The sequence below is a fragment of the Takifugu flavidus genome, chromosome 18 (genome assembly GCF_003711565.1).
Source record: "Takifugu flavidus isolate HTHZ2018 chromosome 18, ASM371156v2, whole genome shotgun sequence".
Taxonomy (NCBI): Eukaryota; Metazoa; Chordata; class Actinopteri; order Tetraodontiformes; family Tetraodontidae; genus Takifugu; species Takifugu flavidus.
The window spans coordinates 1,082,501-1,315,780 of record NC_079537.1 but is presented as its reverse complement, the minus strand read 5'-3'; the positions used below and the strand labels follow the sequence as shown (position 1 = coordinate 1,315,780).

The following is a 233,280-nucleotide window of genomic DNA, read 5'->3' as shown; positions in this document are numbered from 1 at the left end:
ACACACACACACATCTTCTTTTCAGATGTCAAAAAGTGTTTGCGGCTCCCACTGTTGTCTTTTCCGTGGAAACCGGGTCGAAATGGCTCTTTGCGTGTTAAAGGTTGCCGACCCCTGAGCTCGATCTATCATATCTCAGTATATCTTCAAGTCATTCATTCATCATTTAAGGCTCATCAGGTTTACCTAGTTGAAAAACGGCGGAAAACATCTACAAAAAAATAGATCCTTACAAGGACAATTTAAGATGCAAGTGTTTTTGGTTTTTTTTAAATCCTACTCTGTTTGGCCACGCCCAGTGCCTCTGAGATCAAAGAATTTTATACATCCTTTCATGCTTTGATGTATGCAAGTATCAAACCATTGATCTTGGTGAGGGGCAGTTCCTGTATATGTGAAACCCTGCAATTCAACAAACGACCACCCTTTGAACAAGGTAAGAGTTGCTGCAATAGGACTAAAATAATCCAATGTGGATTAAATGAATGATTACAGTTTAGCAGTTTCTTTTAATACACCAGATTGCTTATTTACTATGTTTACTGTGTTGCAAAATCAAAAACATCAGCTTGAAACTTTAAGGGCAGTGTGTGATATTTTAAAGCAGGAAAAGGACGATTCTTAGCCCTCTGCTTAAAGTTACTGTAATCTGCTCAAAGTTAGCAAAAGAGTGCAGCATTACTAGATTTGCAAGAGTTGGCATATGTGCACTCCATATAAAGTAGGCTGATCCTTCATTTGCTCGCTTTGATCTCAGATTGTTGAAGCAATGTACCCCCGCCCCCCCCCCCCCCCCCCCCCCCACATCTGCACCACCACTGATTATGACCTATATAAATTAAAACAAGATGCATCTATTTAAATTGACTCATTCCATCTTCTATTATTCTGAGAATCATCTTTGTATCAAGATATCTTTTTTATTCCTTTAATGAATAATAATTAAAATTATAATTTTACTTATTTTATTTATTTATATACTTACTGTAATTACCCCGCAGCGTTGCACACGTTCACTGTGCTTTTCATTGTTTGGGGTTTTGTCCACATATGTCTTGTACTTTGGGTCACTTTTTTGGTTTTTGCAAAGTGTTATATAAATAAACTTTGACTGATTCATCTTCCTTTGATTTACTTTCTTCACGTCACTTTAGACAGGATGAATTATCAGTACACTTCAGCAAGGAGTCATCCTCGGGGGGGCCTCATGAATGACTCCAGGAGAAGGAAACGTGTCCACAATTATGAGGAAGATGAGCACATGAAAAAACTACGCAGAGAGAGACTGTACTGGGAGGAAAATGAGTGGAGAGCCCCTCAGCAGAGTTTTGTAGTGGACCGGAGAAGGTTTGAGGGCCCTCGCGGCCACATGCACTACCCACCAGTGAGTGGTGGAATGGGCTGGCTCCACACTCCACCTGACCCTCCAAACTATTTCCACATGGCTCCTCAGATGTCCCGCAGACAGCCACCAAATGTGCACCAACTGCATTCATACGAGTATGCACCGTGCCACCTTAACCACCCCCTGTTCCCCAAGATCACCCCGAGACAGCCGGTGAGCAGCTTGTTAAGCATTGATATGCTCGTCAGTCATCCCAAACTAACTGGAATTTCTCCATCAGGTGGACACGAGGAGACCCAAGGCGCCAGTCCAGCATCCCACCTGGAACGTGCCTGCCGGACACCAGCGTACGTTCCTCTGCCTTCATGAATACTGTCATAGCAAATTAGCATTTGTAATTGACTTGTGCTTGCGTCTCTGCAGCCCCGCGGTTGGATGTTGATGACCTCTTGTCCAAACTTTTGAACAGCGGCGTCATCAAACTCCCAGAGGTCCCCGCTCCGGAGAAAAGGCTCAGCCAGAAGAGCATTGATGACCTGCTGGCATATCTTTTGTCTGCCGGTGTCATCAAAGCCCCACACAGCAACAGCACCTGGACCCCAAGTGCAGGTCAGTTGTACAAACAATATCCACCTTAACATCAACCTTTATGTTCTCAATGTTTCATTAAATTAACCCAAACTTGTGAAACTTTCTCAGACCCATTGATTTCCAATATTTATTTATTATTTATTATCTAGCAGTCCAGTCAGAGGAGGAGGCCCCTGACCTCCGGGACTTTTCAAAGACAAAGATGAAGCGGTGAGTTAAATGTTGACACTTAAGTTTGAAAGTCACATTTTTGATGATCCCAGTGTTTAATGGTATCATTTCCCACCCCCAGGCGTTATGAGAACGTTATACAAGAGCTTTACATGGAGACTCAGTGCAGTCAGTGTGCTGTGAGGTTCAAACAATCGGACCAGTACAAGGAACATCTGGAATCCCACAAGAATTCACCCCCCAGCAAAACCAGATCCTGGTACGCCAGTGTCAACGTGAGTACAAATACTCCTCAGATTAAGCCAACTCGAACACAGGGAAATTTAACAGAAGAATTAATTTCCAAGAACCAGCCTTTAATAACACTGGGGAACACCATTTTTGTTGAGTTATGCCTGACAACTGTTTTTAACTAATTTTGGGTGAAGAATTTATCTCAGTTTTTCTTTATCACATGAGGTTTTTGACCTATAGGATCCCCTATAGGTAGTTCAAAGCATCCCCTATAGGACTTTGACAGTACTGACCTATTGGGAGCTGCACACCTCTCACCACACTCTGAGTCCAGTTGTAATCACCTGGCAAGTCTTACTAAAGCTAACCAGTGGCTTATCTGGAGGGGAAGCTGTGGAGAAAAAACTTGATGTGCTAGAGAAAAAAAATTGACTGCAATTTTGGAATCAGCATGCCAATTTTAGTTTAATTCAGCATAAAAATCTAACCCAGAATGTTTTTTTCAAATTCTTCCCCAGTGTAATCAAAAGCTGTCTTGACAAAAGCATTCTATTCTGAACTTAATCTTGCCAACATTTTTTTTTCAAATATAAGATTTAAAATAAATAAATGGCCATTCTTTAGATAACGCAATGAATGATGTCTTAAATGAAGGCCCTAGGAGGATCCTGAAAGATTTGCAGCAGCAGCTTTCTTCTTTAATGAAGACCTTGCTCTTCTGTCAATACTATAGTTGTGTTTGCATGTCTCTGGCAGGAATGGATCAACCACAACCCCAAGGAGGCAGGTGAAGAAATGACACCTATTGGAGATCCAGAAGAACCAGACTCCATCCGAAACTGTCCTCTGAGATGATCCAGTCTGTCCTCCAACAGCCCTCATTATTCTGAAAATGAGCCAGCATCATGGACCCCCATTCATGCTGCATCAGCTGCAGCTGAGAATGAAAATATGTAAAACATGTATATGTACAAATATTTTAATGCTCCTACACATTTTTATACCAATTTAATTAGTATATCACTGCATTCTTATTTTGGTACTGTGATGATCCCATTGAATTTGATGTAATAGCTGAGCAGTTTAAAGAGAAAGATAAACAAACTTTCAATGTGAAGGCTGTTTGTCATTAATAAGAATCACCTCTGGGCACTTTCCCAAAATGCACGTGTAGGCCTCTCATTTACGGCTCCAAACAAATGAGGTCAAATGTCTGGAGCGTCAAAGGTGAACGACCAATAAAGGTGATCAAAGGCGTTGTAGGCAGGTAGACAGACGGACAAAATATAAACCAACAATGAAAAAAACATTCCACCGCTGTGATTATAGCAACTGAAATTTATTAAAAGGTTGCAGGAGTGATAAACATGATCCTGTAGACATTTTAAAAGATGTTGCTAGTAAAACAGTGTTCAATACAACTTCAGATGGCCCATTTTTACTGTTTTGGAAAAAGTGGCTCAGTGTCATACATATACAACAGATCACAATTATAACATTGTGGAGGTCATTTTATTTTATTTTGTCTCTCTCGCTATTTAGCATCACCGTTACCGCATATTCCATCAACAGCAAAAACAAAGCCTTTTAAAAATCAAACAAGAATAATCACAAATTGGAAGATTCAACAAAAACCTGTTGCTGAATCAACCTTTAAGACAATCTGCAGTTTGTAAAGGAAATAGCAAGGTGGATCCCTGCCACAGGTGTGATGGATGTGCATGAACAGCAATTTATGGCTCTGAAATGTGCCTTTGAACATTGTGGGGAAAAAGGAATAAAAACAGAATTGAGTCAAAATTCCACTAATCTCATAAACATGTGGCACACATTTACTAAAACAGTGAATCTAAACATACTGATTATATTCTGCCTTTGGACACACTGCATTCTGTTTTATATTATACAGTGCATCCCAACCTATTTATGCTTCGGCTGCTTTGATATAGACTGACAATTCTTGCAACTATAGACTTTTTCTTATTCTACTCAAGTCTCTCAAATACGAATGCAACTACAATGTCAGGAATGAAAAAGGCTCTGGGTTGTGACAACATATTTGAGATGTAAAACACACGTTAGTAAACTGTCATACAGCGGAGACCCTACGATCAGTGAAAAAAGATATACCTATTGCATTCGACATATGAACAACTCACGAGGGGCTGGTAAGCTGATAAAGACCCTCACTGTCACAATAAATGGAGATTTTTAATTTAATCTTTTAGTGCAACTGAATGCAATCAGACAACCACAAGAGATGTTTAGCCAGCACATCTAACTACATGTGCTGTGAATTCCATGCTATAAGCTGCTAATTTTCCAATGCCTTGGCCCCTGCGGCTTAAGGATTTTTATGAATTCTTCAATTGCCCCACTGTTTTCTGTATTTGAATATTTACGGCCGAGCAGCCACCAGAGGGCGCTCGAGCAGCGCGTCAGCAAGACACACAGGTTGAAGAGATACAGTAAAGTGCCGATAAAGATGCTATTTTAATTGTGTTTTGAACAGTCTTTTTGCACTTCATGTACACACCCTCGCCATAGACAACACACAAATAAATGCTTATGATGCAGCTTTTAAGATAAAGACTATTGATCAACAGCCGGTAGGCTCGTTATTTTTTTAACCGACGTGTTACTGTGTAATTAAATAATGTAATTTTACACTTGTGTCACTGCAATGTTTAGTAATTAAAAATTTTAAATGATCTTTCTGTGTACCATAAAGATTTCCTGTTTCAAAGTGGCCACCTGCAGCTTATAGCCAGGTGCGGCTTATATGTGGAATTCTTCTGAAATTTTATTAAATTTGGGGGTGTGGCTTATAGTCAGGGGCACTCTATAGTGTGGAATTTACGGTATCTTCTATTGACAGATCTAACCAACATGGCCCCTTGCTGGATTCTAATGTCGGCATATAGATAATCACACACCACTGTGTGAGTGTGCATGATCCGGGGGCATGTTTATATTTCATTCTATATGCTAAGTAGGATCACGCATCTCTGCTGGACATGCAAATAAAACACTTCTGAGCATCAGCCAGAGTGTTAGTACAAATCTAGTAGCACCTATATCCTCAATTCTCTTTAAAAACATCTGAAAAGAATTAAGATGGGTCATGCCATAGTCGTGTTAAACTTTCACAGGGGCATATTATTGTAGCCCAAATTAAAATAACGTTCCAAATTCTGGGCTAACTTTCAGCAAAATGCCAAGAAATTCCATAGATGTTTAGGATATTCATTTAAAACAATCAAGTCTAAACTTTACTCTGTCCCACATAATTTGCTCACATATGCATTCTGTCCTGGGCCTGTTAAAATGCTTTTATATAGAAGGGGTTGCATGGTTTGCTTACTGTGGACTACAGGGCACAGCCAAAATTCAATATGATAGGAGCTTTTCCTGCAGCCCACCGCCTGGCAGCTCAAACACTCAAGTTGCACTCAGCTTTACTGGGCACAGATATAAGCTCTTGCCATGCAACACTTTAAAAAAATACCTGGATCTGATGGAACGGTGGAGTTTTAACACACTATGTCAAAGGAGCCTTAGAACAGGCAGATCAGGGGTGATGCAAGATGGTTTTTAACTCTCTTTAGGAAAAGTAACTGTCATCTGATTTTATAGTACAGCTAAAAGAAGAGGGGATGAACTATTTTCATCAATGGACAGCATACAACAGACTATATTTAAAGAAGTGTATATATTAACTTAGTATATATAATATACAAACAGTATACAGTCTCTGTAACAGTGATAAGACAGAATGAAACAAAATACACGAGTAAAACTTCAATCTACCGGTACTGTGTTGTCAGTGTGTCTGCAGTCGGTGTGGTGAACAGAGACAAGGTCTGTTGGCAACACTGACATTCAGTGTTATCTAAAGTAACTATGAAACCGATTTCTTTTTCTGGATCTGGAATAGTGCACAAACTAGATAATTTGACAAATACCCCCGGTTTTATCTCTGTCCAAAATGGCAACATGTGAGGTCCAGAACTGCAGAAGCAGACCTGAATCTTGAGTCAGACCTGAAGTGAATCTGGAACATTGTTCAAATGCCTGAAGGCTCAACCAGCAGCTGGATTCCCCGAGACTGAGCTGGGTGAAACAAGGACTGTCGCTCTACATGTCAGCGTGTACGAGGGAAGACATTCCTCCTGTTGGAAAAATGCAAACACAGCAATAAATAACACTGAAGGATTAAAAGAAATAATAAATGCTGGCGTTGTGGCAGCTCTCACCCCCCTATGAGTCGCATCACATTGTTCGGCTGTACTGTATGCCCGTCTTAGACGCAATGTTGGACCAGGGCAGCAGAGAGCGCAGCAGGGACTGGGCTTGACGGTACAACCTCTGAGGGAGGGAGCAGGGGCTCAGGCTGGCTATAGTGGAACCAATGTGCTGGATATAATCAGTGCAACAAAAAGTTAAGGCAAAGGGGATAATGCTGGAAAATTGTTTTTTAACACGATGAAGCAAGGATCGAGTGTTTTTGATGGCAGCCATAAAGTATTAATTATTGACTATCTACCGTAGTTCTCAGTTATAGTTTGTAATTAAAACATAGTGTGCTGCAAAACAAAACTGTATGAAACTCTTACTAAACACTCTTACCTTTTGGGCTGCATTTTGGATTTGAGCTATTAGGATTAAAATCTTGGTTCAAGCTAATTAATTTAAACAATAAATGGGATCAAATGTATGTAAAACATAAATCCACCTGCACAATTTTACTCAGTGGTAAGGGTCAACAAACACAACTTGATCAAGATGAATCACTAAGCAATGTATTGGTACTCTTGAAGGGATGCCTCATACTATCATTAGCATCAATATCCATGTACTGTGTCTGCCATCTTGAATCCTAAAACAAACAATTGATATAAAAGGATATAATATTGTCCAGGGTGGATGACCCCCGTTGATGTAGAGCACATATGTGAATCCGTCTTTAAGAACACCGCGTATGGAGTAGTAGTATGGAAGGTAGTGGTGCTGCCTAAAGTCTCTGCTTTCGTAGAAGTGGATGGCAGTATTGTTGGTGGTGAGGACATGTAGGTAGATGGCCTTACAATGGTCCTGAGCTGTTGTTGATATGTGCTCCTTCAAACTGTCCAGCAGTAGGGAGCCTGAAGGTGGGACACCACACAGTGATTCCATACCTGATTCACATTATGAAGCTTTGTAATTTACCAGAGACACCTAGAGATCTGACTGTGTACGAAAGCCCCACCGGCTGAAGCCCTGTGACACTGCGATTCCCTCCCACGGGAGAAGCTATAAGTTCATCATCTCTGTAAGCCGTAATGCTGAAGCTTCCTACCCGATCTCAGCTTGGAATAAAATACACAAAACCCAGTGAGACTCGTCCACACCTTCCTTCAGAAGCGCCTTGATTCTCTGACCAGAATGATAGTCCATAACCTGCCGCCTCACCCAGCAATCCCTCGAGTCCCACTCTCAAATAGACTGTATTAAAAAGATGATTTACTCTGCAATGATTCTGGCAGTCATCATTAAGAGCAAGTTTTTTTTAGCACAATAATAGCCTGTTTATAAGAATAAGAAGAGATGAATCTATTGTTCTAAAGAGCAAATCTGTGTTTACATAACTGATTCAATATATAATCTGGAAGGAGTCAAACTGATGCGCGTGTGTGCTGCTGGCAGCAGTACCTATGCCATGTTTCCTGAACTCTTTGACTACTCCCAGGCTGAGGATATAGGCTACCTGCGTGTCCACAGGAAAACTGGAGGCGAGAATGTCTCCATCCTAAACAAGAAATAAGACAGAAATCATAATTTCTATACTTTTGACCACTTTTCTGTTACTTTCAACTTCTGAGATATGAGGCATTCTGTTGAAAAAACTTTTTGTCCCACTAAAATAAAGATTTCACCAAATGAGACCGATAAAAAAATATTAACTTGTAGAAGTAGTTAAAAAATAAATTACTGAATGTATTTAAATAGATGAAAACGTCATTTTTTTGTGAATAGAAAATACAGATGCTTTATTAAATAATCTATGGTCAAGAAAAAAAAATTGCAAAATTACTGGAAAATATTTCTGCTATATACCTGATATAGCACATGTGAATACTATAAATCACTAATAATAAGTAATTAAATCACTGCTAAATTCAGCTGTGTACCATCAGCGATTTAGAGCAGATCCTTTCAACAGCGATTTATTTTATGTCATGTAAATCAGCATCACATTCTTCCCTTTGCTGTATAACACAAAGCTTTAAACTTTTGACGTAAGCAGACTGAGCTTTATACCTCTTTATGTACTTTGGTCCGGCCTTTGATTTCGGCCACAATCATTCCCACTATCTTGCCTCTGAACGTGGCAGCAAGGGAGAAGAATTTCTTGTTGGAGGTGATGTCCTGATACCATGAGTCCGGATACCTGCAGTAAACCAGAACAGATCAGGCAGATTAGGCTCTTAACATTGACATGGTTATGATGTTATTTAAGATATAGACATTTCTGTTTTAGTTTTGACACCTTGACCATTTAATTGTTTGAGAATTATTGATAGTTTCACATGGTTACTACTTTAGTACTTTATATAACTACCCTATGAACTGACCATTTATCACTCTCACACACACACACACACACTCACACCCACACACACCCACGTGCACATGACTTTAAAGTGGACTCATTAAACAATCTGGATAAGAGATGACAGTAGCTGCCAAACTATGACACTTTAAAGGCAACAAAACTAAAGAAGCCAACTTTTTCTATTATAATACAATATGCAACAGGGTACTTACTCGATGGGGAACCAGTCACTGCAGAGTAACTTCACATTCTCTATGTCATTATGGCAGAGGAAGCGGAGCTGGACTTCACTGAGAGCCGTGGGAGGCACCACGTCACTCATTCACACCTTAAGAGGACAGCATAAAATAAAGCGGCTTTGCATATGCATCCTAATAAATGGATTTGAATCACAAGTTTTGATATTAAAATATTATACAACATCTAGTCAATTCTAATATGACATAATGGTGTTTGTTCAACACAGTGGGAAGAGAGTAGAGCTCCTGACTTCATCAATCATGAAACTTCAGACAGATAATGTGAATAGCCATCACAATACCACTAAAGGGTTGTATGTGTACCTATTGATACCTGATAAAAAGGACTTGTGCCACTTTGTATTATCCCAACTTGAATTCAACTAGAGATACTAATGTCAAACGTATTTTGGACTCATGTTCTCCAATAATGAATAATCTTAAACTTGGATGGTATAAATTGGTTCTTCTTATATACAATCTGTTTTATTATTTAAAGTATGATTAAGCATGCCACAATAAGTCAACCAGAAATACCAGGGTGTTCTGCATATAGAGGTTGTGTTTGACCCACATCACAGCCCACCGCCGAAGAAACGTTGTATAAATCTGCTTGGAGACGTCTGAAGTAGTTGTCCTAAATTGAATTTAAATGTTAACCTGGGTATTCAATAATGAAACGAAATGTGAATGTAGTAAATTTATAAAACATTTATATGCAACTGCATTTCTTTGATTCATGGGGTTGAACTTTAACACTTGACCAGTACTGATGAGGCTCACAACAGTGTCAGTCACTCGACACGGTCAAGCCTGCATAGAATTTAATACCATCAACACGCGGATTTATACATTTCTATTGTCTATGTTGTCTGTGTAAATTCTCAGTCATCCAGGTCATTGTATCCAAGGTAGTTTTCTCTGTCAACTGGACTGGGTTTCTTCTCTTGAAGACGTTTCGCCTTCTATCCAGAAGGCTTCTTCAGTTCAGAACTGAAACCCAGTCCAGTTGACAGAGAAAACTACCTTGGATATTGTCTATGTTGTGAAACGCAGAAAACGACCAAACTCAACAACAAACCATTGCATCGTCAAAAGCGTGTGCGTTAGCAGAAATGCGGTGCTTCTTAAATCCAGGTATCAGTCAACAAAATAAAGTTTCACCCAGAAAGCCAAAGCACAACACTTAAAAAGCATCCCTATTATCAAAAAAATTATGACAGAACATATTGTTAAATAGTAAGCAACTACTTAGAAGTAAAACATTTCCACGATAACCACGGCTATGCTAGGGTAATGGCTATGATCAGGTACCTTGTTTCTAAAGCCAGAACGAAGGAAATGTGAAAAAGAATGACGTCCAGTGGTATGATTTGTTATTCCTACTACACTGGACACAGCATCATGAAGAAACAGTCTTCTGTAATTCACAAGACCGTTTCATTACTGTGACAAAATCTGCACAGGATGCTACCTTAGCCGGAGATTCCCTTACTTCGCTAATTCACGGCTGGATGTTTACTTCCTGTTTGTATGACCCTACCGTAACCTGATGAACCGGTGTCGTAAAAAGAAGGTGTTACGACACTTCCGTGCGCTTATTGCAAATTATTATTGTAGCGTTGGTGGTTGGCAAATAGTTTTTTTCTTCTTGAAAGTGGAAACTAATCATCTGCAAAATATCAAGGCATGTCATCCTCAACAGTAAACCCTTTTCAGCAAGGCACTTTCCCACCATTTGATGAGAAAAACAATGTAATACTGAAAAATAAAGCAAAATATGGAAAACAATAATGCACACATTAAGCACTCTTTTAGATTATTTTGAATATTTTCAGTTTTCAAACCTCTTCTTCTTTACACTTCCTCCCATAGATTTCCTGTTTGTTTTACAGAATTTAACCATTTTAGCCTTTAGATAATAAAGACATTCTGTCATGAAAAAAACATTTGTAACTTTAATCACTTCTTGAATTGCACAAATGGGTTTTACTGCTCTAACGTTTTTTTGTTTGTTGTTTCAATCAATAGTACTTTACCCAAAGTCTGTCTAATATTACTGGGTTATTTGGCTTTTTTCCCCTCATTCTTGAGACTGTCTCACGATGCTTATGTGAATGAATGATTCTCTCTCCTCTCTCTCTCTCTCTCTCTCTCTCACACACACACACACACACACACACACACACACACACCACACACACACACACACACACACACACAAGCACAAACATACAGCATAAAACTTAATGTTATTCATTGAATACATGGCTGATCTATGTTCAGGTTTAGGACTGTATTTGAAAAGCCTCTCGTGTGACCTGAATAACAACATTTAAGCCTCAAGAGCAGGGAAGATAGGAGCATCTGTTTGGTTCTCAATAACTTGTGCAACAGGTTTCAGTAGCTTTTAAGGTGGAATTGGTGAAGGCTTGTCATGGCACTGTTAATGTATTTCCTAAACTATTCTGGTGTATTTGTGGCACTATGCTGTTGGCACTGAACTATGTCCCCACTTACTTTTTGCCAGTGTGATGCCTGACAGAAGTTCTCATGTTGCACATTAACAGATTATTGGCTAGTAGATGCATGGAACTGGTCACATCTGGCATTCCTGTGTGACTCCATGCCAGGGCCTGCTGTTCTGTTTCCTAGGAATACCAAAGCCAATTAGATAAATCATTTATTACAGAATCAGCTGGGGGGGAGGGGGACAACAACTTTCAAGCAGATACAATGTTAATTCAACTCTTTATCATCTTGTAATTCCATCTGTTGCCTTCTCATTGCCACAGCAAATGTTGTGCGTAAATATAAGCTTCATCTATGGTCTAGACACACATGGACGATAGTACAAGCAGCAGTGAATCAAGATCACACAATAAAATGGAAAATAATCAAAAAATCTAATTTGCCAATAAAATAGTTAAATGTTGTTTTTTTAACCCTTCCCTCCTCTTTAACTCCTCCCTACGTGCATCCCATCACATGCATTTTCAGGTAAATAGTAACCTGAAGAGACACGTCAGTGAGTCTGCTCAGATGCCTCTGGCTCCCGAGGGGCATTCACACAAACCAGCCTCTGTGCTGCGCTCTTAACGGAACTCCTCTCCTTCCTCTTCAGCCCTGGTATTCATTCTGCCCCATGAGCAGGTAGACATGCACCTTTGACTTTGTAAAATAAAAATAAAATGTAAAGTGTAAGTTTGGTCTGTACATGTAAAAACTGTTAAAAGTCTAGGTAAAGAAAGTTCTATTAATGTAAATTAGCATTGACATTAATCCTGCATCTAAAACCATAGCAGGACAACAGAGGGTTTCGCATTTAGCCAGATAAAAGTAGGGAACAGGTGACAGCAGTCACGCGTCCAGATGACACAGGTGTTGCATTTGTTTTGCAAACCCACAATGAGACTAAAAGAGGATCCCAAGGTTTCGTGACATGCATAAGTTCCCTAATCGGTCTGTATTTTTTTAGAAAGCAAAAATACACCGACACTTTAACTTATTCTGAAATCTGTCTTCTCTGATTCAGGATGCGTGTAGCATGTGTCTTGGGTCAGTTTGTGGCCCTGCTGCAGATTTCACACTCTTTGCTGCTGGGCGCCTTCAACATCAGGACATTTGGAGACACAAAAGCCTCCAACGTGACTCTCATGAATATCATCAGCATGGTCTGTAAATGCGTCTTTTTCCAATATAGTCTGTAACTGCACGGATAGACTATACTCTAACAATAGTTCGGCTTAGTGTAATGGCTAAAGCATCAAATATTCATGCAACCATTAAAATTCTGTGAGCTACTTTTTACTTTTACTTTTTACCTCATCAGCAGTGCGTATTAGATTTGGCCACTACGCTGCAAACGTATGGATGCAATGTTTGGAATGAGTTGGAATGGGAACTGACTTGGATCCAAAACAACACTCCGGTTTTGATGTTTCTATTGCAGATTGTCCACCGCTATGACATCATTCTGATCCAAGAGGTCAGAGACAGTGATCTGTCAGCAACTAAAAAACTCATGGAGCACGTCAACAAGTAAGCCTACCGACACACAGCAGTGCACATGCAGTTTAAACACACATGTCATTGCATCCAAAATGTTTTGACATGAGTCAATCAATCAATCAATCTTTATTTATATAGCGTCTTATACAATCAAAATTGTTTCAAGGCGCTTTCCAGAATCCCAGGGCCTGACCCCAGACAAGCAACAGTGGCAAGGAAAAACTCCCCTTTAACAGGAAGAAACCTTGAGCAGGACCAGGCTCATGTAGGGGGACCCTCCTGCTGATGGCCGGCTGGGTAAAGAGAGAGGAGAAGGGGGAGGACAGGTAGAGGATAGGATAGGTAGGAGAGGAGAGGGGTAGAGGAGAGGAGAAGTAGAGTGGAGGGGAGGTAGAGGGGAGGAGAGGAGAAGGAGGAGGAGGGGAAAGAGGAGAGGAAAGAAGAGGAGAGGAGAGGAGAGGAAAAGGAGAAGGAGGGGGAGGGGAAAGGAGAGGAGAGGAGAGGAGAGGAGAGGAGAGGAGAGGAGAGGAGAGGAGAGAGAGGAGAGGAGAGGAGAGGAGAGGAGAGGAGAGGCACAGAGCACAGAAACACACACAAAAAATATGATGCACAATCACTTCAGCGGGGCCGGAGGTCATTATGCAGCTCTGAGGGCGGCGATACCTGTAAATAAATAGAGGGGGGGGGGGGAGAAGCAGAAAAACTACACAAGAATCAGCATAACTAGTCTGCTTGATGAGGAGAGGAAAGGGGAGGAAAGGAGAGGAAACCATGACCCAGTGGAGTGACAGAGGCCTGTCAGGTGATCATGTTTCCGGACCCCGGCAGCCTTGGCCTATAACAGCATAACTAAGATGTGACCTAACGATTAGACGACCCCTAAGTATGATAATTTGTCTGTCTATGATAGAAACTGGAACTACTGAATTAGTAACAATAAGCTTTTTCAAAGAGGTAGGTTTTGAGTCTGATCTTAAAAGTAGCGATGGAGTCAGCCTCCCGTACCTGGACAGGGAGATGGTTCCATAGCAGGGGGGCCTGGTAGCTAAATGCTCGGCCCCCCATTCTACTCCTGGACACTCTGGGAACCACAAGTAGACCAGCATTCTGAGAGCGGAGCGGTCTATTGGGCTGGTAAGGTATCACTAGCTCCTCCAGGTAGGATGGAGCTAGGCCTCTGAGGACCTTGTAGGTCAAAAGAAGGGTTTTAAAAATTATTCTAAATTTAACGGGCAGCCAATGAAGCGACGCCAGTACAGGAGTAATGTGATCTCTTTTGTCAATACCTGTCAGAACTCTGGCTGCAGCATTTTGGATCAACTGGAGGCTTCTTAAAGAGTTGTTTGGACACCCTGATAATAAGGAGTTACAGTAGTCCAGCCTGGAAGTAACAAATGCATGGACTAACTTTTCAGCATCATGCCGCGTCAGCAGTTTCCTGATCTTTGTGATGTTCCTCAAGTGAAAAAAGGCACTTCTAGAGACTAATTTAATGTGTGAGTTGAAGGAGAGATTTTGATCAAAAGTTACTCCTAGATTCCTCACAGAGAGACTAGATGTTAATGAGATACCATCTAGAGTGATCATGTGATCTAATCTATCCCTGAGAGGTTCAGGACCAAACACCATGACCTCAGTTTTTCCTGGGTTAAGGAGGAGGAAATTTGAAGACATCCAGGACTTTATGTCTTTAAGACAGGTCTGGAGCTTCACTAACTTCTCTGTCTCCTCGGGTTTCATGGATAAATAGAGCTGAGTGTCATCAGCATAACAATGAAAATTATCCCATGCTGCCGAATAATGTTCCCTAAGGGAAGCATGTACAATGTGAAGAGGATTGGTCCGAGTACAGAACCTTGAGGAACTCCATGGCTAACCCTACTGTATGAGGAGGGAACACCATGGACATGGGCAAACTGGTATCTATCAGATATGTATGATCTAAACCAGTCTAGTGCTGTCCCTTTAATCCCAATCACATGTTCCAGTCTCTGTAACAGGATGCTGTGATCAACTGTATCAAAAGCAGCACTGAGGTCCAGCAGAACCAGCATAGAGACCAGTCCATGATCGGAAGCTATGAGAAGATCATTAGTGTTTCTGTGCTGTGGTGAGCTCTAAAGCTGTGCTGTGGTGAGCTCTAAAGCCTGACTGAAACATCTCAAACAGGCTGTTCCTCTGCAGGTGCTCCAGTAACTGAGTCACCACCACCTTCTCTAGAACTTTAGAGATAAAAGGAAGGTTGGATATTGGCCTATAATTTGCTAAGACATCGGGATCCAGTGATGGTTTTTTAAGCAACGGCTTAATCACTGCCACCTTGTAGGACCGGGGTACATAACCTGACACTAAAGAACCATTGATCTGGTCCAGGATAGAACTGCCTATCAATGGTAAAACATCCTTCAACAGGTGTGTTGGGATGGGATCTAAAAGACACGTGGTGGTCTTGGATTTCTGAATTAGCGATGACGCCTCAGAAAAATATATAGGGCTGAAGGAGCTTAAGGGCTCGATGGAGACCCTGTATGTTCCCACAGTCGGCACATCTGGTGATGGTCCAGTTGTTGGGATGGCCTGGTTAGCTTTCTCTCTGATAGCTAGAACTTTATCAGTGAAGAAGCTCATGAAGTCTTCACCACTAAGGGAAGAAGGGATACGTGGATCTAAAACACTGTGACTCTTGGTTAATTTGGCCACAGTGCTGAAAAGAAACCTGGGGTGGTTCTTATTTTCCTCAATCAAAGAAGAAAAATAAGCTGTTCTAGCCTTGCGAAGGGCCTTTTTGTAAACTAATAGACAGTCTTTCCAGGCTACATGGTAGCTGTCTATTTTACAAGAATGCCACTTCCTTTCCAGTCTTCGCACTTTCTGCTTGAGGGTCCTGATATGTGAATTATACCAGGGGGCACACCTCCTCTGATTTACTATTTTCTTTTTCAGGGGGGCAACAGAATCAAGCGTGATTCTCAGTGAGGTTGCTGCACCTTCAGCAATAGAGTCAACCTCAGCAGGGCTAAGATTATAATGATTGATCCCTGGGGAAACACACGGTGGTCCTGGGATCAGCACAGGGATCACTTCCTTAAACTTAGCTACAGCATTATCTGAAAGACATCTGCTATAGTAAGACTGAGCTCTGAGCATAGAAGAATCCTTAATCATAAATGTAAAAGTGATCAAGGAATGGTCTGACAGGACTGGGTTTTGAGGGAACACTGACACATGTTCTACCTCAACACCATAAGTCAGAACTAGATCTAGGGTGTGGTTAAAGCTGTGAGTTGGTTGGTTTATCTGCTGGAGGAAACCAACTGACTCAAGTAATGAAATGAAGCCATTTCTAAAGCTGTCATTTATAACGTCCATATGGATATTAAAGTCTCCAATGATAATGACTTTTTCCGTTCTAAGGACCAAGTCAGATAAGAAATCAGAGAACTCAGACAGGAACTCTGAATGTGGCCCAGCAGGGGGCCGATATACAACTACAAACAGAAGTGGCTTTTCTGTCCTCCAGTTCAGATGAGTGATGCCAAGAGTCAGGCTTTCAAATGAACTGAAGCTATGTTTTGGTCTGGGATTAATTAATAACTTGGAGTGATAGATTGCTGCCACTCCCCCTCCTCGACCAGTAACACGTGGAATATGATAATTAAGATGGGTAGAAGGAGTAGATTCATTTAAGCTAACATACTCCTCCTCCTGAAGCCAGGTCTCAGTAAGACAAAATAAATCAATGTGATGATCCGCTATCAGGTCGTGCACTAACAGGGATTTACACAAAAGAGATCTAATATTTAACAGTCCACACTTAATTGTGATATTAGTTTCTGCAACTTGTGCTTCAGTATTAATTTTAATAAGATTTTGGTGATTGACCGCTCCCCCACTCTGTGCTTGGTGAACTTTTAACCGTGGAACAGAGACTACCTCTATAGTGTTAAATATGTTATTGTTGGTGGATGAGGGTTCTAAGGAAGCAGCAGAGAGGTGTGTAAGACTACAACTCTGCATCCTGGTCTGGACCCTGGATTGTCAGGTCACTTTGGGTCTAATAAAATTAGCCAGATTACTAGAAATGAGAGAAGCACCATCTCGCGTGGGATGGACACCGTCTCTCCTAATCAGACCAGGTTTTCCCCAAAAGGTGCTCCAATTGAAAAAGGCCACCTGGTTATCGGGGCACCACCGTGACAGCCAGCGACGAAGCGATGACATGCGGCTAAACATCTCATCGCTGGCCAGATTGGGGAGGGGACCAGAGAATGCTACGGAGTCCGACATCGTTTTTGCGTAGTTACACACCGACTTCAAGTTAATTTTAGTGACATCCGACTGACGAAGCCGGGTGTCATTGGCTCCGACGTGAATAATAACTTTACCAAATTTACGATTACGTCTCGCCAGCAGCCATAAATTTGCTTCTATGTCGCCCGCTCTGGCCCCCGGAATGCACTTAACTATGGTCGCTGGAGTCGGCTTCACGTGGCGCAAAACAGAGTCGCCAATTACCAGGGTCGGTTTCTCAGCGGGTGTGTCGCCGAGTGGGGAAAAGCGGTTAGCCACGGGAAGCGGTTGGTGGTGCACCGCGGGCCTTTGTTTTGGGCTACGCTTCCTACGAACCGTCACCCAGCCGCCCTGGCTAGCCGGCTGCTCGGCTGCTGCCGGGGGACCGCTAGCTGAAGCTACGCTAGGCGATGAGTGATATGCTGAGTAACTCATAATGCTGCACACCATATATGCATATTTTAATGATGCTTCCATCCATTTGTGTGCTTCCTGCAGAGGTTCTCCTCCGTTCAGATACAGTTTCATCGTCAGTGAACCTCTGGGTCGCAGCAGCTACAAGGAGAGATATCTTTTCCTCTACAGGTATACACAATCAAATTCATTTTAATTACAAATTATTGTTAGTAAAAATCATTTTTGGATGCTGAACACTTTGTCTCTATGAATGTAGAAAATAACAGAAAAAAATAATCTTACCCTCCACTCTGGATACTGTAAGCGAGGGGGAAAAAGTTTGTTTTTTCCCTTATTCATTCGAATGCTTATGTATTGAATGGCTGGTGTTTGTGATCAAACCACATTTATTTAACAAGCAAAGCTGGAAATGCAAAATAAAAAATGCATGAATCACTTTTCTTAATGTCTTGCCCCTCAAGATATTAAAACTGTATGATGCAAGGGTGTCAACAAGTCTGAATTGGAAGATCTCATATGAGAAAATGAAAACATTTCATATCATAAAGGAAAGTTGTGCTTAATCCTTCAAACCAGCATTTCTTGGCACTAAGGATTTTGAGTCTTGAAGATCTGTCTTATTATCTAATGTAATATACAGTATATGCTTGAAATAAATTCTAAACTCATAGAAAATATCGAGTATATATTCAGGGGTGCCTTCTCTCTCCAGGGAAGACACAGTGTCTGTGGCTAAAAACTACACCTATGATGATGGCTGCGAGCCCTGTGGGACGGACACCTTCAACAGAGAGCCCTTCGTGGTCATGTTCTCCTCCAAACACACAGGTACACTCTACATCCCGTGGTCTCCTATTTAGTGAAAGATTATTGAACTAAACAGACTGTTTGCTGTATCATGCATAGTCATGTCAACATGTCATGACAATGCCCACAATTTGGTTTTTGGGTTGTTTTTTTTTTCATGGGTTACAACACTGCTATTACAAAAAATCAAACTCATGTATCCTTTGCTGAGGACCTGTTCAGTTATCATGGGAGATAGTCAGGCAAGGAATTAACATATAGCTTTGTGTCCTGGAAGAAGGAAAACTGGAAAAGCTTAGGGTCTAATAGGGCAGTGGTGATCAACCCACATTCCAGCCAGGTTTCAAGTCCAACTAGGCAAACAACCACTTTCACAAAGGACGGAGGGATTCTACATGAAAGCTGGGATGACCTGGGATGACAGAAAACCTTGCCGGAATGTGGGTCTTGTTGGACTGGGTTGACGACCCCTGTGATAGGGGGCAGGCACTACAACCAAAAAGTCATTTATTTACATTTGAACAGGGTGGTGAGGAAGGATTTATTGTAAAATTGTGACCCCTAACACAGACAATAATAGATACTGATGATGTCAGTCCAGAATCAGCAGGGTACTGAATCTGATCTAACTGGGTATTCAGTCAGGGTGTCACGGTAAGGTCAGCTTTTGGTTCCTTCAGCTCTCCGCTGGGGTCCCCCATGGATTGGTGCTGGGGCTGCTGTCCTTTGCCATAAACCGACCTTGCTGGGGCCAATCATCCGCTTACATGGTTTTTCATATTACTGCTAAGCAGATGACACTCAGATGTGCCTGTTGTTTCACCCTCATGGACCCTTAGTTTCATATCTGCATCGATGCAGGATCTCCAACTGAACCTTCCATAGATCTCGGTTTTCTCAGCCACCCAATCTGTTCATCGCTACATTGAGCAGTTGTCTCTTTGCTTCTACCAAGTGTGTTTGAAATGTTGGAGTAATGATTAATGATCAACTGACTTTTTTTGATCATGTAGCCTCAGTCCGCTTCACCTTATTCAAGATCAGAAAAATCCCTCCATTCCTAACCAGCATGCCACCCAGCTGCTACTACGAGCTATGCTGATCTTCCACATTGACTACTGTAATGCCCTTCTAAAGGACGTCCCAATGTGTGTAGTGAATCTGCCTAAGATGGTCTGGACTAATGCGGCGCATCTGGTTTTCGACCAACCAAAGTAGGCCCACATGACCCCACTGCTGATAGAGCACCACTGGTTACATGTAGCAGCCCACATTAGGCACGGATGGTTTTCATACCTTGTTCCTCAATGGGGGGACGACCTCCCAAGCTCTGTCAGAGCAGGGGCAATCCTCCCTTTCTTCAAAAAGCTCTCGAAGACAAAGCTCTTCCGAGAGCACCTACTCTCCTAACAGCACTTACTGGTATCTTTCTCCTCCTATCTCTCTTCACCTTATCTTTCCTTCGCCCTGTTTATGTCCCTCATCACTCCCTTTCCATAGCTCTGTACTGTTAGTTGGTAGGTGCGTTTGTACAAGGTAGTATAGGACAAGTATAGGATAAGTTAATATTTTATTTCCAATGGTCTCAATTTCATGATGGCTTGATTGTGCCTCAGTTGCTTCTGAAAATGCATCTGCTAAATAACTAAAATGTAAATGTAATATAAATGTTTTGAGAAATGTTTATCTGATCAAAAATCATATACTTTTTGGCTTCCAAATCTCACCTGACAGTTGAGATAACTGAGTAGAAGGGCCAAATGGATAGTTTGCCCTAAATATTTAAACATTTTGATGCAGTCTATTTTATATAAATTCAATTGCTCCATTTATTTCATCCTCCATAACTTGTTTTCTAGCTGTGGAGAACTTTGTCTTGATTCCCCAGCACACCTCTCCAAACAGCGCTGTGAAGGAAATAGATGCTCTCTATGATGTGGTAGTTGATGTCCGCCACCGCTGGAAGACCAATGTGAACTTCTTTTTTTACATGCCACCCAAAATAAATCACAATTCATGGAACTCAGACAACATGTCCTGGGAATGGGACAAACTCAACCATTGCACTCGTCCAACAGGACATCCTGCTGCTGGGTGACTTCAACGCGGGCTGTAACTATGTGACGCGTTCTGAGTGGCAGCAGATCCGCCTCTTCACCGACAAGAGTTTCCACTGGCTGATAACTGATGATGAAGACACTACGGTGACACACACGATTTGTCCATATGACAGGTGCGCACATTAAGAATCACTCGCGCTCATCCACAGTAACAGAGGCTTCAAACCACGACTCCTTTCTGCAGGATCGTGGTCACCGCTGACATGATGGGTGGAGTGGTACCTCACAGCGCTGCAGTCTACGACTACATGGTGGACTTGAACCTCATCCACAGTTTGGTAAACACAACAAATCAAAACACCATCTTTAATTACACATTGCCCATTATTTGAGGTCACAACAATCCTTAAAGGGCCCGTTTGCACCCATATTCACATTAATGTACATGGTTTGTTTTTCGTTTTGATTTAAAGAATGATATATTTTGGCAAATAATTGGCAAATATGTGTCAAAATGTACACCTAGAATTCTAGCAGGAGCTTAGTAATAGCCTAAAGGTTCTCCTTATGGCACAAACAGTAGCAATAGGTCCAAGTAATAAATGCATATACTACAAAGGTAGTAGCGTCACTATCACTGGATACAAAAATTGCAGTTGTCCAGCTGCTGGGATTCTACTGTTAATTCCAATAATATGTAATATAGCAAACATGCACAGCAAGACGGAACTGTGTTTGAACCTATGGTGCTACAGGCTTTTCTGTGTGGAATTTGCATGTTCTCCCAGTATCTGCATGGGAACTCCATCAATAATTCCTCCCACAGTCCAAAAACATGCATTTGGGTGATAGTGGAATTGTCAACTCTAAACTGATATTTGGTGTGAATGTGAGTGTGTCTGGTTGTTCTTTTCTGTATGGTAGACATGCTATGAGGTGATGACTTGTCCTGGGTGCACACCGCTTCTTTCTGATTATGTTGTAATGTTTATATTAGACCAATTTTGATGTTTCCCACTGTTGCCTCTCCCAGGCCTTGGCTGTCAGCGACCATTTTCCTGTGGAGGTGAACCTGATTGGCAGGAGCTTCCTGTCTGAATAATAACACCGAGGATGATGCAGTTTTTACTCTGTGATGGGGAGCAGTCTCCAGCTGACAGTGTTAAAACAAGCACCAGCACATTCTAAGAAGGATGCATTATTACTCACTCATTCATGAAAACAAGATGTGAAAGTGCATTAGAGGTGAAACAAATAAAGAAAGCCTTGTGCAAATATTGACTATGATATATATATATATATATATATATATATATATATATATATATATAGAGTTCAGTCATGCTATAAAATACCAAATTAAAAATGTAATTAATTAAAGTAATCAAAGTACAATTCAGTGTCCCCATTAAAAAAAATCCTAATCCTTTAAAATCCTCAGGATTTTAAAAGCTCCTCAGGAACACCTACATCGCTAAACAACAGTTACACACCGTTAATATTCCTTTACTGTTAAAGAGGTCAATTTCAGCAGCATTTCAGCCACATGTAGGGACCACAAACCTATGACCTCATGGTACTGGTCACAGTATTTTTGTTTATCTAATTACTTCAAAAGATTACCAGAAGGTTATTGAAGTGACTGTATAGTTCTTAACACTATTTGAGTTCTTTTGCTTGAGGTAAACCACCAATATTTACATTAATTTTTCTTGACTTCTGCCTAAAACATCATTACAAAACACTGCTTCATCGTACAGATGCACAAGACCAGGACTACCCCGTTAAGACAGTAACCCTTAATGTTTATATGAATTCTGCACCACTGACTTGTGCCACAAGAGCAAATATGAAAATGAGTGAAGGCAGTGCAACCTGAGTGCATTTAGATGTTTATTAATCAATGTGTATTATTCATTCTCACCATTAAGAACTTTAACACAGCTTATCAATTAACACAATACACAGAAGGCAGTAGTGGTTTAACTCTTCATTAGCTCTTTCTCTTCTTAAGCATTGCCAGGTACAGGCCCAACGACTTCTGGATGGGGTCTTTGGTGATGAAACTGACAAAGTTCTGGATGTCTGGCTCTCTTTTGGACATTAACTTGTCGATGGTCGGCTTCCTCATCATGGACTTGGTTATTTGTCTGGCGTGGTCTGTGCAATGAGTAAAGAATTAGGTCAAAGATTTGGAAAGTAGCAATACAAAAAGTCTCACTACAGCTCCAGAGTTTTATCAGAATAAACTGAATTTTACCAAATTTGCACAACGCTCACAATCACCTTATGTTTTAAGTACTATGCAGCATACCTGGAACAGCCAACCACTTGGTCATCGTCTGTGTGGCTGTAGCGATGATCTGGTCTTCAGGTACCAACTTGTCCACCAGTCCAATGTCTAGAGCCTCTGTGGGGCTGTAGAGCTGTCCTAGCTGCAGAGCTATTTCTGTAGTTCTGTGACCCACTGTGTTCACCATGGTTTCTTTAAACCTGCAACCAGAAATCAGTCAATTCATATGGAATAATTCCTCCTGAATATGACTACAGTTTCCATATTTATGGTTTCTTACCAAAATGGTGCTACGATGCCTAGCTGTGTCTCGTTAAGGCCAATGCTGTAACGAGGGTTGTCCGCCATTATCCTGTAGTCACAGGTCATAGACATCAGACACCCGCCTGCGGGACTGGAACCCTGTGGAAAAGAGGGGGGCAAAGTATGATCAAGTATCTTTTAATGTGTAATCATTTAATCAGCTTTTAACTTATACCTACATTAATTGCTGCAATGATAACCATGTTGGAACTGTAAAGCTTCAGCCACATCTCCTGAACAGCTCTCCAGAATTCCCCACAGCGTTCTGGACTTTTCCCATACATCTCCATGATATCCAGCCCAGCCGAGAACACCTTGGGCTGACCCTGGATTCAGTAACCACACAGGTGCATGGGAAACTGTGCACTTCTACCTGATAATGATGATAAAAGCAACAATGTTGGATTTTACTGAGGTGAGGATGACGCCTCTGCAGCTCTTGTCCATCTCCAGCTTTTCCAAAGCACTGCAGAATTCTGTGAGGAAGTCTAAACTTAAGCTGTTGACTGGTGGATTTTGCAAGGTCATTATAGACACACCTACAGACGGACAGAGGAGGTAATCGTCAGTCTTGTGAGAAACAATTTACCACTTCCCAATTTCTTTTTTGTTTGCATATTTATCAAACTGCACTCTTTCAAGCCATTAAATTTATTGCTATTTATAAGCTATTTTTTAGACTACAAACATAAAAAAATAATGCTATTATGCAGTATTTTGCATCATAAGAGAAAATGCTATCCAAACCTAAAAGCCCTATTTGAAAAAAGCACCCCCCCCCCCACTAAGATGACTTGATGAAACATGTCTGTTGAATGAAGCTGTCACTGCCTGACAAATTGAAGTAGGCTAAAAGATCAAAAAGCTGTCCACAATGTTCCAAAACTTCACAATTTAAGTCTAAAGGGGAACACAACAGATTACACTATATCTTGGCACCTGCAGTCTGGTCAAAATCCACTTTAATCTTAGGTGCGGTGGAGTTGTTCCTCCGATGGGTGGAGAGGAAAGGAGAAACGCACCCTCTGACATAATTACCATGGGGAAGTCTTTGGGAAAGTAAACCTACAGACAGATATAAACACATACATTAGAGAAGTGAAAAAGTTGCCTTAAATTTCCCAGGTGAACACACAACTCGTGACATATGTTTAAAGGAAAAGAGTTCTTGTTCTTGTAACATACTCTTTAAATCTTCTTTTGAATATGAGACATTCACTATTGCAAAGTAAATATAAAATTTCTATCATAATATTAAAAAAGGTATACAATTTAATTTTGTAATTTAATTTTTTTTCTAGTCATTAGTACAGAAAAGCAAGAAAGTCCAAAAAAGCATAACACAATAAATCATAGATGAATGGAAAAGTCACAAAAGTTCTAATTTAAGTTTAACAGAACAAGCAATGACAAGAAGACAACTAAAATACAATTTTTATTTTAATGCAATTTAAATAAGATGGTAACCTTTGCTGTAAAAGGAACAAAACTCAACAGCAGCATCTAGTGGACTAAAAAAGCAATGACGCTATTATTCTTCTTCAGTCAAATTCAAATTTGTAATTTGCTTGATAAAAGATCGATACTTTACGTAAATACAGCAGATCAACATTGCCATAGATTATGGTGAAACTTTCCCCCCTACAAACATGCCAGCGGATTTAATTTATTGATTTGCTATTTGAATATCAGTTTCAGTACCTGGAAATCTATATTGGTCTGTATTCCTTAACTATCCGTACATAATTAAACAGTTAATGGCGGTGTTCGTTAACAATTAAATGGCCAATGAATGGTAAACGTGTAAAAGTTAGGGTTAGACAGCATTGACCTTTGCTCTAGTTTCTGCAAACCAGAAAACAGTCCAGCAATCAAGCAAATGCACAAATAATCCTCCAAGTAATAAAGTCATTAATAGGTTAAACAGTTAATAGTTTCACATGGAGATGAAGACATACTTAATAAACCGCATCTGGTCCTAAATGCCCCTCGAAGTGCCATCTCGTCTGTCTCAGAACAGGAATCAGGACTTCTTTTGTTAACCAGCAATAGAGCAGCGCTCTAGCGCCCCCTATCACACTGGAGTGTTATAACAAGTGGGATTCTCGCGTAAAGACAACAGACCTCCTTCAAAGAGTTTATATACTGTATATTTAATGCTGTAACTGTGCATGGAATCATATTAGCTAAATACCCTTGTGAAAAGTATAAAAGGTCACATAAAAAACCATAGTTCATTGACATTTATATAATGAATGGGAGATGGTAATATCAAGAATACGGAGTAAAGGTACCTATAAGAGTATCACTTTTAAATGCAGTTTACTTTTTTGCTACTGTATCTATTAGCTTTACCATTATCATCACTTCATCTACATTACTGAGGCTTTAAAAAAAAGTAACTAAAAAAAGTAACTAAAACACTTGAACATTATATTCAAAACATACCATAGGATGCTGTTTTCCCTTGGAATTCTCTCAAACTCTTCCAATAAAATGAATCCCCTGACCTGAAACTTGTCTTGCACCCAGAAATCACAAGTATATCTAAATGTCTGTTTATGGCCACCTGGACATCACACTTTGAAATTACAAATCTGTCAAAACATGCATAACATTTTTTACATTGGAATATTGATGTGACGACCCTGGCTGTGTCTGGTTTGTTGTTTTGTACTATCCATCAATAAATTCCCTTTGTTCTAAAATCCATCCTGTGTGTTCTCCCTACTTTGTCTGAGCCCGGAGCTGGTTCATGACAATTGATTAGAATGTAAAAAACGGTGAGCTGTGAGAGGGTGAGGCAGAGGATGATGTGGGGGGAGCGAGAGACAGATGTGATGTGTAAGTGTAAGTCACTGACTCACCAGCAAACAACCTGAGAGCGGAACCAAGATAAAAACGGAGCTCCTCTCAGTCAGTGGGTACAATAACATAGAGTTCTTTCTAGCGATAAAGAATGGCGAGCTAGGTAAAAATGACTATACTGTATGTACAATTTTAAAGGTTATTCTATTCCAGGTTTATAGATTTTCTGTAATTTCTGTCACAGCGATCATGTTTGTTAACTATTCTTGTCGTTTGTTGTCTCCCTGCTGTGATCAAGCTTCACAGATAATCTATAGGTGGGCACCAGCTCTGTGTCCTCTAACTTGGAGGACACACTCCACTCCACTTCTCTGTATGGTCCACATTGAGCAACATCACAGATTTTTTGGAGATGGACGAAAGCGGCAGTGGGTGTGAAGACGAAAACTGTAGTCTGGCGTCAGGCTTTCTACAGAAGTGTTTGAATCAAGAATGCCAGTGGGAGGAACCAGTGTTTGGACTGACAGAGTTAGGTGGGTAGAAACTGAGCTATACCTTGTAGACTTTTTTGTACATGTTTTTTGTTTATCAAGGTATTGAAAATACTATAAATATAACTCTATCATGCAACTATCAACCAAGCTATAACAGCCCTATATTGATTCTTGTTTGATTTTTTCTAGAGTCACTACAGTTCACATAAATTAATCACTTCTCCATATTCCAGTGTGTGTAACCATCATTTATATCCCACTGATGCTCTTTGGACTTCTGGGAAATATACTAACAATTCTGGTGGTTTGGCTTCGACCCTACATGAGAAGCTCTACCTACCTCTCCTTGAGCAGCTTGGCTGTTAGTGACATCTTGATACTGCTGCTGCTGCCAGTGGACCTGTATAAGGTACATGCATTGAGTCTATATGAGTGCAGGATGCATATATGACTATACATCCTAATGTGGCCTGATGATGTATTGCAAATGCTTGTCTATTTGATGTGCTGTGATCTCACTGTGTGGTTAAAATAGGTCCACTTTCCCTTAGCCTGAGGAGATTCCCTGCTGCCAAATTAGGTTTTCTTGTATTACACGCCAAAGTGAAATAGGGCAGCTAGAGTTATGGATCATTCTTCTATCATTTTTACCATCAGGTGTTCACCGGTGAAAAGCTTTATGGCAGCAGTGTGTGCGTGCGGGCGCTTTGAGGGAAGAAACAAGCTGTGTTTAAAAAAAAAAGAAGCAAAAATAATGACAGCCTGTCCTGTTGAATGCACACTTTGAGTAAAACTGATTTAAACTGAACTGAGTTTGTAGATGGAGACTGACGTTAATTGAGAGATGAAACTCAAGTGAGAAACAAATGCCTTACATTCAAAGATGTATGATATCTGGACACCAAAAATGAGAAGTCCAAAAAGACTCCAAGAAGAATTCTTATCAAGTTGGCCCATCAACAAATGATAAAGATTTAAAAACAAAACAAAAAAAAACACAAAATGCAACAAAAGCAAAACAGGTTCCACATTTAATGTATATACTGATTTCTGAGAAAATGGAGTTATATATGCTTGGTTTCTACCGGCAACATTTAGAGAAGAGAAAAACAATATATCTCAAAGTTATTGTGCATTATTTTAATTCAAATCACTGTTATTGTCGCAAAATTAATTACTTGAAAGCTGAATTACAGCTTGCCAATATCAACCTGCCATTCCTTATTCTCCATGCTTTAAGATTCAGTGCCATTGCACCCCTCCTCCCCCAATTGCCCTTTGGGGACAAATAAAGTTGAAGTTGAAGTTGAAGAAGTAACATGTAACCTATAAGGGAATGTTACTGTCCCTCATCCACCATGCTTTATTGTCAAGTGTTTATAGTACCGCACAGGTCAGGAATAAGGGAATCACATTTATGTAAAGCTCATGCAAATACAGGCTAATCTGGAGTTTACATTAAACAACGGCTAATTTGCATGGAGAAGCCAGCAAATAACTGTGAATCAGCAGCAGAATCACAGCACAGTCAAAAATAGTTCACATAGTTGCCCTGGAAAGAGTTCAGGTCTCATCCAGGGGTGCCTCTGTATCAACTGTAGGCCACTGGGATAGGCTCCAGCCCCCTACCTGAGACCCTGAAAGGGAAAATTAGTGGTTCAGAAAAATATATATAAATATAACAGGTGACTTCACTTTATTTAGGCATCCATTTCATGTGCACAGTTATTTCAAAATTTCGAAAATGGCGTATCAACTGTGGAAAGTCACTCTGAGAATTAGGGTCTGGACTTCCTGCAGCAGCTAAATTGAAATGTCAATAAATGTGCTCGTGTCACATGTTGATCAGAATGCTAATGTGAGCAGGGCAGCATTATTGGCTCATCTTCTCTTGTTTTTCCATCGCTTCCAGCTCTGGAGGCCCAGACCATGGCCTTTTGGAGAACTGTCCTGCAAGCTGACAATGTTCTTCTCTGAATGCTGCACGTTTTGCAGCATCCTGCATATTACTTTCATCTCCCTGGAGAGATACTTGGCGGTCTGCTGGCCATTTACAGCCAAGACTCTGGTCACACGCCGCAGGACCAGGACTATTATTGGCTGCATCTGGCTGGGTGCAGCCATCAGCGCAGCACCGGTGTTGGTCATGGTTGGTGTGGAGGAAGTCGGCAGTGAGGACCAAGGACTCACTGGATGGAGGGAGAATGGAGCATGGACTGGCAAGGAAGGAGAGAAAGGATTTATAATAGGTGCAAGGGAAAGAGAAATTACAGATTTGGTTTTGAAGGATGAAGAACTTGATGTAATTAATTTGAAAGACAAAGAGATAAATGAATGCAGTAAAAGCGATGCAGTGACAAAGGGGTTCAACAGAGGAGACGAAACTCTGGAAGTTGGAGAAAGGAATAAGAAGGAAGAAGAGCATGAAGACGGAGCTGTAGAAGAAGAAGGACCAGTCAAAGGTGAGGGAAAGAGGACACAGAATAAAATGAAAGAAGATGAGGGAGGTGGAAGAGAAGACATGGACGGAGGTGACAGAATGCAGATGGACGTGCGAGAGTGCCGCTGTACGGACTACGCCGTCTCCTCCGGACTGTTGTCAGCCATGTTGGTTCTGTCTAACATGTACTTCCTGGTCCCTGTGTGCATCCTGGGTCTGGTGTACAGCCTGATTGGACGCACCCTTTGGCTCCGCTCGCACAACAGCCGCAGAGATCTGAACAATCGGCACACTGTCAAAATGCTGGGTGAGAAACCGTCACCACCACTTACCTTGCAAACACCTGTTGCTTGAATATGAGCGCAATTGTGGGGTGGTGGGGGCTCAGTCTTCCCCTTCCCCGTTCAAAGGGGACTGAGCTGAGAAGCAGAGGGTTATCGGTTCAATTCCTGGCACGGGCTTGAAGGGTACCTTGCTCAGGGTGTCCTGGCCCTTCCCCCCATTTCAAGGTACCAAACCCCCAAATGCTCACCTAGGACCCTGCAATGAGCTGGCGACTCATTCAGGGGTGTCTCCTGCCTTGGCCCATGTGGAGCTGAGATATATTTTACGAATCTAAAGGGGATATAGTGGTCAAGAAAATCAGATAACCTTCAAGCAATTATTGGCTATCAATGTCTGAGATTATTATTTTCCAGCTGTTCATTTTTTAAATGAGCAACACTTATTTTGTGTGGATTTGTCCTTTTCGCCATCTGCAGGAGTCATCGTCCTGGTGTTTGTCCTGTGCTGGCTGCCGTTCCATGTGGGTCGGACCATTTTCTTTTTTACTTTGGGCTCAGACAGACACACGGGCAACACTTCACATGTGCTTGGCGACAGCGGTCCAGACGGATTTGTCAACTTCGACTATGCTTTGTCAGATCACCCATCTGAGACTGGAAGTTCGGTAGTACAGGCCCTTGGGGAGGATGACGAGACCACCCGTGATGTAGTCGCAGAAGCCCAACTTAACACACACGCTGATGGAGACACCAGCTTCTCCATCCCTGAAAATGAAACACATACTGATCCAGCTGAACAATGTGATGAGGCTGGAAACGCAAACACGCAACCCGTGACACCAGTGAACCTGGCCACCACAGAGAATGACACAACCTTCAATAATACGCACAGCGACTCGCAGTATTTTCTGTACTACCTGTCTCAGTACTTCAACCTGGTGTCCTCTGTGCTCTTCTACCTCAGCGCTGCAATCAACCCCCTGCTGTACAATCTGATGTCAGAGCGATATAGGCACGCTGTACACAGCCTCATGCGCAAACACACCCGCACACCGACGTATCGCTTGCAGACCCTCGATGTGCCGCATTCCACGACCACTGTTTAAGGCCGCGTGCACTGAAAACATGGCAAAAAAGCTAAAAACAAAAAAAGGATGAGAGCGTGAGTGTACTTTGCTGATGTTGTTAAGCTAAAACCTGCTCAAATTTACATATCTGCTCAAGTAATCCAGTTGGAGGACCTTTATTCTGTAACATCATGAGGAGAACATAATGATGTTACATGATTATGTTGAAATTTAATGTTCTGAGTGACTGATCAATGAATCTGGCTCAGCTATACAGTATATGTTGCTCGGTACACCGTATATGATACGGCTTCTTTTTTTTTGTAAATCCTAAAATAACATTTTTATAGACAGGTCAGGTAGAAATCGATCTATGTTGAACAAAATAGCAGCATAGATCATTTTCCCAACCAGTATTTTGAAGTTCGATGTGGTTGGTGGTGTCCTAACAGTCAACCTCAATGGTGCCTTTTTAGTGATCAAAACATGAACAAGTGCTCTCTAAGGTGCCCTTCAAGGTCAAAGTATAGATTATTGTCTCCTGTAGAGGGCCTATTTAGTGGACAAACTCTGATAAAGCACCCTGACCTGGGTTCGAACTGCAGTGCTTATTGGAATTGTGGCATATGATGCCACTGCCTGGACTTACCTGTGGTCCTTTCGGTGCTCCGAGAGGACTGAATTTAAACATGTATGAGTTCAACTCATTTCTTACACTATAGGAGGTGGAGCTCGGCTTCTCGACCAGTGGAGATCTAAAGAGATTATTGCAGCCACCAATCTCTCAATACAAATTGAGAACATCAGTCTTGTTCTGTTAATGGAAGAACATTAAGAATCCAGTCAAACGTTAGAGGGCAGGCGTCGCCATTCTTCATCATCCAAATTTATTTTCAAACTGCTTGATGTGTAATTAAAATGTGTAGTTTTGAACAGCATTTTATATCTAAATGTGTTTTGTCATCATAAAACTAGTCTTCTCACATGCATGGATGCACTCACATGCACACAATAGTACCACCATTTGGATTTATGTACTTTCATATGGGTTCAATCGGCCTGATGTAATATCTATCACATTACACATCCTGATTTTGTCAGATACTGATATAAATGCCTTCATTCACGTCACAGATGAGGTTTTATAACCTCTGTAGAGGAGATAATGTTTTTGTTCCGTCTTGTCTGTCAGCAGGAAATGTTTCCTGCTGTCTGCCGGCACAAGGACAATTGATTAAATTGAATGAGTGACACAAGCTGTTTCTTCTTAACACCTTTCTTTCTCGCCTTATCAGAAACGACAGTCTATGAGAATTAGAGTTTATACTTCACATGGGGATCAAAGATTTGTTTTTATCAAAATACAACCACAGAATTTTAAAAAATGTTGTTAGATATGTTGAATATAGTATGTTCACAGCCCAGATGGACTTTTTATTATGAGACTTTCCTGAATTAAAATGTTGCAAAGTGGTGAAAATAATTTGACCGGTGCACTTATTTCAGTTCAAATGGATGATTTTAGATTCTCAATAAGAACAAAAAATAAGAATAACAACAAGTGGAAGAAATTTGTCTTTGCTTTCCCACCTGAATTATGCAATTTTTTTGGGACCCTAAATGTTTGACCATGCTTTTATGGTGAAAAGATTTGAGCTGTATTTTTTCTGGGAAAGATCAGGATAAACTGGACCATTCTTGTTGGGACTGATTTAAATTCAAGATTTGGTCTTAATGCTGGTCTTGTAATGCTGGAAGAAATTCTCAGCCATTAACCATCAATGTAATTAAAACATGTGTGATGAGTTTATTTAAGGTTAGTTTAATGGAATTAAAGTGTTTCTTGTGGAGTTAGAGTCCACACAAGACAAACAGCAATTTACAGAGGGAAATGTCCCTGTAACTAAGCTGGCTGGCATGTAAGTAAATTCCAAAGCTGACAAAAACAGAATGACAATTTTCTGAGGTCCTGTCACTGTGAATATATTATTAGAAGGAATTTTTATTTTTATCTATTTTTTTGTACCTTTATACCGATTGCCTGTTTTTTTGTTTATGGTACAGTAAGTAGATGTAAATGGTCATCTCTACCAGCAGATGGCGCAATAGTACAAAGAAATAAACCAACATTATGACGTATTAATAAAAAAAATTTGAATAGCGTTACCTCTAAAGATGAAACAGTTTTTCTCTGGTGTCAGCCTTTAAAGCTGAGTTTACATTTGTAAAACAACTAAACAAAATGCTTTCACCACAGGCAGTTCAGAGACGTTTTACAAAGCATATTGACCACTCTCTTTTAGTTTTGTGCTGGTTTTCCACAATGCATAATGAAAGATTTCTTTGCCAGCCACAAGAAAGAGTTGATTTAAATTAAATAGATTGCTTATTAATTTGTTAGTTTGTTTTCTTTGGGGTAACATTTGTGTGTGTGTGTGTGTGTGTGTGTGTGTGTGTGTGTGTGGTGTTGTGTGTGTGTGTGTGTGTGTGTGTGTGTGTGTGTGTGTGTGTGTGTCGCCATCCATCTGTCCCTATTTGTATTTATATTACATCATAAATTCATTAAAAAAAAATCCCCCTTGCATCATGGAGGTATTAATATGGGTCCCCTGTCAGAGGCCAGGGTGTCCATTCTTGTTCCTTTGGTATTTTGGCCCTCTCCCTGAAATTGTTAAAGTTTTACATTTTTCTTTTAACTGGACTCAAAAACAGGAGGCAGAAGAGCCGCTTAATTGAGTTTATTGTGAGGAGAGTTGAAGCAGACAAATTTGGGCAGGGGCGAGGTGGTCTGGCAGTTGCAGGATTGAATATGGGCAGAAGTTGCTTTAAAGGCTTGAGTCTGAGCAATCTCAACTAGAGGAACAGTACTGAACCCCAAAACAGGAGATCATTTTAGCTTTCTTGGATCATGAAAATTAGAGGCCTGAACAAAACCACCATAAGCCTGGGTCTTCATGCTACCTTCCTACCACTTTGAAAAAGCTTATTGTCACTAATTCAGTAGTTCCAGTTACTATCATAGACAGACAAATTATCATACTTAGGGGGTCGTCTAATCGTTAGGTCACATCTTAGTTATGCTGTTATAGGCCAAGGCTGCCGGGGTCCGGAAACATGATCACCTGACAGGCCTCTGTCACTCCACTGGGTCATGGTTTCCTCTCCTCTCCTCTCCTTTCCTCTCCTCATCAAGCAGACTAGTTATGCTGATTCTTGTGTAGTTTTTCTGCTTCTCCCCCCTCTCTATTTATTTACAGGTATCGCCGCCCTCGGAGCTGCATAATGACCTCCGGCCCCGCTGAAGTGATTGTACATCATATTTTTTGTGTGTGTTTCTGTGCCTCTCCTCTCCCTCTCCTCTCCTCCTCCTCCTTTTCCTCTCCCTCTCCTCCACCTCCCCTCTACTCTACTCTACTCGAACTCCTCTAGACTCTTCCTCTACCCCTCTCCTCTCCTCTACCCCTCTCCTCTCCTCTCCTCTCCTCTCCTCTCCTCTCCTCTCCTCTCCTACCTATCCTATCCTCTACCTGTCCTCCCCCTTCTCCTCTCTCTTTACCCAGCCGGCCATCAGCAGGAGGGTCCCCCTACATGAGCCTGGTCCTGCTCAAGGTTTCTTCCTGTTAAAGGGGAGTTTTTCCTTGCCACTGTTGCTTGTTTGGGGTCAGGCCCTGGGATTCTGGAAAGCGCCTTGAAACAATTTTGATTGTATAAGACGCTATATAAATAAAGATTGATTGATTGATTGATTGATGCTCTGGTTTGATTGGAGGCCACGAAACACAGGAACCAAGGCAACACCTCTGCCCATGCAGCACACAAGAGACAGAAAGGGGCAAGAAGAAGGCAGGAAGCATCTATCATTCAGGTTTCTTGAATCGATGGAATGACTTTTCCGGACATGTTTGACCAGTTTCACCAACACCCTAATTTCTCATGAGCCTGTTGGGGACTCGGCTGAGAAGTGGAGGGTTCTTTGTTCGAGCCCCCATGTTCTGGTAGTAGGGGAAGGTGCCAGAACACCTTCAGAGCACTGCCAAGGTACCCGTGAGCAAGGTACCAAACTCACAAATACTCATATATGGCCTGGCAATGAACTGGGGACTGGTCCAGGGGTGGACCCTGCCTTCACCCATTGTGGACCCTTAAAGGGACAGAGCGGTTAAGAAGATGAGACGAGCTACCAGCAGTTTCAGTCTGAATCTGAAGGTCTCCCAGGCTCACTTCTTTCCTTCTCTACCAACTTTAGAAGAGTCTTACTTTTAAATCCATCAATATTTGACATGACCCTTGCACACACTTCTCATTCCACCTGTTAGCAGCATTTGATACCCAGTTGAGTCCAGTCTAGTAGAATGGTGCAACAGCAACAACTTCTCCCTGAACAAGATGAAGGGGATGGTCCTGGAGGTGGAGCATGCCGTCAGCTTCAAGTTCCTGAATGTTCCTGTGTCGACCTCACCTGGATCCTTACCTCAACATAATGGTGTGGCACAAGAACAGCTACTGCGGATCTGATCTCCCTCATCAGAGGCCCCTACCACCCCCAACACACACCTGCTGGTCTTGATAGGAAGTACAGGAGTATGAGGAGCAGGACCTCAAAGAGGAAGGACCGTATTTATCGACAAGCCATAAGGCTATAGACAGATCCACTCTCACCCCCACCCTACCACAAATTCCCCATGACACCAACCTCTCTTGGGTGACCTCTCCAAATATATTCAATTTATTCTACAGTGAAGCCTAAGGGATTTTTAACCATGCACGTGGTGATTAAAGGTTTGAGTCTTGAATCTGTGCATTTTTATCCACGAATCTCTGGTTTTGAAAAAAATAAAATAAAAAAAGCTTCAACACCCTGATTGGATAGGCCACCCCTGTTCAAATGGGAGAGAGGGAGAAACAGGTTAAAAGTGGTGACAGAAATTGACATAATAAAATCTACATTGAACCCAATGTCAGCGTTTGTCACCCAAAAAAAATAACTTCAACAATATTCAACAATAATAATAAATACAATATTTTTGTTGAAGTTTCTCACTCTCTTCCACTACATCGCAACCATTGGTTACGATCACAAGTTAAAACAGGAAGGATTTGATTGCAACAGACGCTGTATAAAAAGAGATTAATTGAATTGAATTTGCAAAGTAGATCATTTCCTGCATTTGTACAGGTCAGAATTAGACCAATTAAGTCAATCAATCAATCTTTATTTATATAGTGTCTGTTACAATCAAAATTGTTTCAAGGTGCTTTCCAGAATCCCAGGGCCTGACCCCAAACAAGCAACAGTGGCAAGGAAAAACTCCCCTTTAACAGGAAGAAACCTTGAGCGGGACCAGGCTCATGTAGGGGGACCCTCCTGCTGATGGGGGAGCTGGTTAGAGAGGGAGGAGAAGGGGGAGGACAGGTAGAGGATAGAATAGGTAGGAGAGGAGAGGAGCGGAGACGTAGAGCATAAAAATACATACAGAAATACATTATATTAAGTAAAATAAACTGCTGGTAGAATTAAGTGATTTATGATCATGATCATGGTCAGCTCTGCTCGAGTGTCAAGCTTTTTGCATCACGAAGGTATTTCCCAAATTATTTCCCTCATGTTTCACAGCAGGGAGATTAAGGAGTAAATTCCCTGCTGTAAAAGAAAAGAAAGATGCATTTAATTACATGTTATAAAGCGCAATTAGCAAAAACAAGGCATCGCTGGATGGGATGCACTTACACATGTCTTTCTGACAAGAAAAAAGCCAACTCTGGTGGAATGGAATCATTTTTATTTTTTCAAAAACATAAAACTAAGCACCAGCTGTAAGTCTTTCCAGGATAAATTATGTAGGTAAAAGTATTCGAGGTGACAGTAAAAACACACATGGAGATATCTCTCTAAGTCACAGCAGGGCACAAGCTCGTGCAACACATGATTGAATGATCTCATTATGAAGTGGGTGGAAAGAATCCAGTTGTGTTTACATGGTCCACAACAGGCGGGCTGTAATGTATGGACCAATTAATTCACAGCGCTTCTGGGTTGAAAAGAATCTGGGTAGAAAGTACGAAAAAAAAACATACTATGAAGTTTCATAGTCTCTTAAAGGCGGAATCTTTGTTTTGTAGCTGCCATTTTTATAGCCAGAGAGGTAGTTTTATGGTTTTAATTCAATGTAAATGCCTCCATGCATAGGCAGTCTGTTCAGAGTGAGTAACATTGAACAAGATACTGAATATCAAAATTAACCTCATGATAGCACAGCGATGATTATAAATACACCAGCAGCTGATTTCACAGAGGGTTTTAACCGGTTACTTCCCGTAAAGCAGAAAGAAACACGCCGTAAATTTCCCCATCGCTCTCAGTTGGCTCAATTTTAATTGTGTTACCTCATCGATGCGAAGAGATTACATCCTGAATACTGAGCAGTTTTTTTTGCTATTCATGGAATGTTTCATTTCCTCACTGACTCTTCCTGCAAACCATCATGGCTGAATCTACAAATGAGTTCCATGAAGATATGCACAACAGCACAGGTAATACAGTTTGTTTAGAGTCTGGTTGGGTTTCTGTCCTTGCTGGATAAAGATGAAAAACATTGTTCGACCTTTAAGGGCCTGAATGGGGTATTCATGGGTATCTGCAGCAAACATGCTATAGGTTAATGCAGTTTTGGGATCCTGATAAATGCTGAAGAAAAGAAATAACAGGGAATTAGCATCTCTGCTTTCATATTTGCATAATTAGCGAGTGCAGTTAGGAGCCAGAAGGAGACCCCGAGGTACTGTAGACATGGAGAATATGAAGAGATTAGCTCTCACATGTGAAAAAAACAATAGTTAATAATAGTTAAGCATGAGAATTTTGATAACACAGATTCTGTAATATGTAGCCATGAAGTAGTCTTAAATTGACTAGAGAAATCTTGTAGTTGAAGCACTTCTTGTCAGGGGTGTTGTGTTTTCCTTTCCCAGGAGAACAGATGGACAGCTTGAGGAAATGCCTCCTATTTTGTGTGATAGGAATTGCTCCCTTGGTGGTTAACTGTATCCAAACTATGGCTGCATCCATGTCCCCGGGTTACTCGTAAGCCTTGTGGTGAAGTGTAAAAGCAAGAGACCAGCTGAAGAACACAGTAGATAAGATCGTTCTGAGAATTTCTGTATCGACACCAAACAAATATTAAAAGCCATTGACTCACACTGAGATCTTCTAATTTTCTAATTTACACTGCATTAAATATGTAATGGTTTTTCCAAGCCTGCTGCAGAATATACATTTACCAATGGAGCACGGCTCAAATGAGCTCAGATATGAAGCCAGGAACTGTAAGAGGCTCGATCTCTCTTTACCTTTTCTCCTGAGGTCTTTGTAGACACGGAGCTGCTCAATGTGGATGGAAGTTCAAACGAGGAAAAGACAGTTAGATCTATATTATCATGTATCAGTGATTAGACTTTTATTGTTTTTTTAGACTGATCTTTTGAAAGGGAATTCAAAAACAAACATTCAATGCTTCATCAGCATCAGCCGGAGAAGAAAGGTTTCAAAAGTATTTAAAGAAATCCGTTAAAGCAAATTTATGTGAAGCAGAAGTGGCTGTCTGTAGGTGACTGGGCTGGTTCCAAGTTGTGGACTATGAGCAAGGCACCAAAGCCCCAGGGCCTTTTCAGGGGTGCATTCACACTGCAAGCCCTATTTCCCTGTCTTAGGTGACCAGATCAGATCATCGTTCCCACCAGTGTGATCAGCAAGCAACACATCAAATCTGATCTTTTCCGAAAAGATTTTGAGGCATTTTACATATGGCTTAAAATGAGATAGAGATGAAATATTCGAACCTCAGTCTGACACACTGACACCTATCCCCCATATGAGCGTATAATAATGTGTGGACTAATGCGGTGTAAAAACAGCAATTTCTCCTGTGGGAATTCAAAAAGGATTTCTCTTTAAAGAAAAAAATCCTGAAGAAATTCAAGCCAAATGACTAAATAAGAGAGAACACATTCAACCATACTCAGGGCTCTTAGCTTTTAACAGGGCCAGAAAAGAAATGGAATGTTTTTATTTAAAATGTTCTTGTTTTTAACCTTCTGTTCTTCATCCACTTTCGCTGCTCAATTGAGGTCTTTAATCTTTTTGTAGATAAAAGGAAGTTCCACAGAAGGCCCGGAAGGTTTCCATTCTAGATAATTCACCATCAAAATGAAACATATATATCCCTTACCTATATTCTCTTACATACAGCATCATTTGAAATGTTTCATCGGAAAGCAATAGGGCGCAACATCTCCAGAGTTTAAGTTCTAACATTAACTTTGTGTCAAAAATTGCACAATGTGAGAGCCATAATGCCAAAAACACAGCAAATTTAAGGAGTCCATGTCTCTTCTTTCCCATAAACAGGTAAAAGCAGATCATCTTATATAACCATTATAATGAGAGAGTCACTTGGTTTCTGATGCTATTTTACAGTTAAAAATCTTTCAAATTGGATATTAGAAACTACTTAGTTACCCTATGCATTCATGCATTCAGTATATTTATGTGTCATATTCAAATCATTATATTTTGTTGCTGGTTTGCTGCTGGGGGGGTGGGGGTGGAACTAGATATCAATTCAATTCAAATCAAATCATCTTTATGTATATAGCACCTGTTAGAATTAAAATAGTTTCTAGGCGATTTACAGGATCCTAGGGCCTGAACCCCAAAAAGCAACAGTTGCAAGGAAAAACTCCCATTTAACAGGAGGAAACCTTGAGCAGGACCAGGCTCATGTAGGGGGACCCTCCTGCTGATGGCCGGCTGGGTAGAGAGAGAGAAGGGGAAGGACAGGTAGCGGAAAGAGGAGGCACACTGTAAATCATGCAAATACGTATCTGTCAGCAGTGTGTTGATCAAAGCTGATGTTCACATAAAAAGAGTAAAGAACAATTCTGATCCAGTTCAGGATGATTTAATGAATCGTTGATTCTTATAATTTAAAATGGACTTTTGGTCAGTGAATCTGTTACTAGAACATAGCCCTGAGGCATTCCAACCTGGGTTCACACCTGGACAGACATCTGACACAAAGTTTCCTCATTGGTTCCAAGCCTTGTTCAGCCGGTGGCCCTCCACTGTTCAACTGGCTGTTGGCATCTACTCAAATGCATCCAGTCATTCACACAACACTCATTCAGACCCTTTTTGTCTTTGTTCAGTGAGAACCTCTGACGGCATGACCAACACATTCACTTCCGTCCCCACATTTTCAGTGAATCGCTTCAATTATCATGACAGAACGCTTGAAGACAAAAGGGGCAACGACTTGGCAAGATTGTCTGGAGAACCGCGGAGCAGGTGGCCTGATCCTGCACGTTTGGCAGTTACAGCTTCAATTTCACCTTTATTTCTTTCTTGTGTCTTCTCAGACAAAATAGAAGAGCTAATTAACGATGCTGATGTCCCTCACTTACTTAGAGCTTACTCTAACAGCCACCGAGCAGGGGATGTGAGCAGAGCACGGATGGATCACCAGTTACTCACAAAACGCACACAACCCTTTCACCTAGGGGCAGTTTAGAGTCTCTGATCAATGGGACGTGCAAGTTTTTGGACTCTGGCACGAAACAGGAAACCCACTCAAGCACTGAGGGAACATTCCAACTCTGCGTAGCGAGAATTTAAAGTTTCCGATTGGAATTACTTCCCACTTCAAACTGGATGTTTGTCGCCGACCAATCAAACATTTTCAGATCCGCATAATCGTCGAGGGGTGGGGTGGGGGGCTTCATCCCGTTTCACATTAAATAGGCTCATCTACAAAACATTTTCCAGGCCAAAGAGCTTTTCCGAAGCATTTTTGAGCCTGCCGGAGGGTGAGTCTCTATATGATGTCAGCATGGAAAAGCTTTAATATGGCATTTCATTTTTCAGTCAGTTGTGAATTGCACAATCGAATGATGATAGCTCTTGGACTCTCAATAGCTTCTGATTGCTAAAGGGGTTAGATTGCAGCCTGTATTTTAAGCAGCTACTATCAAAACATTGAGTGGTATAGACTCAACTCTGTCATTACAAAAGGCACATAAAGGTCTAATCAGTGGTCAGTTGTGGATTTTTCATGGATGTCTTTGTCTGATGGCCCAGATTAAGCAAGTTAAGCTGCTGACAAATAGTTCAGAGACTCTTGAGGCTTCTGCTGTTTGTCTGAGATGAGGAGAACCTGCTCCTCCCTACTTCACTGCTCTGTCTTGAAGGTTTATGTTCCCCTGATGTGGGAGCATTCAGATGTTCCAGGTGTGTTGCTACATGCTACATTGGTAGAAACTTTGTGTGCAGTATGACACTCATTTGAATAAAGATATCATTACTGTCAACTTTGGCAGAATACATGGAGACTGAAATCCATAATGACCAAACAGACTAATCACAGCTGCTGCAGCCAGAACACAGTCGCACTTCGACTTTGACGTGTTTGACGCAACAGTGCTCAGCTAGTGTGGTAGATGGCCTACAGGAGGAGTCTCATTGGCAAGAGTTGGTTATTCATTTGTCACGTCTGCATCAGAGCTGCGTTCTGTGAGATATTTTATGATCTTAGCATCAAGCCCATTCTTAGGCATGAAATACGTTATAAACATAGAAACACTGTCAGAGCATTTCTTTCTTAATGGTTAATGGGAATATATTGTATTGTATCTGAATTTGAGGAAAAAAACAACTTGAATGGGAGTTAGTGCGCCTCAGGGTTTTACCTTCACCACAGAGCACAATAACAGTCAGTAAAATGGGATTTCGGGGCATAAACGTTGACCAGCTGATGAGCAGCTCACTGCAGATGGAGATGATTGGGAACATTCGGTTTCCATACTTGCAATGTTTCATTATCTGCATGGAACACCTTTCCCCTGTATTCAATTTGCCTGCCTTTGTGTCCTATAGTTTCGACACATTAAAGAATTTTCTTGGAAAAATGTCACCCATACTAATAATTTTTTGTGTATTTTCATCAGAGTAAGAGTGCAGTTTTACTTCAAGTCTGTGTTGTATTCTTCCAGCTCTATTTCTGGGTGTCTCTGACCTAAAAATATTTTCAATCTTTTGAAAATACACCAGAAGGTGGACAGATATTAAATAACATCTATATCTCCTTTCCATCTTTAACTTGTAGACTGTTGAGTTGTGTTCATTCTGTTAGGAGCCAAATGTTACAGAGCCCACCAACAATTTCTTCAAAAATTAAAATTTGCAGCGTATTTAACAACAGTGGGCAATGAAACATTATGTTAGTTTAAATTGACATAGTAGATCGAAAAGAGAGAGATAAGACTAAAATCAAAAACAGAATAATCAAATTAGAGCTTAAGGTAGTGAAAGAAATTACACATTTATGTTTTCCAAGGTAGAGCCCAAATAGAGCAGCAAGAGGATTCAGTATTGTTGTCCGACCTACAATTCTTTCTAAAAAAAAAAGATACGATTGTTCTTGCCTTCTGGGTTCGGACAAGACCGGCATCTGCTTCGATACAACTTGATATTGCACTGTCAATGACTTTATTGTCAATGACTGGGCAGAGGTTAATGCCAACTTTTATTTTGATAAGTTGCCAAATGTGACTTGAAATATATCAAAGTCTATCTGTACGAGACTGTCAGAAAAATATCACTGACCAAATTAATGAACACAGTCACTAAAGAGGACCAGAACAAAGTTGGGGTTTTTGTTGTTGTTGTTGTTGTTGTTTCTTTAGTATCACACAAACAATATAAACGAGGAATAAAAACACTCGGAGAGTGCTGACTTCTGCCAAGCAGGTTCTTCCCCCCATTTCGTGACTTACACACATAGGCAGTAGAAATACAAGGTTACATGACAGTAGGCTGCTTTGCAGACAAAGTGGAGCAGAGCCACGGGTACGGTGGCATCAGAGGCCACTGGACTTCAAGGGACCTTACAGTCTTTCACAATGGCCCATTTCTTGAAACCTTCCACCCTTTTCCTCAAAACTGCAAACACAAAACCCTATTTTCGCACTTTATCCACACAAACTCTGGCACTTTGCCTCAGAACCATTTTATCTGTTCTCCAAATATAACAATGTTTTTAGGTCATCACGCAAGCCGGTCAATATGTAAGCACAAGAGCATTCACTAAACACTACCACAGAACACACTGTTCAGTCCATGAAAATTTTTCGAAACACAATTTAGATAGTGGTACTAATGGTACGCACCTAAGGACAAAATCTAAATGTTAACAAAAAGCACATTACAATAAAAATGTAATCATGGAGTCTTTTTATATATCTTATCTATACATTAAAATATATATAGCTACAGAAGCACAAACATGTGCTTTAGAGTATATGCACTCCTATACATCCATAATATTTAGGTAATGCAGCAAGGCAGTATTATGTAGAGTAATATTTCACTGTAAACAATCAGCACTGAATGTGTCTGTGTGAATGTACACTTACTTGGCCCTTTTTTGAGTTGTGCCCAAAGGGTATTTCTGTCACAGCCCCATTCCCCCAGTTCCCTCCTGTCCCTCTGCCCCAGTAATTTTCCACTCTCCCTGCCTCTGCTCCACTCTACCTGCAAGCACAGCTGCAGCTTATTCCCAACCAGCCCTGCTTATAAGCCTCCCCTGCACTCTCACTCCTTGCCAGATTGTTCTTCAGCATTTCCATGCAAGACTCTCCAGCACTTCTTACCTGCCTGACCTCCTGTTGCTGAACCTGTTTGCCTCTGACCTGCCTGCACCGCCTGTCTCCCGGTAAACACACCAGCCTTCTGTCCCTGACCACGACTTCTGCTTCAGCGTTTCTGGTTCCTGTCTGCTCACCTGGTCCTGACTTCTCCGCCTGGTCCTGACTTCGCTGCTGCTCATCCCCAGTCTCCTGTAAGCCCCTCTCTGTCACCCCTGCCTGCTGTACACGGAACAGTACGGTTCCAAGGGTTCTTGTCCTCCCCCTCGGCTCTGCATTCTGGCTCAGCTCAACCCAATCCCCGAGCTTGAAACCCATAGACTTTGTGTGGGCCCCAAGCCTGAAGAACAGACAGTTTCCTTGTCTGCCTGAGTTCCTGCTTGCCCTTGTGCTAATAAAGGTCCTTACCAACCAGCTTTCCAGAGTGCTGCTTTTGGGTCCCAATTACACCCATCACAATTTCAGCTTCGTATACGTGTTTCATGTGCATCTGTTGCGTTGGAGGACACGGTCAATGGTGGAAAGGCTGACACAGTTGATTCCTTTAAAATATGTTGTCTTTAACAACTGGTTGACGTATCTCACGCAGTATAATGGACCTTCAGAGGACCATATGAGAGCCTCTTGCTGTTCCCTCACGTGGCAACTCTACAAAACAGGAATATGCAGTTCCAAAAACATGAACCAGCTAACATCTGTTCTCTTCTCTATAATCCCCTGATTATGGTGGAAAGAGAGATGCTGAGTTTGGGTGGTACTCTTTGTCCTTCTTCCCTTATTGCAGTTCCATGAACAAGGACGTAGTCTGTCACAGTGGGAAGGATTTCATCTGAAATCACTCTTCTCGGTCTTGCTTTTCCTTGCCTGCTTCCTCCTCCTCATCTTCCACCACCTCTTGCTCGCGCTCTCCTGCCTCAGCCCCTCAGTTAGTTCCTCATCATCAGCGAGGAGCATGAGCAGTTTTGAGTGGTTGTGTGTGTAAGCTATGATGCCTGTGCTGTAGTTGTGTTGAACTCCTGCCACCAGTGGCTGCCATTATGTATCATAAGCGAGTCACAGTGGTTTAGTGAGGGACGTGTTTAAAGTTTTGCAAAAAGGGTAAATGAGATGTTCAAATTGTGTCTAACTTGGTGAAGCGTGATTGATTCTATAAATGCATTTAGGGCACTGAGCATTTGGTTCACAGAATTGGGTTTAGTTTTTACCAATTCAGAAAAACTGTAATATATTAAACACACTATGAATTTACACCAAAGTGTTTGTTAAACCTCATATTTATTCAGAAATTAAGTGTTGGGTTTTTTGTGATCATCCAAGTAGAAAGACCAGAAGGGGAAAAAATGAAACAAATCTACCAGCAAAATATCTCTAAAATCTAAAGCACAATGAAAACCATGGTTGTAATAAGAAAATAAGAAACAAATAAAATTAGAAACATAAATTTAAAAAAAGGCAAACAGAAGAGAGGAGCACAAGAGAGTCAGTGAGGTGCAGGTAATATCTGCTCTGGCTGTTCAGTGAAGCTGCAGCAGCCTGTAAGCATGCATTCATCACAGCTGCATCCACCTGCAGAATCACACACACACACACACACACGCACACACAAAAGTGACAGCTGAGGGAAAAATAAAATAATAGTGACAAAAATGACCACTGAATCATTCTGCCCCAAAATAGCCAGATAACCCTCAAATAATGCAGCAAAAAATAAAGTAAAATCAATAAAGAAAAGAAAGGAAACAATACGTTTCTGTATATTCTGTAAGCTAAAAACAATCATGAGTCCAAACAACAGTTCACATTCTATACACGCACGACTCCACACGTCACCTCTGAGTCAGGTAAGTGTAGGAAAAAAGGTTGCCTATATGTATAGCCTATCCACGTTAATATAAGGTGGGGGGGAGGAGCGAGCACAAGGACTTTATAAGAGAAGTGCACGGGGTACCGAAGCGCGCAGAAAAAATAAAAACTCTTGGAAGGCTGTTTTGTGTTTCCACGTTAGATGGAGGCTGTTAAATTTGTAGTCCTGCTGTTGGTGGTGGCGGCCGTGCAGGTGTTCGGCGCGTTGGGCTTCTCCAGCGACGAAGAAGACGGAGAGGTATGGATGGTGCAGAATTGGAAGGTAAAAAAATAAAAAGATTTTTTAAAAAGTTGAATTTGCGATTTTGGGTTTGTAATAACTTTATTTATTTTATTTATTTTGTGTTGCAGTTTAGAGTAAATACTAATTAATTTTTATTCGATGGTGAAATGCCCTTTAATTTCCCGATGCAGTGTGAAATCGATAGATTTTTTTATCCTGCAAAAATGTCTTTTCTTGAAAGTTGTTCTTATTTCACAAGAAAAGTTTTAAAACCACCTGATATTAGATGTGTAAGTATTTTTATGTAAAGACATAAGATTGTTACATTAACAATAAAGGTATTTTTAAATGCATAAACCACTCACATAGTTATATCATTTACAAGGCAGCAGAGATTTCATTGCTAATATAATATATATTATTTTGAACTGTGAGAATGTATATTTGAAATTAATAATTGTAATATTCTATTTGCTGTTGAGATGGCAGGAAAGCAGGGTTCAGTTTATACGGAAGCTGTTGCAGCTTCAGCACTGAAATAGTCTGTGTGACTCTGATGAGAATGAGAAAATGAACAATGTGTGTGTGTGTGTGTGTGTATGTGTTCAGGATTACCCACTCCAGAAAAGAATCGCCAACCAGCTGGTGGACCTGATCAAGCGATCTAAAGCTCAGCAGTTCCATGGCCTGATGGGAAGAAGCCCAGGTAGAGAAAACTAAGGAAAAATCATTTGTGCTCTTGTGTTATCATTGTATATTATTGTTGTCCCATTTCGTTCTGTCTTTCTTTCCCACAAATCCACTGATACACTGTTTCAAAGTCTCATTCTCTGTAACTTTTAATTCCAGGTGCATCGCGTTCTTTCAGACTTGGCAGGGAAAGTGAGTATGGCAGCAGAAGAAACTGTTCCTCTTTCTTTACACCTTCAAGTGTATTGCTCCTTTTAAATCTCACTCTCTGCATTACAACATCAGGAAATAAAGGGGAGATGTTTGTCGGGCTGATGGGGAAAAGGACTTTAGGTGGAGGTGAGGCAACTCCTTTCTCCTTTCTTCTTTCTCCTTTCTCCTATCTCCTGTCCTTGAACCCACTCTCCTGTCGATCTCGGGATAAACGTGTGTGTGTGTGTGTGTGTGTGTGTGTGTGTGTGTGTGTGTGTGTGAATGCGTGCCTGTGGAGGGCAAAGACTCTGAGATGTTGACAATGGACCAAGTAAGACACGAGTACAGTAATGTTCCAAATTCTGAACGGACTTTTTGACAGTGGACTTCAAAACATCAAAGCCAAAAATCTTTGCTCATAAAGCAAAGCAGCCTATTATGTTATGTAATCTCATATTTCTAACCTACGTGTACCAGTCACAGTTTGTGGGGGAATGACCTGCTTGGTGGATGCCTGCACTCCCCCAGTCCTTCCAGTATTTATCTTGTTCTGGTCATACTTAAAAAACAACTTTGTTCTTGTCCAGTTTGTATTGGACAATGTGCTTGATCCACCTGTTAAAGACACACACACACTTCTATATTTGAATGGTATATTGAGACACATGTGACAAAACTTAATGGTCAATTTTTAATTTGCCCAGGTCACCAGATGAGCCAAGAGTAGGATCGACGCAGCAAAAACAAACAAAAAACATATTATTATATTTGATTCCAAGAAAATAACTACTGTGAGCTCCCAAAAGAGGTTTGCAGAGGTAGAAATGTGGTCCTGAGCCCAGCTGTGCATTGCAATGATAACAATGAAGCCATGGCGTGCACAGATAAAATCTAGGTGGTGCTATAGCACTTGACCTTTGGGGATGAACACTTTTTGATACACATCATGCGTGTAAAGTCCAATATCATCCAATATCATCTATTGTAAGTATACCAATAGTGTAATATTTCCCTTGAGAGCACCATATCCATCCTTTTCTTCTCTATTATCCTGTACAGTGCATAACTGTATAGTACACAATATGCAATATAGTACTTTGCTTTTAGTATAGCTAATATCTAAATACATGCATCGCCAATTATGTGCCTAGATAATTGGATACCTTGAACGTTATTAGTTTCTGGATCAGCAGGGAAAATATTATAATGAGCTGTATAAAAGTTACCCCAAAAATGTTTTTTGACACTGATGTTTGTGATTGTTGTTTTTCAGATTTGGTGGAGTATTTGGATTCTGATGACTACTAGAAGAATAAAGAATCTCTGTAAATACAAAGTGCTTTAAACCCAGGTCGAACAGGTGATGATGACGATGATGATGATGATGAGGATGCAGCGAGTCGCGTGGTCTCACTGTGACAGGTGGTCTGCGTGTGCCGCAAACGCCCAGTGCCACAGTTCACCGTCTGCACCATAACCCTAATGTCACTTTGTGAAGTTGCATCATTCACCCAAATTCCCCCCACATCTATTATGTTCATGTTTGTTTTTATGTCACTAATTTAAAGAATCAAGCTGCTGAACTGTCCACAAAAAAAGAAATACCCCGCTGTGTTTGAACATGTACTGATGGCATCATGTTGCAAATGAATGAATAAAACCATATTTTCTCCACAGGAGTGTCTGCATATATCTGCATACATATTTATGAACTATCAATGTTGACCACTGGGGTATTTAGCAGAGGTTTTACTGTATGCTGCACAATAGAACCTCTAATCTGAACAAGGCAAAGTAAAGTTATTTGTATAGCATAACTCATGGCAATTCAAAGTGCCTTGCACAGGCAGACAAATATACCCAGATAAAAATAAATTTAAGACATTCAAATCACATTAAAAAAACATTCTCAGCATAAAAACAAACTAAAAGAGCATTTAGAAGACAGAAAACAGAGGTTGCCTGACTTAAAAGCGGTGACATTTGTTTCACAGGCGAGGAGCCTAAGAGCGAAATGCTGCAACACTACATTTAGTTCTTTCTGATTCTGGGAACTCAAAAGACAGATTCAGGGAACCCAGCAGATGATCTGAGGGGATGCTTTGTAGGATCTTAGGGTCAAACCTAGGATGAAATTTGGTCCCAGACCATTCAGTGCTTTGAAAACCAGCAGGTTTTGAAATCTATCATTGACTCACAGGAAGTCAGTGGAGTGATTTTAATGGTGTAATATGGTCCAGTTTCCTGGTGTTAGCGAGGATGCTGACAGCGGCGGCTGCCCAATTGAGTTCTAATGTGACCTACTGAAGATAAATGAATGCAATTTTCACTGCATTTTCTCCACATATAATACCTGGATTCTAGCCATGTTCTAGAAGGTAATAGGGAGACTTCATGACTGATTTAAAGTGATTGTTATATTTCAGGTCTGAATCAATAATTCCACAAAGGTTTCTGTCTCTGATGTATGACCTTCAGTGACTTAGTTAAGGTTAAGGTGAGCAGTGATCTTTGACCTTTTCGTTATGGGGGCCAAATACAACTGCTTCCACCCTGAATTCAATTCCTGAGGGCAAGTAAGGGGCTGTATGCATGTGATGACATTGAAATATAAAACTGTCATCTGCATAAGTATGGTGAGAGACATCATATTCTATTCTCGTGGTCTTTGTTTGCTCAGGCTAGCTTCCAGTTGAACCAAAGTTGTCTTTAGATCACAATTCACATTCATACATGGTACAATGACCTATTCACAGGATGCCACCAGCTAATTACACAGATAACACATTACACAGCAAAGATGCCGTGTAAAAACTGGGGGACCACAGTACCACCTGAACTACAACTGGGGGACCCCAGTACCACCTGAACTACAACTGGGGGACCACAGTATCACCTGAACTACAACTGGGGGACCACAGTACCACCTGAACTACAACTGGGGGACCACAGTACCACCTGAACTACAACTGGGGGACCACAGTATCACCTGAACTACAACTGGTGGACCACAGTACCACCTGAACTACAACTGGGGGACCACAGTACCACCTGAACTTCAACTGGTGGACCACAGTACCACCTGAACTACAACTGGGGGACCACAGTACCACCTGAACTACAACTGGTGGACCACAGTACCACCTGAACTACAACTGGGGGACCACAGTACCACCTGAACTACAACTGGTGGAACACAGTGCTGCCTGAACTATAACTGGTGGACCACAGTACCACCTGAACTATAACTGGTGGACCACAGTACCACCACCTGAAGTGTGGTGTATCTGTGTCTACATGTTGGTGTTAAAGGCAACTGAATTTCTATTAGGTTCTTTAAAAAAGTCTAGTTGATCCAAGGAAAACATTTGAAACCAAACTGATTTCTATAATAAAGAAAAAGAGTATAGCAATAGAGATAACTATAAAACTACTATATGTATCTGTTTAAATAATCATGAACCATTGATAAAGTCCTGTTTTAAGCCACTTTGATATTTCCTTTAAACTTTAGGATTTTTTCTATACAGTATGTGCTATGTTCCAATTATTTACTTATTGCTTTTAAAATTGTCTCACAGAATATAATATAAACACTATATATATACAGTATATATATATATATATATATACAGTATATATATATACAGTATATATATATACTGTACTGTATATATATATACAGTATATATATACTGTATATATATATACTGTATATATATATACTGTATATATATATATATATATATATATATATATATATATATATATAGAGAGAGAGAGAGAGAGAGAGAGAGAGAGAGAGAGAGAGAGAGAGAGAGAGAGAGAGAGAGAGAGAGAGAGACTCATACTAAAAAGGATGCTGGTTGAATTCTGGCCCATGTCCTTCAGTGTTCTCCGGTCTGTTTGAAATAATTTCACTTCTGTTTAACATGAATGACTGGTTTGACTTTGATGGATGATTTTCCCACAAGGCTGTTAACTGAAGGCAGAAAAGGTTCTGGGTCACAAGTCACAAGTCAAAGCAGCACAGGAGACCAGACCTCAACTGGTGTTTCAGCATCTGTGTTTATTAAGCTGGAAGGAAAGCGAGTACAAAAGCACAACCCAAGCTACATGTTGATGCAGCGCTACTTCTGTCTCTGCTGTCAGTTTAAATAGGAAGCAGCCGGCAGAACTACAACAGCTCACTGTGGCCTGTGAAAGGTGTGTTCACCTGATGTGAAGTCTGTGACATGTTGGTCTTTTATAGCTGCCACTGGCACATTAGAATCTGCAACTTTGACTCCTAAACTTCAAATACGCCCACATGATCACAGCAATGAAGGTCCTTTTGCTGACATTATGTTGCGCTGAAAGGCAAGACGAGTCCTGTGAGAACAGAATCAAATCTAAAAACCCTGCACTCTGGTCCAACACACGTAGCTTCAATGGGCAAAACAAGAACCATCGAAAAAAGGAAATGGCAGTCAAGCCATTTTTGAATTTAATTGTTGAATTAATTGTTGACAGGTGTAAGGGCACTTCCCTGTAAGGGCACTTCCCTGTAAAAACACGAATTAGCGTGAATAATTTTCATCCATTACATTTCTGAGAATTTATTGAGGATGTGTTGAGACCAGAACTGCTTCAAAGATGAAAAACTATAATGAAGATCCAGCAGAACCAAACATGAGAAGAAAAATAAATGAGAAATCATACATGTTCTGTATCTCACATCTGACAGAAGATACAAAGAAAACAACACTAGAAACAAGAAAACTACTGTGACACTGAAGTTCAACACAACTGTTCTGAATAGAGAAAAGCAAACACACCTTGAGGCTATGAAGACCAAAAAACACTTGATTTTTAACGGACTCAGGGACAACGTCAACGACCACCTTTTGTCTAAACGCCTCCGATTTCACAGCTAACTGCTGTCTGAACTCTTTTGTAGTGTTTTTAGGAAGAGTTTGACATTTATGGTCTGCATTTTAGTAAGCCTTCAGCTAGCTTTAGTCAGGGTGAAATGGGAAAAGACAAACAAAATCAGTTATATGTTTTATGTCATAATGTGACATATGTCATTTTATAGCCAGGATGTGGGGTGGAGCTTCAATCCCATGTTGTGAACCTTTGATGCTGGAATTCGAAGTAAGAACTAACCTCAAACTGGCCAAATTTCAAGAGCACACATCTAATCCTTCACACCTTAAGGGCAGATTCCTACATTTCATTTTTATTATTTTACAATTTTTATCCCATGTTTTCCTTTTTAAGGCCGAAAAATGGTGCCTGGCGATTGTTCTTAAGCTATTTGAGAGTAAACATGTCAAAAATACCAACTTTTAAAAATCTTAATGCTGCTTAGAACAGTGCCTCTTGTAAGAAGTCTCTTTTTAAAAGAGTGAAGAAATGGCAGATGATAAAAAGTGAAATGTAACCGTCTTATTTGGGAAAATAAGACAATATTAGAACCCAAGACTCATCTTGTTCCTTTAAATATCTTCCCAACAATATTCAAATTTACATAAAAATGTACATTCACAAGGTAGCCGTTCCTATAGTAGGACTTTGTATCTATGTTCAATGCAGTTGACCTATATTTTAACATAAATATATTTTAATAACAAAATCTAGTATAAAAACAGTCTAAGGCTGGACAGATCACAGTAAAACATACAAAGTACATGCCCCGCCCCAATGAACATACAGTGATAAACTTTAGAGGTAGAAACAGTATAAAATATTATTAAGAACTTACCAAAATAAACAGAAATGACAGAAAAATAACACACTTAAGCTCCACATCCGTCATTACGAAAAAAAAGGTAAAAAAACAAAGAGAAGACAGGTGGTCACAACACATATCCATGTAAATGTCATCCTAGTAACAGTCCAAACACGGCCACTGGCAGCTATAGAAAGGAGGGGATGGCTAACATAAGTAGATGAGGTGATGAGTTCTTTCTGTAGAATGTTTGTCAGCTCTGGGTTTAGACACACACTGGCACTGACAGGAAAATTACTTTTTGAAAACCGAATACCGACACGTTCAATTCAATCTCAGGCGTGCGCATATTTACTCATAATACTATCTGCTAAGTCACCGTCAGGCCAGGAGGTCTTTTGTCAGCTTAATGCGAGTCAACATCCTTCTGACCTTACGCGGACCGTCTCGAGAACAGAGTTCAATGCAGTGCAGGTTCAATAATGGCTGTCCAAGATTAGATTAGTGTATCCAGCTGCTGCCTCGTTGCTCATGAACTACATACATTACTTTTTGCATTATCTGTGATCATAGAGGGTGATTGAGGGAACTGAACGCACAGTAAAGTATTTTACAAATTTGACAATGCCATATTTTGTTTAGATCAAAGTGTATATTAATAAGAAAGGGCCCAAAAACATGACTTTTTAAAGTTAAAAAAGGGAATTGGCCTTTTTGTCTGTTTTGTCAGAGGCTGCTGACACGAATAGACATTAAACTATAAGGAATGTTAAAAATGGTGCAATTGGTTCATTTTTCATGTAAAATTGTAACATATTAATGTTTATAATTTACACACACATTCATAAGTGCCACGCCTTCATAAATTTAAAAGTGCAGAACTGTGAAAAGTCTGTCTTTTTTTTTCTTATTATTTTCCCAATTTATAAATTAACAAACAAAACAAATTAATAATGGTGCTATGTTATGGTCTTCAACAGACCACCTGTCGAGACTCCATCTCCATTCTTTAGATTACTATTGTTTCCTGAACATCTAAACCATAACTCTTATTTTAGAATTAGCTTAGCAATGTCTTTGAGAACATTTAAACTGACAGGTTTGCTCCACAGACTACTGTATATAGTTTGAATATATTTAATTTAATGCAGGCTGGTATGAAAATGCAGTCTCCCTAAAAATCCCTTTTTAATCTGATTATCCCTTCTCACATTTTCCTTGTTCTAATGTCATTTTATCTGATATATCCTATGATGTCAGTTGTGTGTTTGCTGGACTGAACGCAGTTTCCTGAGTCATAACAGTGACTGCTGAACCCAGAGTAACGGCTGACTGGAAATGAGTGACTGCGTCTGCTGCAAATGTTTTATACAGGAGTGTGTGTTAGTGTCTGTGAGCATGCTGTTGTGCAGTGGAAGATCAGTGTGTGCGTGGTGGATCTGGAGAGAAAAGATCCTCTACGTCCCTTTAGGTGGTGTCCATTTTAAGGCTGTAGGATCGATGGTCTTGCCATGACCCCGCTTGGTCTCCTTGGCCTTCCAGTCATCAATAAGGTCCTACACAAACAAAAGGGAACTTGCTTGCTCAAACAAATGCAAATCAGAACATTAGCACTGTAAATAATAACTAAAATTATTTATGTGATTATTTATTTGACATTAACGACACACACCAAAGGTAAACTCTTTCAGCCAAAATTGGCAAATCTTCCTCTTCTGTGACCCTGTAGCCCTGAAGGGCTCCCTCAAGGGTCCATTTTGAGCCCCCTGTTGTTCTCCCTGTACTTGCTATCCTTGGATCAATTTTAGGAAATATAACAGCTCTTTCTGTTCTTTTGCTGTTGATAACCAAAGAAAAATGTAAAAGGTCACTGCAGCCTTTATTAAACTGTTCTTTTTCTTACTGAAAATAAGAGAGGTTGTTGTGTTACAACACCCTCTCAATAAGAATCTGTGTGTATATTTGACAGGCATTTTTCAAAATGTAGCTTCTATCAACTAAGCCTGGCTACAATAATGCCTTAGCTGCCACGTCATGATTTTGAATATAAGTTATTCAGGTGTAACTTATACGTGGGCTCAGATCAAAGGCCTCTTCATCAGTCCAGAGTATAGTAACTCACCTGCAGGCAACCATGAACATATCACCCATCACCCATCATAGTTTTATCCCCAAATTTTTCACTTACGGCCAATTTTACAAAACATTCTTTAAGATTCATTTGTTGTTTTGCATGACCTGGGACTTTCATCTTCTGTTGTCTTAGGATGGTATTTTATTTGGTATTTCGAAGCCTATTAAGTCATTTTGTCAACAACAGTTGTTATAATTTTGCTATATTGCATACAACTATGAGTTCAAGTAGCATTTTTTAAATGGCCAAAACCCCAAAATAACTACATATCTAACTAGAAATGAAATTCTCTATCAAATGAACAAAACTGCATAACATTTGTTTAGATTTTAGGAATTTAGCGGTATCATTTCCAACCTGTCTCTTTAAAATCAGGTGTTTTCCCTTCCAGTACTTGAGCATCTGCAGCGACTGCAGGGTGCTGACGATATCCACTGGATTAACTGCCGTCTCCTGGCTGATCTCTGTGAACACACGCAGAATTAGGTGAGAATAAGAGACTACTGTTGAGTAACAAAGACAAACATCTGAGCTGAATGCTAAAGACAGCAAGCTGTTTTTTTGGTTTAGCCAATTAGAATGCAGCCATCAAGCAGATGTTTTGTGTTTTATGAAAATATACGAGCGAGGCTGACAAATTGGGAATAAAAAGGAAAATCAATGATTAAATTTACATTTTTTATTTTATGCAGGGTAGTGTACAGTATGGATAAATCAACGCACGACTTTATATTCATGTCAAATAAAGTTTGGTTTTTAGTTTTTTCCAAATTGCTGACACACTAAAACAACACGCATAAAAACTTTTTCTCAAGTCTCCAAAACTTCAAACATATTTTATGCTTTACACACATTATGCAATTTAAAAACTCACATTTTTAAATGCACTGACCGTATGACAGGTTCTCCGCATAAGACAGAACAATCTGACCAAAAGTTACACATTTACCGCGTCCAAACGTTGGCATTCAAAGTGAGCCACATTAGCTAATTGGATAATATATGAGCTACCTGGCCAAACAGTTCAGTGGTGAGTTGTTATCAGCTCAGACAGGCAGTAAGCAGAAACACCACAGGTGAGCACTCATGCACAGCAGTGTTCTGGTAAAATGAAAGAACTGTGTGCCATTTGGTGCAAAAGTTTGATTTTAATAATGTAGTTTTGGTTGCAGCGCTTCATTTTGAGGGATATATGAGGCATTTTACAGTTTGAGTGTGTGGTTTTGTGAGTTGTGTTAATTATTTTGATACAATCAGCATACTTGCAAAATTGCATTTAAGCAGTTAGGGAGGGAAAAAATGATCAATTTATAAATCTCTCAAAAAATGAGCAGTAAAGGCAGAGCACAGCCTGAAGAGAACTGGAGACAGGGAGGATTGACAAGTGTTCTATCTTTGTGAGCTGAAAACACCTAAGAAAATTCAAAATAACAGAAAGATACACTGGAAAAATAGCTCAAAAGAAAACTGGGGGGGGGGGGGGGGTGACAGAACATGGTGTTATTACTGAAGTACTACATCGAGTGTGAAGAGAGTTTTCTTTTGCTAACTGTGAGTTAGTTATTTGTGAAAAGTAATAGAAAACGAAAATAGAAAACGACACATTAATGCAGTTGAATGTTTCCATTACATTGCAATTACATAGCAATGCACTGCATTACAGTTGGGTAATGGAAAGGGCAACAATGAAAAAGAAAATTACAAAAGTCCCCTTTAAAGAAAAAGAGTTAGAACACAGAAATGCATGTGGCAAAACAGTTCTGACCTGGCATAGACTGAAGTGACTTGATGGCTTAACTTGATCCTCCCGTTTTTGAACTTTATTGCTGCTACTCTTTAACTGTACATTTGCCTGCATTACCGATAGCACCATCTCCCCGTGAACCTCTTTTCTTTTTTCCACCCGCTCAGGTCTTTGTGACATGTAGTCTTAGTTCTTACCTTTGATTGAAATGTCTTTCCCCTGAAAGTTACACAGGTAGCGCAACAGCACCTCCTTCCAATAACTCCGGTAGCTGATTAAGCCCAGATCAGACAGCGGGCGCTCGGGTGAGCCCACTTTCTCTTCCACCTTGGACAGCAGGTAACCTGAAAAGATAGAGATGTTGGTAAGCTGTACTTTATCTTATTCATCACCATAGTGTCTCCTTATGCTGCTTCAGCATATTGCCTGAATAACACTGAATATTCAGGAGAAATCAAAACTGATGATGTGATGTAGAAGCTATAATTGAAGAAAAGGAACCTTGCTTACCCTTTTCTCAGGGTGCACTCTTTCGAGGCAGCTGTACTGTGCCCAAGCACGTTTGGATTATTTGGCTAGTGTAAATGCAACTGTACCAGGTACACTTGTTATACGCAGTGCATGAAACATGGTCATGAAGTATGAACCATCTGCTTCATGCAGTCAATCATAGACGTTTACAAGGGTGAATTATTTTGAAAAATATAAAGCCATGTGTTCATGCTGTAGCAGTCATTTAATGGCAGCATTATGCCTTCCATATATCAATGTTTCAGGGGCAACTGGTCAGGGAGACCAGGGAAGAAAGCATAGTACAGAATGGCTGGCCCTAGCAAAAGTGTCCCCTTACAGCATTTAAGCCACATCCTCCAACTCATTTATGATATCTCCGGTTGTAAAGAATATATACATTATATTGTTGATTTGATGTCTTCTGTATATGTGACCTATACTGCATTTCTCTTTCTTCCAGGCTGTACTTCAGCGTTACTCATTTATGTTGAAAGGTTCTTTTAAGTCTATCCTTAACTGGTTCGAATGTGCAGCTTGTAAAGCCACCCAAGGAAAACAATGTTTGTGATTTTGGGTTTTAAATAAATTTGATTTCCTTTCATTTAAAACAACATCAACTTCAACGTACTGCATCTACTGACACGCTAGTTAGATCATAAGGTCTGCTCTCATAAATAGGAAAAAAAGGGCTGTTTTTTTCTAAAGTGGCAGACTGCAGCAAAAAGCATTTCTCTTCAATAAAAATATACAAAAAAGTAATCAGTTGCTCTGCTGTGCAGCATCTCTTGGCTACTCTTAAGGTAATGATGAAGTTCACAGGGTGGTAATAACAGGGTGTACTTCTGTTGTCTGTACTCACTAAAGTCGATTAGCATTTTCCCATAGCCTTGCCTCATGTACTGGGGCATGGTGAGGATGCAGGACACGTTGTAGTTTAGGAAGGAATTCTTCTCCTGCAGGGAAGGACAGCACAGTTCTAAAACTTGTTTAATGGCAAAAGCAGATCTCCGATTATCTTAACGTATTTAGCTTTGTTTGTCATATGTTCAAACAAGGATTCAACAGGATAGTATAAACTCCACCTCTGCACACACAGAATTAAACATTTAATCAAATCTTGGGGCAAAATGCAATAATGTAAGAGAAGTAAGCATCGTGTGTGCAGCATTTTTAGGTGCTTTTTTGCTTAACTGGTCTATGTGTAAATCTGTGTTCTGATAATATAGTTTCAATATTTCCTCCTCCTACCTAGTATCCATGAAATAATAATATAAAATGAGGATTTTACAGCAGCTACAGAGCATTTTGGATGATGTTTTTATATTTAGGACAGCTTTAATGGCTTGTTTATAGTGTTGGTATTGCAGCCAAACAAATGGTCCCCATAAAAATGTTGTTCATCTGGCTTTTTAATGTAGAAAAAGTAATAAACTGCAATTCACTTTAATTACTTCTTTCTTATTTCTTTCCTATGGGTCTTAGTCCTGAGCTGCGTATAATGCAAATTTACTGTATAGGAGGTGCATAATGTTCATTAGTTAAGCTATAAAATACTGGACCTGACATTAAATTTAGTTCAATACAATCATCATGCGTTCCAATGAGGAGCATCTCTAAAAATAATACTTAGTTTGCTATAAGGTTGAAAAATTATTGAAATATTTGAAATCTACTTGAATTAATGGAAGCTTAAAATAGGAAGAAAAGTCTTCCCAAGGCTTTAGTGTGTGTTCAGTCATATAATGCAAGGAAATCCAGCACATAATGAACGGATTCCCCTTAGCTCTTCAGGACATAATTTACCATGCAGCAACGGATTGGTGAAGCTATAGAAGCCTCGCATTTCTACCTTGGAGAAATATCCAACTAGATGACACCCTGTGTTGTCGGCTTCAGTCATGACATAGAAGAGAAAAGGCTCAACATCGTAATACAGAGTCTTGTGATCCAGGAAGAGTTTGGCCAGCAGACACAAGTTCTGACAGTAAATCTGCAAAAAGAACATCATTATACATAATACTTTTACCAATAGGCTCATCTCACATGCATTGATCATCCTTCCAACACAACTTTCCATTTTAGGGAAAGTTATTTCAATGTTTAGCATGTAATTCAGAGCAATGTTCCGCTTGGATGCAGAGGATGAGTGCTGATGTGATCTAACTTGCCTGCAATGATGCATTAAGAAAAATAAAAATGTCCAACGTGCTTGTGCTGTTCTTTTGCACTCTGCTTTTTAAAATAAGCATGTGCCAAGCTCAGGAAACCACATGGGATGGAAATAGGGATGCACTTAGCAAAAAAGAAATAGCATTTCCTTTTTAGCTTGACTGTTGATTTAATTGATTTAAGTTTGCGTTCACCATGACACATAAAATAAAGGTATACAAAACCTTCTCTGTGTCCTAAAGGTCTAAGATAACAAGTATTTCCATTTATCCATATTACCTTCAATAACAGGCATAATACAAAAGAAACACCACTATCCAACCTTGCATAGTGAAAATATGAGTGCTTGAATAACGGAACTTTTTAGTCTACATTCTTACAAATGTTGAAGAGAAATCAGAGCTTCTTCTCCTCAAGATCTCTTCTTTGATTGAGTCTAGTAGATTTCTGACTTCTATCCTCCACAGTTAAGGCCTACTTCTGATTAATTAATGTAATAAAGAGAAAAACCCCGGTTCAGAAGTTCTTTTTGTTGTTGAGTCTATATTCAACCATTGCTGCAAGACTAGTGCCTTACCTTGTTCTTTTTTCCATCCACCTCAAAGACAGAGATGTTCCCTTTCCTGTAGATCTCATCACCTGGAGGGTGCTTCCACACACACTTTGCCTAAATATGGCATATGGAAAAAGGAGGCAATGGGGCTAAGTTCACATGCATAAAACCAACCAACTACATAAACAAGAACAAGAAGAATCACAGGTTAATAATAAAGTCACTTGTGAGTGTTATTACTCACATTAAAACCTCTGACCTGATAAATCATTACACACCAGTAATGTTTGACCCCAAATTTGCCGTATCACTTCTCAAACTGCATCACAGATACAAAATATACAGCTTATATCCCAATAGTTTGGTCCAAGAATGCAATTATTACCTGGTTTTCATCAAAACAGTGTGAATAGTGTTTGAAGTGGCCTGCACTCATTTTGTGCCTGCTTTAATTTTACACTTTCATTTGGACAAAAATGAAATAAATTCTCAGCGATTCTCTACCTGAGGTGGACGGAGGTGAGTGTTATTGTTTCAGATTAGACTGCTAGAATGTTTGCTTTTGTCCAAGGTTTAACTTGGCAGACAGAATCATAGCGTTATCTTGTATTGCGCGTCACAATCATCTATTTAGTGAGAAAATTGTCTACCATAAAGCTATAACTCGGACTGTTTCCAGTATAAAAAAAAACAACTAACAAACCGTGTGTCTTCGCAGGATAGTTTGGCTCTTCATGTACTTTAGACAGAACTCGCACATGTAAAGCCTCCCTAGGCGGGCATACTCCTCTGGGTAGGGCGAGTGGTACCAGGTATCCAACTCGTATCGCCCAAACACAATGGTTTTAATCATGTTGCTGCCTTCTGACACCTGACCAGCCAGCCGAAGCTTTTCCTGTATGTGCCAAGACAGTAGGGAGGATTAGGAAGATCAGGGAGATGTGAAAAGGTAAAGACACAACAAGAAGAAATCGAAGCGGAAAATGAAGAATGTCTCTAATTACACTGTGGAGAGGATCCAATCTACTCCATTCCAAAGTGCTGCGCAGTGATTTACATATTGGATAAAAGATTAAGAAAATGTGATGAGTTAAGAATAAAAAAGACCTTTTAAACCTTTTAAAAAAGAACATTTGCATTAAAAGCCAAAGACTAAAATGCAGTTTGAAGATGAGATTTAAACGTAGGTAAGGTGGGGGACATTTTTCTGTCTAATGGCAGCTCATTCCAGGGTTTAGGAGCCACCACAGAAAAAGATCAACCACCTGGTCTTTGTGGTCTACTTTCGGGGATGACAAGAAAGAACTGATCTGCTGATATCAGAAATCGTGAAGGAGTCTGGAAGACTGTTCAGCAGATGTGTATCTATCATCCTCTCGATATTTGGGTATCATCTACATATAGGTGGTACAATATTTTATGTCTTTTAAACATTTGCCAAAGTGGGAGTAAGTAGAGGGGGAACATAATTGGTCTCAGAATGGATCCTTGAGGAACTCCCCAAGGTAGTGGGTACACATGACATAGTCTCCAATATTTTTTTCCTCACTCAAAAATTATCACATTTAGTGGAAACAACACGATCTGGGAGGAAAAAAAAACTATTTAAAATTCTCAAAAAGCCCGACACCCTGAACTGCCTAAAGAGACTAAATGGAAGGGGCTGATAAACATGCTAACTGGCTGGAAACAAAATATGAGTAATGTCACAGAAAAACACAGAAGGGAGGGAAAAGAGCAAAAGAGGGAGATGATGATGAGATTGCTTCCTTACAAGGTCATCCGAGGCACGTGCCTGCGCTTTCCGGAACAGTTCTAGGTCGTAATCACTGGTGATGTTCTCCAACAGCGGCTCCCTGCTAACGCCATGGTTTTGGAGATGATCCTGTAAGTGAGGAAGGATTTTTTTTTTAAATATTCAGTTTCTGAAGTAGGTCAAAAGGTGGTTATCACATTACCATGCACTTATCCTTCTGTTCCTTGTTGAGGTTAGAGTTCCTCTTCCTCCTTATCTCTGTCACCTTCTCCTTGTAGCGCAGCTGACGATCTGAAGGAGCCTAAGACAAAAGAGGCATGCATTGCAAAGAAAAGGAGTTCTGCACTGCATAAATTCTGCAAGGATCTATAATCAAACCACCAACAAATTAAAATGATTTGTCTTCTGGGTCCCAAGAAGCAATTATCTACTGTATACACTTGTGTACAGACAGCAACACAAATAAATGATTGTTTTCCTACTATAATTGGTTCATTGTTTCTACCACTATATCCCATTGACAGATATGTGATTGGAAGCCAGTGATTATTATTAAGAACACTTAATAACACAACAAGAACACAACATGTAGATGGCAAGAGGATTTGACCATTAACCTTCATGTAATTAGAGCAACAAATCAGTCACCTGTGCTACAACCACTCAAATTTGAACTTGTTAGCAATATTTTATGATTAAAAATTAGTGTCGGCCCATAATTAACATATGGATACAGCCAACTGTTCGAAAATAAAACATATGCTGTCAGTCCTTCCGGGTTAGCCAAATTATGAAATGAGGTAAAGATAATAATATTACAGAGACTATAATTAAATGAAGTGTAAATCTGATTAAAATTCTGTTTTACTATTATGGGCATGTGATATAGCAGCTGCATGTCTTCTCTTGCGATACATAAGTCGTGTGCATGACACACTTTCACACCCACAGTATCTCAAACAGGCCTTACTCACCATACCTTTGTTTATTCTGAAGAATCTCATTTTGTCCTCTAAGGCAACGCGGCTAAAAAGGTGAGCCTAGAATATATATTGACCTCCAGGTTCACAAATACACTCCTATACTCCTTCATGGTGAAGTAGACAGGTGGACTCGAGAAACGGTCCTAGGCTTAAAGTGGTGCCTTTGTCTATGTTGACAATGTTCCTGTAGTATATGAGAACATGCCATGAGCAGGTAGCTTGTAAAACTCATTGTACCTGGCTCCTTGTGGAGTGTCTGTTCTCATCCTGGCGGTGTGTCAGTGTTCTTTCCTCAGCCGGTTTGTCACGTGTTGTGTTTTTGCCCTGCAAAAATCACCAACACTGTGTCCCCTCATACATCGTATAGCAAAATCATCACAGTAGCTAGCTCTATGTTCATTTAGGCTTCACAAATTCAGTTTGGGCTGCTATCTTTATGCCCCGTAGACTCCATCACAGTGAAGCTGCTTCAGTTTTAAACTTGGTTTAAAATGAGAATCACTGTTGCTATAAATTGTGCTGTGCTACGTACCTTGCATTCGTCAACAGAAAGATTGTGGTAAAGAGGACACCCAGATATGGAGAAATGCCTCTCATGTCTCCCAGTTAGATGTCCTAGAATAAACAGAAAGGGGGATGAGTGTAGAAAACGAGAGAAAAGCACACAACAGTGGTTGTGTCCTCACCCAGGGAGTTGCATCCAGGTGTGGGACACTTCATGTTGAAGTTGTAACTCTCGTGGAAGCGTCGTCGTTTCGGCCGGTGGGAAAGGTCATGAGCCGCGGCCTCTTTCAGTGACAGCTCTTTGGCCAATCTTTCATCCTCCTCTTGTGAAACTATGGGATTGTTGCTAGATGACACGACTTCGTTGCTAGGGCTGCAAACCTCCATGTCTGACTCCGATGAAAGAGTGTTGCCAGTTGGAGTGCGAGGAGGAGTATCATCTTGGTCTGGTCTTTGTTTTGCGTCTTCATAAACATAGAAGGGAATAAAATGTGTTTCATATAAGTCTATGCTATAATTATTATTTTCTCTTTCAAATTAATTGACTAATAATACAATTTAAAAAGAAAATGTGTTGTCTCATGTACACATCTGTATGTTAGCAACCTTTGCAGCTCAACTCGACTTAAAGATGTAACAAAGATGCTTTTCGTATCATTTTTTGTTGGAATTTGTCATCAATTTTTCATATTTCAAAAGATAATAACATATGCTGATAGCTAAATGCTGAGAACAGTCTGCTTTAAAGTCTTTTGCCTTTGATTTTCTGTTGTCAACACATATTTTCAAGAATTGAATTAACCTGCATCACATTTCAACAAAGATTCATTGTGAGGGTACTAAGTAATAAAAATGAATATGCTTCATCTGTGGATATGCCATTTATTGTGCCTGAAACTATGCTGCAGATGCCTTCAATGGTATTTATTTATCCCACGTATAAAACACACTTGGTGTCTTCTTTATCATCAGGAACAGAGCGTTATCAGAGAGGCCTCGTAACATTAGCAGCAAAGCACTTCAATATGTGAATGAAACACACAGATTCTTCCAAATATTCTTCTGTTCTCGCATGAACTTTTTAAAGTCTAAAAATGTGGAAATCATTCCACAGCTAAGTCATGTTCTGATTTAGGAAATCCTTCTCACCATTAGCCTCTGTGTCGGAGCCTGAAGACCTGCTCTGGCGCAGTGAGTATTTTTTGGCTTTGTTGTTTGCTGCCCACTGCTGGCTGCGTGTCACCATGCGCTCCGATGAGAAGCTGGACTCAGCAACTGCTGTTGATGCCTCTGCCACGGTGTCGTGGGCCTCTTCAGCCCCCACAGCTGCTGGAGAACTGCTCCTTACTGGGTTGCAACTATCTGGAGAGAAACAAAGGGGGAAGAATTTTCTTTCATTCTATGGCACATGCAACTACATTTTTCAATTTCTTTTGGGGTTGAGAAACTTTTGTATTAAATCAACTGAAAAGATGAAATTTGAGATTCTGAAGGGTTGTTAATGTTTACCATCCCAATATATAACTCGATCCAAATATCGAATAAAAGATGCAGCTACATGTTGGAAGCCTCTATGGTTTGAATAATCTTGCACTAAAAGAGAAGTCCTTGCAAGTGAAGCAGTGTCTTTTTAAAAAAGAAAACCTATTCAGTCCTCAGCTGGTTTCAGCACATGTTGACTTTTCCAGAGTTTAACCAAATGCCACACACAGACGCATACAAACATACAAAATTACATTTGATAAAATTATACAATCTTTTTGGGAAGCAGCATGCAAGGTTAAATTGCATTTAAACCTTGTGAGTCATAAACAAACATGTGGATGAGGCTATTGTACACTGCCAGCGTAGCCAGATATACAAACCCCTGGCCTCTGAATTTGAACCCGTGACCTTATTCTTGTAAGGCAACAACGCTAACCACTGCACAACTGTGGCTCGTACTGTAATTATTTTCCTTTTAAAAAGAGTTTAGAAATTGAGGATATAACACGACAGAAAAAAACCCATAAACAATATCAAATAAAAATAGAACAATGCACAATAAACTTTGGCATCAAGAAAAATATGCACATACAAACATAAAAATGGCAGCAATTATATATGGGGGGGTTATGCTGTATATTATTTTGCATTTTAGTTTAGTAAAGAAATTATTTTAAACATTTACCTTGAGAATTCTGGCTGAGACGAAGAGATGCTCGAGTTAGGCGTGAACTGCTGCGCGTGCGCGAACCCTTGGGTGCCTCAGTGTGCTCAAGATCGGTTGAGAAGTCCGAGTCCTCCGTCCCATCTGAGCTGCTGCCAGCGGTCCTCTGGAAAAACCACAAAAACAACAAAGTAATCAACTCAGTGTGTTGTCAGTAAATAAAATGAGTGTGTGGGTTTTATTTTTTGTTTTGTTTTTTACCAGTGGATAATACAGAAAAGATCCCATGGTGGGCAAAAAACATCGCTCCATTTTGTCGATAAACAGTCAAACCAAATTCAGCAATTTACCATGGATGTGGGACGAAATAATACCTGCCGCCAATTGGAAAAAAACAACATTAACAGTAAGTTTAAACACATCCATCCTTCTCCATTAGAGAACACTGCTGAGTGGGGTCGTGGTACCAGAGCTCAAGTAGCTACTGACTAGTAAATTTTTGTTTTTATTTTAATTACTATTTCCCCAAAATAAAGGTATCTGGAGTTTTCCAAGTCCACTAAAAATGGACAAGGCTGATATACACAATGTTCTGTATTTCACCTGTCTCCAGTTTAAGATCAAATGCAATATTACTACTTTTAAGTAAGCACTATAGTACTGCCAACAACCAAAACACCAACTATTTTAACAATAATAAGAAGAATTAGAGAGAAACGCGTAAGACTGCCGCTAATAGAACAGGCGAATACTATTTACGACCAATCACAGTCGAGAGGAGGCGGAGTTGGAGCGAGACGTTCTGATGACGTCACGCTCATTTTCACTCCCGACCAATCACAGCGTTGTTTTGGGGCGGACGCTTCGCTCCATCCTCACACTCAAAAGAATAGTCTGCTCCATCGTAATAAGTGCTGCTTACCGATATTAACGGTTTGAAACGGTATCTCAAATTTCCCATTAACTTTTAGAACAACAGCAAGATTCAGCACAGCTATGGAAAAAAACAGAAGAGACAGCGCCATTCTCACAACTTAGCAATAATCATTAGATAGCCTAAACATTAGCACAACACATCTCAAACTACAACTTAGTAACACAAAAAAAACACCAGCATTTGATCATACTCTAACTGTGCAATTAATTACTAGCATGTTGCGCGCAACAGTTAATTCTAGAGAGGTTACAGGCTATTTTCACAAAACGTTTTTGTACCCTGAATAACATTAGCTATGACGTTATTATGTTTGCAGTCTGCCATAGTCTACATCAAATATCTGCATTACCTTTCTCCGGGGCATTTTCATAAGAAATATTTATAAAGATGGCTCTTGTCAGGCAAGTTATTACTCCACACCACGAACGGATCTGCCCTTGATTCCAGTTTGTATATGTAATAACAACAAATCAGCTTCAGATATGAGCCAACTCAGCTCAAAATGCCCATCAATCGCCCTTTACTTCCTGGTTGTCCTACAGCGCATGCTCGAGCTGCCTTTTTCCTTTGAGGTCCGTTGGCAAAATACCTCCGTCGGGGAAAAAAAAAAAACAAGCTCGCATGATTAATGTCACTGCCAATTACAGCAGTAAGAAAGAAAATTCTCGTTGATCGAAACCTTACCGCGGTCAAAATGATAACTTATCATATTCGCAGCAATAACTGGTTATGCTGATTTTAATTGGAAGAAAATGCTATGTAACACTGAGTGCAGCAACATCTAAAGTCTGCAGTTTTAATTTAAAAATCAATCTGGTATTTTAATACATTTTTATCATATTGTTTACAAACTATAAAAGAAGTTCTTTTTTTTTTTTCTAATCTAATTTTTTATTTCTTTGCTCTTGCTTGAAGACCTCAATACCGGAAGTTAACTTGAGTGAAGTCTCTCGGTCCCTCCTATGTTGCTCTTTGATACGGCGGACGCCTTTGAGCGGTTTGCGGAAAAGGTACCACGTTGCTTTTGACGTGGAGTGGGACCCCCCTTCTTGTATCCACAGTTACTGACCTCCAGGTTTGAGCTCACCCAACTTTACAATAGCGGGAAAAGTCACCAGGATCTGAGTAGGTTGCCCTAGGGAGATTTATTGCCTCTGAGTTGTAAATATTATGGCTACTGGCAACATCAAGACAGTGTACGATATTTTTCAAAGTATGGAATCCGGGCCAACAGCAACTCCTACCTACCCTATTGCACAGGTAAATTTATTAATCAGTTTGGCAATAAGCGCATGATTTAAATGTCCCAAAGTTATGCTGTGATGCATGTTGGGGATGTTTGGTCACTTTTCTCGTTAGATCTACTTTAATCCAGTTGGACCACTCAACCATGCGAAGTTCATTAACAGTTTGACGGCTGTGGCTCACAAGACAAACATGTGACAGACTGTACATGTAGTAGATGTGTCTGTGTCTTTTTCTTTTACGTTTTCAGTCTGATTTAAGAGCTCCCCGATTGATCTTTAAGGCCTGCATTGAGTCACTTGTGTTAAAATGATTGCACAATGCCAGAATATCATTTTATAGTAGCTTTAATTTCTCCTATTTTGCAAGTTGTGGATAAACTCCGTGAGAAGTAAACTCTGAACTTTGATCCAATGTCTGTAAATCACTGACATGTTCTGCTTGGGCTTTTCACTGTTCTTTATCCAGCACACGTACGTGTGGAGCTGATTTTGACTGCACAATGACTGGGGACTGTTCATTTCTGCAAAAATACCAATGACAGCATCTGAAAGTATGATTGCTGGACTGGAGTATTCAGTAATTACTTAGAAGTCTCTTGGCCTAAATTGTCATGACTTCAGACTGTTTAAAAGTGTAAAATCTTTTTTTATGTTATGGTGAGCTGCTCTATGATTGGAAATGTTTGAATATCTTATGTTCTCATTTTCCAGTGATGGAATGTTGGGCGTCAGATGGTTGTGTTGTCATCTGAAATCCAGGGCTTTATATATGATGAGGTTTAGAAAGAAACATTCATCAATTAGCAGTCAGTGTCCAGCCTTTACAGCCTTCACCTATGGCAACATTTGATCTGATCACAGATCAAGTGTGGGGGGAAACTCTGAACCTCTTTTTAGGATGTGTCCTATCAGAAACTCAGGGATCAGGCCATGTATCCCACCAAAGCTGGGAATGCTTCTGATGCCAAGGGATTTCACCACAGATTGCAACATTTAATGCCAAACTTGAAAGAAATGTGTTCTCCATCAGGCCTGGCTGGATCACCGCTCCCGTTCTCTGGGTTTGTTCATAAATGGCAAATTTGTCCTTCCAGCAGACCGACAGAGCTGCTCCCTGACTGATTCTTCAGGTGAGTGGGTCTTGAACTCTCAGCAGTGGTTGAGCTCTTAAATATCACTCATGTTGGAAGGATCGTTAGCGCTAGAAGTGCGTATGAGGGCGCCCTGAGCATGCAGGCGCTTCTGTAACTTCTTTCACAGATACCACCTACTGGATTTGCTGGTGTTTTCACCTGGATCCAGCAGTTATGGAACCTCTGACATCCTCCTCTCTACACTCTCAGCCAGTCTCACTCAGCTGCTGCATGCAACCATGAAAATCAACTTTTTACTTATGATTCCTGTAGATAAAATTCTCATAAGCTCCCCGTTAACAAGCGTTGTGTAGCTCAAACTTTTGCTTTGATTAAATTATATTGTGTTATCATGAATACTATTTTTATGTGGACTTCATTTTGTGAAAATATTCAGCAAAGAATCTTTTGTGGCTCAAGCTCATCTTTTTTTTTTTAATTACTTGGATTTTACTTTGATAAAAACAATGGAGCCTATTTAATGATTGGTTAATTAACTTTTTCATTAATCATTTGGGATGTACCAGGTGTATTTTGATATTCATGTAATACAAATGCAAATATCTAGTTGTATGAAATAGGACATGATTAATGGCACCAATTTACTGTATTTAAACACAACTTTATTGATATAGCTTTCAGTACTCATGACAATGAAATAGTAAATAGCTAAAGAACAGAATAGTCAAGAGATAATAAACATGTCATATAAGATTGGCCCCTTCTTATATTATAAATTGTTTTTGCAAGTCCATTAAAATAACCCACATATGTCTGATAACAGAGTTAAAACTTGTCTACATTATTAAAAGATCATTAAAAAGTTGCTCTTTTCCGTTTTGTTTAGGCAGCGTTATTTGCAGCACAGTTTGTGCCGAGGATGAGGATATTTCCCAGTGTGCCTCCTCTGCTGCTGAGGGCTATCAGGTGTGGAGTGACCTGACCTGTCGCCAGAGGGCCAATGTCCTGCTGAGGTAACCAGAAACGTGCTTTCCCACACCTCGGCAGCGCTGGTCATCTTCCATCTAACATGGAGCTGTCTGTACACGTTCCCTTTGATCCGCAATCAAGGCTGGTGAGCGTCATCGGCCAGCACGGGCAGTGCTTCTCTGAGCTGTGCGGGCTGTGTGGGGTGTCTGGCTCGCCGTCCACCGTTGTCAGAATGCTGCAGTACTACAGCAGCTGGGCCCAGCTCAGAGACACTCTGATCAGCAGCTGGAACCCACTGGGTGAGATTATAGGAGTAGCATTGCGTTAATCTTCATCAGCCTTCATCATCTTCACATCAAGCTTATTTGATTGTCCTGTTTCAGGTGTGGTGGTAGTAGTTGTCTCTGACGACTGCGCTTTTAATTCTCTTCTCCTTAAAGTCATACCAGCACTGGCCATGGGTAACACAAACGCACAAATAATTACGTACAGTGGGACCTCTACTTACGAAATTAATTGGTTCCGGAAGTTGTTTCGTAACCTGAAAATTATGTAATTAGAGACGCGTTTTCCATGTAAATGCCCTAATCCGTTCCAATCCCCCAGAAATTTGGACATTTTTTTATAAATCATAAAAATGCATCATGTAACAAATACATGTTACAATTAGATCGCCGCACAATAAATGTAGGAATTTAGTGCAAGGCTTCTCCAGGAACAAAATGAACTTTATTACAGGCTAATCTTACATTAGCTGTCATTACTAGCAACGAACGTTAACACTTGTGGTAACACCGCCATCTAATGGACAAACATACGAACACCCACAATAAATAAAAGTTAAACGAAGGCGACGCTGGGATACACACATATCTGTACATATTGACGTCCCTCCTAGCCAATGGGATGACAGGAAGATGCTAGGCAATAGCCAATGGCAGAGCAGCTACAAACATGTTTACGTTCGCTAAACTCCGCGAGCTGTGAGTAGCAGCGGTAGCGTATTTTTGCTTATCCTGAAATTTCTTTCGTAACGAGAGGAAAAATTTACCGTTAGGATGTTTCATAACCTGAAAATTCTGCATGTAGAGACATTCGTAAGTAGAGGTCCCACTGTATTTTGTTTCTTTTATTAGATTAAAGCCTTGTGTAATTATTATACTGCATTTTCAGGTATTTAAAAGGTCCTGTTCATTGTGTACAAGGTGTTGATTTATCTTCCTTTTAGGTAATTCTGTCATTGTTGTTCCTGGCCGTGCCAAAGCCCCCCCATGCCTTCTGCTTGCACAGCTTGTTATGGCAGCAGGATTTCCTGCTGGAGCTCTTAATGTATTAACAGGGAGTGACAGCTCACTGGTTGCCAAATTGACCCAGAGCTCCAGCATCAGCTATGTCACATACGGTGGCAACAAACAGGTGTGTTTGTGCGACAGTTGAGATTGACATCAGATATCCACTACATAGATTCATAGTTTTTTTTAGTAGAACAGTACGTATAGAGTTGTGACTTTAATGCTGGAAATTGGGATTTTCTTATGTGGAACAATGCCCTGCACTGATTTTGGCTTGAACAACTGTAAAATATTACAGCAGTGTTTTTCCCCGCATCTCTTAGGATGGCGCGATGTTGTGTGAAGCCACAGCAGGGATGGGGGTTCCCTTGTCTGTGTCAATTTGTGCCAGATCATCTTGTGCGTTCATCATCTTTGATACAGCAGACATTGACAGCGCAGTGGACGGGGTGATAGAAGCTGCTTTCGGAACAAAAACCAACGTGAGTGATACAAACAAGAGGAAATATAACGGGCCATTTTTTTAAGACCCTCCATATAACCTTGCTGTCCACCCCTCCCTCCCCACTCAGGTCCACTGGGTGTTGTGTGTGCAGGAGAGAGTGGAGGAGAGTGTGGTAGCCCGCCTCAGGCTACGTATGGCTGGATTGAAATGTATCACCCTGTCCAGCGATGATAGGCTGCTGGTGGATGCTGCAGTACAAGAGGCTCAGCACCAGGGGGCGATGGTAGGTCCTGATGATCAGCCAAGGTTGTGCTAAGCAGCCTGAAAAGCACCAACTTGCTCATTTTGTGCATCTCCATCTATTTTTTAGTTGGTTCAGTCCTGTACACCCCCCTCTTCAGGTGCCCAGTACCCTCCCACAGTGCTGTGTAAATCAGCCCCCTCCTCTCCATTTGTTGTAAACCCCCCTCCTGGTCCACTGCTTCCACTTTTAACGTTCAGAAGCAGCAAAGAAGCGGTGACCCTTGGTAAGGAAGTATCTTTTTGTTATAGATTAATGAACATCCTACATGAAAGGATACATTTTAAAAGTTGAAAAATGTAAAACTGCTTAGCAAGAAATGATCTAGTATGGAATCCAAAGGCAAAAGTTACAATTATCAAACATCTAAATTAGTATTTAAACCTCTAGGAATGGGGTAAAAAAAACAAACCCCAACTGTCTGCCAACAGAAAATCACCAAGAGTTTGTTTTTAATTGGATGTTCCCACTGAGCCACAGCAACAATCTTTTACATACAGGGAACCACACTCCTCATGGGCAAGCAGCTTCCATCTGGACTGAAGATCTTACTCTTGCTCTGGAAACAGCAAAGAGGTGCTTTCACACATCTATTCATTGTGTCCTAAATTTGTTCTTATTTTCTTTATTTTACAATGCGACATTATTAAAACGTAATTCTCAAAACCATTTGCATCACCTCCCAATATGGCTCTGTGTTAGCTTAATAAAATAGGGGTCGGGATTTTTTTTTTTTATTATTTCTGCGCCTAGAAACAATTTTGATTGTAACAGATGCTATATAAATAAAGATTTATTGATAATTGATTGAGAAAGTTGACAAGATTTGTATTTGCGCAACACAATTAATGCCATTATTGTTTATGTTGTTGCGTAGTCGTGCTGTTTTGGTTTGAAACTTGGAAATCCCCTCTGACCTCTTTTTCCTTCCATCTTAGTCTGTCAGTTGGTGCAGTTTGGGTTAACTCCTATTCTGTGTTTGACCCCTGCCTGCCGATCTCTGGCCACAAAGACAGCGGAACCTGCACCGATGGTGGACAGGAGGTGAGCTGCTCAGCTGTTTATCAAGTCTAGAACACTTGAATCCTGCACCTGTTTTGTTCCCAAACCACCGTTTCCTCCAGTGTTCTAGTTTCTTTAAGTTTATTGCAGGGCAGCGTTTCAAACACAGTAAAAAAAAAAGTATAAAAAGATTATAAAAGACTCAGAATTCATAAATATTAGTGGGAAAAGTCATTGATCTTCTCTTCCTTTGCTTTCTATCAGGGTTTGTACCAGTTTTTACGGGCTCCCTCTTTTTCGTCTAATCATCCTCGTTCCCCCACCACCATCGACTACTCAAAGTTCGGATCGTCAGGAGCCTCTGCTGTTGTCATTCCTGATGACCTGGGTGCTAGGTTAGTTTTTGAAAAGTCCAATTATGCACTTCTTGGTTCTTTCCACATGCTCAGATTCACATGCATCACCCCCAACTCTGATCTCCCCTCAGTGTTCCAAAACACTACCTGCAGTTTGTTGGTGGCAAGACATGCAAATCTGTGTCTGGGGGCTGTGTGGCCATACAGTCCCCAGGGGGCAGAGGTGTTTTAGGATATTGTCCAGATGGAGGCCGGAAAGACGTCCGAAATGCAGTGGAGGCTGCATCCAAAGTTCAGCCAGGGTGAGTCAGACACACTGTGGCTTTGTTTTTGCACGAAAAAAATGTCATTTACACTTAAAAATATATCCATTTTCTACTTATCCCAACACAAATATGTGCACATATGATTAGGTATGGATTTAAAAAAAAAAACAACCATAATTTAATTACACAATTTCTATTTCAGAGAACCTAATTTGTTCATATTAAACGTGTTAAACTTCATATGCTCTTTTCTTCCTTATAACCACTAACGCGGTTGTAAAAGTTAAATTAATACTGAAACTTTGTCAGGACATTTTGCCTTGGAGTCCTGACAGACAGTACAGTTCTATGCAACCCTGGCACTGTTTGTTTTCACCACTCAAAGTCCAGCAAGAATGAGCTGAGTCAACACAGCTATAAAGTTGTATGACCCATCTGTGAAAAATAAAAATGTGTCGAAACATTTCGGTGGCAAATGCAAAAGTCCAAATTGAGAAAAGTTCACTTTGTTCCATTGCTAATAATAACCTGACATCAAATCTTACAGAAAAAGGTAACTAATAACTCAAGTGGAGTTAAAGTACATCAAGGTCTGTTTATTGAGTTTTAAGTAGTACCACAGGGAAATACTCAGGCTAGGTTTTGATATTGTAAATTGTGTTTGAGTAAATGCATTTTCATTTCTCAGAATCAATCAACGGCTGATGTATGACAGCCAAAACAATGCAATCTGTTTTAATGAAGTCTGTGTTTGGTAAATTTTCCATCATCCTTTAAATTTCTTTCTCTATTTTGAACTAGCTGGATGAAAAAAAGTCCATCGGCTCGTGCCCAGTCGCTCAACTCTCTGGCCAAAGGCTTGGAGGCAAAGAGACGGGACGTAGCCACTTCAATTAGCACTCAGACAGGTGTTTCAATGGACGAGGCTGAGAAAGAAGTGGAGCTCAGCATTATTAGGCTCAGTGATTGGGCAGCTTACTGTGACAAAATCAAAGGAGGAAGTCTGGTGAGTGATTTTTATTTTATTTTTTTAAAATATATTTCAGACACTATATAATAGTGCATGGAGTGTTTGTAATGTTGAACCAGGTTACAGTTAAAGCTGATCTCCACACTCTCTGTCCTGCAGCCTATGCCACAGTCTGGCTTTGCCTTCTCTGTGCCTGAAGCTGTGGGAGTTATGGGGGTGCTCCTCCCTGACAGCAATCCTCTCTACTCTCTGGTGACGCTTCTTGGAGCAGCCGTTGCTACTGGCAACGCAGTCATCATAGTCCCGAGTCAGAAGTATCCACTGCCAGGCCTGACGTTCATTCAGGTGTGTTCTATCAGTGTAAATACAGAAATTCAAATTCTACATTAAAGTGGAAAATTCAAGCACCCTGGTTTTTACTTATGTATTTATTACTCACTTTAAACACACTTGGGTTCTGCCCTGCCAAGCAAGACCGTTCTTTACACAAGTGCCAGTGAAAACAAAGTCCTGCGACTTAAACATTGATATTGTCGTCATAAAGCATTTCTCTTTCTTCAGGTGCTCCAGGCATGTGACCTGCCAGCAGGTTTAGTGAGTATCCTCACAGGAAGTAGAGACCAGCTGACTGCTGCTCTGGCTAATCACAGTGTCATCAAAGCCATCTGGTACTGGGGCAGCGCTGAGGTGAGGGAGGGCTGAACATTTAGAGCTCAATCCCAATTCTACCCCTTAGCCCTAAGTTTTGCACAGTCACGATGACTGGGTAGAGAAAGTTTCCACAATACACCGCACCTAATGATGTGATTGGCGGAGCGTAGACAAAAAAATGGAAGCACTTTAATGTAACTAAGCGCAATTATCGATTTTCACTGTAAAGCCACTCCATATTTTTTTATCACGTAATAAATCATTATCTACTACCCATAAATATTGAACCACATTTTCAATTGTTAGTTGTATTTTAAAAACATGAAGAGCTAATGCAGCTGCAGCGAATAGTTACACTGATGGCAACTTCACTGCAAATAGCACCGCAACCATGACAAGGCTCAAGTGACGTGTCGCTTCTGCTGCACCGCAGCAAGGGTAGACGAAGGGGAGGGGGTAAAAAGGAGAACTGGGATTCAGCCTTGTACTTCAGAGCTGGTATCCATGCTGCTCTGCATTAACTTAGTGATGTTCTTGTAAGGACCTATTTCTATCAAGGATGGTCCCAATGGTATATGTGTTTGGAAGGAAAGCATTTCTCTTTCATAGGATCTTGCTAAACCTGAGCTTCTGCTTTGTGATTTGATGCTGCAGGGCTGTCAGTACCTCCAGCACACCTGCACCAACCCACTGAAGACCCTGCGCCTGTTCAGCCAGGAAAACAAAGAGGAGGCTGACTGGACTCATCCATCCATTCTGGAAGAAATGTGGAGAAACACTGTGGAGTGGAAGAGCATTTGGATTCCTACTGCATGAATATAAACCTTAATAAGTTCTTAAACATGCACACGCGTAACATGAAGATTGAAAATATTAACGTATTGGTGAAAGTAACAGAAAAAAAAAGCCAGGTAATTACACATTCCAAACCATTAGATTGTTGGAATAGTTATTATAAATCTTTTAAACTGATTCTAACTACTAAAGTGGTACCTTATATATTAAGGTTCAAGTGAAGAGACATCCATAATCTTTATAAGCATTGTTGTATTGCTAAATTATCCAATCAACTTCTTTATTTACTTTACAGAATGGCAAAAAAACAACAACGATACAATAGCGTGAACATTTTGAAGGACACTAAAGTTCAAAAGGGCAATGTGGTAGCGGTGCAACTTTAGTAGCTTCCATATATTTTCTGTTAACTGGTATTTTCTTCTAATGATGGTCAAGCTGGTTCTGGGGCCGATCCCAGCTGTCACTGGGTGTGGCAGGAATTGCACAATATGTGTGTACAAGGACAATCTTGACAAGAATGACCAGGATTATGCAATAATGAACACAAGACTTGTTATTCTACCTCTGTTGTTTATGTTTATTGCTATTTTCTGTCAGGCATGGACCTCTGATTGTTAAATCATGGTCTTAACTGAAAAAAGTATTCTGCTACATCATCCATATTAGTTTTCACAATGACTGAACAACAATAATGCAGTTTTGGTAGAGTTGATACTAATGTTGCTTACAAACCGTTTGAAGCCACATTGTTATAATGTATGCATTTTTAAGTCTATATGCGTTTCTGGGGAACACTGTTTAAAAATGCTAAATAAACAGGTCATTTGACTCACTCATGTCTTTTCTTTGGATGTACAGTCTGCTTTTTTAAGTTAAACTTTGGTGAACATTTATTTTAACCACTTGTTCAAGCACATGACATGTTGGTGTTTTGATTTTTGTTGTTTTGACATTATTACCCTACCTTCAGCCAAACGGCAACCTTTTCCGTCAAAATATTGCAGTTAAGGTTTCACAAACGGTTCATCTGCTTATGCTGGTATTTTGTAATACTCCAGCTTTGATCATTTCAGAAGTGTGAAAACAATTGTATCCTAGACTGAGAACAAGATCAAATAAAAAAGACCGAACTGATAAAAGTTTTATGGTGGTCGTCGTGGTTCCTCTTTTATGTTCTCAAACTGGTTCCAGTCAGCGTTGCACTGAGGTCACGGGTTTCCTGTCACAAGATTCCTCCTTATCGCGAACAGTCACCACAGAGTGCAGGAGTGCTGAGTCACTGGAATTTTCAGTCAAATGTGCTGAAGCACCATCATTTAAGTTACTATTTTTTTCTTGTAAGCATTGAACTGTCGTAAATGGTAAAAGAGATGCAGTGGCCTTTTGAACAAGTCATCACATGTACGTTAACCATATCTCAAATACATTTTGAAAGTCATACCTGGGCGGGTATATTAAATAAGCATTAAGGAGTTTTTAATTTACAGTTGCTTTACATTTGATATCAGCTGTTTAATTTTTAAAAAAAATCTGAATTAACCTATATGCTGGAGATTCCTTGAGTTAAATTTGGCTGAATCTTTAAGTCCACCTTAAACAATGCATAGCTACATCAGTGGAAAGCTACAGGTTGACTCTGCTTACTTTATTACAGTGATAATTCAGGGGGGAAAGGTTAACATAATATTCACACTTGTCTGAGGCAAGATTTCAGCACAGATATTCATATGTGTTTAGAACCAGTGTAAAATCAGATGATGTGATGTTTATGTTACACTGCATGTTTATTATATATTTATTTATTTATTATATGATACATTTATCGGTCTTCCTTCAGCACTGATAAACCTTCCCTCTACAGAAGTCACACTAACAACGTTGTTGTGTTGAGCAATTCAGTATGTCCTTGTGTTATATTGAATGACCTCATTAATTTAGTTACCATGATTACATCAATTTGCAAATACATGACTTTCAAATTATTTCAGACTAATATAGTATCATAAATATATTAATTACTAACCACATTGCCTGAATACATATATCTATTCTAGTAAACAGTGCTTATTTTATTGTAATGTTGTGACACAAAGAATGATGGGACAACGGATTGCAGTATGTATTTTAAGTAGGTGTATTTTTTAGCTAAATGATAATGCTGTCAAATGATTAGTACCGGTATTTAAAATCAGTTTAATCATGCTTATGGATAATCTGCCACAATACGATAATTACGACAGCCCCTGTAAATAATTAAATATATGCATAAATTAGTACAGTATCGCACGATTTTAAAAAGTCCATCAATAGCAATTGTAATAAAGCTTTGTACTATTTTGAAATTGAAGAAATCATAAACAGGTTATTTGCTCTGACTTTACTTGATGTATCTTACTAAAATCACTTTATTTAACTGTGTCTTTTAAAGCTAAGGTGATGACATCATCCTTTGGATAATTTAATAGAATTTGCTAGTACTTTCGTGAGTAAGGAGAATAAAAGTGCAAAGTCATTCTTCGGCTCGCATGTTAATCACGTGATGTTGTTGCACTCGGTGATTGGTTGAAACGAGCGTAATGACGTTTGGTTACGAAGGCTGCAGAGTGGGTATAAATAAGGGGACCCGTTTTCTGCCATTTTATATCGGGAAGAAAACCTTCAGGAGTTCTTGCTTCAACAGTGTTTGAACGGAACTTCTTCTTTCGTCCCTCTTAAGTTATCTTAAAAAGCTAGCATTCCGGATACTTTAGTAACCTTCTTTACTTGAACTCGACCAGAGAAGTCACCGTAAAGCTATATATATATATTTTTTTACCGTTTTGTTAAAAAAAACAACCGAACAAAAACCCAGCCAAAATGGAGTCTCAGGTGCGTCAGAACTACCACCGCGACTGCGAGGCAGCCATCAACAAAATGATCAACATGGAGCTGTACGCCTCTTACACCTATACTTCCATGGTAAGAAAATAAAATGACCATCGCTATGTAGTATTTGGTAGATGTAATAAGGAACAATTAGGACGTGACCATGGTAATAATTCATGATGGTGCTCTCGTATTTAAAGTTATTGTGTTTGCATACATAAATCTACGGTTGTTCTAGCTTTGTTTATGCCGTCTGTTTTCTGATAACCGTTTTTGCCTTATCGGCCTCCGTACAGGGATTCGTAACGCACAATACAGCTGTTTTCGCCTCCTTGTTAGCATTTTAAACGGTGCCATGGCTGGTTTTATAGTTATTCACAATGTCTGGAAATAGTATCGAGACGCTTAATAACAGCTTTGCACTTCTATCGCCAGGCCTTCTATTTCTCCCGTGATGATGTGGCCCTTCCAGGCTTTGCCCATTTCTTCAAGGAGAACAGTGATGAGGAGCGGGAGCATGCTGAAAAGTTGCTCTCCTTCCAGAACAAGAGGGGTGGACGCATCTTCCTTCAGGACATCAAGGTGGGTTGAGTTCTCATTTGTGCGTGTTAGTACTTGCTCTGGTTGTAATGTTCAACATACAATAATTGTTTCTGTTATAGAAACCTGAGCGTGATGAGTGGGGCAGTGGGCTGGAGGCCATGCAGTGTGCACTGCAGCTGGAGAAGAAGGTGAACCAAGCTCTGTTGGACCTCCACAAGCTCGCCTCCGACCATGTCGATCCTCATGTAAGTTGCAGAAAGCATTAAAATTTTGAGCAGCACTATTTCTTTATGGAAACACTTACTTTGTGGTTCTCTCTGCAGCTGTGTGATTTCCTGGAGAGCCACTACCTGAATGAGCAGGTGGAGGCCATCAAGAAGCTGGGTGACTACATCACCAACCTCTCCCGCATGGATGCTCAGAACAACAAGATGGCCGAGTACCTGTTTGACAAGCACACCCTTGGGAGCAAGAGCTAAATGCTCCAAAGTCACAGCAGTGAGCCTGCAGTGAGAAACGTGATGCACAGGCTCTCGTGCTCATCTTGTTGATTGGTTAATCCATCTGATTAATTGGCTGCACCAGTAATGAGTTCTGATTTGTAATTCATGAGTCCATATTCTATGTCTTGCTCATGATCAACTCTGAAATAAAAAAGCTTTTGAGCTGGACTTGACTACCTCTCATTTGTTGTAGATACAGGTAAAACTGACTCCAAGATCTTTATAATGAAACACTAGTTGTTGGAAATCCTTGAAAATATCAATATTAACTCCTTAAATAAACCTGATTAAGGGCTTACAGATGTTATGGTCCAATTGTGTGAAATGACAACACACATTATAAACCCATTAAGTTGGTCCTAAAATGAATATAGACTGCAACAATATTGAGTCTGAATACAGTCAATGCTACTGTCTTGAAGTCAAGGTCTGATGGTAATTATATATCCCAGGGCCTGACCCCCAATGGGCAAGTGGCAAGAAAAAACTCCCCTTGAACAGCATCAGGCTCATATAGAGAAATAATACTGCTTGTGGCTGTCTGGGCAAAGGAAGTGAAGAGTAGGAAGATACAGGAGAGAATAGACACGTGTCATATAGGCAAACAAAATAATTACACTGAGAAATGAAAACTAGAGCTGAGTGGGTCAGTGGGGTCGGAGGTGAGCAGCTCAGGACATGGAGAGGTAGAGGATGGGGGAGAGAAGCATGAAAAAGTGTTAACTCCCGTTGGGTGACATATTGCGTCACTTCCTGTCTTCCTAATAGTTCGTTGGTGCACTGTGCAGGGTATGTGTTGGATTCACTTTATTAAAAATTGAATACTGGGGAAATTCTAGTCACCCAATAACAACAGGGAGAAATAATCCATAATAAACAAGTACAGGACTCTGCCAATTATTAGCATTAGCATGGCCTCACTGTCTGTTTCACCTGGTGTCTGTGTCTGTTCAGTGTGTGAAATGTTTAGTTACTCCTCCGCCTCCTTTAGTGAAGGGAATAGGTGCAGAAAGTGTAGTTTATTAATGGCTCTGGAGGCGAGACTTAGTAAGCTTGAAACGCGGTTCCGCAGCTTGGAGTTGTCTGGAGTTGCGTCAGGTAGCCATTAGAAGGTAGCTGCTGCGAAGCTGCCTAGCGCAGCTACAATTAGTGGTCCATCGGCAGCAGCCGGCTAGCCAGGGTGGCTGGGTGATGGTTCACAGAAAGCGTAGCCCAAACCAAAGGCCCACGGTGCACCACCGCCTGCTTCCCGTGGCTAACCGTTTTTCCACACTCGGCGACACACCCGCTGAGAAACCGACCCTGATAATTGGCGACTCTGTTTTGCACTACGACGTGAAGCTGACTCCAGCGACCATAGTTAAGTGCATTCCGGGGGCAGATCAAATGATACCCGGCTTCGTCAGTCGGAGGTCACCAAAATTAACATAGAGTCAGTGTGCAACTGCGCTAAAACGATGTCAAATCAAATCAAATCAATCTTTATTTATATAGCGTCTTATACAATCAAAATTGTTTCAAGGTGCTTTCCAGAATCCCAGAGCCTAACCCCAGACAAGCAACAGTGGCAAGGAAAAACTCCCCTTTAACAGGAAGAAACCTTGAGCAGGACCAGGCTCATGTAGGGGGGCGGAGAGAGGAGAGGAGAGGAGAGGAGAGGAGAGGAGAGGAGAGGAGAGGCAAAGAGCACAGAAACACATACAAAAATACACTATTTATGCAAGCCACCGGCCAAATGGGTCAGCGGGGCCGGAGGTCATCACGCAGCATCAGCAGGCGGCGATACCTGTAAATGAATACAGAAGGGGGGGAGCAGGAGGAGGAGGAGAGGAGAGGAGAGGAAAGGAGAGGAGAGGAAGCCATGACCCAGTGGGGTGACAGAGGCCTGTCAGGTGATCATGTTTCTGGACCCCGGCAGCCTTGGCCTATAACAGCATAGCTAAGATGTTAACCTAACGATTAGACGATCCCCTAAGTATGATAATTTGTCTATCTATAATAGTAACTGGAACTGCAGAATTACTAACAATAAGCTTTTTCAAAGAGGTAGGTTTTAAGTCTGATCTTAAAAGTAGCGATGGAGTCAGCCTCCTGTACCTGGACAGGGAGCTGGTTCCATAGCAGGGGGGCCTGGTAGCTAAATGCTCAGCCCCCCATTCTACTCCTAGAAACTCTGGGAACCACAAGTAGACCAGCATTCTGAGAGCGGAGCGGTCTATTGGGCTGATAAGGTATCACTAGCTCCTCCAGGTAGGATGGAGCTAGGCCTCTGAGGACCTTGTAGGTCAAAAGAAGGGTTTTAAAAATCATTCTAAATTTAACGGGCAGCCAATGAAGCGACGCCATTACAGGAGTTATGTGATCTCCTTTGTCAATACCTGTCAGAACTGGCTGCAGCATTTTGGATCAACTGGAGGCTTCTTAAAGAGTTGTTTGGACACCCCAATAATAAAGAATTACAATAGTCCAGCCTGGAAGTAACAAATGCATGGACTAACTTTTCAGCATCATGCCGCGTCAGTAGTTTTCTGATCTTTGCGATGTTCCTCAGGTGAAAAAAGGCACTTCTAGAGACTAATTTAATGTGTGAGTTGAAGGAGAGATTTTGATCAAAAGTTACTCCAAGAGACTAGATGCTAATGAGATACCATCTAGAGTGATCATGTGATCTAATCTATCCCTGAGAGGTTCAGGACCAAACACCATGACCTCAGTTTTTCCTGAGTTAAGGAGGAGGAAATTTGAAGACATCCAGGACTTTATGTCTTTAAGACAGGTCTGAAGCTTCACTAACTTCTCTGTCTCCTCTGGTTTCATTGATAAATAAAGCTGGGTGTCATCAGCGACTAATTGGCGACTCTATTTTGCGCTACGTGAAGCCGACTCCAGCGACCATAGTCAAGTGCATTCCGGGGGCCAGAGCGGGCGACATAGAAGCCAATCTAAAGCTGCTGGCGAGTAGTAAACGTAAATTTGGTAAAGTTATTATTTACATCGGAGCCAACGACACCCGGCTTCGTCAGTCAGAGGTCACTAAAATTAACTTGGAGTCGGTGTGTAACTACGCAAAAACGATGTTGGACTCCGTAGCATTCTCTGGTCCCCTCCCCAATCTGGCCAGCGATGAGATGTTTAGCCGCATGTCGTCGCTTCGTCGCTGGCTGTCACGATGGTGCCCCAAAAACCAGGTGGCCTTTGGAGACAATTGGAGCACTTTTTGGGGAAAACCTGATCTGATTAGGAGAGACGGTGTCCATCCCACACGGGATGGTGCCTCTCTCATTTCTAGTAATTTGGCTAATTTTATTAGACCCAAAGTGACCTGACAATCCAGGGTCCAGACCAGGATGCAGAGTTGTAGTCTTACACACCTCTCTGCTGCTTCCTTAGAACCCTCATCCACCAACAATAACATATTTAACACTATAGAGGTAGTCTCTGTTCCACGGTTAAAAGTTCACCAAGCACAGAGCAAGGGAACGGTCAATCACCATAATCTTATTAAAATTAATACTAAAGCACAAGTTGGAGAAACTAATATCACAGTTAAGTGTGGACTGTTAAATATTAGATCTCGTTTGTGTAAATCCCTGTTAGTGCACAACCTGATAGCGGATCATCACATTGATCTGTTTTGTCTTACTGAGACCTGGCTTCAGGAGGAGGAGTATGTTAGCTTAAATGAATCTACTCCTCCTACCCATCTTAATTATCATATTCCTCGTGTTACTGGTCGAGGAGGGGGAGATGTGCAATCTATCACTCCAAGTTATTAATTAATCCCAGACCAAAACATGCTTCCAGTTCATTTGAAAGCCTGATTCTTGGCATCACCCATCTGAACCGGAGGACAGAAAAGCCACTTTTGTTTGTAGTTGTATATTGCCCCTCTGCTGGGCCACATTCAGAGTTCCTTTCTGAGTTCCCTGACTTCTTATCTGACTTGGTCCTCAGAACAGATAAAGTTATTATTATTGGAGACTTACTATACATGTAGACGTTGTAAATGGCAGCTTTAGAAATGGCTTAATTTCATTACTTGAGTCAGTTGGTTTCCTCCAGCAGATAAACCAACCAACTCATATCTTTAACTACACCCTAGATCTAGTTCTGACTTATGGTGTTGAGGTAGAACATGTGTGAGTGTTCCCTCAGAACCCACTCCTGTCAGATCATGTTTTGATCACTTTTACATTTATGATTAAGGTTTCTTCTATGCTTAGAACACAGTCTTACGATAGCAGATGTCTTTCAGATAATGCTGAAGCTAAGTTTAAGGAAGCGATCCCTGTGTGTTTCTCCAGGGATCAATCATTATAATCTTAGCCCTGCTGAGGCTGAAGATGCAGCAACCTCACTGAGAATCATGCTTGATTCTGTTGGCCTCCTGAAAAAGAAAATAATAAATCAGAGGAGGTGTGCCCCCTGGTATGATTCACACATTAGCTATAATTCCCACGCAGGTGTTTGGTGCACGTGCTTTGAGTATTTGTTTGTGGGTGGGGTTCCCTGCAATCTAGTGAAATGGGCTCCATGATGCACATCTCTGAATTGATGGACAAGACAATCTGAACAGAACTGTCAGTCTTACTCACAAGATCTGTCAGTTCTTTAAGTCACAATTCCAGACGTCTGTCCCTTGCCTTAAACATTGTAAACCACCACCATGGTCACCCATGCCAGGTAGATGGTAGCATGTGATCAAGTGCTCTTCCCCGGGAATGGAAGGTCTCTCTCCCATTTCTGTGCAGCTTCAACAACTTTTAATTGTGCACTTAATATTTTTACATGTTAAACTTCTGTATTTGGTCAGGTGATCCGACGCCTCAAGGCACCAGTAGGCAACTTGTATTGTATTTCATACTCCTGTACCTTTCCTAGGGGACTGACAGACTTTCCAGGGGAGCAATGAGTTATTTTATTCTCTAATCTATTTACTTGTGCTGCTCATATTCAGGTGCTTGCCTGGAACCAGTTTGTTTAGTAGGTGGAAACACAAAGAACTGGAGCAAAGACGAGCACTGGCTCCAAACCGGCCCTGGACCCTCTTTGGCAGAAAAGGTGCTTTTGATGTCTGGCGTCAGCTTGTACTTGCAAAACAGTCACCAAATACCAGAGTCTGTTTCTCAGTGAGGGTGAGTGAGTAGGGGAAAAATGGTTGGTCATGGGAAGCAGTCGGTGGGCCTCTGAATGGGACTACACTTCTTGTGAACGGTCACCCAGCCATCCTGGCAAGATTGTCTCCTTGGATGCTACCAGGGGACAGCCTGCTGTAGCTGCACTGGGCTGCGGCGTGGCTGCTATATTTTTTTGACTAACTGACCTGGCAACTCTAACTTGTAGAACCGTGCCTCAAACTCGCAGCCTCATTCCCAAACACTTCAGGGTGAAACAAATGGTGAGGCCACGCTAATGCTACGTAAATTACTGTATAATTGGAACAAAATCTCTGAAAAAAACAAGTAGTGCTTTTGAGTAATTTTAATTGTACAATAACTACAAATTTCCAAACATTAATTAAGTGAAATGCAACACAAGCAGGGTACTGACAGTCTCTACGACCAATAAGACATGAAGTGAGAAAATGCCTTACGCAATGTACCATAATTTTTTGTAAAAATGATCAAAACACCAGCCAGCACCACCAGTTCGCCCAGTATCCATTTATGCCTTTCTTCCTGAGCTCTGTTTGTGCAGGCTTCTTCCCCATAAATGGCAGCAAAGCAATCCTGTAACAGAGACAAAGGTTCAGACAAAAACCAGACAAAGTGTTTAACTACAGCAGCATTAGCATGAAGGGAGGCTAAAGGAGAACTGGCATTGATGGGGACGGCTAACGTAAGTGCCAGGCGGTGCACAACATGAGAGACGGGGAAATAAAATTATCGGTGAAATTATTCCCAATTTATTTCTGAGGAAGCAACAAACATTGTAAATGGTGGTGGAATTAACTGACATGTAAGTTTGAATTCTAGCTTGGATTCTAAATAAAGATTCTTTTTTTACACACCAAGGTTACATGCCAACATAAATTGCACAATTCTATTAATTTGAAAGGAAAAATAAAGACTAGATTATCTTGGAAATCCCGTCATGTGAAGGGAGTCATTTTTCTTTCAAATCTTCATATAACACAGCTACTACACAGTACACTTTCAGTTACTTCAAACTTGATTTCTATTCACAAAAAAATACTATTTTCTGTTGTCAGATGAATACAATTCCCCTAATCAACTCATGGCCGTTAGTCATTCTAAAAAAAAAATAAAGGTTGTATTTTGGTCATCAAATCTCTAACTGCAGCACAAAGGAAGCTATATTTTGAGTCTCTCTCCTTTACACTCACCCATCCTCCTTGATTCTCAATCCATGGGTTAATCCGTTTGTCCAGGTAAGCTGTCATCCAGTCTGCAATGTGGCAAACCGGTTCACTTGCGCTACCCTCGACAGATTGCACACAAATGGCGCCGCCCACGACAAAAAGACCCACAACTGTTCCCCAGTTGATTTCATCACTGAACATGTTGTCCATCAACTTGTTAAAGCTTGCCTGGTTACGAGTCATGGCGCCGTATGAGGAGAGGTCACCTGCTAGCTGAATAAAGTCCTGCTCGAACTTATTTGCCATGCTCCGAAGAGCTGCGTTCACAGCCTCTCTGCCAGTACCTGCGGATGGAGACGTTCCACTGCTCTCTCTATCAACCAGCAAACCGCTTGAAGCATCCTTTGGTCTGAGCAGAGTGCCTGGGTAGTTCTTCTGAGAGAGTTTGTAGATTAAGTAGTTCTCTACCAGCTCTCTATTAGACATGATTCACTTTCGTAGGGACTGGAATACAATGATTCTGATTAGCGGAGTTCAGGACAGGCCAGGACACAATAAGAGTTCAATTGTCCTCAAATGTGACAACTGTAGCTCTTCACAACACACTGCCTTGAACAGTTTTTCCTTCTATAGTGTTTGTCTTTGAAGTTTGTCCACACCAGCAGTGGGGGAAGATGTAATATACAACATATTTTGCTTTGAATCAATGTGTCTTTGATCCTTGGAAGATCAAGGCCTCTTTGATCGTTACCCACTTTCGTTAAGTAACGTATTGCGTCACTTCCTGTCTTCCTAATAGTTCGATGGTGCAGGGTGTGTGTTGGATTCACTTTATTTAAAATTGAATACTCGGGAAACTCTAGTCACTCTATAACAACAGGGAGAAAAAAATCAATATTAAACAAATAAAGGACTCTGCCGAATATTAGCCTTAGCATGGCCTCACCGTCTGTTTCACCCGGTGTCTGTGTCTGTTCAGTGTGTAAAATGTTTAGCTACTCCTCTGCCTCCTTTAGTGAAGGAAATAGGTGCAGAAAGTGTAGTTTATTAATGGCTCTGGAGGCGAGACTTAGTGAGCTTGAGATTGGAGTTGTCTAGAGTTGCGTCAGGTGGCCAGGAGAAGGTAGCTGCTGTGGAGCTGCCTAGCGTAGCTACAGCTAGCAGTCCCTCGGCAGCAGCCGAGCAGCTGGCTATCCAGGGCGGCTGGGTGATGGTTCGCACGTAGCGTAGCCCAAACCAAAGGCCCACGGTGCACCACCACCCGCTTCCTGTGGCTCACCGTTTTTCCCCACTTGACGACACACCCGCTGAGAAATTGACTCTGGTAATTGGCGACTCTGTTTTGAGCTATGTGAAGCCAACTCCAGCGACCATAGTTAAGTGCATTCTGGGGGAAGAGCGGGCGACATAGAAGCCAATCTAAAGCTGCTGGCGAGAAGTAAACGTAAATTCAGTAAAGTTATTATTCATGTCGGAGCAAATGATACCCAGCTTCGTCAGTCGGAGGTCACCAAAATTAACATAGAGTCGAGTCGGTGTGCAATTACGCAAAAACCATGTATGACTCTGTAGCATTCTCTGGTCCCCTCCCCAATCTGGCCAGCGATGAAATGTTTAGTCGCATGTCGTTGCTTCGTCGCTGGCTGTCACGGTGGTTTCCCGAAAACCAGGAGTCCTTTGCAGACAATTGGAGCAGTTTTTGGGGAAAACCTGGTCTGATTAGGAGAGACGGTGTCCATCCCACACGGGATGGTGCCTCTCTCATTTTCAGTAACTTGCCCAATGACCTGACAAACAAGGGTCCAGACCAGGATGCAGAGTTGTAGTCTTACACACCTCTCTGCTGCTTTCATAGAACCCGCATCCACCAACAATAAGATATTTAACACTATAGAGGTAGTCTCTGTTCCACGGTTAAAAGTTCACCAAGCACAGAGCAAGGGAATGGTCAATCACCATAATCTTATTAAAATAATACCAAAGCACAAATAGAATACACTAACAGCACAATTAAATGTGGACTATTCAATATTAGATCTCTTTTGTGCAAATCCCTGTTAGTGCACGACCTGATAGTGGATCATCACATTGATTTACTCTGTCTTACTGAGACGTGGCTTCAAGAGGAGGAGTATGTTAGCTTAAACGAATCTACTCCTCCACTTATCATATTCCTCATGGTACTGGTTGAGGAGGGGGAGTGGTGCAATCTATCACTCCAAGTTATTAATTAATCCTAGACCAAAACATGCTTCCAGTTCATTTGAAAGCCTGATTCTTGGCATCACCCATCTGAACCGGAGAACAGAAAAGCCACTTTTGTTTGTAGTTGTATATTGCCCCCCTGCTGGGCCACATTCAGAGTTCCTTTCTGAGTTCCCTGACTTCTTATCTGACTTGGTCCTCAGAACAGATAAAGTCATTATTATTGGAGACTTTAATATACATGTAGACGTTGTAAATGACAGCTTTAGAAATGGCTTAATTTCATTACTTGAGTCAGTTGGTTTCCTTCAACAGATAAACCAACCAACTCATAGCTTCAACGACACCCTAGATCTAGTTCTGACTTATGGTGTTGAGGTAGAACATGTGTGAGTGTTCCCTCAGAACCCACTCCTGTCAGATCATGTTTTGATCACTTTTACATTTATGATTAAGAATTATTCTATGCAGGAGGCACGGTGGTGTGGTGGTTAGCACTGTTGCCTCACAGCAAGAAGGCCCTGGGTTCGATCCCTGGTTGGGACTGAGGCTGGGGACTTTCTGTGTGGAGTTTGCATGTTCTCCCTGTGCCTGCGTCGGTTCTCTCCAGGTACTCCGGCTTCCTCCCACAGTCCAAAGACATGCATGATTGGGGATTAGGCTAATTGGAAACTCTAAATTGCCCGTAGGTGTGAGTGTGAGAGAGAATGGTTGTTTGTCTATATGTGTTAGCCCTGCGATTGACTGGCGTCCAGTCCAGGTGTACCCTGCCTCCGCCCATTGTGCTGGGATAGGCTCCAGTCCCCCCGCGACCCTCAGTGGAGGAACAAGCGGTAGAAAGTGAGTGAGTGAGTGAGGGTGCGCCCCCTCGTATGATTCACACATTAGGTATAATTCCCACGCAGGTGTTTGGTGCACGTGCTTTGAGTATTTGTTTGTAGGTGGGTCCAAGGTAGTTTTCTATGTCAACTGGACTGGGTTTCTTCTCTTGAAGACGTTTCGCCTTCTACCTAGAATGCTTCTTCAGTTCTGAAATCGCTGGGGAGAGAGCTTGAAAATATATAGCCCCTGTGGACCATCTGCATGCTAATGATCTGGGTGGTCACCTGAGAGTCGTTAGCAGGGTCGTTTGTCAGGTCGTTCACCTAGTTTCTGTTGAGGTGTCTCCCCTTTGTCTGCTGGATCACATGGTGGTGAGTCACTGGGTCTCCTGGAATGGTGTGAATGTTTGTTTTGCTGTTGGAAGGAGTGGAGGACTGCATTGTATGTGGGTGATAGGACGTGCCTCAGGCCACCAACTCTGTTTAAGGATGGTTTTTCCAATTTGACATGGATAGCTTCCTTGACACCCCTTTCAAACCAGCGGTCTTCTCGGGCCAGTATCCGTACTTGGCTGTCCTAGAAGGAGTGCCAACTCTTTTTTAAGTGTAAGTGAACTGCTGAATCCTGACCCGAAGAGGTGGTGCGTCTGTGTTGTGCCATTCTTCTGTGGAGAGGTTGTTTGGTTTCCCCAGTGTACAGTTCCTTGCATTTCTCCTGGCACTGTATAGCATAAACAACATTACTTTGTTTGTGTCTTGGTGTCTTGTCCTTTGGGTGTACTAACCTCTGTCTGAGAGTGTTGCTGGGTTTGAAATGAACCGGTATGTCGTGTTTCTGGAGGATCCTTCTAAACTTCTCAGAGACTCTGGACAGGTAGGGGATCGAAACGCTGCGGCATTTGTTTCTCTCCTCCTCTCCTTTGCTGGGGTCTCGTTTTCTTGAGGTTTTGGTGAAGGCCAAGTCTGGGTCGCCGCATGTTTTGAGAGCTGCCTTAATGTGGTCCTGTTCCTTCTTTCTGCCTTGGGATGTGGCGAGTATTTCTCTGGCCCAGTGTTGGAGAGTTCTGATCACTCCCAACCTGTGTTCCAGTGGGTGGTGAGAGTTAAACTGAAGGTACTGGTCGGTATGTGTAGGTTTTCTGTAGACTTCGATGGTGAGATTTCTGTCCTCAGTGATCTTGACTGCGCAGTCCAGAAAGGCCAGCCTGTTTCCTTTTGTATCTTCCTGGGTGAATTTTACATGCTGGTCTGTTTTGTTGAGATGGGTGGGGTTTGTGGGTGGGGTTCTCTGAAATCTAGTGAAATGGCCTCCATGATGCACATCTCCGAATTGATGGACAAGACAATCTGAACAGAATTATCAGTCTTACTCACAAGACCTGTCAGTTCTTTAAGTCACAATTCCAGACGTCTGTCCCCTGCCTTAAACGTTGTAAACCACCACCATGGTCAACCATGTCAGGTAGATTGTAGCATGTGATCAAGTGCTCTTCCCCAGGCATGGAAGGTTTCTCTCCCATTTCTGTGCAGCTTCAACAACTTTTAATTGTGCACTTAATTTCTTTACTTGTTAAACTTCTGCATTTGGTCAGGTGATCCGACGCCTCAAGGCACCAGTAGGCAACTTGTATTGTATTTCGTACTCCTGTACCTTTCCTAGGGGATTGACAGACTTTCCAGGGGAGCAATGAGTTATTTTATTCTCTAATCTATTTACTTGTGCTGTTCATATTCAGGTGCTTGCCTGGAACCAGTTTGTTTAGTAGGTGGAAGAACAAAGAACTGGTGCAAAGACAAGCACTGGCTCCAAACCAGCCCTGGACCCTCTTTGGCAGAAAAGGTGCTTTTGATGTCTGGCGTCAGCTTGTACTTGCAAAACAGTCACCAAATACCAGAGTCGGTTTCTCAGCGATGGTGAGTGAGTAGGGGAAAAATGATTGGCCATGGGAAGCAGACGGTGGGCCTCTGAATGGGACTACACTTCTTGTGAACGGTCACCCAGCCATCCTGGCAAGATTGTCTCCTTGGATGCTACCAGCATGAGCTGCACTGGGCCGCGGCGTGGCTGCTATATTTTTTTGGCTAACTGACCTGGCAACTCTAACTTGTAGAACTGTGCCTCAAACTCACAGCCTCATTCCCAAACACTTCAGGGTGAAACAAATGGTGAGGCCACGCTAATGCTACGTAAATTACTGTATAATTGGAACAAAATCTCTGAAAAAAACAAGTAGTGCTTTTGTGTAATTTTAATTGTACAATAACTACAAATTTCCAAACATTAATTAAGTGAAACACAACACAAGCAGGGTACTGACAGTCTCTACGACCAATAAGACATGAAGTGAGAAAATGGCTTACGCAATGTACCATAATTTTTTGTAAAAATTTTCAAAACACCAGCCAGCACCACCAGTCTGCCCAGTATCCATTTATGCCTTTCTTCCTGAGCTCTGTTTGTGCAGGCTTCTTCCCCATAAATGGCAGCAAAGCAATCCTGTAACAGAGACAAAGGTTCAGACAAAAACCAGACAAGGTGTTCAACTACAGCAGCATTAGCATGAAGGGAGGCTAAAGGAGAACTGGCATTGATGGGGACGGCTGACGTAAGCGCCAGGCGGTGTACACCACCAGAGACGGGGAAATAAAATTATCGGTGAAATTATTCCCAATTTATTTCTGAGAAAGCAACAAATATTGTAAATGGTGGTGGGATTAACTGACATGTAAATTTGAATTCTAGCTTGGATTCTAAATAAAGATTCTTTTTTTACACACCAAGATTACATGCCAACATAAATTGCACAATTCTATTAATTTGAAAGGAAAAATAAAGAACAGATTATCTTGGAAATCCCGTCAGGTGAAGGGAGTCATTTTTCTTTCAAATCTTCATATAACACAGCTACTCAAATCAAATCAAATCAATCTTTATTTATATAGCGTCTTATACAAACAAAATTGTTTCAAGGCGCTTTCCAGAATCCCAGGGCCTAACCCCAGACAAGCAACAGTGGCAAGGAAAAACTCCCCTTTAACAGGAAGAAACCTCGAGTAGGACCAGGCTCATGTAGGGGGACCCTCCTGCTGATGGCCGGCTGGGTAAAGTCCTGCTCGAACTTATTTGCCATGCTCCAAAGAGCTGCGTTCACATCCTCTCTGCCAGTACCTGTGGATGGAGACGTTCCACTGCTCTCTCTATCAACCAGCAAACCGCTTAAGGCATCCTTTGGTCTGAGCAGAGTGCCTGGGTAGTTCTTCTGAGAGAGTTTGTAGATTAAATAGTTCTCTACCAGCTCTCTATTAGACATGATTCACTCTAGTAGGAACTGGAATGCAATGATTCTGATTAGCGGAGTTCAGGACGGGATGTTGGTCAGGACACAATAAGAGTTCAATTGTCCTCGAATTGCCTTGAACAGTTTTTCCTTCTATAGTGTTTGTCTTCGAAGTTGGTCCACATCAGCTGTGGGGAAGATGTAATATACAACATATTTTGCTTTGAATCAATGTGTCTTTGATCCTTGGAAGATCAAGGCCTCTTTGATCGTTACCCACTTTCGTTGGGTAACGTATTGCGTCACTTCCTGTCTTCCTAATAGTTCGTTGGCGCACTGTGCAGGGTGTGTATTGGATTCACTTTATTTAAAATTGAATACTCGGGAAATAGTCAGTCGATAACAACGGGGAGAAAAAAAATCAATATTAAACAAATACAGGACTCCGCCAATTATTAGCATTAGCATGGCCTCACCGTTTGTTTCACCCGGTGTCTGTGTCTGTTCAGTGTGTGAAATGTTTAGCTACTCTTCTGCCTCCTTTAGTTGAGGGAATAGGTGCAGAAAGTGTAGTTTATGAATGGCTCTGGAGGCGAGACTTAGTGAGCTTGGGATATGGTTCCGCAGTAGCCCAAACCAAAGGCCTATGGTGCACCACCAACCACTTCCCATGGCTAACCGTTTTTCCCCACTCGGTGACACACCCGCTGAGAAACCAACCCTGGTAATTGGCGACTCTGTTTTGTGCTATGTGAAGCAGACTCCAGCGACCATAGTTAAGTGCATTCCGGGGGCAGAGTGGGCGTCATAGAAGCCAATCTAAAGCTGCTGGTGAGAAGTAAACGTAAATTCAGTAAAGGTATTATTCACGTCAGCGCAAACGACACCCCGCTTCGTCAGTCGGAGGTCACCAACATTAACATAGAGTCGGCGTGCAATTACGCAAAAACTTAATGACCTTCTTCACTGATAAAGTTCTAGCTATCAGAGAAAAAGCTAACCAGGCCATCCCAACAACTGGACCATCACCGGATGTGCTGACTGTGGGAACATACAGGGTCTCCAACGAGCCCTTCAACTCTTTCACCCCTATATATTTTTCCTGAGGTGTCATCGCTAATTCAGAAATCCAAGACCACCACGTGTCTTTTAGATCCCATCCCAACACACCTGTTGAAGGATGTTTTACCAATGATAGGCAGCTCTATCCTGGACCGGATCAATTGTTCTTTAGTGACACGTTATGTACTGTTGGATTGCTAAACTCTCACGTGTGTCACTGCTAATCCGCGTGTTCTTTGAATGAAGACTTCAAGAAGAAAAATGCCACTTTCAAAATGTATTTAGCAAATAGAACCAATTCAAGATACAAATATTACAGAGCTCCGGGCCAGTTCATAACCCTACAATAACAAAGTCAATTGTCAGGGCATGAAGTCTGACAACCGAACTATCCCTTGACCCAGTCTTTTATAGAACCACATATGTAAATTATTGATGCTAATTCAGTCCAATCCAGTCCTTCTGCTTGGACGACCTCGTCTTCATCCTGTTCCATTGGTTGCTGACATTGTTCTTGTTGTCCATTGTTTCCCAAATGGCCAGGTCAAAGTTCACCGTCTTTTTGCAGAGGAACTTATCAACACCAGTAAACTATGCTGTCAAGTTTTACAATGGGGGTTTAACACTTTACGTGTTAAACAAACAACAATCATGTCAAGGGAGGGTCAACTGACTGTTTATCGTTTTTACTCTTGCTAAAGATTATAATATCCCTAACTTCTAAAGCAACTGTAACAGAAAACAGAAACATATCAAAAAAAGCAAACACAATTCTCTTCAGTACCCCGATCCTACAAGATCATGGACTGGTCTCTATGCTGGTTCTTCTGGACCTCAGTGCTGCTTTTTGATACAGTTGATCACAGTATTCCCCCCCCCCTTCTGTATTCATCTACAGGTATCGCCGCCTTCAGAGCTGCATACTGACCTTGGACCCCACTGACCCACTCAACTTGACTCTACTGGCAGCTTACTTTACTTAATATAATGTATTTCTGTACGTATTCTCTATGATCTATGCTTATTCGCTCCTCTACCTCTCCTCTCCTACCTATTCTCTCCTCTACCTTCTCCTCTCTTTCTACCCAGCTGGCCATCAGCAGGAGGGTCCCCCTACATGAGCCTGGTCCTGCTCAAGGTTTCTTCCTGTTAAAGGGGAGTTTTTCCTGCCACTGTGGTTGTTTGGGGTTAGGCCCTGGGATTGTGTAAAGTGCCTAGAAACAATTTTGATTATAAAAGACGCTATATAAATAAAGATTGATTTGATTTCATTTAAATAAAATATTATGACAAGTTCATTGCAGCCCAAGCCCAGTAATGAACTGCATAAAATTAGATAACAGTACCTTTGATGCTCCAATTTAATTTAAAATAGTATTTCCAGTTTACAGACAATAAAATATATTTGCTAACAATAGTAGAATTTGTATGTTTTTCACTGTATTTTTTTCAGTTAAATTGATGTTATTTGGTATAAAAATGCATATAAAATCAGCTGTTAGGGAAGTTTTAGCTTAAAGGCCACATAAATCCTGTAGAAAGTTTTACTTATATTATTGGGAGTCTGGATGCTAATGTTGGAACTAGATGCTGTTGGGCCGCTGCACCGAACAAACACTTTTCACGTAAGCTAAATACCAAGTTGACTTCTGAAAGGGATAATGTTGCTTTAAATGTTGACACACACGACCAAATGTTGGAAAATTGGATAATTGTTGTTTTCTCTGGTGATCGTCCTCCAACGCCACGTGTTTGTGGAAGCTTGTTTAGTGCCACCTGATGGTAGTACACAGTTACTGCACCATGAGTCTAGAACTCCACACTTCATGGTGGATTTGCTGTGATAAAAGTGTGCCACACGCGACAGCTGTGCATTTCCTGACCACAGAAAAATCCTGTACAAATCTGCAGACCTTGTACATTATAAGTTACTTTCCATTAAGTTATTGAACATTTTTAAACCATAGATGTTAATCTCTATTTATTTTGTTATTTTCATTATCCTACAAAGAGCATAGCATATATTATAATCGATTTTTATGACTCAATCGGTTTGCCTGCACCATTATTCACCATTGTCCTCCCAAAAAATTCTGCAACTGCAGAGTATTTTTAATTATTGTGCTTAAAGAATAAAGAAGTCATTAAAAAAAAAAAAAACTCAGTCTATTTGCAGAATGAAGCAGTCCCCAGACCTAATAATAAGCAGGTTGAAGAGGCTTTGTAACGAGTGACTCTTCTCTCTGGGCTTGTTGCTGTCCAGGGTGCTTAATCTCTGAAGCAACCACATGAGTGAACACAAATCAGGATTAGAAATTCCACATTGTTTTTTGAACAGGTGCGATTTTAAAATCACAACTTTTGCAGGAACAAGACGGACTTTCTGTAAAGGAGGAAGACATTATTTAGGTAGTTGGCTGCGGGGGGGTTAGTGTGGAGATTAACTCTGAATGGGGGAGGGGTAGAAAGAGAGAGAGAGCAACCAAAGGGAGAGTTGTGTGTGACACAACTTGCTCTCAGTCAGTGTTGGTGGATTTGTCTGAAGAACATTTGGATGTACAGCAGAGGAGTAAAATAAACACCCAAACAGTTGAGTGGGTCTGACACAGGGTGAGTCCTTTCCAGTACTTTCTTTATGTCCTTACTTCATTTAGAGTTACCTAGTTTCCATTATAATGTACGTGTTTTACTTGAGTTGTATCTAAGTCCCTTAATTCTCAGGCAGCACAAGGGAGCATTTTTCATGGAAGGAGGTAGAGTTCATTCTACAAATAATAAAGAAAGTCTTCCTGCATGGTCAATAAATAAATAAAAATGAAAATGTATGTGTTGTTAGGACTGTCTTACAATACTGGGAAAGATTAGTTTAAGTGGATTACAGAATGCTAATGGAATTCTATTTGTGTTTTCATGCCGCACCTACAGCTTTCAGCCTGTTTGATATTATAATATCTTAGATATGAGAATAGAACTTTTTATTTACACAAATATCCATAGCATTATGTAAGCTGCAGTCTGGCAACCATTTTTCTAAGTTTGACACGAATTAGCTTTGAAATTTCCGAAATAGATTACGAAATAATAAACAACCAAAAAGTGTCCCCAATCTTTAGAAGCAGGGCGATCCTCCTATCTCTGATACCAATCTGCCACCTTCGTTAGCCAAGAGAGTTAGAAGACATCTTTATCAAATCAGCTTACTTTACACCGGAAGTTTAAACGTCCCAAAATATTTTCAGTGTAGCATGACTGCTGAATACACATGATGAGCATATATGATATTGGGATATGATATTGGGATATCATATATGATATGATATCAATACTGTAATGGAAAATATATTGTAATAGTTTCATTTTCATGCGTAAGACACATTTATTCATAAGGAAAGCCAGGAGTAAAAGCTCATGCTTTTAAAAGATGACCATGTTTCAGGACATTCTTCTGTAATTTCATATCAGTCTCATATTGTTGGTTGTTTTGTGATTTAACTTAACTCAGTCATGTCTCATTTTACTGTCTTTTTATTCAATCTTTATCCACACAGCTGATCTCCGACAGAGTTTTTCTTCTCAATAAATTAAAAAAAAATCAATCTTTATTTATATAGCGTCTTATACAATCAAAATTGTTTCAAGGCGCTTTCCAGAATCCAAGGGCCTGACCCCAGACAAGCAACAGTGGCAAGGAAAAACTCCCCTTTAACAGGAAGAAACCTTGAGCAGGACCAGGCTCATGTAGGGGGACCCTCCTGCTGATGGTCGGCTGGGTAGAGAGAGGAGAGGAGAGGAGAGGAGAGGAGAGGAGCGGAGAGGAGAGGAGAGGCACAGAGCACAGAAACACATACAAAAATACACTATTTATGCAAGCCGCCGGCCGAGTGGGTCAGTGGGGCCGGAGGTCATCATGCAGCTCTGAAGGCGGCAATACCTGTAAATGAATACAGAAGGGGAGGGGGGGCGGGGAAGCAGAAAAACTACACAAGAATCACAATCTGATCCACAAATGTCTTACACAAGCAACAAAACATTAATTTCCAACCATTTTCTGCTACATTGCGCCCAGTTTGGGTTGCTGCTAAACTACGGAATTTAACATTGCAGAACTATATTTTCTTGATTCTACAGCCCAGCAGCAGCAAACTGAGTTTTAAACTAAAACTGTGGGTAAAGGTGGTCTCACCAGTGGCTGCAAAAACACCCAAAACATGTTTAATAATGTTTTGTTCATATTTTAAAACTATTAAAACTGCTGCCATAGTTGCTGATATTCTCAGCGGTCTTTAAATAGGGGTTAAATGTTTAAAATACATCAGACTTTGGATTTATGTCAAAAAAGTATGTCTAAACATTAAAACGAATCAGGGTTGTAAACTTGCAGAGCAGACTTGTTTGCACTCTCTGCTAAATGCTTAGTTGTTATTAGGAAGTTTTTCATTCATTCATTAGAATTCATGACAGCAAATGAAAGCTAATGGGTTTGTCAGATTTGTCATGAAACTGATGACATCACTTCTACCTCTTTTTTTTTTTACTGTGATCATGTAATATCTGTTTTCTCTTATTATTGAATTTACTTTTTTATTGTATTCATGGGTCCGTATGGCTTTTCACAGCAACAGATAACCAGGTGGTGTGTATTGTTTTAAAATAATCTATTTATAATTCTTAATTATCTAAACCAGGGCCATGGGACTTCTCTTATTTTGTTTGAACAAGTCTCCCCCCAAATTTGTCTTTATTTTTACGAGACTGTTACAGAATCACATGCTTTGACCTTTTTCCAGTATTGTCCCTGGGGTTTGTTATGCAGAGCTGGTAATCGTCATATTGGTGTTAGAAACGCACTGTCATGCTTTGCCAAACTGGTTGAGGTGAGAATGATTGTCATCTGAGTGACCTTGACAATGACGCAGGGTTGCTCAAACTGCTGTTTATGCATAAACGTCAAAGATTTCCTTGGGGGCCATACTTGGTTGATCACTCTAAAATGTATCTTATTTTAGTTGCGAAGGAGTTCTTTATAGACAAAGCTCATACTGCCTCACACACACATACACACACACGCACGCACGCACGCACACTCACACGCACACACACACACACACCTTCATATAATCCTCTGTTTATACAATCAGACATAAGAAGTTGATCTTTGTCAATATGGGGTGTTTAGATTTGTGCCTGTCTTTATTTCAGCTGTCAGGGGGTCCTGATAAATGACAGAATCTGGGAGGGGGGTGCCAGATGATGCCAGGGATGGGTGGAGAAAGGGGAGGAGACCTTGAGAGACAAACTGTCCTTAATTTGTTTAATCCCAGGGATTTAAGGATTACCTTTGGCAATTAATCCTATTACATAGCGCTATGAGAGAGGGGTGTCTGCTGTGGGCGGGGCCTACACTTGGGAGACAACTACCTCTCCAAGTGGGTCGAACTGGGGGATCTCATTTGCTACATTAAATTACTTTTGCAATTTAGCTGATTAAAGGATAAAAGTCAGTCAGTGAGTCAAATGTTTAGTGTTATAATAACATGTTTTTCCTGGTCTGACAAAACAGTAGATACGTCTAAAGTAACATATGTTTGTATTCTCCACCAGCAAGAAATAACTAATAAAAGAAATAACTAATTTTAAAAAATGGTGATAAAACATTCTTTTGTGTGTAAAAGAAACACAAATGACCTTAAATTTGGTGTTGAGGTCAAACTTGTGATCTACCTTTTAGTGCATCCAGATCTAATATGTCCAGCTTTAAATGTTGGTATAAAACAGCTGCTCAGGGTTGGCTTGTTTTGAAATAAAAACCCATGAACTGGATTTGGCATCAGTAGTTATGACGAATTCAAATGTTGTGCACTGATTCAGTCAATTTGTTCTGCAAGCAAGGCTGCACAAAACATGTTACAACACTTTAATATTGAGAATAAATAAGTTCAGCAACATTTAACTGTAAATGTAAGAAAGAAGAGAGCTTTTAAAGCATAAGGCATGCTCAAGGTTTCTTCCTGTTAAAGGGGAGTTTTTCCTTGCCACTGTTGCTTGTCTGGGGTTAGGCCCTGGGATTCTGGAAAGCGCCTTGAAACAATTTTGATTGTAAAAGACACTATATAAATAAAGCTTGATTGATTGATTGATTGATTGATTGATTGATTGATTGATTGATTGATTGATTGATTGATTGATTGATTGATTTATGCTTTCATGAAGCCTGAATTAATATAAACTAAAAAACCATCTTTTGGTTTTAAATTAGATTTCCATAGATATGAAGCTGAAGGGTAAACAAGCAGGCGAGTGAAATGAGTGAGATGAGGATTAAAAGATTTCAGTCAGGTGAAAGGTCAATCAGGATCAAGTCGGAAAGGGCGCATCTGCTTAGAGTCCGTGTGTCTGTCCTGACAGGTGGGTGTGCTGTGTCGAGCGTGAGGTCTCGCGTTCGTCATCTCTTTCTCCACCGGCTTCATTAGGGAAGCGATGCGACTGGTCAGCGCAGCAGGGGCGCGGCTCCGCAGGGCGGCCGAGGAGAAGGAGAAAGAGAGGGAGCCCCCGCCTCCGCAGCCCCCCTCGCACCACTCCAACCATCAATTCACCAGCATGAAAAACAAGTTCTTCAATGAGCTTACGCATCTGCCAAGTGAGGCCAGACACACAACCCACACACACATGAGGATGTTCCCCTTTGTTACAAATAAAAAGAGTTAAATTATGTTTGATGGGTGGAAAAACTCCAAGACCAACATTCAGAAGATCTTATGGAGTTAGCATATCTACAGACAAATAAATAAATTAGGAAAAGGTTCAGATGTTTTGAAAGCATGACACAAGCTATCTGTGGATTTGGGAATGAATGTTGTTAAATAGAAGGGTAATTGGGCATTGGCATTCTGGTGACCGATTAGTAACAATGGGACTGTGACATTTTACAGCAACTAAGTGGTGGAATTTAAAAAGAGCCCTTCCCAGTAGGGTTTCATCTAAAACAATGTGTGATTTAACCCATAAATATAAACAAATCATGTGAGAAATTTCATCAAACCAAAAGGAGTCACTTCAGGATATCCTGTATGTGCATTCCACATGGTAACAAAGTAGTAATGAACATATTGCTGTCTCTGTGTACCATCGTTTAAATTTCTCACCATCTCATTGCATTTAAATTCACATGTTTCATTTGTCCCCTCATTCTGTCATGTGACCACCGTGTGTTCAACCCTTCAAGACCATAAACTCAACTGTAAGTCCGTCTCTTCTCTTCTGCTGTACCTGTCAAAGCGACTCTCCACATGTGAAACTCACACATTCTTTTCTAAATCTAACGGAGAAGATGAGCAAATCCTTCTGCCGTAAACTACTAGAAAAGCGCTTCATGTTAGCTGTTCATGGTGCTCTGCCTTCTGCCACCCCTGGCTATTCTGCTGCTTTGTGTCATTTGTGCCATGCTCAGTCCCATCATCGGTGTACGTCAGAGCTCACTTTGATGTTTTCAACAGAACATACTTAGAAACACTGTTTGATTACAGAACTGCGACCAGTCCAGCGACTTTAAAACCTGTTTGCCTTTCTCCATCCCCAGTGCCAATGTGGGCTATAGGAGCCATTGTGGTTGTGGTCCTGGCCCTTGTGTGCTGTATGGTATTTTGTATCTACAAGAAATGCTTCAACAAGGGCAAGAAGCCCAAGAAAGTACGCGAGAGGAAAGGAGGACGGGGCCGAAGGAAGAAGGACAAGGAAGGATGGAGAAGAAGGAGGGGAAGGAGAGAAGAAGGTGAGGAGAGATGAGGTGGACACTGGATCCTCTGTCTTCCAGAAGTGTTCCTGGATCATTTTAATTGTATCACAGCAGAGTTCAGAGTAACTTGCTACACCTCAGCACACGCCTCAGGTCATAATGGCTTACAGGACTAAAATGTGAGGAAACACTTGCTAAAATTCCTAAAGAAATCTTACTTCTAGCATCTAGGAAATAAACTACATTGACAAATACCTATCCGAGGGAAGGTCACCCACAAGGTCATAGGTCACATTTTCTGACCAGTGAATAAATAATAACAATTGATTAGTACTGATTGACTGGACTGTCTGTCTTCCAGGAGGGAGAAGAAGGAAAGGAAGAAGAAGAAAAGGAGTTCTTTGGTAAACTGGAATACACGCTGGACTATAACTTTACTGACAACCAGGTAGACACATACACACGAATCACTCAATTCTTCAAAACAATGACAATAATAACTAGAAAAAAGCACACTGAGAGCGTAGCTCCCTGCCCATTGGCCCATTACAATTGAGGAAAATTTGGGTTAATTTGTTCAGAACCGACCAAATGCCTGCCCTCACATCACCAGATGACGTGTCAAGGTGACACTAGGTGACGCCTTTTCAGGAACAGTGACGCTAATCTCTCCGTTCTTTTCCAGCTGATAGTTGGGATCCTCCAGGCTCAGGACCTTGCAGCCATGGACATGGGGGGCACCTCAGACCCCTATGTCAAAGTTTACATGTTACCTGACAAGAAGAAGAAGTTTGAAACCAAAGTCCAGCGCAAGAATCTCTGCCCTGTCTTCAACGAGACCTTCACATTTAAGGTCGGGACTTGAAAAACAGATGAGATTGTTCCCATTTCCACCAAATGTCTGATTATGACATTGACACTTGTGTTTAACTCTCCAGATCCCATATAGCGACCTAGGAGGTCAAACCCTGGTGTTGCAGGTGTTCGATTTTGACCGTTTTGGCAAACATGACCTTATTGGGGAGATCAAAATCCCCATGAACACTATCGATCTTGGACAACCGATACATGAATGGAAGGATCTTGCTGGAGGAGAGAAAGAAGAGGTACATTTATTTTATCTCTCAATTAAATAATTAATATAATACTTGTGACTAGTATTTACTGTGTCATCCAAAGCATGGTGCAACAATGCAAACTAAAACATTGTATCTTTGGCAGCAAGAGAAGTTGGGGGATATCTGTATTTCCCTTCGTTACGTCCCCACGGCTGGTAAACTCACAGTTAATATCATGGAAGCCAAGAATCTGAAGAAAATGGATGTAGGAGGACTATCAGGTCAGACTGTGTAGAAACAGATGTCAATTAATGTTTTCCAGTTCTGTATCCTCCTATCTGATACCGGAACTTATTCTTCTACCTCAGATCCTTTTGTCAAAGTGGTGCTGCAGCACAATGGAAAGAGGCTGAAGAAGAAGAAGACTTCAGTCAAACAAAACACTTTGAATCCTTACTTCAATGAGAGTTTCAGTTTTGAGATTCCCTTCTCCCAGATCCAGGTTTGTTCTCTTCTTAGTGGAATTTCTTACTTTTCTGGTCATTACAACATCCACAGTACTTTATATCGCTTCTACTTTTCATGAAAAGTTCAATCAAATTTAAACATATAGTCTAGTTGATCTAATCCTGTTCTTTCCTGCTGTCCTCACACAGAAAGTTCAGGTGCTAATTACAGTGTATGATTACGACAAGTTGGGAAGCAATGACCCTATCGGCAAGTGCTGGATTGGGTATGGTGCCAGCGGTGTTGGGCTACGCCACTGGTCGGACATGTTGGCCAATCCCAGGCGTCCGGTTGCCCAGTGGCACACGTTGCAGCCAGAGGAGGAGGTAGACGCTGCCCTGAAGGCTCCTATACGTTAAAAAGATGCACACCTACACACCGACCATCATCTGCATGGAAGGGTTATACTTTGTTTTCAAACACAGTCTACTATAAGTTTAAGTAATTTCATTTATATCCATTTGTCGCTGCATTTTCTTGGACTCTAGATACTTTACAGAATGATCATATACCATAATGAATTCATGTTTAATAATATCTTTTTTGCATACATGACCTTATTGTTCTTTATGTCTTTAGTCCACTTCCAGTTGATGGATTTGGAAATTGTTGTGTAAAAAAATTAGTCGTTTCTCTTGCTGAAGCATCTTTTATGTGTCTTTGTGTCCTCCAGACAATCTCAACTGTATCTCAACTTTTAATGTCAAGTGTCTTGTATTGTACGATTGAATATTGGTTTGCTTCAGAGTTGGTTATGATTTTCAACATTTATTCTGTGTAAATGAATAGTTAAATGACTAAAATACTTGAAAATGGTTCAGCAAATTTTAATAAACACAGTTTTGTCTTCCTCTCTGATACACACCATTTGAACTGCGTAATGATTTTAATTGAAGATTCATTCATGTGGACATTTGCATTAGTAACACAGCTGTATCACTAATCTGAGAAGATTTTCCAAAATTCCCTTCTCACGTTCCAAAGGGGTGTGTGTGTGTGTGTGTGTGTGTGTGTGTGTGTGTATGTGTGTGTGTGTGTGTGTGTGTGTGTGTGTGTGATGCAATACAGTGAGCAGAAGCCTGGATTAACAGAATATCCACGCTGGTCCTTGTCTCACGCAGTGAGCCAAACATGTGAGATAGGAATTAAAGGAGGGGGGGGGGGGGGCAGGGTTCTTCTACAGATAGCACTGACATCATCCGTTAGGGAAGTTGGTAGTCATTAGTGGTGTCCTAACAGAGTGGAAGCAATTGGGAATGATAGCTGCTCAGCCATGAAATGGAAAGCCACGTAAGGTCACAGACCAGGGTCAACAGATGCTGAGGAGCATAGCAAGTAGAGGTCAACAGCGTTCAGGAAGAGAGCTTAATGAAATTCCATATAGCAGCTGCATCAATGCTGTACATCACCAAGTGCAATACAGAGCATTGGCTGCAGAGGTGTGAAGCACGCCTCCGCTGGACTCCAGCCACTAATGCTGCCAAAATGTGTATTTGTTGCTACCCTGATTGGTGGAACAAGGTCATTGTTGGAAGGGGGTGATGATGTGGAGTTGTTATTCAGGAACTGAGATTGGTGCCTTAGTGAAAGGAGCTTTTAATGCTTCAATGTACTAGGGAAACTTGGACAATTTCATGCCCCTAACTTTGTAGGAACAGCTTGTGATGGTCCCTTCCTGTTCCAACCTGACTGCACATTAGTGCACAAGCAAAGGAAGAACTTTGGGATGGATTTGGAGGGGAACAGGCCTTGTCGTCCGACATCGGGGTCTGACCTCACAAATGTGTTACAGGATGAGCGGTCGAAAATTCTCATGAAAGCCTTCCTAGAAGATTTCTCAACTCTGAGTTCTCTGAACTTTTCATGATAGATAAACAACAGATGATATATTTTATTAACACTATCAATAAATGATGTTTAAAAACCCACTCAGACTCACTAGATTTTGTTTTTAATGATCAACGTCTCATCTTCTTAACTGTTTTATCCCTTTCGGGGTTATGGGGAGGTTCCACCCCTGGGTTAGCTGCCAGTTCATCACAGTGCCCCCCTATAGGAGCATTTATGGGTTCGGTACCTTGCTTAAGGGTACCTGTGCAGTGCTCTGAAGGTGTTCTGGCACCTTCCCCTACTACCAGAACACCGTCCATGTTTTGTCCACACTGAGGTTTGAACCCTGAACCCTCCTCTTCACAGACTGAGCTGCCACCGCCGTATAATAGATTTCTTTAACGCTTTAAAATAAATTATGTTTAGAAATCCACTCAGACCAACTACATTTTGTTTTTAATGATCAATGTTTCATATTATTAATACAGCTTCAACATCAAGTGAAGCAAAATGTTTAATTACTCCAATTTCCCCCCAAAGGTGTCTGCATATTTTTTCCTCCCATTTTTCGCAGTTTACTTCCAGCGACCGCCCACCTTCCCTTTGCCGTGGCCCTTTTTACTGCAGGAAGAAAAGGGGGAAGTATGAAATATTGTTGAACTATTCAACTGTACTCAATAAAAAATGAAATACTCACAATTTCTGAGCATGTTGGATTCTGTTCAACAGTACGGTGATCTGCAGATGTGCAGAGGTTGGTTAAGGCAGGGATCAGAAATTAAGAGTCACAAAAAGCTGGTTTCTAGATTGCCAGTCTAGATATGTAAAGAAATATGATTTTCTTCCTCCTACATGAACATACTAATAATGCAGAAGTTGACTGGTTGCAGTTCACTTCCTCCATGATTCCATCAGTGATTAATGTGATAACGTGTTGTGTAAACTATAACCACAGATTTATTTCTGTACCTCATATTTCTGGTGTTTCATGTGCTCCATGAAATCGAATTTCTCTGACTCCAGCTCGTAGATCCTGTTCCACATATCCTGAGCCCGTTGTCTTTGAAATGCAAATGCAACAAAAGGTTTAAGTTTTCAAGCTCTTTAAACCAGGAACTATGACAGTGAGAACAAATTACTAATGTCATCAGTTGGCACCGTACATGTGGCATGTGTCAACATGATTTATTGCATTGGAATCCAAACTAGTTTACCAAAACACAGCTATGAAAAAAGTGGAGTTTCTTTAAATTATTTTTATTTGTTGTTGTTGTTGCCATAGCAGCATTGTTCTCATTTCCAGCAGGTGGCGCAATGAATATAAGCAAATGTTAGCCTGCACATCTTCACAGCTGTGGCGGAAGATGTGCAACTTGAAATTCTTCATCTGCTTAGAAACTAACATGCATCTGAGGCCAAATTTACAAGAGAGGGGGTGCCAAAGAGAAAGAGAATCACCAACAAATGTATTAATTTCAGCTATATTCATATTATATATTTATTTATTCCTTTACTTGCTATTTAAAAGATCCATTTATTTTTGTTCGTATATTTCACTGACTTAATACCTGTAGATTTCAGATGCCCCTCACTCTAAACTAGCTAGTTTTGTCAAGCTAACACAAGAAAAGTCACCTGAGTCCATCCTCCCTTAAGTTGTCAATGGCGAGCGGCTGGCGTCTCTCTGCCAGAGTCTTCTTCTTGATCTCTCTGCCTGTAAATCGTTTACCCTTCCTTGTCTCAGCCTAGATCATGACAGACAGTGCATGGTCATCTTCATCATCATCAGCACCATCAGCAGCAGCATCTTCTTCTTTTTTGGCAGTCTAACCTTGGCCAGGAAGCCTCCAAAGTTCGCGCCCATGCCAGAGAGAACTTTCTTCTTCTTGGCCTCATCGTCAGCCTTTTTCTTGGCTTCTTCTTCTTCTTTTCTCTGACGTTCCTCCTGTGGGATTGAAGGCACAACAGCTGTGAGAAAGTAATAGAACACAAAATCTTAAATTATTTTTTTGTCTCATGACCTCTGGATGCCCACATTGAGATAATCCACATCCGGTTATTTGCACTGCTTTCCATATTTTGCACATTTTTACCATACTTTATCATTATTGTATAGTCAAAACATACACATAGTTAAAAACTGCATAAATAACCTCTATTGATCCTGTAGGAAATTCAGCACCATAGTTACAGCCTGTATATATATATTTATCTTGGTTGCAATGACTTTTATATACCCTTTACATATCTGTGAACTCTGTAAATACAAACATATAGATTGATACCATAAACATATATTATTGTGTGTATATATTGTATATACCCCATCACAGTTTTATTTGCTACTTAAGCACTTCTGGTTAGATGCTAACTGCATTTCGTTGCCTTGTACTTGTGACATGTGTAATGACAATAAAGTTGAATCTGTCAGGTTCCCAGTTTCTGGGAACTCTTTTGCAGGGTGTCTCCTGCGGGGGGCGTGGTGGAGCCATGCCTCAGCCACAGGTGGTGCCGGGGACTGGTGCACCTGCAGACTATCGTAATCAAGCCACCTATTTATGGACTGTTCTCACGGTTGGCCAGCGTTGGCGTGTTTTGTCGTTTTCGGAAAACCCCGGCTATACCCTCCTGGACTTTTGTGAGACTGTTTCCTTCGTGGATAACTTTTGAACCCGTTATCGGATTATTGTTTTTTCTTAATCCTTCATGGACTGCTTTCGGCCCCGTTCGGGATTTTTTGTCGTAAATTTACATTCCCTGTTTTGATTAAGCACCGAGTCGTGGTCTCCACGCCTCTTTTTGAGTTCTATAAACTTTAATAAAGCTTCTCGGAACGATACGCCACTGTGTCCTGCCTGCTTTCGGGTCCTGATACAACCACTCCTAACAGAATCTAATCTAATATAATATATCAATATGGCTGTTTGCTTACCGCGATCCTGTTTTGTCTGTCCTTCTCCTTTTCTGTTCGGACCCTCTGGATCTCGGCTCTCTCTGCGCGTCGACGCTCCTGAAAGATCATGGCACCACAAAGCATTAAGAAACCTCTTGATTACAAGCTCTAATGTGGTGAATCTACTCCTCAGTCTGGGTCTAAACTAAAATGCAGGGTTCTTCCTTGACCATTCTCTATCCTGCCAGACACGGCTGAAAATACGACGCTTGCACAGTTCCCAGACTTCATTTTCATGTGTGGGCCAGTGACTTTGAGTTATAATAAAGACAATGTATTTCTATTACCCTTATTATTGGGTAATACGGTGCTGCGAATATGGTTAAACTGCTCACAGTACATCATGATTGACCAACAAATCCTCCCACCAGTGCAGCCACATAAGTTACATGGAATGAATCACTTGTTCCAGCCATCTAATATAACCCACAGGGACCTTTCCTTCATTTGCAAGTGGCTAAATTAGGTTTAAAGTTAGTGGACAGACATTACCATGTTTCCAAGAACAAGAATGGGTGTTTCTGAAGTGTATGGAACCTGATGGGTGAGGGTTGTAAGAGAAATTATGTTTACTTTAGCATAGATCATTTAAACCAGTAAGGTCAAGCAAGTTCATTTGATGCTTGTGCAGGTGCACGAGGTGTCACGAATTGTAGAACAAAGACTCCTTAGGGACCAGCTCCCTGTCCAGGTACAGTACTCCATCGCTACTTTTAAGATTAGGCTTAAAACCTTCTTCTTTGAAAAAGGTTATTGTCACTAATTCTGTAGTTCCAGTTACTATCATAGACAGACAAATTATCATACTTAGGGGGTCGTCTAATCATTAGGTCACATCTTAGCTATGTCCGGAAACATGATCATCTGACAGGCCTCTGTCGCCCCACTGGGTCATGGTTTCCTCTCCTCTCCTCTCCTCTCCTCTCCTCTCCTCTCCTCTCCTCTCCTCTCCTCTCCTCTCCTCTCCTCTCTTCTCTCTCTACCCAGCCAGCCATCAGCAGGAAGGTCCCCCTACATGAGCCTGGTCCTGCTCAAGGTTTCTTCCTGTTAAAGGGAAGTTTTTCCTTGCCACTGTTGCTTGTTGGGGGTCAGGCCCTGGGATTCTGGAAAGCTTTGTGTTAACTGAAGAAAATCCTCGACAGGGTGGGCATGTGGGAACATCTTTCTGGGCTGAAACCACTTTGCTTGCAACATTATAGTTATTTCAGGTAAACAGAGTTTGCATCTTCTAAAATAAATCAAGAGTCACTTTTGCTTACAAATTAAAGTAGCAGCTAATACATATAGCATCATCAAAGCAAACTTACAATTCGTTCCTTAAGGCTGATGAGTTCCTCCTCGTCTTTCTTCCGCTGATCAAAGTGGACATCTATCAGTGTTTGAAGCTCTAGTAAGTCTTTTTCCATACGTTTCCTGTGAATGTCCTGAAAATTCAAACATGGTACTGTACTTAGGTAAGAGAATACACATCGGGGATTTAAGTATTTCAGTCCCCTAAAACCCAAATTAAATCTTAGATAAATTTGAGCCGTCAATCAACACAATGCAAGAAACTAATCAGAAAAACAAGCACTTGAATATTGACAGAAATATTTCGGGGCAAAAAAAACCTGGCTGTGTTTTGAACATGAATGTCAGCCAATGTTACTGTATATTTAATGACCTAGAAAAGGGTTAATAAGGAGCAATCTGACATCTTACGTCAAAATCCACCCTCTCCCCCTCAGGGATCTTTGGTGGGGCAAGTTGAGGCACCATGGGTCTAAAAAGGAATTATTCAATCAAAGTATTTACAAGATTGTATTTGAAAATCTCCTTGGAGATTAACATAACAACAAAGCTGTCAAGAACATACTTGGGTTTGGGCCGCTCTTCTTCTGGTAATAGGATAGAAAAAGATGAGGGGAATAGAAAAATCATGTTAGTTTATTGTAAACCTCACTAAAATGAAATAGCAACTATGAAATGTTTATTTTGTGAGAAGGACTGGAAGCACAGCAAGTAGGGGCCCGCAAAGTAAAAGAAAAGCATCACAAGAGTATGTTTTTTGTAAGTTAGAACTAACAAAAAAGCACAGGTGACCAAGTTACTGCATTATATACGTAGTTTGTTTACGTTGTCCACTGAAATTTGGAATATTACTGTTAAAACATTCAATGGAGGAGAAAATTGGTGTAAAATAAAGGCAGGAGTAAGTTGGTGAGCTAACGGGGTACAATGGCTCAGCACACCAAGATATCTCACCTTCTCCCATGGCTTCATTATCTGATGGATTGAGCAGCCAAATATTTACAGAATTAAATATGGCAACGAAAATAAACAAACAAAACAACAAGCATAAAAATATATATTGATGCTAATGATCAGAGGAGGCCATTTCCAAAAGTCTAAAAAAGCAGCACGTCTGTTTTAAGTCCTAAACCCTGAAAGCTGAAGTTGATTTGCAGAGTGCACGCAGTCATGACACATGAACAGATGCAGCAGCATCTTCAGCCAGCCAACAAAGTCCTCGCTTCTGTCTCATTTTGGGGTCATGAACAAGTAGGGCCACAGTGTCCTTCAACCCACCTCCACCATACTCCTCCTCCACTTCCTGCTCAGCCTCCTCTTCCTCCTGCTCCTCCTCTGAGAGGAAAAAAAACAAGTTACAACAGTTACAGATGAACGTGTCCAGAGCTCTGAATTACCAGAAACTCTTCACTGTGCCTGGACAAAACGGGAACCTACCCTCGGCCTGCTCGCTGGAGACATGGTGGGGAGAAAAGGTTAAAATTAAAGAAAAAAAATTAAAAGTTAAAATCAAACTTGAAGCATTTGTAGTGAAATATTTGATGGATATTTACTCACTCGTATTCCTCTTCTATGTCTGACATGGCTGGAATAAAGATAAGCCATCCAACAATGAATGACAAAAAGATGAATGATCTTTTGTAACAAATAACTCCAATTAGTAACAAATTAGGTAATCTGAGAACAATTCCAAAGCAGGACATTCAAAGTCCTAAAGCCCTGAACTTAGATGGAAACACTGAAAACTAAATGAAATGGAGTTCTTAACAAGAAAAGTCTTTCATTTGATCAAGTTTTATTTTATTTTAATTTTATTTTTACACTGTATCTTAAAGTCATGGTGATGTCTGACGGCTCCATCAAATCTATGAGAATATCTTAACCTAATTAACTGTTTTAAAGGGCTATGGCAACACCACTGTAAACAACATTGTAAGAGCCACGTAGGTAAGAAACAGTCGTGCCGTGACTTTTACTCATTTTGATGAAGCCCAAATTAGTCATAGTTACATTGTTTTGATGATTATGATATTGTTAGCACTTGACCAGGACACAACGATGGGCTTGATGGATAGACAGGTGGTTGTTTGGATGGATGGATAGATGGTTGGTTGGATAGATGGTTGGATGGATCGACGGATGGATGACGTCGTTAGACTGCTTATAGGGTGCTCTGCTGACTGATGATCTCAGGGCCCCAGCCCCTCTGGCTTCTGATATAGAGAAAGAACAGATGTGCTTTACATTAAAGACTCTTTTTTTGTTGTTGTTGTTGTTCGGTTGTGTCTTAATTTAAACAAAGTTTAAAAAACCAAAATAACAACAGATGTGCAGATGTACATTGGGGTACAAAGAGATATATTGAGGGAGTTGGATCTTATAGTAGTACATACCCTGCAGAAGAACATGTTCATCGATACTGTAGAAACACTGTCGAGCAATGTTCTAGCATCCATGGCATCTAATTGGGATTCTAGTTTTTACTATCTTACTACTGAATGTACACATCTTCAATATTTGTCCACATATGTGACGGGGACTGTTGGGTGAAGGTTCACAGTGTCTCTCGGTCACATGTCTTGTCTTGGCTGTGTGTTTAAAGCCACTGTCTTGTTAGAGGGTGAACCTTCAGCCCAGGCTGATCTGCTCTGTGTAAGCTTTTATAGATCTCTGTGCTTTGCTCCATTCGTCCTCCTCGCAACACAGTCTCTGTCCCAGCCAAAGAAAAACAGAGGGGAATTAATGGCGTGAGAGGAGTCTGTTTTCCTCCAACACTTTGAATTAAGTCCAGGAAATTCAGTCCTGTTCACACAGAGCGTTGTCTGTTGTAGTCTGACAGGCCTAACTGCTTGACTGTGGAGCTTCTGCCAGGCCAGTCCACCAACATGCTTAGTAATATAAAAAAAGGATCTGGCAATGTCCATGCAGTATTTTACAGTTTCCTTCATAATAAATTTACAAAATAGTCTGAATTCACTGTGCCATTCTGGGGTATAAAGAATAAATTGAGATACCTTAAAAAGGGTCAAAAAGGGTCAGGAATGAGGTCAAACCAGGCAGCATCGCTCAGTAACACGTGAGCACTTAATTCCTCCTGCGATTCATCACAAAGCAGACAGGAAAACGTGCACATCGGTGCGGAGAGGCACAGTGCACATGCAAATGCTTTTGGCTATAAATTGTCTCTGAGCTGCGACTCATGGCATTAGACCGCGTGAACGCTGAATGGCACAACGGACGCGCTGACATTTTCCTGGCGGGGAGGGGCTGGAATCTCAACAGGTGAGAATGTGCCAAAGGTTAAATAGAGAGGGACCAACGATAAAATTTCTCTTTGCCCCATCAATCTCTCCCTCGTTAATCCCCATTGTCCTTCCTCGTCCTGGCCACTGTAAAATTAGATTAGAAGATTTAGTGTAAAAAGTGTAAGGTGTACGACTGTTCTGATAAGCCACTTGGGATGAGTACACCTATGATCAACAGGAAAACCCGTCCTGCCCCTTTCTGTCCTCTACCTCTCTGTCTTTTGGAACCATCGATTTAATCTTGCCTCATGGAAGTTCTACAAATTCACCAATCTTTTCAGCCACAAATCAGAAACTCTGTCAGTCATTGAACTGGCCCAAAACAGCTCGGTTAAGACGGTTAAGATTGGTGCATGCAGGCCTGTCCTGGGGTACTGGGCATCAGGACATTGGCAGCAGGGATTTTCACTATGGGGTCTTGTGGTTTGGAGGGTTCTGTTCCAGCACATCCCACAAGTGCTCATTTGGACTGAGGTCTTTTACAATTGGAGCCAAGTTCAAAGCTTCAGAGTCTTAGCCATGTGTCTGAAAACATTCCAGACTGGTATCCAGGGTGTTTGTGTAATATCCGTGGACAGATAATGTGTCTCCACAGCTCAGGACAGTAGCCCGGCCATTTTCACTGGCGACTGCGTTTGAAACCAGAAGCTGCAGTGTAGCAAAAGGCAGGTTATTCTGATCTAGGGTAGGAAAAATGTGAAGGACGCTGACACAGACCACAAAGTCTGAATATTGGACACCAATAATGTGGCTCCAAGGATGCACCAGTTGGTTTCCTTAATAGGTAACTGCTTGAGGGACTTTAAAGTCTCATAACTGTTCACTGTCTCCTGGAAAGCTTTATTTAAAAAAAAGAAAAAAAAGAATCCTGCATTGTTTATTGAGGATTCAGTTGGCATCAGAAAGTTAATCCTATTTCCAAATTTTGTTTTTTGGATTTTAGAAGACTTCCTAATCTTTACAACATGGAGCTTTAACTGGGTTAATGGATAATGGTAATGTTTTATGCTATCTAGGAATGTTTTTGCTCGATCGTTTCGGCCATGATGGAAAATCTTTGTTTGGCTTCGGGATAAATATTTCAGGTAATTGCACCAGTTTGGAATAAATCAGAATTGGTCTGGTATAGTTTACCCCCCCCGGCACACATGACGCCGGGTTGGTTAGTGGACCAAAGGATTTGGGATTTGATTGAAGAGTCGAGTTGCAATGAGCTATGTGGTCAGGGGTAGGGTTAATTTTAGTCAAGGGCAATATGTGTGAAGAATGAGAGGTTATTGTTTGCTATAATTTGTTTTTACTGATTTGAATCCAAAAGCTGAGCACAGAAAGAGACAGAGTGAATTGCATTGCAGGAAAATTTGTATCACATTTGCATCCACGTGTGTGTTGTACTTGATATGTACTGTATACAATATTCTGCATTCCACTAGCAAAGTGAGGACATTTTGGCTCGTTCTCACAACTTCAATGAACTTTTTGAGGGTGTTTTAAGGTTTAGGTTAGGGGCAAAGTTGGAATGATTAGGGTTAGGGCGAGGACCTGGGTTATGCATTATGCCTATGAAAGTCCTCACAATGACAGAAGAATGAGGATGTGTGTACGTGTATGCATGTGTGTGCAAACTCGCTGTAATAACCTTGAACAGAAGACACATTCTGACTTCAGATAATGCATTCGTGTTTGCACGAAACTCCTTAACTAAAGGGGATCTTTTTGTCTTTTTTCACACACCTTCCAGTCTTTCTAGTAGCTAATCCCAAACCCTAACTTTGACTCTCACTGATAAAAGTACAACATAAAACCTTCCAGATAAATTTTAGCTTAAACATTTGTAGCATGAAACCAAACCCTTTGACCACCTCTTGTTATCCAGTAACTACACATATTGTATTTGACTCCCAATGATATCATAAAGTGTGGATTTTCATTTGAAATAAAGGTTAACAAACCAAACAAACAAACAACAAAACAACACCTTATTATAGAACATTCTGTACACAATATTGATTATGCAGAACAAGAAAGAAATGCTGATCACTCTTCATCATCACTGCCAGAGGAGGCAGTGGGCAGATGAAGTCTCTCCCAGTGGCCTTTCAAGCCCGAGTCACAAGCTCGTTGCAGGGCTCACATACGGGACAAACACCCATTCCCACTTAAGGTGAATTTACACTTGTCAATTCAGACCAAATACCTGTCTTTGACCTGCGGAGCACCTGGAGAGAGACATCTGGAGAACATGCACACTCCATGCATGGGATTAGAACTCCCATCCTCTTACTGGCAACCGTGCTAACTCCACACACTGTTGCCAGTTAGGCATTTGCAACAAATTTTAAGTTTAAAATAGTAGCTGTCTAGAAAAAGGTATAGATATAATGGAGCAGACCAACATACCAGTTGGAAGAATGGCACCCTCAGATGCTGGAGACAGACAGACAGACAGACAGATAGACAGACAGACAGACAGAATAGTGGCTATACAGTAAGAAGGGGTTTTATACAGGAGGGCGTGCCTGGCTCTGAGTGTGCTCTTTGAATGGACATGTGTGCACGTGCACTGTGATATCCGAGTATACAAGAATAACCGTTGACAAATGTCTGTGGGAACAAATGTGCAGATGTACGTGTGTGGTCAAGGCTGGGGGCCACTGGTGGATTAAGCAGGGGCCGAAAGATGAGCACCTCCTAGGATTAGAGAGAATAGATGGGTGACTTCACTGGACAAAATGAGCGATGTCACAGGCCAGGTGTATGGGCAAGATGGTTTACTTCAATTACCATGGTTCAATGGTACATTTATGTTAATTTATTGAAATTAAACTAACAAGTCACTACAGCCATACACACTTAGAAGTTAGCGTTCTTAGAGCACAGAGGCTGTGGAGTTTCTGAGTTCTTTGGAATTCATAAATGCAGGAGAAGATTCTTGAAATCTTTATTCAAGAGGGGGGAAATTTCCAGTCATGATTTTCTTTTTTTTAAATCTCATGATAATTCTTCTCTTCCAAAATGACCTTTAATGACTTTATCATTGTGCTTATGCTCATAATTCCTACCTGCATTGATTTACGGCTTTAAAACGTTGCTGTCACTCATCTCGACTGCTCTTCGATCATGTTTGTGTCACATTATCAAAATTTACCAGCTTAAAGAATCCATGATGTGGTTTTGACCATTGAAATGAATGAGTGCGAGGTGTGTGTGCATGTGTGTGCAATAGCTTTACAACTTCAAGGGTCTTGTAAAGTTGCATGAGTGTGATGTTTAAAAAAAAATAAATCAAAGGAGCCCTCAGGTCAGGCTAGCGGGTTCCTTTTTTGTCTATAATCTAGAACGTACCACATGAAACTTCCCAGAATCCCTGAGCCTGACCCCTGAACAAGAGCGGCAAGGGAATGACAGGAAGAAACCCTGAGCAGGACCAGCCTCTTAAGAGTGAACAGCGCAAGTGCAGATTAATTTTAGTGTAATCGGAGCCTTCTGATGTTTCTAAGCCAACATTCTGTATCCTGAAAAAGGTCATGAAGTCTTATAGGGTAAGAGTACAAAGAACATGACTCTAGCTACAGTACTGCAAAGAAATCTGGGGTTGTTTTTCTCTTTTCTGGACCAATTTATCCCTTTTAGGGTCATGGGAGGATTTGGGAGTCATTCCCAGCTGCATGTGGGCAAAGGCTGGTTGCACCCCTGAATGAGTCTCCAGCTCATCGCAGGGCCCTATGTGAGTATTTGGGGGTTTGGTACCTTGCTCTGAAGTGTCCTGGAACTGCCCTCTGCTACCAGAACACCGACAAACATTTCCTACATTTCCGCACCGGGAAATGAACCGGAAGCCCTCCATTCTTAGGCCAGTGTTCAGACTGAGCTTCCTGTTGTTCTTGTTTACCTAATCAGTTACTGTAGCCAAACTCAGCAGAGTAAAGATGGTGTAAGGAAATCAAGTGTGACCCTGAAAGGTTTCCACAAGCCCCAGAAATCAAAGGCCACAATGACTGGCTCAAACCCAAGTTGTATGCATGTTAACAGTGAATATATTTTTATATGAAGTAATAATAAGGGGTAGATCTGTAAAAAGTGTTCACGTCTACCTAACATGCTTTGAATATAATAGCATGTTACATTATGCTCTATATGAATTTTGTTCTATTTCTTATTTTTATTCATTTGAATAAAAAAATAAAAAAAATCAAATAAACTACATAAATTACTCCAACTTGCAGACGAGCTTTGCAGAGAGGATTCTTCAAGTTATAAAATAGACTTGATCTTCTTGGGAAACTTCGTCAAAGATGCCAGGATAAATGACTCGGCACTTGTGACACAGCAGCTAAGACCGTTACTTGTCATGGAGCATTTGAAGGCGTTCACATTAAGACTTATAGAGTAGTACATGTCTCACACTTACATAAAAATGTAGTCCGCACTGTGGTTGCTCTGATGTTTAGTTACACTCTACAGCAATGTTTGTCTGGAAGAGTTTGTCACTCCTCCTTGTGATTTCCCAACTGACATGCACCCTTTGTTAATGTTTTACTCCTGTAATTGGTTGCTCATTATCGAGCAGAAACTGTCAGAGGCAATAAGGGACGTGAGGAGATAAAAGAGGAGTGGGGGAGGGGGAATGCCACATGTAGAGGTGTCCAGATCCTGAAATAGACAAGTGACAACTTCACTCATTCATTTCTTCCATGAAAGGGGAGATTTCCAGTTCACTGAATGAGCATCCGGACAGGGTGGGTCTTTCTGGACAGTAGGTCCCAGTTAGCTATACCTGCTAGATTATTAAGTTAAAAAGAAAACCTCATCAGATAGACCAAAAAGTAAGGGGAGGTTAATGAGAAAGTACATTTTACAGCATTAAGAGGCCATGTAAAAAAAAAATAAGTAAAAAAATATAAAGAAGGGAGCCAGCATCTTTGCTGGGGTAAAGACAAGACAGGACAGACCGGTAAGGAGAGCCAGAACTTTCCTGGGCTGACCCTTGGACTTGGAGTCGGTGGGAGATAGGACATTGGCCAGGCTGTCATTGTCTACAGAGAAGCTTTCCCACTTTTACTATGTCACCCCAACCACAGAAGCAGCTGCTCCTCTTCAACGACATTGACTAGTTAGCATCCATTTATTTGTTCATTCATGTTTTATAGTACATCCATTTCCTCCCTCTGCCCTGTGTACAAAATGACCTTTGTCAGGATGTTGAGACATCTGTACTGTGGGAGGAAGCCTTATCTTTTCTCTTATTGCCACGGAGGCTTAACTGCTAATTTGTAAGTCACTTATTAATATGATGTGTTAATATGAAGATTTTACTTTGACAAATAATATCCTATTATATAATAACGGCAAATAATAATTTTAATTGGTTTTGGTGGTTTTATCTGCCTTGGCTGTTAAAGGGAAGGCATTGGGACATGCTTCCTTGCACGTACATTACATCCCATTCACATTCAGTAAGGGTCAACAGTTTCACGACACTTTACAGTGGCAACAATATCAACTTTTCTATGAAGGATTTTGACAAGATTAAGGAGTGTGTCTATGGGAGTGTTTTGACCTTTTTTCCGGAGGTGCATTTGGGAGGCGAGATGCCTAATTTAGACAAGGAGCCTAAGTCATGCGGAAGACGTTCTAGCAGGTTGAGGTCAGGACTCTGTGCAAACCACTCAAGTTCTTCCACAACAGAATTGTTCACCCGTGACCATTATGACGTTGTTTTGTGCATTGGTGCACAATCAAGCTGGAAAAGAAAAAATGGCCACACATGATTCTCTTCATTAATGTTTACACTTGGCAGAATCCAGTCAGGAAATTACTCTTGTCCTGGGAATGGTCAAAGCCAGGCAAGTACATCAGACTAGTAGACAAAAGTTTGCCGATTCACGCGTTGCATTGTTAGGTTTGAATGCAGCGGCTCGCCGTGGAAATCCCTTTCACGAGATTCTCTTCACACTGCTCGTCATCCCATCTGTAGTTTGTAGCAATTGGCTCTGCAGAAGGGTTCTGATGCACCTCAGCAATTAGTGACCCCACTAGAGTTTTGCATGGCCTACCACATCTGCTTTATGGTTGTTCCCATTTCCTCCCACTTACATGGAGTTACATTAACGACTGAATCGGGAATATTTAGGAAATTTCACAAATAGACTAATTTAACAAGCCACACACAAATTCACTGAGCAGCTTTAAAATTTAAAGGCCTGTATCCATGAGAGTGACTGAAACACCTAAAGACAATTATTTAGAGGGGTGTTCCACTATTATTATAACACCAACTGCTTTAGTATGAATGCTGTGAATGACAATAAAGTGTAAAAACATGAACAGGCACAATGGTTCATTTCAAAAATACTTTTTTTTTTACAAACAGTATTACTGGTGTTGGGTCATGAAGAGATCACAGGCATGGTGACTGTAAGAACCTGAAAAACACAGCATTAAGCATATTATGTAAAGTCTAAATCCATTTCTGCTCTTTTTTACTGCAGGGTGTGTTGCCTGCAATAGCACATCGTTTGGCGTATACGTTTTTTTTGTCATGTGTGCAGTTTGTACCTGCGTACTGCTGTTGTACTGCGCGACACTGCTCTCCTGGTTGATGAGAAAGGGGTGGAAGATATCAAGATGGTATAACGAAGGTCGAGCCGTTAACACCAATCTGTCCTCTCCGACATCCAGGACCAGAGAACGAGATGACGTCTGGCAACAAAACAAGGTTATCATCTTCCTACCTTTTGTAACATCTATACGGTGGGAGTTGTTTATAATAAATTCTTATTTGCACTGCATTTTTCACTTTTCCACTAATAATTTTGAAAAATCCAGATCCCTGTCCACCACAATCAAAACGAATCAGTCTAAATAAAATGATGGGAATAAGTGTTTCTGGAAAACTTTCGTCAGACTGAATGCGTAATAATCTACTGATGCTTGGATTTACTGCATGCAAAATAAATGATTACCGTACATAACACACATACATTTTAGATATCATCTCTTATATTACCATATTTTACCATGTTTCTAAAAGTTTCTTCACCATTTCACATGACTATTAATCCTATTACCAGTGGAAAAGAGCATTTTCAACAATTCCCTCTGGCCTATCAGTGGCCTGTTGTATTTTTGGCTTAACTCTTCTCATGTAAATGCCCAGATGAGTACTAAAAGAGCACCTCCTACCGATACTGTCACCTAATGGAAAAGCGTAAAAACCATGCAGAGTTGAGCCACGCAGAAAAAAGAAATTGTGTGGATGTGTGCATATCTCACCACTCCAGGTAGTTTGATTTCTGCACTAAGGTACTCTGGTGGCCCTACAGGGGGTCCTACAAGCAAAGTGAACTCTGGTCTGGAGAAAATGAGGGGTGAATTTAGAGATAAAATTAATGAATACATTTTTCATTCTTTAGTAAAAACTAATGCCAATGCAACAAAGGTAAACCTGAAGCAAAAAAGGAGAAAAACATTCACCTTTTGGCTGCAGCGTCAGCATTTTCTCTGAAAAAAGAAGAAACACATCACAACCTCATAAACTCCAAGAGGTTTAATCAACAACGTGACAATTGTTGGGTTAAAAACGAATCCATCTGCAGTAGCTGAGAGGTCCGAGAATTTAAAAGATGAACTATTCACCTGAGCTATGATGTCTGTTGGTCTATCTTAGGACTAGATGCATTTTTTTGTGAATCTTTTTTTCAAAAAGGCCTCAGAAAAATCTCCAAGACTCCCCAGTAATTTTACTAGTAGCCATTTTTGACAGGCAGACAGACAGACATACTGAGAGTGCAGCTCTTGAATCACGGGCTTGCTCTTGGTCCGGATGTCCTGCGTACTCAGAGATCCTAAAAACTTCCGATTTTTTAGCACCTTCCACTCTAAAGACACAAATACACAACAAATGAATAAATAAAAAGCAACCCGCAGGAAGGACGGTTAGTTGACCACAGTCAAACGTACCTCTGTTCAGTTCCAGATTGTATTTGTTCTCCAAACCCTCCACTGACACCAGAATAACAAACTGCTGGAACAGGGGATCGTTCTGCAAGTGAACATGGCCAAATTTAGACTGAAGGACATTTAGATATTCACATCCTGCAGGTATTCAGTGTGATATATCACTAATTTCTAGCATAAATGCAAGTGAATCCGTTGCAGTTCAGGTGCGTTCTGTTGCCATTACTGTACATAAAGTGCAGGAGAATGCAAAATGAGTCTGTTTAAAATTAACAGCGCAATTATGTTCACAACTGAAGGCTTCCCAGTTCTGCACACCTACAACAAGAGGTTATGTCATTTATAGGAGGAAAAAAAAAACTTTTACAACTAATACTTTATGATACAGCTGATAATGGCTAGCAGATTAACCAAACATGATTTAAAGTAAACCCTTCAGCTGTATAAAACGCGCACAGGACTATAGATGATGCACTTTTAATGTACAATGTAATGTACATCAATGTATTGAATTTAAAAATATATACACAGAATATATATTTCAAAGCATGTTTTTTTTTTTTTTTTTTTTACAAATGGAGCTACAACTTAAATTGCAGATAAACATATTTTACATATAATATTCTAATATTCTATATTCTATTCTGGTCAGTTGAAACATTTGTTTTGAATTCCGATTTTCTTTTCCTTTTTGGGCCAGAATAGGTTTAACAACCACTCGGTACAAGAACACACACACCTTGCACTTTTGGAAGAACTCCTGGTTGATGACGACATCATATGCTGTGCAGCCCTGAGAACCTAGAAGAGATGGAAATGATACACAGTCAAACTGATCCTCCATTATTGTTGTTATAGTTTGGGACTTTCTACTTTTCCTGTTAAAGGGTTGAAATTTATGACATGTCTTGAATGCTTAAGGGAAATTAAACTTGCTTTTTTAACTATAGTTTTTTATCTATTATTTAAGCAGTTGGGCCTGTTCGTAGCCACCCAGCACCAGCGTATAACCAAGGCAACAGCAAATCAATTCATATTTCAAGATAAAACCCTAACAAGTCCAGTTTATCCCTTTCAACAATCCCTTTGCTTCTTGCTACATGCTATCAAAACATGTTCAGCACACTGCTCATCTCAATCTCAGCTGTATTTAAAAACAAAGACTACAAGTGAAAGTGAATGCGGTGCAAAAGGAAAATTTTTACGTATATCGAGATCAGCTTTATTGTTAACATGAATTACCTTGTACCAGTTTAACACAGATAAAACATAACTATGAATAAATGTTGTAACTAATTAATGAATAATTAATTTCTATCTATATTTTACATTGCAGATTTTCAATTAAATTATGACAGATTATTAAAACGTGGGGGAAAATGTCTGACATGACTTCTCTTGGTTGCAATTGTTACAACACAAAACATCATATAACAAGACAGAAAAGGACAGGTAACCTCCTCAATTCTTCTTGAGGAAGGAGGATGGATTTCCCCGGTGTTTTTGTTCAATTGTGCTGGGGAAAATTCCTGCCCACTCCCAGGCCTTTATCTCGATATGACATTCTTAAATAAAAGCTGGGCAAACCTCAGCTATTTATTTTATTTACATAGGTCATGCAGCCAGACAGCTCTTCACAGCTATACATGTTTTTACTCATTGAAAAAAGAAAGGAATTAAATATAATCTCAACTGCTCCTCTGTAGTGGTGCAGAGACACAGACACAAAATGATTTACACATCTAAATCATAGTAATAAGTCGTGTAATCAAAAAATTACTGGATAAAAGTAGCTGACCAACAAATGGAAACAGTGGGTACTTCTAGCAAAATGAACTGTGGTCTGGGGAAAATGATGGTTAAATTTAGATGTAAGATTAAATTGTTTGTTTTTACCAACAAATGTAAACAGTGAATCCAGTGTGACCAATTTACTGTAATAGCATCTTGGTCCCTGGATGGGTGGGCAACTCACTCATGTTGAGGTTACAAATTTTCCCACTGGCAAGTAACGTCTGTCCAGTTTAGTTTTCCAACACATTCCAACGACACATTTTCAGTCTTTCAGCAGATTCTGTCTTAAGTGGGTAGTTAAGATGTTTATTTAAATGGCCAATCTAATAAAAATAACAGAAATGTCTTTCATATGCCCAGTGTTTAATCATTTTGGGCAACAACAGATGACAACAAGCCTCTTTATCAGCTTAAAAATAGTCACACTTGGGACGATGACCAATTATTTTGCTGGAAAAACTGACGGCACAGCTGAGCGTTGCCATAATTGCTTCATTGTGTTTTGGTGGGACAAATTTACCTTTTTTACCTTACAGTCTAGACCTGCACATTTGATATCCTACAAGCATATGAGAAACCCACACAAGAAAAATTGTGATATTTTGATTGCTTACTGTTGTCCATTTCAGTGTGTGGAATGCCGAGGCTCATGGGAACTCTGAATTCACTAGGGTCCTCTGATTGGAGCAGCTCCACGAGCTCCTCTCTGGAGATTTCCGGTGGAGGAGGAACTGAACTTGACTGACAGATGTTCACAAAGACTTTCTCCTTACTGGGCTCTGAAACAGTCTTGATGCATAATCCTGGAAGGTGTTAAAGTAGGGCAAAATCAATCAACTTTGATCATTCGTATAGGCTGCATTGTGGAGGTAGTTAACGTACCAGGCTCGGGTCTGATTGATTTGGAGACTGGGTTTTCAGTTTGTATTCCTCCCATTGTCTAAAAGTATGGATAGAGGTTGAGTCGGTTGAATGGGAAAATATGTACATGGTGTTGGCGCAGGACAAAGACCAGTTTTGGCTGTAGCTCAACATAACAAAAGCAAAAGAAAACTTCATTAATGGACTGATATTTCTTTTTCTGCACCCGTTTTAAAATATTTGTGAGTGGATAGGTGGATTTGAATTCTTAGGTAGTACACTATTATTTAGGCCACAATGCACTCATTCAAGTGAGAGGTGCCACCATCTTGATATTTACCACAGAGCGCTGATACTTGTAAGAACAGCCATATCATTTCATCAGTTTTCTGTTTCAACCCTAAAATCCAATATTAGACCCTAATGCACCGATTTTGACAGATGAGTGGATCAGAATGGGCTGAATCAATGAGTTCAATTGTCTTTAGGCTGGTAAAGTGTTTCTTCTCAACTTCTATGGTGACAATTGCACCAGTGTTTCTTGTCTAATATGAAGTGAATAGTGGAAGCAAAATTAAACCCACATTTAACCCAAATTAAACCCAGTTGATGTCTGGACAACTGTCATGATGGAGAAATGAAACAGAATATATATTTTTTAAAAAGCATGCAGCCTACTCCTAGTACAGTATATCCAAATTATTATTTGTTTTTTTTATTGTGATATATTTAATATTACCTGTGACAGTAACTGCTGATAGAGCTCCTCTTGCTGCTGGAACTCCAGCTCCGAGTTGAACAGTGAAGAATCTGTCATGTTTGGTGCTGACAGAACAAAACAGTTAATTCAGCTGCTAAAAGCACAGACTTAAGAGCAAATAATCAAACATTGGGGAGCGAGACTTGTTTCGTTAGTGGCATTTTGGATGAAGTAATGAAAGAGAGGCCAGTATAGGGGTGTAGGGCTTTATATATAAACTACAAAACTCATGATTTGTGGCTCTAGGGGTGTCTGGCCACACGTCTGCATCTGTCACATTTTCCACTTCTGACATTTGTGATCAAGACCTCCTCCAAGCAGGTAATTTGTTGTGTTGCCCCCCAAAATAAACTCAAATGACTTGAAATACCTTCGAGTTTGTTACCGCCTATTGAATCTTGAATTCGTGGGATAGCCTTGGTGAAAGACTTCTGACTGAGGTGGCAGATTATGATGAGAGTGGAAAGATATTGTGACAGATCCATAGTCTAGTATATGTTAGTAATAGAAAGTTATGTAACATTGCCTAATGAGCAAAGCCCCTTGGTTTGATCTTTGGAAGATTAAAGTTCAAAGTCCACTCAGAATCAGGAGCAACACCAAAACTGAGGGTTTTTTTTACTCACCATGAAAAAAAAAACCCTAAATGAAAATCGTTCATAACTTTTTGAGTTATTTTGATGACAGACAAATGCAGACACGTGGTCTGTGAGAAAAGCCATATATACATGGTCTGTGCCATATTATTATGCAGATCCTGTTTACATTTGACCCAAAAGCACAAATTATCAAGCGTCAGAGCATCGTCTTATAGTGGTCGTTTAGAGGAAAGTAGCACAACATCAGCTAGTTAGCAGCATTTCTTTACGATTGCTTTCCTCCCATCCTCAAAACACTGGATTTTTGTGATTCAAAAAATTGCCTCAGGTGTCACTTTGTGACAAATAAATAGATGTAATTTACCTTAGTCTTCGCAATAGTGACTGTCGTAAAACGTTTTGCTTCATAAACTGTCTTACGGCACCCCTTCAGAATAAAAACCTTCTTCCGGTACGGAGAAAAAAATGGACCGGAAATAAGGTTTTTCCATATAATGCAGGTTACTCATGCTACAGTAGACACGCAGCTACACCGTAAATACTGTGTACAAATTATATTATACACGCAGTCCCCAAAGTTAAAGCATATCTTTTCCTACAAAAGTAAAATTTGTCTTTTCTGCAAGTTTTTTTCTGCAGTTTATTAACAAGGGTACAGTGAGTTATTGTAGAATTTGATAGTTCTTAACTGCTGTAAATTATGTAAATTCAGTGTAAAATAGTGTTGAATAATCCATAGGGAAGACAAATACACACACACATATATACATAAAAAACAATTAATATATAACTCAAGCGTTACCATGGACAGATTTATTACTTTATTCATGTGTCAGGCATGAAATGTATAGTCAATTTTCTTCTACCTATTTCAGCGATCACAGAGAAACATTGACTAATATGTCTGAAACCAAGCGGCACTCATAATTACATTATAGGACCAATGCATATGCTGTTTCAAAAGTTTCAAATAAGCTACAATCACATTCTGTTTAGTGGCCTTTATTGGTCACAGAATTCACAATACTTACAAATGTCCTATGTTAAAATATATGTACTATGTTGATGACTATGGAACATAAGGTGATTTAATCTCACTGCTCAAAAAAAGTGATCAATCAGTTAATAGCTGACAGACAAAAGGAAAACACATCAGCAAAGCACAGTGAGGTACCTTGAGCAGCTGCATGCTTTGAGGCGAAATTTTCAATTCAGCTAATTTTTGGGTAAATTTAGCTTATTCTTATGTGCTACCTGGGGAACCAATCTCAGTAGGGATCACCTGTAAACATTGGTTATAATAACAAGGAGTTAGAGTCTCTGAAAAAGTGGAAAAATATAGAAAAGCATGGAGATGAGACAAATTGCAGACTACATAACTGTCCCAGCCATCCATGAAGCCGCTCAACTAAATAATTCAATCCTAAAGTCTTTTTGTCCTATGTAAACTGAACATCTGGCCTAGCCATAGGAATTGTGTACGTTCATCATAATTCCGTCCATCCATCCATCCATCCATCCATCCATCCATCCATCCATCCATCCATCCATCCATCCATCCATCCATCCATCCATCCATCCATCCATCCATCCATCCATCCATCCATCCATCCATCCATCCATCCATCATCTATTCATTACATGCATGCACACAAACAAAAACACAGAACCTAAACTGTGACCACATTAAAAAAACCAAAACAAGTAAATGTAAGAAAAAAAACATCACTCCAACAAATGCAGCTTCATAATATTAAATACATTACATCTGTCTAGAAAAAAATGCACTTGAAAGTTCACATTAATATACAGAATATGGGACCAGGACAAACATTCCAAAATCTGTGAACACTTAAAAGTCACAGTTTGGCTGAGACAGCCGGTGTGCTGCAGCTTGATTGGTATCATTCCCTTCATTTGATTTTTCTTTGAAAAGATTCAACTTCTCTGTTTCGTTGGATTTTTCTTTCTCTTGGCCACAATCAGTCACAGAGATCAGTTCTGTTTTCACCCTTCCTCTTCAGAATTACTACGGGGGAGCTGTGTGATTGCACAGACAGAGAGATAACCTTATAAGTAAAAAAAACAGAAAGCTTTGAATTTTTTTTTTTTAGTTTGATTTAGTTACAAAAAAGTGGTCAAATCCAGTGGTTTGGCACTAAAACGGAGAATCAGTGCTGAAGGTGCTCCAAATTTTAGATGACAAAGTTCTATTAATAAATACCTTAAGACAGTTTAAGTTTACAAAAAATTACATTACAATACATTACAATACAATACATTACAAGAGTTTTATGGAATAAATTTGAAAAAGAAAAGACCTGAACACAACCAAGTCTAACAGAGCACAATATCAGGAGCAAACTCTAATTATGTCCAACCAGAGTTATCTTGTACATGTACAGATGATGGGGTTTCTGTAAAATCTTCTCTGTACCTCAACGGTTCCTGATTTTCAGGCTCAGCTTCACCAGCTGTCCTCTGAAAAACAAATGAGAGTTAAATTTGTTTTCGTCCCACACTGATATTGTAAACCTCATCTCATTAGGAGTTTTCCCCCAGTGCTCCCTCTCCCCTTCTGTCCCTTGTCTGTCTTTCCCTTGTGTGTTTCCGGATGGGCAGGGCTGCTTCCTCGTTGATGATCTACACATCTGGGGCTCCTCTCCAGTTATTCATCTACCCCCTACTTCTATCTTTGGGAATTTGTTGCTCAACCCTTTGTGCTTGCTCAATCAGATGTCTGTTTGTGCCGTCCAGTCTGCTCTGACGGAGAGTTTTTCAACTTTGGTTCTTTGTGGAATTCCACTGCCAAGTTGCAGTAAAGTCTGGTCTGGTCAAATCTACTCAGTCCTGTTTGTGTCTGCCGCTCCTAACACATCTCCTGATAAGAGGAGACGGGCTGCAGTAAATGTATCACTGCACCTCTGTAAGGAATGGTGCAATGGAGCAATTGTTCAGCCTTTTTTTCTGGTGTTTTTAAATCCAAAATCATTATCCAGACATTACCACTATAATTATTATTACAGCTGCTTATTGTTATAGTGATTGTATTGTTAAACAGTGTATAGCCTAACAGTATAGCCTAATTCCATTCTTTACTAGTTGCTAAATACACATAAGTTTCTAGAAGTTACACGGATGCCGGAAACAAAATAATAAGTATGTATTATGCCCTTTTATCTATCACCACTGTTTGAACTCTTTAACACCAGGACACTAATGTGAAAGGTGATTTCGAAACATGTGTTTGTGGTGGTGCTGGCAGGGTTGTGGGGTTAAGCACTGCTGTTCTAGGAGACGACTCTGTTTTGCGCTACATGAAGCTGACTCATAGTTAAGTGCATTCCGGGAGCAGAGTGGGCGACATAGAAGCCAATCTAAAGCTGCTGGCGAGAAGTAAACGTAAACTCAGTAAAGTTATTATTCAGAGTCGGAGCGGAGGCGTCATCGCTAATTTAGAAATCCAAGTCCACCACTTGTCTTTTAGATCCCATCCCAACACACCTGTTGTAGGATGTTTAACATTGATAGGCAGTTCTATCCTGGACCAGATCAATGGTTCTTTAGTGACAGGTTATGTACCCCGGTCCTACAAGGTGGCAGTGATTAAGCCGTTGCTTAAAAAAACCACAAATCACTGGATCCTGATGTCTTAGCAAATTATAGGCCAATATCCAACCTTCCTTTTGTCTCTAAAGTTCTAGAGAAGGTGGTGGTGACTCAGTTACTGGAGCACCTGCAGTGAAACAGCCTGTTAGAGATGTTTCAGTCAGGCTTTAGAGCTCATCACAGGACAGAAACAGCACTTCTTAAAGTTACTAGCATCCTGTTACAGAGACTGGAACATGTGATTGGGATTAAAGGGACAGCACTACACTGGTTTAGATCATATTTATCTGATAGATACCAGTTTGCTCATGTCCATGGTGTTCCCTCCTCATACAGTAGGGTTAGCCATGGAGTTCCTCAAGGTTCTGTACTTGGACCAATCCTCTTCACCTTATACATGCTTCTCTTAGGGAACATTATTCAGCAGCATGGGATAAATGTACATTGTTATGCTGATGACACTCAGCTTTATTTATCCATGAAACCAGAGGAGACAGAGAAGTTAGTGAAGCTTCAGACCTGTCTTAAAGACATAAAGTCCTGGATGTCTTCAAATTTCCTCCTCCTTAACTCAGGAAAAACTGAGGTCATGGTGTTTGGTCCTGAACCTCTCAGGGATAGATTAGATCACATGATCACTCTAGATGGTATCTCATTAGCATCTAGTCTCTCTGTGAGGAATCTTGGAGTAACTTTTGACCAAAATCTGTTCTTCAACTTACACATTAAATTAGTCTCGAGAAGTGCTTTTTTTAAATCTGAGGAACATCACAAAGATCAGGAAACTACTGACGCGGCATGATGCTGAAAAGTTAGTCCATGCATTTGTTACTTCCAGGCTGGACTATTGTAATTCTTTATTATCAGGGTGTTCAAACAACTCTTTAAGAAGCCTCCTGGTGATCCAAAATGCTAGAGTTCTGACAGGTATTGACAAAAGAGATCACATTACTCCTGTAATGGCGTCTCTTCATTGGCTGCCCGTTAAATTTAAAATAATTTTTTAAAATTCTTCTTCTTCCATCCTACCTGGAGGAGCTAGTGATACCTTACCAGCCCAATAGACCGGTCCACTCTCAGAATGCTGGTCTACTTGTGGTTCCCAGAGTCTCTAAAGGTAGGATGGGGGGCCGAGCATTTAGCTACCAGGCCCCCTGCTATGGAACCAGCTCCCTGTCCAGGTACGGGAGGCTAACTCCATCCCTAAGATTAGGCTTAAAACCTTCCTCTTTAAAAAAAGTTTATTGTCACTAATTCAGTAGTTCCAGTTATTATAATAGACAGACAAATTATCATACTTAGGGGGTCGTCTAATCATTAGGTTAACATCTTAGCTATGCTGTTATAGGCCAAGGCTGCCGGGGTCCAGAAACATGATCACCTGACAGGCCTCTGTCACCCCACTGGGTCATGGTTTCCTCTCCTCTCCTCTCCTCTCTCTCCTCTCCTCTCCTCTCCTCTCCTCTCCTCTCCTCTCCTCTCCTCTCCTCTCCTCCTCTCCTCTCCTCTCCTCTCCTCTCCTCTCCTCTCTCCTCTCCTCTCCTCTCCTCTCCTCTCCTCCCTCTCTACCCAGCCAGCCATCAGCAGGAGGGTCCCCCTACCTGAGCCTGGTCCTGCTCAAGGTTTCTTCCTGTTAAAGGGGAGTTTTTCCTTGCCACTGTTGCTTGTCTGGGGTTAGGCCCTGGGATTCTGGAAAGCGCCTAGAAACAATTTTGATTCTAACAGACGCTATATAAATAAAGATTGATTTTATTTGATTCTATAGCTGGATCCTTTCCTTTATATCTGGATCACAACCAAACATAAATTGAATTGCACTTACAGTCTGAGGACAGCTGGGCAATCCTGGACGACGCATGTACAGCCAGACAATCAGGGGCACGATGATGTTGAGGGTCGCCGATATCTTTAAAAGTGTCTTCAACATTTCATCTGAAGGTGAGATGAGGGAACATTTTCATTACAAACTAAAAGGCCAAAGTTCCTTTTACATTGCTACAGTGCAGAAATCATTATGACCCAAAAAGTTCCCTTTATTTTTGTCTCCAAGCTCAAATTGTAAACATTTAGGAGCAGCATGGAGGAATGTGGGAACGTAAAGTTTCATGCGTGGGACCTTGTTTTGATGTTTTTGGCTTGGACCATTTGTCTCCATACCAATACTATATTTGGTTCTAATGACAAGCTAGAACAGGGGTGGGCAAACATTTTGATTCGTGGGCCACAATGGGTTCTAACATTTGACAAAGGGGCCGGACCAGGAGCAGATGGATGGATGGAGTGCTTTGGTAACCTCACCTCATTGGAGAAAAAATACACATCTTGGGATATGGAGAAAACATGTGCTTTAATTTGAAAATGAAGAGAAGCATTTCAACAAAATCTCTGACTTTGGAATGAGTCTTAAAACACTTAAAATCAAATGAATAAAATGTGCCTTTTTAAAAAAAATTAATAACCATTTCTATTTTAAAGCACTGAAAGTTCTGTTATCCTTCAGGATATCACCATCACTCTCCTCCTGACTGTCTTTTTTCTAGTGGGAAAACACCAGAATTGCAGTGAAAATTTAACATTAACAAGGTTTATTCATTTAATTTTTCAAGTTTGGCGGGCCGGATTAAAATGTTTAACGGGCCGCGTGTGGCCCCCGGGCCTTAGTTTGCCCATGCCTGAGCTAGAAGCTACAAGCTACAAGCTACAAGCTACAAACTAACAAGCATAAGTGTTCCTGAAAACAATAAATTGTTCCCTGCTGCAGTGGCATGAACCCATACTGCAGACAACTGCAGGCTTGTTTACAGTTGTACATAGTAATACAGCCAAAATTGGTCATAAACTACTTTAAGCTTGTGCTTCTGTTCATTTTGATACTGTTTCTTTATGTATTTTTGGAATTAAAAGATTTCCAACTGAAAGATCTACCACAAAGCACGAGAGCTACACTGGCTCTTGTAAACATGGTTTGAGATTATCCAGCTCATCTTCAGGGTCAGAGCACGTGCCCGTGTGTTAGTTTTAAGCTGTGCAAGACGAATCACATTTCTGTTGGTCCCATTTTATTTCTTTCCTTCTCCAACTACACACATACATATAAGTGTGTATTTTTTAAAAAAATTTTAAAATGTATTTTAATCGTACCATTCGATCCAACTTGCTTGTTCATTGCCACCTTTGTCGGCTGGTTTGCTGTTGCTGTTGCTGTTGCTGTTGCTGTTTCTGGATCTGTTGATTCTGGTGTCGCTGTTGTGGAGGTTGCTGTTGATATGGTTGAAGCTGTTGCTATTGAAGTTGCTGATGTGGCCGCAGTTGTGGTGTGAACTGCAGGAATGCATGTCCATCAAAACAATATCTTGACAAATATTGACAACTAAATACATTAAATTTAAAAACGCTAACAAAGCTCTTTATCCCCTGGAGGTGACTTCAGTAGATATAGGAAAGTTAAAGACAGAATTCAAATTAAGATGAGATATAATGTCTGTGTGTGTATATACATATACATACATACATATATATGTGTGTGTGTGTGTGTGTGAGACAGCTAATAAAGAGGAAATCTACCTACAGAGGTGTATTACAGTGAGGTGTCGAATGAGGACGGTTCACTATAACTTTGACCTGCTCACATGTGTAACATGAGACACACACTGTGTATATACTGTATATATATATAGCTTCTTCCCCTCTGCCATCAGGCTGCTGAACACTAAGTGACTTATCACTTAAGCACCATGTACAGCAGCCAGTCGGACTCACGAACATCACATTACTCCTGCATTGACCTGCACTATTTCTTACTATTTATATATATACTGTATATATGTCTTATTTTATTTATCTTATTCTAATGTTGTCTTTTTTATGTTGAATGTCGCAGCGTCACACCAGGACAAGTTCCTAGCTTGTGTAATACTGTGTATTACATGAACAATGGCAATAAACCCGATTCTGATTCTGATTCTGATTCTGATATATGATCATTGTGGTTACAGAAGAACTTAGCACTCCTGAAGTAAGAGTTAACTTACCAGCTATTGGTTTTGTTGGATACATCTCGCAAGTAGTGACTAAAAGAAACAAAGATTGACTAAATTGTTTTTGTAATTATTATAATTTTGTGGTAATCATTAGTTGTTCAGTCAGATAAAGCTTGACGTAAAACTGCCTGCATAGAGCTGAAACTTTAGGTCCACAGACCACCACTGACACTTACCGTATTCACAGGCTGCAAGGCAAGAGAGAGAGAGAGAAACAACTTCAATTTTATAGTCTGGACACTCCCTTTTGGTAAAGAACTAACTGGTTGTATGAATTACGGTCAAGTTCTGACAGAAAGCTTATCATCTGCATTGTTAGTCTGAGTACTGTTAATACCTTGAATGGTGACATTGAACTCGTGGGCAAACAGGCACGTCAGATGAAAGCGAGGCATGTTGCGAAAGGTCTTGCTCTGACACTCTTTAGAAGCGTTTACGGCGTGCTGTGGAGAAAGGAAACAAAGCAAACAGAGACAGTTTTAGTGCAAAGTTTGGGATCGCTCGACATGACACGTGGAGGTGCCATTACTCCCCCTGGTGTGTCATTTAATTCTAACTGCAATCACATTCATTTATTTAATTTTAGCTCATGTAAAACTCTCTAGACCAGGATATCTTTTGTCTTGTTGACTTGTCCACACGCTGATGTTGGCTCTTAGTCTCTTGTTCAGGGGTTCGGGATAGATTTGACGTTCTTATTCTGTGTACGTTAATTAAGTTCGCCCACACTGAATTCAACAAGCCATGTCTTTATGGACCTTGTCTCATCTTGCGCAATTGTAATGCCCGAGGAATTTGGAACTCTTCATCCATGGAGTTGGCAAAACTACTGGCACCAAATTCCTTAGCAGCTGTTGACGCCAAGTTGGAGATGTTGAATTGAGTGTCTGACGTTCGTAAAAATGCCTTCATTGCCACCCACCAAGAAACTTTCCAGAAACATTTTGTTGCAGACCATTCTAGTGACATACCAAATGTGAGGATGCGGAGAGAGCAGATCTTACACGTTTTAAAATCACTGCTTTGGCCCCTTGTGCATTTCAAGTTTAAGGAAGTGTTTGAGTATCTTAAAAGCCTTTGAACGTCTTATTTGTCTCACCTGCTCTTATATTCCGAATATTTGCAGACACCGAGGTCCTCTCATCCTAGATGCTTCATTATTCCGCAAGTTTGGACAAAAACCCACTGTAGGCCTGCCAGAGAGCTGCACGAGCTTTGCTACTTTTCAAAGTGGCTTAAAGATGCAACTATTTGAGCTAGCTTTTAATTGACTAGCATTAGCCTTTTGGCCAAAATCCATGAAATCCCCCAGTGTGGAAAGCCCCCTTACAATGCTTTATAGCTCTGGATACATGAGTGAGTGAGTGAGTTTGCTTGTTTGGTCGGGGTGAGGGTGGGGATTTTATATTCTTTGATTTCATTTATCACTGTTTTATATTTCTTGTATGAAAGGTTGCTATATAAATACATTTTGAAGTGAACTGATGTCTCTGAGCTCTTCAGGACAACAGATTGGGCATCACTGTTGTGATGGAGACTGCCTGGCCAGGTGCTGCACTTCATATACCCGTAGCAAATGATCTGATAGAAACGGCTGAATTCAATAATCAAGGGGAGTTGGCAAATTCTTTTGTCCATATACTGTACTGTAAGTGAAATGGCATGAATGTTTACATGTCTATTATATAATATACTTACAGTTTTATAACAAACATTTAGAAAAAAAAACACTAAACAGTACTTTACCTTAAAATAAATAAATGGGAGTATTTCTTCTATAGAGAGGCAGAAGTAACTATGGAAAATGAAGTTGGCCAAATTATGTTTGAACTCACGTGAAAATTGAAGCAATCATGCAGAATATCACAGAAAAAAGTCTGTTTTTTGAGACACCCATTCTCTGCAGTGCATTTCAGTGTGTCCTGCAGGTCACAGACAAATACAAACAATGAGTCATGAAATCAGTATTGACAGAGCAGTTTCTCTGACTGCATCAGTACGTTACCTTGGGATCTTTTGGTATAACAAGGAGGAAGTTCATAGTTGAGTTAAATTCCTTAGAAAAAAGAATTCATTCAAAAGTTAATTGCTAACACAATCACTGTGCTACTAATGATGTAATACTGTGCTAATATTGACTTTCAGAAGCTACTGAAGAATATTTCTCACACTGAGAGAGAAAATACACATTCTAGAAAAGAACAACAATGCTATTTTCTAGCCATTAGGTTTTAAAATCAAAAGAGAGAGGAAAAAAGTCACATTCCAGCTGCATTTAATCTGACGTGAAAGCTCTTTGCCCTGACATGCTCTCTGCTGCTAGCATACATGTGTGGGTGGTGGATAGGTCTGTTGTGATTTGAGGGCATCTTTTTGGTTTTATTAGCCTCATGTCCATTCAGGAGTAGTTTAATTTATCAGATTACAACTCTGAGCAATGTGACATAACATGGTAGGTTGCACAAAAAATGCAGTGTCACAGATCCATCTTGATAATGAGATCCACAAATGTCATGTCAGTTAGTTAGCGATTTGTTGCTTTTCCAAATATACCCGCAGGGTGGTTTTGTCATGCGGGCCTTAAAAACGCAATGGGTGCGCCTGGAATTCTAATCTGGCCTGTCAAATCCACTCTGAAGATAGTCACGGTTGCATGTGACCACCTTCAAGACCTGGTATCATCCTGCAACTTTGCTGCTGCCGTTGCAGCTATTAAAACCAATGTTGAGGTGCTAACAAACCTCTTTTTTTATATTAATGCCATAATCCATTTTCCCCCCAATACATTCATGGATGTAATCTCACAAAAATGAAGGGAAAGAAGAATAAACCATTTCATCACATGCTACATGGCCTCAGCTAGTATTGAGAATACGCCAGATCTAGAGTTAAAGAGATTCTTTGTGTTTAGTCACTAATAACTACCAAACAGTTTATTGATACCTGTAGTCTCTGGGACTGGATGATATGTGAATGTTGGCAACACTCACAAACTTCCTGCAAAATGTGGCTTTCACTTCAGTGACACTTGGTATAACATTTGATGTCAATATACCGGTAGGCTATAATATGTAGAAATCCCCAGCAGACCCACAGGAAAGAAAAGTTCAAAAATGTTCCTGAAAAGGTGACAAACATACCGGTTGGCTAAAATAGTCCTTACATTTCTCCTCTGATGGGTTAATCATGCACAGGAGCACCTACGAGAAAAGAAAATTTACAGCGGCGTTCAGTGAATTTACATCACATAGTAGGTTGCTTTAGAATCCCGGGCTGGTTGTGTCCAAAGATCAAAGCCACTTGGATTTTATGTAAAATAACAGCAGAGATAATAATGAACTGAAGCAGATTGCATTTAATGTGGCCATGGTGCACGTGCAATTACGATAGGTTGCTGCTTAAAGATGCAGTGTGACTTACACAGACAAACAGGTGAATCCGATTTCTCCACGTCATGCTGCCACTGAGACCAAAGAGCTTCAGGCTATGCAAAGAAAACACAGAAAATACTATTATAGGTGTGTGTGTGTGTGTGTGTGTGTGTGTGTACATAGTGCAACAAAACAATGACAGAATTACTCCAGAATACTCTCCCTACATCTACACTACATGAAGTACAGCTAGCACACACAAACACACACACCTGTATGTACACAGGCCTGAAAGGCAAAGCTCTTAAAATCACATAAACAAGTGGCTGAAATGAGTTTCCTCTGCAGGATGTCTGGCCTTTAAAATGCAGTGAGACGCCTTCTCGAGGGGCTCTGAGTTGCTTTCAGTTTTGCTTTTGGTCATCAATGTCACCCAAAGCACCTTGGTCCAATTTCTATAAATACTTGCATACATACTATATCTTATCCAAGGTAGTTTCCTGTGTCAACTGGACTGTTTTTCTCCTCTTTTGAAGACGTTTCACCTTCTATCCAGAAGGCTTCTTCAGTTCATACTATATGTTAAAGTACCTTGTGTATGGATGGATAGAATGGGTCCATGGCCCTGTGGCTAATGCTCAGGCTAAGGAAACCTGTTTCTGGGAAACTGGCGTCTTTATAGACATTTCTTTTCCATTTTAAGTTCGATGCAAAGGTGAAATACATTATCCATTTCTTTTGTATCTATTAAAAGGGAGAATGAAAACAGCAGCCGGGAATGAAAGTGGCATCAGGAAATGAGTAACACTGTGGCCTCACAGCAAGAATGTTGTGAATTTGAATCCCAATCAACCCTTATGTGGTGTTCATATTGTTGTTACTCAGCCAGCGTTTGTGGGTCTGATGGACCCGTTGCATTTTGTGGCTTTTAATGCCTCACAATCAAACACTTTTATGTCAAAATACTGAAAAGATGTTTACCTTATACCAATTACAAGCAGTGTAAACAATATATATGGTTAATATTTGCCCTTTACCTTTGTTAGGTCACATTTATAACTTATTATTTAAAACATAATAAAGAAAATCAATCAAAATCACGATATGAGTGGAAAAAAATTTACAAGTGAAGTAAGGTTTTTCAAAATTACTGACTTTTATTTCATTGAACTTATTTTTATTACTTATTTTTATTTATTTCTGCAGGAGGGGCCAAGGGGGTCGGGTGCATTGTGTTTAGGGTAGCAGCCGGAGGCAGGGACCTTGGCGGTCTGATCCCCGGCTGCACAAACTGGCTCTAGGGACATGGAATGTCACCTCTCTGGTGGGAAAGGAGCCTGAGTTGGTGCACGAGGTTAAGAAGTTCCGACTAGATATAGTTGGCCTCACCTCGACGCACAGCAACGGCTCTGGAACCAGTCTTTTCGAGAGGGGTTGGACTCTCTACCACTCTGGAGTTGCTGATGGTGACAGGCAGAAGAATGGAGCGGAAGATCGACAGGCGGATCGGTGCGGCGTCCACTGTAATGTGGACTCTGCACCGGTCCGTAGTGGTGAAGAGAGAGCTGAGCCGAAAGGTGAAGCTATCGATTTACCAGTCGATCTTCGTTCCTACCCTCACCTATGGTCATGAGTTTTGGGTAATGACCGAAAGAACAAGATCACGGGTACAAGCGGCCGAAATGAGCTTCCTCCGTAGGGTGGCTGGGCTCTCCCTTAGAGATAGGGTGAGAAGCTCTGCCATCCGGGAGGAGCTCGGAGTTGAGCCGCTGCTCCTCCGCATTGAGAGGAGCCAGATGGGGTGGCTTGGGCATCTAGTTAGGATGCCCCCTGGACGCCACCCTGGTGAGGTGTTCAGGGCATGTCCCTCCGGTAGGAGGCCCTCGGGAAGACCCGGGACAAGTTGGAGAGATTATGTCTCTCGACTGGTCTGGGAACGCCTGGGGATCCCTCCAGATGAGCTGGAGGAGGTGGCTGGGGAGAGGGAAGTCTGGGCTTCTCTCCTTAGGCTGCTGCCCCCGCGACCCGACCCCGGATAAGCGGTAGAGGATGGATGGATGGATGGAATAAATAGGAAAACAGGTCCCACACACGCCATGTCTCCCCCTGCCCCCTGCCCCCTGCCCCCTGCCCCAACACACAAACACACACACATTGCTGCTCTTTCAGGGGCTCTATTGCCTGCCTGTATCTCAACTCAATAAAAGCATTCACTGCCAAAACAGCTCCACAAGTCTCTCAAAGAAACGTTATAGTAGTGTTTATTTGTTTATTTCCCGGACACACTGGTCTGGGCTGTGTGTATTCATGCACACACACACGTACAGGTTAGAGTCCACAATTCAGAGTTCCGACAGGCGTGTGTTTGGACTGTAGGAGAAAGCCAGGGTTCCATGAAGAGGTGAAGAGAAAGTGCGACGAATCTCAAGTCAGAATTAGTCTCTCCCGCGGTGTCGAGGTGTGGATGGAAATGCAGTGCAGCCGCGCTTCAACTTAAAGAGCAGAAAGTCGGCGACGCCGTTTGACATTTCAGTAAAATTAAGGCCTCCGTGCACCGGGGGCGGACATTGGGTCGCAACTCCACGTAGTCAAAGCAGCGGCCAGAATGACATGACAGAAGAACCAACCCTCGCTCTTCTACGTGATGTCCATGGCAATCGTAGTGCGTATGTATGTATGTATGTATGTATGTATGTACGTATGTATGCACTGTATATCACAGATAGCGTTCAAACCGCCGTGCAGGAGTGGTGATCTTACCGTGCGTTGCTGCTGCTGCTGCTGCCGCTGCTGCTGCACTCCGCTGTTGCTTCTTTTGCTGTTTCTTTGGGATAGTTTCACTTTCACAATTAAACGCATTAATTGAAGACAGACGTCACCGCCGGAATTTCCAGAGGCAAAAGACCAGCCTCCTTGGAGAGGCGTGAGGGGGGTCGAAATCCTGACCGATTATCTCATTGCAAGGTGAGATATAAAAGTTCTGAATGATCCCAAATTGATGGGATACATGATACGTTTACATGAAATGGAAATTACAGTAAATGATAAGAGTCAGATTATTGTTGCAAGGGCTTCCATTATCTCACATAGCCCCGACTATTTGGTTTGCATTAACGACCATGAAGGCTACAGATGGATTCATTCTGGTCCACAAGCAAGTGTTTAATGTGTAGTTGACTGATTAGCTGTGTATACCATAACATTTGGGACTGCTCATCAGATGAGAACTCAGATATCACTCGTATTTTTCCGGTAGTAAAACTTGTGCAACAGGTGTGCCGGGGCGGCCAGGTTTCAGAGTGTATAACACATCAGTTCTACCACAGCTAGCATCACTGACTCGAAGCTTTATCAAAAAGGAATGTTTTCAGCTCAATCTCAGAAGCAGAGAGGAAGTCAGCCTCCCACTCCTCGAAAACTTTGAAAGATTCTAAGAACCGCAGGCAAAGCTGCACCTTGAGAGCAGAGCGACCTATTCTGATGCTACGGTGCTCTTAGCTTCTCCAAAGAGGATGGAGCTCGACCTCTAAGAACCTTGTTGTCACATTTATTGTTACTTTCATTCACAAATGTTATAGCCCCAACCGGCAAAGTGGAGCCTGAGACCCGTCTGTCCTGAGCTCCACCAGTCGATCTCTGTCCGGCTTTTATTTCTAGTAGTTTATTTCTAATCAGACTATTCTGTGTTCTTGAAAGTTGACTGGCAGCTACACCAGTTCTGGTCTAAAGGAACGTTAGTTTAACCCAAGAATCTTAAACCTCGAATCTTAAAGGTCCTTTGTCAGTGGAACTGTACACATTCAGTGACCAAAGAGGGGCTTCTGCAACATTGAATCAGTATTTTATTACATAAAATCATCGCCACCACCATCCACAAACAGCCAAACCTAATATTTGTGAAAGGAACCATTTGTTAAAAAAACAACAAAAATACAAAGGAAAGACAGTACCCTTTGGGTTACAACTCTTTAACATCTCTATTGCAAAGGAACTACAAAAACATATACACATAATCCCAGTATTTCCTTAAATAAAATCTTATATTACGTGCTATTGTTACCCTTTTTATTTAATGTTTAGACATTTTCGGACATGGCTGCAACACCATGAAATCAAAAAGCGGTTGTGAGGCACAAGAGGATTGTGATTTGACTGGCTGAAACAGGCACCGGCTGAGAAGAACTTTTTTTTGCTTTAAAATCTCAATAATTCACCTGAGGAATTTATAATGTGAGGGATGAAGCAGCATGTAAAAGCTCAAAAACAGAAACTTGAATCACAGTCAAGTGGAAATACTCTCTTTGTAGGTTAATTCTTTATTCCAAAATAAACCTTAACCCTGAATTTTATACAGAGTTCTTTTCTTTCGGGGGAATTTTAAAAGCCTCTCTCAGTCAAAAGAAAACCTCAATTTGACCCTCCAACATCTACACATACAACAGTAACAGAAACATTTCAGTGTGGTTGTCAACTCTATTGTTGGCCAAATGTTGCACAAAGCTTCCCTGGTACAGTCAGTTAAAAAAAGGAAACAAGAAAAAGTATGTAAAGCTGAAGAATGATGTTCTATTACTAAAATATTAAAAACAACGTCCCAAGCTTGACAAAACTGATCAGAGAAAGCTGTTTTTCCCTCACTTACAGGAGATCCTGACACAGCTGTGTCCCTTTAACCAAAAAAGGATGCCGTACTTTTAGAAAGATGCAATGTTAAACGTTACTGAGTGACATAGCTTATTTTGCCAATGAAAATGCAAACTGCAGGAAGCTGTAGCACATTCCCATTAACACATAGGTGATGCTTAAATAACAAGGCTTTAGCATCTGTAAAGCACTGGATTCAGGCACAAATGTATTTTAAATGACATCAGTAAAATGAAAAACACTAAATCCAAAGGGGACAAATAAACCAAAATTGGGGTTCACTAAAACAAGAAAAGAAGGCAAAATAAAAGTCACTAACAATTGTGTACTTACAATTCATCACCTGATCTTAAGGCTCAGACTAAAATGCCTATTTCTTTTATATAATTAATGTGAAGGAACTCAAATCAATCCAGTGCTGCATCTGCCTTTTCTCCTGGTAGTGAAACAAAGCCATCAAAAACAAATAAATCATTACATCTGATTATATTCCTTAAGATCAGACTGCAGTATGAAGTATTTGTTTTTGAAGCCCAAAGGCTCCAATGTGCAGAGAACCAAATTGAAATGATAAAGCGGCAGCAATCTTCCTGAATATGAGCCACAGTCAATGTTTGGCATTTTTATGGCACATGCAAAAAATGGATTCTGCATTGGTTTACTTTTTTTTTTTTTTTAATATTCTGAAAGTAACACTGAGGTCACTGCATTTGCTGATATATCGTTAGAGATTTTTAGACCTTGGAAAAAAAACACAGTTTCCAATTGTGGTATCCGACTACGCCCAGATCAGGTGTTGATGTCAGCGGAATGCTACTAATGACTCTTAGGTGCATACAGATCAGTCCCATCATTCTTAATGTGAGAAACATCGACACCCAATTAACATGAAATCCCAACGACGGAACAAAGTTTCTTCCCTTCGCTCGGATAAAATCTGCATTACCAGCATTACACGTAACCCGACACTGGACGCAAACGCTTTCACTTTGACACTCCGGAACTGCTGATCTCCCCTTCCTCTCTGTGGCAATTTCTAAAGACTTCCTCTTTTGCTGAAAATCACCCTGTCAGGTTTCATCCTTTCAGTCAAACTACAGGTGGGAAGAAATCTATTGCATTGTTATGTTGAAAGCTCTGACAAATAAAGTTACAAAAAAAAATCTGAACAAAATAAACATGTACACATGTATTATTTCTTAAAAGAAACAAGTTAATGCCACAGATCAGTGGTTTTTCATCTCTGGGCCCTATTTTTTGAATGAATGTCTCTTTAAGTGCACTCTATGATGCCATCTCCTTTTTCTTTATCTTATTGGCTTAATGTTTTCTTTACACTCCAAGGCAGGTTTGAGTTATCTAATTCCCAGGTGTTTGTCTGTCCAAACTTTGTGTCCTCTTTCAAAGAAGCTTCTTGGACTGCACTTTGGGGGATGAGGAGAGGACGGTCATAATGTCCTTCAGAGCTTTGCTGATCTGAGCTCCAAATCGGTGCGAGTCCTAGAATGCAGAAATCAAGCGTCAGCATTACAGAGTGGAGACACGACTGCGGGTAGAATGTCAAAACCGCAAGAGACTAAAAGGAAGCGGCTACAGGATGTGGAGAGTCAGGCGCGAGCTGCGAGCTGCTGAGTACAAATGAAGTGAACAAATCAAAGTTGATCAAGCCTGAACAAAAGACATTTTATCATGAAAACCTGACTGTCATTGGGATCAATCCCTCTCTTAGTACCTCAGTTCAAACACTGTCTTTCTTTTTTTTTTAAAGATCAGTGAACTGTGAAAGAATTCCTGCTATCTATCATCTTCATGCTAAATGTCTCAGGTCACTAAATGCATCTGTCCTTTCACCCAGTTGGGAGAGGAGCTTTACTTGAGGAACTGCAGACCACACTTGTCTTGATTAACCCTCTGAGCGGTAATCTATCAATGGTTTAATAGCTTGGGAGTGTATGGCAGTGTTCAGCTTTGGAACGGTTGTGCTGTTCAGGAAGAACATCAGTGCATTCACAGTCCTCACACAAACACATCCAGTGTGGAACTGATGTGTTTTATCAGGAATGTTGCACAATACATCTACCATGGCAGGTTTAATGTTGGCTATTATATTAACTCACAAATACTGGAATGTATTTTCACTTACAGTCTGATTGCAGGAGTGTTTGGAGGACACGTGGAAGTTAATCATGTCCTCTCCTGTAATGATGTATGAAACCCCGTAGCCATCATCAGCAACCTTATATGAACACAGATCATAGAATAACATTACACTTACTAAAATGCAACCTGTAAAAAACATACATAATGTACACACAAAGACATATTTCATACTTACGGGGCCAAATCCACCACCCAGGGACACATAATCAGGGTGATTCTTCAGGTCAAATAGCTCGATTTGCTGGATTGGGGTCTGGCTGGTGGAGAGACGCCAAGGCTCTGATAAAACCTGGAATGTGAGAGACAGGAACATTGTGATCTAGAGAAGTTGTCTTCAACCCTGTCCTATAAGGCCTGCAAACCACACAGGGTCTTCTGTCCTACCAGGTAGACACCAGTTTTCACCTGGGACAGGTATTCTTTGGAAAAACTGGGTAGTACAGAAGACTTGGCCAGATAACAGGCCCTGTTGGACTGGGCTGATGACCTCTGAACTAGAGGAACAGCATTTAAAAACCAAGTTTAAAAATCTGATATAGTTACATTAATACTGCTGCTTTTGAGGCAAAAATATGTCAGTGACTTCAAGGAAAGAATGGTATCGTTTTGAAATCTAATAAATAGTGCACAAAGAATGCTTAAAAATGTACTTCTTTAAGGAATGGTGAGTCCACTCCCAAGTACTTGGAGACCACATAGAGGCAGAACAAGTGCCTGTCAATGCCAGCTCCAGTCATGGCCATTCGATAGAGGTTCTGGTGCGTCTCTGAAGCGAGCCGGAAAAGACGCCGGCAGGATTCCTCATCCTGGCCGATCAAAACACATCAAGAAAAACCATTATTAAAATGTGGTGGCATCTAGAAACAACACAGCTTGGCAGACATTAAAAAAAAGAATCTGACTTTGACAAATTGCTATCTTGGGATTTTTTTTTTTTTTTTTTTAATTTTGACAAGTTAGGTTTGAAATGAATTCATCAGCACCTCTCCATTCTCTAGAGCCTTAACGAATGCAGCGCTCTCGTTGGTGCAGGATCGCACTGTCTCTGTACGGCCTTCCCTAAACAGACGGGTCATTGACGCTTCATAAGTCAGGCAGAAACTTCCACGGTCCTGGAAGAGGGGGAAGCAACATCATTATGATTCTCCATTTTTCTTCACACTGGTGTTGTTCTAAATCTGAATCAATGCCATAAAGCGTCATATCATTTTACAAATGTGAAAACAAACTACGGTAGCTTGAATATGAGCACCGCCATCTTGCCCAGGAAGTCTTTTTTCCTCCCTCATAAAATGAAACCGGTGTTACATACGTCAGTATATAAGTTTAGCAGGTATGAAATCAAAAGCATATTAGAATTGTAAATAACATGTAATAAGTGTATTAACAGTATGTGATTGGAAGCCAAAACTTGGGCCAGATATTTGTAAAATACAATTTGAAATAATAACAAGAAAATTAAAATGGCAGATATAATGCAAAAAAAATGTTAGAACCATACAGACTGTTTAAATATACTGGAATTTGTAAAACAATATGGCTGTTTTGATTTTTTTAAATAACAATTGCCACATGAACCTGCGCTAATTTCCAATGCTAACACCCAGCTGTGTCGGCTAAAGCCTTACCCTGTAGTACGCCAGCTGCAGGCTGATCTGGACGAAGGCGTCGGGGCTGACGCGAAGCTTCTTGATCCGTCCTTTACCGAAATCTCTGAAGTGGACGATGTGACAGTCCACATCATCTGCCAGTGCCTGGGCAACAGCCAGAGAGCTGCACTGCTGCGCCTGCACCTGAGTGTTGCACAGACAGGAAGACAGAGACTAAACACTGGCACCAAAGTAAACAAAATCAGGAACAAAACGTATCTACCTCCCTGCAACTGTGATCTTTTATGCTTTCGCTGAACTCATATTTAAGAGCCAAAGTTAACCCCGTTAAAGCTTAATGTGCGACTGAACCGTGGTGTGGGTGGGTGGTCCGTGCATGTTGGCCAGGTGCTGGAAATTTGCACTGGTCAACATTTAAAATAAACTACTAATACTAAATAAGAACATACAGGAAAGTGGAATAGTTCAGAAATATGTGAATTCATTTTTAAATATATCCTCACCACTGTTGAAGTTTTGTTTTTATACTACACGCCAATTCATATAATTCTTTTATTAAAATAGTAAACATTTGAACAGATTTATAAATGAAATGCTGTCATCATTAGATACTAATATTAAAGAGCACCTTTGACCCAGACAACAAAAGAAAAAAAAAAAAAAGAGCAAAGGACACACCAGAAATTTCCCCTCTTGAGTGGCCATAACTAATGTGCCGGTACAGGGGAGCAGGCTGGGGAAACTTTCAGGAGATGAGATCAAGCCTGTAAATAAATAAATGGCTCCGTTTCTGAGCTCCAGGGACTTTCTCCAACAGAAACCACCGACCAGTTCAGTCCCTTTAGCCATTACCTCACCATGAAGTTTCACTCTTATCAGATGGTTTCTTTCCTTTCACTTGCAGCACTTCCTTTCGTTTCATTATATAACAGTGCTACTTTCTTTTTTTAAACCAATACCATTACCACCACTATATTTCTAAAAGGATGCTCTATTATAACAATTACAGATCTAATGTTACCATATTCTCAATAAAAACTTTATTTTTTGTTTTCTTTTGGTTTGGAATGCCATTTATTCTTTGGCTTAATGGCTCTTCAGACAAATTTAGATTACGTGTGGTTTAGGCTTTCACATTAGATTATTATCATTGTCCCATTTGCCATCTCATATTTCTTTTTAAATCCTTGAGTGACAATTCCTTTGTCAGTTTAGAAGCTAAGCGTGGATGCTGGTCAAGCTATTGCTTAAATATGGTCACAGAGAGGAAAGATATTAAGGCCTAATGTTTTTAGTTTACACACATATAAAAAAGATAGAACAAACTACTTTCCATGTCTCTGTCCAAGAACAATCTGATGCCAAAAATATGAGTTTGTGCAAAGTAAAACATTTCACTGAGTACATTATTTATTGCAGCCTGCGATTAACTAGACTTTAGATTGTGAGCTGTGAGAAAGGGATTCTCCTATGAAAAGAGGGTCAGAGCAAAAGTAAGGTAAAACTTCAAAAATAGTTCTGAAAGATTACAAAATAAGTCAATGCACATTTGCTCCTATTATGCCTCAACACATGGGCCTAGTAAATGTACTAGGCGTTTGGTCTGATGAAAAGCAGCTGGACTGTGTGTTCTTTCCTTTCTTGACACCCACTCAACTTCCAACTTTATTTGTCCCCAAAGGGCAATTGGTTTCGCAGCAAGACAGGCAAAAACACTGGGGAGGCACTGAATGTTAAACCATGGAGAATAAGAAATGTCAGGTTGATTTGCAACCCCAATACACATTTACCTATACAGTTCAACAACCATAGTAATAAGAAAAAATAGGACATCAGACAAAACATGAAATGACCAAGATCAGTACAATAGTCAGAACCATGAAAGGCACAATCAACACCTATGTCACCATCATCATAATCACCAGCACATCAAAACCCTGGGTGACCATCATCATCCTCATTTACAACAGTAGTCACAATAGGATTCTAATGCTGCTATCTACCTCCTGGACCTGAGTTTAGGAGGGAAATGGCAGTGGGAATGAATGATCTCTTAAATCTGTTGCTCTTTATAGCAGGAAATCTGATCCAAGACCCAGAGGGAAGAATCTGGAACTCAGAGTGAAGGGGATGGGGACTAACTGCTGGTATTGATTTGGCCTTCCTCAATACTAGCAGTTGGTCCCCACCCCCTTCACTCTGAGTTCCAGATTCTTCCCTCTGGGTCTCGGGTCAGATTTCCTGCTGATATATCTCATATAATGTGAGCACTTGAAACTAAAAAGGATATTCAGTGGAAGAGCTTGGGCTTATTTCTTAATGCTTTCAGTGTCAGTGCTGCACAAGATCCAAAGAAAGGAGAGTTAGTGACAGAATTACTGAAGATAAAGAAATCCAAACCTAAGCCTGTAAAACCACTACAACCGATCCATTTCCACTATGGGAGTTGCTGGTAAACACTGGGGGCAGGGTTTATCTCGATTGGTGCTGTAGATGGTTGTGTTTTATCTGTGGGGGAACTGACCCTCGGCTCAACGCATGCTTCGCTCCCCATGTAATCATCATGTGACAGTTTCAACTGTGACATCACCAGGACAAGCCACCAAAACGAGCGTCATAAAGGAAACAAAAAAGGAAGCAAAAGTGGAAGTAGCTGAAGTGGTGTAAGATATTAAGAGAATGAGATATCCTACACACAGGTTTTCCATACCTCCAAAGGAATATCCCAAAGGAGCCTCTGGGGATGGGGCAGCAAAGGTTCCACTTCACCTTTACAGTGTCCATCTTCAGTGTAACCCAAGTGAAAAGCATCTGTTGCCAGCGTGTACTGTAAGAGGAGATTTCATCGTTAATTCAAACATTTTCCAAAACAGACTTTAATTACATAGCCATAAATACAATATAGGATAATAATAACCAAGCAGTCATCAACAATTTTCAATCAATTAACTTTTGGGATAAATTTTACACTGTAATTATTAAATTTTTCTGTCAAAAAAAACCCAAACATTGTATTCTTTACATATTAATTAGAGTATTTTACAGACATTACACCAATTAATGATACAGCAGTGAAAGATATGATGAGCGACTTATTACCCATATATCATTGGCATCTATTCTCTACTGATTGACTGATATATGCAACTCACAGTATGTCTTCATATGTGGTTGTGTGTTGTCGTTCATTCATTATCTCAAAGAGAGTGAATACATACTTCCCAAAGATGAGCCACCGTTGGTGCATCTGCCCAGGAATGCTCTGCATTTAGTCCATTCTTTCCATTCTTGTAGATCACAATTGAGAAGGATTTATCAAACCATCTGAGGAGGGAGAAAGAAAAAAGAAAGGTGACGGAGATTTTTCTAGATTCCAGGCGCTCTGCACATTTACTTCCTCCATATTTATTTGTATTTCATCAGCCCATCCTCACCTATCGTAACACTTCCCGTGCAGCAAGGACTTAGCGTAGCGGTCTAAGTTTCCTGCTGGGTCCTCTCCCCTCATTCCTTGCTCTTCATCATCCAAAGTGATGAAGAAGGCCGCCTTCTCAATGACATCCAGTGATCGTTTGTTAACGCCAGAGCTGAAGTACTGCTTCCTCACCTGAGCCCAAGGGATCCTTGGGGGGGAATTCACATGCATCAAAAGCTCTGCAACTCCAGTGCAAGAATGCAACAACTCCAACTGTGTTTGTTCAAATATTACATCATTACATTTAATCAGATTTGAAATGCTCATGCAGAACATCTGGAACAGCTGGCAGAGGTGAGGGACTTGCAATTTTTTGCACAGAAATCATTTTGTTGTTCAAACATCCAAGTTTTCGTCCCTACCCTAATTACTGAGCGAACTTACTATCTAAAATCAAATGATCTTACCCAACACCATCACAGCATTTTTTTTCAAAGCTACTACTAACAATTCTGAACAATATTCTATTGTTTTTCTCCTTGACCTCATTTCAGCATTTATTAGTTGTAGACTGTACTGGCTGTAATGTGCTTGACCCACTCTTGTCTTCATCACTGCTGTATCCCTTTCAGGGTCAAGGGGAGGGTACACAATGGGCGAGGGCAGGGTCCATCCCTGGATGAGTTGCCAGCTCATCGCAGGGCCCTATATGAGCATTTGTGGGTTTGGTACCTGGCTCAAGGGTACCTCAGCAGTTCTCTGAAGATGTTCTGGCACCTTCCCCTACAACCAGAATACCCTCCATGTTTTTCTGCACTGGGACTCTGCTTTCTGCTTTTCCACTAACCCAACAGACGGAGCTACTGCCACAAAAACAACAAAAACACTGCTACTGGGTTTTAAATTTGCAGAGAACTGACCCCAGCATACATATTTTTGCTTCCCTTTACTTGTTTCCTGTTTAAGGATCGACAATAGAATTTCACCGCTTGTTTTCAAAAGAAGGATGGGCTCGTCCTTAAATAGCCGGAATTTTTTTGTTTTTTTTTACTTCCTACCAATTGGTGTTTAAACATCCTCTGTCCAACTCTTTCCAGTCCAAATGCTACTGTCTCTACATGACATAGTAAAGTCCTTCATGTAGTAAAGTCCTCTCCTCTCCTCTCCAAGTAGATCAGTGATGTTATTTCTTGTGTAGTTTTTCTGCACCCCCATTCATCTACAGGTATTGTCGCCTTCATAGTTGTATGCTGACCTACTGACCTCCGACAGTTTATTTCAATTAATACAATGTATTTCTATGATCTCTGCAAATTCTCTCCTCTACCTGTCCTCCCCCTTCTCCTCCCTCTCTACCCAGCCCCCCCATCAGCAGGAGGGTCCCCCTACATGAGCCTGCTCAAGGTTTCTTCCTGTTAAAGGGGAGTTTTTCCTTGCCACTGTTGCTTGTTGGGGGTTAGGCCCTGGGATTCTGGAAAGCGCCTAGAAACAATATTGATTGTAACAGACGCTATATAAATAAAGATCGATTGATTGATGTAGTTATTGTTGAGAAATCTGATGTAGTATATTGTCTTGCAGCACAAGCATCTGCTAACATGTTATATATGAATTACACACATCATTTTTCAGAATGAATGTAATAATAAATATTACACATGTAAATACAGAAAGACACGTAGGAAACAAAAAAAAATCTTGTCATGATTGACAACATGTAACAGATGAATTGAAAAGAAGTGTTCGAAGCCTGTAATTGTGCGCCCTCTAATGGACAGACTTGATATATACCCCTGTCTGTCCATTAGAGGGCGCAAGGGGACTCGACAAATACTTTGCATTCAAGACTTATTTAGGGATCACTTTAAAAATCATAATTCAATGATAAATGTTTTTTTCTAACTTCAAATGATTTGCTGTCCTTTGACAGATAACATCTCTTTTGTAAGAACCAGAGGTGGGTTTGACTTCACATGAGTAAGATGGATTTTACCAGTTTGATTAAATGGTTGCATTAGGATTTTGAGAAAAAAAGAAATAATGTGCACTGCATATAACCCAAACATGAACTGAGTCAAGTATTAATGTCCTTGAATGTACTGCTGGAATACCTGTCTCCAGCAGTAAGAGCTCCTAGCTTCTCCTCTCCAGGTTGTGGGGGTGATGGATCATCCAAGATTTTCTGGATCTGGTACTCAAGCTCCCTGGGTGACATCAACCGACCAGCTCTGTACACCCACAGGCGGAAGAAACGGCCCTTGTGGTACACAGCCACAAACTCACTGTCTTGCCAGTGTTGGAGAACATCTATGGATGAAGAGAGAGTGAAGAGCTTTTTGAAGTGCAGTAGTGTTTTTTGGTCTTTAAGAGTGTCGTAAAAGAAAAATAATTTAAGAGTTCATTAAAAAATACTTCAATTCTTAAAATAACATTAACATTGGCAAAAAAAGTGTCAGTGTTCCCAGTTTCTGGGAACTCTTTTGCAGGGTTTTCCTGCGGGGGGGGGGTGGTGGAGCCATGCTTCAGCCACAGGTGGGTGCGGGACTGGTGCACCTGCAAACTATCAGCAATCAAGCCACCTATTTATGGACTGTTCTCACGGGTGGCCAGTGGTGCGCATGTCTTGTCTGTTCGGAAGACCCCAGCTACACTCACTTGAACTATAGTACAACTTTTTCCTTCGTGGATTACTTTTGTACCCGTTCCTCGGACTGTTCGTTTATCTATATCCTTCGTGGTCTGCGCTTTTGACTCCGCTCGGATTTTTGTTGTAAGTTTTTTTTTTTTTTCTGTTTGGGTGAGGAACGGGGAGTAGTGGTCAACACGCATTTTGAGTTGCGCGATTTTGTGTGAACAGAAATAAAGCTTCACGGAAGACGATACGCCACTGTGTCCTGCCTGCTTTCGGGTCCTAACACAACCGCTCGTAACATTACATGCCAACCAACATGGATCCGGCGGACCAGGACGCAGTGCGCCGAACATTGGAGGCTCAGGGAAGGTTGCTGGGTCAACACGACCAGCTCCTCACCCGACATCTGGACCTCTCTCCCAGACTCTTAACGCCAGCGTGACGAACCTGCCTCCTTCGGGACGAGCGGAGCTGGTCCCGAGGCCGAGAGTTGCGTCACAGCTGTCACTGCACCACGGGAGCCCCACGTCCCGGTCCCGGAGCGATATTCCGGAGAGGAGTGCGGTGTGTGCCTATTCTTGCTCCAGTGCTCGCTGGTTTTTGACCTCCAACCCCTCACCTACCCCAGCGACAGGGCAAGATTGCCTTCATGGTGAACCTATCTCTGGGAGAGCGGCGCAATGGGGCCGCAGCCGTGGTCAGACCCCCCCCCGTTTTCCTAGTTTTCCGTTTTTACGGCCGAATTAAGACGGGTTTTTGATCATCCCATTCAGAGCAGCGAAGCGTCCTCCCAAATTCTGTCCCTGCGCCAGGGGCCCAGCTCTGTCGCTGACTACTCAATTAGTTTCCGTATCCTTGCTGCCCGAAGCGGCTGGAACGACGCAGCGCTTCAGGGAGTTTTTACACAGGGGCTTTCCGACGACCTGAAGGACGAGTTAGCAGCAAGGGAGCAGCCGGAGACCTTGGAGGCGCTCATCGGTCTGGCTACTCGATTGGACAATCGACTTCGGGAGCGACGCCGGCAGAGGATGAGCGAAGCGGACGGTGAGACCTTCTGGGAGGTTCTCCAGGCCGAGGGAGACCACCGGGGACTCGTCTGCCTTCGTCCCTGTTCCAGCGCCTGAGGCTTCAACCTGCGAGCCAATGCAGTTGGGTCGAACACGTCTAACCCAGTCGGAACGTCTGCGCCGCGCGCTCAGCTGGGTTGTGCGCGCCTACTGTGGCCACGCAGGCCACCTCCTCGACGACTGCCCGGTGCGGCCAAAAGATTAAGCTCGTCAACGCCGGCAGGAGTGCTGGCGAGCGGATCCTCTTCCTGCTCACCTCCCGTCCGTCTAACCCTCTCCGGCACGCTCCTTTGGGGGCAGGAGTCGGTGCCAACTACCTTCCTGGTGGATTCGGGTGCAGACGGCAACTTCATTAGCCAGGACCTGGCCCGGCAGATTCGTCTTCCCCTCGAGACGCTGCCCGAACCAAAGACCATTCTGGGTCTCGACGGAGAGGTCCTGGCTAGGATTACCCACCGGACCCAGGCAATCACCTCATCATCTCTGGTAATCATCGGGAACAGATCCACTTCTTCCTCATCCGCTCCTCTCATCCCCTGGAGTTCTCGGGGTCCCCATGGCTGGCCCTACACAACCCTCAGTTTGACTGGCCAACCGGGAGGCTGGTTAGCTGGAGCGTTAACTGCCACACCAACTGTTTGCGTTCGGCGGTCACCTCCTTGTCAGGGTCTTCGGCACCTGCCCAGGAGATTCCCGATTTGTCCCAGGTTCCGAGGGATTACCATGACCTAGGCGAGGTCTTCTGCAAGCAGCGGGCGCTCTCCCTTCCGCCCCATCGGCCCTATGACTGTGCCATCGATCTCTCCCCGGGGCCACGTTACCGTCGAGCTGACTCTACAAACCTCTCCGGGCGGAACGGGAGGCGATGGAGAATTATATTGGAGAGTCCCTAGCTTCTGGCCTGATCAGACCCTCCTCTTCTCCAGTTGGTGCTGGTTTTTTCTTCGTACAGAAGAAGGATGGAACCCTGCGTCCCTGCATCGATTATCGGTCCCTGAACGAAATCACAATCAAAAATAAGTATCCACTGCCCCTCCTCGACGCGGCCTTCGCTCCTCTACACCGGGCCCAGGGTTTTCTAAATTAGACCTTCGGAGCGCATACATCTTGTGCGGATTCGAGAAGGGGATGAGTGGAAAACAGCCTTCAACACCCCTTTGGGCCATTTTGAGTATCTGGTGATGCCGTTTGGACTCACCAACGCCCCCGCTGTGTTTCAGGCCCTTATCAACGACGTGCTCCGGGACATGTTAAATAAGTTCATTTTCGTATACCTGGACGACATCCTGATCTTTCCGAGTCTGAGGAGGAGCACGTCCAGCATGTCCGGCTCGTTCTCCAACGGCTCCTGGAGAACCGACTTTTTTTAAAGCGGAGAGAAATGCGACTTCCACACCACCTCCATCTCTTTCCTGGCTTCGTGGTGGCGCGAGGACAGCTTTCGCCAGACCCAGCCAAGGTGAGGGCGGTAATGGAATGGCCAACTCCTTCCTCCCGTAGGCAGTTGCAGCAGTTCCTGGGCTTCGCTAATTTCTACCGTCGCTTCATCCGCGACTACAGCAAGGTGGCCGCCCCGCTCACCAGGCTCACTTCCACCCTACTTAGCTTCCGCTGGACTCCCGAGGCCGAAACTGCTTTCAACAGACTGAAGGTCCTGTTCTCGTCGTCACCTATTCTCACTCACCCCGACCCCAATCGGCAGTTCGTGGTTGAGGTGGACGCTTCAGATGTGGGAGTTGGCCGTCCTGTCCAAAGGAGCGGGGAGGACCAGAAGCTCCATCCGTGTGCCTTTTTTAGTCACCGGCTTTCACCCGCAGAACGGAATTATGACGTGGAAATAAGGAGCTCCTGGCCGTGGTCCTGGCGCTCCAGGAGTGGAGGCATTGGCTGGAGGGCGCCACCCAGCCATTTATCGTATGGACAGACCACAAGAACCTCACATACCTCCGGAACGCCAGAGGCTTAACTCCCGGCAGGCTCGGTGGGCTTATTCTTAGGGAGGTTTCGGTTCACTCTTATTACCTCCTGGTCGGATCGCGTAACCTGAAACCCGACGCCCTTTCCCGTCAGTTTGCCTCCGAGCCTGGGGAGATGGACCCGGAACCCATATTACCCCCCTCCTGCATCCTGGGGGCTGCATCCTGGCAGGTGGAGGAGAGGGTCCGCGAAGCCCAGCAATCTGCCCCGGATCCTGGGGGATGTCCTCCAAAACCGTTGTTCGTCCCGGTGGCGGTGCGCTCAGAGGTGCTGCACTGGGCCCATTCGTCGCGATTAACCTGTCATCCAGGGGTCAACCGCTCGTTACACTTCCCCGGCAGCGTTTCTGGTGGCCCTCCATGGCCCAGGACACCAAGGACTACATTGCTGCCTGCCCGGTGTGTTTCTAGGGGGAAGGCCTCCCATCGGCCACCGGCAGGACTCCTTCAGCCCCTGGAGATTCCTCGACGACCGTGGTCACATATAGCAGTGGACTTCATCACCGGCCTCCCTCCTCCCAGGGTCATGAGGTCGTTCTCACCGTGGTCGATCGTTTCTCTAAGTCGGCCCACTTTATTCCCCTACCCAAGCTCCCGTCGGCAGCAGAGACTGGAGAGCTCCTGGTCCAGCATGTGTTCCGCCTCCACGGGATTACCTACTGACATAGTTCGGATCGGGGGCCACAGTCTGCTCACAGGTTTGGAGGTCTTTTTTGCTCGGCACTGGGAGCCTCGGTCAGTCTTACGTCTGGGTACCACCCACAGGCCAACGGGCAGGCCGAGAGAACCAACCAGAGCCTGGAGGACGCCCCTAAGGTGTGTGGCAGCCCAAGACCCATCCTCCTGGAGCACCTACCTGCCATGGGTGGAGTACGCCCACAACTCCTTGGTTTCTGCCTCCACTGGTCTGTCTCCCTTCATGGCTTCCCTGGGCTACCAACCTCCATTGTTCGAGGGGCAGGAGGAGGAGGTTGCTGTACCGTCAGTGCAGGCCAACATTCGCCGTTGCAGGAGGGTGTGGAGACAGGTCCGTTCGACTCTGCTGCGGACTTCTCGTCGATCCCAACTGCAGGCCAATCGACATCGGACGCCAGCCCCCTCCTATCAACCAGGTCAGAAGGTCTGGTTGTCCACCAAGGACCTTCCACTCCAGGTCGAGTCTCGGAAGCTGGCTCCTCGCTTCGTGGGTCCCTTTGAGGTGGATCGGATGGTGAACCCCGCAGCCGTCCGCCTGAAGCTTCCCGCAGCATTGAGGATACACCCCACCTTCCATGTTTCCAAGGTAAAGCCCGTTGCAGAGTCGGATCTGGTTCCCCCATCTGATCCTCCACCTCCTCCCCGCATTGTGGACGGAGGCCCTGCCTATACGGTCCGGCGTATCCTGGACGTCCGCCGACGAGGCCGGGGCTTCCAGTTCCTAGTCGACTGGGAGGGGTATGGTCCGGAGGAGCGATCATGGGTTCCTCGCCGGTTCATTTTGGATACCAGCCTCCTCCGCGATTTCTACCATGCCCACCCGGAGAAGCCTGGAAGGACGCCAGGAGGCGCCCCTTGAGGGGGGGGTAATGTCAGGTTCCCAGTTTCTGGGAACTCTTTTGCAGGGTTTCTCCTGCGGGGGGGGTGGTGGAGCCATGCTTCAGCCACAGGTGGTGCCGGGGACTGGTGCACCTGCAGACTATCAGCAATCAAGCCACCTATTTATGGACTGTTCTCACGGGTGGCCAGCGTTGGCATGTTTGTCTGTTTCGGAAGACCCCAGCTACACTCACTTGAACTATAGTACAACTTTTTCCTTCGTGGATTACTTTGTACCGTTCCTCGGACTGTTCGTTTATCTATATCCTTCGTGGTCTGCTTTTGACTCCGCTCGGATTTTTGTTGTAAGTTTTCTTTTTTCTGTTTGGGTGAGGAACGGAGTCGTGGTCAACATGCATTTTGAGTTGCGCGATTTTGTGTGAACAGAAATAAAGCTTCACGGAAGACGATACGCCACTGTGTCCTGCCTGCTTTCGGGTCCTAACACAACCGCTCGTAACAAAAAGGCTTCATTTTAAAAAAAAGTCAGTAGGTTTAGGCAATTTACCAGTCTCTTCTCCTGGTGTGCGTGTTGTGTTGAACATCCTCTCACATTGAGCAGCACACAGAGGGATCACGGTGCCTGGAACACGACTCTGGTACACACAAATACACCAAAGCAAACAGAAACATGTTTGTCTATATTTTACCAAAGAAAAAGGGAATTGCCTTATATTTCCTACCCACTCACGACTACACACGCACCGGTTTGAGTTCCTCCCGGTTGACCTTTCGGCGATAAAGCAGCAAAGCAGTAATAGTATTTCCTGCCCTGGCTGCTTGCACTGAGGTTGGTGTCACATATAGAAAGTCCTTGAAGATACAATTGAGCCGACACAAAGAAATTAACTTATAATAAAGGATATTGAATATTTAAAATATTTAACATTTACACCAAGAAACAGAAATTTGTAATCAAGAACAGAGATAAAGAAAGCAGGTCAGATTTTTTTTGTTATTTGCCTCCTTCATTTGTTCAGTGTTAGACATAACAGCCCCTCCCCCTCCACAATATAATCACATTGTTACACTGATTCACTCAGGAAGGGTAACACTCCACCTAACCTTAGAATGTTAGATTTTTTTAAATATCAAAAGTACCTTTTGAAACTTCCACAGTTTGCACCTTAAGTTAAATTGTGTTATCCCAGAATAACTATTTTCATTTATATCATGAGGTAAATAATGAATAAATGAAGGGAAAAAGGCAGGATGGAAGCAAAATACATGCATTATGCTTTATAACATTGTTGAAAGAGTAATGTATACTGATGCACATTGCCCATTTATGAGGACACTACAGGAGGGGCACTTTGCATGGATTCAATGTGGCATGTAATGATGGCATAAGGCCTCTGCTGAAGGTGCCACGGTGGAGCAGTGGAAGCCAGATGTGTGCAAGTGTTGCTGCTCTGCTGTGCTGCATAATCATATGTACAGATGTTTGTGTAGAACATCAGAATCAGCAAATAGCAGCATTTCAACACTGAGAACCCTGTACAGAGCTCAGTCAGGTTCCCTTCTGATCTGTGGAGGCAGTGGAGATGCTGCCTTTATGGAAATGTGCAATTTTGTAAAATGCTTTTATTTTTATTCATTTTTCCCCAACTACAGGCCGAATGCTTGACTTGAATGAAAAGTGAATTGAATTGAATTAAGCAAGCTGTGCTGCTGGTACATTACCATGCCATAGTAGTTACTGTTGACCATGATGGGCCCACGGCCTCTCAAGTAGATATATTCCTCCCACCAATCACTGACCTGGAACCAAAGCAGAGCAAATACCCATTCAGGTCACTTAAAGCAAAGAGGAGTGGAGTAAAAGAAAAAAAAAACACCAATTACAATTTATACACCAATTCATCTTCATTTTTATGTTTTTCAAAGAATGTTAAAAATGATCTTTCAAACTTGTCTAGAAAAAGCAATAATAAGTAGGCTTTTTTTGGGAGGGGATCACCAATTAGTAAGTTTAAATAAATTGGTATCTGACCATGGTTGCCTATTTAAATAACTTGTGTTTATACTGTATACACTTGTGTATGTTTTAATGAATATCAAAAAAGTATTCTTGAGCCTTTTTTGGCCAATGTTAGACCGTTTTTGCCTCAAACTCAGTTGAAAAGGTTAAACAACAGTGATCTCTAAAGAGCACTCAAGACTGGTCAGATATAAGAGGACAAATCAAAACAACTTGAGACAGAAACAATGGATGCAACAACTGAACTTACAGTAATTTAATTACTTTAATGTAATTAAATTGCCTTTCTGTAACAAGTATACATATTCCACAATGCTGACATTTATTTGTATCCATGCTATTCAAGATTCAAAAATCTTTGCTGTCTATCATGTCTTGTTAGACCTCAAAGCATAAACGCAACAAAGAAAATCAAAACACATTTAAACTAATGACACATGTCTATTTTGCTTTGTGTTTTAAAACAAAAAAAAATATCATCAGTTTAAATGTATTTTAAAACTTTGACATCTATATTTTGAGCCTGTCACTATATGATGGACAATAAAATTTGTTGAAACTTGAATCATTAGCTTGCAACATCATCACTAGCGGATTGGTGATCAGTAAGACATTACAGGGGATGATAAAAATTTCTAAATATCAAATTATTTAATATCTGGCTATATCTGATTAGCAGAAAGCCTAAAAGTAAGCTCCCAAAGCATCATATGCCACAGTATCACAGTATGTTTAAGTGATTCTAAAAAATGTGCAAGAGTACAAGGGTGACAACTGGCAAGTATTTTCAAATAAATTGCATAGTGGCTCCTACTGGTTAAATAGATACAACAAGCTACAATGTGGCATCTGAACATACAGGTTATGTTTTGGCAGTGGCTTTTATCACTTTCTGCACACACCAATAGTTGCTGGTAGAAAAGCAAAAGGTTCTGGATAAAAGCATCTACTTAGATGCTTTAGAAGCTTATTTATTAAGCTCAAAAATATTGAACCGTAATAGTGTTGCATTATTCATTGCCTGTTTATTATTATGCAAAGAAAATCTAACTACAGACACTTAGGGCCCCCAATACTGGTTAGTGAGTGAACTTACATAGTTAGTAGCCCACAGAGCTTTGAGCTTCAGGTAACGCTGCAGTCTGTTTCCCAGATTTTTCTCAAAGTCACTGGCCAGTTCTGACATCCTTTTATACTCAAGATCATTTAACAGAGGGCGGACGGACCTCAGGTACTGGGAAAGAAAAGAGAGCATGAGGCAAATTCAAAATCTATTCTTATTCTTCAGTTTACATAAAATTCAAATTACCCTGCTCAGAGTGTCTTTGATGGCAGGAACAGGCAGGTGAGGGAGGGATGTTTGGTAACTGTACAGCAGAGGCTTCCGACTTGATAACAGCCCCAGAAGGGTCTGATGAAAACGCACAGGAAAAATGCACTTACAAATCAAGACACCTTATATCCATAGACGTTCCATCAAATACTGGGATCCCACATGTCATTCAAAAAAGGCTATTCTGCAAAGCGACCACCAGTGGGAGCTGTGATACCATGCAAAAGTCCCGACTTACCACCCAGACTTTAGTGAAGTTGGAAACTCGGCCATGCTGCTCAAACATCCATCTGTGGTAGGAGAGCAGCAGCTTCAGGCAGAATCGGAGTGCAAGGATCAAGGAGAGCCAAAGCAGAGTGCTGAAGACCAGAGCTGACAGCATGGTCTGACCCTGGGCACTGAGAGACATGTGGAGACTGGACAGAAGCAGGGAAACAGACCTTTGTCATTATTTAGAACCAATACAAACACTAATGATTAGTTTAAAGGTTTAAAGATGGTAGAACACTTATTTTCACTACAGGAGCATTAAACTTAGGAAAGACATTACCTCACTGCTACACATAAAAGGATGCAGCCACATATCTGTAATTAACTAACAAACCATAATGTTTAAATATATGAATGAAGGGGGGGTTTCCTTTTGAAGTTCTAATGATTGTCATCTACATAAAATCTCCTAAGTGCATCTGAAAGCACTCACTTATTGACTATCTAACTCACTATATAGGAATCAGGGTCAAGCGGCCTATGTAGTGACCTTGCTGATACCGGTAAACTGAAAACCTGCTTTTATTACACTAGTTTGAGTTTGTGTGTTTTTAATGTGCGTGTTCGCTTCGCTTGAGTTCAATACGGTACCTTCGCCAAACACGCATGCGCGTTAGATGAAAATACCGCAAAGTTTCTCAGTAGGGACAAGATCTTTTGAGTAAACAATTAGTGTCAAGTTCGCCTTCAAAATGGCAGGGGGAAAAAATGCACAGCCAAACGAGAAAACCTGCACGGAAGCTTCGTGACTCGGTTCCACGATCTACAACTGAAAAGGGCACCGATTGCATTCCTCGCTGCCCCTTTTAATGTGGAGACGCACTGTTGGAAAGCCCCGCTAGCAACAGGTGAGGCTGCAGCTGAGTTGGAGATGATCAATCTTTGTGAGGAGCACCAACTGAAACCTGCTTTAAGGGAAGGGGCCATTGAGTTCTGGAAAAGTGTGCCAATGGAAAAATACCACAATGTCAAACGGGCTGTGCATAAGATACTGTCAATATTTGGGTCAACATACGTCTGCGAGTCTGTGTTTTCTACCCTGAAACACGTGAAACCAAAGCATCGATCTGCTCTGACTGACACCCATGTGCAACAACTGAATACAAGCCAGATTTGAAGAGGATTGCTCGAAGCAAGGAATGCCAGAAGTCCCACAAAGCAACATGCATAGTAAGAGAAAAAAAAAAATTTAATTGTTATATTTTTGTTTGTGGACTTAGTTGAATTGAGAGTTTGTGTGTGTGAGACAGTGCACACAATGTTCATTGTTGAAAATGACTGGCCCGTGGTCTGTAGAAGTCAAATTCTGTCATTATCATGTTGGTGTGTGACATTTACAATAAATCTGGCTAAGCAGAGGTCTGTGTGTGTGTGTGAGGAAGGGATGAGGTGATGTTCATGTGTGCCCATGTGTATGATGTGGCTCGTTGCGGTAACACAGTAAAAAATGTGGCTCTTGGGCTCTGACTGGTTGGCCACCCCGGCACTAGAGTGATGTTGGTGCCAGTCGAGTCATTTGTGTTGTCTGCTTGTCACAAGCAGAAACGGCTCCAGTGGGCCCAGAAATATATGAGGACTAATTTTGAAACAGTTTTGTTCACTGACGAGTGCCACACACACACACGTGGCATGATTACAATAAAACTATAAAAAGATAAACAAACTATTATATACCAGATACAGAGAAACAATAGCAGTAACAGTGCAAGCACCGGCTGTTTGTTGGGTTTAATTTCAGGTGCTCCAGGCTCCATATCTCCATAGACAGCTGTGAGAAAGAGGAAATTCCAGCCTTTACAGTGACTATTAACTCAGTTTTATAGTGTGGATGGAATGTTGTGCAGCACGTGTGCGAGTGTTTGCCATGGAACACTAAAGGTAGAAAATGAGTCAGAGTAAATATAAAACCACAGACTTTTTAGGAATGCATGTAGGGAAAAGTTCAAGTACAGGGACCACACCCACAGTCATCCATAACTAACTCATCAGCTTTATTTCTGAGGTAGCCTGTTTATTTACTCCCATTAAAAGGGAGTATTATGCATATTTACAAAGCCTTGAGAAAGTGACATCTAAAGGAGAATTCATTCTCTGGCAGGTTTTAATGTCACAAATAGACCCCTTCATTGGTTGACTGAGTACTCAAAGCCCCTTTAAAGACCATGTCAGCAACCAATGATGTACTCAAGAAGAAAAGCCAGTTTACACTTGTTGTTTACCTTAACGGCAGATGATGCTGTATCTTGGTGATGAGTCCCATGCTGGGATCTGAGCGCATGTACATAGTGGCGAGAATCGCTATGGAGACAAACAGCCAGGATGAAGGGCTGGCAGGGTACACTCCTTTGATCAGACTGTTCTGTTAAGCCCAACAAACAAACATTGGTTAGGTGCAGAAAACAACCTTTTAGACTGACACTGATGAACACGTTCAGCATGGATGGAATGCAACATCTGCAATTACTCACAAACTGCACTTAACTACAACTCAGTCATTCTGTTTTATATCATAGTAGAGTCAATGGAGTCTGTTTGACAGATTCTTGACATGTTTTCACATCTTCATTAGTCATGCAGCTGCAGTAACAAAGCGGTTGGACTCCTTAAGAGTTAAACAGGTGGGTCATTTTAATTGCATATATTCATTGACTGAATGCAATAATATCCTTACCCTCACACGGCTCACTCTCTTCTTCCATGATCGTACTCCAGACAGGTAGATCTGGTTCAGCGCCTGATACGACAGCTGGAGGTCAATTCCCTCAGGAGTTATAGTGAACTGGAATGCCACAGCCTGATGAGCCTCTGCCATCACTATGAAAACACACATTTTAAAAAAAGGATGTTATTGATTAATAGCCAAAAAAAACTCCTGGAAGTCACAGGCCACCTCAAAACTACCCAAAAAAGATTGAATTCAGTCAAGATTTCATTATTAAAGCATGTTTTTATTTGGCCATGTCCCTGGTGACTTGCCTTCAAACATCGTCACACTCAATTATAAATATAACCAGTTATGAGAGACCTTTAGTTTAAATTTAAAGGCTTTCACAAACAATATTCAGCAAAAAAAAAGTTTCATAGACAAGTTCTTAGAAACAGAAACTTTTTATGTATTGACCTAGTTTTAACTCGGTCCAAACATGTGATCCAGATACAACCCCTCATATTCCAGCCATTCTTGTTGTTATAGTGACAATGTTTGCTTTAGCTGTGCTGGTGATGACTAAAACACCACGTGGGAAGATTGAACAGCTTCGTCTGTCACAACAGCATGAATGAATGTCTTAGTAATATTGTTGCCAGAACCAAACCATTTATAAACTGATAGAGTTGTCAATAATTGATGGAAAGTGTACACATTACAATTTTGATTGTCACTGGTTGGTGTTGTGTAAATTCTGCCAATTGTGGAACAGACATACGGGAGATTCAGATAAATTGTGTTGAAATGAAGTTTACTGATCAGAAGTGACACCAATGCATCAATGAATGCATGCAGTGCCAGCATCAATTCTGATAAGACATTCGTACCGAGAGGTTTAAGCAAATGGAAGGTCAACGTCAACCATTCATGGTGCCAGCTAGTCTGTCTTCCGTTATCCCAAACAGAAGATGCAAACCTTGGACCCAACATAGTAGTGCTTTCATTTTAACACGCAGCACAAAGTCAAGAGGTCAACAGAGCTAAAAATATAAATGAAAACCAAGAAGGAATAAATTATCTCGAAATATCCAGTGACTGAGCACATTTATCATGCAGCAGTTAGTAATTTCACATTTCTCGAGCATTGACAGCAAAGGCACAGGCATGTTTTTTTTTTGTTTTTTTTAAGTTTTAGTCATATGTAATAACTGTTTTGCTGACCTCAAAGCCCCAGAAGGCCTGTAAACATGGAGCTGATACAGAGCATGTGACGATTCTTCTAAATGATGAATTCATTCATTGAACAATTAAAACTCCGAAGCACTCTGCAGTTTAAAGAGTGATAATCTGTGAAGTCATGGTGACTGAAAGAAAAAAAACCCTCACTGAATCAATACCAAAGTTATAGGTTAATCATTCATATTTGTGCTTTTCTTCCTGCAACAGTCTCCTCTAGATCTCTTCAAAAGTCGGTCTAAGTGATAATAATTTAAGATAAGTCTCTCTAATGCCGGTGTTAGCGGACAAGAGCAATTTCCTTAGCATAGTGGCGGGCGGATGTCACAAAAACATACTAAAGTTTGCATTAGATCAAGCAGCAAATTGTCCAAACAATGAGGATTAACAGGTTAAACCTGCTGCAGGGCGGAGGACGAGACGGGATTCTTAAATATGCGCGCGCTTCCGCCAAACTGATTGAGCGCGCGGACGCCACGAGAAGAGCGAATGGAGTGAGCGGACGTGGTGCCTCTCCCGTCATATAATGTTCCTGTGTTCCTTTTCATCGCTTAATTACAGTTTTATTCGTCAAATTTGCCCAGCAATTTAACACCTGGCTTGAGGTTCAAGCGTCATCGTCACCTGCTTTTTTTTTCTTTTCTTTTTTTCTTTTTTTTTTTTTAAATGCGAGAGCAGTGGATAAGTTTCGCTGATACTCGATCCATTGTGAAAATAAGCTCATATTATTTTACATGACGACCCTCTTAGGGAATCTTTTGTAACAACTAGAAATTTTAGCTTAGTTTAGTTTACTAGGAAACAGCGAAGGAACACGCAGTCCGAGTCTATAGGGCTGAATAAAGATCAGTTTGAGGAACAGTGGGATGAACCACACCGGTCTCCATCAATGTTCGGTATGCAATGGGTAAAGCTACACACTTCATAGCTCCACGGAAAGCGTAATCAAACAAGATTAACAACAAACAATCAACAGAGTTACGATTATTGGCATTTACACGCAGCATGCTAGAAAAATTGAACACAGTACGTCCATTTAGTTCAGCGCCACCTCCCAACCAAAGCGATGAGGCCAAGAGAGAAAGCGGCTTGAAACTGACAAAAGCACAGATAATACCTGGACACTAAACAAGGACGTAGTATTAAAGACGTACCTGCACCGTTTGTTGAGGAGCCAAAACAGTGAGAAAGAGTTAATATCTTTCTTTGTGCCCCTCCCTTCTAATGGTCGAGCCTTCCAGGGAGCAGAGTAGCTCTCTCGCTACACGGCAATCAGCGCCACGATACAAAGATAGTCTGAGCACGGGAAGATGAGTTACCCACTCATTGAAATGAGAGCAAAAGTATGAACTTTGGGAATGTAACGGCATTGTGTCGCCCATGCGCTTTACTGGAAACGAAATGCTAAATAATAGGCGTACCAGTATATGGAATAGCACAAAAGAACAACTTTACCAATCGCTGTATGAACAACCGCAGGTTTGATGTCGGAGTGAGTAGTCGTGTCTCATTTCGATCTTCATGAAATTACGCACGCGTTCTCTTATGGCCTCAAAATTCCTCATGATAAAAGACAGTTTTATACAGCATATCTAAGAGAAAATGTCAATTTTAAAGTTCTGTTTTTTGTTAATTATTTGCTTATTTGCTTATATATTTACTTGTATAGTGACAGAATGCACTGTTAGCAATTGCATCATGTACTCCTACTTTGTTGCATAAAGCTGTTTTATTAGATTGCTTAGAGTAATCATTTTAGTAAAATCGAAAAATAATTACTTTTTCCAAATTATTCGAAAAGTAATTCTACTAAAATTATTTTTGTATGTTATCTTCTTTCGCAGTAGAAAAAATATAAATACTAAATTGGGTAATTATATGCATATGTGTTATATAAGTTGCATTTAATTTATTTGTTTATTGACAGAAATAGTAGTTACTTTTTTAATGAATGGATTTTACCCGTCAGTTCTAAAATAATGATCTTTCTTAAACCTTTTTTTTAAAAAGGAAAACAATAATTTGCTTATATTAGCATTGGTTGTGGGCCCCTAAACACCAATACCCTCAAAACAAGACAAACACATATGCCTTTAAGCAAGTACACAGGCCATGTCAACTTGAAAATGGAACACACCAGCAACACAAACACAATTCTCAGTAAATGTTTGTAAAGCATGAAATTTGGTCCAACCACAAAAGGGAAATGGCAATCTCTTATATAAAGACTAAAACAAAAAGTCAGTGTAAACACACCAGACTGTCATACCTTGAAAATCTTGTGCCAGGTTTTGGTTTATAATATTGATGTTGCTTCTGAATGATTATCACTAATAGCTGGTATTTGTATCTGTTTTTCTCTTTTTTCAGATTCCACTGACATTATCTATGTTCCAATTTAACACCAAAAAGTCCTAAATGCTCAAGTCTTCCTCTGTTTTAAAGAATAAAGCACAACAAACAATAAAATATGTTTCCATTGTTGTTTATTGGTCAGCATTTCTCACAGGCAATAGTATTCTTTGTCATAATAGTGCACTTTTCCTGTTTTGTAATTATACTACAGAATTTTTTCTGCTTGTTGCCATCATCATTGATCATCTTGACCTACCCACCCCACACACCTCATTTTGAATGTTTCCTGATGTCATACATACATACAAATAATAACAGTTATAAAGGGGGAAAAAATTGAAAGAAACCTGCTGCATGAGGTGGAGGCTCACAAGAGGGACATTTGTAAACATTGGTGTGAGGCTGGTTTGGGTGTTGAAGAATATGTGGCGAGACAAGAGATTATGGTTTTATAACTACAATGTCAACAAATAATAGTGAAAGCTATATAGATATGGATGTTGTACAATGAAGACAGTCAAAGTATCGCACTGAGTATAGAGTGTATGAAATGTGAAAGAGAAGGGAGTGATTATATATGGGTGGGTGACATAATTGTATGTGCATTTGGGATGGGCATGGAGATACAAAAGAGAAGGTAGGTGGGGTACAGAGAGGTGAAAGGAGAAGGAGAGAGGTGACAAGGAGGGAGACTTCTTTCAATAATAGTTTGTCATTAGGTGCATTTACTCAAAAGTAAAGCAGGAACAGCCAGTTTTTCTTCTTCCACTCCTGGATGCTCAGCAAATGTTTCAGGTAATGTTTAACCTTTGCCTTGATTCAAAAGTTGTCTTTTAACTTGACTGCTTACAACTTAAAATACAATTGAATATTATGAATTGAGCTTACTGAGTCATTATGCAACCCTGTGGAGGTGAAGAGTGTCCAAGGTTTTTTAGAACCATTCAGAAACCAAGCTGAAAGCTCACCTGCTGGCCATGATTATCAGATTAATAAGGTTTTGTACTTGGATGTTAATTTTGTGTAAACAGATTACAGAGCACGTAGTCCGAACTAGGGTTTGGAATTGTACGGTTTGCCTATCATAGCAGCGCAATGGCCAGTACAACAAGTGTTACAAGTGTTGGCTTTTGCAAATAAACAGGAATGTTTTGCATGAAATGTGCTTGGTAAGAAAATACATTTGTGTTTGCAGTCACTGCTCATGAAATATTCAGCTCAAATTGTCTATGCAGTCCCACAACTGTCATTTGAGCTAAACACAAGATAATGGGAACATGCTGACATTGAACAGAAACAATATTCGCCATGTTCGTGTTCCTGTTGGCTATCTCTAAACAAAGGTGCAAGTCTGACAAGTAGATGTCAGCTTTGTTCCCATAAATCAAGGAAAACATTGCATATTTGACCTGATGAAAAGCACCAGCTGAAATTTCCTCAAGATTGCCTGGGGGAAAAAAACCCCACCTGTCATAAAGGTTCATTTTAATAACAATAACAAACATCTAAAGATGTTTAACCCCAGCAAGGAGGGTTTTTTTTTACCCATTTGTGACATTGTTTGTAACTTTCCACAAAAATTAACATATTTACGAAACATACCAAACGTGGCTCTTAACCGATTTTAAATTGAAAACATTCTGTTAGTGATCCAGATTACTAGAAAAAATATGGGGAGACTTACAACTTCCTAAGACTTCAGAGAAGTACAAATATGCTGTGAGGGATTGTTCAGCCTTGGTAAAGGTTTGCTCTTGTACATTGTGCAACAAACAGGGTGGAACACACACCATCACAGCCATGCCCACAGCAACTCATGTATGCACATTATTTGCACAACACAAGAAATGCTCAGCAGCTAACACCGAGGAGGAAGACAATGCTGCACTGTTGAGTTAGGAATGTTAAAGAAGGGGAGTTTTCCACATTAAAAAAAGTATTTTCTATTCTTTGCTAGAAAATGGAAAATATGAACAAATACATTCCAAATAAATAAATAAAATAATTCAATACATTTCCATTACTTTTAGTTCTGAACATTCAAACAGTTAGAGCTGAACTCTATTAGGCTGCTAGCAAACATTAAAAAGTTAAAGCAAAATAGTGCAGGACCAGCCTAAACGCACTTCTTTCCACTGCATGGCACCTGTCCGACTGGCCTTGTGTTATGTGCTACAGGTATGGTGGACGTCCCACGTGTCTTGGTCATGGGAACAGAACACAATGTAAGAATGTCACAGTATTACAACTCAGGTTAATTAAACACTTCATTATATTGCACTATTTACTGCATGTTAACTAGCAAGCTGAGGCCTCCACATCCAAACATGGACAAAAGGTTTTCCCTAAAACCCTGTTCCAGCCTTGAGACTTCAGCCTCTTTTTACATTGTCTTGTCACTATGAAAATCGCACATTAAATCAAAAAGGGCTCTCATCCCTACTGTGATTTTACTACATATAATCAGTGTATCTTTTTTAGAGAGTAACCACGAGTAGCACCACGGTCAGCAAAGTAGGCGTCATGCAGTGGAAACAATGGAAAACATACCGAAAAATTAAAAAAAGCAAGGGTTAAGTTAATTTGTGTGGCTTTGTTTTCCTTTTCCTTTCTCATCTGTCTGTTTTTTGTCTCATAATGTATCTGTCTACTCCTCAGTTTTCCCTTCAGAGAAATTACTTTTTTAAAATATTTTTTTGTTTTTAAAAAAAGCTATTACCTGCAGGGGAACAGGTGTAGACCAAGTCTGCTGCACAATATTGACACGATCATAAAATCATATAAAGAGTTATGAGACAATGTTAATCATTCATTTCTGCCCACTGGCTGCAACCCGTAACCAGGGATATTCTTTATAATGCAAAGTTGAAGGGGTTTATCAATAAGATGAAGTAGAAACTGTAATTACATGGAAACTAAAGCTAATACATTATGGTGATTACTCGGTTTAAAGTTATCTACAGAGGGAGCTTTATCCTACTATAAGTAATTTAAACATTGAAATCAAACTGCTTATTTGTGTATTAGATTGGGACTGTTACGCAGCCAGCAGGTGGAAAGAGGAACTACAACGTCTTTATTGTAAATGTGCCACATGAGTGTAAGCTGAAATTTAGACTGGGACTAATCTATTTGATCTTCTAGCTGTTCCTCATTTTATAGAGCTGTAATTTGTAAGACATTCTATCAGTGGACTAGTGTCCTCACAATATGTGGAAATCAATCTAGTAAACCACTGTTTCTCCACCATTAAAGGCAATATGGTATCATAGCTTCATCAGAATTATGGGACTTGATGCTGCTCGTACATCGAAAAAAGCAATTTTTTTTTAGATATTCACCTTATAATGACATTATGTGCCTGATTTTTATCCACATCCATCATTCAGCGACCTTTCTCCTTTCGTCTTTAATTGTTAAAGAACTGTTTTGCTAATTGTTCAACGGCATTTGAAGAAGTATAAAGCACAAACCCTTCAAAACAACTGACGTTGGTCTGAAAAGACTCCTTTAGCTCTTTTCTTTGAGAACGCTTGTCTTCAGTAGCAGTGAGGATAAAGAAAGGGCAACAGGCTTCCTGTGTTGTGACTCAGATGATGCTGAAGAGACCTGAAGATTCTGACTGACAGCTCAGAAATTATTATTATTTTTTTTAAATGGAGGTGATTTGTTGAGATCGATGTCTTCCGTGTGCTTTCCTGTTGTGGTGGAGCCAGTCATCTCTGCATTTCCTTGGTGCTCAACTTTTTTCCCTGGTAAATCTTTTCCCATTTTTTCCTGATAAAGTCTGACTTTTTTGAGGGGGAGATCTTGCCGTGGTCTTCCATCCAGGGTGAAGCTGCCATTGAATGCTAAGATCAGCTCGACCTGTTTCAGAAGACTCAACATTTCTGCTAAAATCCACCCTCTGCAGGAAAATCCTCATGTCAGAAATTCAAACAAAAACCTTGTCCCGTTGCTTTGGAATAATAGCAGTAAGCAAAGTGAAAAGTGAGGAAGAAGGAAAGGAAAGAATGTGGGAAGGATTTGAGATAGGAAGAGGCCAGGGTGGGGAGCTTTACATTCTTTTTCACTGATGAGACTGCGTCCCGTTGGACGTTGAGAGGAGTCTGGTGTTGTCTTTTGCTGAACCTTGTCTTTTTAGGACTGTCTCACTGCTGCTGCCACCACTGCCTCCTCCTCCCCCGTCCACCGCACGCTCTTTCTCCCCGTGCTCGGATCCGCTCTCGGAACGTCGGGAATTCTGACGCGATGGGGTGCTGGGCTGGCGTGAAAGCTGACCGTTCTTCTCATCTGAGGTCAATACAAGCAAAGGAAGAAATGAAATGATGGGGAGATGTGCTAGTCTCAGTCTTGGCTGTTTTACCTACCAGCCAGTGCCTGCACAGAAGGCTGATCGTGAGTGCTCAAGAGTTGTGCCTGAATGGTTTCCACCACTCTCCTGAATCTGCGACTGGGGCCTGATCGGAAAAAGAGGAACATGGGTCGTGTACGTGTAACGTGTAAACTAATACAGAAAAATAATATAATGATAGATAGATAGATAGATAGATAGATAGATAGATAGATAGATAGATAGATAGATAGATAGATAGATAGATAGATAGATAGCGCATAACCTCAGAAAAGTTAAACCTTAATAAACAAAGAATTGTCCATATTTTTGAGCTTCCTTTGTCTTCCTAGTAAATTCCCAAAGTGTTTTGCTTTTGCAAAAACATTATTTTTCAAATGCACAATTAATTTTTGTCACTCGCCAGCAGCAATAACAATCACTGTGACTTTAGGCTCAAATTAACTTTTACCCATTTTAATGGCCATCGACAGCATTAACTACCTTTCTAGAATGTAGAATCTAAATGTTCCATGATAGCATACAAATTAAAATGATACATAGGTCTGGCATTAATGCATTGCCCCAATGTGAAGAGTTCATGGTTTCATACTTTCAGCTCATAATCCAAAAACTGACTGTTTTGGCCTTAGAAAGGTTGTTATTTTTACATAACTGCCCCCAGAAACTGATTTTTATGTTGACACTTGACAGGGAAATAAAATTAACAGGCGAACCATTTTGTCCCACAAAATGTGAAGTAAAATTCCGGGATCATTTACACGAGGAAACAGAAGAACTGGTTAAAGCAGCACTGATATGCATCTCACTTTCAAGATGTATGTTTTCCTACTAATGTACAATAACTTATTCACCCATCAAATTCAATCCTTTGTAATGTTCAGCTATGTCTCCCCCCATTATCGGGCCAATGACGCTCATCTGTGTGACTGCATCATTCGCTGGATCAAAAATCTTTTGATTCACATGTGAGGGTTATAAAGCTATACGCAACCATTCACACTTGGGATTTCTTTTTTTTAAAAACAAAAAAAATAGATTTTGCAAAATTCAACGAATATGTTTTATTGTTATGCCTCTGTTGGAAGTGACTTTGCAGAGAAATATATGCAACTTTTTTTGGGGGGGTGGTCACAATACAATAATAAATTTGAACATAGTTCTCACACAAGAGTGGTGATTTTTTTCCTGCTAAATTGGAACTAAGCCTTAAAACTAGGCTAAGTAGATCCAATTTGCTTGCTTCATGTCAGGGTGGCCTACAAAATTTTTGTTTGGGCCCATGGAAGCTGTTTGATAAAACCAATCTTAGCCCACATTACCAACAGAAATCACAAGTACCAGGACAGCTGTATTAAATTGTTATAAACAACTTGCTAACAGGTTATTTGATACCACTATACACATGTAATGTCAGTGTGCCTAGCCATGTTACCTGTTATTAGAGTGAAAGTGACACTGTAGATGCCAATCTCTCTTCTTCCTTCTTTCTCTGCTCGTTCCCTCTGTCTCTCCCGGTCTCCCTCTGAAAAAGCAATATCCACCTATGAAAGGAGAGAGGGTCATAACCAGGGAGGCTTAATTGAGAGTTTATTAAAGTTCCCACAGACATCCGCCCGGACACCCGCACAAACAGAGACAAAAACCGGTCAATGCAAGTAGAGCCATCATTAAATAACATGTATATTTAAACATGTCATGTAATATTGTAGTGTGTTTTATGACAAAAGCAAAACACAAAGCAATACGATTATTACAGGTGGTCTGTTGGGAGGAAATTGAAAGTCCTGGGTGATCTTTCAGGAGGCTTCATGACCTGGCCCCTTTCCAACATGAAAAAGTTGTCTCTCATCGCGAATGAACTGCGAGATATTGAGGCAGCAACTTTTACGTGATTTAAAGTGAGTAATCCACCCTTTTCCAACAGAGAACCCTGTCCTCAGACTAATGACGAGGTACCATGGTGTAATGGACAACCAACTTGGCTGTACCATGTCAAGTTGAACCATGTGGAGAGGTTATTGAGTAGTGGAAAAGCACCTTAAAAGGCACTGATCTTCAGCCTAGTCACATCACACTCAGCACCAAACTGTTCCAGTGTGGACAGGGAAGGAAAACAGACCTCTTCTGCCATTGCTCCCATATACATACTGCACACACTCCACAGAATATATAGAGGAACACACTTGTAAACTCACTGAGCAAATTTCCAGGTATAGAGCTCATCCAGGGATCAGATGGTAAATTTCCATTGTTCCTCTTTGAGCATAATTAACAATTAGTCTCCTTCCCCACTAGAGAGGTGACATATCATGTCATATTAGTCAATTTTAGCAGATAATAATTGGACAAAGCCACAAAAGCCCCTCTGATTCCTCCATTGAACCCATTAGTAGATGGACCCTTGACCCTGTGTTGTAAGGAGCCTGACCAAGGCCCAAAGCATTTTTAGCTATTCACAGACAGACTTTCTGCCCATGCCTGGCTCTAGAGGGGACCAGTTGGGCAGAGTGCACTGACTGAACCTTTTTATGTCTTTTCACCAGGGTCTTGTTGAAGTAAATCTAGTCTGAACCTTTATCCGCAACCAGTTAATCTTGAGAGACCCTGCCAGAGGCAAACTGCCTCCTTTACTCCGGCTCCTAGCATCCTTGGGGCACTCAAACTCCTTCACCATAATTACGTGGCAGTTTATGATCATCATGTCAACATATATTTACGTTATCTTGAGTAAATGAATTGTATGTGGTGGTAAACTGTAGAATACCAGAACAAGAGAGGAAAAGTAGCACTTTTAGCTTGTTTTCTATATTTTTGTCAGTATTAGATATGAACTCTTTTTGCATCTCTAAATATTTATTATCATCCTTAAGTCAGAAGTTAAACTCTTTCCGGGCTATCACGGTTAACAAAACCTAAACTAAACAGTACCTGGAATTTGACAGGCTTCTGGAAGACAGACGGGCCACCAGAAGATTTATATTCTGCCCGGAAACTGTTTTGGGACAAAACGCTGTGGCTGAGGGACGGGATCTGGAGAGTAACACATGTGATACTTGGTGAGAACGACGAAATGGGATCATTTTGAAGTACATTATGCTTTGGAATTCTTATTTTTAGCCTGATTGTACTCACAGAGAGAAATGCTTGAACAATGTCAGCCTTGATAGAGCTAAGGGGTTTGTCTCGTATCAGAACAAAGATCTGCTCCTCTTTCTCCAAACTGATGAAGTTCCCAAACCAGGACCTTTTAGCCAGTCTGCAAAGGGACCAGTGAATAATTTACAGATTAGCCCTGGTTGGACATAAGAACAAAACCAGAACAGTCCCTGATAACACCAAAATTATTTACCATCATCAGAAACTGTAACTAACTAACCTGTATAATAGTATACTAGTACGTAGTAATATCCAATTTAGCGGCATCTAATGGCGAGGCAGGTAACAAAATATGCAATTCCTAATCTTCAATTAATTCTGGTTGAGTAATACTATCTCTTTACAATAACAGCATTTTACTCTTCCTAAATCAGTGGACTGTCCAGACTGAAGCAAATGCATGCATTTTCCTTGAGATTTTCCCACAGATTTTGTTTTGGACTTACTCTGGGCTGGACTCTGGAGTTAAACTGGACATATCCTCTGATGTGGGAACTTGAGAGAAAGAGAGAGAAGGCATGAGTGTCAAAGAGAAAAGGTGATGAATCTTAATGATGTGTTTTAATTGCTTTAATTACAAAGGATCACATAATCAGGCATTGTTTCACATGGCTGAAAGCTGCAGGCTGAGATCTGTGGGTGTTTCCTGGTAATGACAGACTCTATTTTTAACTGACTGTCTGACTGTTTAAACACAATGTTGACCAAACTACTATTTTTGTGAGTCTCAGCCATTGTGAGTCATAAATCAAAGCATTCTGAATGTTAAAAAAGCAGTGCCTTTCTTTTTTATTACTATTCATTTGCAATGTTTTACATGCACCAAACTTTCTCCTCTTGAGGGGTAGAGGATTTGGCTGCAACTGTCCTGCTTAAAATGTGCAAAGTCAGACTAACTCCTCTAACAAGCACAACAGCTTCTCAGTGATAAACAACTGAGACTCCCTCTATATCAGTGGTAGCCCAGTAGGGAAGCAAATGTAATGTCTATGTAATGTCACAGATTGGTTGACCAATTACTGTTTGTCAAAAAATAAAGCTGTGTCTGTTGTCATTCTATCAGATGGCAGAACAGCTTTCTTTATAAACTACCAGACTTCCAAACTCAATTTCCTCGTGTAAACTGACATATCAAAACAGGATGCTTGAGAAGGTTCCTTCCTGGTATCTCTACTTCTTAAAGGAAATGCATTCACTAACTAGTAGTTTATCATTGTTTTTACATGAAATTGAGCATCCCGGTTTTTATACGATTTTTTTTTTGGTATCCTGTTTCAGCAAAGCAAAGCAAAGCAAAATCTTCAAAGCAAACATGGCGTCGGCAAACGGAGCGGCATATTTTTGGAGCTTCGAGGAGCATCATCTGTCTATAATGAAGATCAAAATGCTGACCTATTATGTCAGGGTTGAATAGACTGAAGGATGCTGGTTTCCCAGCACGCGTGTTGACGCTAAATTCTTATTTTGCTATCAATAACTTAAATTGCCATAAGTTGCAATGTGATATTAACATTTAAAAGTGCAAACCCCTCAAGAAGCCTCAGTGGTCTCACTTTGACAGATGTAAAAAAAAAGTCTATCTAAAGAACTGACGACATAGTAATATTGTGATTTCTATATAATATATATATAGAAAAGACAACATAGTAATATTGTGATCATGATGAACAAGGAATTTTGGAAAATTTGTCACCTTGCAATTTACGCCGATGGAAACGTGGTGAGCCAAGGAGGTTGTTTTTGAATGAGTTGAGCCTTGTCCTCCAGTGGCCCGAGCTTGAGGCGGCCAAACCCGGGCTGCCTGGGCTGGAGGGTGGGGTCAGTGACAATGAAGCCCCGCCTCCTCCATCAACTCTGGACGAAGAGGACGAAGAAGAAGAGGGAGGGGTTGTGGAGGAAGAATACTGGACTTGGTGTACAGGTGTACCCAGTGGGGTGGGCAGCGGGGAGCCCTGCGGCGTGACCTGTGACACAGGAGGAGGTGTGGCAGAGGAGTTAGAGGGTGAGTGGACATTCTTAGACTTGAACACAGATGGCGAAGGAAAGTTGAAAATGCGTGGAATGGGTGAGAGAAGTGGCGAGGGGGAGGGGGAAGGAGAGCGTGGAGTCTGGAGGGGGAGGGACTTCATGGAGTGGAGCTGTGGCCGCTCGGTCGGGCCTTTTGAGGGAAGGGTCTGGGTTTTTGGGTCAGGTGCCGGGCGGGTCGGCCGTGAGGTGGTGGCGGTTCCTGATTTGGGGTCTTTTGAGGAGGATGTGGAGGATGAGGTGACTTCTGATTGGCTGAATGTGAAGACCGGGCTCTGATGACAGATAGAGAGGGATGGGGAGAGGGAGGGAAAGAAGGATGGAGAGATGAGAGAAAGCAATGGGGATGAGTAACGGTTGATTAGAGAAAAAAAAACAACAGAGTCATCGAATAGAAGATGGATCCTGTTACCTAGTGCACCCCTGAGCCTGAGGCAATACTGTGCGTACAAAATGTTAATGTGCAAGTATGACAATGTGGCAGCATGATGGATGGCTGGAAGTGATAAAGCCAGTAAGAGCTATCAGCAAAAAAGCACTGCAGGAAATTTGGTTTTGTAGAGTCGATGGCTAAGACTGATACATATATATTGAGGCTGCTGGCATTTGTCATTTAATATGTTTGTGTTCAATAACAAACGACCCGATAAGACAGACAACATGCTCAAGTTTATGCATAATGCTTGAAATAATCTGCATTTCTATCATTACCAATGACTGAAAGGGAAAAACCAACACTTGAGATATATTTGCTACCACACTTACCAATACCCTGTGGAGAAACACATCTAAAAGGTCAAACATCAGCAAATTAGAAACACTTTCATCAAACACACGCTAGCAAATCAACCCACACTGCAAGGTGACGAGGAAGAACATTCGGAATGCCTCGTGTCCCACTAGAATATACATTATTTTTAGTCAGTTACTGGGATCGTGGGGATGTCTTTGCTGTTGGATCCACAGCTGTCGGATAAGTTAAATCTGTTTCATGCCACTATATCGTGGGGCTACTTTGACAGCTACAACTTTAACAGGCAGCTCTTCTGATCCAAACCCTACTAATGAGAACTAAGCCAAGGTCATGCCACATCTATTGAGTTATCGGTGCATTTTAAGATTGAATCTAAAGGGGAAAAACACATTCTTTTAATCAGGAAGACCTTAACCCAAGACCACCTACTGGACCACCTGAGTTTACTTTACATCCACCTATCACACAGATAGCCAGTAAAGTTAACCAAACAGTCTGTATTGCCGTGGGACAGCAGTTGGCTGAAAAGCGAGTACAGGCCTTTCAAATGAAATACCTGTCAAAGATTATCTTTCTTAGAAGAGCCAGGAAATAATTCAAATGCATGATTGCAGATGTGATGTCAGTATTGCACATCCATACAATGTACAATCAATGTCATCATCAGGTCTACCAAACTTCTCTTTGTTAATCCCTAATTGATGCTCTTGCGTGTAAGCATAAAAAAATCAAAGATATGGCTTTTTATTGTGAGCACCTGACAGGTTTGAGACAGGTCCCAGTGTAAACAGCTGGCCTGATCTATCACATCTCCAGAAACTGCTGTCTGTTAGCTGTGCAGTGCTTGAAATAATTCACATGATCGTGCAATTACAATGAATCAATAATATGTATCTTAAAATGAAAAAAAGTAGAAATTATATTCTTACCCTGGGACTGCTGAGGGGACTAGAGGACAGACCTGTGGATGCTCCGCTAACCGAACGAGACCTGTTGCCGACACCAAGAAACAAGTTTCATTGTCAGGCTTAATAAGTAAACAGTGAGATTACAGCTTGTTGGTGGTGAATAGAACTTTGTTATCTTTGTGGTATATCAATGCCCCCTGATGATGTTTCTTTATCAAAACATACCTCTGGTTGTGCACGCTGGCGTCCAAGGCCCTGCGGGGTGGGGTAGGAGACCCCTGTTCTGTGACACTAAGGACTTCCAAACTTTTTCTCTCTGGACGACAGCGGCCGTGACGTGTCAGCATGGGCGAGTCCACCCGTTTCCGAGGGGGGTCTTGGAAATCAAAAGTTGATAAAAGAAACCGTTTTGTTGTATGTTCATACATTTGTGATGTAAAGACAAATATGTCTTGTTTTTAAAAGGAAAAGTAGCCTAATATTTCACTTTTTTTCCCTTCTTGACTTCTTTATGCTAGCATTCTTATTCAGGGCCACGGGGAGGGAGCTGGAGTCTATCCTGGTTGCATATGGACAAAGACAGGGTCCACCCCTGAAGGAGTCGCCAGCTCATCAGTGGCCCGATATAAGGAAACCTGCTTTTTCCGCAATGAGGCTTGAATTAAGAATCCACTGCTCCTCACCCCCTCTGCTACAGACTGAGCTAACTCCGCACGGCAACCTTTTATCTTAGAAAATGTATATGTGTGTGTGTAGGTCTGCACATCCAGAATACATAAAATGAACTCCAATATTCCAAAACTGCCCCCTGGACTCTGTGGAGGAACTGGGCAACAGGGCCATGCTAAGGCACAGACACCCTTTTTACTGCTCTCCATGTCTGTTCAATGGGACTATGTATATATGGAGCTATGGGCATGTACGTATATACAGTATGTATAGATATGTAGATGCATTGATGGGTGATTGTACACCCACACACACACCTTGCCATTTACAGTTATTTCTCCTTTTTTCACTGACCAACTTCCCCCACATGTACATACCCTTCATAATTTCCATATATCTTTAAAAAATATTTTTCATATTCAGTACTTTACATGTATGTGGTGGTATTTCCCTTTTATGCTGCAATAAAGTGCAAATTTCTCGATTGCGAGACTATTAAAGTTTTTTCTTATCTTAATGCATCTTATTACCACAACTACTACTATGACTAATAAACAGGAAAAAACTGAATTTTTTGGCTCAAATCCCATTAAATATCTACTTTTCTTTATTTGATATAACTAGCTTGTTTGTGATAAAGCCTCTGCTCTATTACTCAACTCAACTCAAAAACAGGTATAAAGGTATAAATGTCTCCATAATGAAGTGGAATGGAAGATGAAAACAGTTGTATTTGTAAAGAGCCACAACATCCTGTCACTCAGTGGGTTTACCCGACACCTAAAACAGTCACAATTAAAGTGATGGCACTTTTAGAATTCAAATGTTCAAACCAAAGATCAGGTGCAAAAGCAGTAAAGCTAACCTATGTCGTTTCTGGGTGGCAGATCCTCGTCTTCACAGCTGGGGTATCGCTCTTTCCTGTCCAACAGGAGGTAGTAGATCATTTTCTCTTGGTTTTCCCTGCCAAGCAGGACACAAAATGAGATGGGCCAAGAGAAGAGAGTGTGAGAAGACATGGACGTGACCACTGTGATAGCCGATCTGACTCCATCCTGCCTAATTCACCAGTAACCATTGCAAGATAATACTCTGAGAGTCTCAAGCATGAAAGGAAGTCCAAGCCAGGTTTCTCATCATGGTTCACCCCACTGCTGTGATGCCAGATCAACGATTTAAACAGAAGTAACGATATGAACAAATATTGAAACTGACGTCATTAGGAAAGAATATAATAAAATTCTTTCTGAATTCTTCTAGGACCAAAACTGTGATTAATTATTACACTTGTACATTGTTCATGCTTGCTTAATATATTGCAACATGCAACTGTTATGTACAGCTCTGAGTTGCATTAAATGAAATGTCTTTCTTTTTATTCTTCATTTCCACTTCATTCATCGAACTGCCTTTGCATTACGAGGTGTGGACAGCTCAATTAGTAGTAACTGTAGGCCCTTTGTGTTTAATCTGTGTGGTCCACTGTAAAAAAAAAAACAACCTTCACTGGTTTAGGTGAAGAGGTGTGGGGCCATAGGCAATGCTGGAAAGGAGGAGAAAAGGAGCCATTCTTTGTAATGCCCCTGTTGTTCCTGCCATGCCAGGCAGATTAATTAGGATTCCACAATGAGACAATAAGTACAAAGGAGAAGAAGGTATTCTGACAGGGAAATCAAAGATGTACACACAGTTACACAATTATTTTTACAGTGGAGCTATTTGTCTGTATTATGTAACTGTTAAAAATTAAGCAGATTTAATCAACTCTGACTGGTGCTTGAGTTTGCAACCAGAGGGGATAAGGGCTCTAATGCACCAGTAAACGGCAGAGTGCACAATCTCTCCTTCAGTACTCACAATTAAAGTATTATTTAAAAAAATAAAAATATGGAGCATTATATTTGGAAAATGTTAGACATTTAAGTGTTGTGCTCACTTAAACCACTCGACCTCTGCGCCCCACTATAACCAGTCCATCCAGTACTATAGACAGATGTTCATCAGCAGCATAGTAAATTCAGCAGCACTGACGTACATGTGAGATATGAGTGAGTGACACTGTTGCAGTGGGGGTTATTGAACATCATCTACTATGCTTCTCCTGGGGGAACACAAGATAACCTGTAGCTTAAAATGCTAAACATCTATCATCCCTGTCTTGCCTTCTGCAATGTTGCACACTGAAATTAAATTGTCTATTCAAAGCAGAAAAAGTTGAATAGGGAATGCACTCACTCCTCCCGTGTAAGGTCCTGTTTGAGCTTCACCTGATCCCTGAAGCACCCTAATGAGTACATGCTTTCCAAAACGTCAGGGTCCAGTTCTGTTAGGGACAGGATCCTTTTCAGACACACTCGGCGAGGGGGGGGCTGCTCAGGGCACGGCTCATTACGACCGCCCCTGATGGGAAAGTGTATTAAATTAAGTGCAATTGTCAACTTAAAGCAATAAGAGAAAGAACATTAAAAGGCCAATGGTGTGGGGTTTCAAATGAAAGATTGGCAGATATAGATATTTGCAGAAAGCTTGAGAAAAAAGGAGTATTTATGGGAGTGGAACTCAAGAAAATTAAGTGGAAATGTGATGTACTTACTGGTACCATGGATGCTTCTGTATTTCGTCCAGCTGCAAATAATAGAAACAAAAGATGGCATTATTACATAACATTATTACAGCCATTAAAATGCTGCTTGCTAATCTAAATACCCTTGTGCTAAAAATAATCCACTGACTTTTAGCTAACACTGTAGCCTGCAGGGAAGATGCATTCACCAAAGGACTTCATCGGAGGATTCGTCCCTCATTTGTCATGAACATGCTAATGGCATTAGCACGTTATTGAAATTAGCCTGTTTCACATGTTATGATGACTCATTCACACAAGGCATTCCCTGATGTCTGTAGCTTAATCCAATACACCACATTCTATTATGGGGGTGACCAATTCTTTTTTTTTTTTAAAAAGTAAAATAGTTATTTTGTTGCATTTGAATTTTCCATACCCAAGCAGTGTGAATATACTTAGAAGCTGCATTGAAATGCTTCCTGGTGAGGCAGCTGGTTCCCATGCAGGCAGCTACCAGACAGAGAGACAATCTGACCTGGTTTCAGGCTCCATTAATCAACAGCTCATCAGGCAAAGCCACAGCTTTGATTACATCTGTTGTAGCCGAGGGACCAGGCTTTTCCCCCTATTTTACAGCATGTAGGGGATGTAGAGCAATTCAGACAGTAAAATCATCTACACTCCAAATGTCTTCTGTATCCCCGCCTCTCTTTGTTGTCTTATAAACACTTGAAGCTGTTGTCCCATCCTGTCTGGGATATTTGACCTATCTGAACACAGACACCAATGTGTATATCATGCTTTTAATATTTAACAATCATTTATTGCTGTAATATTTTTGAGACAGCCGTCGCTTCATCCTTTTAGCTGAACTGCTATCGGCTGACTGCTTTGAGGAGAGGAGAGAGTTGTGTTAAAAATGGGAAAGATATTCTTGCTTCACCCTCTATTAATCTTTAAAGCCACCTATGAAAGCACACAAGCCTGACCTATAGATCTTTTTTATTCATCTGTGTTGTATCTTAATTCAGTGTCTTCCAAATGTTCCCTCGTATTTGAGGAACGACCCATCCCCATTACGGCTGCCTTGGTTCAAGCCTGTAAGCTTAGCTTTTAGCCCCATCTTAATCTTGCGCTCTATAAAGTCTTGTCATAGTCAGTATCTCACATCTTGAAGCAAACCCTGAGGAGTAGTCCCCCCTCTCTTTACCTTACTTTTTATTCCTTTAAATGACCTCATCATACTTTATTTGCAGCTTAGACCAATCTATTGTAACGGGAGTGGCAATTCTGTCCCGCTCATCTCAACAAAAACATCAATATCCAAGGAACTAATAGTTTCCGCATCAGTTAATCTGATTACATGATTTTTTTTAAAAAACATTTTCAGTACATCTTTTTCCAGTCAGCAGCCACAACAGCCCTTCTTACCTTTCTGTGTTTTTAAATTTTAGAGACCTTCAACACATTATCTTTAAGAAATTGAAAAAAATTACAGCTATATACACTTTCCATCATTGCAGGCCTCTTAAAAATGGTAAAACATTAATCCGACAATAAACAACTTTGCATGTTTTAATCTGACACAACACCAAAAGTTGCACGGCAACAAGCTGTTATATCATCTACTTTTTTTAAAATTAATGTGAATTATACTCAGGTTACAAATTAAATTTGTACCCATAGAAAAGATGTATTTTCTAAATGTTTTTCTTCCGTTTTGTATACAAGTGGTCATGATGACGGCCCATCATTCATCTTTTTGCTGGAAAGCAAACTAAAATGCTCAGAGAAGCACCTCTCCAGGTCAGCTTATTCCCTCTGACATGTCCCCTGGCTGCATGTCCACGTATTCATTGTGCATTCATGTATCCTGTTTTATTAATCAGTGTAAAAACAGTCATTTCTCCATTGTGGAAATAATAATTGAAAACAAAATCATTTGGTTAAATGGGTCTGGTAAATGGCAGGGGTTGGACGTGTGAAAGGTGTCTTGATACTCTATCCTTCCTGTAAGTAGTCCAGTTTAGAACATTCACTCGTCAGTGGATATGGACATTATTCATTATTATTGCTCAAAAGCATGTCCTGGGGGTTCCCCCTAAGACAGAGGACTGCAGTGTCCTCCAGTGGAGGGGTGTCAAAAATACAACCTGATTTTTCTGGTGCTCCTCCTAATTCAGACAGCAGTTATTTAGATAAATGTAAACCCCAAATGACTGAACAAAACGGGGTGGACGGGTTGATTCGGGGAGTCAATTTCCTCCATACTCACCGTAAGCCTCTTGTCAGACTTGACTTCTATCATTCCTTTCAGTAAATTCTGGCAGTCAGGAGGTATAAAGTGGGGCATATGAAACACGCCGCTCTTCACTTTCTCTAGAAGCTGCCGCAGGTTGTCGTGATCAAATGGTAAAGCTCCCTAAGAGCAGGGAAAAAAGAACAACATGTTTTAACAGGTTTAAGAGAAAAGGAGAAAATGTACTTAAATTAAACATTACTGCTGCAAGGACCTTATTAGCGTAACGTAGCAGTGACACTGAAAACAGGGTCATTTATTAAACTTATCATCACTCATACTTAAAAAAGAGAAGCCGGGTTGGAATTTAAAGATTAAAATGAAGTATTCACAGCGTCTCACCACAAGAAGAGCAAAGAGGATGACCCCACAGCTCCAAACATCTGCCCTGCGGCCATCGTACTTTTCCCCCTGAACACAACGTCAAGTATTAGCATTTAACCCACTGCAGCTAGACTAGAGAGCTAACCTTTACCTACCCTTATGACCTCTGGGCAAGCATAATGTGGGGACCTACAAGTGAAGAGCAAGAGCGTTTGAAATTGTTCAAATAAAAGGAAGACCACCGCAGGGCGGTATAGAAAATGTTTATCTGTTAAGATTTCCACCTAAAAAATATACAAATGATCTTTGAATATACAGATGCTTAAAACTGGTGGAACTACAGATTTGACTACTGTCAACTCACCCGCAGCTCGTTTCCAACAGGCTATCGCCGACTTGCAGCGAGGCCATGCCGAAATCTGCTATCCTGATGTTGTTCTTCTCATCCAGGAGAAGATTCTCAGGTTTCAGGTCTCTGTGACTGGACACCAATGGAGATGATGAACAACATCAGGCCTTCCTGATCAAAAACTTCGACTGAATGTCAGATACACATTATAGTTATATTCTCACATGCAATAGTCACCATTCAGTGAAAAGCCTGTGGCTGTGATGGTAAGTAAATGCCATCCATCCATCCATTTGCACACAACCAGATTGACTCCATATTCTTAATCTGGTTTTTACAATCAGTGAGCCAGAAAACATTAAAGTTTAGCAAAGGAGTGAAAGAACTCAAGAGAGAACTAGGCTAGACTTCATCAGTCGCAAAGGTTCTGAAGCCAAATGAGTCCCAAATCTTAAAAAAAAAAAACCCAAAGGTGGGTGTGGTCAGGACACAATTATCACCTACATCTGTACTACTTGCATTGGGGTTTATGGTTATGGAAAATTTAGGGAAACATGGGAATTATTCATCTGCATTAAGGACTGAAAACAGAAATGAAACAAATCATGTCAAAACAGCGACCTGGACCGACCGGAGTGCTTTTTTTATGACGTCAGCGGCCTCACACGTACCAGATGGAGTGATTGTGGCAGAAATCAAGGGCGGAGATTATTTGTCTGAAGAACTTCCGAGCCTCTTTAGGGGTCAGCCGGCCTTTCTTGACTAAATAGTCAAATAACTCGCCACCAGACACGTGCTCCAATACCAGGTACCTGAGAGACGGCAGACAGATGGTAAGGCTTCACGATTCAAAAGACCAAAGGATTATTATGAGAAATTATGAGATTAACAGCAGCAACAAAGAAACTGGGGCAGACTACAGTTCATGGATTACACAGCAAATCACACATACAGTATGTAAAGTGCAATTTTTTAAACAAGCATTTGAAAAGCTTTGCTTCCTGAGATCTACGCAGAACATTTGGGTTTTTTTCCCCCCTGTGAAATGTTAGTGTTTCGTGCCTGTTATTACTTTGGAACTAAAGTTCACATTCACTTTTACATACGTGCACACCCACAATCCTCCACCTCCCAGATCATGCCGGAATTAATGCAGTTATTTATTTATTTTTGCTTCCAAAAGTCTGTTTTGCTTTTCAACTCAAGGTTGCGTCTGCTCGGGCAGAGCTCCTGAGGCGGCGAGGAAAGACGAGAGTGAGTCAGCTGAAAGGAGGAAGATGAAGAGATACTCACAGGTATTTGTTATTCTCATAGACCTCATACAGCTTCAGAACGTGAGGATGCTCGATTAGTTTAAGAATAGCTATTTCTCTCTCCACCTGGACAGAGGGTGAACATGTGAGGAAAGAATGGAGAGAAACGATGGAGATTGAAATGTCAGACACAAGGGGGTGGTAAAGGAGGAGGGAGCAGGTACAGAGGAAGAGTGAGCGATAAGGTGAGGTAGGTAAAGCAACCATGCCATTTCAGAAACAGAAGATAAAGAAAGGCTGAAACAGGAAAAATATTCATGATAAAACTGCAGTTGCAGCTGTCGTCTTTGGGTTTAGTGGGTAAAATCTGCTCAATTACCTCTGGCCCTCCTCTAGCAACTACTAAAATACATGTATGGACTTACATTCTCAACTATATGATCAGGAACCCTAGAGTCATTTTCTTCTCAACCACCTGACTGATTGGACTGACAGGACATTCAGCACTACAATAAATCAATCTACAGGAGACAGGCAACAAGATGAGCCCCGGCAGAAGTTTGTTCAGTGTGCTTAAATCTCTCCAAATAGATGCTTTCCCAGCTTTCCTGCTCAAAATCTCTCTCTATTTTCCCTCCACCCCTTTATTCTCTTCTTGCGCTGCCTGCAGTTGCTGCAGTCTAACTGGGTGTATCCAAATCTCGCCCAATATGTATTTTAGGATTAAAAAGTGAGACGCTACGTGTAAATGCATAGCATGTCAGCTAGTGCAGCCAATCAATATTTTTATATAAGCCCAGCGATGCACCAGTAATGGAGGCCACCGTGGCTTCCTGGGCAAACACATCTCTATTCAGGGTCTGTCATCCATCCTCTTTACTGGGCTGTATAAAGTTAGAAAAATTGACTTTATTTTGAGGCAACTTAGCCTCGTCTCCTGTTCCCAGCTTTATGGGGACGGACTGTAAGTTTATTCAAAAGAGACAAGCAGTTAGACCAAGTTACCTTTTATCGTGAATGGGGTTTATATAATCTCATTTCTGCAGAAGCAGCTGTTTACATTATGGCTCAGTGGCCAGTCTGACACATGATACAGAGGAGGGAGGCACAACGGCGGCGTGGACTGAGTAGTGGATGGTCCAGTCACGTCATTATCACTCTGATTTAGGGTGTTTTGAGGTCTCTGGAACTGAAATGACATGCATCAGCCTGCATATAACAGGCCTGGCACCTCACTGTGTGCTGGTTCTAATGCTGGAAGAAAGGCAGCGCATCGTTTCCTGTTCCTGTTTACACTGGAAATGGGTCCTCGGGTCTTCCTGTCTCAGCCTAAGTAGTTACGGGATAAATTATGTGACACCAGTGTGGAGGACAGCCACAAATTTTCAGATGCCAACAGTGTTGAAAATTCAGCAAAGAACCACTGACCCAATACAAACCCGACTCCACTGTAACCTAGTACGCATCCATCAGGGACAGGCCCTGTTCTGCTGGGCAGTGTCACTATGGAGGGTATCTGTTGCTCCCATACTGCTGATATTACGATACTGAATGCAGTACTTAAATGCTGCCAATAATTAGCTGGTTTATTTTTCCATCAGTTTCCTGGTTTGACTTCGGAATCAGGGGCCCGTACATGAGAGTCCTACAGCTGATTTACAGGATCAGAATTTCCTGCCATCCCTGACCACCTAAGGGAGCAACGCAAGCAGTTTGATAGACCGCAAAAAAACGTAGCACTCAAACGCTCCGTGCTGGGCAGCAGACAGCTAATCCCTATGGCCTACGCTTCCAGATTTTCCCCACCTAACTGCGCAAAATATACTAGTAACATGTCTAGACACGTGGGAGAAATGTTGAGCATTACAACTGGCCAGTGCTGTAACTTTTCCCATTATTCCATTTGACACCACAGTGTGCACCAGCAAGATCCACATGTTTTAATATCTTTGAACTGTATTGAATACCTTTAAAGACTCCACAAAATATTACTGGGGAGCAAAAATTGGATTTCTCTATAGAAATAAATGATCTGGGATTAACTGATATCTAGTGATAATTCAAATACTGGCATATTTTAAGATGCATTTTAAAAGGACATTCCAGTATTACAGAGGAAACCGTAACATAAATATCACGAGAGTGTGTATACCGCCATTACAGATGCGAACTTAAATAGTTTACCTTCATCAGAACTGACTCAGAGAGCTTCTCTCTGTTGACAATCTTTATGGCCACCTTCTGTCCTGTTATACAGTGGACGCCTAACTTCACCAGGCCTGGAGGAGGGAGAGAGAACATCAGAACTCCTCGTGCAGTGTGAAGAAAAAAAAAACAGGAAGGAGGGGATGTCATCAATTATTCAAAAAGCCTTCCTGACAGTGTCACACACACTGTCCAAACTAAGCTCTTAAAAAATATAAAATAAAAATTACAACTTGCGTTAAGAGGGCTGCTGTGATCCGTTCCCCCTCCCCTAATACTAAAAAAATAACACATCTTTTAAGAAGTATGTATTAGAATAAAACCACGACAATAAGAGGACTAAGAGGGATGAGGATTAAAGCTGTATCATGATTCCGGATTCGGGAATCAGCTCCAGGCTCCTACCTGTCTGCCCCTTCCCAAGGGTCTTCTCCAGCCGGTAAGGCCCCACATACTGGCTGGACTGGCCCACTGTCAGCTCCTTGCTGCTCATTCTGCTGAAATCCTGCTCTAAAATATAAAGAAGGCTGATCAAGACAGCGGCCGCTCCTGCTCGGTGCGCAGCGCCGTAACGCACATCACAGGCGGCGGCGAGGAGGAGACTGAGGGACGAGATCGGTCGTGATCTAAAGCCGGGCCCTGCAGGATACTCCCATACACTTGCTCGTCATGCGGTCCCGTTCCCGGCGTGTCCAGTCCCAAGTTGAAAAGATGAGGCTTGCTTCTCCAGCGTCAGAACGCACGATACAACATGTTTTACGGGAGAGAAAAAGGAGGACGCTGGTGCCAGTGACCGGAGGAAACTTATCACACTAAAGCTGCTATAAATAACACTAGATTCAGAGCTGATTGATCCAGCGTTGGGGGAAAGAGAGATCTCATTCAGAGCAGGGCAGGGACATTTGCACCAGATTGATTTCTGCAAGAGTGGAGTCTCAAATATCCCAAGTGCTGAATGCCCTGATTCAATCCCGGCTCGGATCGATATCCGGGGACCCCCCCGTTCCCCTCTTTCTCATCCCTGCTGATATAGCCCGAAGACGTTTCCACGGTCCTTACGAGTCTCCACGCCGGGTCCCGCTGGCTCTCGACGCGCCTTTGCCCCCGCAGACAGTCCGGATAATAATCTTTTTATCACAACGGCATCGGCCAGAAGAATGGCTTTTCCAATATCCGGTGCACACTTTGGCTTACCCCTCCCCGGCCTTGCATCAGGAAATCGAGGGAGAGGAGGGTGGGTGTGGGGAAGCGGATCCCAAATAAATAAATAAATAAATAAATGAATGAAAGGCAAACAGCTTTTCGGAGTGACGGGAGGCGGAATAGTGCGGACGCGCCTGTGCAGGCTCAGCGCTCGGCCGGCCGATCGCTGCCGTTTCTACAACACAGCAGCATCCTCGGCTGGCCTTTCTTCCAGAGTCTCCGTGCGCATCTCCTCCCTCCGTTAATCTGTTGCCTTCCGCCGGACAAAAACAAAAGGGAGACAACGCGGGGAAGCGGACAGGACGGCCTGACAGAGACTAAGCTTCTGCGCCCAAGAAACTTTCCCACCTCAGCCACTCGGATGGTCTCCTCCTAATATCCTCCTGGCTTCTCTCTGTTTTCTTTTTCTTTTTTTACCCTCAACTCTCACGCACTCCGACTCCCTCCACCTCCTCCTCCCTGTCTTCCTCCATAGGCCAGCATCAGCATCCGGGTTCCGCTTTCTCTCGTCCCCACCTCTCCCCTCCCTGTCTCTCTGTCGCCCCCACCTCGTTTTTAAGTTCTCCATCACAACACCAAGTGCATCGTGGTCCAGTTCAGAGAAGAATGAATGAAACACATGCAGATCGCACAAATAGAAATCCTCAAACCATATTTATTCGCAGCAGAGCTTGGAAAACATCTGAATTACTCATAATTAAATTTGAATCTTTGTCACCATGTTTTTACTGCTCACAAAAAAAAAGAAATTTCCAAAAAGAGTCACTGAATGAAATTTTTTTGATTTTCCTGTACACCATATAAAGCTAACCAAATAAGTTGGTTAAATCTATATCTAAAAATCTATAAATTCTATTTTTCTAAGGCTCAAAGTTAGTCATCATTAAAGATGCTGCTAAAACTATTCCACTTGTAAACCAACACATACTTATTATTGGCACATCCCCAAATTAAGATCCAATTTTCAGCGACATATTGCAGTTACCGCCTGATTGATGGATTTGCATGCTGCCTTGCTTGTTATGTCATATTCTAATAAATAAAATTAAAAACCTTATGTCCTGATTCAAACACGCAATTGATTTATGCATCACTGTCTTTTTTTTTTTACTAATCATCTTTTATATTTGCAAGGAAATGTTACAAATCAATTCAACATTTACTCAAAAAAGAGTTTTGGGGGTCGCATTGAGACGTCACCGCCTCCAAAATATCATATCTCAATCCCTTTAATCTTAATCCCTTAATGTGGTAAGGTTGATCCAGTTCAGATTATGTCATGAGATCATGTCGGAGTGTTGTTACAGGAACTAAATGCTGCAGAAGTTGAACACATAAAAGGGGCATTCAGTGATTTTCACCAGTATGATTAACATTCAACGCTTTATTCCATTCACGATGTTTCTGAAAGCATATCAATTAAAACACGCCCGGGTTGTATCGATTGCAACCTGCAAAATGGTTTATTGTTGCTCTAGATTTTAGAATGCAATTGCAGTGTTAAACCACAAGGGGGAGAAGAATCGCTTTATGTGCAACTTCAGCACAAATCATTCGACATGTTGATGTTAAAACGGCAGTCTGAGATCCAGAAAAATAAATCAAACGGGAACTTCGGGTACCAATTATTTCATACGTTTATTTTCCATTTATAAGTATTCATCTGACTTACAATTTATATCACAGACCAGCAACTCGCTGGATCTGTCTTCAAGTCGATCAGACATGGAGAAACAAAGGGAATGATGGAGGGACTGAGAGACACCACACAAGCCTAACAGAGAGAGAGAGAGAGGGAGGGGGGGTACTGCTGCCAGCCTGAATCAACAGAAAGTTTGTCACTCCATCATCAAAGTTGATGTTATCCAGTCCAGTGCTGTTGTGCAGAGAGGGAATGCTGGGAACTTGGAGGACTCAGTGCAGTGGACCTGAAAGAGAAGTAGTAGATGGGGGGAAGGTTAAAAAACAAATGATTTATTCAAGGCTTTTGTGTAAATGGTTTTAGATGGAGGTACTTTTGGATTGTTGATAATAAAGTCAAATCCTTACATTTGAGATTGCAGGAGACTCATGATGTTCCCTTGGCCACATTCTTCACACAAGCAGCAAAGTCCTCCATCAGATCTTTGCAGCCCTCAGCGCCCTTCTCTGCAATACTAGGAAGGACAACAAAAGCATGTTCTCATTGACATCCAAGAACTGTTGAATATCTGGTGGCTATTTCCAGGTTTTCAGGGGTTTGCATGTACTGTAGCACAAAACAGGGGATTAATCTCCTACTGGATTTATGTGCTGTCCTACACAAAAATAATGGAAGAAATTAGTGTATTTTTCATTGAATAGTAAGGATCTAATAATGCTATAGCAGTCCAAAGGTCTGTTTCACAGTTTGTGTGTATTTTTTTTATCACCCAGAGGTAAGTGAAAATGAAAAATCCATGAACTGTGTGGCGTTGGGGAGGCAAAAAGATAAGCTAGTTTATCTTATAAGCAGAACTGAACCTAAACAAGTCCAACAAACTCTGTTGACAAAACAGATGTTTGAGCCACATTCTAACAGGTATCTGAAGCTCAAAAGCATTGAAACATCAGTACCCAGAGGGCAGATGAGGTGAAGATGAATGCAAATTCAGCTCCTCTTCCAAATGTTTAACTATTAACCAACTGGAAAAACAAAAAATGTGAATAGTATAAATCAACAAAATGTAATATAAACAATATGTAGAATTTTTCTTATTTTTAATGGTAAAGTTTATGCCACTGACATCTTCTCAATGACAAAAAAGAAACAAGAGCAGATAGAGGGAGAGGCTAGCAGATTATTTCAGGCTCTGGTGCAGGAGAGAACACAGCAGCCGACACTGCCGCGCAGCATTAGGGTGATGGAGCGAGAGAGAAAGGGAGGGAGGGAGGGAGGAAGGGAGGGAGGGAGAAAGTGGGCAGAGGGAGGAGTGAAAGGCCATGTGGATGGCCCCATCTGTTTGATAGGAGTAAACGCAGGGGGGGAGCAAGTGAGAGAGATTGCGTGATCATACGCAGATGACAAAACACGGGGCTTAGAGGGTGAGCTGAGAGGAGGAGCTTCATGGTGCATGAATGGAGCCGCACATCTATGAATCCTGTTGATGGTTAACAGAATACACAGCAACCGCTTTCGCGGGATTACATAATCCGAGATTGCAACATGTTAACAAATATTCTTTTAGAAACATTTGTCTGAATAAACAGGGGTCGGGGGAGTCATCTGTAGAAGACGCACAAGTCAGAGGATCTACAACTACAGAGAATGACCTATGTTCTGCTGCTTTTCTTTGGCTATGAGGCTCTATTAGTGATGTAACACCCAGATTATCAGTCAGCACTTTACTCTTTGCCAGAAGGGCTGTGTGTTGGTCATAAATAGAAGGGAAACCACTGACTTTATACCACTGTCAGCATCATTGTTGCCATTTGTGTGTGTGTGTGTGTGTGTGTGTGGGTGGGTGTTGTTTTCAAAACAGTAAAAAAGCCAACGGATGCCGACAGTGACATTAGATAATCCTGCTGTTAATTTGTGGCGTATGAATTTTGAGGGGGATATAACGCTGTTTGTCTGTTGTATTTTGCCTAAACCAGTATAACCAGTATATGAAACAGACGTTCCACAGAGCCATATAGAAAGGCTCGAAGGCTGTGTTGACGCTGTGTAAATAGCAGCACAGGGTTTTGGCTTGACACAATGTAGCTCACAAAATATAGTGACAATCGACATGGTAGAAAATTAAAACTGAAATCAACTATAAATTTATGGATAATTAAGTCAACAACCAGTTGTTAAACTAGAGTCTTGGTAGTTATTTAGCAAGCCTGTTTGTTGTTCCTGTCATTTTATGCAGAATATACATGGACTACATATTTAGAGATTCACTATTTTAGTCCTCTTGCTTTAAAAATACAAATAAATACACTTTAGCTCATGATAAGCGTTGTAACATCATTGGTTCAGCAGTTTCTATTTAATTGCTGTGTCCATCAGCTACAAACACATTTGAAAGAATACACAATTAGTGAAGTATGTCCCCTGAGAATGTGGTTTGGAAGAAACATGAATGAACGGGAGTCAAAGGTCAGTGAGGCAGTACAGCAAGGCTGTGGGTAATGACCTGATGACATCATCATCCCAACGATCATGCAACCTCCTGAGAGATGGCACAAACGAGTGAGGTCATGTTACAGGAGCACGCTGTCAGAGTTTGGGCTGCAGTGGGGCGGGCTCTGTTGTATTTATTAGATTCTGACATCTCTGTAAATGGATAAATGCTGACAACCAACATGATCTGTGATGTAAACCAATCCCCCAGTTTTGAAGGCTCATCGGCTCACCCTGACTCACACGTTGCCAGACTAACATCATCACCCTGATGTCGTCCCAGGAAATTGCTGAATTATTTAGATGGCCTAGCTATAGCCTGTCCTCGGGGACAAACATGCATTATAGATCAATGAGCAGGTGCAGCGATAAAACATGATGTAGCGATTAAATGAGCAGCACAGTCATGTGATCAGCCCCGTCTAGCGGTAGGACGATTAATGCACACCTCAGCTAATTTTTGTAAATCACAAAAAATGACAATAAAAGGATAATAAATGTGCCTTGAGCATGGCATTAGGAACAAATATATCCATGATCCCACCTGCTGTTAAAGAGGTGGGGCAGTGTTGCCAAATTGTCTCATTTAGTGGGGTTTAGAAGATGCTTTGTGCTTTAAGATTCAAGATTCAAGATTCAAGATGTACTTTATTCATCCCCGTAGGGAAATTGAATTGTAGTAGCAGTCTAACGTGGATTAATATAAATCCTCTTTCATTTATATTCGGTGTGAGTAAATGTATGTCATCTGCTGTGCTCTTCCATATGTGCTTGGAAACTGATTTGGAAAACTTTGAGAGGCTTCAAATGTGCCAAAGATATTGAAACCCTTAAGAGATCATCTGTATGTACAAAGAATAGTCGTAGATGCCACAGAAACACACCCAGCATATATATTTTGGTCTGGACAGTGGCACTGAGGAAGAGTTAGGGGACTCCCCATTAGACGGTGATAAAATGACTCTGATTACAGACTTCTGCAGAGTTGTAACAAACTCCACACTGTAGGCATGACGGCACAACCGCAGTTGCCACATCTGTTGCAACACACAGATAATAACAAAGTGCATCAATGGCACACGTTTTATACAGCATGCTGATTTTCTCGCTCTATCTGTGAGTGTAACCACATATTTAGCCTTTGTCACATGTTCAGTTTCAACCCTAAAGACATTAGAACATGATCCTTAATGCACAGGTAAACAAACAGGACTCATGGATTGAATCTAATTAAATAAACGACTCACTCAAGGTAAATGTTTTTAAAACCATAACTAATCCTGAAAATGATCAACCTCAGCCTGCGCAGAGGCCACGTGTCCCTGTCGAGTTCACATGTCTGCCTGGTTTAAAAGCAGCAGGTGTCAGTAGTAAAGTGATCTATGAAGGGACACATGTCATCGTATCCTTCACATGTAGCCCCTCCTGCATACGAACATGACCATCATGGTAAGTGAGCAGAGGGGGTGAGTTTAATTACAGGGGTGGCCTCCATTTTGCCTGCTGTAATACACAGTCGAAGGAGCGATCACACATGGGGGGAATTATTCGAAATTTGCAGGTAATTTTACCTTCAGCTAGGATAAGAGAGCAGGAGTGATTCCCTCCTGAGCATCTTATTACCAGCAGTTGTGAGAAGGAGTGACTTTGAGCAGAGCAGAGGTCAGCAGGTGCGTCTTAAATGCAGCCTCAGGAATCTCGTGCATGAGGTTCAGTGACAACCTTTGGTGAAGAGGGAGCGGTTCGAATATTTCTCATTTTTGGCCAGAAGAGGGCCGTGTTAAAACCCCTTAAAGGCAAAATTCAAGTGTTTTTGAGAGAACGCCAATGCAAAACTTGATTATTACTAGTCACCAGCTCACACTTTTTTAGTAACACTTGTGCATAAATGTCTGGTATATCAAGATATTAAAATGGCAGAAGTTCCAAACTGTATTTTATAAATCTATTATTAGCTTCACTTTGTTTTAAAGGATTCTTATGTCATGTAGTTTTCTTTACTTTTGTAAGACTATTAATTAATGACAAATTTGAAAGTATTTTCTGCCACTGTAAAATTGCATAATCATGAAAATAGAGACATTATAAATCTAAAAGCACCACACATACAGGATTTTCAACTCAATCAAGAGGCGGCGGGATCAAGACTACCTGTATGGAGTCGTCTGAAGCTCACAAATTCACAGCAGTAGCTCAAGGGCCCGTTTTCTAATTCTGGTGTGGCCACATTTTACTGTCACTTTTTCTTGTGTGGCAAATAACAGCTCACAAGCGAATCGCCTAACACTGGCGCAAATGATCACCTCGTGGCTCTTATGCTATACAGCAAGTTCACACCTCTGCCTTTATCGACCTGGGGAGTAGCATTGGCGGCTCTCATTTTATCCAGTTTTATTGCTTGTGTGACACACCTTTTTACAGCCGCCATGGTCACATGACGACAAAAGCAGGAAGCAAAACAAACCCAAAACCTATGAAGAAGGGATCTTGGTGTTGTACTGTGGTACAATATAATGATATAATAATGAATTTATTGACATATATATCCAATGGCATTTGCCACACACAATATGCAAGGTTGCTGCTTACAATACATGTAGAAAGGAACAACTATTAACATTTTGTGTGCTTTCATACTGTATTTATTGATGTGCTTTATTGTGTTGACATGAGCTGCATGGACACAAAAAAAGGAGTCACTGTCCAAAACGTATCCTGTTTTGAATCTACGAATTGGCGCTGATCTTAAAGTGTCCTCGGCGTAAAATGAAAGCTTGCAACAAGCAACTTTTGCAAATAATTAGTCAATCTACCCCTCCGCCTCTTCTCTTATCATAAGCAGCCACATGTTCACTGACACCTTATCAAGGCTTGAACAGGTTTGGCAGACTTGACCAGTAAAAAGTGTCATGCCTGTAGACGAATGGCTACAAAAAAGCCACACCTGCTATAGCTATGCCCTAAGTAATGTATGTGCTTAATGTAAAATAATGCAGTAGGAGTTCCTGATAATCTGGTTTGGAGCTTAAGCTGTGGCTTAGCGACAGTCCCAAACAAAAAAAGAAAACCCGATCTGATAAAATGGACTGGTCTGGGTAAGACGTGCAGATGTTTGAAGACTCACATCAAGGCGATGTGTCGTGTCATTAAACGGCTTACATGGCCTGTACGTGCACGAATGGGTGTCATCTGCATATAAGGGTTCGGTTTAGGGTTAAAAAGAAAAAAGAAAAAAACATCCCCAAAATGTGGCCGTCCTGGGTGCCTCGGACAAGCAAACCCAGCCAACGCAACGTATTCTAGGGAGATGGAGGATAGTGATGCAAGCAGATTCCCAGCCTCCATTCATGCGTACGGGTGGAAATCCAACCAGAACAAGCTACTGCAAGCATTATTAACGCCCCGATCACTCGGGCTCCACAGGGTTCCCCCCAAGTTTTCACAACCTTATCCCCATGTATCGGAATGTCAAATGTAGTTACAACGCTAGGCATCCTTAATCTCGAAAGACGCCATTTTTTAAAATGGCGCACATCAATATTTGGTCTAAAGGTCTGCAAAAGGCAAATCAGAACCCATTTTTGGGAAATATGGTCTGTGCATCTATATCTATATAGCGTCTCGGGACTTCTTTTGAGAAATGACATGTGAAAAAAATCCCGCCGTTTGTGATCATTAGTGGTGAATTTAGAGGTGGTCGGAATATCCTCTGGGAGATGTCCAGTTTAAGAGTTTAAGGTCATAATGAGAGACCTTCACCGTACAACAGCATGCATTTAATACTGATCTATTTTTGTGCCTGGTTGCCTACCATTTGTCCAGGTCAGCCTTGATGCTGGTGCAGGCAGCAGGAACGGGGGCCTCGGCGGGAGCAGCAGGGGTCTCAGAGTCTGACATGTCTGTGATGCTGGGAGGTGTCGTGGGTTCGTGTCCCGTCCTTTAAATGCCTGTGGATTTCAGAAACCAGAGAGACAGAAAGAGAGTGATAGAGAGAGGGGAGAGAGCGAGAGAGAGAGAGAACGACAGAGGAGATGAGAGGAGTGGTAAATGGGGAGGGCACATGGGAGAGGGTGGGAGGAGATAAACACGTGAGAGGGCAGCACACGTGTGTAGTAGCAGTCCTTTGACAAGGTCAGAGGGCACAGGGGCGAAGGGGCAGTGACCTAGAATACATGCAGGCGAGCAGATCAAGCAGAAAATGGATACGATGAAGTGAAGCTTCCCCAGAGGATGACAGCAACAAGTATGAATCTTGGCCTTGAAGTGTTAAAAGTGTCAGTAACTACTTATGCACAATATGTAAAATACAATGTCCTCTAGACTAATAGTTTGAATACAAAACATGCTGGAAAAACCTGTTTGAAAATATGATATAAATGTATTACTTTTGCTCTGACAGGATTAATCTGTAAAGTAACTTGTTGCTAAATGCAGCAGAGTATAATGTCATATTTGTCTATACAATGTCGAATATATTAGCAGACAATCATTCATTTACAAGCCTTTTTAAAGTGCCAACTCAGAGAATGCTTGATTTCACAAAGGTCCATTGAAACACTCAGATAATGAACATGATATTACTGCAGACAAAAATCCCTTTTTACACATATCAACACAGGGATGATGGATGTACGGTACACGAACACAAAAACTACTGAACAGTGCCATCTAGCGGCTACGCGAGTGAAGCATCCCATGACTGCTTCAGGCACATGGTTGCCATACTTTGGAGATTAGAGAGTGGAGCACAGCCAGAAATGACATGTAACCAAGCACTTTTACTCATGATTGTAAGTCACGTCTTATTTCAGGAGTTATACAATGAGATAATACAATGAGATTAACTTCTTTGAAGGTTACACGTTGCACCAGGGACTAATAAAAGGTTTCTCGAAGTCATCTTCGGAAGAAAGCAAAGCTTGAGACCACATGAGATTTTTTTTTCTTGAAAGCTTTATCCCTTGTGTGGTTGCAGGGAGGGAGCTCGAGCACATCCGAGCTGCATACAGGCTAGGGCAAGGTTCACCACTGGATGAGTTGCCAGCTCATCATGGGGCCCTACTGGACTTTGGGTTTGGTACCTTGCTCAAGGGTGCCTTAACAGTGCACTGAAGGTGTCCTTCTTCTGCTCTTTCTATCGGCAAACCTTCCACTTATCAGCCCAGTCTCCCATAGTTTGAGCTGCCCCACCCAAAATGGAACCAATGATTTCAATGGGATTTATGTTTCATTGTTATTACTAAGTAATGAGGGCTGAGACAGATACTATAATTGTGACATTTATTGCTAATGATATGCAAGCTTACTTGTAATAAATAACAGTTATTGGAAATGCGCCGATGTTAGATGCCCTTGCTTGTACAAAGCATTTCCAAGGTCACAGTCAGAAGGTCACTGGAATAAAATGGAGCGTAACATAATAATCTATCCCCCAGTATTCAGGTCAGATTTGAAGAGAATGACCTTAAAACAAACAGTAAACTTTCTCAAATATGTTTTGCAATCGATGAGTTAAAGACCAAACTTATAGGCCAAAGACCTTAAAGCTTTCTGCACATGTCCCAAATATACATACTGTATATACTCATTTCTCATTAAATATTACTTCTGATGTTGAAGCTGATGAAGGCCCCACTCTTCCCTCATTGTAAAACATTATTTACCTTACCTTTCTATTTTGTCTGATCTGTTTGTTTATAAGAGCCTATTTTTTATGGGTTATGGGTTACAGAACCCTTGAATGATAGAAAAATCAATTAATTTTAGTGTACATTTTTACTTTTGAAAACTAAATTGTCATGTAATCACTTGCATAAACAGCATACCCTATGACTGAGAGTCAAGGTAACATATAGAGGTGATATTAAAAGTAGTTTTGTTGAAAAAATAAATTTACTGCAGACTCAAAAGTACATGCAGTGAATTTGTAAGCTCTATATTAGGAAACCAAAAGGACAGGGGGGGAATCCCCATTTACTCTTAGAATTGAAGGTTTTGAATTATATTAGAACTGTGCAAGATAACCACAGCTGCATTTAAATAAACCAATTTAGACAAAAACCCTCACAGCAAACTGAAGTTTGAGGCTTCTTCACACCTGAGTATCCATTTTCACAGGCGGATGAGAACAGAATGTACTCTACAGCAGCAGATGCTGTTTCCTGGGCAGACTTGCAACATGAACAACAACATTGTTCACGAATGTTCGCCGTGACCCCCCCTACCTGTGTCCAGATGAGACGCGTTGGCTCTGGAGCAGCAGCACCGAGTGTGTGACAGGATAAAAGAACCAGCAACTTTGGTAGTGCGGCAGCAGCTTGAATAGGAACTCCGTGAAAAGGGGGAGTGTGAGCTCCGGTTTTTACAGTTTCACTGAGGGTGGGGGGAGTGTGACTGGTTTTATGGGCCTGTGTGCATGTATGTGCTCCTGGTATGTGCACTGTCCTGGAGCTAAGAGACAAAGGGTGAAGAGGGGTTTGGGCATCAAGAGAAAAAGAAGATGTGCCAGTTTGTGAGTTGAAGAGCACGTGTTTGGATGCCTGACTAAAGGACAGTGGCAAAGTCACGACATCATCGTAGTAAAGGAGTGAAATATGGCGCTTGTGCTCCTGTTCTTAGCTTATCAACACGGTTCCTTTTTGTCACATTCTGCGCAAAGACCCTCAGGCTCTTTCTGCTGACTCGGCAGCCAGCACAACATGTTCAAACACCAAAAACACACCCATCATCCACCTCGTTTGCTTTGGAAAAATAAAAATAAAGATGAGAAAACAGTGACCAAACTAGTTTCTGTGAGCATGTGGTCGCAACAGCTCAGCTGGACATTCACAAGTCCGTGGAACGCCGCTGAATTCTTCAAAGTTACTATTTAGATTGAAAATCTGGTTCATCCAGCTTTTGAAAAATAATGGCTAAATCAGAATGGACAAAGTAAGATCGATTGCTTTATAATTAAGGCTATTCTCAGTTGCCGTCCAAGGAATATTTTCTACATTCATACACACAATGCATCAACTACCTTCGAGGCTATATGGTGATGTTTATGTATTTTATTTGTAATATTTATAAAGTTCAGTGTAACTTCGGTCTGTTGGGATTGAGTGGAAGTGTGCTCTGCGCTCTGACAGAGAAATGACCTTTGACATACATAAACCTAAGAAAGAACACCAGGAGCAATTTTGAGACGAGAAATCTGACTCTTAACACTGACCTACAGCCGCCCCAGCGCCCTGGCAGACAAGGAAAATAAAATATTGAAGTGAATATTCATCATCGTTCTACAACTTAAGAACATATTAATATTCAAAAACTAAAAAAAGCCTAAATTTATGTCACATTGTAAATATGCACATTGGATTTTTCTCCAACTGGAAGTTGGAGAGAGTTAAGTTTTTGGAACATTTATTATATAGTTTTTTTTTTTTTTACATTTCATTCCACATAAATTTGTTGTATATTTAATATTTTTGTAAATGTTAAACACACCCTTTCAAGAAGATAAATGTAAACTGAAGAGAACTCGAAAGGAAAATCAAATATTTCACAAGAGTTGGATCAACAGGCAATTTAAATAAGCCAAAAACTCTTCTGACACACGTTTACCTGTGATGCTACAGTATAGCCGCTTGGCGGCGCTGCTGGCGTGATTGAAACGAACTGGTCAAGAATCGTGCATTCAGGTCACGTGTATGAAATAACGAGGAGACACAACACTAGAAAATGAAACAACAAAAGGTCACGGTTTCACAACTTAAAACTGCTGTCACACGCTTTCCTGGAGTTTCAGCAGGACTGTGAGCAATTACAACAGCAATTATTACTCACCGAATACAAATGTGATTTGTGATAGTAGCTACGTTTCTCACAGATATGTTGGGATGTGGTGATTGATCTGCTATCTAACTCCACATTAGGGTTTGTGAGTCTTCTCGAGAGGGGTTGGGCTCTCTACCACTCTGGAGTTGCCGATGGTGGGAGGCGACGGGCAGGGGTGGCAATTCTTGTTGCTCCCCAGCTCAGTGCCTGTATATTGGAGTTTACCACGGTGGATGAGAGGGTAGCCTCCTTTTGCCTTCGGGTGGGGGGACGGATCCTGACTGTTGTTTGTGCCTATGGTCCAAACAGCAGTTCAGTTATCCACCCTTTTTGGAGTCCTTAGAGGGAGTGCTGGAGAGTGCTCCTTCTGGGGGTTCCCTCATCCTCCTGGGTGACTTCAATGCTCACGTTGGCAACGACCGTGTGACCTGGAGAGGTGTGATTGGGAAGAACGGCCCCCCTGATCTGAACCCGAGTGGTGTTTTGTTATTGGACTTCTGTGCTCGTCTCAGATTGTCTATAACGAACACCTTGTTCAGACATAAAGGCGTCCACATGTGCACTTTTCACCAGGACGCCTTAGGCCCCAGATCGATGATCGACTTAGTGGTTGTGTCATCGGATTTGCGGCCGCATGTTCTGGACACTCGGGTGAAGAGAGGGGCGGAGCTGTCAACTGATCACCACCTGGTGGTGAGTTGGCTCCGATGGTGGGGAAGGATGCCGGACAGACCCGGCCGACCCAAACGTATTGTGAGGGTCTGCTGGGAACGCCTGGCAGAGTTTCCTGTCAGAAGGAGCTTCAGCTCACACCTCTGGGAGAGCTTTGACCATGTCCCGGGGGAGGCGGGGGACATTGAGTGGACCATGTTCCGTGCCTCCATTGTTGAGGCAGCTGACTGGTGCTGTGGCCGCAAGGTGGTTGGTGCCTGTCGTGGCGGCAATGCCTGAACCCACTGGTGGTCACCAGCGGTGAGGGATGCCGTCAGGCTGAAGAAGAAGTCCTATCGGGCCTTACTGGCCTGTGGGACTCCTGAGGCAAGCAGATAGGTATCGGCAGGCCAAGTGTAGCTAAGGAGTGCAGCTAAGGCTGTTGCCAAGGCAAAGACCCGAGCATGGGAAGAGTTGGGGAGGCCATGGAGAACGACTTTCGGACGGCCTCGAAAAGGTTCTGGACCACCATCAGGCGTCTGTGTATAGTGGTGATGGTGTGCTGCTGACCTCAACACGGGATGTTGTGGATCGGTGGAATGAATACTTCGAGGACCTCCTCAATCCCACCAACACGCCTTCCAATGAGGAAGCACGACCTGGGGACCTGGGGATAGGCTCTCATGTCTCCGGGGCTGAAGTTGCCGAGGTAGTCAAAAAACTCCTCGGTGGCAAGGCCCCGGGGGTGGATGAGATCCGCCCAAAGTTCCTTAAGGCTCTGGATGTTGTAGGGCTGTTGTGGTTGACTCGACTCTGCAACATCGCGTGGACATCGGGGGTAGTGCCGCTGGATTGGCAGACCGGGGTGGTAGTCCCTCTTTTTAAGACTATAGGGGGATCACACTCTTTAGCCTCCCTGGTAAGGTCTATTCAGGGGTACTGGAGAGGAGGGTCCGCCGGATAGTCGAACCTCGGATTCAGGAGGAGCAATGTGGTTTTCGTCCTTGGCGTGGAACAGTGGACCAGCTCTACACCCTCAGCAGGGTCTTCGAGGGTGCATGGGAGTTTGCCCAACCAGTCTACATGTGTTTTGTGGACTTGGAGAAGGCATTCGACCATGTCCCTTGGGGGTTCTGTGGGGGGTTCTCCGAGAGTATGGGGTGTCGGGCCCACTGATACGGGCTGTCCGCCCCTGGTCACCGATTCTGTTCATAATTTTTATGGACAGAATTTCTAGGTGCAGTCATGCTGTTGAGGGGGTCCAGTTTGGTGACCTCAGGATTGGTTCTCTGCTTTTTGCGGATGATGTGGTCCTATTGGCGTCATCGGCCCGTGACCTCCAACTATCACTGGATCGGTTCGCCGCCGCATGTAAAGCGGCGGGGATGAAAATCAGCACCTCCAAATCCAAGGCCATGGGTCTAAACTGGAAAAAGGTGGAGTGCCTTCTCCGGGTCAAGGAGGAGATCCTGCCCTGAGTGGAGGAGTACCTTGGGGTCTTGTTCACTAGTGAGGGAAGAATGGAGCAGGAGATCGACAGGTGGATCGGTGCGGCGTCTGCTGTAATGTGGACTCTGCACCGGTCCGTAGTGGTGAAGAGAGAGCTGAGCCGAAAGGCGAAGCTATCGATTTACCAGTCGATCTTCGTTCCTACCCTCACCTATGGTCATGAGCTTTGGGTAATGACCGAAAGAACAAGATCACGGGTACAAGCGGCCGAAATGAGCTTTCTCCGTAGGGTGGCTGGGCTCTCCCTTAGAGATAGGGTGAGAAGCTCTGCCATCCGGGAGGAGCTCGGAGTAGAGCCACTGCTCCTCCGCATTGAGAGGAGCCAGATGAGGTGGCTTGGGCATCTAGTTAGGATGCCCCCTGGACGCCACCCTGGTGAGGTGTTCAGGGCATGTCCCTCCGGTAGGAGACCCCCGGGAAGACCCAGGACACGTTGGAGAGACTATGTCTCTCGACTGGTCTGGGAACGCCTGGGGATCCCCCCGGATGAGCTGGAAGAAGTAGCTGGGGAGAGGGAAGTCTGGGCTTCTCTTCTTAGGCTGCTGCCCCCGCGACCCGACCCCGGATAAGCGGCAGAGGATGGATGGATGGATGGATGGATGGATGGATGGATGGATGGATGGATGGATGGATGGAGAACAGGGAATAGGGAATTAAATTCAGCGGAGGAGGACACAACAAAATACGCAATGTAAATCCAGAAATCAAAATAAATGTAATGTGTAATTTCCAGTTCCAAAGACATCCATCTTTGGACTGTGTGAGACAGGCATCAGAGAGCCCATGTGGGTAAAGGGAGAACTCGCAAACTGTGCAGAATTCCCTGGTCAACAGGGGACTAGAACCCAGTGCCTCATTGCTGTGAAGCAACATTCCTGACCACTGTACAACTGTAGATTGATTACTTTAACATGTTGTAAGTACAGATAAAAAAAATTTCAATGATGTCTTGCAAAGCTGGTTTATGAGTCTCCGACCAACATGTGACCTAAAGCGGCCAGGTTTACAAATGCTCAAAATAAACTTCACATGTATCGACCCAGGACAAAATTTACACCCCTGAAATGTTGTCTACTGATGCCAATATTGCATTTAATCCATGTTTAAGGACAAAAAACCCCATTATCAGTGTGCACCAGTACAATAATGTACAATAATGCACCAGTTTTACTCTTGACCATCGCTTATTCCTCATCAGGCATTAATGGAAAAGTCTTGATTTGCTGCCATGTGACTGGCAGCGAGTTAACGTTGGCATCGGCGAGACTGTTGAAATTCAAACTTTTCCTCAGAAAGGGTAAGTGACTTCATTTAAGCGAATTTGCATGTGGCTTGGCCGTTGGTGCCGCTCTGAACATTGTAAAAAATGTTGCTCTGAAGGGATTTTCACACACAACCCTCTCTTCATGTTCATGAAAAAAGCAAAACACTTCCTCTTCTGAAGATGCATTTGGTGCTAAAAGTCAGAGGCTGCCAGAAGAGTGACCATAACTCAAATCATCGCTCAAATCATGAAACCTGGTTGCAGAAGGTGCTGCGCCTTTCAAGAAAAAAAATCAAACATTAAGTCTAGTTTGATCAAAATAGTCTGATCAAAATTACAAGACAAGAAATTAGGATTGTTGCGAGGTTTGGGTCGCTGACATCTCAGTTTCTGCTGTGATTTCAAACACTGAATGAGGGGGGAAGCAGGGAAGATTAGAAATTATAGCCTCATGTGAGGGGAAAGATTTAGCAGCCTCTAGCGGCAAGAATAAATATTGCAACACCTGTCTTCAACCATTGGCGGTGGGTGCCAGGAGAAGTAGATTTGCCTCGACTGTATTTACGCATTTTTAAAAGAAACAGTGTTTTATTTAATGATTGTATTCAGTTTTTTTCTCATAATTGACCATAGATCCGGACCTTTACAACGCCTATATTTGTAGATGTGATAAGATAAGAATCGTTTTATTTCCTAGAAGGGAAAGGTCCTCTGATACTTTTTCATATTGTTATTATTTTGAAAACGGCATCAGTTTCCTGTCACTGGAGCACAGTGGAGCTGTACTCTGTGTGTATGGGTGTGTGTGTGTGCGTGAGAGAGAGAAAAAGCGAGGGAGAGAGAGGGAGAGAGAGAGTCAGTCCTCATGACAGTGGGTGTCTCTTCACCGCGGAGGCTCCAGCAGCAGCAGCAGTAGCAGCAGCGGCCAGGTGAGTATCTGTGACCGTGTCTCCCAGTCGCGTCCGCGGAGCATCTTCGCAGGTCCTCCGCTTCTGCAGCTGATCTCGGATCCGTCCGCTGAGCCGTCCCTGAGATGAAGTAAGGAGGTGAGGTGGTGCTCGTCGCCAGCTTTCTCTCCTCTTGTGTCTTGTTGTGAGTGAGATGTTGCTCGGAGTGACCGATTTCAGCGCGACCAAGTGTCCGAAGTTGATGAGGAGATGGCGCTGTGCTGCAGGACTGGTGTGAATTCGGGTTTTTTTGGTGAAGTTGCATTATGTTAATGTGCAGCCAGATATTATTTGGCTATTGTAGTTGGAGAATATTCTAATGGTAACTTCTTGTGCAAGTGAAGATGAAGGCTCTAGTCTCTAGCTGCCAGCAATCCAACCCCATTAACATCTGTTATCTTGTTCTTTGTAGAATTCATAGGAATGTAAATTATTTGGATTTGGTTTCAAAACCTGTAGATTGACAAAAATCATTCAGGAGAGGCACCAAAAACGACCTTCCTGCACACATGTGGGTCATTTTTGCAGGAGTAAAAATTCCCACTTAGGTTTTCTTTTAGTTTCCACACTTCAGTTTTGTTCCCTTCTCATTAGTCATTTTGAGATCCGCTTTTGTGTGTTTGTTTTGTTGATTTTAACATATCTATTGGAACATTTTCTACTTCCGGTTTTTACTTCATCAGATGATGAACTGAGCATGGTCGGGCGGTGGACTCGACATTTGGCGATGTCATCCCGGTCTTCAGCAAAAACGCATCACCATTTTGTGACATTTTCAATGATTCGATTTCAGTAATGTCAACAATCATTACGCCGTTTTAAAATGCGGAGGCCATTCATATGAGGTTGTGGCTACGATGTCAAAAACATTTCAAATATTAATTTAAGATGAGTTTCCCCCCAATGCTGAGCCCTCAGATGGATTGCTATTATGTCAGGAGACCACAGACCAGATGCTCAGGAGGAAGCAGAGCATAAAACCTCAACGTGAGAACACATAAAACATCAACAGCAACATTCTTAGACACCTCCCACCCCCCCAAAAATCCATCCTTCAAACTCCCCCACAGTGTTAAATGGCCTCACACTAACTATCCACAATGTTACACAGCTGCGATGGAAGAACCACAGTATTTAATGATCCGACTGACACCAACACCGATGCACCTGAGGCTGTTTATTAGTCTGAAATGAGCCACAGGAAGGGATGCTCCTTTTTTCCCTGCTTTCCACTTTACGTATTGCCACCGGAGACTCCCTGTGACCTTGTCGGCTCCTCTGGTGCTCCCATTTCAGCTGCGGTGCGTTTGAGGTGCGAGGGATTTTTGCTGGTCGTAGGTCATATTTGTTAGCCTTAGTAGGTATGAAACACAGCGGTTGTAGTGGATTTATGCGGCAGTTTTTGTGGGAAGGTCCTGTCTGTTGGGATCGCCTCATATGCAGCTGGATAAAACTTTCGTGGTTGAATTCAGTCCCAGAGGCAGCTCATCCCAGAACCACACCAACACAAACATTGTTTAGAATGAGGTAATTAATAGAAGAGAATGTGTAGGTGCAGCCATAATGCAGCACCAGCGTGCCCTGTGGAAATATGGAAATAGGAGCAGGAGAAATGAAGAATTGCTCTTGGTGAGGTGAAGGCTCTTGGAAGGATCTGTTGCCATGTAAGACCCTGGGCAGAGGCTCCATCATGTCTGTTTGTTCACTGGCAGGCTGATGATCGGCGACTTGGGGACTTTGTTCTGCTTGGAAATGCTCTCAGACTAGGAGCTATGCAAGCGAGATCAGTTGCAATTAAATCTGGAAAAAAAAACCCAAAAAACTACTGCAGTGGCTTTGTGATCCTCGGGTCTAAAATCCAAACGAGATCCCGAAATAGAAATAAACATTTCTACTCAAACCAGCAGCCCCGTCACGCCAGCTGAACCACTTCCCCGGGGCCTCTGCCTCACCTTGTTCAGGTGATGGATAGCAACCTTTCAGACAGATCAATCCCGGATTAATGATTACGTACGCTTTGCAGTCAAATGTCTCACACTCCTGACTGTGGCTGTTTAAGATAGGTGGCAGGTTTGGCTCCTGCTATCTTGCCATTTTCTATTTGCGCCGTGCCGCCGTTAGAAGTGAGGTTGGCTATCATACTGAGCTGCATTGTGTGCAAAGTCGGTCTTCTGAAAATAGAACTTCTTTGAGCGCGCCTGTGTTTGTGTGTTTGTCACTCAGACGCGGGCCACTGTTTCCACTCAATTATGTTAAGTCACCTAGCCCACATGTCAATATCTCCTCCTCCCTTACTGCCCAAGCTGTCACATTTTCAAACTCCTGTGCTATTAAAAGCAACACGAAGAGCGTAGCGGCTGCAGTGTTTTGATAAAGTTAAAAGGCTCGATGAAGTATGGCTATGGTACGTGGATGCCACAGACGTCAGATCGAAATCACATTCAAATCCCGTTAGGTCCATAAACCAGGAGTGATCAGTATGATCATTAATTGAGCTTGTTTTCCTCCCTCGTCCCCTGTTTGAGAAAATAGAATGTTCCTCTCCATTAACCTGCAGGGTAAACACGAAGGAATCGGTGAGGTATTTTCTCCTAATTTGCAAAAATTGCGCTTTGATTTGGTTGTCTATTCTGGATTACTAAAATAATCATAAATATCATCTTTGGGGACCATTAACGCGACACGTTTTTTAACAAGAAATTGGATGAGCTCTACTCGTGAGAACTGTCATCGAGATGTTTGTGTTTATCTCTTGGCTTTAATTAGTTAGCATTTTGACTGAAATATCAGTTCATATAATTGGAGATTCTTCCTTTTTTACCTCCCTCCCTGATTAACTCCTACCTGTTTGAACCTCGGTGAAGGAAAGCTTTCATGCTCCTCAGCGATCTTTCATGTGGCGAATATGCAAACGAGGGAGAAAAGCATCTGCTGTTTTGGCTTGCAACAAGCTGGCTGTCATGTATGCAGCAACCGTGTATTGATTGCCTCATGAAACTCTACTGCCGCCTAAAGAACTATCAAACGCTGACAGACGGTGCGAGCTATAATTGAGCAGCACATGCTGCGTCATGGGGAGAAGGAGTTTTAAGCTTCCCAAACTGTTAACGAGGGAGCGGAGTTAGCGGTGGAGGAGCCGAAGCACAACGAGGCCGCCCGCCGCTGCTGACACACTCAATCCATTTCTGCTAATCAATGTGGTGATCAGTTGTGCTGGGGCCACCATCAAAAGTCTTATCACATTGAACAGAGCGTTTAAGATTTACAATTTGTCTTGACAGTTAAGCGAGTATCAGGACGCTGTTCTTCCTTTTCATTCAAATAACCCTGTTATTAACAGGAACGCTCCCGGGGGTGGGGGCAGGGGCATGTCTGTGTGGAGATTGCATGTTCACTCCACGTCTGCGTGGGTTCTCTCTGGTTACTCCGGCTTCCTCCCACAGTCCAAATGCATGCATTGTGGGACTAGGTGATTTAACTGGTGACTCCAAAGTGGTGGGAGGTGTGAATGTGAGTGTCACTGGCCAAATGGCCTTCCCCTCATGGGTTCAGCAGTTTCAACAACCAGTAAGATCTGTGAATGTTGACTGCATCGATATGGAGTTATATGTGATGCTAACTAGTAAAAAGAGCAGCAGGTGACAATGTGGTCAATGCTGGCACTGCAGTTATAATCGAAATACTGCTAAATGTGGTATCGCTCCGCCTCCCCATAAAGAAGAGTTTGCCAGTTAGGTTGTCAGATCCAGCAGTTACGTGAACATTTGACCAATGTCCTGTCGCAGTTCTCTTTTATATTGCCATAATGGCCGTGCTAATGTTGGAACTTTTTTGCAGCATCACACCAGAGAATCAAGCTCTGATGCTGCGTTGCTAATGTTAGCAATGAGGAGTTGCTGTATTTTTTCTCGAACAATTTTTTACCCAGCTAATTTGGTGACCCACCAGCAAATGTGCTCGTGGACTAGGAACGAACGTGCATACTGCTATTTGTGTAGAGAATATTTAAAAATTCTGTGCTTACATTTATTAAATTTAGCTAGCTGTCCATAGGAAAATTAGTCATTTCGGCATCAGTCTTCAAATTCTTATCTGCTTTCAGCTGTCTCCATCTTTCAAAGGCATCTCCTACACAGATCTTTGTCTTGTTTCTGACTTGGTCATGATGTTTTTGGGAATTTTAACGAGGCCTTTTAGGGTTTGTAACATTCGTAGAAGCTCAGTGGTAACCGGCGACCTGGATGCCGAAATGCTACCGACTTTTTGATTGGGCGAGAGGTGGAGGATGGAGCAACAGACCAAAACAGAAGATGTAAACATCAACATGACTTACAGTCTGACACTTAGCTTTTTAAATGGGGATATTCTGGCTGGACTACTGTTGGCATTGCTATAATGACTGCTTCGTGTATCTGGACATACCAGAGCCATTCTGATTACTTTAAATACAATTCTTCCATGCTTCTCCTTTAATTATACTTGCAGGGTCCGTGCACTGCAGCTGACTGTGCCCAGAAACCTCAGAAGAAGGGCCCAATGTGCTGGACCTTCTCCTTGTTCCTCAGAAATTTTGCTTTGTTCATTTCTCCCCATTTCCACATTTTTGAATTGTAGGAAACTGTAAACTTTTGTGACATGCATTTAGATATACAAGGTACACTTGGAATGGTAATTATTGGTGGGGAAAGGCCACTGATGAAGGTTAATCGGGGCAAATAAATCACTGCTATGCATTTTAGCTAGGTGTAACTTTGCAATCTAATAAATATCAGCTTTAAGACAGAACACTTTGAACAATAATGGAGGCAATTTTGCTTTGACTCAAAACATAAAACACAAATCTAATGACCAATGATGTAAATTTAAAGTTCCTAAATAAGTAGTGCATGAATGCGACAGTGGCAAGAATCCCCCCCACAAAAAAACCCCAAACCAGCCAAATTATGACTCACAACAAAAACAGCTTGTGGAGCTACTAAATAATCCTGTTAGAAGGTAGAAGTGTTGTTATATTTCCATTTATAATTTAACAATAAAAATATATAGGGAAAAGTGGCATGGCACGGTACACGAATCCTTTAATGAATTCATTTTGAGTTGGTAGTGTATAGTGCTAATAGTGGCTAATGCAACAGTTGGTTGGCTCCACAAAAGCCATTAATTTAATTGTATTGGGCATTCATTTATTATTATTAGCTTTGCATCGACCAAAAAAATGCTCAAGATATTAGTAATATATAACAACAATGCAAGTCGCCCAGTTATGGGGATTTATGGAGCAGCGTAAGTTCAGTTGTAGAAGTCATTAAAGAAATTAAGCTAGTTACACAATAGCTGTCCACACAGAACCAGTTTTGAGTTAAAATATTTGATGCAACAATGATGGGAGCTATCTAAACATTGGAGCTCTAAGCATCTAACTGATGAAGGGAAATAATCTATATAATTACGCTGAGTGACTGGTCATATCCTGCCCTGATTGACAGTGTGATTGAAGGGTGTGTCTGACGTCAAACCCTCGTTCCTACTCACTACTTAAGGAGTTAGCTTGAGTGAACGTCTTGGTTCTCACTAACAAGTTTTGGGTGGACTTATAAATATAAAATGCTCAACACTGCATTATTATATCCTTAATATTTAAGTTTGTTATTAATTAACCATCGGTGTAGCATCTCACTCAAACTATGAGGGGGATATATTGCTTGGTTAGACAGCATCGGGTGCACATTACTTTTCACAGTGCATTATAGGATATATGAGGTGCACAACTTAGGGTATGGTGATTAGCACTAAACATTCAGACATCCCTACAATATGGCGTTCATCCTGTTGAATGTGGGATATGTTAAAGGTACATATGGTACAATAAAAACATCGGAGAAGCATGAGCTTTATTAATCCTTGTCTGATTTGGGACATGGGTGAATCATCTTATTGTGCTTTAGCTACACAGGTAGGGCACCTTTGAGAGAAACTCGTTGTAATTTGTCTGGTGGAAATGCGCCTGTGAGGGCGCTTCATCCCATGTTTTGCACTGGAAGGGTACCTTGGAGGGCACTTTATGGCATTTTTCCACATGAGCGGCATACTAAGAGGCATTTTATTTGGGGGAAGGGCTCCTGAGAGAGCACTTTATCACATCATTGCGAACATTGATCTTATCTTGATTAACCAGGCCTAACTACCTTTATCAGCTTACTCTAATTGGAGATGGTAACGAGGTTACAAACGTTGAAGTGAGCAGAATTTCATAATTTTTCAAAAAAAAAAACAAACAAACCAACGAGTGTGTTGAACATGGCCTGAACCACTTGGCTGCATGTTTGCCATTGTGTGCCGGGTGACCTCCACAACATGGAGTCAAAGGTGCTGCCTCTCCAGAAAGACATGCCGTTATGTTTGGCAGAGGCAATAAATGTCCTGGTACCACCTCTCCAAGGTGAATGATATCTCTCATCTCTCATTAGGAATATTTGTTGTGCACACGCTCGCTCCCTCTCTCTCCCTCCACTCAGCCCAAAGGGGATTCTTCCTCATCCTCCATCTCTCAGGAAGCAGCGGATATTTCTCATCGTTTATCCCCCCCCCCTCAGCCTGCCTTTTTGTCTGCCAGCAAGTGATTAAAATTTGCCTGCTGCTGCCGCGGAGGAGCACGCCGGTAGAAACGGCAGCAGCTGAGCCCAGAAGTTGAAGCCCTTTGTTACATGCTGATGATCTGAATGTGGAAAAAATGAAAAACAAACCCCCCCCCCCCCCCCCCCCCCAACAACCACAGGGAACCATTCCGTGCTGAACGCCACATCTGGACTCACCTTTTTTCTTAGTGAGCCCCCACTTTTGTGGAGACCAAACAGCCAGATGAAGGTTTCTATCCGGTTTTGTCCAGTTTCCCCCAATTCTGATTCACATTGTAATGAGTTTTCACTCCTGTGGGGGCACTGCAGGTGCAGTGGCACTTGCTTCACATGATGCTGTTGGGACAGGTCCAAATGACACACACCATTTATTCAAGTGTGGACTGCAGTGGCGTCAGGTTATTAGTTGTGCGCATCTCTCGCAAGATGTGCATGATCTGGCTGAAAACATGACCCGTGGATCTGAGCTGAGGGAGGGTGGTGGATGGCGGATGAATAGCTGGTTCAAACAATGACAGATGAGTGACTGTGGGTGTTTATAATGAAAAAATGTGCCCCTAAACACCTTAGATACTCATTTTCTATGGCAATATTCTATAAATTCACTTAAAACACAAAAGTTCTGGTAAACCAGCATTGTCTTTGAAAAGAGAACAGAAAAAAAAGAGAACAAAGACAACAGAGAGGGTCCAAGGAAAGCTTCTCCCCACCATGGCCTTCTCCATTACTTACGTGTATACACACCGCAGGGGGCTGTGAACTGAATTTAGGTTGGAAAAAACAGGTCACGCTCAGAATCGACAATGCGAAAACGTTTTTATTAAAAGTTCCACACCTTGAAAATGGCGCTCTTCAGCCTGATGAGCCTTTCATGCTCTCCTGCAGGAGACAGATAGAAATCACTTTGGGACAGGAGAAATCATGTATTGTGGCTGCTGGTCCCCCACTGTAATCAATAACAGTGTCAGCAGGTGGGATACAGAAGAGAATGCTAACAAGAAGGTGTGTTTGTGTGAAAGAGACAACGACTTCTGCCGATATGGGTATCTCCAGCAGCGGCGAGGGTGCCTTTGATGGATGACGGATTCATTCTCAGATCTGGGCTTTTGAATTCAGCGCTGATAAACAGGCATTAGGCTAATCTTCATGCTGGAAAAGCAACATCTATCACCGCCGTCACCTCGTGATGAATGTAGCGCGCGGCAATCATTGTAGTCTATCTCCACGGCTGACAATGATTTTTGTCACTTTGGGGTCATTTTCGAGGTGCGCGTAAATATTCATGAGACATATTTTATTCCGCTTTTCTTCCAGTCGGAGCAGGTACGTGGAGAAATGGCTGAGAGGTTTTAAACGGCGGGACGCGCTGCTGCAGTTGTGGGGTAGGATGGGGCGCGGCGTGCAGACACTGTCAGTGTCCAAGAACTCGTCAAGCGCCATGACTTCAGGGCTCGCATGGCGTGAGGGAATGAATGCAACATCCAGTGACAGCCCTGCAGCCGCTCAGAGCACCCAGAAAGAACCCTCAGATAACGGGACTCGGTGTTTGAGGTGGGTTTGGGTGTCAAGAGAGGAGCGCCGCTGGTGTCATTCGCAGTTGTCGTTGTGATGGCGGAACCATCGGGCCCTTAAGGGCAATAGTTGGAGTCACGCTCTGTGAAGAATAAGAGGTGACTAAACCCGTCAGGCAATTCCTCAAGAAAGAGTTTTTAGACACATTTTCTGGTGACGTTTTGTAATAAATTACTTCTTGCTAGCTGTGGATTGTAAAAACCATAAAAGTGGTAAAAAATAAATAAAATGAATGCAGAAAGCCACCTAATCATGCTGTATTTACTACGCAAATATTTTCTATGCACATCTATGAAATGGACTGGACAGATTTGTATGAAATTACCCAAATACTAGCATGATAATAGCAGAGTTGAGCTGGATCAGCGTCTGAGATGCAGCGTCTGCTGCTTCTTAAATAGGTGCAGGCTACAGTGATGACCTGACTAAAATACCAAAGGTTTTGCTGTGTGCCACACGCACAAAGACCAGAAGTAAAACCACTGCTGACACTTGCCTTTCACGCATTTCTACATAATTCGTGCGCAGCCACCGAGCCTGAGGGCTTGAATGCCACCTCCAATAAAGTCCCTCCACCAGCAAGTGACTGAATGGCTTTAAAAAAATATAAATAAAAAATACACGCCTCTTGTTATCCTACTCTTTCACCCACGGTGTCGACCAGAGTCGCGCTGTTTCTATTCATGCTCTTCTTCCTTCCTGAATCAGCAAACCTTATCCACCTTAAAGCTCTTGTCCTCCATTGCTTCCTTCTGTTTTCAAAATGTGGGCTTTTCCCAATTACACCTCACCTTATCGCTCAGGCAGGAGAGGGAGGCTCGGCTCCTGCTGCTCTTATCAAAATGCTAATGCATTTGAAAGGAAACATTAGTCTTGCTGAGCAAAAGGGGGGTGGGGGTGGGAAAAAAAAGTGCGTTATTAAACATCTGCCTTTCTCCTTTTGTAAATGCGGCTCTGTGAAAATGCAGGACTTTCAGATGTTTCAGGGGCGGCTTTTAGCCTGTTTGTCATTCCAGTGCAGCTGCAGTCGTTGGGGGTTGGAGGGTAGATGGGGCCAAATGAGCAGAGCCTGCCGCTCAAAGATTCTTAAAAGAGAACTTTAAAGACAAGAAAATGGGAACTACGCGCAGAACACAGAATGGACGACGCCAGGAATAATGGATGCGGCTGCTCGGAGCTGATTGCGGCCATTCTGGTAAATGATTGCAATTCCTCAAGGAGTGCAATTGCCACGGGTGAGGATAGTTCATTTTCATTGATATTGTCGCTGTTATTAACGCTGCTTAATGATCACTCATTATTTTCCGGAGAGATGAGGTGCATTTGTGCAGGACTGAGGTTGTTCAAGTGACACACAGGTAATACGCATAAAGAATGTTGCCGTATGAACATTCTGGCCACAACTTCACTTTCATTTCTAGAAAACGTTTTTTTAAAAGAAAACATTGCTGTCATTGCTTTTCCTAATCATGAAATTACAGACTTACCTTTCTGGCAACGGTACATCAGCTGTTCCATCCCTCCTTTTTATGCCAGACAAGTCTTGTTGCATTTGCTCAGACACTCAATTGTCATAATTCTGGGCAATTTTGAATGTCCAATCAGCCATATGTGCGTGTGCTTAAACAATGAGGAAACTGGGATACTGGGAGAAATGCACACGGAATTAAAACCTACAATGACAACGACATGTTTCTCAACTTCAGTAAAGGTCGGGCAGTTCAGCTAAAGTTGCTATAATGTGCTTTGATAGATATTTAAATATTCTGAACCAAGTATGGCTTTTAAATCCCTGCATGCATGTACACTTTCTCTCGTCCTCTCTCTCACTGACACACACACACACACACGCACACACAGCCTCGCATTTCTGTGTGCGAGGACATTGCGTAGATATAAAACATTACCCAGCACCTTACCCATGCCATCCCAACTAACCCCCTAATCCTAACTCTTGCCCTTACCTTAACCCAATTCTCTCCTCAACCTTAAAACCGCGTCTTAACCTCAAACAGTCCTTTGAAGTCATGAGGCCCAGCAAACTGGTCCCGCTTTGCAAACATGGCCCCACTTTGCAGATTTTGGTGCTCCATATGTAAGAAATGTGAGGACACATACACACACTCCTTAGGCTGGTCATCCAGGAACTGGGTTTGATGACGCATCCTAGTTGGTCCTCGGGTAGGAAGCAGCTCCGTCCAGATGGAGTCTGGCAGCACAACATGCACTGAACACATTAGATAAGTTGGACATCTCCCGACACTGGCTCCGTGTCTGTGTTTTGGCGCGAGGGGAGAAAGCGGAAAGGAACAGCAGCATGGAAAATGCTACTGAACATCAAAGGGCTCTGCTGTGATACAAACACAAGCTCAATGTCTGTGCCAACAGAGAGCACTACGTATACCAGTGTGTGTGTGTGTGTGTGTGTGCACGCGTACGTGTGTGTGTGTGTGTGTGTGTGTGTGTGTGTGTGTGTGTGTGTGTGCGCGTGCGTGTGTTTGAATGCCTGATTCATAAGACTCTTACTCAGCTAGTCTGAAGGCTGACACCTTGAAATCCCCCTGGTAAAATTACTGAACTGATTTACTGAATCTTAAAGCAAAGTTCATGTAGTTGAATTCCATTGAAAGTCTGAAATATATACAATCTGTGCTTATTTTCTTATTTTTTCTTATTATTTTGGTTTAAAAAAGGAAAAGCTGTATCATGCTAAACTCAGAAATAGCTACTAAAACTTAAATAGTCTCTGCCCAGAAATGATTATTACTGAGTAACGAATGCTCTGGACGTGCTGTACGATACTCATGAATAAATGATTTAGGTTTCTTGATTATAGGCTGAATTATTAAACCAAATCTGCAACATAACATGTCACTAAAGATCAGTCATGAAAACAATGCATGAAGTCAAATATTTGCTCTGAACAGCAGAGGAGCAGGAGCTGAGGCTGTTACTGTACCTTAATATCCACGCTACTTTCTGAAGGCAACAGATTGAATTAAGTGAAGAGTTAAAACATTTGGACTTGCATATGTTCTTTTCCACGATCTACGGTCGAGGCGGACGTCTGCATGCATCATATGGTGGATGCGCATTACTGTGACATACACATGAACACAAGGTTGACTGCAAGCAGTCACTTCGTCATCGCGTTCCCCTTGAGACCAATTACCCATCAACTCAATAAGTGGAACTGCCACAGCTGTCCTCAGCAGCCACGCTGCCACGCAAGGATAGGCACTACGCTCCACTCGCACGTTAATGGTCTTCACTCCTTGTCACATTTCTCTATTTATCTGTTTAGGAATGGATGTTGGAGAAAATATATGGAGTGGCATATGTGAGAATTTATATTGAAGTACATATAAAGAAAACAATAGGGACGCATGAGACTTTAGTTTATGGTTAGGCAGAAGCAGCAGTGCTATTGTGCTGTAAGTAAAAGTAAAGAATGAAAAAGTAACCTGTCAATATATTTCATGTAGTGTGTATTTGAAATAATTTCTGTATTTGCTGAAGTATTATTTGCAACCATCCCAACGCTGGCAGTTAAAAAATATTCCAGGTGAATTTCAATAACATGAACCTAAACGACTGGATAACAGCACTCTATAAAATATACTGCATAAACACAAGATTAGAACCAAATTGCAAACAAATATGTAATTAATTTCCCTCGTTTTTACACGCAAGGTCCGAGCAGTGCCCCCTCGTGGCAATAGTGTCCTACTACAGATGACGTCACAAATAAACAGCGCGTAAATAATACTGTACCAGAGAGATGTGCCGATCCGGCATCAACAACAACACACTCGGCTTGGTGCGATCATCAGCTTTGCTCTTCAGTCTTCAGATTCAAAGATGCCGACTGGATAAATTCTTGTTGCTATGTGCAAATCTCTTAGCTGGCCACTGCACTGACTGGGCAATTTTTTCTTCTGTCATCCCAGCCCCTCCCCAGAAATCAACAAGGAGTTATTTCCTTTTAGATTTATTTCTTTTAGATTATGTTTCTTGATACCTGCTCTTTTAGATACATCGTTCACTTAAAAAAAAGAGATTATTGGGTCACTTTGGAGAGCCGCCGTCTCGCTGCCTTTCAACCAGATGCCACGATGCGACTGGCATTGTAAACAATCATTTCTCCCAACTCAAATCAGCCTAACAACATTAACCAAAAGGCATATATTTGCTTGGGTGCATTAAAAATTCACTCTATAATAGAGTGGACGATAAAATTGCTTTGATTCTATTTGTTTGTGCTGGGGCAGCGACGCTACACAAACAGCTCGGGTTAATTGCAGGGAAGAAGTGTTGCTCGACTTTTAGATCTGTGCAGCTTCTTGTGCACCAACAGTAAAAGTTAAGCTTTTATTTCGCTCCTTTGCCAGCGTTTGAGGGACAGCGTGATTTGACTTCATGCCACACGCAAGTTTTTCTTATTATGCTGGATCCACTCTGGACAGTTACCAATGACAACGAATAATTTATCAGACCTGAGAACAAGATGTGAAACAGGCATGGATACGCACGCACGCACGCACGCACGCACACGCACACACACACACACACACACACACACACACACACACACACACACACACACTCACACACTTGTCAGCTAAACAAATTGCAAATGACCCATGTCAACTAATGAAAATAGTATGGGACCTGCCAAAATGGACCCGAACAATGCCAAATTTTCCATCTTCCTGTTTTATTTCTAGGTTTACTGGTCATCTCTAACCAGCCTGTCAATCACAAGTCTGCAATCGCCTTTTTAGACTCGCTTTGACACACTGATACCTTCATACTAAACAGCTTTCGGAGCTATTAGATTGATCTAACTCAAAGGTACTTTGACGCTTAATATGCAGGGGTGTGGGAGTGAACCAATAACCTTTGTATCACTACTCTCCTAGCTGGGCTCCAGCTGCCCAGCCTCTACAACAGGCTTTGGGTGTTGGGTTGACTGAGACTGTTGTGCATGCACTCAGTTTATCTTTATTTAGCGTGTAACTTGTGTATATTAGTGACAATTATTTCAAGCTTCATTGCACGGTGCAGACTAAAACCAGGTTATTTGCATGCTCGCTGTTTAAATATCCTGGCTGTTGTATTTTTAAGGCCAAGCAACCTCGTGGCAGCCAATTAGCCATTGGTGTTAAACTGGATGACAACACCTTAAGTCATTTTGGCAGAGTGTGTGTGTATGTGTGCACATGTGTGCATGTTCTCAGTGATTACCATGACTGCTTAGTGCCCTTGACTGCTTCTGTTTATCTTCACCACATATGAGCCAGAAGCTTATTACTTCACAGAGCCCTAACTTCACTGTGGACACATTGGTAAGGAAAAGTAGCTTTCACATCTGTCAGCTTGAGCTTAAAGTTCTATCTTCCCCCACCCTTGACCCCCTTTTCCCCCAGTCCAACGTCTCCTCACTCATATCCTTCTAGTTGTTCCTTTCCCAATGATACATTCCCTGATGACCAATGGCTTGCAGGAATAAAACTTCCATTTCTGTCTATCTTACCTCTGTCCCACCTGCTAAATGATTTACTCAAAAGTGCTCAAATGAAAAAAACAATGACATTTCATCCTCTTTAAACACCAGGAACTAGGATGAGATCTTTGCCACACATCCATCATGGAGCTTTATTAACAATGAAATTTTCTATGGTTTTGAAGTTTTACAGGATGGCAAATGCTGACTTATATGTGGATTTGAACTGTGTTCTGGAGATTGATTACACTAAGAACTCAGGGTTAGCACGAGTTGCGGCTGTGTGGCCCGTTGACATGTGTTTTCATTTATCCCAAAGCCTCCAGTGGCCCAAAGCCTCCAATGAGCTGTCTCCTGCTGTCCTGCATCAGGGCTTTTCAAGGATACAACCTGGTGGTTACATGTCAGCTGAGTCGCCTCCTTTTAAGGTCATAAAACCAACACGTTCTGTCACAGTTAAGTGAAATTTAGGAAGCATCCTTGGTCAGTTTTGTCTTGAGTATATATAGGTTTTACCTTACTGCATTTAGCCCTGTTGGCCACGCATTTTTGATCCTTTGAAAACAACACAACTCTTGAGAAACAGTGCAAAACCTGATTTAATATGACAAGCGATGTGATTTGGACAAGCATAACGGTGGCTACTGCTATAAAATTCCGAGCCGGCACATTTCAGGATCCATCAGTTTTATGTTTTTGTCGGTTAGTTTATCTTTTTAATTTAGCTTGGTGTTTGTCTTGTGTTCCTGGTCTGTGCCCATGTCTTCTGTTTTCCTCAGTGGACTCATTCTTCCCTTCTGACTGAAATGTTCCCCTCTCTGTTATGGTGTCCTTTTGTATATAAGCTGTGTTCTTCTTCAGTGCTCTCCAGCAATGTCTCTTTCAAGTGTTGTTCGACTGCATTTACAGATGGTTTGACCTTGTACGTTAGCCTAGCCACTTGCTTTTTTTGCCCTGTGTGGATTGGTACCTCAGTGCTAACCAACTCCATCTGTGCCTTTCCCCCCCGACTGTCTGTTAATGTTGACTCTGCAGTCAGATCCTTACAGTTCATATCGTTCTGTGATTGGTCAAGATGCTATCCTGTGGCCACCTCCATATGAGAACAGATCAGTTGTGCCGGCAACATGGGGAAGTGCTAGCACCTGTGACTGTGCCGCTAATGTTACTGCTGCCCCCATGCACAGGAGACAAACTATTCTTAGATCAAATGTCCTTTGTCCCAGTGCTGTTATCGGTCCTTGCTGGTTTTGATTAGACGCAGATACAAGCATCCTAAGTCTGTGTGGAAGATCTCATCTAAAATTGTGTCAAGTTATAAGGAAAGATTCTCTTTCACAAACAAAATGTGGACTCATCCTGCAGCCATAGTCTTTTCCCTTTCACCCCAGATCCTCGCACGTGTTTTCTTTTCAAGGGATGTCCATGAGTAAAAGATGGCAGGATAACTGTTGGGCTGGTTATGAAGCCTTTCATTGTATGGTGACAGTTCAACTATTTGACAGGATCGGTTATTTTGACCAGATGAAGTTTCCATTACATTTTGGTGCTGAATGCAACTCCAGGCTGGATCCCAGGGATACTGACTTACTCAGTATTGTTGCAGACAGCTAGTTTGGGCTCTATATAGAGAGATTATTGCATCGCTGTAGCTGACCTGAGTTCAGCTCCTGCACTGGACATCTGCTGTTTTTTTCTTCCTACTGCTCCCCTGCTTCTTCTCTGTCTTTACTGCCTCTTTCCCATAAAGAATAATGGGAAACTATCTAATTATCCTACCAAATGCTGCCAAATCCAAACACTGTGGTCAGGTTACCCTATTGTCTTTATACTGTTTTATATAGATACGTGGGGGCAATTTCTATCTTCTACCTCCAAGTGCTTTCTGGTTTGTGAAAGCATGGAGCCAGAATGAGGAATCAAGTGACTGAGATAAATAGTATTGCAAATGTTAGAACTCATCATGCTGGTGTGAGGCTGGCCTGCTCTGTTTGCCCTCATTAGGAAGCGTTGTCATTTATCGACACGGATTGCTAATGGCCACGTGCACATTTCTGACTGAAGCAATGGTCAACAAACAGGAACACAGCCCCCTTTAACGTCCATTTGGTGCAACCTCATACTCCGGGAAGAGACGAAAATAACAGGAGAAAAGCAAATAAATAATGAAACGTTTAATCTTCCGTACATTTACATCTGAAGAGCAGGGTTTGTGCACGCGCGTGCGTGTGTTTTCAGCCTCCATGACAGATGCTCAGCGTCTTGCGTGGGCTTCCTAATTAATGTGAATGTGCGAGTCTGTTTCTTTGTGTGTCAAGGACCCCTGGAGAATGCTGTTTTCCTCATTTGTGGTGACAAATAGGGAGCCTGTGGAGAAAGGGCGACGCTCCGCGCTGTATCGCAGTTGACCCTTGACATCTCATTTGAGCCTGATAGATGGGTGTAGTGGCAGGATGCTGTTTCCCATCTGAAGAAATGACCAGGTGCCTGCTCTCTCTCTCTCTCTCTCTCTCTCTCTCTCTCTCTCTCTCTCTCTCTCGCTCTCTCTCTCTCTCTCTCTCTCTCTCCAAAAAACCTCCCCCAGCACTGAGCCACCCCCCTGCACGGGAAGCCATTACAGAATAGGTACCAGGTGGAGGCAAGACTTAATGTTTTTGGCCTGGTTCATTTTCATGCTCATGGCGAATTCAACACAGCCTTGGTGGCAACCCTCCTGATTAGTGTCACTTTATGTAAAGGCATCTAAACACATGAGATTATATACACACACACACACACACACACACACACACACACATAATTCTTTATGTATATATATACAGTATAAATAAAAAACAAAGCATTATGTTAAAGCAAAAATGATTCAAATCAGTCACATAATCTTGTGCACCTATTATGTACATTCATTGTTGAGAATAAGACAGACACACTTTCAGTGATGTAACTGGATACAGGGAAATGTAAACGTATAGGACATATACGAGTTTTCCTTTGTTTGACCTGGCACATAGCTGCTGTCCACTGCAACTATTGGATGAAGGCTTGTCTGTGGTCATCAGCAACCCATCAACCCTGTCCTTGGATGGGTCTTGAGCTTTAATTAACTCTGGAATACATCAGAAAATAATCATTGTTTCACCACAGAGGTGGGGGCAAGTCATAAAATGTGCATGTGTCTGTTTTTGTGTGTGTGTGTGTGTGCGTGTGTGTGTGTGTGTGTGTGTGTGAGAGAGAGAGAGAATTTACTGCAGTCACCTCTCATTCTCTGTAAGAGCACACTGGCCGACTGAAACATTTATTAAGATGGACAAAACTAATAAGAATGTGTTTAACATATACAGAATTCATATTTTACACATATAAAATGATGCAGACTATGTTGAAATGGTAACAATGATCACATCAGTGGATGAAAAACAAACCTGATAATGCAGGTTAGCGCCTGTATCTACATTGTCTTCAATAACACAATTAACATAAGATTTATTCTCGTTTATCCATTAAATATCTTCATGTAAACAAATAATGCAGCAGCAGCTATTGTCTCTGCCATAGCTATTTCTGCTCAAAACAATCCTCTACAAGAAAGATCATGGAACCACTTTTACACAGAAAAAAGATGCCGTTTTGGGTCGATTTTTACAAATCCGCCTACGTCAGTCTCCTTATATCCACACCTCTGTGCAAAACACTCCGGTGCATAGTGGAATAAATGTTCATTGTTTGGTTATTTTTTTCCCCCAATATGAAACAAATGCAGAGCGCCCAGACGCTGGCAGCATGACAGCAGAATTACCAGGAGGAAGATAGCAGTGCTATCTTCATTAACTCTGCCCAGAAAGTCCCTCCATCATTTTGCAGGAAGTATCCAACAGTTAGAGTAAAACCAGCTGTGACACAGTAGAAAAGCCTGTTTCTTGATGGGATTTTGGGCATAACAGACTGAGTGTTGGTATATTTTGTATGTTTCCTCCTTGTATGTTTCCTCCAGAGGTGATTTATGATGACGTGACAACAGTATTATTTTGGTCACTGAACCTCATTCTCTGTGTGTTCCTGTCCAGTTATTTGCTCCCTGGTAGAACAACAATGATGGGCGTGGCCAGGTGTTACTAAACTGTTAATATTCGGAAACGTATATGCTAAATGCTACAATTGACCCAAACCTACCATAACCCAAACAAGGGAAACAAACACCCTCGTCACAGCTCACTGTCACAGCTCACGCTGGATTCGAAAGCATTAGGACAAATGTGTCCTCCTGCAAGAAAATTTGATACTGTTAATTTAATTAAGATAAATCATTTTTACAAGGAGTGGATGTCATTTTTAAATAAACAGCGCTCTACCGCATTGATAACTAATGTTTTGCTTCTAACTTGTCATCCTCCACATTTTTCATCATCACCGTCCAGTGTTATATCCTAACTGTCTTCCCGTCCCCAGAGACAATAATTACAGGCAGCTCCGCCGGAGAATTGTTCTGATGCCACAATGGGTATTTATACTCCAAAGCGCTGAACTTGTTTGTTGGCGACATCAGTCACTTGCAGTCTTCCTGAGACAATAATAGAGTGGAGAGATAAGACAAAGCATTTGATATTCAAATTGAATTGGAACACAAGTAAGAGGTAGTGCCAAACCCGCACCGCGCGGGGCGTCGGCGGGGAGATCGAGGTAAGTGGATCCAAGGCCATCAAAGAGTGCCACTGTAAATATAGAAAAGTAGAAAATAATCTGTCAGAGGGAATAGTTTGAATGGACAGAATGTGTCTTTTAAGGGCTTGACTTCACAACATTGTAGCCCTGTGGTGTAATGATCGTTAGGCTGTATGTACACAGCAGTTGCGTTTAAGGAACTAAATCTGGTGAGACTGAAAAGAAGAGGGTGCACAATCTCTAAATGATAGCTACTAATTACCTACCGCTCATGGTTAATGGTGATAAGATTCTCTCTAATGTTATGAGCACACTGTTGGGTGGAAAAATCAAAAAGGCAAAATCACAATGTATGATCATGTGACCTCAGATAGGCAGCGTATGAGGAATCGTGTTATTTAACAGATCTAATTGAAGTATATTTTATCAATGTGTATAATGTTTGCTCCAAAAACTTACATCATCATTAATGCCAGCTCACATCATCAACTGGGCCACCTGCAACACTGGAATATGTAGGCTTGTTAAGTTATTATATAAAGGGCTCAGTGGGTGTTCTCTGCCCCCCCACAGACCCTCTGGATGTTCTTTAGAAATCATTTTCAATGATTTTTCATCCCGAAATGTAATATGAGGTAAATACAACGCTTAAATTGCAATTATAATCCACAGAAAGCTAATTCAAAGGGCTTTTATTTCAGTACCCTAGTTAGCAGTACAAAGCCACAGTATTCGCCGCCTCCATCAATTACCAGCAGCAGCTGAAGACAAGGAATTAATCCACGGAGAGTAACTCTGCACACCTCAAAGCTCTTGATGGGATGTTTTATCGGCGCCACAACATTAGAGATGGTGCGCTTGTATGGTGTTGTGCATAAAATGCATCAGATTTTAGTGTTCCCAACGCAATAAAGTTTTCTTCTCCGCTATCTATGTCTATCTGTTTATTTGGGTTTGAATCAGGAAGATCAGATGTGACAGATGAGGAGGCACCTTTCTGCCTAGGGTTCATATTCAAGAAATGCACATTAAAAATTGATGGTTCTCACTTCTGTGTGCTTTGTCCTCTGCTCCTCTCTCTCTCTCTCATCATTATTTTCCCAGCACACTTCCCTCGATCTTCAGACGTAAGCTGACTATTGTCTGGCTTATCTAACTCGAGCTTAATCAGAGGCGCACACGCGCTGCCACAGTAAGATGTCAGAGAGGCGAAATGGGGCCAGGAGACGGAGGAGCGCTGAGAAAATAATCATGGAGAGGAAAGAGAATGTTATTGGAGCAATATGTGACCCACGTACAAAGACCCCGGCTGATCCGTGGGTTCCGTTTTGGGTTCTCTTTTACAGTGTTGGTTAAATTGTAAGTAAACGTATGAGCCATCTGTACTCTCAATGATTTTGGAACATGCAGAAAACCTCAGTGAGATACAGGAGCTCGACCTCTTATCTCAGAGATCTACAGCTATGTCCCCTCCCTGAGATTCAGTTCTAGTAGCCACGCTGTCAGTTATTATCTCACTTTTACTCCCGTTGACCCTTGTACGAGTGGCTGGAGCTGTTGAGATAATGACGGGATCCAGTGATATTGGTTCGGTTTGGACAGTTCGTATGAGCGCGTGCATTGTGCTCACTGACAGTCAATAAAGGTAAAGCAGTGAGCTAAGTGTTAACATTCTGCCATTTGTATATATTTGATAAAGAATAGCTCATTAATTTTCTTCCTCAACTGCGGCCGTAATTGGAACCTTTGCAGAACTGATTTATCTCAGCAGATAACAAGCCGGCCCTCACGTATCAACAGCAGCGCTGCATAAAACCCCTTTCAAGAAAAAATAATGACATTGACAGGGGGAAAAAATAGTTCCTTAATGCTAATAACTTTGAACGCAGTTTTTATTTCGGTCTTTGCAAGACTATTGACTATTCCAAGCACAGCTCGGGCATTAAAACATGAAATGAAACTCGAGTATGAGGAAGAGAGGGTGGCTTTTTCAACAGAAACAAACAAACAACAAGCGCGGTTATCCCTTTGCCAAGTCCAGAGTTGCTTCGCGAGCATCTGAAATGGTCGCTCTGTGTTCAGCGCTTGAATGAATGCCAGGCGATCCACTTCCAGCCTTCCAGCCATATGTTGCAGTCATCATTGCTGGTCCTCTGGTTGTCAGAACAAACTGGAGCTTAACACCGCCTCAAATCACCAGATCCAGTATGTTCATCCATCACTGTCTGGTTCGGATCGGCGACCAAACATGGGAACAGACTGCAGCAGTCAGGACGTAATAGGAGTCAGGAAATGGGCAGAAAACAACATTGCAGATCCATTATGCCGTGAATACAATCTGTCACCACAAGCTGTCTAAACTGCTAGCACGCTCTATTCTCCAAAACATCAAACAGTGGAGAGAACAGCTTCTTTCCACAGTCCAGAACCCTGGAACACTGAAACGCTGACTTGTTGTCCTGTATTGTAAATATGTGCGACCATCCACCCAAAGTCACTTTTATTAAACATGCTTGATTATTGGCTCCATTCTTATTAAAATTCATTGTAAACATCATTTATATATCTGTTAGATAAGTCTGTATTGTGTCATATGTTTTATATATTTTTCTAATTTTCTTGTGCAGAAAAATGTTCATCTCAATCAAAAAACAGAGGACGGTTATCGAACCCAGCCCAGCAATTTCCTTTTTGCATTATAATGATGGTCAGTTTGTTTAACGTGATTAATGTAAATGAGGGGAGCCCCCACTCACCCTTGAAATTGAAAGTGTGGATGGAAAAAGGGACTAATTGGAACACAGCTGGAGGATTTTTACAACTGCAGGGGGCGGTTTTTCAGGCATTGTTTTTCAAAGCTGCAACACAACAGGTTTTGGATGGTAGTGGGTTGCGTGGCGTTCTGTGAAAAAGGTAACAGCATGTGTGGACTGAGAAAAGGACAAAAGTTATCCTGAGTGTCATCACAGACAAAAAATACCCAATAAACTTTGATCCCTAGCCTAGAAACAGTTACAGCTCGCTAACTTTGTGGCAAATATCCTTTAAGAATGTTGAGATAATATTTTTGCGTGAGGAGAAACCATGATTTATTCTTTTTAACAGTATTTTAACAGTGACTACTGGAGACAGAAAGATCACCTGCCCCTGTAGGTTGGCACAATGTCATGATGTCATGCTAGAGATTCATTTATTTAAAATATTATGCTCTATTTTTTATTTTTCTAATTGCAGTGGAAGATTTTTGTTCCCTTTTACTGTAAAATGCCCTTGGCCTACATGATTAATGCTTTTCTGGCATTATGTTAAGAGCGATTCAGCTCCAACCCTGGGAAACAGGCAAGCAATTAAAAGTTTATTAGCCATTCAAGACCAAAAATAATTACTGCTCCTGCACCATTGTGTTTTACAAAATAGCTGCAAGCTGCAATCATAAGCTGTCTGTAGTCACTCGTGTCCACAAACACATCTTTCATTGCGTTGTGACACACTAGGCTTCAACCAGAGGGCTTGAATCAAACACCTCTCCATTATCAGGAGAAGAAGATTGCCTTGATTTACTTCATGCCCTCCAGAGTCCTCAAATATAATCTCTTTTCTCTCCAGGTTCTTTTAAGGTTGTGGAAAAAGACATTATGTGCATATTTTATAGAAAAAAACCCAAAACCCAAGTAAGTACGCTTAATTACACTGTTGGTAAAGAGACAGAGTAGGTTGCATCATGGACGTGAGATGGCTGCAGCAAAGCTATAGAAGCTTGTTCTTCAGCTCATAGGACTTGAATAGAGATGACTTGAATTCTTTCTCCATTATTGACTCCATCCATCCATCATCCATCCATCCATCCATCCATCCATCCATCCATCCATCCATCCATCCATCATCCATCCATCCATCTATCCATTTATTTATTAATTTATTAACATTTATAATTATAAATAAATTGACATAAAATAAATTGACCCACCCACCCATCAATCCTTGAAGGTCTACCATAGTTTTATAAGTACAAAACCAAACCTGTTATTAGTCGTCCCAGTTTGAACAATCACAGTCATTGTGAGCCACAGGAGCACCTGCGTTACCTTGTTCACCAGAACTCTGGGTCGTTTGGTTGACGAGGTCAGCAAAGGTGGGAATTTAGTCAATATGCCTTAAGGTGAAACACATTTCAGATGTTGCCCTGAAGTTGGTCTTCATCATTCAAACTCTCAGCAATGTATTTAAATAAACTGGACTTTTTTCTAAGATGTGAAACAATTTTCTCTGCATCCTCATCTGATACTAGTTGAAATACACTTGCCAGGAAGGGTGGTACCGTGTAGGTTGCATATGCTCACCAACTGATGCTGAATATTTGATGATTATATTAATTTAGAAATTATTATGTTGCAGGTTTTATCAAATGGTGACAGGGTATTGACCATTAGATTTTATGTCACATAGACGAAGACTCTTGTAGTCTGCAGTTCAATGCTGGATTCATTCTGTCATAAAAACCACGCAAGCTAGTTTCTTGGTATTTGCTCTTTCCAAGTAAGAAAGGAGAGTTGAAAACTTTAAACAGTTAAACTAGTTCATTAAGCTCCCATTGTTGTAGTTCTGAGCTTCTTCCACTGGTTTCAGTATGAGCGGAGCTACATATGATTAAAAGGTTACTGCCTACGTACACATCTGCCATGAATGTGACAATATTTAGCTTTAAGGCAAAGATTGGATTCAATGACACTGACAGTTTGACCAACCTTCCACAAAAACGTCTTTGTTTATCTACCTTTGTCCTTGACAAACAGCACTCGTGTCCAGTTGTTCAATCCTTAAGTCTGACAAACAGTTAACAGCCATCATGAACCTAGTGAGCCAAGCTTTTTAAAATCTGCATTATGTAATGCAGGTAGTATGATTACTACCCTTACCATGTGATTATGCAAGATCTGTGTGTGTGTGTGTGTGTGTGTATGTGTGTGTGTGTGTGTGTATGTGTGTGTGTGTGTTTTGAAGGGACTCGGTTAACCCTGACTTGCCCTGAGGTGATCCAGTGCTCTTCAACTTGATTTAGTGCAAGGAGATCAGGAGATGAGAGGCTGCCCTGTGTGGGAAAAACTATATATTGTATATATACTCCCTGCTTTAAGACAGGCACACACACAAACACACACACACACACGCACACACACACACACACAGACAGATGGTTGTGTTGTGAAAGCTTTGCAGGGCCGTTATCAGTGTACCCCGGCTGCTGTTGATGTATTATACTCAGGAAGTCATAGTATTACATTTAGCATCAAAAGAAAAAAACTTTTCTCATTCAGAAGAAGGATTTCTATTCTTTTCTTAAAATCTAAAAACACAGAGCAACAGACAACGCATGTGAATCCATATCTGAACAGTCTAAAACAACTATAATTAAATAAGAAAAAAAACTGATGCAGCAGGGATGGGCGGAATATGGAAGTGGACAGATAATCTTTAGCCTTGCACTGTAGTTTGCTGCTACATGAAGGTCTGTGAGGTCAATACACGACTTCCAATGCTTTAAAAATGATCTAGGTATTCTACAAATTGTGTTGAGGCATAATATCTAATACATATTTATGTCTTAGTAAGTATTTTTTCAGTTTTTGTTACTTTTTAGTCCTGCGCATAAATCTGGCTTCAGAATATTGCTGTTATGTATTAGTAAAATGTATTATGAAGATAAGACGCACAATTTCAGTATAATTGTAAGATCCTTTGGCCACTATCAAAGAGTTCTAGGAAAGACAATGCTGGGGTTTATTCTTGTTTTGTCCATTTGTCTGACTGGAGCCAGTTGGCTTTTCTGTGTGCCACATTATACAAAGAAGCACAAAAGCTCGTTAGCAAAGGTTATTTCACGCCATAAAAAACACATTTAGGCAAATGCTTTCCGAGATCTGTTACGAAAAACCAAACCCACAGGATTACATTCAATAATCCTGCTACTGGTGCAATTTCTTTTTAAAGTTCTTTTTAAATGAATGTTTTTACTCACCACTGTTTGGGAGCACAGCGAGCTCTCCTCACTGGATTCACCGAAGCCAACGGAGGTAAAATTTGGTCTTTGTTTGGTTTTTATTTGAAACCAAATCACACACCGAGGCGAGATAAATGCGCGGCCACATTTATGTTGACAACCCTTAAGGGTCCCATTATATCACGAATGGCTTAAAACTGTATGAATGATAGGTCTTGTGTCAGTATGCCCGTTATAATCCTTCCAACCCCCCTGTGGGAGATCAACTTGCTTTCATGGCACAAACAAGTCGACAGGAAACGGCGACCCTTCCCTGATTATTGTTTCTGACCTTACAGCGCGTCCACCGACACAAAGGCATCACGTTACTAAACAAGCATCACATTGTGGCAACATCAAACCGTAAGTCATCCCGATTATTATTGTAAAGATAACTGGACTTGTAGAAATAATGCAGTGTGTGAGAGAGATTGATGGAGCTTGTGCAGCTAATATTGTTGTTGCAGACGCACACACACACACACACACACAGCCATAGACACATGCACTCCTGCCGTATTTTGTATTTTTTCCATTTCCTTTTTTCCCCCTCATCTAATTTTACACTTTCTGCTTCCTCCAAGCTGCTCTCTCCTGCTTTGCTCTCATTTTTCCACTGTCCTTATCTATTTTCAGGACATTCATCTGCTGCTGGTCTCAACAGTGTTTGTGTTTTCCTCTGACTTCCCATATTTCTTTGGCTTTGAGTGGAGACGTTATCTCTCCCTTTACAGTCAGAAACACCAAAACATACAATCACGGGGTGGAAAAGGAGCCAGGTGAAAGGACAGAGATGCTAACCTTTTATTTTATTTCTGTTATGGTGTAGGAATGGGATTTAAGAGGGGATGGATAGAGCACACAAAAGGAGGAGGATAATGGAACAATGAATGCATCATTCAGCGCTGGTGCACTGGTGTACTTACTTCCAAAGTGACCAAAGATGAAGGTTCCACTGTCACAGCATCCTCCTCCACCTCTCCCGAGTTGCTTCTTGCTTTGTATTCATGCAAAAGGAATTTTTAATCATCTCTCGCTGCTCAAAACTGTCTGCCTGTCACTCTCAGGGGGTTACAGTTGCAGCACTTTTCCCCGTTGCCTTCTGTTTTAATGATATTTCAACTGATCTTTCTTGCAGTTTTTATCGTCTGTGAAGAGGAAATACTGCTTTTGCACAGGGGCAAAGGTCAAAGGGCAAGGTCAACATAGCATAATATCAGATATTGCAAATTCAGTATCTTGAGAAGGTTTTATTACACCCCTGTCTCAAGGATGAATCGGTTCCTCAAGGTGAAAGGTCAAGATTCCCCACACCACCATGGTCCATTCTGTATTGTGAACACATGACCTTAATTAGTTCTTCGGCACCGATATTCAGCTGGATCATTCTATTTTTGCAAGTGAAAATTCGCGGCTCTCTCGTGTCTTAGAAAGGTCATGTCTGATGAGGCTTCAATTATTAAAACTGTGTAACGTGTGCTGAGCGCTTGGGGGGGAAACGGAAAAAATAAATAAAAAAGCCAACACAACACCTCAAATGTTGTCTCCCCATTCTAATTTTGGTCTATGTGTCGTGGAACCACCTGGCAGCTTCTCTTTTAGTTGGAATTTCTACTTGTGTGAATATGTGATGACTTTTGTGAACGTGAAAGTCGCGTCGCTTTGGTTTCAATGAGCTTATTTAGCATAAAGTCTAATTAAACTAATTCTTAAACTGAAGTTGCACAAATATCACCCTGACGTGCCAATTGGGTGTTTTGCCGAGCTTCTACAAGTTCATAGGACCACCAGTCTGAGTCGGGGCTCAGACTGGTGCCTTTCCTGATCTTAAGGTTCACTTTGATTTTTTAAACTGTAGTTGCAGTTCATTTTACAACAGAGCAGCTTTTCTCTTCTCTTTTGTAAAAATGTGTTGGATTCCTCAATTTCCCACCCTGGTTTATCATTTGTAAGGGATTCTCCTCAAGATCAACCTGGCAGGATCCCCACATACGAGTCTGTTCCTTGCTGTGGGTTTAGGTAAAACACCTCAAATGCTATTTTATTGTCAGTTTATCCAGTTCCTGTTTGTGAGCTTGTTTTCCTACCTCTCAACACATTTTTTATTTCAGTTGTTTATTTGGCAACAGGTGTGGTTCCAAGTGCTTCATATTTCAGAGGAGACTCTTTTATCGAGGCAATTTGAAAAGTCAACAAATCCAAAAATGTCAGGGTTGTACTTTAAACGGTGTGATAATCTAAATCTAATGCAGGGAAGGAAAAAGAATGGAGTGGTTTCGGAAAAGAAAGAGACTTAAATCAAGCTTATTTGCTGTTACTGATTCACTGAGTCAAACAATTTAGAGACGGAAGCTGGATTTTTCCATCTCGATCCCCCCCCCCAAAAAATCTACATCTGCTGCCTCTCATGGCATTTCATGTGTTGCTTATTCCATCATTTGCGGCCGTCATTCTGAGACGCGGCCCTTTCGGAGAGCTCAGCGTTCTCCATCTTTGTATAAAATCTGTGATTCAAGTTTGGTCCACAAATGGCAGGACGGAGCATTTGCCAGCAGAGCGCTGCAGCGTTACGAGTCGCCCGTCTCGTTCATTTCCATGAAGAATGCAGGTGTTTCACATGCCATGCGGTAATTAAATGCGTAGCTTAAATGTGGTGTAATCCTGTAGCGGACAAGCGTGCTCCTGCACCTGAAGACTGAGACATTTCCCCACCATTATTGGGCTTATTACATTCCCAACACCTTTCACATCAGTAAGTCCATATCCAGCACATGCTGCAGTGTTGGAAACGGACATCTGTTCTGTGAGAGTGGCTCCCAGCAGGGAGAATCTCAACGAAGCTCTCATATCAATCGTGAAATGCGATAAAGTAAACAGAAGGTAAGCAGATCAAAAAAACAAAACAACAACAACAAAAAGCCTGCGACAGGCGCTCTGTCCTGAGGCTCCCAACAGGACGGCCCTTCAATCTGGATGCGCTTTTAATTTTTATAGATTCACCACAGCGGCTGTTCTGCTCATTGTGCTGCCCGGATGCGACTGTGCCGGGGGTTTTTGTCAAAGGCAGGTGGCAGAAAGTGGAATATGCATCTAAATAACCTTTACATCTGATGCCTATTAACTTGCAATGAGCTTGACTTTTTCCACTCAAAATGCTAATACCGACATGTCGGGAAGAAAGTAGTCATCCGTCTATGTAGTGCTGCTACTTGTTCAATTATAATACTAATTCAGAGGCAGTCTGACTGATGAGAGTTTTTAATTATAATCATGCTGCATGACCAGCGTGATAAATGACGGAATTAAGGGGCCTAAAGTTTGATAAATGTTGTTGATTGTGGAAATCAGTCCCATCAAGGCCAGTTTTATGTTTGTCTGCTGGGGGCGGGGCGGGGCTAATGTATGGCCTTTGTTAGGGCGTACACTATGTTATGTGGCATAATACAGCACTATCATGTTGGCTAGTGGAGCTATTATGTATCACAGTCATTTTGATTAAAATGTTGCATTTGTTAAATGGTTCTGGGATGCTTTTAATTCCTGATGGCTGCAGCCTCATTCTTATGTGAGTGGTCATGTCGTATTGATATGAGCTGCAGTTGTTAATCAAACGTATGCAAACTGAAATTTAAACTGAAACTATAACATATTCGAGGCACCGAGTCCCCCCAAGCATACTTAATGCCTTGTTAAATTTGATATTTTACTCTGCAAAATTGTCCTGACTGATGTTTGAGCTCCTCTAATTGGGCAGTCATCTGTAAAGATGGACCAGGTCTGACTGAGCTTCCTGATACGGATACGTCGCCCATCTTTATCCACGTAGATGAGATGCGATTGCTCAGAGAGTGCGCATCTCAGACCAGGTTTATTAAATTCAACTCCACAGCATAAATTCTCCCCCTTGCATTCAGCATGAAAAGAGCTGGAATACATTAGGCAACTGATAGCCAACCCTGCTACACAACATTGCTAATGGATATGTAGGTTATTTATCCATTGCAGCTGATTTTTAAGATGCTAGTTCCAAAGCTAAACCTATCGCCATCCCTGCACCCCACAGGAACAGGCTGCAGTCGTTTTGGGCGATATCTATTGATCTGAACTGTTCATTAATATGGTCCTGTTTCTATACAGTTTTAGAGACAATTAATCTGGTTTGATTAATATTATCTGCAAATGCTTTAAGCTATTTTAGCGGCACCCATGAGGGCCACATTATTGTTCATCTGTTTTTGGACATTCTTTTAAACCCACCAGCCCGTCTCCCAGCATCTTTAATGCAGTTGAACTGGTTCAGTCACAACATAGAGTCCCGCAAGTTTATGTCCAGACCAATAAAAGCAGATATGAGTTAGATTGGAATTGAATGGGGGAGAATGAGATAAAAATGAGAGAGTGGGAGAGATGAGAGATTGATGAAATTCATTTCATAGCTCAGAGAGTGATGCTGGCACTGCTCCATGTCTGCAAATGGACTCATCTAAAAGAGGTTGGGGGTCAATTTACTTTCCATTCAGCTCCTTAAGGAACGAGTTCTTTCTACTTCAACCTAAAATACTTACGAACCAAAAGGAATGTTCTCTTAACTGGGATACACCTGCAATATTTATTACCAGCAGCAGTTAAAGAAGCGTGCTTATTTGCACATTTCAGCAAAATCAAAAGAATTCATTTATTAAGAAAATACATTAAATAGATACAGAAAAACACTGAAGCCTTTAGATTTATTCATTAGCTGTCAACTCTGGTGAAAACACAAATGGCTAAAAGGTAAAATGAGCAGATTCCTGCATGCTAGCCTTGTTTAATAGCTCACCCCAACAGATGAGGCCTCATCAGAATCACTGCAGATTTTGCCAGGAGTCCCTTCTTGTTGTCTTTGTCCCTCAATAACGAGGAACTGATTTACTTTCAGGAATGCAGCGTTGGAGGAATAATAAAGGTTGTAAGGACTGGCGGTGACAGCAGAACCCTTCAGGTTTTACAGCATTCTGCCACTCAGCAAGGTGTTTTCAAATGGGTTTGCCCCTTTTAAGGTTTCCAGGTTTTTAGACTTTTGAGGATCGGGGAAGGTGGAGACCTCTGAGATGATTTGTCCAAAATTGGTCCATGTGTCCTGTGACTCCTTTGGATATTTGTAGATCTCCACTGACAACAAGGTTAACTTTGCTGTGGCGGCTCTTCAGAAGTCCACCGTGGACTCTGCTGGACGGCAGAGTCCGAATCACGAGGAGGAAATGATCCAGAAGGTGACTTTATCGGCTCCTGGACCTGCTCCAGCTGTTTGAACATGTGTGCTTGTTAAAGTGAGTCAGGGATAACAGCTTTTCGGAGAGGATCTGTTGGCAGGCCGGTAAGACCTGGCGCGCACGCGCTCGCGCGCGTCACACTTGCTCAAACACGCGACGCTCCACTTGTGTGGCTGTTTGTGTAGATGTTGGTGTGCCGGGGCGGCAGATGGCAATGATCTGCTTACCTGTGTGTGGGAGATAACTGGTTGATTAGGAAGATGAGTCAAACAGTCAATGATGAAATACGACTCGTGCAAACAGTAAACACCCCTTTCTCATTAAGATAGCGGTATCAGGCTGGCAGCGCGGATGTGCACTCTCACTGTCTGGCTCCAAGTGGACTGGTTTGTAGGGTTTTTGTTTGTTTGTTTGTTGTTGTTTACCTGTCTGTCAACCTAATAGTCTCCTTGCTCTGAAGCTTCTCCCTGTGTACCACGCAGCCGTTAAATGGGTTAGGTTAAATAAAAGGTGGCTGCATTGGATCTGACGCGAGGGGGAGTTGGGAGGCAGCGAGGGATGGTTGCAATTCAAGTTATGATCATAAGAGCTAGCTACAAGCGAGTGAGGTCGCCCAACTTCCTACGCAAGACAAATAAGCTTTATTTTCACGGCCACTTATTTTTAGGCAGCAGTAAAAAAGTACAGAACATGTTGCACAGAACAGGTGCATGTTGGGACAGACCTAGGAGTGCATTTCTTTTTTTTAGTAGGTGAACATGAGATCAGGGACAAGGCCAGCAGAACCCCCTGAACAACCCCCAAATACATCTTTTTTGGACCATATTGATAGAAATATTTGTCTATTTTTGGGCACTTTTTGGGACTCCAGGAAATGTAAGGCCCGATTTTCTACAAAAACCTGGAAAATCACCTGTAATCACCAGCGCGACAGCCTACACTCTCTCTTCAGGGGATTTTGCAAGTGCTGGCTGCTAGGGAGCGTGTGCGCACTGGTGCATGAGCTGCATGAGGAGCGACACTGCAGTGCACTGCTGTGGCATCTTTCTTCTTACTGTTGCTGACCCGTCCACGCACCCTGACACGGAAGGACGGGCCAGTGTTTTAAATCTTAGCTAAGTCTGCATTAAGTGTCATTTTGTTGTCAGTTTGAGCACTTCCTTGTTAAAAAAGCCATAAACGGCCATTTTCAGGTATATTTTATCTACAGTGTTCCTGAAACACACTGTTAACAAAGTGAGTGTACTTCTACCACAAGTGACATAATGTCTACAACACTTGACTACAGATCAAGATGGTCTTCTTTTAAAATAAACAACAACAAATAAACAGTCCAATTCGATGGCAGCCTTTTCTCCCCGCCTTCCATTGTGAAATTTCAATTTCTGCATCAATTGTTGGGTGGACTGAAGATAATGTTGATACATTTCGAGTCTGCTGACGGATTCTAAGTAAATGTTGTCTTTTCCCCCCACAGTTGCTGGAAGAGAACAACCACTGGAGATACAGCGACAGCAACTCGGTGAGTCCAGCAACGTCAGGTTGCTTGTGATTTATCGGCTCCTCCCGTTTTAATTCACCTAGTCCTCCCCGAGTCTGGCTCCCAAAGCCCACATTATCAGCCAGTTAATCCTTCTTTCTCTTTAAAACAAAACCTTTTTATCCAGCCACTTAGGTTAATGACAGATCATTTTGCATGATAACAGGGTCAGCGAATAAAGTTTGTTTTCAGGGATAAAAGCAAATGACTTTGAAGTGTGTTAAATGTGTAAAATCACAATAATCTAAGAGTTTTGGGTCATTTGTGGTGTCCGGACCTGTGATGAAATGATCTTCTGCTGGAGTCATCTTGGCCAAATAATCAGTTCATATCAGTTTCAGTGGAATCGTGTGCACAAGTTTTGTGTAGCGAGCTGCTTTATTAGACATGAGATACACGTGTTATACATGTATAATATATATTAATATATTATACATAATATATCTTCATTTACAGCACTGTCGTAAAAGTCAGAAATTTTAAGTCGTGTTTACTTCTTCCTGCGTTAAATTTTGTGGGGTTCTGTTTCTTTCAGCATGGCTGCTTGTAACCATTGTTGCTAGGTTACAGACAGCCATCCTGGAAGGAGCGCACTAAACTCAGCGTAAGCTCTCTGTTCCGTCTGGGTGAAATACACACCTTGACTGTGGAGAGTGCAGGTGATGATACCTTTCTGATTTTTGGCTGCGCAGTAGATCACAGATCAAAGAATAAATGTACAAATGAATATAGAATAATAAATCAAAAGAATGAATTAAGCAAAATCACATGTCAGAAAACCTAGAATTGTGCAATTGTCTTCAAATCATTTCTTCTTACTTCTTACATAGTTTAAAAGCTACAATGAAACCTCAGGTGTCCTCAAACCC

At 41.5% G+C, this 233,280-nt stretch overlaps 15 protein-coding genes and 3 long non-coding RNA genes across 41 annotated transcripts in view; 7 read left to right on the top strand and 11 right to left on the bottom strand.

Annotated features, from left to right (window-relative positions):
- Positions 1 to 3,659: 3,659 nt before the first annotated feature.
- On the bottom strand, positions 3,660 to 10,708 carry nat15 (N-acetyltransferase 15 (GCN5-related, putative)). Of its 4 annotated transcripts, none has more exons than XM_057014703.1 (8): positions 10,490 to 10,708; positions 9,713 to 9,812; positions 9,149 to 9,264; positions 8,642 to 8,771; positions 8,033 to 8,129; positions 7,251 to 7,485; positions 6,598 to 6,770; positions 3,660 to 6,513 (listed from the first exon to the last, which is right to left on the bottom strand). In XM_057014703.1, exons 3-7 carry the CDS (start codon positions 9,256 to 9,258, stop codon positions 6,614 to 6,616), a joined length of 729 nt encoding a protein of 242 aa, XP_056870683.1. In that variant the 5' UTR covers positions 9,259 to 9,264; positions 9,713 to 9,812; positions 10,490 to 10,708; the 3' UTR covers positions 3,660 to 6,513; positions 6,598 to 6,613. The 4 variants fall into 4 exon arrangements, with proteins under 4 accessions (XP_056870683.1, XP_056870682.1, XP_056870681.1 ...); XM_057014702.1 differs by having other exon boundaries at positions 9,750 to 9,812; XM_057014701.1 differs by lacking the exon at positions 9,713 to 9,812.
- Positions 10,709 to 12,173: 1,465 nt separating this feature from the next.
- Positions 12,174 to 22,041, top strand: dnase1 (deoxyribonuclease I). Its single transcript, XM_057015034.1, has 9 exons — positions 12,174 to 12,328; positions 12,711 to 12,849; positions 13,128 to 13,216; positions 17,975 to 18,061; positions 18,606 to 18,721; positions 20,560 to 20,672; positions 20,779 to 20,933; positions 21,005 to 21,098; positions 21,794 to 22,041. The coding sequence occupies exons 1-9, from the start codon at positions 12,321 to 12,323 to the stop codon at positions 21,860 to 21,862; spliced, it is 870 nt and encodes a 289-aa protein (XP_056871014.1). The 5' UTR covers positions 12,174 to 12,320; the 3' UTR covers positions 21,863 to 22,041.
- A 599-nt stretch (positions 22,042 to 22,640) lies between these two features.
- eci1 (enoyl-CoA delta isomerase 1) lies at positions 22,641 to 25,427 on the bottom strand. The gene is made up of 7 exons (XM_057015033.1): positions 25,315 to 25,427; positions 24,296 to 24,421; positions 23,768 to 23,895; positions 23,536 to 23,682; positions 23,334 to 23,455; positions 23,075 to 23,253; positions 22,641 to 22,920 (listed from the first exon to the last, which is right to left on the bottom strand). The coding sequence occupies exons 1-7, from the start codon at positions 25,355 to 25,357 to the stop codon at positions 22,754 to 22,756; spliced, it is 912 nt and encodes a 303-aa protein (XP_056871013.1). The 5' UTR covers positions 25,358 to 25,427; the 3' UTR covers positions 22,641 to 22,753.
- Positions 25,428 to 26,576: 1,149 nt separating this feature from the next.
- On the top strand, positions 26,577 to 31,705 carry LOC130515241 (uncharacterized). Its single transcript, XM_057015395.1, has 4 exons — positions 26,577 to 26,697; positions 26,892 to 27,067; positions 28,571 to 29,405; positions 29,860 to 31,705. Exons 1-4 carry the CDS (start codon positions 26,577 to 26,579, stop codon positions 30,486 to 30,488), a joined length of 1,761 nt encoding a protein of 586 aa, XP_056871375.1. The 3' UTR covers positions 30,489 to 31,705.
- An 18,457-nt stretch (positions 31,706 to 50,162) lies between these two features.
- On the bottom strand, positions 50,163 to 65,804 carry LOC130515065 (histone acetyltransferase KAT7-like). 2 transcript variants are annotated; one of them, XM_057015066.1, is made up of 16 exons: positions 65,618 to 65,795; positions 64,593 to 64,705; positions 64,353 to 64,497; positions 63,332 to 63,544; positions 62,365 to 62,646; positions 62,211 to 62,293; positions 61,916 to 62,002; positions 60,898 to 60,996; positions 60,714 to 60,824; positions 59,643 to 59,834; positions 58,964 to 59,053; positions 58,067 to 58,207; positions 57,077 to 57,170; positions 55,902 to 56,048; positions 54,318 to 54,424; positions 50,163 to 53,382 (listed from the first exon to the last, which is right to left on the bottom strand). In XM_057015066.1, the coding sequence occupies exons 2-16, from the start codon at positions 64,641 to 64,643 to the stop codon at positions 53,284 to 53,286; spliced, it is 1,941 nt and encodes a 646-aa protein (XP_056871046.1). In that variant the 5' UTR covers positions 64,644 to 64,705; positions 65,618 to 65,795; the 3' UTR covers positions 50,163 to 53,283. The 2 variants fall into 2 exon arrangements, with proteins under 2 accessions (XP_056871046.1, XP_056871048.1); XM_057015068.1 differs by lacking the exon at positions 64,593 to 64,705 and having other exon boundaries at positions 65,618 to 65,804.
- A 96-nt stretch (positions 65,805 to 65,900) lies between these two features.
- Positions 65,901 to 75,802, top strand: aldh16a1 (aldehyde dehydrogenase 16 family, member A1). Its single transcript, XM_057015065.1, has 17 exons — positions 65,901 to 66,528; positions 67,546 to 67,645; positions 68,496 to 68,622; positions 68,720 to 68,877; positions 68,962 to 69,039; positions 69,807 to 69,994; positions 70,194 to 70,352; positions 70,443 to 70,598; positions 70,686 to 70,842; positions 71,117 to 71,192; positions 71,555 to 71,660; positions 71,883 to 72,013; positions 72,106 to 72,276; positions 73,042 to 73,246; positions 73,370 to 73,555; positions 73,772 to 73,897; positions 74,516 to 75,802. The coding sequence occupies exons 1-17, from the start codon at positions 66,439 to 66,441 to the stop codon at positions 74,675 to 74,677; spliced, it is 2,376 nt and encodes a 791-aa protein (XP_056871045.1). The 5' UTR covers positions 65,901 to 66,438; the 3' UTR covers positions 74,678 to 75,802.
- On the bottom strand, positions 73,243 to 73,915 carry LOC130515067 (uncharacterized). The gene is made up of 2 exons (XR_008947128.1): positions 73,650 to 73,915; positions 73,243 to 73,562 (listed from the first exon to the last, which is right to left on the bottom strand). It is a non-coding gene; the product is annotated as an uncharacterized LOC130515067 (long non-coding RNA).
- A 1,490-nt stretch (positions 75,803 to 77,292) lies between the features above and the next one.
- On the top strand, positions 77,293 to 78,738 carry LOC130515066 (ferritin, middle subunit). Its single transcript, XM_057015069.1, has 4 exons — positions 77,293 to 77,617; positions 77,960 to 78,106; positions 78,187 to 78,312; positions 78,391 to 78,738. Exons 1-4 carry the CDS (start codon positions 77,516 to 77,518, stop codon positions 78,544 to 78,546), a joined length of 531 nt encoding a protein of 176 aa, XP_056871049.1. The 5' UTR covers positions 77,293 to 77,515; the 3' UTR covers positions 78,547 to 78,738.
- A 2,395-nt stretch (positions 78,739 to 81,133) lies between these two features.
- Positions 81,134 to 106,224, top strand: LOC130515063 (uncharacterized). The gene is made up of 2 exons (XR_008947127.1): positions 81,134 to 82,025; positions 105,804 to 106,224. It is a non-coding gene; the product is annotated as an uncharacterized LOC130515063 (long non-coding RNA).
- LOC130515061 (bcl-2-like protein 1) lies at positions 84,045 to 85,574 on the bottom strand. The gene is made up of 2 exons (XM_057015064.1): positions 84,917 to 85,574; positions 84,045 to 84,299 (listed from the first exon to the last, which is right to left on the bottom strand). Exons 1-2 carry the CDS (start codon positions 85,376 to 85,378, stop codon positions 84,126 to 84,128), a joined length of 636 nt encoding a protein of 211 aa, XP_056871044.1. The 5' UTR covers positions 85,379 to 85,574; the 3' UTR covers positions 84,045 to 84,125.
- Positions 94,517 to 102,422, top strand: syt5a (synaptotagmin Va). The gene is given in 11 exon segments (XM_057015044.1): positions 94,517 to 94,868; positions 98,729 to 98,895; positions 99,481 to 99,495; positions 99,835 to 99,994; positions 99,996 to 100,026; positions 100,352 to 100,438; positions 100,676 to 100,843; positions 100,929 to 101,096; positions 101,212 to 101,329; positions 101,417 to 101,550; positions 101,705 to 102,422. Coding segments are annotated over 10 exon segments (1,251 nt in total). The 5' UTR covers positions 94,517 to 94,868; positions 98,729 to 98,735; the 3' UTR covers positions 101,915 to 102,422.
- tnnt1 (troponin T type 1 (skeletal, slow)) lies at positions 103,820 to 116,014 on the bottom strand. 10 transcript variants are annotated; one of them, XM_057015052.1, is made up of 14 exons: positions 113,334 to 116,014; positions 109,186 to 109,213; positions 109,066 to 109,079; positions 108,907 to 108,963; positions 108,583 to 108,603; positions 108,194 to 108,215; positions 108,040 to 108,100; positions 107,646 to 107,762; positions 106,318 to 106,395; positions 105,217 to 105,330; positions 105,021 to 105,130; positions 104,355 to 104,445; positions 104,083 to 104,123; positions 103,820 to 104,006 (listed from the first exon to the last, which is right to left on the bottom strand). In XM_057015052.1, exons 2-14 carry the CDS (start codon positions 109,209 to 109,211, stop codon positions 103,961 to 103,963), a joined length of 798 nt encoding a protein of 265 aa, XP_056871032.1. In that variant the 5' UTR covers positions 109,212 to 109,213; positions 113,334 to 116,014; the 3' UTR covers positions 103,820 to 103,960. The 10 variants fall into 10 exon arrangements, with proteins under 10 accessions (XP_056871032.1, XP_056871034.1, XP_056871033.1 ...); XM_057015054.1 differs by having other exon boundaries at positions 108,194 to 108,212; XM_057015053.1 differs by lacking the exon at positions 113,334 to 116,014 and adding an exon at positions 109,639 to 112,003.
- Positions 116,015 to 116,280: 266 nt separating this feature from the next.
- Positions 116,281 to 123,361, bottom strand: pih1d1 (PIH1 domain containing 1). 2 transcript variants are annotated; one of them, XM_057015046.1, is made up of 11 exons: positions 123,271 to 123,361; positions 122,287 to 122,372; positions 121,569 to 121,626; positions 121,301 to 121,489; positions 119,632 to 119,693; positions 118,896 to 118,977; positions 118,717 to 118,813; positions 118,410 to 118,436; positions 118,209 to 118,287; positions 117,492 to 117,635; positions 116,281 to 117,358 (listed from the first exon to the last, which is right to left on the bottom strand). In XM_057015046.1, the coding sequence occupies exons 2-11, from the start codon at positions 122,362 to 122,364 to the stop codon at positions 117,323 to 117,325; spliced, it is 852 nt and encodes a 283-aa protein (XP_056871026.1). In that variant the 5' UTR covers positions 122,365 to 122,372; positions 123,271 to 123,361; the 3' UTR covers positions 116,281 to 117,322. The 2 variants fall into 2 exon arrangements, with proteins under 2 accessions (XP_056871026.1, XP_056871025.1); XM_057015045.1 differs by lacking the exon at positions 123,271 to 123,361 and adding an exon at positions 122,678 to 122,881.
- Positions 123,362 to 123,704: 343 nt separating this feature from the next.
- LOC130515060 (uncharacterized) lies at positions 123,705 to 136,825 on the bottom strand. 4 transcript variants are annotated; one of them, XM_057015062.1, is made up of 12 exons: positions 136,687 to 136,825; positions 133,976 to 134,039; positions 133,696 to 133,755; positions 132,561 to 132,611; positions 132,391 to 132,477; positions 130,893 to 130,998; positions 130,732 to 130,743; positions 130,547 to 130,585; positions 129,747 to 129,836; positions 129,657 to 129,716; positions 128,338 to 128,447; positions 123,705 to 125,387 (listed from the first exon to the last, which is right to left on the bottom strand). In XM_057015062.1, the coding sequence occupies exons 2-12, from the start codon at positions 134,009 to 134,011 to the stop codon at positions 125,277 to 125,279; spliced, it is 762 nt and encodes a 253-aa protein (XP_056871042.1). In that variant the 5' UTR covers positions 134,012 to 134,039; positions 136,687 to 136,825; the 3' UTR covers positions 123,705 to 125,276. The 4 variants fall into 4 exon arrangements, with proteins under 4 accessions (XP_056871042.1, XP_056871041.1, XP_056871039.1 ...); XM_057015061.1 differs by having other exon boundaries at positions 123,705 to 124,946; positions 125,344 to 125,387; positions 129,657 to 129,836; positions 136,687 to 136,820; XM_057015059.1 differs by having other exon boundaries at positions 129,657 to 129,836; positions 136,687 to 136,815.
- A 920-nt stretch (positions 136,826 to 137,745) lies between these two features.
- On the bottom strand, positions 137,746 to 161,773 carry cpt1a2b (carnitine palmitoyltransferase 1A2b). Its single transcript, XM_057015043.1, has 19 exons — positions 161,627 to 161,773; positions 159,261 to 159,403; positions 158,809 to 158,948; positions 156,558 to 156,735; positions 156,296 to 156,397; positions 156,083 to 156,220; positions 154,689 to 154,766; positions 153,711 to 153,818; positions 153,514 to 153,601; positions 147,867 to 148,062; positions 145,775 to 145,963; positions 145,559 to 145,664; positions 145,051 to 145,167; positions 142,359 to 142,523; positions 141,714 to 141,842; positions 141,381 to 141,536; positions 140,906 to 141,019; positions 140,714 to 140,806; positions 137,746 to 140,070 (listed from the first exon to the last, which is right to left on the bottom strand). The coding sequence occupies exons 2-19, from the start codon at positions 159,399 to 159,401 to the stop codon at positions 139,972 to 139,974; spliced, it is 2,337 nt and encodes a 778-aa protein (XP_056871023.1). The 5' UTR covers positions 159,402 to 159,403; positions 161,627 to 161,773; the 3' UTR covers positions 137,746 to 139,971.
- Positions 161,774 to 162,941: 1,168 nt separating this feature from the next.
- Positions 162,942 to 185,388, bottom strand: LOC130515055 (serine/threonine-protein kinase BRSK2-like). 3 transcript variants are annotated; one of them, XM_057015039.1, is made up of 21 exons: positions 184,270 to 185,388; positions 184,098 to 184,202; positions 183,672 to 183,766; positions 181,528 to 181,613; positions 180,906 to 181,046; positions 180,250 to 180,366; positions 180,041 to 180,074; positions 179,904 to 179,972; positions 179,538 to 179,684; positions 177,290 to 177,321; positions 176,932 to 177,096; positions 175,562 to 175,659; positions 174,253 to 174,403; positions 174,049 to 174,109; positions 172,034 to 172,640; positions 170,787 to 170,835; positions 170,317 to 170,440; positions 170,113 to 170,214; positions 168,617 to 168,725; positions 167,198 to 167,287; positions 162,942 to 167,120 (listed from the first exon to the last, which is right to left on the bottom strand). In XM_057015039.1, the coding sequence occupies exons 2-21, from the start codon at positions 184,183 to 184,185 to the stop codon at positions 166,897 to 166,899; spliced, it is 2,589 nt and encodes an 862-aa protein (XP_056871019.1). In that variant the 5' UTR covers positions 184,186 to 184,202; positions 184,270 to 185,388; the 3' UTR covers positions 162,942 to 166,896. The 3 variants fall into 3 exon arrangements, with proteins under 3 accessions (XP_056871019.1, XP_056871021.1, XP_056871022.1); XM_057015041.1 differs by having other exon boundaries at positions 172,034 to 172,304; positions 184,098 to 185,384; XM_057015042.1 differs by lacking the exons at positions 181,528 to 181,613; positions 184,270 to 185,388 and having other exon boundaries at positions 184,098 to 184,123.
- Positions 185,389 to 186,514: 1,126 nt separating this feature from the next.
- On the bottom strand, positions 186,515 to 195,403 carry LOC130515062 (uncharacterized). Of its 2 annotated transcripts, XR_008947126.1 has the most exons (4): positions 195,249 to 195,403; positions 192,836 to 192,971; positions 186,945 to 187,051; positions 186,515 to 186,823 (listed from the first exon to the last, which is right to left on the bottom strand). It is a non-coding gene; the product is annotated as an uncharacterized LOC130515062 (long non-coding RNA). The 2 variants fall into 2 exon arrangements; XR_008947125.1 differs by lacking the exon at positions 195,249 to 195,403 and having other exon boundaries at positions 192,836 to 193,080.
- Positions 195,404 to 201,146: 5,743 nt separating this feature from the next.
- Positions 201,147 to 233,280, top strand: part of rbfox1 (RNA binding fox-1 homolog 1) — a 202,197-nt gene continuing 170,063 nt past the window's right edge. For 2 of the 4 annotated variants that reach the window (XM_057014188.1, XM_057014182.1), the window contains exons 1-2: positions 201,151 to 201,309; positions 232,349 to 232,393. The gene's annotated coding sequence lies outside the window, so the exon portion shown is untranslated. Of the gene's footprint in view, positions 201,310 to 232,348; positions 232,394 to 233,280 lie in introns of all 4 variants that reach the window. The other 2 variants (XM_057014183.1, XM_057014184.1) reach the window with 2 other exon arrangements.

Bases quoted from the DNA above. Each gene is read 5' to 3' on its own strand.
- nat15 (XM_057014703.1), bottom strand. From the start codon at position 9,258: ATGAGTGACGTGGTGCCTCCCACGGCTCTCAGTGAAGTCCAGCTCCGC. The intron at 8,772-9,148 runs GTAAGTACCCTG...GGTTTACTGCAG, and splicing joins AGTGACTGGTTCCCCATCGA to GTATCCGGACTCATGGTATC. The intron at 8,130-8,641 runs GTATAAAGCTCA...TTTCTTGTTTAG, and splicing joins GGACCAAAGTACATAAAGAG to GATGGAGACATTCTCGCCTC.
- LOC130515061 (XM_057015064.1), bottom strand. From the start codon at position 85,378: ATGTCTAATAGAGAGCTGGTAGAGAACTACTTAATCTACAAACTCTCT. The intron at 84,300-84,916 runs GTGAGTGTAAAG...TCTCTGTTACAG, and splicing joins TTGAGAATCAAGGAGGATGG to GATTGCTTTGCTGCCATTTA.
- dnase1 (XM_057015034.1), top strand. The intron at 13,217-17,974 runs GTAAGCCTACCG...TGCTTCCTGCAG, and splicing joins CTCATGGAGCACGTCAACAA to AGGTTCTCCTCCGTTCAGAT. The intron at 18,722-20,559 runs GTACACTCTACA...CTTGTTTTCTAG, and splicing joins GTTCTCCTCCAAACACACAG to CTGTGGAGAACTTTGTCTTG.
- LOC130515055 (XM_057015039.1), bottom strand. From the start codon at position 184,185: ATGAGCAGCAAGGAGCTGACAGTGGGCCAGTCCAGCCAGTATGTGGGG. The intron at 181,614-183,671 runs GTAAACTATTTA...CCCTCTGTCCAG, and splicing joins CTGAGTCAGTTCTGATGAAG to GTGGAGAGAGAAATAGCTAT. The intron at 170,836-172,033 runs GTGACAAATTTT...CTTTCTCTCAAG, and splicing joins CCATCGGCGTAAATTGCAAG to TTCCCACATCAGAGGATATG.
- LOC130515066 (XM_057015069.1), top strand. From the start codon at position 77,516: ATGGAGTCTCAGGTGCGTCAGAACTACCACCGCGACTGCGAGGCAGCC. The intron at 77,618-77,959 runs GTAAGAAAATAA...TTCTATCGCCAG, and splicing joins CTTACACCTATACTTCCATG to GCCTTCTATTTCTCCCGTGA. The intron at 78,313-78,390 runs GTAAGTTGCAGA...TTCTCTCTGCAG, and splicing joins CCGACCATGTCGATCCTCAT to CTGTGTGATTTCCTGGAGAG.
- eci1 (XM_057015033.1), bottom strand. From the start codon at position 25,357: ATGGCACTTCGAGGGGCATTTAGGACCAGATGCGGTTTATTAA. The intron at 23,683-23,767 runs GTAAAATCCAAC...TACTGAATCCAG, and splicing joins GAGGCGTCATCCTCACCTCA to GGTCAGCCCAAGGTGTTCTC. The intron at 23,254-23,333 runs GTAAGAAACCAT...TTCTGGTTGCAG, and splicing joins GGCATCGTAGCACCATTTTG to GTTTAAAGAAACCATGGTGA.
- LOC130515060 (XM_057015059.1), bottom strand. From the start codon at position 134,011: ATGACGTGGAGAAATCGGATTCACCTGTTTGTCTGT. The intron at 129,837-130,546 runs GTAAGTTAACTC...GCATTCCTGCAG, and splicing joins TCCAACAAAACCAATAGCTG to TTCACACCACAACTGCGGCC. The intron at 128,448-129,656 runs GTACGATTAAAA...TCTCACCTTCAG, and splicing joins CAAGCAAGTTGGATCGAATG to ATGAAATGTTGAAGACACTT.
- pih1d1 (XM_057015045.1), bottom strand. From the start codon at position 122,792: ATGGATCTGTCACAATATCTTTCCACTCTCATCATAATCTGCCACCTC. The intron at 121,627-122,286 runs GTAATATTAAAT...CCATACTTTTAG, and splicing joins ATCAGCAGTTACTGTCACAG to ACAATGGGAGGAATACAAAC. The intron at 118,814-118,895 runs GTACGTTTGACT...TTGTGTCTTTAG, and splicing joins CAATCTGGAACTGAACAGAG to AGTGGAAGGTGCTAAAAAAT.
- aldh16a1 (XM_057015065.1), top strand. From the start codon at position 66,439: ATGGCTACTGGCAACATCAAGACAGTGTACGATATTTTTCAAAGTATG. The intron at 71,193-71,554 runs GTGCTTTCACAC...CTTCCATCTTAG, and splicing joins GCTCTGGAAACAGCAAAGAG to TCTGTCAGTTGGTGCAGTTT. The intron at 72,277-73,041 runs GTGAGTCAGACA...ATTTTGAACTAG, and splicing joins GCATCCAAAGTTCAGCCAGG to CTGGATGAAAAAAAGTCCAT.
- tnnt1 (XM_057015047.1), bottom strand. From the start codon at position 109,331: ATGTCCTGCTTTGGAATTGTTCTCAGATTACCTAATTTGTTACTAATT. The intron at 105,331-106,317 runs GTAAGCAAACAG...TCAATCCCACAG, and splicing joins ACAGACAAAACAGGATCGCG to GAGGAACGTCAGAGAAAAGA. The intron at 104,007-104,082 runs GTGAGTATTTCA...TTCTTCCTGCAG, and splicing joins ATCCAACATGCTCAGAAATT to TAAAAAGGGCCACGGCAAAG.
- LOC130515241 (XM_057015395.1), top strand. From the start codon at position 26,577: ATGGACGAAAGCGGCAGTGGGTGTGAAGACGAAAACTGTAGTCTGGCG. The intron at 26,698-26,891 runs GTGGGTAGAAAC...TCCATATTCCAG, and splicing joins GTTTGGACTGACAGAGTTAG to TGTGTGTAACCATCATTTAT. The intron at 27,068-28,570 runs GTACATGCATTG...CATCGCTTCCAG, and splicing joins TGCCAGTGGACCTGTATAAG to CTCTGGAGGCCCAGACCATG.
- cpt1a2b (XM_057015043.1), bottom strand. From the start codon at position 159,401: ATGGCAGAGGCTCATCAGGCTGTGGCATTCCAGTTCACTATAACTCCT. The intron at 154,767-156,082 runs GTAAGTTCACTC...CTTTGGTTCCAG, and splicing joins CTCTGTGGGCTACTAACTAT to GTCAGTGATTGGTGGGAGGA. The intron at 140,807-140,905 runs GTAAGTATGAAA...TGTTCATATAAG, and splicing joins TGGGTGGTGGATTTGGCCCC to GTTGCTGATGATGGCTACGG.
- LOC130515065 (XM_057015066.1), bottom strand. From the start codon at position 64,643: ATGGAGCGATGTTTTTTGCCCACCATGGGATCTTTTCTGTATTATCCA. The intron at 57,171-58,066 runs GTAGAAATGCGA...CCTTCCCTGCAG, and splicing joins TAGTTGGATATTTCTCCAAG to GAGAAGAATTCCTTCCTAAA. The intron at 53,383-54,317 runs GTTGGAAATGAT...TTGTTTGTGTAG, and splicing joins ACCTGATTTTAAAGAGACAG to GACCTTATTGATGACTGGAA.